General features: G+C 52.1%; 2 protein-coding genes and 1 long non-coding RNA gene across 7 annotated transcripts; 1 reads left to right on the top strand and 2 right to left on the bottom strand.

Annotated features, from left to right (window-relative positions):
* Positions 1-4,995: 4,995 nt before the first annotated feature.
* On the bottom strand, positions 4,996-22,154 carry LOC101935669 (ATP-dependent RNA helicase DQX1). 5 transcript variants are annotated; one of them, XM_065597423.1, is made up of 12 exons: positions 22,065-22,154; positions 20,410-20,738; positions 17,369-17,562; positions 16,249-16,624; positions 15,814-16,059; positions 8,767-8,866; positions 7,875-8,033; positions 7,176-7,367; positions 6,776-6,901; positions 6,221-6,411; positions 5,860-6,050; positions 4,996-5,585 (listed from the first exon to the last, which is right to left on the bottom strand). In XM_065597423.1, the coding sequence occupies exons 2-12, from the start codon at positions 20,701-20,703 to the stop codon at positions 5,396-5,398; spliced, it is 2,259 nt and encodes a 752-aa protein (XP_065453495.1). In that variant the 5' UTR covers positions 20,704-20,738; positions 22,065-22,154; the 3' UTR covers positions 4,996-5,395. The 5 variants fall into 5 exon arrangements, with proteins under 5 accessions (XP_065453495.1, XP_042700809.2, XP_023966724.2 ...); XM_042844875.2 differs by lacking the exon at positions 22,065-22,154 and adding an exon at positions 21,806-22,021; XM_024110956.3 differs by lacking the exon at positions 22,065-22,154 and adding an exon at positions 21,588-21,753.
* A 33,705-nt stretch (positions 22,155-55,859) lies between these two features.
* On the top strand, positions 55,860-259,366 carry LOC101941224 (dedicator of cytokinesis protein 2-like). Its single transcript, XM_065598509.1, has 28 exons — positions 55,860-55,983; positions 62,705-62,788; positions 67,340-67,380; positions 67,748-67,803; positions 68,874-68,970; positions 69,854-70,002; positions 70,771-70,906; positions 71,212-71,363; positions 75,246-75,327; positions 77,094-77,229; positions 97,008-97,083; positions 102,364-102,443; positions 103,918-104,043; positions 105,032-105,156; positions 107,778-107,876; positions 108,802-108,874; positions 117,450-117,553; positions 125,715-125,904; positions 141,664-141,761; positions 151,119-151,208; positions 164,083-164,183; positions 164,550-164,684; positions 187,741-187,852; positions 225,491-225,561; positions 227,761-227,867; positions 241,039-241,166; positions 242,978-243,043; positions 258,393-259,366. Exons 1-28 carry the CDS (start codon positions 55,941-55,943, stop codon positions 258,543-258,545), a joined length of 2,910 nt encoding a protein of 969 aa, XP_065454581.1. The 5' UTR covers positions 55,860-55,940; the 3' UTR covers positions 258,546-259,366.
* LOC135984067 (uncharacterized) lies at positions 145,563-163,661 on the bottom strand. The gene is made up of 4 exons (XR_010601987.1): positions 163,603-163,661; positions 155,276-155,342; positions 149,583-155,093; positions 145,563-147,369 (listed from the first exon to the last, which is right to left on the bottom strand). It is a non-coding gene; the product is annotated as an uncharacterized LOC135984067 (long non-coding RNA).
* Positions 259,367-269,819: the final 10,453 nt, after the last annotated feature.

Below are 269,819 nucleotides of genomic sequence, written 5' to 3'. Positions count from 1 at the left end.
TGTTCAGTTTCCCGGGCAAAGATATCACCTGACCTCTAACCCCTTCCTGGGTTCTCATGTTACCTGCTCAGGTATTCTCCCTCGGGCAGTCTCCCATCCCCCAATGCAGACCATCCTAGGCACACTCCCCTGTCAGCATTCACAGACCACAGTAAGAACAGTCCCAGTTCGTCACACGGGGCAGCGCTGACGGGGTGGAACTGGACTGGAGGGGGCTTGCGGCAGCTGAGACCCAGGCTCTGGTACAATGAACATCCCACACACCTGGTTCAAATCCCCCACCACCCCACCCTCGGTGATCCCACCGGGCTGCCAGGATCAGCGCCTCCATGGATACAGACCTGGTATCATCGTGGGCCAGCTGCACATGTGGCTGGAGCGGGTGCCTGGGGCAACGGGCTGGACAGTGGGGCCTTTGGGCGGGGTGGGGGGCAGAGCCCCAGGGCGCATGTCCAAGGTCATAGCAGGGGGCAGAACCCCGGGGCGTGTGGCCAGGGGCCCAGCCGAGTCTGTGGGGGGCAGAACCCTGGGGCCCGGCCGAGTCTGGGGGGGGGGGGCAGAACCCTGGGGCGTGAGCTAGAAGTTGATCTGCTCACGGCCTGGCTTCACTGCAAGTAGCCAGCGCTTAGCCCGTGCCCCTGCGGTGTCCTCCCCAGGCCTGTCCCTCACGCGGTGCCAGGGCCGCTGGGGCCCTGCGCTGAGCGGAGCTGCTGGGGGCTTTCTGAGCACACGGGAAGGAGTTGGGGCCCAGCACTGCTGGCGTGGCACAGGCCTGTGTCCCCACTGCAGAGCGGCTGTGCCCCCCTGTGCAGGCATGCCGGTCACAGGCCCACCGCATGGAGCCAAGGGGTTACTGTGGGCACCCGGCTGCACCCCGGATTCTGCCCCACTAGGCCCTGGGGCTCTGAGCTAGCCATGGGCTGCGGCAGGTGGTGCAGGCGAGGGTCTGGCCTGGGCCCTGCAGGGGTGGGACTGGCTGGCCACGACGGGCCCTTCTGGCCTTACCGGCTCTCAGGCTTGTGCAGTGGGACAAGGCTGGGTGGGGGGAGGGACAGTGATGTGCCCCCTGAGGTTGATGGGGGAAGGGCAGGGACATGCCCTCCACCCCGGGCCTAAGGGGCCGTGCCCAGAGCGGCACCGCAGCCCGGCTGTCCCAGAGGGCGTTACACAAGGGCCCAGCCTGTGGGCGAGGGGTGCTTGGGTGGGCAGTGGGGAGCAGCCTGGGTTTGAAGGGGGATTTGGCTGCAGCCCCCTTGCTCCGCAGGAGATCCCCAGCCCCGCCCCCGCAGCGTCCGGTGCTCGCTGCCAGTCTGGTACCCGGAGGCCCAGCACACTGCGCTCCCCCCAGCCTCACGGAGGGTCTGGGGTTCCTGGAAAGCAAATGGGAAGTTGGGCACTGCTGTCACTGCGCTGATAAGGGCAGTGCCACGCCCTGCCCGGCTCGCAGGGTGCAGCCTGGGCAGCCCCGGCTCCAGGCCACTCCAGCTGGGACGGCCAGACTCAGGGAGCCCCGTGCGGGGCTCAGCTCTCCCTACATCCATCCCAGCAGGCAGGGCCGGCTCCAGGCACCAGCCTGGCAAGCAGGTGGTTGGGGTGGGCGCTCCGGAGAGGGGCGGCAGGTCCAGCTATTCGGCGGCCAGTCCCTCACTCCCGCTCGGAGCGAAGGACCTCCTGCCGAATTGCTGCCGCAGATCGCGATCACGGCTTTTTTTTTTTTTTTTTTTTGCGCCACTTGGGGTGGCCAAAACCCTGGAGCCGGCTCTGCGAACAGGGCTGCTATAGGCCCCCTGCCCGTCCAGGTTTGCAGCCAGCCGGAGGGGGGGGGGAGGGAGGGGAAATACCGCAGTCCAGTACACCCCTGCCCCGTCCCGTCCCCGGCTCTGCCAGCTGCCTCTTCTCCTCTCCCCACGGGGGGCAGGTGTTTGCGGGGGCTCCATGCAGGGCCTGCCCCTCGTGTGCTGCACTGACCTGGGAGGGCCCCCTCTGCTCAGCACCCCAAGCTGGCCAGGCCCCCTGCAGCCCCTGCCCCAGGGAGCCCAGCCCCTAACCGGCTCCATCCCCTCTGCCGTGGAGCGGGACAGGCTGGGCACGGCCCGCCCGGCCCCGTGGCCATTCCCCAGCCTGCAGGGAGAGGCCTGATGGCACCTGCCCCTTGTTCCCTGCCCAGAGGAGAGCCTGGGCCCAGCACAGCCGGGATACGAAGGAGTAGAAGGTTCCTACGACTGGGCTCCCCCCAGGTACGGGCTCCCCGCAGCTCAGACCACAACTTCCCCTGTGAGTTGGGGGCCGGCCAGCCCAGCGCTGACGCCTCTGCTTCCCCAGCACTTCCAGGGAACACAACCGTGCCGGGGGGAGCCCCGCTGCCCTGCCAGGGCCACCCCCTCCCTCTCACGTCACAGGGGCTGTGGGGTGGGGCTGGCAGGGCAGGGGGGATTTCACTTTAACCTCCACCAGCTCTAGGGGAACACAGCCAGTGTGAAACACCCCCGCCCCGCCAGCAAAACACCTCGGGGGGCACAGGGCTAGGCTCCCCCCAGCCTGAGGGCTCAGCTTTCCTGGGAGGAGAGGTGGGGGGAAGAGACCTGTGAAGCCAGGGCCTAGGACAGGGGTGGGCACATTTTTTGGCCTGAGGGACACATTGGGGTTCCAAGACTGTATGGAGGGCCGGGTAGGGAAGGCTGTGCCCCCCACAAACAGCCTGGCCCCTGCCCCTATCCACCCCATCCCACTTACTGCCCCCCTCAGAACCCCCAACCCATCCAACCCCCCCTGCTCCTTGTCCTCTAACCACCCCCTCCCAGGACCCCCGCCATTAACCACCCCTCCTGCTCCCTGCCTGCCCCAAACCCTAGCCACACCCCGGCCCCCTGACAGGCCCCCCGGGACTCTCACGCCAATTCAACCCCCCCGTTCCTCATCCCCTGGCCACCACCCCCAGAACCTCTGCCCCATCCAAACTCCCTGCTCCCAGTCCCCTGACTGCCCCCTGGGACTCCCTGCCCCTTATCCAACCCCCCCGCTCCCTGCCCCCTTACCATGCCGCTCAGAGCATGAGGACTGGCAGCCGCACCGAGCGGCCGGAGCCAGCCACGCCGCTGCGCTGCCCGGTAGGAGCTCGCAGCCCCAGAGCGCTGGCAGCAGAGTGAGCGGAGGCTGCGGGGCGAGGGGGACAGCAGGGGAGGGGCTGGGGCGAGGGAACAGCCCAGCCCCACTGGCTTCTCTGGCCTGCGGGCCCCCAGAGCCCCTGCGGTGCTGGCCTGGGGCAAGGGAACAGCCCAGCCCCACTGGCTTCTCTGGCCTGCGGGCCCCCAGAGCCCCTGGGGTGCTGGCCTGGGGGGGCCTGTCTAGGGAGCTACCCACAGGGCACTGCCCAAGGGATCAGGGCACCTCAGCACCAGCCAGTCAGATCCAGGGCAGCAGGGCCCATTGCGATGATCCAGTCTGACCCGGTGCAGCCCAGGCCAGAGCCCGGCTGCCCACTCACCCCTACGGCAGAGCTGCTAGACCCAGCCTGGGTTGAACAATTGCCAGGGACGGAGAATCCACCTCATGCCTCCGGGATCCAGTCCTGTGGTTAATTCCCCTCCCTGTCAGAATCTCCCCCTTTGCCAGGCTGAGCGTGTCCATCCTCGGCTCGCCCGACAGGCCTCTTAGGAGGTGTTTGTTCCCCCGTCGGCACCTGCAGCCTGGGATCAAGTCACCGCTGAACCTGCCCTTCAAGCTCCCGAGCCGGAGCTCCCTGAGTCTCTCCCGCTAAGTCAGGTTTTCCAGCCCTCCTCCGGGCTCTTCTCTGCCCCCTCTGCCGTTTGTCAGCAGCCCTCGTGGCCTGTGGGCACAGGATCCCAGCAGCGCTCGCACTGGTGCCAGATACAGAGGGGACATAACCTCTCTGCCCCTGTTGACACAGCTCCGGCTGGCCCCCCCGGCTGGCCCAGGCTTCTTGCCGAGGTTTGCTCTCACGTAAGCTCCCTGGGGTCGCTGGGCTCTGAACCAGATGGGATCACAGACGCACCGAGCAGCCCCCCACCCAGCTCTGCCCACCCCAGCACGCAGCCTGCAGGTGCTGGGCCCCATGCCCTGGGGAGGCTGCAGCCACCAGGACAGCCGGCACCCAGAGCTGGAGAAGAGGGAGGCAGGATCCCAGCAGCAGCCGACCCCATCCTGCAGCCCCAACAGCCCTGGATCATCTCTGCCCCCTCCGCCCTTGCTGGGGGCCAGCGCCCCCGTGACCCGGGGACAATTCACAAACTGTCCGTACATGCAGGGGAGGCAGAGGCCAGCAGGCAGCTCCACCTTGGCCCGGAGCCCCAGGGGTGAGGGGACCGGGGCTAACGCTAGAGGGGAGCCCAGGCCGAAGCCCTGGCGATGTATTGCTGCTGGACGAGAGCCCGGCTGGAGGGTTAGGGGTGGGCATGTGCTCCCCTCGCCCGGCCGAGCAGGGAGCCCCAGGGCTGAGGTTACGAAGGGCACACTGCTGTTTTCGCTCTCACGCGTCTACCCTTGTCCCGTGAAGGGAGCTGCGGCAGGAGGTCAGGGGAGCTGAGGCAGGGGCCGGTATTCTGTAAGGAGCCGTGTAATTCTCAGGCCCTGAAAAGCGAGGTGAAGGGGGCTGGAGCAGGCCAAGGGAAAGCAACAGGCTCAGTGGGGGGTCCTGGGGGTGGATGTATTTACATTACAGGGCAGGCTGAGGGGGCAGGAGTGGTTCCAGGGGTGGGGAGGGGAGCTGGACCCCAGGCTCCCAGCTCTGAGGAGCGGGTACAGCACCTGGGTGAGTGGCCAGCAGGGCACGGGGCTGGCCCTGACCTGGCAGGCCTGGACCCACACCGGTGGGAAAGGCTGCACCCCCATCACGCTGGGGACGAGGCCCAGGGCCTGCAGAGGTAGCCGGCTGGGCATGCTGCCAGGAAGGGGACACAGCTCAGGGGCAGGCACTGAGCCCCACGGCCCCCTCTGCTGAACACCCCCGGCTTGGAGCAACGGACACAAGGCTGGGAACAAAGGTCACAGAAAAGCTTTATACAGTCAGGCCATGGGCTGGCTCCCCCTGCTCCCTGGCCCCACACCATGGAGTGTGTGGGGCCGGAAGGTCTGTGGGGCAGAGAGGCTGTGCCCCATGGCAGAGCAGGCCCCTGGTAACACACCAGCAGGCAGGAGGGGGCCCTGAGAGCAGCCGGTGGCACCTGGGTGAGGCGGCTCAGAGAGAAGGCGGGGGGCAGCCCCCCCTGCACCATGAGCTGGGAGGTCCAGGAGCCCCACCGGAGCACCCCACAGGTACAGCAGCATGGGGGACTGGCGTGGCAGCACGGCCGAGGGGAAGGACCCCTCGCCCCCTCCTGGGGTTCCTTGTACCCCCCATTGTCACAAGAGGGGAGCCCAGCCAGCCCCTCGCTCCCACTCACTGGAGTGCACACACATCCTTGTCCTTGTCCTCCCCCTCCACACCCCCTGCTCCGTCCAGCGCTGGCTCCAGCCGGCCCAGTGGCTCCGCAGCACCCAGCACCTTCTCCCTCAGCTCCATGAGCAGGTCGCGGCTCTCGCTGGGCGGCAGGTTACTCAGGTAGTACTGGGGTGCCAGCTCTACCAGCCTGCGAGGAGAGAGCAGATCAGTGCCGGGCAGCGCCAGGCCGGGCCCTCGCACCAGGGTCCGGGCAGGCAGGAAGGGGCAGCACCCAGGGACCAGGCTGGAGGGGCACAGAGAAGGCGCCAGGCCATCCCGGGCCAGGTGTTACCCTGCCAGCATCTCCAGGGCCTGCCCGGCAGCCAGCCAGCAACGAGGCTAGGGGCTCTCCCCCCTCCCCAGCCATTCCCCTGCTGGGGGTCTCCGCTCCCCTCCCTCCCCCAGCATCCCCCCACCCTTACATCTGAGGCTGGATCTCAGAGACCACGCTGAGACAGTTGTCCTGCGAGATGGTGAACTCGTGGTACAAGACCCAGGGGGGTGGGCGGGGCAGGGGTCTCCGAACCACGTAGCAGCAGTGGGGGGGCAGGTGGGCCACATGCTTGTGCGTCAGCATCAGGTAGTTCCCGGAGCCGTCGATGTCCCGGGCCACCTGCGGGGAGCAGAGGGGTCAGTGGGGACAGACAAAGCGGGGCCTATGGCAGCCTGTGCAGTGCCCCCCCCTTCTCTCCCCACCCTGCACACACGTAGGGCCCCCCCAGGGACCCAGGGCAGCCCCCTCCCCTTGCGCCACAAGGCCCCTCGTTCTGGGGGCTCCCCCACCTTGAGGAAGTAGCCAGAGATAAGCGCCCTCTTGAGGTTGAGCACGTTGTCGTCCGTGCCGAAGGCGGGGGGAGAGACGGGCAGCTCGATTCGCTGCATCACCTCCAGTAGCTCGGCCCGCACGATGCCCGCCAGCTGCAGCCCCGCACCGCTCACCCCGTGCTGCCGGCACCAGCTCTCATCCAGCTCGTCTGCGGGAGAGGGGCGTCAGCTGGGGGCCCGGCCCCTCCCTGCATCAGGCTTTTGCCCCCGTCCTCTCCCCAGGGCCACACCATCTCCCTTGCCCCCGTCTGCCACGCCCAGCCCTGCAGGGACGCCCCCACCACTCGCGGCTTGGGACAGCGGAGACCAGACCTATCGAATGCCCGTAGCCTCTGGAACTGCAACCTGCCCCCGGAGCAGCTTGTCGCCCTGCCAGGGCGGGGCCCCAGCACAGTGGTGCCAGGGCATGGGGTACGGCCAGCCGGTGCAAGTGGTGGGTGATGCCAGGACGCGGGCAGCGGCAGATGCTGGGGAGATCCCCCCCCCGCCACCCGCACGCAGAGCGGCACTCACGCTGCTGGAAGGCATTGAAGACATTGATGAGGGTGAAGTGGTCCCCATCGGGGTGCAGCAGGGCCTGCCGGCGCACAGCCGCAGCCTCCTCGGAGCGCGCCACCGGGGTCACAAAGCAGGGCGAGGCTGGTGAGAAGCAGGCAGGAAAGAGTTATTCGAGTGCCCGGCAGGGCTCTCCCTGCGGCTGCCCACACAGTCCCCAGCATGGCTGGGGGTGGCAGAGACCCACCCACCCCGTGGATCCCCAGGAGGCTGTGCGGCCTGCAGCCCGGCTCCCCGCAGCGCTGAGAACCTCTCACCCACAGAAAGGAAGGAGACAGACAGCACGGCCAGGCCCGACTCGGAGCCCTGGTGCTGCTCCCTCTCGCAGGGGACGCGGTGCCCGCGCCTGGCCCCCTACCCGTGAGCATGGCGGCCATGGTGAGCATCTCGTGGACGCAGTCGAACTCGCAGGAGGCGATGAGCGCCTTGGCCAGCTGGGGGTCCAGGGGGAACTCCGACATGATGATCCCCACTTCCGAGAGGTTCCCATCATCATCCAGCGCGGCCAGGTAATCCAGGTCCTCCAGGGCCTGCATCAGCGACTCGGGGGCTGGTTGGGGGGCAGGGAGTCGGTTGGGGGGCAGGGGAGGGGCCAATGCCGCAGCCCCAATGCCAGAGCCCCCCCCAGAGCCCCCCCATTGTGCCAAACTCCCTTTGCACAGGACTCATCCCCCTCCCCCACGCCAGGCCTGCCAGCTCCCTCCCCCCCCTCCCGGAGGGGACCATCCTTCTGGGATGGAGGGGTGGCTGGAGGGTGGGGTTCCCCCGATGCTCTGGCCCTCCCCCTGTGCATGGCTGTCTCTCCTGCTGCCAGACCTCAGCCCCAGCCCGCCAACTGCTCCTGCCCACGGCCGAGCTGGGGGTCCCCAGGCCAAGTCTCCCGTTGCAGTTTCCTGCCCATGTCCAGCCCCTCCCAGCTCAGTGTCTGCGGCGTGGGGGCCATTCCCCCCACCCCCCGCGATTGTTAATGGGTCACCCAGAGCAGCCCCATGTTTCCCTCCCATCCCCCACCGTCCCGCAGACGCCCCTCACTCCCGACCCGCAGCCCGGGCTGTACCTGGCCGGTCGAGGAAGTCGCACTGGCCCATGTCAGCGATGTCGAGTCTCTTGAGCAGCAGCACCAGCCGGCTCAGGTTGGCCTCGCTCACGTGGGGGGCGGGGGCGGCCGGGAGGAACTGCTCGTAGAAGGCTTCGGAGTAGAGGCGCAGACAGGTGCCTGCCAGATGAAGGGGAGCTGCCATGGGGGCGGGGCGCGAGCGGGACTGAGGGGGGGGTTGGCATTGGGGAAGAGGCACTGTGGGGGCGGAGTGGCAGCAGACTGGAGCTAAAGCTACAGCCCAGCCGGCCAGCAAGCTAGCCCCCCTAGACGCCCAGGCTGGTCCCCCAGCCCGGCACTGCCAGCCCCATGGCTTTGACAGCTCCCAGCACGTCCCTAACACAGGCTGCCTGCGGCCCGGGCGCTCACCTGGGGAGGGGGGAGGCAGCCGCCTGCGGCCCGGGCGCTCACCTGAGGGGCTGCCTGCGGCCCGGGCGCTCACCTGAGGGGGGGGGAGGCAGCCGCCTGCGGCCCGGGCGCTCACCTGGGGAGGGGGGAGGCAGCCGCCTGCGGCCCGGGCGCTCACCTGGGGAGGGGGGAGGCAGCCGCCTGCGGCCCGGGCGCTCACCTGGGGAGGGGGGAGGCAGCCGCCTGCGGCCCGGGCGCTCACCTGAGGGGCTGCCTGCGGCCCGGGCGCTCACCTGAGGGGCTGCCTGCGGCCCGGGCGCTCACCTGAGGGGGGGGGAGGCAGCTGCCTGCGGCCCGGGCGCTCACCTGGGGAGGGGGGAGGCAGCCGCCTGCGGCCCGGGCGCTCACCTGAGGGGCTGCCTGCGGCCCGGGCGCTCACCTGGGGAGGGGGGGGCCTGCCTGCGCTCACCTGAGGGGGGGGGCTACCTGCGGCCCGGGCACTCACCTGGGGGGCTGCCTGCAGCCCGCTGCCTCCGTGACTCCGCCTGGCTCTGGCTGATAGGCCGCAGCACCTGGGACTCTGCGCGGATCCGGGGATTGTAAACCTGTGGGGACAAGGCGCTTTGAGGGGCAGGCCGGCCTGATGTTCCCGGGCCAGCCATGGGCTCTGCTCACCAGCCGGCGCTAGACCCGTGTTCCCCATTCCCCACCAGACGCAGAAATCAGCCCCCGCCCCCAGCCTGCCCAGTGGGTCCTCCTGGCTGCTTAGAAGGGTTTGCTCTGCAAAGCTGCAGTACTACATCTCGCCAGCAGAGGTCCACGTCAGGCCAGCCACCGGAGGGAGATTTCTGGGACCGCAACCGGGCCCCCAGGCTGGTCAGGGCAGGAGTAAATGGGACTCTAGGGGGCACTGGCTCCGACCCCAGGGTTACCAACCCCAACATGACGTCATTCTCTTAAAATAGCCTATTAAAATCTCCCGGATTGCTTTCAATGGTCACTGGGAGGTCGATGCCGATTCCGGGAGACGCCAGGCCAAACCTGGAGGGTTGGGAACCCTATCCGAGCCAGCCCCAGGGCAGGGCCAGCTGGCTCAGGGGAATGGGACATGGGCCTTTCCTCTCTAGGGAATGCCGGCTCCAATCCAGCCGCGGGGCAGGGTACTGGGATATGGGGCCTTTTCTCTTGAGGTGCAAAGGCTGCAGTTCAGAAGAGACATCCAGACAGATGTCTGTGTGGTGCTGGGGAGGAGCTGGTGGTCGTGGTACATGGGGAAGGGTAGGGGAGAGGTCCTGGAGGCCAAATTTAGGCTGCTAGGGAAGAGACTGACGTCCAGGACCTCCACAGTAGCGTTCTCAGAGATGCTCCCAGTTCCACACACAGGGCCAGCTAGACAGGCAGAACTGCATGGCTAAGACAATAGGGTTCAGGCTCATTAGAAATTGGGGAACCTTTGGAGAAGGAGGGGCCGACACGGGGGGGATGGGCTCCACCTCAACCAAACCGGACCCAGACTTCTGGCATGTCACATTGAAAAGGTCACAGGGGATTTTTGAAACTAACAGCTGGGGAAAGGCGACAGGTGCGGACACGGCTCGGACAGAGGCATCCCGTAGGGGTGAGTTCATTAGAGGGGGATTTTAGATCCTAGTACAGAGGACAGGACAAATTGGTAAAATACAGGTAGGCGCTCGGGAGGACCAGTCAAACGCAAGAGTCCCATTTAGTGAAACACATGAAGGACTGTGACCGAATACGGTGCTCAGACAGAATGGCCAGAGAGTGACTGCTGAGCTGGGGAAGCCGAGTGCCTGGGATTACATGAGGACACGGATGGAACAGGCCTCGCGGAAAGTTGGAGAAATGGCGATAATCGGTGGGGCAGGTAACACCGGGGTACAAATGAGAGGTGGGGGAGGGGCACTCTACGTGACAGAAAGCAAAGAGTCAAATAGAGTACAAATCTTAAATGAATCCAACTGTCCCATAGAATCTCTGTGGCTAGAAATCCCCTGCTTGACCAATAAGAACGCAGCAGGAGGGATGTACTACCGACTGCCTGACCAGGCCATCGGGGTGAGTAGAGAGGTTACACCCAGGTCGAAAACACAACAAAGGCGGATTTCAGCTCTCTCCATATTAACTGGATACATGTCACCTCAGGACGCAGAGAAAGTTTCTAGACGCAAATGACTGTTTCTTGGAGCAGCTAGTCCTGGAACCCTCAAGGGGAGAGAATTCCTGATTTAGTCCTAAGCAGGGCACAGGATCTGGTCCAAGAAGTGAATCTAGCTGAACTGCTCACTGATAGTGACCAAAACAAAATCAATTTAGCATCTGTGTAGGAGGGAAAATACCAGAGAAACTCACCGCAGTGACATTTAATTTCAAAAAGGGGAACGGCACAAACAGGAGGCGGCTAGTTAAACGGAAATAAAAAGGCACAGTCACAAGAGTGAAACGCCTGCAAGCTGCATGGAAACTATTTTAAACACTATAATAGAGGCTCAAATTAAATGTATAAACAACAAAAATAGTAAGAGGACCAAAAAAATGCCACAGAGTAAGAGGTGGCTAGAGGCAAACGGGCATCCTTGCACAGGTTAAATCCCTGTGGAGAACAGAAAGGAGCATGAACTTGGGCAAGTCAAGCGTAAGGCTACGGCTACACTGCGCTGCTGTAAACTCACGAACGTAGCCGCTCTAAGCGGATAGGAGGGAGCTCTCCTGTCAGCGTAGCTATGACAGCCCCGCGAGCAGCGGTAGCGACGTTGGCAGGAGAAGCTCACCCACCTCCATGAGCACTGGTGCGGACAGCGCTAGGTAGGGGTGACTTACGTCACTCAGGGAGTGGTTTATTCACACCCTTGAGCAACATAAGTTATGACAGCCTAAAAGTGTCACTAGGCAGCCCATACATACATAAATAAATAGTGAAGAGCAACTAGCGAGAGAGACAAAAAACTAACAGCAAAGATTTTTTTAAGAATGTCAGAAGCAGGAAGGCTGCCAAACCACCAGTGGGGCCACTGAACGATTGAGGTGCTAAAGAAACACTCAAGGAAGATAAGGCCATTGTGGAGAAACTAAATGAATTCTTTTCTTCAGCTTTCATGGATGAGGATGTGAGGAAGATTCCCAAACCTGAGCCATTCTTTTTAAGATGACAAATCTGAGGAACTGTCCCAGATTGCAGGATCATTAGAGGAGGTTCTGGAACAAATTGATAAACTAAACAGTAATAAGTCACCGGGGCCAGATGGTATCACCCAAGAGGTTGGGAGAAACTCAAAGATGAAATTGCAGAACTACTAACTGTAGTTTGTAACCTATTGCTTAAATCAGCTTCTGTACCAGATGACTGGAGGATTGCCAACATGATGCCAATTTTTGAAAAAGGCAGAAGAAGTGATCCTGGCAATTACAGGCCAGTAAGCCTAAATTCAGTACCAGGCAAACTGGTTGAAACTATAGTAAAGAACAGAATTATCAGACACACAGATGAACACAGTATGTTGGGGAAGAGTCAACATAGCTTTTGTAAAGGAAAAACAAGGAAGAGTCCTCGTGGCACCTTAGAGACTAACACATTTATTTGGGCATAAACTTTCATGGGCTAGAACCCACTTCATCAGATGCATGGAGTGAAAAATACAGTAGGCGGCTATAAATATACAGCACATGAAAAGATGGGAGTTGCCTTACCAAGTGAGGGGCCAGTGCTAACAAGGCCAATTCAATTAGGGTGGATGTGGCCCATTCCCAACAGTTGACAAGAAGGTGTGATTATCAGAGGGGAAATTATGTTTTGTAGTGACCCAGCCACTCCCAGGCTTTATTCAGGCCTAATTTGATGGTGTCAAGTTTGCAAATTAATTCCAGTTCTGCAGTTTCTCGTTGAAGTCTGTTTTTGAAGTTTCATTGTTGAAGAATTGCCACTTTTAAGTCTGTTACTGAGTGACCAGGGAGATTGAAGTGTTCTCCGATTGGTTTTTGAATGTTACAATTCTTGATGTCTGATTTGTGTCCATTTATTCTTTTGCGGAGGGACTCTCCGGTTTGGCCAATGTACAGGGAAGAGGGGCATTGCTGGCACATGATGGCATGTATAACATTGGTAGATGTGCAGGTGAACAAGCCCCTGATGGCGTGGTTGGGTTCCATGATGGTGTCCCTTGAATAGATACGTGGACAGAATGGGCAAGGGGGTTTGCTGACATTGCTCGTTGTTTTTGCTGATACAGACTAACACAGCTACCCGCTGAAACCTTTTGTAAAGGGAAATTGTTCCTCACCAGTCTACTAAAATTCTTTGAGGGGTCAACAACCATGTGGACAAGGGGGATCCAGTGGATATAGTGTACTTAGACTTTCAAAAAGCCTTTGACCAGGTGTGACGAAGTGGGGATTTTCCCTTGTTATGGTTTATGTAAGTCTTACTGTTTTGCACGAATGCTGTGTGTGCCTCAGTTTCCCTGTGTATTGCACCAATGTCTAGGTGGTGGGAATAAGGGGGTGTGACTTTTGCGGGGGCTGTTCCAGCTGCCTGCAGGGATGCTATGGCCGCCCCTTCGTAACCTGAGACCCAGGAGGGGGATGTGAGCAGGTGACTCTTGGCCCGGGAAGGGAGACAAAGGCTGGAGGAGGAGCAACGGGCAGGGCAGGGGCCAGGCAGCTGGAAGGGAGTGAGTCTCGGCTGGCTTGGGGCGCGGGGGGGTGGGGGGGGACACCACAGAGCCCTGGCTATGGGCTCCCCTCCCCCCAAGAGGGACTTGGCTGAAAGTCACTGATGTCTGTGCTAAGAAGTTCTGCCCTCCTCTGTGTTCCTGTCGACTAATAAACTTCTGTTTTACGCTGGCTGAGAGTCATGTCTGACTGCGGAGTTGGGGTGCAGGCCCTCTGGCTGCCCTAGGAACCCGCCCGGGCGGACTCGCTGCGGGAAGCGCACGGTGTGGAAGGGGATGCTGAATGCTCCAAGGTCAGACCCAGGAAGGTCGAAGCTGTAGAGATTTCTTGCCCTGGAGACAGTCTGCTCACAGAGGGGAGGCTCCCGCAGACTCCTGGCTGGCTTCATATGGAATAGTTCCAGAGCATCGCCCTGGTGACTCCGTGACACAAGGTCCCTCACCAAAGGCTCTTAAACAAAGCAAGCTGACATGCGATAAGAGGGACGGTCCTCTCATGGATTGGTAAGTGGTTAAAAGATAGGAAACAAAGGGTAGGAATAAATTGTGTTCAGCATATTCACAAATGATCTGGAGAAAGGGGTAAACAGTGAAGTGGCAAAATGTGCAGATGATACAAAACTATTCAAGATAGTTAAGTCCAAAGCAGACTGCGAAGAGCTACAAAAGGATCTCTCAGAACTGGGTGACTGGGCAACAAAATGGCAGATGAAATTGAATGTCGATATATGCAAATTAATGCACACTGGACAACATAATCCCAACTATACATATAAATTAGCTGTTACCACTCAAGAAAGATCTTGGAGTCATTGTGGATAGTTCTCTGAAAACATCCACTCCATGTGCAGCGGCCGTCACAAAAGCGAACAGAATGTTGGGAATCATTAAGGGATAGATAAGACGACAGAAAATGTCATATGGCCTCTATAAACCCATGGTACGCCCACATCTTGAATACTGCCTGCAGATCTGGTCACCCCATCTCTAAAAAGATATAAAAGATCTATTGGAATTGGAAAAGGTTAAAAAAAGGCAACACAAATGATTAGGGGTATGGAACAACTGCCATATGAGGAGAGATTAATAAGACTGGGATTTTTCAGCTTGGAAAAGAGACGACTAAGGGGGGATATGACTGAGGTCTATAAAATCATGATTGGTGTGGAGAAAGTTAATAAGGAAGTGTTATTTACGTCTTCTCTAACACAAGAACTAGGGGTCAGCAAGTTTAAAACACACAAAAGTATTTCTTCATACAGCGCACAGTCAACCTGTGGAACTCCTTGCCAGAGGATGTTAAAGGCCAAAACTGTAACTGTGTTCTAAAAGAAGGAGTGAAGTTCATGGAGGATGGATCCAACAATGGCTATTAGGCAAGATGGTCAGCGACAAAACCCTAGGCTCTGGGACTGGGCGACAGGGGATGGATCACTTGATGATTCCCTGTTCTGTTCATTCTCTCTGGGGCACCTGGCACTGGCCACTGTCAGTAGGCAGGACACTGGGCTGGATGGACCTTTGGTCTGACCCAGTCTGGTGGTGGTTGTGTGTCTGTCGACAGCTGCTGCACAGGCTGCTCTCCTGTGCAACAGGCAGGGGCCCGGCGCTGCCTCATCCCACCGTTAATACAAGCTCCCAGCCTTTCAGGGCCAAGAGACAGGATACTGACTGAAGGGAAGGAGCGGGGCTTATTTGTAGGGCCTACGAAATTCTCGGCCATGAAAAATGTGTCATGGGCAGTGAAATCTGGTCTTTTGTGTGCTTTAACCCTGTACTATACAGATTTCACAGAGGGAGACCAGCGTTTCTCAAATTGGGGGTCCTGACGCAAAAGGGAGTTGCAGGGGGGTCACAAGGTTATTTCAGGGCGGGGGGCGGGGGTCATGGTATGGCCAACCCTTCACTTCTGTGCTGCCTTCAGAGCTGGGCGGCTGGAGAGCGGTGGCTGTTGGCCGGGCACCCAGCTCTGAAGGCGCTAAGGCTGCACCCCACCAGTAGCAGCAGAGAGGTAAGAGTGGCAATACCACACCAGGCCACCCTCACTTCTGCGCTGCGGCCTTCAGAGCTGGGCGGCTGCTGATTGAGGGCCCAGCAATGCAGGCGGCACCGCAGAAGTGAGGGTGGCAATACCACACCAGGCCACCCTCACTTCTGCGCTGGTGCTGGCAGCCGCGCTGCCTTCAGACCTGGGCTCCCAGCCAACAGCCGCCGCTCTCCAGCTGCCCAGCTCTGTTCAGCAGCGCAGAAGTAAGGGTAGCAAGTACCACACGCCTCACTACAGTAACCTCAGAGACTAACAAACTTTCCCTCCCTTGATATTCACCCCTTCTTGTCTACTTTTGAGAATAGGCCACTTCCACCTTAATTGAATTGGCTCGTTAGCACTGACCCCCCACTTGTAAGGCAACTCCCATCTTTTCATGTGCTATAATATATATTCTGCTTACTGTATTTTTCACTCCATGCGTCTGATGAAGTGGGTTCTAGCCCACGAAAGCTTCTGCCCAAATACATGTGTTAGTCTCGAAGGTGCCACAAGGACTCCTCGTTGTTTTTGTTGATACAGATTAACACGGCTGCCCCCTCTGAAACCTGTTATAATAACCTTGCGACCCTTCCTCCCACCACACACACCTCCTTTATGGATCAGGACTCCTACTATTACAACACCATGATTTAAATAGCTGAAATCATGAAATTTACCATTTTAAAAATCCTATGACCATGAAATTGACCAAAATGGACCCTGAATTTGGTAGGGCCCTACTTATTTTCACGTGGACATTGGCGGGAGGGGAAGTGCTGCCCAAGCAGTAGTGCAGAGCTGGCTTTGAGCAGGACCAGGCTCCGCGCTCCGTACTCACGCTGCGCAGCTCCAGCCCCGTGTCGATGACGTAGTGCACAGTCCCCAGGGAGAAGGATGAATCCGCGAGCCAGTGGGTGACGATCACACGCCGGCCCTGGGGCCTGCTGCATTGCTCTGGCACCTCATAGACCTTCTGGGCTGCCCGCCCCACCCCCGGGTGCAGCGGTAGGGCCAGCAGCGGCCCCAGCCCGGGGTTTAGGGCCACAGCCTCGGTGCGGATGGCCTCGCAGCACTCGCTGATCTCCTGCCGGGAGGGGAGCAGGCGCCGTTAGTGACAGGACACCCCCTTTGCTGCAAGGGGGGTGGGAGCAGCCCCCTGCTCCTCATGCCCCCAGGACCACCCCCCAAAGCAAGTCCCAGCACCCCCTTCCCTCTCCCCTTCTCCCGCAAGCACCCCGCCAGAGATTGGTCCCAGCAGCCCCCCAGTCTCCACCTGCTCACTAGCCAGGAAGAGCAGCACATCGCCGGGTTCCTGGTGCCGGTGAATGTCCAACACCGCCTGGCACGCAGCCGAGACGTGGCCCCGAGCTGGAGGATCCCTGTACACCAGCTGGCCGGGCGGGCTGGGTCCGGGTACCCGCACCACGGGAGGGTCCCCGCAGAAGGCCCGCAGCCGTTCCTCCAAGGCCGGCACTGTCACCACCACCACCTTGAGCTCGGGGCGCTGGCGTAGCACATCCTTCAGCAGCCCGAGCAGCACGTCTGTGGGCACCGTGCGCTCCTGCACCTCGTCCAGCACAACGACGCCGTACTGGCGCAGCAGAGGGTCCGACATCATCTCTCGCAGCAGCATCTCATCCGAGCAGAATCTGTCAGCACCAAGCTCCAGGGTCAGAGGCAGCCCGGGGAAGGGGGAGTCCAGAGCTCGGACGGCAGGGGCTGCAGGTTGGGATTGAGGGGCACTGGCAGAGCTGGGGGGGAGGGGGACTTGGAGGGGATTTGGGAGGGCCCCCTCCCCCACTCTCAGCTCTCTCAGCAGTGAACCGTGTCCTTGTCCTCTGAGCTGAGAGGTGTCAGGCCCAACCCAAGAGAGCCCTGGGCACAGATGCCCGCCTTAACCCCTTCACTGCCAGAGCCCCCACCTGATGCCCACAGCCTGACCCTTGCAGTGCGGCCTCCTCCTCACCCTTCCAATCCTGGAGCCCTTCCTTAAACAGGATCCCGGCTGGACCCCGCCCTGCCCGAGAGGGGTGTCTCCAGCCCAGACGCAGAGCCCGGCCCTGCTCCCCAGCTGCTAGCAGCCCAGCTCTGGTCTGTCTCGTCCCAGCATGGAGCGCCAGGTTCCTGCATGGGGGAGCCTGGGCCAGAGCTGGCCTCCGCCTCTCCCCAGGAAGGAGGCTGGTGGAGTGGCCTGGCTGCCTGCTGCTGAACCCTGGACTCCAGCTCCGCCCTCGTGTGCCCTGGCTCCGGGCTGAGCCCTCGACAAGCCCAGCGGGGGCGGATCAGGCACCGCGCGGCGAGCAAGCGAGAGGGAGCCTGGATCGGGGAGGGAGGGGCAGCCCCAGTCCCACAAGCAGGTCTCAGTGCCCTATGGGCGCAGCTCCCAGCCTCACCTGAGCAGGGTCTCCGGGGTGCAGCAGTCCTCGTGGGGGACGCAGTAGCCAACCTCGTGGCCCAGGTTCAGGTCCATCTCGTCAGCCACGCACAGCGAGAGGCTGAGGGCGGCCAGGCCGTGGGGCTGGCTACAGGCCACCAGGCCATGTGTGAACTGCTGGGAGAGGGCGTACTCTGCACACCACTGGGGGATCTGCAAGGAGGAGAGTGGGGCAAGGGGCACAGGTCACTCCATGCGGGCACAACGGCCTGGCTCCCCGGCCCAGAGCCACCCTTGTGACATGCTGTGGGTGCCCACACAGCCTGCCAGGGGCAGAACCAATCCGTCCGGCTGGCAGGGGGCCAGATCCCAGCAGAGCTGCCTCACCCAGACACTGAGGCGGGCACAGGCACCGTAAACAATCCCTGGCACCCCACATGCTCCTGGGCACAGAGGTTGGCAGCAGGCGGCTGGCACCTAGCTATGCCATCCATGTGGAGTTCAGTCGAGCCCCAGGGCTCCCTTCCTGACAGCTCAGCAGGGGCTAGTCCCCTCCACCCTGCCACCCCCACGGCAGCTGTGGGCCCCTCAGCCAAGGGGCAAAGTCTTCTGAGATTCGGGGGCAGCTGATTGCGAACCTGGAGGGGCCCCTGCTCCCTGCAGCAGCCCATGGACCCCCGGGGCAGAGCAGAGGGCAGAAATCTAGGGTACAGATGAGAGGGCAGCCCAGTGGAGCTTGAGTGACAGTCGCTGCGGTGCAGTGGGGCTGCCCTGCTCCACGGGGGGCACTGCCGGCTGCGCAGAGCTGAGAGCGCAGTCACGGGGCCGATACCAATCACAGAGATAAGGGAAGTGCCCGGGCCCCTCCAAACACCTCTCATGCGCCCCTTCGGCCCGACCCGCCTGCAGGAACAGCTCTGCTCCTGGGGGCTGCAGCTGGCCCCAGGCAGAGACCTGCTCCCTTACAGAGCCACCCCCTGCCCATCCTCCACACCAGCCAGGCTCCAGCTTCCGCTGCTGGGAAGCCTGGGCATCCCCTGGGCACACACCAGGAGAGGTTAGGGTTACCATCCGTCCGGATTCCCCCGGACATGTCCGGCTTTTTTGAGTTAAAAATAGCATCCGGGGGGAATTTGTCAATGTCCGGATTTCCTCCCCATGCAGAGCGCGCGCGGCTGACAGGGCAGCCAGCCGGATCGTGCCACTCGCACGGGGCTCCGGCAGCCAGAGCCCTTCCTCCCCTTCCCCCTCCTCTCCCCTGCAGCTGAGCTCACTCCCCTCCTCTCTCTCCCTCCCTCCCACCCCTCCCTGCATTCGCAGATGGCCGGCCGGCCGTTCGCCTCGGGCCTCCGGCAGTCTGGAGCTCCGACCCTGCTCCTGCTCCCCCTCCCCCGCTGCCCGCTCCGCAGCGCTCTGCTCTGAGCGGCACGGTAAGGGGGCCGGGGGTCGGAGAAGGAGCAGGGAGGTTCTGGGGGGGGGTAGTCAAGAGACAGGGGGGAGGGTTGGATGGGTCAGGAGTTCGGGGGGGGGCTGTCTGGGGGTTGGGGGTGTAAGGTTTTGGGCAGTCAGAGTACAGATGGGGGGGTCTCAGGAGGGGGCAGTTAGGGGACAAGGAACAGGGAGGCTTAGGTAGGGGGTGGGGTTCTGGAGGGCAGTTAGGAGCAGTGGTCTCAGGAGGGGGCAGTCAGGGGACAGGGAGCAGAGGGGTTTAGATGGGTTAGGAGTTCTGGGGGGGGGGCTGTCAAGGGGTGTGGGTGTGGATAAGGGTTGGGGCAGTCAGGGGACAGATAGGGGGTAGGGTCCTGGGGGGCAGTTAGGGGCAGGGGTCCCAGGAGGGGGCAGTCAGGGGACAAGGAGTGGGGGGGGAAGGTTGGGGGTTCTGAGGGGGCGGGAAGTGGGAGGGAGTGGAAGGGGCAGGGGCGGGGCTAGGGCAGGAGAGGGGCTGGGCTAGGGCGGGGCTCCTCCCGTCCTCTTTTTTGATTGTTGAAATATGGTAAACCTAGGAGAGGTAACCTCCTAGGAGGCTCCCGCCTCCGTCTCCAGGCCCATGGCCTGGCTGGGGCCTACAGCGGAGCAGAGCTCCACAGACACACGCTGCTTGAAAACGAACCCTCCCCCAGGTCAAAGTCCTGACTGTCGTGTCTCTAGTCCCTGCCAAGGCTGCCGGGGTGGAAGAGACGCGTACAAGGGGCAGAGTGCCAAGGAGCCCAGCTGTCTGCAGGCTCTGCTGCTTGGGGGGTTGGCACCGAGCCTGCTGGTTGTCAGGTACTGGCAGCCTGGGACTCCGCAGACGAGCCAGCCCCCGTCTCTCTGTCTGTCCTGCTGCGTGAGAGCGCTGTCTGGGGCAGGGGTGTGTCTTTAATGCCAGGATAGCAGCCAGAGAAGTGGGTCCCAACTGGGCTGCTCGGTGCACCAGCATCGCAGAACAAGTCAGGGTGTCTGGGGCCCTCTTCCGAGCTCACCCCCCCCCTCAGGAGTCCCTGGCCACCCGCCAGCGGCTCACTCCATAGGGCACGACTTGCCCTGCAGCTCACAGCGCAGACCCAGCTGACTCCCAGCCCGCGCCGTGCGCAACTGAAAGCCAATTCCCAGGGCGCCCGACGGAGAGCCCGGCCTCCCGTCACCCTGACCTCCCCCGAGGGGGCTTCGCAAACAGACTGGAGCCGCAGTCGGGCGTACAATGGACCCTGCCTCAGAGGTTAAATGAGGAGTCAGTGGCCCCCCTCCCACGGCACCTGTAGCCATCGCACCCTAGACTACGGGACGCAGACACTGCCAGCAGCTGCTGCCAAGCCATTTCGCTCTGTGATCCTGTCCTCACGAGAGCCGCCGGACACCAGGGGCCGCGTACTCAAAGGAGCCCAGGACGTGTCTCACCGGCAAGCCAGCAGCACAGCGCCCCCAACGGAGCTCCCCACTCCCTGCAGCACCGCGCTGCCTGTGAGGGGCAGCCCCCCACCCTCTCCTTGCAGCACCGGCTGCTCCCCAAGCCCTGGTATGTGTTCTTTCCGGGCAGGGCACTCCTGCCCTGACTACGCCCTCCCCATGCCCCCCTCGCACCTGGGTGCTCTTGCCGGTCCCGGGCCCCCCAGACACCAGGACGATGCCGCTGCTGCTCTCCAGGTGCTCCATGAAGCTGTACTTGGTGGCCCAAATAGGCAGGTCTCGCCGCCGCTGCAACAGCTCATAGTAGCGGGAGGAAAACGGCAGCCCATCGTATGGGTTCACCTCCAGGTCCCCCTCACAGTCCAGGGCCAAGCCTTCACCATCCTCCTCCTCCTCCTCTTCTTCATCCAGCAGGGAGCCAAGGCCATTCGCCCGCAGCGGGGAGATGAGGCCATCGCTGGCCTCCATGGCGGTGAGGCTGCCGGGCAGACGGAGCCGGGGACCTGCAAGGGGAAAAGGGCAGGGTCGGAGCAGCCACTGGGCCCTAGGGGAGAAACTAGTTAGAGTGGGAAGACACCCCATCCCCACTGCTCCAGGACACTCCCACCAGTCTGGACTGAAAAACTGTCAGGGACGGAGAATCCACCTCGGCCCTTGGGTACGGTTCCCGTGGTTAATTCCCATCACCTTTAACAGCGTGCCCCTAACTGCCAGTCTGAATTCCTCTTACTTCAACTTCCGGCCACTGCCCCGTGTTTGACCTTCCTCTGCTGGACTGAGCAGCCCATCACTAAACGTCTGTTCCCCAGGCAGGTACCAAGTCACCCCTGAACCGCTTCTGTGTTACGCTGAACAGATCGAGCCCCCCGACTCTCTCTGTACAAGGCAGGTTTTCTATTCCCGGCTCTTCTCTGACACACTCAGCCTGGGCGGTGGGCACCAGAGCGGGGCACCGGATCCCAGCAGTGCCCGATACAGAGGGAAAGTCACCTCTGCTGCTACGCCCGTTTGCGTGTCCTAGGGTCACATTCGTTCTTTTGGTCAAAGCTCAAGCGGTTCCCCGAGTGAGTCATGGCTTCCCCGGCCAGCCCCCCGGTCGCACTGACACCAGGCGTTTGCTTGCGCCCGGTTTCCCAGGAGAGCCAAGTGACTCTGAATCATCCCGGGGAACAACCTGCAAATCAGCGTCCCCCCAGCTGGTCTGTGCCCAGCCCCCCAGCAGGCTCTGGGGCCGGGACTCCCAGCGCCCCAAGGAGCAGGGTTCGTGGCCGGGAGCCCGGGCACCGCCCAGGTCTCCAGGAAGAGCAGCCGGGAGCGCCGGGGGTGGGTGTGTCACACACCGCCCTGCTCACCTGGGCGTGCGCAGCCTGGAGACCGGCCAAGGCAGCCGGCACCGCCCGGGCTGCAGGACGAACCGCCGGGGCCCGGACCCTTTTCACGCCCCCCGGGACAGGACACAGCCCCAGCCCCGGCCCCACCCCATGGCAGGGACCCGCGGGGGGTAACGGGACCCAGGCCGCGGCCAAGCGCGGGGAGGGGCTGCAGGAGACACCGCCCCGCGCGCGCTGACCCGCAGCCCCGGCCCCGCGGAACCCAGGCGTCCGGGGAACCGGTCCGACGGGATGCGGCATCCGCCCCGCCCCCGGGAGCCGTGAACGCCACCCCGCCGTGCCCGGCCCCGGCCCCGCCACGCAGCAGCTGCGCCCCGGGGGCGGCGGGGGAGCCCGGAGGGAGACGGCGGCTGGTTGTGGCGCCCCCGACCCGGCCCCGCCCCCCAGCGGCCCCCGGCCCAGCCGCGCACCCCCGAGACCTGCCGCCGCCCCCCTCACCTGTAGCCGGCTCTAGGCCCCGCCCCGGAGGGTGTCACGGGACGCCAAGCACGAGTCACGTGGCACGCCATGACAGCCAATCAGATGGGGCCCGAGTGGCTTCCGCCCCGCCCCCGGCTCTGCTGTCAGCCGGGCCCCGCCCCGCAGCGCCAGGCCCCGCCCCCCCAGCGTCTGTCGCCCCGACCACAGCTCCCCACGGAGCGGCGCTGGGGGCGGGGCCAGGCTGTCTGAGGGGGCGGGGCCCGGACACGTAGCAGCGAGTTCAGCCGGCCGGGACTGGCTCCCAGCCCTGCCCAGCCCCCACCCCCCGCCCAGCGCCCCCCCCCGTGCCCAGCGCCCCCCCCCCGGGCCCCCCCAGCCCTGACCAGCCCCCACCCCCCGGCTCTGGGGCGGAGGGAGCAGGCATCCCGTTGGCGGGGTGAGACGTTCGTTGCAGCCTCCAGCATCCCCAGGGCTTTGGCACCAGCGTCACTTCGGGCTCTGCCAGGCGCCACGTGGGCCCCCTGGGCCAGCCGCACCCAGCCGGCCAGTACCTCGCCCTGCCGCCGGGGGGCGCTGCGGTCCCAGGGGAGGGCGGCGAGCGAGGGCCGCAGGCTGGGCTAGGCGGTGGCTGGGGCCGCAGGGCTGGAAGGGCGCGCGCCAGTTGTCTAGTCCAGGCCCCTGCACTGAGACAGGACCAGCTGCGCTCAAACCCCTCCCGGGCCGGAGACGCCACAGCCTCCCTGGGCAATTTCGTCCAGTGCAAAAACAACAAGGAGTCTGGTGGCACCTTAAAGACTAACTTCGGATGCATCCGAAGAAGTGAGGTTTTTACTCACGAAAGCTTATGCCCAAATAGATCTGTTAGTCTTTAAGGTGCCACCAGACTCCTTGTTGTTTTTGTAGATACAGACTAACACGGCTACCCCCTGATACTTCATCCAGCGCCTCCCCACCCTGACAGTCACGACGGTTCTCTATGTCCGACCTCAACCGCCCCTGCTGCAGTGTAAACCCACTGCGCCTTGTCCCGTCCTCCGTGGCTAAGGAGAACAATTGATCACCCTCCTTTAGAACAACCTTTTACATACCTGAAAACTGAGCAGGAGTCCTTGTGGCACCTTAGAGACTAACACATTTATTAGAGCATAAGGTTTGGTGGGCTACAGCCCACTTCTTCGGATGCATATATATGTAGCCCACCAAAGCTTATGCTCTAATAAATGTGTTAGTCTCTAAGGTGCCACAAGGACTCCTGTTCTTTTTGCGGATACAGACTAACACGGCTGCTACTCTGAAACTTGAAAACTGTTATCATGTCCCCAGGGCCGGCTTTAGCAAGAGCGGGGCCCCACCCCCAGGAATCACAGGGTCGCCGGGCTTGGGTCCGGCCCAGAGCCGCTCGGCGTCCGGAGCCGAGTAGAGCCGCGGGGCCGGGCCGGACCTGAGCTGAGCCGAGCTGTGCCGCGGGGGCTGGGCTGGAGCCAAGCCGGGCTGGAGCCACTGGGGCCGGTGCGCTCGGCCAGAACCGGGGCCGGACTGGGCTGTGCCTCCCCGGAGCCCTTCTCGCGCCCCCCGCCACCCCAGCTTACCTGGTGCTGCCTGCCCGCCCCTGCTTCTTTTCAGACTTCCCACGAACCTCTGATTTGCGGGAAGAAGGGGAGGAGGAGGAGCGTTCAGGGGAGGGGAGGAGGGGGAAGTGAGCTGGGGGCAGGGTGGAGAGCTGCGGCGCAGGGCCCAATTCAGCCAAATCGGCTGAATCGGCCTAAAGCCGGCCCTGCATGTCCCCTTTCAGTCTTCTCTTCTCCAGACTGAACAACCCCAACGTTTTCAGTCTTCCCTCATAGCTCATGTTCTCTAGACCTTTCACCATTTTTGTTGCTCTTCTCTGGACTTTCTCCAATTTGTCCCCATCTTTCCCGACATGTGGCACCCACAACTGGACACCATACTCCAGCTGAGGCCTTATCAGTGCTGAGTAGAGTGGAAGAATTACTGCTTGTGTCTTGCTTACAACCCTCCTGCCAATACATCCCAGAATGATGTTTGCTTTTTTTTTGCCACTACATTACATTTTTGACTCATATTTATTTTGTGATCCACTGTAACCCCAGATCCTTTTCTGCAGCGCTCCTTCCTAGGCAGTCATTGCCCGTTTTGTATGTGTGCAACTGACTGTTCCTGCGTAAGTGCCGTGCTTGGGCCTTATTGAATTTCATCCTATTTATTTCAGACCATTTCTCCAGTTTGTCCAGATCATTTTGAATTGCAATCCTGTCCTCCAAAGCACTTGCAACCCCTCCCAGCTTGGTATCGCCAACACACTTTATAAATGTGCTCACTGTGCCATTATCTGCGCCGGGGCGGACAAACTTTTTGGCCTGAGGGCTGCATCGGATTTCGGAAATTGTATGGAGGGCCGGTTAGGGGAGGCTGTGCTTCTCCAAACAGCCAGGCGTGGCCCTGCCCCTGCCCCTTATCCCCCGCCCTGCTTCTCACCCCCTGACGCCCCCCCCTCCGGGACTCCTGCCCCATCCAACCCCCCTGTTCTCTGATGACCCCTGACTGCCCCTGGAACCCCCACGCCTGACTGGCCCCCGCCGCCCCATCCAACCCCCCCTCCTTCCTGACTGCCCCCGGGACCCCTGCACCCATTCAACCCCCCACCCCGTTCCCTGCCCTCTGACCGCCCCGACTCCTATCCACACCCCCGCCCTCTGACCACCACCTCTAACTCCACTGCCCTCTATCCAACCTTCCCCCCCCACTCTCTGCCCCCTTACCACGCTGCCTGGAGCACCAGTGGCTGGTGGCGCTACAGCTGCGCCGCCCGGCTGGAGCCAGCTACGCACCGCGCAGCTCAGAGACCGGGTCAGGCCAGGCTCTGCAGCCGCGCTGACCGACCCCCCGCCCAGAGCATTGCGCCAGTGGCGGAGCGAGCTGAGGCTGTGGGGGAGGGGGAACAGCGGGGGAGGGGCCAGGGGCTGGTTAGCCTCCCAGGCCAGGAGCTCAGGGGCTGGGCAGGACGGTCCCGCAGGCCGGATGTGGCCCACGGGCTGTAGTTTGGTCTAAGGGCTAGTCTACACTGGCAACTCTAAAGTGCTTTAACGTGCCTTGTGTGGTCGCAGCGCAGCGTGGGGAGAGTGCTCTCCCAGCGCTCTAACAAACCCACCTCCACAAGGGGCGCAGCTCCCAGCGCCAGGGCACTGTCTACACTGGGTGTTTTTTCACATCCCTGAGCGAGAAAGTTGCAGCGCTGTTAGTTGCCAGTGTAGACAAGCCCTAAATCAGCGATTCTCAAACTTCATCGCACCGCGACCTCCTTCTGACAACAACAATTACTACACGGCCCAGGAGGGGGAACGAAGCCTAAGTCTGCCTGAACCCCACTGCCCCAGATGTGGAGTCTTTAGCCCCGAGCCCCAGCAAGTCTGAGCCAGCTCTGGTGACCCCAACCCGCTTTGGGGTCCCAACCCACAATTTGAGACCCGCTGATCTAAATCAATGATGAAGATATTGAACAGAACTGGGCCTAGGGCAGATCCCTGCCGGTCTTTGCTCAATATCCGCTTTCAGCTTGATTGTGAACCATTAATGACGACCTCTGAGTATGTTTTTCCAACCAGTTTTGCACCCACCTTATAGTAGGTTTGTCTAGGCTACATTTCCCTAGTTTGTTTATGAGAAGATCATGTGAGACATTTGATGAATATGCATTATCTTATTTGCAAACCAATTTCTCCTCTTTCTCGATGGTTCCCCATCTTGTAGATAAATCTCTGATAATTTTCATATGACTTTACATTGTGCCTCTTCATATAACCTTGTAGTGGGTCTACCCACGTGTGACCTCTGTTTTCATGGGACTTTGTATCAAAGCCTCATTTAGAAACTTTGCATTGCCCTTGGTATAATATTATAGCCCCTAAGGATAGAATAAGATAGAAGAAAAATTTCTTTTTGCTAGCAGTAGAACAAGAGCTCTCCCCCCCCTCCCCGCACTCTTAATCAATTGCCCTGTTGAATGAATGAGGTGTGGATGAGCAAGGCATGGAAGGCAGCACCTCCAGACAGCCTCAACTGTTGGAGAGGGGCTGGGAGCCAGACCCAAGGACAATAAAACGTGTCAAGTGGGCTCATTAAAGACAAGCAGACATACCGAGGGCCTCGGGGGTTAGAAGCAAGCACCTTCTTTTGGAAACACCCTCTTTGCAGCATTGGGACAACACTCAAAAGAAAGCAGCACAAAGGACCAATGGACACAGACACAGAGTTTGAATCTGGTATAGATTTGCATAAGAGGAAAGCTGCTATAAAAGTGAGGTTTCTTGCAGAGGACCCCGGGTCTCGTCTTGTCAACATGGGAGCATCGATCCGGATCGGCAGAAGCCCGGCTCCTCCCCCTCCCCCATCTAACTCACCTGGCCAGTGAAGTTAAGGGGAGCAACTAATTGGTAACAACAAAACGGAGTGTGTTTGTGTGTGTGTGTGAGTGTAAGTGTAATATATTATATGCATATAATACAGTGTTAATGAACACATGTATTACTAATAAATGTGGCGTTTTGCCTTATTCCCCCTAAAAAGATCCTCTGCAGTACTTTAAGTACAACAATCTCCCCTCTCCCTGCCCTCTACAATGAGCTCCCTGACCCCAGAGATGTTGCTTGGGGTTTGTCCCAGCTGCCTGTGGTGTGCAGGGAGTTAAACCAGGGGATCTGGTTTTGCAAAGCCCCAGCCTGGCTGGAGAGTCTGGGCTCCCGATTCACATAACCAGCTGGCCCGGCACAGCCTGGGTAGCCTGATGAACTCCCGGGCTTTTAAAAGGGGCTTTCGGTTTCCCTCCCACTTTGTGCTGTTGTCCACTGTGCGCGTGGAGTCAATGTCAGTCGCTCCTCTGGGCCAGGCAGCTAAGGGGTGGGGCTTGGTGTCTCGGGCCTCTCTTGGCCGGTGAGACCCAAGTAGCCACAGATGAAGGAAGTTGCCTTGGAGACACCAAGGAGCCCAGTGACCAGACAATCTTTGCGAGCAGCTGAGAGCCTGTGAGCACAGCAGCCCTGCAGCACCAGCGGCTGAGCTAGGTGTGAGGAGCTCAGAACGGCTGCAGCTGCCCGGGGCAGAGAGAGGAACTCCAGGAGGCTCGAGGACGGGAGGACTGGGTGATCCTGCCACCAGGGCTCTCTGCTACGTTTTGCTTTTCCGTGGGATACAAAAGACTTGTCAATCCTGGATTCCGTTCAGTACTAAATGCCGGCTTGCTCTGAACAGGCGGCCCTGCGTCTCTGCAGCGTCCTGCTGGGGACCCACACAGACATGCCAACTCAGGAGAGTCCCAATTGCTGAGTAAACTCCTAATCTCCCCTACGACAACTCGCAAACACCAGCGTGGATTTTCCAGCCACGGCACATGTGCTCCCAGTCAGCCAGGAGTTACCCGGCCCCAGACAAAGCCATGTGGCTTCTCCAAAGTCCTTGCAAGACAATGAGAATCCATTTACCTGGTGGCACAAAGCTTTCTGGGGCTACCCCAGCAGGGAATCTTCAGATAAACTCCTGAATCACCTGAAAAGCAAATCCCCACATTTGAGAGCTCTACAAGGGAGGCTTAATTCTAGAAATCCTGTCAGCCGGGCTCCAGCTGTCAGTCCTGGCTGGGCAGCTGCTCCCCTGCCAGCCTGGGAAGGGGGAGAGGGGACCCCACTGCAGCCCCCCAGGCCTGGGGAGAGTGAAGACCCCTAAGGAGCAGAGGTGAGGCAGGGAGGGCTGACCTAGGGCCTGGGGGCTGCAGGGAGGCTGATGGGGCGGGAGGTCTGTGTTGATGGTGGGTTCTGAGCAGATGGGGTGGTGCTGGGAGGGAGGGTGAACTGAGGGAGATGGGGCAGTGGAGCTGAACTCATGGGGTGGTGATGATGGTGACTGGGGGGGCTGAGCTGAGGGGGGCTGTGGGGCAGGATTAATTGCTGGGCAGGAGAGGGTCAGATGTGGGGGTGAGAGCAGGAACCCAAATCCCCGTATCCCGTACACGAGGGCGAGCGGGCGACACTGACCGTCACATGCGCACCCCTGGGATGGGCCAGGGGAGTTCACAAAACCAACCCACAGTATCAGCTTATTCCAGTGTCATGATTCGGGGGGTCCGGCTCGAGTTTTGATCTCTTCAAGTTGGCAGTGCTGCTTCCCAGAGGGGCGAAGTCTCTCCCAGGGTCTGAACTCGGCTGGACCAGCTGGGGAGCCGCGGCGCCAACGGGGCGCTGGAGCCTGAGGGCCCCGTCGCAGAGCAGCGGAGCCCCAGGGCTCACGTTTGCGTTTTAAAACACAAAGGTGGCAGCCCAGGCCAGCCCATTAAAGGCGCGCACCCAGAGAGACCGTGGGAAGCTTGGAGGTGGGGACACCCTGCAATCCACGACAATGCCACAGTGCCCAGGGTAAGGGGCTGGCAGTGCCCAGGTGGTTCCGACCCTGGCAGGGCTCCTGGCTGATGCGTTTCGCTGGTGAACGAGACGTTCTGAGCTGGAGGAGACGCGCCTGGCAGTTGAATTGCTGGTCACAGAAAGCTGCTGCTTGCACAAAGCCTCCCGCGTGCTCACGAGCAAACGCGAGTGCGTCTGGGAGCGCAGGCAGGTCCCGGTGTGGGCGGGCGGCCGGTGGCGAGGGCCTGGTGTGGAGCGTGCTCAGAGCACTACCAGACACACACTTTCCCATCATCTAATTACTGTTAAGAAAAGTATTTTTCAAGCTTCTCCCACAGTTCAGCAGCGGGACACGGATTCCTCTGCAGAGAGTCCAGGGCCATTGCTACTGGCTTCAGTGTTTGGAACAATTCCTTAGCAAACCTCTCCTGACCTGACCAACAGGTCACTGGCACGCTCTCCTCATCTTAGCCAGGCTGCTGCCTCCATCCCTGGCTCCCAGAACCAGTCACATGCACTTGGGTTCTGGTCAGCTCCTCAGACCAGTGTGGAGGAGGGGGCTGTCTGTGCCGCTTCTCACATAAAGAACGGCTCCTTCCTCAGCAAGTGCTACCCTGGAGTGTCCTCCTTGGAGTACGGCACCTCTCTTGTGATCAGTACGAATTTCCCCTGGGTGTGAGTGTGACGAAGTGGGGATTTTCCCTTGTTATGTTGTATGTGAGTCTTACTGTTGAGCCTCTGTGAGTTTAACTGTTTTGCACGAATACTGTGTGTGCCTCAGTTTCCCTGTGTGCTGCACCAAAACCTCGGTGTGGGACTAGTGGTGTGGGACTTTGGTGAGACCACTGGGGCAGGTGAAGCTGCTCCAGCTCCCTGCCCGTATGCTATGATTGGCGCCCTTCGTAACCTGAGACCCAGGAGGGAGATTTAACCAGGTGACGACCAAGTGACTCTTTGCCTGGGAAGGGAGACAAAGAGAAGGAGGAGGAGCAACGGGGGAGTCTGAGGTTGCGTCCGTGGAAGCTGGCAGTCTGCTTGGGGGGACTGGAAGAGGGGGGGTGCAGGGCTTCTGGGACTGTGACGGGTTGGATCACAGAAACCCCCTTGGGAGCTGCCACCCGATGTGCAAAGACTACCCCTGCTCCTGTTTTCCCTGCCAGTTCAGGACTCCAGCACCCTGTCTTGCTGAGCCAGACACTCCCGTCTGGCTCCAGACACAGATCCAGGGTCTGAATCACTTGTCCCAAAGCTGCAAGTTTACCTGAAAACAGCTCCCAGAAGTGTGCTTGTCTTTAGCACTCAGATGCCCAACTCCCAATGGGGTCTAAACCCAGATAAATCCATTTTACCCTGCATAAAGCTTATGCAGGGCAAACTCATAAATTGTTCGCCCTCTATAACACTGATAGAGAGATATGCACAGCTGTTTGCTCCCCCAGGTATTAATACATACTCTGAGTAAATTACTAAATAGAAAGTGATTTTATTAAATACAGACAGTAGGATTTAAGTGGTTCAAAGTAGTAACAGACAGAACAAAGTAAGTCACCAAGCAAAATAAAATAAAATGCGCAAATCTATGTCTAATCAAACTAAATACAGATAATCTCACCCTCAGAGATGTTTCAGTAAGTTTTTCTCAGACTGGACACCTTCCAGGCCTGGGCACAATTCTTTCCCCTGGTACAGCTCTTGTTGCAGCTCAGGTGGTAGCTAGGGGATTCTTCATGATGGCTCCTCCCCCTCTCTGTTCTCTTCCCCCCTTTATGTATCTTTTGCATAAGGCGGGAACTCTTTGTCCCTCTGGGTTTCCACCCCCCTCACTGGAAAAGCACCAGGTTAAAGATGGATTCCAGTTCAGGTGACATGATCACATGTCACTGCAAGACTTCATTACTCACTTGCCAGCACACACATATACAGGAAGACTCGCAGGTAAATACAGCCATCTGCAGACAATGGGAGTCATCAAGATTCCAAACCATCATTAATGGTCCACACTTTACACAATTACAATAGGCCCTCAGAGTTACATTTTATATTTCTAGTTTTAGATACAAGAGTGGTACATTTATACAAATCAGATGATCATACTCAGTAGATTACAAGCTTTGTAATGATACCTTACAAGAGACCTTTTGCATGAAGCATATCCCAGTTACGTTACATTCACTTATTACCGTATTTTCTCTAAAACTATCTCAGTTACATTATATTGACTTATTATCAAGTTTTTATAAAACCATATAGACTGCACAACGTCACACCCTCCTCCTGAACTTACTGCCAGAGACTTGGACACTGACCATGGCGGAGGCAGTATACCTAAAATTCGTTTTTGGGCTCCCCTATGGGGCAGACACTCCTGTGTCCCCCAAAAGGGAAAGAGACCCTGACCCAGCTGTGGGCTCACAGCTTCCAGCTATGAGGGACCTTTCGCTGGCCAGCAAAATCCCCCCCCTTTCACTCAGGTTGGGTTTGCTTCCAGCTAGAGTCCTTGGGGTTTGTTCCCACCACAGCAGTCACCAGGACCCCAACTTCCAGCTCCAGGATACATGTCTCTGTGCACCTCTTTCACTCCATTACAGCCAGGTCATGCTTCTGGGTTTTACTTGCTTTGTCTCTTAAGTCCAGGCTGGTGGGCAGCCTTTCCTTTTTCCAGGTCAGCCTTTTCCCAGGCAAATTGGACATTAATTTCCATTTGTCTTCCCTTGAGACCATCACTTGATGAGCTGGGATACCACAGAGAACACCCTCCTGCCAGAACAGGCACCCCTCCACTCCTGTCTTGCTAAATCAGACACCCCAGTCAGCTTCAGCACAGACAGAGGTTGGGCCACACCCATCTGCAGTTCACTGAAACTGAGATGCACTCAGCTCAGGGGCTTCTTAGGCTTGGTCTACACTACCCCCCCTAATTCGAACTAAGGTACGCAACTTCAGCTACGTGAATAACGTAGCTGAAGTTCGAAGTACCTTATTTCGAATTAGTTGAAACTTACCTTGGTCCACACTCGGCAGGCAGGCTCCCCCGTCGACTCCGCGGTACTCCTCTCGGCGAGCTGGAGTACCGCAGTCGACGGCGAGCACTTCCGGGTTCGACTTATCGCGTCCAGACTAGACGCGATAAGTCGAACCCAGAAGTTCGATTTCCAGCCGTCGAACTTGCCGGTAAGTGTAGCCAAGGCCTTAGTTAACAGAGACATTCCCAATGCCCATTGTTCAGTCTTTCTGGGCAATTTGCAACTTGTGTAGTTTTAGCTTCTTTTGATCTTCATTCTTACTTATTTTGCTTCCTTTTCTGTCCCTACTTCCCTTTCCCGAAATAAGCAAACAGAAAATAACAAACCAGTAACCCCTTTGTCTGTTCTCCAGCCACCACACTTAAAACTCACTTAAAATCACTACCAGTATCTCAAAGCAATCAGCTGTGCACAGATCCTGCTCGACTACGCCACTGTGACGGGTTGGATCACAGAAACCCCCTTGGGAGCTGCCACCTGATGTGCCAAGACTACCCCTGCTCCTGTTTTCCCTGCCAGTTCAGGACTCCAGCACCCTGTCTTGCTGAGCCAGACACTCCCGTCTGGCTCCAGACACAGATCCAGGGTCTGAATCACTTGTCCCAAAGCTGCAAGTTTACCTGAAAACAGCTCCCAGAAGTGTGCTTGTCTTTAGCACTCAGATGCCCAACTCCCAATGGGGTCTAAACCCAGATAAATCCATTTTACCCTGCATAAAGCTTATGCAGGGCAAACTCATAAATTGTTCGCCCTCTATAACACTGATAGAGAGATATGCACAGCTGTTTGCTCCCCCAGGTATTAATACATACTCTGAGTAAATTACTAAATAGAAAGTGATTTTATTAAATACAGACAGTAGGATTTAAGTGGTTCAAAGTAGTAACAGACAGAACAAAGTAAGTCACCAAGCAAAATAAAATAAAATGCGCAAATCTATGTCTAATCAAACTAAATACAGATACTCTCACCCTCAGAGATGTTTCAGTAAGTTTTTCTCAGACTGGACACCTTCCAGGCCTGGGCGCAATTCTTTCCCCTGGTACAGCTCTTGTTGCAGCTCAGGTGATAGCTAGGGGATTCTTCATGATGGCTCCTCCCCCTCTCTGTTCTCTTCCCCCCTTTATGTATCTTTTGCATAAGGCGGGAACTCTTTGTCTCTCTGGGTTTCCACCCCCCTCGCTGGAAAAGCACCAGGTTAAAGATGGATTCCAGTTCAGGTGACATGATCACATGTCACTGCAAGACTTCATTACTCACTTGCCAGCACACACATATACAGGAAGACTCGCAGGTAAATACAGCCATCTGCAGACAATGGGAGTCATCAAGATTCCAAACCATCATTAATGGTCCACACTTTACACAATTACAATAGGCCCTCAGAGTTACATTTTATATTTCTAGTTTTAGATACAAGAGTGGTACATTTATACAAATCAGATGATCATACTCAGTAGATTACAAGCTTTGTAATGATACCTTACAAGAGACCTTTTGCATGAAGCATATCCCAGTTACGTTACATTCACTTATTACCGTATTTTCTCTAAAACTATCCCAGTTACATTATATTGACTTATTATCAAGTTTTTATAAAACCATATAGACTGCACAACGTCACAGCGTCCGTGGAAGCTGGCAGTCTGCTTGGGGGGACTGGAAGAGGGGGGTGCAGGGCTTCTGGGCCAGGACTCCCCAAGATGGACTTGGCTGAAAGTCACTGATTTTTGTGCTACAAGTTCCATTTTACATTGGCTGAGAGTCACGTCTGACTGCAGAGTTGGGGTGCAGGCCCCTCTAAATGGAAGGTTTTTTAGTCGACAGGAACACAGCATAGAACAGAACTAGTCTGGGGAGCGGGTCAGTCTCTGATCGCCACCGTCTTGGCCGGCTCTGACTTTAGGCAGCCGCTTCCCACCTTGTGGCCCAGGTACGACACCTCTGCCATCCCCACCTTGCATGTCCCAGCTTTTACAGTCAGCCCTGCATCCTGGAGGCAACCCAGCCCCCTCTTCACCTGGGACTCCTGGGACTCCAGGTGTGACTAATGGCACAAATATCATCAATGTCCGCTAGGGTAAAATTCTCCATCCCCCTCCTGTAAGTGATCCACCTGGTACTGGCAGGTGACCGGCGCCTCCTTGAGGCCAAAAGGTAGGACCAGGGATTTGTACAGCCCCACAGGGGTGACAAAATCAGGTTTCAACCTGGCATCTGGATCCAAAGGCACCTGCCAGTAGCCTTTGTTGAGATCCCTGGTCGTGGGGTACCGAGTCCCCCCACAACTTGTCTAGGATCTCATCAGGCCTAGGCATGGGCAGGCACCAGACATGGTGATGGCATTGAGCTTCCGATAGGCCACACAGAATTGGATCAACCTGTCTTTCCTGGGGACCAGCACCACGGGAGAGGCCCCGGGGCTGGCGGACGGCTGGAACACCCCTAAAGCCAGCATGTCTCTGACCTCTCCCTCCAGAGCCTGGGCTGTGTTCCCCATTACTCTGAATGGGGAACCCCTGATGGGAGGGTCAGCTCCCGTCTCCACCCAGTGGACAGCTCGGTTAGTGAGCCCAGGCCGGTTGGAAAACAGCTGTTGGTATGAATGCAGCCTGCTAGGAAGGGGTTAGCTGGTCACAGGCCCTCTCAGAGGTCCAGAGAGGCCCGGCCACTTCCAACTTTTGAGGCCCCTAGCTACACTGCTCTACAGCCAAAATGCTTCTGAAATCAATGTAGTCAAACTTGACTAATTCTGGGTCACTGAGAACGAAAATGATGCTTAAAATTGTTGATTGGCTCTAGTTTTCAAGATACGGTATTGGGTCAGTATATACGACCCTTGACTTGGGAATGGCGGAGGAGAAGTGAGTTATAACAAAAATGATTAGGGGTCGGTATTGGGTCAGTATATACGACCCTTGACTTGGGAATGGCGGAGGAGAAGTGAGGGCAACAAAAATGATTAGGGGTCTGGAGCATATGACTTATGAGGAGAGGCTGAGAGAACTGGGATTGTTTAGTCTCCAGAAGAGAAGAATGAGGGGGGATTTGATAGCAGCCTTCAACTACCTGAAGGGGGGTTCCAAAGAGGATGGAGCTCGGCTGTTCTCAGTGGTGGCAGATGACAGAACAAGGAGCAATGGTCTCAAGTTGCGGTGGGGGAAGTCCAGGTTGGATATCAGGAAAAACTATTTCACTAGGAGGGTGGTGAAACACTGGAATGCGTTACCTAGGGAGGTGGTGGAGTCTCCTTCCTTGGAGGTTTTTAAGGCCCGGCTTGACAAAGCCCTGGCTGGGATGATTTAGCTGGGAATTGGTCCTGCTTTGAGCAGGGGGTTGGACTAGATGACCTCTTGAGGTCCCTTCCAACTCTGATACTCTATGATTCTATGATTCTATGACTCTATAAAGGGAAGGGATCTCAATTTAAACCAGAAATGACTAAAATACATCTTTGACTGGATCTATGAATAAATCTATGACGGGGTTTGGACAGTACTTGCTTTTTAGGCAAAACAATGAATGATGCAATCTGAAGCTGGTATTGCGTCATACATGATATGAATTGCATCATGTTATTCCTAGAAGTCATGGATGATGCAATCATAACGAAGCTTACATCACTCTGCTGAACAAATTGCCCTATATCAGCTCTAGAAATCATACAGTGTCGTGCTCTCTTATTTGTCAGTGTTTGATTTTGCAAAGGGACACATTTCTGTTTAGCCAAAGTGAGCAGAGATGCCTCGTACTTGTGTGAACAGTGCAGATAACTTCTGCTATGTTTGTGGTGAAGTGACTTTTGCATCACAAAAGCGCAGTATAACCACTATGGTTAAGAAAGCCTATCACCTTTATTTTGGCTGCAAAATTGGAGCTCAGGACAAGAGGTGGGCCCCACACATATGCTGCAACACTTGTGCAACAAATCTTTGTCAGTGGTTGAACAGGAAAAGGAAATCTATGCCTTTTGCAGTGCCAATGATTTGGAGAGAGCCAACAGATCATAGCAGCAATTGTTACTTCTGCATGGTGCCTCCAGTTGGGAAAGGTGTGTCAAAGAAGAAAAAGTGGACTGTGCATTATCCAAACATTCCATCAGCTATACGCCCAGTACCCCACGGAGAAGGACTGCCGGTTCCTCATGCACCAGAATCATTCTCATTTGAGTCAGACGAGGAAGAGGAAGAGGATGAAACTTCTGGTCCTGAACCATCAATGTCACAGGACCCACATTTTCTCCCATCCTCCTCCTCTGAACCACACCTCATAACACAAGGTGCACTGAATGACCTTGTCAGGGATTTGGAACTACCCAAGAGTAAGGCAGAGCTGTTGGGCTCCAGACTACAGCAGTGGAATCTCCTGGCAGGTGATGTTAGGGTTTCCATGTTCCGTGACCGTCAAAAGGATCTTGTCCCATTCTTCTTCATGGAAGGTGATCTTGTAGCCTGCAACAACATCGATGGTGTGATGGCAGCCCTGAACATCGTTCACGATCCAGATGAGTGGAGACTGTTCACTGATTCATCGAAGACGAGTCTTAAAGCTGTTTTACTGCATAATGGCAATGTTTTGCCATCAATTCCAGTTGGTCATGCAGTCCATATGAAGGAAACCTATGACAACATAAACCAACTTTTGAGGTGCATAAACTATGACCAACATCAGTGGCAGCTTTGTGGCGATTTGAAGGTTGTTGCTCTCTTGCTTGGTCTGTAGACTGGATACACAAAGTACTGCTGTTCTCTCTGCGAATGGGATAGTCGTGCAAGAGATTCCCACTACATCAAGAAAGATTGGCCACTCCGACAGTCATTGGAGCCTGGGAGGAAAAGTGTTCAGCATCCACCACTTGTTGAATCAAGGAAGATTTTGTTACCACCCTTACACATCAAGCTGGGTCTGATGAAGAACTTTGTCAAGGCCATTGACAAAACACAAGCAGCTTTCAAGTACCTCCATGGAAAATTTCCAAGATTAAGTGAAGCTAAGATAAAGGAAGGTCTCAGATTCGTGAACTTCTTCGAGATGATGCATTTGACCATGCACTGCGTGGCAAGGAAAAGACGGCATGGAAAACCTTCCAGTTAGTGGCAATAAATGTTCTCGGAAACAACAAGGCAGACAACTACAGGTTGTTGGTGGCAAACCTCCTCAAGGCATACAAAAGCCTTGGTTGCAACATGTCACTAAAGATACATTTTTTGCATTCTCATCTAGATTTTAATCCGCTGAACTGCGGAGCAGTGAGCGACGAGCGATTTCACCAGGACATTTCAACAATGGAGAAACGCTATCAGGGCAAATGGAGCCCATCAATGCTTGCAGACTATTGCTGGACAGTGACAAGAGATGCTCCATTTAATGAATACAAGAGACAAGCCAAGAAGCACCGAGTAGAGACTGAATAGAACTAAACTATGTACAAAATAGTTTTTTGCCTTTTGTCACGGAGTATGGGGGACTCAGGGCCCTGCACCCCCGGCTTCCTGCGATTCACCATGACTCTCAGCCAGCCAGTAAAGCAGAAGGTTTATTTAGACGACAGGAACACAGTCCAAGACAGGTCTTGCAGGCACAGACAACAGGACCCCTCTCAGTTGGGTCCATCTTGGGGTCTCAGGGCACCCCAGCCCCTTGGGAGGTCAGAGCCCTGTCTGCCTCCCAGCCATTCCACCAGCCAGCTCCTGCAAACTCCCCTTCAGCGACCCCTCCCACAGCCTTTGTTCAGTTTCCCGGGCAAAGGTGTCACCTGGCCTCTAACCCCTTCCTGGATTCTCACGTTACCTGCTCAGGTATTCTCCCTCTGTCAGTCTCCCATCCCTCAATGCAGACTATCCTAGCCACACTCCCCTGTCAGCATTCAAAGCCCACATTAAGAACAGTCCCAGTTCGTTACACCTTTTGTTTCATAATAAATTTTATTTATATAACCCTTTTGCTGATTTTTAAAGTGTTACATAAACAGGACAGGTGAAATATTATCATGTAAAGCAACCATAAACACATGAAAAGACCTAGGTTTACAATTTATGATTAAAACTCTACTATCTACACAATATACATAGACATAAAATGTAAAAACTTAAATATCTTAGAAACAGTAGCCAATCAGTTGTTTTAATTGTCATATTTGAATTGAGCACATCAAAATACATAATAAATAGCACATTTTATCTCTGAAGCAGACCACTTCTCAAAAATTGTAGACCAGTGCTATAATAAAAATAAAAAATGACGACACATGAAAACAAAATAAGGCACCAAAAAAAAAGAGTGAGACATAATTTGAATATTTTTTAATTTAACAAATGCTTTTCTAGCCTTTTTCTGTGCAAATGCACTTATTATTGAGGAAAACTCTAGTATTGGTGCGTCACCATCTAGTCTTGTGCCATCAGAACCAATATATTTTTATTAATATTTATGAACATTTTTAACTCTTTAAGATGACAAAATCTATATCAGTTAAAAAAAAATTATGTCCTTTACCAAATCACATCTCGTATTTGCTTCAATTTGCAGCTCTAAGCTGCGAGAGTGTCACATTGTTATGCCTATAAGAAGCACACCGCGTCTATTGAAAATACAACAGTTAGCATATGCCTTTAATCTCTCTCTCTCTCACACACACACACACACACACACACACACACACACACACACACACACACGTCCTGCAGATGGTCTTATAGTTACCAGTCTGTCGTAGCTCGAGTCAATCTAATGGCCAGTTAGATTGAGCACGCGTGAGGAGCTGGGCTCTGTCGGTCGCGATCCGATGCTCCGAGGCTTTGCAGGACTGAACCCAGAGTTCTGTGGCAAAACACCCCAGCTTTATACTTGTCGATGCCCACTTTAGTCTATGGATTTTGCAATGTCATTCTGTGATCGTTAGTCCTTAAGTGGTGTTAATCTCGGAGTTTTCCGCTGTTATCTCTTATTTGTTGTCTCGCCTTCAAGGGTGTTTGCTTCACCTCTGAAGCTGTCAATGCTGCTAACTTGTTTAGCATAAGATACAATGGATGTTTTCTGATGGTTTCGTGCTGTCTCTCCAAGGCTTTGGCTACACTGGCGCTGTACAGCGCTGCAACTTGCTGCGCTCAGGGGTGTGAAAAAACACCCCCCCGAGCGCAGCGCGTGCAGTGCTGTACAGCGCCAGTGTAATCAGTGCCTGCAGCGCTGCACGCTCGCTCGCAGCGCTGCAAGCGACTCCCCTCAGAGAGGTGGAGTACATACAGCGCTGCAAGAGCTCTCTCGCAGTGCTGGCGGCGCGACTACACTCGCGCTTCACAGCGCTGTCGGCAGCGCTGTTAAGTCCCGAGTGTAGCCAAGCCCCAAGTCACTCACTTCTTCTTGACCAGCTGGACGTTTGTGATGGCTTTCACACTCATCCTTAAGCATGCACACATCCGTTACTCACACCAAACAATTGTACAGAGAATTTCAGACAGGATTACATTTTTGAAAGGGTCATATGGTTACTAAAGACATTACAAAAGAACTTTACACAACTTTGTTTGCAATGCAGATAAGAAACAAGACCTTATAGCAAATACTGTAATGAAAACTTATCCTAAAACAAAAGCCCTAAGGACTGTTCTGGTCTGTTCCTGCCTTAACAGCAGTTCAGACACAGGCAGCCTGTCTGATGCATTTCTACCAATGGCCCCTTAGGCCATTCCTTTCTGCTATTCAAAAAGGGTGGCCGGCAGGATATGGTCAAATCATACATCAATACATCTAATACAAGCTACATTATTATATCCTTCATTCTAAATTATACAAAATACAAACATGAACTCCTCCTACTACAACATTTTGGTCCGATAGGGACACGCATAAAAACAAGTTGCAAACTTATCAAATGCCAAAAAATTAACAAGTGTCTAAATTTGAGGCCCCCTTTGAGCTTGAGGCCCAGGCCAAATGCCCCCTTGGCCCCCCTCTGATTGGCCGGACAGAGCGGGGAGTTGATTCCAGCAAGGGCCAGGCTCCTGTCTCAGGGAAGAGACCCACTAGGGGATCGTCCCCCTTCTCCCCGTGGCCACACACGGCCAGGACCAGCCTCTCCCTGTCGCAGTTCGGCTCCATCATGTTGACCTGGTCCCCTCGGTGGCTGTGAGCCCGGCTGGGCAGTTCCACCACATTGTTCTCATCCAGCTGCTGGATGACCGTGAAGGGCCCGTCCCACGCAGTTCTTCCTCACTGGGACGAGACCCCTCACCCGGTCCCCGGTGCCATAGGCTGAGCGGTCGTACCAGACTTTCCGCCTCCCTGGGGCCCTGGCTAGGTTCTCCCTGGCCGGAACCATGAGCTCAGCGAGTTTTTCCCGGAAGGTCAATACATACTCCAGCACTGATTCCCCATCCGGGGAGGCCTTCCCCCTCATCCGTCCCTCACCAAGCCCAGGGCCACCTTCTGAAAAGGCTCCTGTGTGACAGGCAGGTGTCCCAAGCAGGAGCGCCGCCAGCTTTTTTGCCGCCCTAGGCAGCGGAAGTTCCTGCCCCCAAAATGCCGCCCCCGACAGAGGCGGCGGAAGGTCCCGCCCCCGAAATACCGACGACGACCGGGGCGGCTGAAGATCCGGCCGCCGCGGTCGCCACCCCCCAAATGTTAGTGCCCTAGGCGACCGCCTAGGTCACCTAATGGGTTGCGCCGGCCCTGGTCCCAAGGCTGCTTTACCCTTGTCCCAGGCCTTTTGCACCTCTGGACACGGCAGCCCTGGTTGGCAGCTGTCCCGGCCTGGCTGTGGTTCCCCGCACTCAGCTGGGGTCTCCGATCCCCCTGGGCACAGCTCTGCCCCTGCTATCCCAGTGAGGCAGGGCCGGCTCCAGGGTTTTGGTCGCCCCAAGCAGCCAAAAAAAAAAGCTGTGATCGCGATCTGCAGTGGCAATTTGGCGGGAGGTCCTTCGCTCCGAGCGGGAGTGAGGGACCGTCCGCCGAATTGCCGCCGAATAGCTGGACATGCCGCCCCTCTCCGGAGCGGCCGCCCCAAGCACCTGCTTGCCAGGCTGGTGCCTGGAGCCGGCCCTGCAGTGAGGGCAGGCAGTGAGCTCGCTGCTTTGCCCACAGCATCAGAGCCAGCATGAGCCCCCTCTCCGGTGTGCAGGGGGGTGGGGAGCATCTCTCTGTCCCACTCAGCCCCAGGGGTCTGGTTACAGACAAGCAGGTATCCTGAGCCCAGCAGCCCCTCCCTCCTGCCAGCCAGGTCATTTGCATTTTCACTGACCATTTCCATCTTAGCCAATTGGTTCCCTGGATTCAAATTCAAATCCTCGGCCGTTACAGGAGCAGAGCCTGGATCCTGTCCCAAAGAGACACCGTCACCCCCCAACAGGACCTTACAGCTGATATCCTGGAGAACCCCAATGGCCAGCCAGCCCAACCCCTCCTGGGTCTGCACAGGGATCCGGGCCATAGACAGGGCGAGGGGCTTCATCCCGGGGACCTTCCCCCAGGTCACACAGCTCCTCAGCATCTGCGGCTGCACCACCCGGGGCCTGACAACAGTTCTCTCTGTCCCAGGGTCTCGCCACCCCAGGCATGTCTCCCCATTGACCGCCACCTTCCGCTCTCACAGGGGGTCCGAGGGGCCTGAGCCCAGGAGACTCCACGCAGACATATAGGCCGGGGCCAGGAGTGGGAGCCCGTAGGGTTACCATACGTCCTCTTTTTCCCGGACATGTCCGGCTTTTCGGCAGTCAAACCCCCGTCCGGGGGGAATTGCCAAAAAGCCGAACATGTCCGGGAAAATGGCGGCTCTGTTTAAGAGCCGGGCTGCCTGAACGCTACCGGCTTCGGGCAGCCCCGTGCCTGGAGACCCTGCGCCGCCGGAGCCCGGGAGGGGAAGTGCCCGGCTGGGGGCGCAGGGTCCGGAGGCAAGGGGGCTGCCCGAAGCCGGTAGCGCTCGGGCAGCCCGGTTCTTAAACAGAGCCTCCAGCGGCTGGGGCTCTGTGTAACTGACACTGTGTCAGTTACACACAGCCCCGGCGGCTGGAGGCTCCAGCCGCCCCCGCTCTGTTTAAGAGCCGGGCTGCCCGAGCGCTACCGGCTTCGGGCAGCCCCCGTGCCTCCAGATCCTGCACCCCCAGCCGGGCACTTCCCTTCCCGGGCTCCGGCGGCGCAGGGTCTCCAGGCACGGGGCTGCCCGAAGCCGGTAGCTCTGGGGCAGCCCGGCTCTTAAACAGAGCCTCCAGCGGCAGGGGCTCTGTGTAACTGACACTGTGTCAGTTACACACAGCCCCGGCGGCTGGAGGCTCCAGCTCCCGCGGCTCTATTTAGGAGCCGGGCTGCCCGAGCGCTACCAGCTTCGGGCAGCCCCCGTGCCTCCAGACCCTGCGCCGCCGGAGCCCGGGAGGGGAAGTGCCCGGCTGGGGGTGCAGGGTCTGGAGGCACGGGGGCTGCCTGAAGCTGGTAGCGCTCGGGCAGCCCGGCTCCTAAATAGAGCGGGGGCGGCTGGAGCCTCCAGCCGCCGGGGCTGTGTGTAACTGACACAGTGTCAGTGTCAGTTACACAGAGCTGCAGCCGCTGGAGGCTCTGTTTAAGAACCGGGCTGCCCGAGAGCTACCAGCTTCGGGCAGCCCCGTGCCTGGAGACCCTGCGCCCCCAGCCGGGCACTTCCCCTCCTGGGCTCCGGCGGCGCAGGGTCCGGAGGCACGGGGGCTGCCCGAAGCCGGTAGCGCTGGGGCAGCCCGGCTCTTAGAGCCTAAGAGGAGCAGAGCCTCCAGCTGCGGGGACTCTGCTCCTCTTCGGCTCTGTGTAACTTATACAGTGTAAGTTACGCAGAGCCGCCGGAGCCCCGGAGGGGAAGTGCCCGGCTGGGGGCGCAGGGTCTGGAGACATAGGGGCTGCCCAAAGCCCGAGCGCTATCGGCTTCACGGTTTGCTGGGCAGCCTCCAGACCCTGCGCCCCCGGCTGGGCGCTTCCCCTCCCAGGCTCCAGCTGCGCTGGGGAAGCGCCGGCCGGGGGCGCAGGGTCTGGGGGCTGCCCGGCAAACCGTGAAGCTGGTAGCACTGGGGCAGCCCTTTCCCCCTGGCTGGGAGTGGGAGGGAGGAGGGGGCGGAGTTAGGGCGGGGGAAGGGGCGGAGTTGGGGCGGGGTTAGGGGTGGGGAAATGGGCGGGGCCATGGCCCGTGGAGGGTCCTCTTTTTTTATTTGAGAGATATGGTAACCCTAGGAGCCCGTCCACCACCCGTCTGGCTAAACAGCTCTGTGGCCTTGGGACCCAGGAAGGGGGCTAGATACCGGAGCCTTTCCACAGGGCCAGCGTGGTTCCAATTGCCAGCCTCCCAAAGGCCGAGACAGGCATCTATATCTCCCCCCTCCTGAACCTGGGGCAGCAATTTAGTGTCGAGGTTCCCTGCGGAATTGGCACCCCGGGGTCCATCCCCACTCACCCCTGGGCGGGTCCCTCTCAGCTCAGCCATTGCCAGTTCATGCTGCCGCTGTCTCTCCTGCTGTTCTGCTTCATGCCTTCCCTGTCTCTCACGGTCCTCTGAGTCCTTCAATCTCAGCTCCATAGACTCATAGACTTTAAGGTCAGAAGGGACCATTATGATCATCTGGTCTGACCCCCTGCATGCTGCAGGCCACAAAACCGTCCCTACCCTTTCCTTGACTCTGCTGATGAAGTCCCCAAATCCTGTGTCTTAGTGACTTCAATTGGCAGAGAACCCTCCTGCTAGAGATCCCTGCCCCATGCTGCGGAGCTCCAATTCCATCCGTCTCAGATCCACCGACGGGGAACCCGGTGGAGACCTCCGGCAGGTCAGGGACATGGGTCTCCGGGACACCCGGCTGCTCCCAGTCTCTCTCGCGGCCCCAGCTGGGTCGGGAACCGGCTCCTTAGAGCAATCCGCGTCTTCCAGCTGAGCAATCAGCTGTGCCTTAGTGAGCTTTCCGATGCGCAGCTCTAAATGTCCTTCTTGAGGAGATGGTTACAGGCCGTCTCCACGCTGTTCCCAAGTGATCATGGCCTCACAGGCCTGTGCTCTCTTAGCTCCCCACGGTCCCTGGGAGGAACACATCAGTGCAACAGCCCTTCTCGGGGGTCCACTCTCTTGGGGTTAAGCCATAGTCTCCTCCGCCTCCTGGAACCGCACCTCTCGGAGCCTCCAGCGCGCCTGTCTCTCGCTAATCCCCCTTCATTTTAGTGCTCCCCAGTAACACACTGCAGGATGCTCTGTTCACGGGGTGCTGTTTATCCCACCGCTGACACCAGTTGTCACAGAGTCACTGAGCGGTGCTCTGGATCTACTGCATATGAAGCCAGTCAGGTCTCTGCGGTAGCCTCCTCTCTGTGAGCAGACTGTCGCCAGGGCAAGAAGCTTACACAGCTTCCACCTTCCTGGGTCTGACCTCGGAGCATTCAGCATCCCCTTCTCATACCGTGTGCTTCCTGCAGCGAGTCCGGCCGGGCGGCGCTCCTGGGGAAGCCAGCGGGCCCTGCACCCCCACTCCGCAGTCAGACGTGACTCTCAGCCAGCCGGTAAAACAGAAGGTTTATTGGTCGACAGGAACACAGCATAGAACAGAACTTGTTAGCACAGAAATCAGTGAATTTCAGCCAAGTCCATCTTGGGGAGTCCTGGGCCAGAAGCCCTGGACACCCCTTCTTACAGTTCCCCCAAGCAGACTGCCAGCTTCCAGCGACCCGACCTCAGACACTCCCATTGCTCTTTGTCTCGCTTCCCGGGCAGAGTCACCTGGTCGTCATCTGGTTGCATCCCCTTCCTGGGTCTCAGGTTACGAAGGGCATCATACGTGCAGGTAGCTGGAGCAGCTTCACCTGCCCCAAAGGGTCTCAGCCAAAGTCACACACCCCTATTTCCACCACCAAGGTATTGGTGCAGCACACAGGGAAACTGAGGCACACACAGTGGAAAAATTTGGAAAAATTGGAAAGAGTCCAGCGGAGGGCAACAAAAATGATTAGGGGTCTGGAGCACATGACTTATGAGGAGAGGCTGAGAGAACTGGGATTGTTTAGTCTCCAGAAGAGAAGAATGAGGGGGGATTTGATAGCAGCCTTCAACTACCTGAAGGGGGGTTCCAAAGAGGATGGAGCTCGGCTGTTCTCAGTGGTGGCAGATGACAGAACAAGGAGCAATGGTCTCAAGTTGCGGTGGGGGAGGTCCAGGTTGGATATCAGGAAAAACTATTTCACTAGGAGGGTGGTGAAACACTGGAATGCGTTACCTAGGGAGGTGGTGGAGTCTCCTTCCTTGGAGGTTTTTAAGGCCCGGCTTGACAAAGCCCTGGCTGGGATGATTTAGCTGGGAATTGGTCCTGCTTTGAGCAGGGGGTTGGACTAGATGACCTCTTGAGGTCCCTTCCAACTCTGATATTCTATGATTCTATTCTATGACAGTATTCATGCAAAACAGTAGAACTCACATAGACTCAACAGTAAGACTCACATACAACATAACAAGGGAAAATCCCCACTTCGTCTCAGTGAGCTCTCTGTAAGACATGAGTGCCAGGTCACAAGGGGTCCCACCAGATGGGGAAAGGTGCAAAAGGGAGAGACTGAATCAGTTCAAACAAACAGGCCCCCTGATGCAACGCACAGACTGTGTTAAGATCATGGCTGGTGAACAAAAGGGTAGGACTGGAAATCAGTGGACCACAATTGGTGTGTTGGAGATTGTAGAACTGATGAATGAAATTGTTTTTAATTGTTCACTTTATTAATGTAACTTCATAAGTAAAGTTTTATGAATGAAACAATATTCATTCATAAAACCGGTTACCCCAATAACTGGCTAATTAACAGTTAAGATGCTTGTTAAGAGCCATAGCTGTTCAGTCAGCTGCCTTTGTAAGTTTCACTATCAATCCAATTCCTGCTTAAATCACTGAGACTTGCCCTGTTTCAGTATTGGAACTTCTGTTCACCATTTATTACACTTGCCTACAGTGTAACTTCTGGTCACTGTTTGCCATCCATTATACTTGTCTATATTGTAACTTCTGTTCACTGTTTCCCATATTGTAATTCAAACCCCATTTTAAAACGCTTACTCCATTTTGTAAGGGCTTACTGCAACCTTCATTTTTGCAAACCCTGCTGTAATCTTATTAGTTTAGTTTAGATGTGTGAATGAGGGATGTATGGATGATGGAATCAACCTCCAGCCCCAGCCTGTCCTGATGAAATAGAGTTCAAACACCAACGGCTGAAGATGCAGACAAGAGCCCTAACAAAGTAAGAAGAATCCACCCTAAAAAGAAAGGTTTCAGATTAGCAGCCGTGTTAGTCTGTATCCGCAAAAAGAACAGGAGGACTTGTGGCACCTTAGAGACTAACAAATTTATTAGAGCATAAGCTGTATGCATCCGAAGAAGTGGGCTGTAGTCCACGAAAGCTTATGCTCTAATAAATTTGTTAGTCTCTAAGGTGCCACAAGTACTCCTGTTCTTTTTCCTAAAAAGAAAAGGTCCAATAGAAGGAAGATCAAAGCCCGGTCCGAGTCTGAAAGTCATGTCTGCAATTGCCAGGTGATCAATCACCAAACCTGAAGGCAGCGTGACACAGCAAGACCTAGAGACTCTGGATTCAAACTAAAGCCTACAAAAAGGATGGGTGAGATGGAAAACTTTGGAGGAGGGTAACATTCTGCTGCCAACATGGAAGGGCATCGGTGCGCCCAACAGAGACCCAGCTCGTCCTTGTGCCCGGCTTTCCTGGCCAGTTACCGCCACAAGCTACGAACCCAAGCTGCAAACTCAAGCCACAGACTCAAGCAGGACTGGTAACTATGCAGCAGCTGCAGAACATCTGATGGATGTGTGTGTGTGTGTGTGTGTGTGTGTGTGTAGGTATTAGGTATAATGTGTGTGTATAAGGATTAAGATATTAGTTATTGGTCATAAATCAAATTGTTATCATAATAAATGTGGCATCTTTATTTTGTCCCTTTGTCCCCTTTAATAAGATCCTGCTAGTTTTTATTGGTATAACAAGATTAGGTCTAATTTGTGGACGAAATAACGAGGGGATGAGTTATTTAACATTTGTATCAATGACTGGAAGAGAACATCAAATCCTCACTGATCATGTTTGCAGAGGAAACAGAAATTGGGGGGTTGTAACTAATGAAGAGGACGGGTCACTGCGACACAGCGATCTGGCTCGCTTGGTAATCTGGGCACAAGCAAAAACTGTGCATTTGAACACAGGTAAATGTACATGTCTGAATCTCGGAACAGAGACTGCAGGCCAGGCGTAAAGGCTGTGGGCTCTCTCCTGCCAAGCAGTGACTCTGACGAGGATTTGAAGGTCATGGTGGATAATCAGCTGAACATCAGCTCTCAGTGCAACACTGTGGCCAAAAGAACTAATGCGATCCTGGGATGCGTGAACAGGAATCCTGAGGAGCGGTGGAGAGGTGATTTTCCCTCTGCATTTGGCACTGGGGCGGCTGCTGCTGGGATCTGGTGCCCAGGTCTGGTGCCCACAATTCAAGAAGGCTGTTGAGAAGTTGGAGAGGGGGCAGAGAAAAGCCAGTAGGATGATTAAAGAAAACCTGCCTTATAGTGAGAGACTCAAGGAGCTCAATGTGTTTAGCTGAACAAAGAGCAGGTTAAGGGGTGACTTGCATCTGAAGAAGTGAGGTTCTTACCCACGAAAGCTTATGCTCCCAATACTTCTGTTAGTCTTAAAGGTGCCACAGGACCCTCTGTTGCTTTTTACAGATTCAGACTAACACGGCTACCCTCTGATACTTGATCCCCGTTGTGACGTTGCTGTCCATATGTTTATGGAAATATGCTTATGAGTGTAAATATAACAGAACTGGAATTTGCTTTCTGCTAGATATGCCATCTAACATATCTTTGCAAAGGTTATGATCTACTGAATATATTCATCCCATTCATATGCATGTATCATTTTTATATCTGAAGTTATGAGCGCTGGCTCTATGCTTGTATTTGAAGTGTTTGCTGTAGGAAACACATAAGGGAGGTTTGGCCAACATATTGTGAAGGGACTATTCAAATAATTGGGAGTACTTAACTACGACAAAAAAACAGACTCCAACGTGAAGCTGCAGAACTGGAATTAATTTGCAAATACCATAAGATTAGGCCTGAATAAAGACTGGGAGTGGTTGGGTCATTACAAAGCCTAAACTTAATTTCCCCAATACTAATTTCTCCCTACTGTTACTCACACCTTCTTGTCAACTGTCTGTAATGGGCCACTCTCTTACCATTTCAAAAGTTATTTTTCCTCCCTTGGTATCCTGCTGTTAATTGATTTATCTCGTTAGACTGACCTCACACTTGGTAAAGCAACCCCCATCCTTTCATGTATTTATACCTGCTCCTGTATTTTTCACCTCATGCATCTGATGAAGTGGGTTCTAGCCCGCGAAAGCTTCTGCCCAAATACATTTGTTAGTCTCTAAGGTGCCACAAGGACTCCTCGTTGTTTTTGCTGATACAGACTAACATGGCTAGCACTCTGAAACCTGACTACAATGGACTTTGGGAGACGCCAATCCACATCTGAGCTTTCCTGGGAACGTTCAAACTAACATGTAAACGATGGTGTCGGCCTGCCAAAAGCTGAATCATTCATGGACACGTGACTTGCCCAGGTGGCTACAAACTCCATCTTGTTGCTGTGATTTTGCACAAAAGAACAAAGGGGTTTCCACCCACAACAGAGAGAATATAAAAGGCCATGGAAGCCCCTCCATTTTGTCTTCAGCTGGCTCAAGACATGGCCTTTCCACCCCAAAGCAATGCCTGAAAGAAACTGGAACAAAGGACTGTTACTACGGGGTTGTGAATAATTGCTGGACCCAGGCCATAAACTACAGCTTTGGTCTGAAAAGGATTGTACCTGAGACAACATCTAGGGTGAGAAGTTAGTATCCGTAACTAGATCCTTAGTGTATTAAGTTAGCCTTGTGTGTTTTGTTTTATTTTGCTTGGTAACTTACTTTGTTCTGTCATTACTTGAAGCCACTTAAATCCTACGTGTTATACTTAAAATCACTTTTGTTTATTAATTAACCCAGAGTAAGTAATTAATACCTGGGGGAGCAAACAGCTGTGCACATCTCTCTATCAGTGTTATAGAGGGCGGACAATTTGAGTTTACCCCGTATAAGCTTTATACAGAGTAAAACGGATGTATTTGGGGTTTAGGCTCCCAGAAAGACTGACTACTGGGTGGTGGGAAAGTCCTTGTTAACTGAGAAGCCCCTGGGCTAAGGGAATCTTAGTTTCTGTGAGCTGCAGGGGGGCCGTGGCCCAACCTTTTGGCCTGTGCTGGAGCTGACTGGTGTGTCTAGCTCAGCAAGACGGGAGTGGAGAGAAGCCTTGTCTGGCGGGGGGGGGGGGGGGGGGGGAGGGGAGGAGGAGTGTTCTCAGTGGTATCCCAGCACATCTAGTGACAGTCTTGAGGGAATTTCTGTGACCAAACCCATCACACCCGTCTATAGGTACCTACATGGGGAACAAATATTTAATCATGGGCTCTTCAGTCCAGCAGAGAAAGGTCTAACCCGATCCAATGGCTGGAAGATGAAGCCAGACGAATTCAGACTGGAAATAAGGTGCACGTTTCTGACAGGGAGGGGAACTAACGACTGGAACCATTTACCGGGGGCCTGGTAGATTCTCCATCACAGGCAACTTTTCAGGCCAGCCTGGCTGTTTGTCTCACAGCTCTGCTCCAGGTGTAATTCGGGGCCAGGCCCTGGCCTGTGTTCTGCAGATGGTCAGACCAGGTGATCACAGGGTCCCTGCTGGCCTCGGGAGCTATGAATTGATTCCACCCCCAACTTCCCGTTTCAGGTTCCGAAGAAGGAGACCGGGGCGGGGGAGGAGGGGGGAAGCTGGCAACTGAGAGAGGAGAGAAGGGGAAGGAGCGAACTTCACTGTTGTGGCCGCCACCCCCCCATCTCCTGGAGCCCTGGGCCATCTCTGCCCTAAGCCTGAGAGCTTCCTGACCACCCGGGGCCAGAGAGAGGGACCCAGATGACCCCACCCCTCCGGCTAACTCATGGACACCATCTGGGATGGGAGACTTTGTGACACCCCCACCCCCCAATGGGTTCTTTTCCTTCCCCACCTTATTTCCTCTCTCTTTTTCCTTCTGTCTAATCAGACCCTGGCGTAGCCAGCCAAGACTGCACATTGTGTAACATGGCTGTGAGCATGTGACCAGCCCTGCAGCTAAAAGCGATGCCCTGGGGGGTTTGCCAGGACCCAGAGTGGCTGATCAGCCCGTGTGCTTGTCACACTCCGGGGTGCAATCCAGACCAGTGAGGGGCTGTGTCACCTCTGCCCTGCAGCCGGGGTGCCTCACAAGGCTGTGTTGTTGTCGCTCCCAGCCTGGGCCGCTCACAAACAGCAGGTCCCACCCTGAGTGTCTGTGTATAGTCACAGCCCTGGTCCGGTGGCTCTGACTCCAGCAACACAACAGCCACCCACTGGCTTCCAGCAGCCTTGGTTACTGCCTGCAGGGTGACACCAACACACTCCCAGTCCCAGATTGTCCCAAAAACGTGTGTTCTGCACCGTCCAGCCTCTCCGGGGCAGCTCAGACAGTAGAGGGCTGTTGCCCCTGTAAGGGGCAATGTCCAACAGTCGCTGCTTTAACTGGAGTTACCCAAACAGCTCAAGTATCAGAGGGGTAGCCGTGTTAGTCTGAATCTGTAAAAAGCAACAGAGGGTCCTGTGGCCCCTTTGAGATCTTATGCTCCAATACTTCTGTTAGTCTCAAAGGTGCCACAGGACCCGCTGCTGCTCCAAACAGCTCAGTTCAAACACAACACTGGCTTAGTTTAGATTAAAAATAAAACAAGTTTATTTCGCTCCAAAGAGGTAGGTTTGAAGTGAGTGCAAGTGTAAGGCATTACAGTCAGAAATGGGCACAAGAGAAATAAAGATAAAAATCTTCCTAGTAGCTAAAACTTAACAAGCTGGACTTGATTCAAGCTAAAATCCTCACCACACGTTCCCAGCAACAGGGGGACCAAATCGATGCCAGAGACAGACGCTGCCTTTTCGCTCTTAGATGTTCTTGTCTCCCCCGTGCTGCGTGCGTTTGTCTTGTTTTGTCTTCTAGGAAACGGGGTCGGACGGCAGCCTCAACATCTACAGCTCCCTGCCAGCTCCCCAGTCTTGGCTCTGTTCCCCAAAGAGACAGCTGGGACCATCTTGGCTACCCGCTAACAGACTGTCAGACAAGGGGGTTTCCTTTCTACAGGCCCCAGCGAAAGGGAGGGGAATAAGGCTGTAGTTAATAGAAGAACAGGAGTACTTGTGGCACCTTAGAGACTAACAAATTTATTAGAGCATAAGCTTTCGTGGACTACAGCCCACTTCTTCGGATGCATATAGAATGGAACATATATTGAGGAGATATATATACACACATACAGAGAGCATAAACAGGTGGGAGTTGTCTTACCAACTCTGAGAGGCCAATTAATTAAGAGGAAAAAAAAAAACTTTTGAAGTGATAATCAAGATAGCCCAGTACAGACAGTTTGATAAGAAGTGTGAGCATACTTACAAGGGGAGATAGAATCAATGTTTGTAATGGCTCAGCCATTCCCAGTCCTTATTCAAACCGGAGTTGATTGTGTCTAGTTTGCATATCAATTCTAGCTCAGCAGTCTCTCGTTGGAGTCTGTTTTTGAAGTTTTTCTGTTGTACTATAGCCACCCGCAGGTCTGTCACTGAATGACCAGACAGGTTAAAGTGTTCTCCCACTGGTTTTTGAGTATTTTGATTCCTGATGTCAGATTTGTGTCCATTAATTCTTTTGCGTAGAGACTGTCCGGTTTGGCCAATGTACATGGCAGAGGGACATTGCTGGCACATGATGGCATATATCACATTGGTAGATGTGCAGGTGAACGAGCCCCTGATGGTATGGCTGATGTGATTAGGTCCTATGATGATGTCACTTGAATAGATATGTGGACAGAGTTGGTATCGGGGTTTGTTACAAGGATAGGTTCCTGGGTCAGTGTTTTTGTTCAGTGATGTGTGGTTGCTGGTGAGTATTTGCTTTAGGTTGGGGGGTTGTCTGTAAGCGAGGACAGGTCTGTCTCCCAAGATCTGTGAGAGTAAAGGATCATCTTTCAGGATTTTTTTTCTCTTAATTAATTGGCCTCTCAGAGTTGGTAAGACAACTCCCACCTGTTTATGCTCTCTGTATGTGTGTATATATATCTCCTCAATATATGTTCCATTCTATATGCATCCAAAGAAGTGGGCTGTAGTCCACGAAAGCTTATGCTCTAATAAATTTGTTAGTCTCTAAGGTGCCACAAGTACTCCTGTTCTTTTTGCGGATACAGACTAACACGGCTGCTACTCTGAAAGCTGTAGTTAATGTCACCCTTCGGCCAGGTGGACTCAGCAGCTACCAGGGCTGGGTTTAATATCTAGGGGTTCTCTTTTAATAATAGAGCACAGAACCGGCTCGAGCCCCTGTAACACCGACAGACCCCAGTCATCGGCAGGATGAATCGAACCAGGGACTTCGGGAGCTTAGTGCATGAGCCTCTACTGCATGAGCTAAAAACCAACTGGCTGTTAGCTAAGGCCGTAGATCAGACTCTTTTAACTCTCTCTTGCTAAGTGGTCTGGATGCCACTAGATGGGACAGAAGACCACGCCCAGGAGGTGTGTGGGTTACACCCCCACCCAGTGACTTGGGACAATTACCCACCATCCCTGGGCGCCTTTAATCAGTGTGTGTAGAAAAGAAACTTTTTATCAAACTGGAAAGTAACCCAGCCTTCATTTGGGAAAATGCCGCAAGCAGGATTCAGAAACATGTGACCATGAGCAAAACACCCACCCCAGAGCACGGTGGGCAGTGTCCCTTGACTCAGGTTCTCACCTTGCGGTGAGAAAGTCCAACAAACAGAAGTTCCTGCAATGTGCCACTCCCCTCTTCCTCCACCGCACCCCAGTCCCAGTTACTGTCCTTTGTCAGTGACGACCCCGAGTTCAGAGGAGCAGTCACGTGAGTTCACCTCCCACCCCGGCAGGCACCTCGGCTCGCTCCGCCGTCACTTGCTCTGCTCTGCTGTCGGCCACTCCACCGCCACTCACTCCACCACTGCAGCCATTGGCGTCTCTGGGGTCCCAGCACTTAACACGATCTCAGCTGTCAGTGGGGGAGCCTCCCTGCTAGTGCCATCTGGGCACGCCCTGCCCCCAGAGACACTGTCTCATCACGTGCCTCATGCTTTGGCCTTGTTATCACTGATTTCATCTCTCGTCAGCCACAACACAAGACTTTCAACTGAGGCTTAAGCGCTGGCTACACTCGCGAGTTTACAGCAACCCTGCTGTAAGGTCTCCCCTGTACTGCTCTACGCTGGCAGGTGGGAGCTCTCCCGTCAGCATCATTAACCCCCACAGTGAGCGGCGGTAGCTTTGTCAGTGGGAGAGTGTCTCCTGCCGACGTCGTGCTGTCCACACGGTGCTTCTGTCGGTGAAACGTAGGTCACTGGAGGGTGTGTTTTTCACACCCCGAGCAACATAAGTTATACCAACAAAAGTGCTAGTGTCGATATAGCCTTAGTCAGCTCTGTGATCACACAGTGGGGAGAGGGAGAGTCATGTGGTGTCCCGGCCCCGCACCACTAGAGAGAAACACCTAATCCTCCCCTCTGTCATCTCTGCTGGGCTTTGGCACCCCTGCCCCTGCTTAGCAGGCACTGTTCAGCTGAGGGGAACCCCTCAATCAGGGCCTGCCAAGTACAGTGCCGCTGCCCGAGTCACACAACAAGGATAACGATCCTTTAGTGCCCTGTCCCCGATAACAAAGTGACGTGCAACCCAACCCCACCATTTGGCAAAGCGGCCCCATGAGACTGTGCACCTAGGCAGAGCGGGTGTGTTGGCTCCTGACGTCCTCTTCCCCAGCCCATCACTAGACGTCAGGGGAAGCTCATGCTGACCCTGCTGACATTAAAATGAAAGTCTTACTCGAGACTTTATATTTCAAAAACTTTGATTATTTTTGCTTCTTTTGTGTATCTTTCATTAAAGGTTAAAAGGCTGTTTAATGGCGTGTTTGCCATGGACTAAGCAGGCTGAGGCCGGTGTAGACTGAACCCCAAACCTTGTTTAACGTTGTTTAATGCTGGACAGTGCCGGGGCCATGTGAACACCTTTGACACTATGGGCCCCTTTATTCCTCTGCATTAATACAGCACCCCCCACTTACCCTTGTGCACAGGCGCTCACAGAACAATCCCTACAATGACTTAAGCTCACAAGTGATTCCTATTACCTTAGGCCAGAGGGCAGGGGATTGGCTGGCCCAGGGGGTGGGAATGGGCCCTGGGCCCTTTCCTCCTCAGGGGGTGCCAGCCCCTGGCTGGTTGAGCAGGGCAGGGAATGGGGGTTTCAGAATCACACAGTTCCATTCCCCTTGTGACCCATTCCACTCCTCCCATACCGGATCTCCCACCAGCTGCTGAGGGGTGGCCCAGGGCATTGTGGGATTGAGGAGGAACCCACTGGGTAGAATGGCAATGGCTAGTAACAGCATCAGACGGAGGCAGGACCCCTTTCCAGGTGCCCATGGGGAGGGACCCTCAGGCACCAGGGGTCAGAGCCCTGCTGGGACCAGGCGGCGAGCGTGCCCAGCCCCATACGGCAGAGCATGAGCCCCCGCATGGGAGCTGCTGCACTGCCCATCCAGCACTGCTGCCCGAGGCCTGTTGGCATCGGGAGGCTCTGAGCACAAGGGACCCCTTGCCAGCACCAGGAAACCCTCCCCCCATGCCGCTCTCCAAACAGGCCCCTCTGCCTGGCTGGCTGTGAGAGGAGCAGGCGGAGCTGTGGGACGGGTGTGCAGGGCAGCAGGGGCTGAGGGGCCTGCGGACGGCCCAGGGCCTGGCTCAGCTCCCCCCAGCCGCAGAGGAGCAGCCATGCCAGCGCCGGCGCCGCAAACTCTGTCGGGCCTGAAATCACTGGGGGCATCCTCATGCATCAGCCCCAGAGCGAGCGACGCTCCAGGGAGCACAGGGAACTTCAACAGCCCGTGCCGGGCTGGCTCCGTGGGGCCCCGGGACCAGAGCCCAGCTCCCGCTCCCCGTGCCTGGCTGGCTCCGTGGGGCCCCGGGACCAGAGCCCAGCTCCCGCTCCCCGTGCCGGGCTGGCTCCGTGGGGCCCCGGGACCAGAGCCCAGCTCCCGCTCCCCGTGCCGGGCTGGCTCCGTGGGGCCCCGGGACCAGAGCCCAGCTCCCGCTCCCCGTGCCTGGCTGGCTCCGTGGGGCCCCGGGACCAGAGCCCAGCTCCCGCTCCCCGTGCCGGGCTGGCTCCGTGGGGCCCCGGGACCAGAGCCCAGCTGCCGCTCCCCGTGCCGGGCTGGCTCCGTGGGGCCCCGGGACCAGAGCCCAGCTCCCGCTCCCCGTGCCGGGCTGGCTCCGTGGGGCCCCGGGACCAGAGCCCAGCTCCCGCTCCCCGTGCCGGGCTGGCTCCGTGGGGCCCCGGGACCAGAGCCCAGCTCCCGCTCCCCGTGCCTGGCTGGCTCCGTGGGGCCCCGGGACCAGAGCCCAGCTCCCGCTCCCCGTGCCGGGCTGGCTCCGTGGGGCCCCGGGACCAGAGCCCAGCTCCCGCTCCCCGTGCCGGGCTGGCTCCGTGGGGCCCCGGGACCAGAGCCCAGCTCCCGCTCCCCGTGCCGGGCTGGCTCCGTGGGGCCCCGGGACCAGAGCCCAGCTCCCGCTCCCCGTGCCGGGCTGGCTCCGTGGGGCCCCGGGACCAGAGCCCAGCTCCCGCTCCCCGTGCCGGGCTGGCTCCGTGGGGCCCCGGGACCAGAGCCCAGCTCCCGCTCCCCGTGCTGGGCTGGCTCCGTGGGGCTCCCACTCCCTGTGCCGGGCTGGCTCCGTGGGGCCCTGGGACCAGAGCCCAGCTCCCGCTCTCCGTGCCGGGCTGGCTCCGTGGGGCCCCGGGACCAGAGCCCAGCTCCCACTCCCTGTGCCGGGCTGGCTCCGTGGGGCCCCGGGACCAGAGCCCAGCTCCCACTCCCCGTGCTGGGCTGGCTCCGTGGGGCTCCCACTCCCTGTGCCGGGCTGGCTCCGTGGGGCTCCCACTCCCTGTGCCGGGCTGGCTCTGTTGGCCTAGCAGGGAAAGGCCCCAGTGTGAGCCCCTAGGTGCCCTGTTGCACTCGATGCAGGAGCTGGCTGCTCCGTTGGCACTTGGGGCTGGGGGCGTCTCTCGCTGGTGTCCCGCAGCCCTTGGGTCTCTGCATCGGGCGCACTCGGATCTGGCTGGGGAGAAGGGGCCGGTTGCAGGCTCTGTGCAGAGCCCAGCTGTGCTTAGAGGAAGTGGCCCAGGAAGGTTTGCACAAGCCGGTGAGACGCACGTGACCCTGGCAGCTCAGCGGGAGGAACTGGCTGCCACACCGCGCGGGGACGGTCGCATCGCTGGGCTGGGCTGGGCTGGGCTGGGCTGGCTGCAATGGCCCCCTGGCTGCCCACCAAGAAGGAGAAGTATGGAGTTGGTGAGTGGTGCTCCCTGGGCTGCCGCCTGGGCCACCCTGGGTGGGGGTGACCGGCCCACTGGGCCACCACAGAGCCTGTCAGAGCTGAGCGGGGCAGGGATGCCCAGCTGCAGGGTGGGGCTGCAGATTTTATTGCTATGAGCCCTGTCTGGGCAGGTCTGGACTGCAGGCCCTGCGAGCCGGGCACAGGGCCCACGTTCAGAGAGCTCAGCCCCTGGGCCCAGGTACCGGCGCTGGGTGGGGCTCGGGGGGCTGGCTGATGGCTGATCTGGGGGGGGGGCTGAGCGGTGTCAGGGCTGGGGGGGCTGAGCAGTGTTGGGGGGCAGCATCAGGCTGAGTGGGTCTGGGCTGGGGGGGCAGGGTCTGAGCGGTGTCTGGGTGGGGCAGAGCAGTGTCACGGCTGGGGGACAAGGGCTGAGCGGTGTCTGGGCTGGGGGGGCAGAGCGGTGTCTGGTCTAGGTGGTGGCTGGGGACTAGGGGGGCAGAGCGGTGTCTGGGGGGGCTGAGCGGTGTCTGGGTTGGGGGGCTGAGCGGTGTCTGGTCTAGGTGATGACTGAGGACTGGGGGGCAGAGCGGTGTCAGGACTGGGGGGGCTGAGCGTTGTCTGGGGGGCAGAGCGATGTCACGGCTGGGGGGCAGGGGCTGAGTGGTGTCAGGGCTGGGGGGGCTGAGCGGTGTCTGGTCTAGGTGGTGACTGGGGACTGGGGGGCAGAGCGGTGTCAGGGCTGGGGGGCTGAGCGGTGTCTGGGGGGGCAGAGCGGTGTCACGGCTGGGGGGCAGGGGCTGAGTGGTGTCTGGGCTGGGGAGCAGGGGCTGAGCGGTGTCTGGTCTAGGTGGTGACTGGGGACTGGGGGGCAGAGCGGTGTCAGGGCTGGGGGGCTGAGTGGTGTCTGGTCTAGGTGGTGACTGGGGACTGGGGGGCAGAGCGGTGTCAGGGCTGGGGGACTGAGTGGTGGTGGGTGGGGTGTCCTTGCGTCTCCCGCTCCCCAGGGCCGTGTTCATTTGCCCCTGGGAGGTGCCCGCTCAAGGGCTCTGGGGCTGGGGGCTGGGAGTGCTACAGGCCCCCATTGGGCGCGCTTGTCCCTGGGACTGTGAGCTGGGGACAGGCCTTGGCTCCAGCCCCCCACGCTGGCCGTTGAAAAGCTGCCTGGCGACCAGGGGTAACTGTTGACCCCTGAGGGGAATTGAGAACTGGGGCGATGGCCCCAGGGCCGAGGTGGATTCTCCGTCCCTGACAGGTTTTCTACCAGACTGGCTGCTTTGCTAGGAGATGTTCTCCCGCCGGGCGCGGCCTGGGCTGGCCCCGCTCACACTACACAATCGCGCTGCTCCCTGTGGCCCGGGAATGGCGTGCGAGGGTGAGTTCTACCCACGGCCCCGCTCTCCACGCTCCGGCCTTTCCCCTCCACGCCTAGAGTGACCAGACAGCAAGTGTGAAAAATCGGGACGGGGTGGGGGGTAATAGGAGCCTATGTAAGAAAAAGACCCCAAAATCGGGACTGTCCCTTTAAAATCGGAACATCTGGTCACCCTACGGGGCCACGCCCCCAGCAGGGACCCTGGGCTCAGCCCCTGCCTCAGGCGGGTCATGCATGGCGCACAGCGAGCCAGGGCCTGCCACTGCTGCTGCCAGCCCGCAATGCACCGTGCAGCACCGCTGCCCCCCCGTGTCCTCCGCCCCGAGGCAGCGCCCTGCACCAAGGCGGTGTCTCCTGCTAAAGATGGCTGCTTGCACCTCTTCCCCTTCCCAATGGCTCTGCCCAGCCTACGACTGCAGTGTCCCTGGAGGGGCAGAGATGGCGGGAGGTCATGCACTGCCGAACTGTGTGTGCAGCGCCCGCGGGTGCCCTGGGGGTGAGCGGCTGCTCCCCATTCACAAGTGCTGCTGGCTGGGTCGGTGTCTGCTCCTCACCGGCTCCTCACCTGCCCTTCCCTCCAGGCCCAGAGCCAGTGCAGCAAACCCCTGCACCCTCTGCGCGGCCCCCGAGACCCCCTGCACCCTCCGCGGAGCCCCCGAGACCCCCTGCAGCCTCCGCGCGGCCCCCGAGACCCCCTGCACCCTCCGCGGAGCCCCCGAGACCCCCTGCAGCCTCCGCGCGGCCCCCGAGACCCCCTGCACCCTCCGTGCGGCCCCCGAGACCCCCTGCAGCCTCCGTGCAGCCCCCGAAACCCCGCTGCACCCTCCGCGCGGCCCCCGAGACCCCCTGCACCCTCCGAAACCCCCCTGCACCCACCGCACAGCCCCCGAGACCCCCTGCAGCCTCCCCGCAGCCCCCGAGACCCCCTTGCACCCTCTGCGCAACCCCCGAGACCCCCTGCACCCTCCGCACAGCCCCCGAGACCCCCTGCAGCCTCCGCGCGGCCCCCGAGACCCCCTTGCACCCTCCGCGCAGCCCCCGAGACCCCCTGCAGCCTCCGCGCAGCCCCTGAGACCCCCTGCAGCCTCCGCGCTGCCCCCCGAGACCCCCTTGCACCCTCCGCGCAGCCCCCGAGACCCCCTGCAGCCTCCGTGCAGCCCCTAAAAGCCCCCTGCACCCTCTGCGCTGCCCCCGAGACCCCCCTGCACCCTCTGTGCGGCCCCCGAGACCCCCTGCAGCCTCCGTGCAGCCCCCGAAACCCCGCTGCACCCTCCGCGCGGCCCCCGAGACCCCCTGCACCCTCCGCGCAGCCCCCGAAACCCCCCTGCACCCACCGCACAGCCCCCGAGACCCCCTGCAGCCTCCCCGCAGCCCCCGAGACCCCCTTGCACCCTCTGCGCAGCCCCCGAGACCCCCTGCACCCTCCGCACAGCCCCCGAGACCCCCTGCAGCCTCCGCGCGGCCCCCGAGACCCCCTTGCACCCTCCGCGCAGCCCCCGAGACCCCCTGCAGCCTCCGCGCAGCCCCTGAGACCCCCTGCAGCCTCCGCGCTGCCCCCCGAGACCCCCTTGCACCCTCCGCGCAGCCCCCGAGACCCCCTGCAGCCTCCGTGCAGCCCCTAAAAGCCCCCTGCACCCTCTGCGCTGCCCCCGAGACCCCCCTGCACCCTCTGTGCGGCCCCCGAGACCCCCTGCAGCCTCCGTGCAGCCCCCGAAACCCCGCTGCACCCTCCGCGCGGCCCCCGAGACCCCCTGCACCCTCCGCGCAGCCCCCGAAACCCCCCTGCACCCACCGCACAGCCCCCGAGACCCCCTGCAGCCTCCCCGCAGCCCCCGAGACCCCCTTGCACTCTCCAGGAATAGAGCCGGGGGCTCCTGCGCTGTAAGGGGGAGGAGGGGCCGGAGCCAGGAATAGAGCCAGGGGCTCTCGCACTGTAAGGGGGAGGAGGGGCCGGAGCCAGGAATAGAGCCGGGGGCTCCCGCGCTGTAACCGGGGGGAGGGACCGGAGCGAGGAATAGAGCCGGGGGCCCCCGCGCTGTAAGGGGGGGAGGGACCGGAGCCAGGAATAGAGCTGGGGGCTCCTGCGCTGTAAGGGGGGGAGGGGCCGGAGCCAGGAATAGAGCTGGGGGCTCCCGCGCTGTAACTGGGGGGAGGGGCCGGAGCCAGGAATAGAGCCGGGGGCTCCCGCACTGTAAGTGGGGGAGGGACCGGAGCCAGGAATAGAGCTGGGGGCTCCTGCGCTGTAACCGGGGGGAGGGGCCGGAGCCAGGAATAGAGCCGGGGGCTCCCGCGCTGTAAGGGGGGGAGGGACCGGAGCCAGGAATAGAGCCGGGGGCTCCTGCGCTGTAAGTGGGGGGAGGGACCGGAGCCAGGAATAGAGCCGGGGGCTCCTGCGCTGTAAGGGGGGGAGGGACCGGAGCCAGGAATAGAGCCGGGGGCTCCTGCGCTGTAACTGGGGGTAGGGGCCGGAGCCAGGAATAGAGCCGGGGGCTCCCGCGCTGTAACTGGGGGGAGGGGCTGGAGCCAGGAATACAGCTGGGGGCTCCTGTGCTGTAACTGGGGGGAGGGGCCGGAACCAGGAATAGAGCTGGGGGCTCCCGCGCTGTAACCGGGGGGAGGGGCAGGAGCCAGGAATAGAGCCGGGGGCTCCCGCGCTGTAACCGGGGGGAGGGGCCGGAGCCAGGAATAGAGCCGGGGGCTCCCGCGCTGTAACCGGGGGGAGGGTCCGGAGCCAGGAATAGAGCCGGGGGCTCCTGCGCTGTAACCGGGGGGAGGGGCTGGAGCCAGGAATAGAGCCGGGGGCTCCTGCGCTGTAAGGGGGGGAGGGACCGGAGCCAGGAATAGAGCCGGGGGCTCCCGCGCTGTAACCGGGGGAGGGGCCGGAACCAGGAATAGAGCTGGGGGCTCCCGCGCTGTAACCGGGGGGAGGGGCAGGAGCCAGGAATAGAGCCGGGGGCTCCCGCGCTGTAACCGGGGGGAGGGGCCGGAGCCAGGAATAGAGCCGGGGGCTCCCGCGCTGTAACCGGGGGGAGGGTCCGGAGCCAGGAATAGAGCCGGGGGCTCCTGCGCTGTAACCGGGGGGAGGGGCTAGAGCCAGGAATAGAGCCGGGGGCTCCTGCGCTGTAAGGGGGGGAGGGACCGGAGCCAGGAATAGAGCCGGGGGCTCCTGCGCTCTCTGCACAGACCTTCCTCCCGCCGAGCCCGGTCTGTGGCAGGAAGCCTCGTGTTGCAGGCTCCTGCTGTCACTTTCCTCTGTGGTATTTTCTGTTCCTGCTTTTCTCAGTAGCTGCCTCTCAGCAGAGGCGTGAGTGGAACTGTTTCCGTGGCTGAACGGTCCCTGTGGCGCCCCGGCTTGACCCCTGCCTGCTGCACTCACGCAGGGTCCCAGAGCCTGAGCCAGACTCCGAGTCCCAGGTGCCTCGTGCTGGGCTCAGGACCCCGCTCACCCGGCTGGGAGGCAGGACAGCTGGGGTGACCAGACGTCCCGGTTTTATAGGGACAGTCCCGCTATTTGGGTCTTTTTCTTAGATAGGCTCCTATTACCCCCCACCCCCAATCCCGATTTTTCACATTTGCTGTCTGGTCACCCTACAGCCCATGGCGAGGGGCTGGCCTGGACTCGGGAGCTCCAGGTTTAGTTCTGGGCTGATCCAGGGAGTCGCTGAGGAGCCTGCCCAGGGCTCAACACCCGTCAGTGGGGCCAGATTTGGAAAGAGCCCCCGACTGGGGGCTGACCCTGGCCCTGTCTCTGCACGGGCTGGGGAAATAGGCATTGGAGACAGCAAGGGGTCTGGGGACAGGGCCGTGGGGCTGTGCATAGCAGTGGGCAGGCCCTCGCCCCTTGGGGTGCCCCTGCTGAGTTATCTGTTCTTTCTGCGTAGGATCCCACAGGGCGTCTCATCCCCAGGGCGTCTCCCCCGCCCGGCTCCCCTCAGAGCAGCAGCTGCAGCCGCCAGTGTCTTGTTTTGAGAGGAGTTTTTACAGCAATACCCATGCAGGCCTGTGTTGATGTCAGAGATCTCTGCTGGGGGCAGCAGGCGGGGCGGGCTCGGCTGGCCCCTAGTTCCTGGAGCTCATTCCCAGCCTGGCCCCGGCCCCCCCCACACCCACAGCTTTACCCTGGTGCTGGCGGGTCCCAGAGGGCCCTGGCAGCCTCCTCCCTGGGCTCTTCCAGACATGCTGGGCCCAGGGCGCACGTTGGAGCTAAGGCCTGAGACCTTGAACCTGGAAGTTGAAGTTTTGAGCAGCTCTTTGTGTGACCTTTTATGCAAATCACTTAATGAGCTAATTTGCATGTTTAGAATTGTGCGTATTTAACGGTTTGGCTTGTCACTACACCCTCCCCAAGCATAGGGCGGGTGTGCAGCTGCCGGCTGCTGGGGGCCTGCGCTGTTGGCTGCTGAAGGCTGCAGGGGTCCTGGGATGGAGGTGGGTGGCAGCTGGGGGTGGGACCCTGCTGCCAATAGAGGGTGCCCCCAGCTGGGCCAGCGGGAGAACAGGGGGAGGAGGCGCCCCGCTGCCTGCAGAGCAACCCCCGGTCCGCTAGTGCCCGGCACGCAGAGCTGCAGCTCAGGGGCTGGGCAGAGCCAGGCTGGGCTGTGGGCGTGTGGGAAGGAGTGCCATGGGCGGGAGCATCCCTCCGGCTGCTTGACAGCCCTGGCCCTGGGCACCGTGAAATCCCCACCCCCCAGGAACCTGGATCCTGCCCGCGCTGCTCACGCCCGTGTCCCTGGCTGGCAGCACCCTGCAGATCTTCCCGCAGCCTCGCGGCAGCACCCGGATCCAACCTGCCTCCAGCTCCATCAGCACCCTCCATCCTGGGGCTGCTGAACTCAGACCCCTTGGGAGCCCTGAGACTGGCCACGCTGGGGCTGAGAGTGGGCAGGACCCCCCAGGGCTCTCCTCTGTACAGTGTCATAGAGGGGTCTCTCCTGCCCCCCTGCCCCAGCCAGTCACTTCCCCCGGGACTGCCCTGCCCTGCCCACTGAGTACAGGCTGGGAGATGGTGGCAGCATGGGGCCTGGCGCGGGGCGGGGTTACAGACAGCTCTGTGCCAGAGCAGAGATGAAGGGGGCATGTTGGGAGTGACGGGGGCTGGGTCAGCCTGGCACACCAGTAGCGGTGGTTGTGACAATGGGGGAACACCAGGAGCAAAGGGCGGCCCCACCCGGTGCTGGGGAACAGCTGAGGCAAGTTGTCCGCAAGGCACTGAGAGGCCGAGCGTGCCAGGTTTTCCCTAGCCCCAGAGACGGATGACCTGGGCTGGGTGAGGCAGTGAGAGGGCAGAGCCGCCTTCAGGGGGCTGGGGTCCAGAGCTGCCCCTTCTCACCACCCCCCTAACTCCCCTGGCTGTTGTTTTGCAGCTTTGTGGAACTTTTCGGGCACGAACGAGCATCACCTGCCGCTGCAGATCGGGGATACTGTGCACATCCTACAGGCCTCGGAGGGTAAGTGGGGCCGGGCACTGCAAGTGGGGGAACCGGCTCCACAGACCCCAGGAGAATCCTCTTGGACATTTCACCGCCTGTGAAACCATCAGCCACACTCTTCTTGAAATCATGTCCTCCCTCGGCTTTTGGGATGCTGCCCTCTCCTGGTCCTCCTCCTCTCTCAGCTCCCTTCAGTGGATGTCCTCGTCCCCCTCCCGCTTTCCGTGTGGGGTCCCCTTCTCTTCTCCCTCTGTACCTGGGCTCTGGGTAACGTCGTTCTCAACCACAGAGTCAGCCACCCTCTCCATGCCCAACCCACTGATCTCCCTCTGCTCCAGACCGTCTCCTTCAGGCCAAACGACAATCTGGGCCTTTCCCTCTGACGCCTCCTTGGGACTGTCTATCTAGCTGCCAGCTCCAGCTCCTAGTCTTCCCCCAAGCCCTCCCCGCTTGGACAACGCCACCATCCTGTTCTGTCACTCAGGCCTGTAACTGGGGCATTGTCTTCACCCCGGCCTCTCGCCAGGTCCTCACATGCAGCTGTGTGTAAATCTGGCTGGTTCTTTCTGCAGAGCGTCTGTGAGACAGGGCCGTTCGTATCCCTCCCCACAGCTCCCACTGTCCCCCAGGCTCTGATCAGTTACTGACTGTCCGTCCCGCCCCACTCAGAACCATGCAGCTCCTAGCCCGAGTAGGGTTGGAAGGGACCTCAGGAGGTCATCTAGTCCAACCCCCTGCTCAAAGCAGGATCAATCCCCAACTAAATCATCCCAGCCAGGGCTTTGTCAAGCCTGACCTTAAAAACCTCTAAGGAAGGAGATTCCACCACCTCCCTAGGTAACCCATTCCAGTGCTTCACCACCCTCCTAGTGAAAAAGTTTTTCCTAATATCCAACCTGGACCTCCCCCACTGCAACTTGAGACCATTACTCCTTGTTCTGTCATCTGCCACCACTGAGAACAGTCTAGATCCATCCTCTTTGGACCCCCCCCTTCAGGTAGTTGAAAGCTGATATTAAATCCCCCCTCACTCTCCTCTTCTGCAGACTAAATAACCCCAGTTCCCTCAGCCTCTCCTCGTAAGTCATGTGCCCCAGCCCCTTAATCATTTTCGTTGCCCTCTGTTGGACTCTCTCCAATTTTTCCACATCCCTTCTGTACTGGGTAGACCAAAACTGGACACATTACTCCAGATGTGGCCTCACCAGTGTCGAATAGGGGGATATCAGAGGGGTAGCCATGTTAGTCTGAATCTGTAAAAAGCAACAGAGGGTCCTGTGGCACCTTTGAGACTAACAGAAGTATTGGGAGCATAAGCTTTCGTGGGTAAGAACCTCACTTCTTCAGATGCAAGTAATGGAAATCTCCAGAGGCACGTATAAATCAGTATGGAGATAACGAGGTTAGTTCAATCAGGGAGGGTGAGGTGCTCTGCTAGCAGTTGAGGTGTGAACACCAAGGGAGGAGAAACTGCTTCTGTAGTTGGATAGCCATTCACAGTCTTTGTTTAATCCTGATCTGATGGTGTCAAATTTGCAAATGAACTGGAGCTCAGCAGTTTCTCTTTGGAGTCTGGTCCTGAAGTTTTTTTGCTGTAAGATGGCTACCTTTACATCTGCTATTGTGTGGCCAGGGAGATTGAAGTGTTCTCCTACAGGTTTTTGTATATTGCCATTCCTGATATCTGACTTGTGTCCATTTATCCTCTTGCGTAGTGACTGTCCAGTTTGGCCAATGTACATAGCAGAGGGGCATTGCTGGCATATGATGGCATATATAACATTGGTGGATGTGCAGGTGAATGAGCCGGTAATGTTGTAGCTGATCTGGTTAGGTCCAGTGATGGTGTTGCTGGTGTAGATATGTGGGCAGAGTTGGCATCGAGGTTTGTTGCATGGGTTGGTTCCTGAGTTAGAGTTGTTATGGTGCGGTGCGTGGTTGCTGGTGAGAATATGTTTAAGGTTGGCAGGTTGTCTGTGGGCGAGGACTGGCCTGCCTCCCAAAGTCTGTGAAAGTGAGGGATCATTGCCCAGGATGGGTTGTAGATCACTGATGATGCGTTGGAGAGATTTAAGCTGAGGACTGTAGGTGATGGCCAGTGGAGTTCTGTTGGTTTCTCTTTTGGGCCTGTCTTGTAGCAGGAGGCTTCTGGGTACACGTCTGGCTCTGTTGATTTGTTTCTTTATTTCCTTGTGTGGGTATCGTAGTTTTGAGAATGCTTGGTGAAGATCTTGTAGGTGTTGGTCCCTGTCTGAGGGGTTGGAGCAGATGCGATTGTACCTCAGTGCTTGGCTGTAGACGATGGATCGTGTGGTGTGACCGGGGTGGAAGCTGGAGGCATGAAGGTAGGCGTAGCGGTCGGTGGGTTTTCGGTATAGGGTGGTGTTAATGTGGCCATCGCTTATTTGTACGGTGGTGGGGGCCCACACTTTCCTTGACCTTCTTCTTGTTGCTAACATACCTGTAGAAACCCTTCTTGTTACCGTTCACATCCCTTGCAAGCTGCAACTCCAATCATGCCTTGGCCTTTCTGATTATACCCCTGCATGCTCGAGCACTATTTTTATACTCTTTCCTCGTCATCTGACCAAGTTTTCACTTCTTGTAAGCTTCCTTTTTGAGTTTAAGCTCACCAAAGATTTCACTGTTAAGCCAAGCTGGTCGCCTGCCATATTTGCTATTCTTTCTGCTCTTTGGGATGGTTTGTTCCTGCAACCTCAGTAAGGCTTCTTTAAAATACAGCCAGCTCTCCTGGACTCCTTTGCCCTTCATGTTATTCTCCCAGGGGATCCTGCCCATCAGTTCCCTGAGGGAGTCCAAGTCTGCTTTTCTGAAGTCCAGGCAGTCCCCCAAGCAGCTCATGTTGGATCCAGTGGAGAAGGGGGAGCCAGCAGAGTGTGCTGTGGGCACAGTGCTGCTTACAAACTGTTTGTAAGCAGCACTGTGCCCACAGCACCCTCTGCTGGCTCACTGGGAAAGTGAGGCTGACTGGTCTGTAGTTCCCCGGGTTCTCTTTCTATACTTTTTAAAATATGGGCACTATATTTGTCTTCTCATTCATGGCATGACCGATCCCCATGCTGCCTGTCTGTGCTCACCTCCCATCAGCCCGTGACACCAGCCTCCAGCACTCACTTGGTCTAGGTTCAAACAAGCTCCTTGGTGCCTTCTCCCTTGCCCCCATGCTGGGGAGGAGCGCCCCATAAACCTCTGAAAAACTAACTCATTGTCCGGCTTCAAACTCCCTGAGCACTCTGCTTTGCCGCCATGCTGACAAAAATACCTGAGAGTGATTCAGGGGCTGGTGTGCTGAGACCACTGCCTGTCACGCTGGCCATGGTCTGGTTGTTCTCTTGGGCTCCCCTGGAGGTCTGTCTCCGCTCGTCTCTTGTTGTACACAGGTTGTCAGCTCCTTGGGCAGGGCCTGTCTCTGTTCTGGGTTTGGCTCCAAGGCGCTTTGAGACACAACAATACACAACAATAGCAGCCAGCCCCCAGCAATACCTCCCCTCAGCAGCCAGTCCCCCCACTACAGTCCCCGTAGCCACCGCTCCTGCTGGGAGAGCCTGGGCTGGAGTAGCCAGGAGCTCCCCCCACAGCCAGGGATCCTGCCCCACCCCCCACAGCGCCCCCTGCGGGGAGAGACCGGGGCTGGAGTCACCGGGAGCTCCCCCACAGCCAGGGATCCTGCCCCGCCCCCCATAGCGCCCCTGCTGGGAGAGACCAGGACTGGGGTAGCCGGGAGCACCCCCCAAACCCATCACTCCTGCCCTGCCCCCCCATAGCGCCCCCTGCGGGGAGACCGGGGCTGGAGTCACCGGGAGCACCTCCCCATACCCATCACTCCTGCCCCGCCCACCACAGCTCCCCCTGCGGGGAGAGACCGGGGCTGGGGTAGCCGGGAGCACCCCCCATACCCAGCACTCCTGCCCTGCCCCCCACAGCGCCCCCTGCTGGGAGAGACCGGGACTGAGGTAGCCGGGAGCGCCCCCCCATACCCATCACTCCTGCCCCGCCCCCCACAGCGCCCCCTGCGGGGAGAGACCGGGACTGGGGTAGCCGGGAGCACCCCCCCATACCCAGCACTCCTGCCCCGCCCCCCACAGCGCCCCCTGCGGGGAGACCGGGGCTGGAGTCACCGGGAGCACCCCCCCATACCCATCACTCCTGCCCCGCCCCCCACAGCACCCCCTGCGGGGAGAGGCCGGGCTGCAGCAGCCGGGAGCACCCCCCCATACCCAGCACTCCTGCCCCGCCCCCCACAGCGCCCCCTGCGGGGAGAGACCGGGGCTGGGGTAGCCGGGAGCACCCCCCCATACCCATCACTTCTGCCCTGCCCCCCACAGTGCCCCCTGCTGGGAGAGACCGGGACTGAGGTAGCCGGGAGCACCCCCCCCATACCCATCACTCCTGCCCCGCCCCCCACAGCGCCCCCTTCGGGGAGAGACCAGGACTGGGGTAGCCGGGAGCGCCCCCCCATAGCCATCACTCCTGCCCTGCCCCCCACAGCGGGAAGTGCTCTCCTTTCAGAGGCCCTTGGGTGTCTCACTGGCTGTTGTTCGCTTGCAGGCTGGTACAGAGGGTACTCGCTCAGGAACAGAGCCACCTGGGTAAGTCTGCTGCTCCTCGCGGTGCGGAGGGGCCGGGGTGCTCGTCCTCTCCGTTGTCCCAGGGCCGGGCCCCAGAGCTGCTGTGGGGCGCTGGGGACACAGTGCGTGGCCTGAGGCCGAGCTCATGCTCTCTCCGCGTGGCGTCCCCTGCAGGAAATGGCCGGGCCTTGCGGGGAGTGACTTTAACCTGGTTTGGGGGCCCCGAGCCTCCCCCAATGCCTGCTCTGGCCCCATCAAGGACCTGGCCCTGGGTTGACCCACATCCGACTGGGTCGGGGGGTTCCTGCCCCATGAGGGCCGACACCCCTCCCTCTGGCTCTGCCCCCCAGATCAGGGTCGCTGTGCTGACGACTTCTCCTCTCCCCAGGGCATATTCCCTGTCACACTGATCCACCTGAAGGGCGCCCATGTGGAGCAGAAGGGGTAGGTACCGGGGGGGCAGGGAGGGGCTCTGGGCTGACTCAGCAAATGTTTTACTGGTCAGGGGGCTGGGTCCTCCCTGAACTGCACCTCACTGGGCCCATCACCCCCCCCCCCCCCCCCCCGACACGTCCTAGTGCTTGGCCGGGTCCTACCTCCCTCCCCACCCCCGCCGTCCCAGTGCTTAGCCGGGTCCTCCCTGACCTGCACCTCACTGGGCCCATCACCCCCCCCCCCCCGACACGTCCTAGTGCTCAGCCAGGCCCTTCCCCCGCCCCTGTCCCAGAGCTCGGCCGGGCCCTGCCCCCCCTCCCGTCCCAGTGCTCAGCTGGGTCCTCCCTGACCTGCACCTCACTGGGCCCACCCCCCCGCCCTGTCCCAGTGCTTAGCTGGGTCCTGCCCCCCCACCCCGGTCCCAGTGCTTAGCTGGGCCCTGCTCCCCCACCCCGGTCCCCAGAGCTTAGCCGGGTCCTCTCCCTCCTCCCATCCCAGTGCTCGGCTGGGCCCTGCCCCCCGACCCTGGTCCCAGAGCTTGGCCAGGTCCTCTCCCTCCTCCCATCCCAGTGCTCAGCTGGGCCCTTATGCCTCCCCCCACCCGTCCCTGTGTTTGGCCAAACGTCTTGCCCTCCCAGTCCCAACACTTGGCCGGGCCCCTCCCCTGGCGCGAGGTGGGGCAAGCAGCCCAGCGCCCCAGGTCTGTGCCTGGCCTGGTTCTAAGCTCTCCTAACCCCATCCCCTGCCCCAGCCTGGTCCATGGGCTGCTTGCCGTAACCAGCCTGCAGCTCCGGGATTCACTCCCCTTCTCACCTGGCCAGGCCGGGGCTCTAGCTGCCAGTGGGTCCCTGGCCGGGGTGGGCAGCCCCCTCAGGGGGCAGCTGGGCCCAGGGAGAGCGATGCAGAGTCTCTGTGGGGCTCCCTGAGGCTGAAGGCTGGCGCTGCCGCAGGCTGTGGCAGGACTCGGGCGCAGGCGGGAACTGGGGCTGCTAAGCTCAGGGACCCCCACGTGGGGGGCGGGGATGGGGCTGAGCCTCCTCGCCACGTGCAGGGCTCGGCCTCACCAGCTCTCTGGCCAGGGCGGAGGAGAACATTGTGCCGGCGGAGATGCCGATGGTGCAGGAGATCACCACCACGCTGCGGGAATGGGCCACCATCTGGAAGCAGCTCTACGTGGTGAGCCTGGGGCCCAGCAGTAGGGAAGCCCCAGGGACTGGCCCACCCCCTTGGGATGGGCCACCAGCCCTCGGCACAGGAAGGGGAAGGACGGGGTGGGGGATGCACAGGGCAAGCGCCAGCCTTTGGGATGGGGGCTCTGGGAACCATGGGGGGTGGGTCCCAGGCTGAGTGCTGTGAAGAGTCAGAGATGGGGGCTGTGGGAACCATGGGGCGGGGGCTCTTTGGGATGGGAGCTGCGATGGGGTCAGGAATGGGGGCTGTGGGAACCGCAGGGGGGCTCTTTGGGATGGGGTCTCCAGGGGCTGCGATGGGGTCAGGAATGGGGGCTGTGGGAACCACGGGGGGGCTCTTTGGGATGGGGGTTGCAGGGGCTGTGTGGGGTCAGGGATGGGGGCTGTGGGAACCGCGGGGGGGCTCTTTGGGATGGGGGCTGCAGGGGCTGTGTGGGGTCAGGGATGGGGGCTGTGGGAACCGTGGGGGGGCTCTTTGGGATGCGAGCTGCAGGGGCTGTGTGGGGTCAGGGATGGGGGCTGTGGGAACCGTGAGGGGGCTCTTTGGGATGGGGGCTGCAGGGGCTGTGTGGGGTCAGGAATGGGGGCTGTGGGAACTGCGGGGGGGCTCTTTGGGATGGGGGCTGCAGGGGCTGTGTGGGGTCAGGGATGGGGGCTGTGGGAACCGCGGGGGGGGGGCTCTTTGGGATGGGGGCTGTGAGGGGTCAGGGATGGGGGCTGTGGGAACTGCGGGGGGTTGGCCTTTCTGGGATGGGGTCAGCAGGGGTCAGGGAAGAGGGGCCACGTGGATTGGGCTCTCCACTGCGAGGGCTGCGGGTGGTCAGCTCTCTGGGATCGGGCATGACTCTTGCCCCCTTGTTGCCCTGCAGATGGGGCAGAAGGAGAGATACAGGCAGGTCAGGAGGATGATGTGTGAGCTGATGGAGAGGCGCTCGCAGCTGCTCTCTGGGACACTCCCCAAGGATGAGCTCCTGGAGCTCAAGAAGGAGGTGACCAGCAAGATCGACTACGGGAACAAGTGAGAGCAGGCAGGGGGCAGGGAAGGGTGGGGCTGTGATGGGGGGGCCAAGGCAGGGGCATGGGCCGGAGAGGGGCTGTAGGCAGGGGGTCAGGACTGGAGAGGGGCTGTAGGCGGGGGCAGGGTGGAGCCGGGGAGGGGCTGTAGGCGGGGGGTTGGTACTAGAGAGGGGCTGTAGGCGGGGGCAGGGTGGAGCCGGGGAGGGGCTGTAGGCAGGGGGTTGGGACTGGAGAGGGGCTGTAGGCGGGGGCAGGGTTGGGACTGGAGAGGGGCTGTAGGCAGGGGCAGGGTGGAGCCGGGGAGGGGCTGTAGGCAGGGGCAGGGTGGAGCCGGAGAGGGACCAGGGATGAGCACTAGTACGTGACGTGGGTGCACTGGAGAAAGTGAGAGCATGGGCAATGAGACAGCCTGGGTGTGCGAGGCACACAAGTGTGCAAGCAGCATAGTGTGAGCGAGGACCCAGGGGGCAGGGAGGGCCCTGCAGTGCGTGGATCAGGAACAGTGAGGGGGTTGGGGGTCACCCGTGGTGACCCCTGACATGACCCTTGCTGCAGTCCTGGGTGAGGCCCCTTCCTGCCCCAAGGTGGGCACCTGCTGGGCCTGCAGGCTGGATCCGCGGCCAGGGACCGGAGGGGCTGGGCGTTCGCTCCACAACAAGGTGGCTGGGTGCTGCTCTGTGTGTGGCTGGGCTGGGCCAGAGGCCTTGGAGAGTCCAGGTCCCTGCCCCATGCCTGGAGTCGTGTTCATGCCCCGTCCTGTGCTCTGCAGGATCCTGGAGCTAGACCTGGTTGTGCGTGACAAGAACGGGAACATCCTGGACCCCGACAGAACCAGCATCATCAGCCTCTTCCAGGCTCACAAACAGGCCACAAGCATGATCAGTGAGCGCATCCAGGAAGAGATGGTGAGCGCCCAGCCCTGGCCCCCTCGCCCAATCCCTCCTCCCGGACTCTGCCCCACCCCATGCTAACAGGTGTGCTGGCCCTGCCCGGCTGAGAGGCACTGCCCATGGGAGTCCATACACAGAGAAGGGGAGTTCCAGCCCCCTGCCAGGTTGGGGGTCTCCCTGCCCCACCCAGACCCCTGCGCTGAGCTTCAGGCTATCCTGCTGCCCACCACTCTGGGCCTGCTCCAGGCAGGAGCCAGGCTGGGGAGGGGCCAGGCAGGTGGGAGTCCTTTTGGCCTTGACCTCTGCCCGTCTCCCCGCAGTGCTCCCAGCACACCGAGCTGGGCTGCAGTGCCCACCTGGCCTCGCCCTCCCACAACCTCTACCTCTGCGTCCGCAACTTCGTCTGCAACATCGGGGAGGAGGCCCAGCTCTTCACGGCGCTGTACGACCCCGGCCAGCAGAAGATGATCAGGTACCGGCCCCCAGGGAGGGACACAGGGGCTTTAACCCAGCTTTGGGGGCCTCACCCGAAGAGCCCCGGACCAGGGCTGCTGCTCTGATGGGACCTGGCTGACTCCTGAGCCTTGGCCCGCGGGAAGTTGCCAAGTGACCTGCCCCTGGGTCAGTGGCCCGGGGGAGCCTGGGTCAGGGATCCCAGCGCCTGGCACTATGGAGTCAGCAGTTTCCAAACCAGACCTGGAGCAACAGCAGAGCCGCTGTCCTGAGCCGTGTGAGCCCAGATGGCTTACCTGGGACATCGCTCACTGGCCGATGACTTGTCTCCTCTCCCCCACCCCTGCCCACTGACCGGCTGGTGATAACCAGCCCTCCCCTTCCCGCCACTGACCAGAGATAACTCACCCCACCCTCCATTGACTGACCAGTAGGGTTGCCAACTTTCTAATAGTACACAACTGAACTCTTGTTCCCCGCCCCTTCCCTGAGGCCGTGCCCCTTCTCAGATGCCCCGACCCTTCTCAGAGGTCCCGCCCCCACTCCCTCTATCCCCCCCTCCTGCCCTCACTTGCTCTCCCCCACCCTCACTCACTTTCACTGGGCTGGGGCAGGGGGTTGGGGTGCAGGATGGGGTGAGGTCTCTGGCTGGGGGTGTGGGCTCTGGGGTGGGGCCAGAAATGAGGCATTCAGGGTGCAGGAGGGGGCTCAGGGCTGGGGCAGGTTGTGGGAGGGGGTGAGGGCTCGGGGAGAGAGTTTGGGTGCAAAAGGGGATGCGGGGTGCAGGCTCTGGGAGGGGGCTCAGGTCTGGGCCAGGGGGTTGGGGTGTGGGCTCTGGGAGGGAGTTAGAGTGCAGGAGGGGGCTCAGGGCTGGGGCAGGGGGTTGGGGAGTGGGCGGGGGTGAGAGGTCTGGGCTCTGGGAGGTAGTTTGGGTGTGGGAGGGGCTGCGGGGTGCAGGCTCTGGGAGGGGGCTCAGAGCTGGGGCAGGGGGTTGGGGTGCAGGAGGGGGCTCAGGGCTGGGGCAGGGGGTTGGGGTGCAGGGAGGGAGTTAGGGTGTGGGAGAGGGTTCCGACCTGGGGCAGGGGGTTGGGGTGCGAGAGGGGGATAGGGGTGTGGGCTCCAGCCGGGCGGCACTTACATCAGATGGCTCCTGGTCGGCGGCGCAGCGGGGCTAAGGCAGGCTCCCTGCCTGCCCTGACTCCGTGCAGCTCCTGGAAGTGGCCAGCATGTGGTTCCCGGCCAATGGGAGCTGCGGAGCTGGCACTGGGGACGGGGACAGTGTGTGGAGCTTCCCTGATTGCCCCTCTGCCTAGGGGCTGCAGGGACATGCCGGCCACTTCCGGGAGCTGCGCGGAGCCAGGGCAGGCAGGAAGCCTGCCTTAGCCCTGCTGCACCGCCGACTGGACTTTTAACGGCCCGATCAGTGGTGTTGACCAGAACCGCCAGGGTCCTTTTTCGAATGGGCGTTCTGGTCGAAAACCGGACACCTGGCAACCCTAACGACCGGTGATAAGTGACACCCCCCCACTGACTGACCAGTGATATCTGACCCCACCCCCAGTGACCGACCAACTGGGGATAACTGCCCCTGTCCCCCTGAGGGGGAGAGGTACCCCCTGTTCAGGGAGGGTTGGCCTGGCAGGAGCACACAGACCTTGCCCTGGGCCGGGGAACTCCCCGCTGAGGCCAGGGCTTTTGGCCCCCTGCTGCGTGCTGAGGCTTCATATGGCATGAGACCCAATGGGACTCAATATGTTGCTGTCCTAACCTGAGGCAGCCGGGGGGCACCCAGCGGGCCCGGGGGCTGGGCAGCTGTTTCTTTCTCTGTAGGGAGGGGAGACAGCCTTCACCTTGGGGAAGCCCTTCCTTCCTGATGCAGCCTGTCTCTGGCTCTCCCTTCCTCTCTCTCTGACACCAGAGGATGGTTTTTAAAGGTCACTAGAGCCCCGAACTGGCCTCACATGTCTCTGGTTAACCTGAGGTCACCTGTTTTCAGCTCAGAGGGAACAGGCCCTTCACCCTTCCTGGGCTGAGAGATCTACCTGCCTCTCTCTCTCTCATATCCGTCAGGACTAGTTTGTCCCGCGGGCGCCCAGCGTGGCTCTCAACCCCCAGCCGTTCCAAATACGCCCCACAATAACTTCCCTCCTGGCTGTGCTGACACCCCGTGGGCTATTCTGGTGTCGGCTGCCCAGGAGAGCCAAGGTCTCTGGGAGCTGCCGAGGGTGACGGTAGATGTACACATGGGGAATTGCCTTCCCACGGGAGTGTTTCTGCCCACAGGGACCTGTTAACCTTCCTCTGTGATGAAAACTGACCGGTTAATGTTACTGTGCGTCTCCTGTCCCTAGCCTTGCCCCCCGAACCCACTGCCTTTGTACTGAATGTGATTCACTTTACCCTCCAGCACTCGCCCCAGGGTCTGGCAGTCCTGCGCGCCAGGTCTCTGCTGTGCTGGGCTCACTGGCCGAGTGCGTCTCACGGCCCCCTCTGGCGGTGGGTCCCCGTCACGGCTCATAGTCACATGTCGCTCAAATGAGAGATGGGTGCTGGGGAGCCACGGGCCAGACTGAGTTCGGGCTCTGCAGAGGCCTGTGTTTGGGGGGCACTTTGTGGATCCATGTGATGGGAAGGGATTTGTGTGAAAGTGGGTCCCTGAATTCACTCAGAGAGAAAATGCCCTTCAGACAGGAGTGAGAGCGAAAAGCCCCGGGTCGGCCACCTGTCACACCCTGCAGCTGTGGGTCTCCCCTGGACTGGATTCTGGGGAGGCAGAAGGGGGGTGTCACGGAGTGTGGGGGAGTCAGGGCCCCGCACCCCCCACTTCCTGCGATTCACAGGGACTCTCAGCCAGCCAGTAACACAGAAGGTTTATTAGACGACAGGAACACAGTCCCAAGCAGGGCTTGTAGGTACAACCAGGTCCCTCTGGGGGGCAAGGACCTTAGACCCCAGACTTGGGGTTCCCTGCATCTTCCCAGCCAGCCCCAAACTGAAACCAAAAACCCCTCCAGCCGGCTCTCTCTCTTTGTCCAGCTTCCCGGGCAAAGGTGTCGACTCCGCATCCCCTTCCTGGCTCAGGTTACAGGCTCAGGTACCGTCCCTCAGCTAAAGTCAGCCCCTGCTCTCCCATCCCCCATGCAGACAGTCCCAGTAAAACTAAAAAGAAGAACAGGAGTACTTGTGGCACCTTAGAGACTAACAAATTTATGCATATGCATCCGAAGAAGTGGGCTGTAGTCCACGAAAGCTTATGCTCTAATAAATTTGTTAGTCTCTAAGGTGCCACAAGTACTCCTGTTCTTCTTTTTGCGGATACAGACTAACACGGCTGTTACTCTGAAACCTGTCAGTAAAACTAAACGACATTCCCAAGGCAATCCACCCCGCTCCCTGCTGCGTCACAGGGGTGCTGCTGAAAGACAGAGGAGAGAGGGCAGAGACGGAGCCGTGCTTGGAAAAGGCCAGGCTGAGCCAGGGCTGCAGGTTGAACAAAGAGGTGGCAGTGGCGGATTAGCCTCTGAGCCAATGAGGCCCATGCCCAGGGGCCCCAGACCATTAGGGACCCCCCGAAAAATGGGTGCCCCCACGCCCTGGCCTGCTCCACCCGCCCTCCCGGCGCTCCTGGGGAACAGGAGACAGGGTCTGTCCTCTCCAGGGGGCGCCGGCTCCCATCTGGCCTCAGGGCAGGGACTGGATGGCTGGGGGGTGGGGAATGGGACATGGGGCCTGTCCCCTCCAGGCTTGCTGCCCGGTCCCCACTTCCCAGTGTCACTGGTTGGCCTCAGAGAACAGGGTGCTTCCCTGCCCCCCTGGCTGGGCCCTATGCCCCTCCCCCACCGGGCTCCTGGCTGTGTCCTGCAGCGGCGAGTCTCCTGACGCTGTCTGGTTCTCTTTGCAGCGAGAACTATCTGATCCGCTGGGCCAGCACGGGGGTCCCCCAGGACATCGAGTTGCTCAACAACCTGAAGGCCATCTTCACGGTGAGCATGGGTACCCTCTTGCCCTGCCTGACAGCATGCCTCTTGCACCCAGACGCCTGAGCCAGGATCGAGCCCTGTCACGCAGGGGACTGCACAGAGACGGGGACACAGAGCCTGCCCCACAGGACCAGTAGCCCGGCAGTCCCAAGATGGACGGAAAAATGCCGGATGGACGTGTCTGTCTAGTTACAGCGATTGTTTATTTTTCACAGTATGCCTACCATCCCCCACAGCTGGGCCACCATGCCCCCCCACTCCACCTGGGCCATCATGCCCCTCCCCATCCTCACCGCAGCTGGGCCCTATTCCCCTCCCCCACTGCAGCTGGGCCCTATGCCCCTCCCCCACCGCAGCTGGGCCACCATGCCCCTCCCTGACCTTCCCCCACCTGGCTCCCAGCCCTGGACCCAGTGCTCCCAGCCCCTCTCCCCCGCTCCGCCTTGACTGGTCCTTGGTCCCAGTGCTCTGCTAGGGTGACCACCTGTGTTGGATGAAAATAAGGGAAAACCATATGACAAATGAGGGGTAACACTTTGTTTTAAGGGACATTTTAGTGAAACTCCAGCATGCCATGTATTTCCCTCTCACATCTACATTTCGACTGCCCTTCAGTATACACCTGCAATTATCATACGCGGCAACTGAATGTTTAAAATGGTCTCTATGATTAATTTTAATACATTTCAGTCCATCTGAAAATAAGCAGTGGGTGCTCACCCTAGCTCCTGGTTCCACCGTCTGCTCCTTTAGATCCTTCTGTGGCCCATTTCCTCTGTGACACTCAGACACCAGGGCCCCAACTGCCCCCCTCTCCCCGGGCTTTCCTGTGGGCCCATCTCCTCGGCTGGGGCTTGCCTTGATTTCTCGCAGGCCCCAGACAGGGGAACAGAGGGCATGTGGCTCCTACTGACCAAGGCCTGGTCTACACTAGGCACTTACAGCCATGTAGCTACATCTTGCAGGGGTGTGAAAAATCCACACCCCAGAGCGGCTCCGTTAAAGTGACCGAACCCCCAGTGCAGACAACACTAGGTTGATGTCAGAAGGCTACCACCTCTCGGGGGGGTGGATTGCCTGTGCCAGTGGGAGAACGCCTCCCCTCGGTGTAGGCAGTGTCCACACTGAAACCCTGCAGCTGCTCCGCAGAAGTGTTTTAAGTGTAGACCTGTCCCGAGCTGTATTCGCACGGCACAAGCTGCACCGAGACTGTCCCCAGGAAGGGGCCAAGGCGGCTGGCCAGAGAAAGGGGAAGTCTGTATGTAAATGAAGCTGATAAACAGCATGAGCACAAAGCCAGCTCCCGCCCCACCGTGCTCTTCTGCTGTAGCTGATCATCCAGCCCCGCCCCTCTGCACAGCACCCAGGCAGGTGTCCTGGGAGGGACTCGCTCTGTTCTGTCACCACTGCCTGGTGCCCTTTGGCCGCTGCATGGCTTGTGCACAGGCTGAAGCACCACATCTCAGCGTGTCCCTCTGACTCACTAGAGCCCTGCTTAGTGCCCTCTGGGGACCTATCCCACAATTCCCAGTAGCCCCCAGAAGCAGTGCACTCTGGGAGATTTTGAAAGGCCGGGTGGGGATTGTTAGCACTGTTTGAGCTAGCCCCCTAGTGCCATCCATCCCCACCAGCGCTGACATGGTGCCCCCAAGCTGAGGACTAGCCTGCCCCATGTGGCATCAGAACCCCCTGGGGTGGGACGTGGGACCTGCTGGCCAGGCCTTTGTGCTCTGCTGGGCCTTTCTCTGAGTTTCTCTCCCCCTCCTCAGGACCTGGGCAGCAAGGACTTGAAACGAGAGAGGCTCTTCCTGGTGTGTCAGATTGTGCGGGTGGGGCGCATGGACCTGAAGGAGACCTACACGCGGAAACTGAGCACGGGCCTCAGACGGCCCTTTGGCGTCTCGGGTGAGTGTGGGCCCTGGATGCATTTGTTCCTGGCTGACAGCGTGCAGCAGCCCTCGGCCCCAGCAGTGCTGCCCCTCCACTGGCCGCTCAGCCAAAGGGCTGCAGCTGGCTTGGCCTGTGTCCCTGGCCTGAGGTGGGGGCTGCATGGCCGCAGTGTTGGTCTGTCAGCCCGTGACCCTGCCCCGGCCCTCACCTGGGCCAGCATCCCTGCTCACTGCCAGATTTGGCTCCCTTATTTACAGCTGAAGGTGGGGAGAGGCCAGTCCCATCCACTCACCCCCAGCCCATCCCTTGGGGCAGAGCAGAACCTCTCCCCAGAGCCTCTTCCCCAAGGCTTTGTCAGGCTGGTTACAAGTGTCCCAGTGCCGGGACTCAGCCCTGCCCCAGGAGACTGATTGACTGTCAAGCCAGAAGGGACCAATGTGACCATCCGATCTCCAGTGTATCACAGGCCACAGCTGTCTCTTTGCAGGGCGTTTCTCTGAGCTGCAGCTGAAATTCCCCTTTTGGGGTTTGCCCTAGTCGGCTTAGTGACACACACCGAACACACCTCCCTCGGTGGGCTCACACCCCTCACATGTGTGGGCTTTTGTCACACCCCCCGAGTTGTCTCTGTGCTGAGCCAGACAGACTTGGCGCTTCCTGGTACGGCTCTGGAGCTGCTCCAGCTCCCTCTGCTTTGTCACTGTCCTTCTGGGCCTTAGGGGCCTGGGGCTGAGTGCAGGGGCTGGGGGTCCTCCCAGGGTCAGAGAGAGGGGAACTCGTCCCTCTCATTGTTAGTGAGCAGAGGACAATAGCGTCTCTATCCTGGGAGATGGCAGCAGGCGCAGCTGCTGTGGGGAGGAAGCAAGTGATCAGTCTGATCAGGAGTGAGCTCCTGCTGGCATGTTGTGAGGCCTTTGCTTGTGTATCCTTATCAGCTGCATTAGGTTTTTACCACCACACTCCACTGCCAGCTCCTGTCTCGTTTGCTGCCTCGTCCCACTCAGACCCTCTTACCACTCCTGCTCTCACTAGGGAGCTCAGGGCATGTTATTCCCCCAGCTCAGGGTCGACACAGGTCATGCAGTGCCTACACTCGCCCTGCGTCGAGGTCGAGCCCGGTTCTGCACTGTTTGGGGAGGTGGTTTTCCTGCGTTGCTGGAATGGGGTGCTTACTTTGGCTGCAGACAAATTTGAGTGTAAACACACATGTAGGTCCAAGCCAGGCGACTTATATCAACCTAACTGTGTAGTGTAGCCCAGGCCGAAGTCTCATGTGGCAGTTTCCTGCTCAGCTGGTGGGTTCTGTCCTTGTCCTCACTGGAGGTATGTCTACACTACGAAATTAGGTCAAATTTATAGAAGCCGGTTTTATAGAAATCGGTTTTATACAGTCGATTGTGTGTGTCCCCACATAAAATGCTCTAAGTGCATTAAGTCGGCGGACCGCGTCCACAGTACCGAGGCTAGCGTCGACTTCCGGAGCGTTGCACTGTGGGTAGCTGTGGGTAGCTATCCCACAGTTCCCGCAGTCTCCGCCGCCCATTCGAATTCTGGGTTGAGATCCCAATGCCTGATGATGCAAAAACAGTGTTGCGGGGGGTTCTGGGTACATGACGTCAGGCCCCTCCCCCTCCGTCAGAGCAACGGCAGACAATCGATTCGCGCCTTTTTACCTGGGTTACCTGTGCAGACAACATACCACGGCAAGCATGGAGCCCTTTCAGTTCAGCTCACCGTCACCATATGTCATCTGGGTGCCGGCAGACGTGGTACTGCATTGCTACACAGCAGCAGCTAATTGCCTTTTGGCAGTAGACGGTGCAGTATGACTGGTAGCCTTCATCGGCGATCTGGGTGCCGGCAGACGTGGGGCTGCATTGCTACACAGCAGCAGCCCCTTGCCTTTTGGCAGTAGATGGTGTATTACGACTGGTATCCATCGTTGTCGTGCTCCTCAGTGAGTTCGATGAGAGGCATCTGGGCAGACATGTTTTGTCTCCTGGAGACTCAGTCCTGCCGGCAGTCCTATTGAACCGTCTTGACGATGATGGCTAGCAGTCATAATACAGCATTTTCTGCCAAGCACCCAGAAGATGCCGATGGCTATCAGTCATACTGCACCGTCTGCTGCCAGCTTAAGATGTAAAAAATAGATGGACCAGATTTGTTCTGTATTCATTTGCTTCCCCCTCCCTCCGTGAAATCAACAGCCTGCTAAACCCAGGGTTTTGAGTTCAATCTTTGGGGGGGGGGGGCATTCTGTGTGACAGTTGTGTTTCTCCCTGATGCACAGCCACCTTTGTTGATTTTAATTCCCTGTACCTGTAAGCCATGTCGTCACTCGCCCCTCCCTCCCTCCGTCAGACAATAGTTTCGCGCCTTTTTTCAGCCCAGACGCCATAGCACTGGAATCATGGAGCCCGCTCAGATCACCGCGGCAATTATGAGCACTATGAACACCACGCACATTGTCCTGGAGTATATGCAGAGCCAGAACATGCCAAAGCAAAACCAGGCGAGGAGGCGATTGCAGCGCGGCGACGAGAGTGATGAGGAAATTGACATGGACATAGATCTCTCACAAAGTACAGACCCCAGCAATGTGCAAATCATGGTGTTACTGGGGCAGGTTCATGCCGTGGAAGGCCGATTCTGGGCCCGGGAAACAAGCACAGACTGGTGGGACCGCATCGTGCTGCAGGTGTGGGACAATTCCCAGTGGCTGCGAAACTTTCGCATGCGTAAGGGCACTTTCATGGAACTTTGTGACTTGCTTTCCCCTGCCCTGAAGTGCCAGAATACCAGGATGAGAGCAGCCCTCACAGTTGAGAAGCGAGTGGCGATAGCCCTGTGGAAGCTTGCAACGCCAGACAGCTACCGGTCAGTCGGGAATCAATTTGGAGTGGGCAAATCTACTATGGGGGCTGCTGTGATCCAAGTAGCCAACGCAATCAAAGACCTGCTGATATCAAGGGTAGTGACTCTGGAAAACGTGCAGGCCATAGTGGATGGCTTTGCTGCTGGGATTCCCAAACTGTGGTGGGGCGATAGACGGAACCCATATCCCTATCTTGTCACCGGAGCACCAAGCCACTGAGTACATAAACCGCAAGGGGTACTTTTCAATGCTGCTGCAAGCCCTGGTGGATCACAAGGGACGTTTCACTAACATCAACGTGGGATGGCCGGGAAAGGTACATGATGCTCGCGTCTTCAGGAACTCTGGTCTGTTTCAAAAGCTGGAGGAAGGGACTTTCTTCCCGGACCAGAAAATAACCGTTGGGGATGTTGAAATGCCTATTGTGATCCTTGGGGACCCAGCCTACCCCTTAATGCCATGGCTCATGAAGCCGTACACTGGCAGCCTGGACAGGAGTCAGGACCTGTTCAACTACAGGCTGAGCAAGTGCCGAATGGTGGTGGAATGTGCATTTGGACGTTTAAAAGCGCGCTGGCGCAGCTTACTGACTCAGATAGTTTCCGGGTTAACATGCAGCACAAACCCAACTACCCCCCCCACACACCCAATTCTCTGGGATGATCACTTCACCCCTCCCCCACACCGCGTGGCTAACAGCGGGGAACATTTCTGTTCAGCCAAGCAGGAACGGGCACCTCTGAATATCCCCTTAATAAAATCACCCCATTTCAACCTGGTGACCGTGAATGATATCACTCTCCTGAGGATAACAAAGAGAGATAAGGAATGGATGTTGTCTGCATGCCAGCAAACACCGGGACCATAAGCTGCCATGCTTTGTTATGCAATGATTCCAGACTACGTGCTACTGGCCTGGCGTGGTAAAGTGTCCTACCATGGCGGACGGGATAAGGCAGCCCTCCCCAGAAACCTTTTGCAAAGGCTTTGGGAGTACATGAAGGAGAGCTTTCTGGAGATGTCCCTGGAGGATTTCCGCTCCATCCCCATACACGTTAACAGACTTTTCCAGTAGCTGTGCTGGCCACGATTGCCAGGGCAAATTAATCATTAATCATTAAACACGCTTGCTTTTAAACCATGTGTAATATTTACAAAGGTACACTCACCAGAGGTCCCTTGTGTGCCCTCAGGGTCTGGGAGCACGCCTTGGGTGAGTTCGGGGGTTACTGGTTCCAGGTCCAGGGTGATAAACATATCCTGGCTGTTGGGGAAACTGGTTTCTCCGCTTCCTTGCTGTGAGCTATCGTCATTGTCTTCATCATCATCTTCCTCGTACCCCAAACCCGCTTCCCTGTTGCGTGATTCTCCATTGATGGAGTCAAAGCACACAGTTGGGGTAGTGGTGGCTGCACCCCTTAGCATGGCAGGCAGCTCCGCGTAGAAGCAGCATGTTTGCGGCTCTGCCCCGGACCTTCCGTTTGCCTCTCTGGCTTTGTGGTAGGCTTGCCTTAGCTCTTTAATTTTCACGCGGCACTGCTGTGCGTCCCTGTTATGGCCTCTGTCCTTCATGGCCTTTGAGACTTTTTCTAATATTTTGCCATTTCGTTTACTGCTACGGAGTTCAGCTAGCACTGATTCATCTCCCCATATGGCGAGCAGATCACGTACCTCCCATTCGGTACATGCTGGAGCTCTTTTGCGATCCTGGGACTCCATCACGGTTACCTGTGCTGATGAGCTCTGCATGGTCACCTGTGCTCTCCACGCTGGGCAAACAGGAAATGAAATTCAAAAGTTCGCGGGGCTTTTCATGTCTAACTAGTCAGTGCATCTGAGTTGAGAGCGCTGTCCAGAGCGGTCACAATGAAGCACTGTGGGATAGCTCCCGGAGGCCAATAACGTCGAATTCCGTCCACACTACCCCAAATCCGACCCGCAAAGGCCGATTTTAGCGCTAATCCCCTCGTCGGAGGTGGAGTAAAGAAACCGGTTTAAAGGGCCCTTTAAGTAAAAAAAAGGGCTTTGTCGTGTGGACGTGTCCAGGCTTAATTAACGCTGCTAAATTTGACCTAAACTCGTAGTGTAGACCAGGCCTGGGACTGACAGCTCCTCCCAGTTTATTATCTGCTCGTTGTGTTTCTTTTGTCCTTTACCTCTCTCTGCCGGGTAATTAATGAAGGGGCCCAGCTCTGGCCCACTCGCTGCACTGCTGTTTTTCAGCAATATCGCCTCCCCAGGCAATTAGTACATGTGACTGCGACCCCTCCTGGCCATTTGGAGTGAATTCAGGGAGGAAGGATCTCTGAGAGACAGTCTCTGATGCCTCCCTGGAATCTAAACCTTCCAAGCTGCTGCCTTTCTATTACCTGTCTGGCAGCATCTCCCTTTGTTCCCTGTTGCTCCTGGTTCCCGTCCCTGCTTGCTGCTCACAGACCATCTCTCTGAAGAGTCATTCCCCATATTCAGTCCTTATTTGATTATGTTGGTCCCCGCTCCAAGTAGGTTGTCCCCTTATCTGCATATCTGATTGCTGTATTTGCAGATCCTGGGTCCTCATTTGCATATCTAATTCCTTCACTGGTCCGGTGACTGATGCTTGCAATCTGCCCCGCATTCTGGGGACCCATTCTCTGGTAGTCCACTCCCCCATGTTTCATTCTATCCTCAGCTGCAGCCTGAATTCTTTCCTGCACTGCACTCACCCCAGAACCTTTCCCAGCACCCGTAGTACATACCTGGGGAAGGGATCCTCCCCAGGCATTTCCTGTTTGTGGGTCACCCTGGAAACTCCTGACTCTTTCCCAGTGTTACAGAGCAACCTCTGTTTTGGCCAAGAGCTGGCTCACTGCTAGAGTCACGTTGTCACTGTGAATAAAGGATGTTCCAGTCTCTGAAACTCTGCCCTCCAGAATGTAACCCAACGGCAGCCCCCCAGCCCCTTCCTACCAGTGCCATTTTCATCCCCAGCTCTGCTAATGCAGCTCAGTCCTGGCCCTACTATACCAGCCCTGGGAACACCCCACAGCTCTGCTAAGGCCCCCATAGCTCCTTCCTGCCCACTCAGTGCTCAGTTGACATCTATTTAGACTCACACCCACTTGCTGACATGCCATTTACATCCCCTCTGGTCCACTGAGGCCTGGTCTACACTGAAAAGTGAGGTCAACTCAGCTATGTCGCTCGGGGTCTGAAAAATCCACACCCCTGAACAACAGAGTTAAGCCGACCTAACCTGCAGTGTAGACAGCGCTAGGTCCATGGAAGAATTCTTTCATCAACCTCCTACCGCCTCTCGGGGCCATGGATTAACTATGCCTCTGGCAGTGTCCCTCCCGTCACTGGAGTCAGGGTCTACAATCTACACTGAAGGCTGCAGCTGCGCCTGAGGCTATGTCTGCACTAGCACTTTTGTCGGTAAAACTTGTGTAGGTCAGGGGTGTGAAAAAAAACAAACCCTGCCGGACGTAAGTTTCACCGAGAGAAGTGCTGGTTGCACAGCGCTATATCGGTGGGAGATGCTCTCCCGCTGACATAGCTACCGCCGCTCGTGGGGGTGTGTGTGGTTTAATTATGCTGACAGGAGAGCTCTCTCCCGTTGGCATAGAGTAGCTACGCAGGAGACCTTACAGCGGCATAGCTGCAGTGGTACAGCTGTGCCGCTGCAAGGTCTGTAGTGTAGACATAGCCTCAGTCTCAGGGGGTCTGGACTGGTCTGACTCACACATTGAGGGCTGGAGGAGGGGACTGCAGCCAGGAAAGCAACAAGCAGCAGGGTAAGAAGGTGTAAGTTCATAGATTTTAAGGTCAGAAGGGACCATTATGATCATCTAGTCGGACCTCCTGCACAACCAGGCCACAGAATCTCACCCACCCATTCCTGTATCAAACCTGTGTCTGAGCCACTGAAGTCCTCGAATCATGGTTTAAAGACTTCAAGGTGCAGAGAATCTTCCAGCAAGTGACCCCTGCCCCACGCTGCAGAGGAAGGCGAAAAACCTCCAGGGCCTCTGCCAATCTGCCCTGGAGGAAAATTCCTTCCCGACCCCAAATACGGTGATCAGCTAAACCCTGAGCATGTGGGCAAGACTCACCAGCCAGCACCCAGGAAAGAATTCTCTGTAGTAACTCAGATCCCACCCATCTAACATCCCATCACAGGCCATTGGGCATATTTACCGCTAATAGTCAAAGACCAATCTCATCATACCATCCCCTCCATAAACTTATCAAGCTTAGTCTTGAAGCCAGATATGTCTTTTGCCCCCACTGCTCCCCTTGGAAGGCTGTTCCAGAACTTCACTCCTCGAATGGTTAGAAACCTTAGTCTAATTTCAAGTCTAAACTTCCTGATGGCCAGTTTATATCCATTTGTTCTTGTGTCCACATTGGTCCTGAGCTTAAATAATTCCTCTCCCTCCCTGGTATTTATTCCTCTGATATATTTAGAGAGAGCAATCACATCTCCCCTCAGCCTTCTTTTGGTTAGGCTAAACAAGCCAAGCTCTTTGAGTCTCCTTTCATAAGACAGGTTTTCCATTCCTCAGATCATCCTAGTACCCCTTCTCTTTACCTGTTCCAGTTTGAATTCATCCTTCTTAAACATGGGAGACCAGAACTGCACACAATATTCCAGATGAGGTTTCACCAGTGCCTTGTATAACAGTACTAACACCTCCTTATCTCTACTGGAAATACCTCGCCTGATGCATCCCAAGACCGCATTAGCTTTTTTCACGGCCATATCACATTGGGGGCTCATAGTCATCCTGTGATCAACCAATACTCTGAGGTCCTTCTCCTCCTCTGTTACTTCCAACTGATGCGTCCCCAGCTTATAACAATAATTCTTGTTATTAATCCCTAAATGCATGACCTTGCACTTTTCTCTATTAAATTTCATCTTATTACTATTGCTCCAGTTTATGAGTTAAAGTAGGAGAAGCCAGTGCATTCTCTGTGTCAGCTCCTCCCTACGCTCCCTGTGGAATCTCCATCCATCCTGTGGTTGTCATCCCGCTGAAGCCTAGTAAATACCTGTGATTGTTCCCCAAGTGTGTCATAGCCCCTGTGGCTGGGCATGTGGTTCACACATGGTCCCAGTTGTCCTTACCCCCAGTGATAGAAGTGAGGACATTCCACACACTCCTTTCTCTCATGCTGTCTCTGTACTTTGATAAATGTTCCTAGCCTGGGATATTGATCCTCAACAAATGGAATTGTTGGAAATGATTGATTTTTGATAGGCTAATTAGTGCGAGCTGGGACCTCAACCACTGAGTAATTAGTAGGTGAATATTTAACACGAGGGCAGCAAATTGGGCTCTGAGCTGCGTGCATCCCTGGGCAGCGAGTCTATGCTACTGTGTGTTATACTGGCTCCTACGCGTTTATGTTCTGTAGAGCCTCTAGCTGAAGATGCTGAAATCCATGTGCCCCCAAGTTGGGGGAGGGGAAGCCCCCAGAAATGGATTGGAACTGGAAATTCAGCTCCATGCAGCTTGTCAGCCCAGCTCAGAGATCATTCAGTGGAGATCCGCGGGTCCTCAACAGCATCCATCTCTTCATACCTATCAGCTGAGACAGTCGTCTATAGGGAGTGCGTTGGGCAGGAGGTAGCATGCGGGGGCTGTCACTGTACCCAGGTACTATTGCAAGCCACAGGTTGGCTGCTGAGAAAAAAATTAGGATTTGCTGTTCAGAAAATGACAGGTTTCAGAGTAGCAGCTGTGCTAGTCTGTATCCGCAAAAAAGAACAGGAGTCCTTGTGGCACCTTAGAGACTAACAAATTTATTTGAGGCTCAAATAAATTTGTTAGTCTCTAAGGTGCCACAAGGACTCCTGTTCTTTTTGTTCAGAAAATGTGGCTTTAAAGATTCAAAACCACTTGTAACACCGACAGACCCTGGTCGTTGGCAGGCGGGATTGAACCTGGGACCTCTGGAGCTTAGTGCATGAGCCTCGACTGCATGAGCTAAAAGCCATGTGCCTATTGGCTAAGGCTGTAGAGCAGACTCATTAATGTCTCTCTCAGTGCCACTAAATGGGATAGAGCACCACACCCAGTTGGTGTGTGGGTTACATATAAAATAAATAATATGCAAAGCTCCCTGATTTTGAACCCCTGTGGTCAGAGCAGTGAGAGCTGCTTCCTGCTAGAGAGTGACATGCATGGAAGAAGGAATGCCATGGAGGAGGGTTTGAAGGGGAGAGGGCACCAGGTGGATGTGGATTGAGAAGGCAATTTGAACATGAGGGCCCCAAGCTGAGAGAGGAAGATGAGCCTGGGGGAAATGGGTGCAGAGTTGGAGTGGGAGAGTTTTCTTCAACCCACCCCAAGGGCCTCTGGCTGCTCCTGGCCCTACATGGCTGTGGGACTAGGAAAGAAAGATTCCTGGCTCTGAGGGTCCAAACATCTCACTCCTTCTCAGCTGGCCAGGAGCCCACCCTCTGGTAGGGGATGGATGATAAGACCAGCTGCTGCTTTGTTTGCTTCTCGCTGGGGCCAGATTTCCAGCCAGCAGTGGGGGCTGTTCTCCCCTTCCCTACCGGCCTCCCTCCCCGTGGGAATTGGTGTGAGCTTGGAGGCCCCTTTATTCCCCTGTCTCTGGCTGCAGAGATGTGGGAGCAGGGAGATTGCAGGAGAAGGAGGTTAAACGAGCCGGTCCCCACAGATATCCCTCCTCCCAGCACTTCCCCCGTGTCGCTCCCCACAGATATTCCTCTGCCCAGCGCTATCCCCTGTGTTGCTCTGCTCCCACAGATATCCCTCCTCCCAGCACTATCCCCCGTGTCGCTCCCCACAGATATTCCTCTGCTCAGCGCTATCCCCTGTGTCGCTCCGCTCCCACAGATATCCCTCCTCCCAGCACTATCCCCCGTGTCGCTCCCCACAGATATTCCTCTGCCCAGCGCTATCCCCTGTGTCGCTCCGCTCCCACAGATATCCCTCCTCCCAGCACTATCCCCCGTGTCGCTCCCCACAGATATTCCTCTGCCCAGCGCTATCCCCTGTGTTGCTCCCCATAGATATCCCTCTGCCCAGTGCTATCCGCCATGTCGCTCCCCACAGATATCCCTCTGCCCAGTACTATCCCCTGTGTTGCTCTCCACAGATATCCCTCCGCCCAGCGCTATCCCCCATGTCGCTCCCCATAGAGATCCCTCCGCCCAGCGCTATCCCCTGTGTCGCTCCCCATAGAGATCCCTTTGCCCCTCCAATCACTCCCAGCAGGGAAAGGCCAGGCCTGTTCTCATGTCTGCAGGGCGGACGGGGAGGCACAAATGCCCTCTCCCCACACCCCTGCACAGACCTGTGGGAGCCACACAAGAGGAGAGCACTGGCCAGTTCTGGGAACCCCGCAGAGGGATTGCGGAGCCCGAGGAATTGGCCGTGTCTCCCACCCCCAAGCATTTAAATGTACATGTCAGACCCCCACAGTATCCTGAGAGTGGCTGAAAAAAATCAAGAGATCTTAAAATTGCAAGTCCTGGGTCTGTGCATTTTCCTCTGAGCTGTGAGCTGTTTGGGGCACTCGCATCTCCTCCTCAAGCTTTCCTCACAAGCTGAGAAGTGGCTCTGATGGCTGGGATCCCCCAACGCATATCTGTGAGGCAGGGGCTCCACAGTGCACACCATGTATCTAGAGAGTTGGCAACACTGATTCATCTGTGGGGACCAGCTGAGGGGATAGCGCTGGGCGGAGGGATATCTGTGGGGAGTGGCTGAGGGGATAGCGCTGGGTGGAGGAGGGATATCTGTGGGGACCAGCTGAGGGGATAACGCTGGGCGGAGGAGGGATATCTGTGGGGAGTGGCTGAGGGGATAGCGCTGGGCGGAGGAGGGATATCTGTGGGGAGTGGCTGAGGGGATAGCGCTGGGCGGAGGGATATCTGTGGGGAGTGGCTGAGGGGATAGCGCTGGGCGGCGGAGGGATATCTGTGGGGAGTGGCTGAGGGGATAGCGCTGGGCGGAGGAGGGATATCTGTGGGGAGTGGCTGAGGGGATAGCGCTGGGCGGAGGGATATCTGTGGGGAGTGGCTGAGGGGATAGCGCTGGGCGGCGGAGGGATATCTGCGGGGAGTGGCTGAGGGGATAGCGCTGGGCGGAGGAGGGATATCTGTGGGGAGTGGCTGAGGGGATAGCGCTGGGCGGAGGGATATCTGCGGGGAGTGGCTAAGGGGATAGCACTGGGCGGAGGAGGGATATCTGTGGGGAGTGGCTGAGGGGATAGCGCTGGGCGGAGGGATATCTGTGGGGAGTGGCTGAGGGGATAGCGCTGGGCGGAGGGATATCTGCGGGGAGTGGCTGAGGGGATAGCGCTGGGCGGAGGAGGGATATCTGTGGGGAGTGGCTGAGGGGATAGCGCTGGGTGGAGGGATATCTGTGGGGAGTGGCTGAGGGGATAGCGCTGGGCGGAGGGATATCTGCGGGGAGTGGCTGAGGGGATAGCGCTGGGTGTAGGAGGGATATCTGTGGGGAGTGGCTAAGGAGATAGCGCTGGGTGGAGGAGGGATATCTGTGGGGAGTGGCTGAGGGGATAGTGCTGGGTGAAGGAGGGATATCTGCGGGGAGTGGCTGAGGGGATAGCGCTGGGTGGAGGAGGGATATCTGTGGGGAGTGGCTGAGGGGATAGCGATGGGCGGCGGAGGGATATCTGTGGGGAGTGGCTGAGGGGATAGCGCTGGGCGGAGGGATATCTGCGGTGAGTGGCTGAGGGGATAGCGCTGGGCGGAGGAGGGATATCTGTGGGGAGTGGCTGAGGGGATAGTGCTGGGCGGAGGAGGGATATCTGCGGGGAGTGGCTGAGGGGATAGCACTGGGCGGAGGAGGGATATCTGTGGGGACCAGCTGAGGGGATAGCGCTGGGCGGAGGGATATCTGCGGGGAGTGGCTGAGGGGATAGCACTGGGTGGAGGAGGGATATCTGTGGGGACCAGCTGAGGGGATAGCGCTGGGCGGAGGGATATCTGTGGGGAGTGGCTGAGGGGATAGCGCTGGGCGGAGGGATATCTGCGGGGAGTGGCTGAGGGGATAGCGCTGGGTGGAGGAGGGATATCTGTGGGGAGTGGCTGAGGGGATAGCGCTGGGTGGAGGAGGGATATCTATGGGGAGTGGCTGAGGGGATAGTGCTGGGTGGAGGAGGGATATCTGTGGGAGTGGCTGAGGGGATAGTGCTGGGTGGAGGAGGGATATCTGTGGGGAGTGGCTGAGGGGATAGCGATGGGCGGCGGAGGGATATCTGTGGCGAGTGGCTGAGGGGATAGCGTTGGGCGGAGGGATATCTGTGGGGAGTGGCTGAGGGGATAGCGCTGGGCGGAGGGATATCTGCAGGGAGTGGCTGAGGGGATAGCGCTGGGCGGAGGAGGGATATCTGTGGGGAGTGGCTGAGGGGATAGCTCTGGGTGGAGGAGGGATATCTGTGGGGAGTGGCTGAGGGGATAGCGATGGGTGGCGGAGGGATATCTGTGGGGAGTGGCTGAGGGGATAGCGCTGGGCGGAGGGATATCTGTGGGGAGTGGCTGAGGGGATTGCGCTGGGCGGAGGAGGGATATCTGTGGGGAGTGGCTGAGGGGATAGCGCTGGGCGGAGGAGGGATATCTGTGGGGAGTGGCTGAGGGGATAGCGCTGGGCGGAGGAGGGATATCTGTGGGGAGTGGCTGAGGGGATAGCGCTGGGCGGAGGGATATCTGTGGGGAGTGGCTGAGGGGATAGCGCTGGGCGGAGGGATATCTGCGGGGAGTGGCTGAGGGGATAGCGCTGGGCGGAGGAGGGATATCTGTGGGGAGTGGCTGAGGGGATAGCGCTGGGTGGAGGGATATCTGCGGGGAGTGGCTGAGGGGATAGTGCTGGGCGGCGGAGGGATATCTGTGGGGAGTGGCTGAGGGGATAGCGATGGGCGGAGGGATATCTGCGGGGAGTGGCTGAGGGGATAGCGCTGGGTGGAGGAGGGATATCTGTGGGGAGTGGCTGAGGGGATAGCGCTGGGTGGAGGAGGGATATCTATGGGGAGTGGCTGAGGGGATAGTGCTGGGTGGAGGAGGGATATCTGTGGGGAGTGGCTGAGGGGATAGTGCTGGGTGGAGGAGGGATATCTGTGGGGAGTGGCTGAGGGGATAGCGATGGGCGGCGGAGGGATATCTGTGGCGAGTGGCTGAGGGGATAGCGTTGGGCGGAGGGATATCTGTGGGGAGTGGCTGAGGGGATAGCGCTGGGCGGAGGGATATCTGCAGGGAGTGGCTGAGGGGATAGCGCTGGGCGGAGGAGGGATATCTGTGGGGAGTGGCTGAGGGGATAGCTCTGGGTGGAGGAGGGATATCTGTGGGGAGTGGCTGAGGGGATAGCGATGGGCGGCGGAGGGATATCTGTGGGGAGTGGCTGAGGGGATAGCGCTGGGCGGAGGGATATCTGTGGGGACTGGCTGAGGGGATTGCGCTGGGCGGAGGAGGGATATCTGTGGGGAGTGGCTGAGGGGATAGCGCTGGGCGGAGGAGGGATATCTGTGGGGAGTGGCTGAGGGGATAGCGCTGGGCGGAGGAGGGATATCTGTGGGGAGTGGCTGAGGGGATAGCGCTGGGCGGAGGGATATCTGTGGGGAGTGGCTGAGGGGATAGCGCTGGGCGGAGGGATATCTGCGGGGAGTGGCTGAGGGGATAGCGCTGGGCGGAGGAGGGATATCTGTGGGGAGTGGCTGAGGGGATAGCGCTGGGTGGAGGGATATCTGCGGGGAGTGGCTGAGGGGATAGTGCTGGGCGGCGGAGGGATATCTGTGGGGAGTGGCTGAGGGGATATCTGTGGGGAGTGGCTGAGGGGATATCTGTGGGGAGTGGCTGAGGGGATAGCGCTGGGCAGAGGGATATCTGCGGGGAGTGGCTAAGGGGATAGCACTGGGCGGAGGAGGGATATCTGTGGGGAGTGGCTGAGGGGATAGCGCTGGGCGGAGGAGGGCTATCTGTGGGGAGTGGCTGAGGGGATAGCGCTGGGCGGAGGGATATCTGTGGGGAGTGGCTGAGGGGATAGCGCTGGGTGGAGGAGGGATATCTGCGGGGAGTGGCTGAGGGGATAGCGCTGGGCCGATGGATATCTGTGGGGAGTGGCAGAGGGGATAGTGCTGCTGGGTGGACGGATATCTGGGGGGACCGGCTGCGAGGGTAGCGCTGGGCGGAGGGATATCTGTGGGGAGTGGCTGAGGGGATAGTGCTGGTGGGAGGAGAGATATCTGTGGGGACCCACTGCGGTGGTAGTGCTTGGCGGAGGAGGAGGGATATCTGCCGGGAGTGGCTGAGGGGATAGTGCTGGGTGGAGGGATATCTGCCGGGAGTGGCTGAGGGGATAGCGCTGGGCGGATGGATATCTGTGGGGAGTGGCAGAGGGGATAGTGCTGCTGGGTGGACGGATATCTGGGGGGACCGGCTGCGAGGGTAGCGCTGGGCGGAGGGATATCTGTGGGGAGTGGCTGAGGGGATAGTGCTGGGGGGAGGAGAGATATCTGTGAGGACCCACTGCGGTGGTAGTGCTTGGCGGAGGAGGAGGGATATCTGCCGGGAGTGGCTGAGGGGATAGTGCTGGGTGGAGGGATATCTGCCGGGAGTGGCTGAGGGGATAGTGCTGCTGGGTGGAGGGATAACTGCGGGGAGTGGCTGAGGGGTTAGCGCTGGATGGAGGGATATCTTTGGGGAGTGGCTATGGGAATAGTGCTGGGGGTGGAGTAGCATTGTCAACTCTCAGGATTATATCACAACTAGCAATTCTGGGTTTTTTTCCTTATCTGTTCCATGCAAACAATGACAGGCGTAGGGTGACCAGATGTCCCAATTTTATAGGGACAGTCCCAATTTTTGGGTCTTTTTCTTAGATAGGCTCCTATTACTCCCCACCTCCGTCCCAGTTTTTCACATTTGCTGTCTGGTCACCCTACAAAGGCGTCTACTCACAAATTTTCCCAGAGTTAAAAATGGCCACCACTTCCCAATGCTGCCTATGGGCTTGAAGCCAGCAAGGTGCCTCCATTTCCCTATAGTCTCTGCTGGGGGAAGTGAGACTGCCTTGATAAAACTGGCTGCCACCTCCCACTCTTTGCAATGAGACTGAAGCCTTGCCCACAGGTATGATGGCTGACACTCAGTGGGCTAGACAGGACACAGGGACTGTGAGGAGCAGCAGAGAACCTGTGAAAGGTGGGGAGAATGAGGAGAGCAGAGCCTTGGGGGGAGCAGGAGGCTGATGTAGGGGCTGCAGGGGAATGGGGGCAGGGAGATATAGGGGCAGGAGGCAGGCTGAGAAGGTGCAGAAGATAGTGGTGGGAGATGAAGGGATTGGATGACAGCTCCCCTGCCTGGATGTGAGCAAGTCCTTTTCAGGGCAGGGCATATGGCCAGAGCCTGAGGAGTGAAGTCACAGACCTGCCCTGCCACTGAACCTTGCCGTCACGGATGGCCCTATAATGGAGAGAGGGTCCTGGGGCAGCAGGATGCGGAGGAATTGGGAGTTGCGGAGGTGGTGCTGCTGGGTCCCAGGTAGAAAAGTCCTGGAGCAGCAGGAGGCAAAGAAGTGTTGCTCCCAGGTCAATACAGTCATAGAAAATGGATGGCAGTTCCCCTATCTTAGGGGTGAGGAGAGGGTAAGTGGACTTTCCATCTGAGCAGCCAGGGAGAGGCATGCATTTTTATGTGCATTATAAGTTGAATTTTGAACTGAAATTATTACACATACATTGGTAGAAGAATAGAAGGGAGTTAAAAAGTCAAAAGATGGACTAAGAAACAATTTGATTTAAAAAAAATCATGATTTTTGGAGCCAATTTCATGATTTTTGAGGGTCTGACTCATGATTTTTGGTCTCTTGAGATTGGCAATACTGGTGGAGGGATAACATTGGTGTGTCGCTGGAGAAATAGCATCAGCGAAGGGGTTATCTGTGGTGAATGGCTGAGGGGATAGCGCTGGGGGCAGAGGGATAGCTATGTCTAGTTGTCAATGGCATAATATTGTGTATTGAGGATTGGTTGTGTTGGAACTGCAAGCTATCACTTTTGGGGGGTGGGGCGAGAAGGAGTTCCTGTGCACTATCTGGGCCTAGCAAGCAGCAGTCAATTTGCAGCCAGCCAGCCTAGAGCAAGCTGGGGTGAGTTGTGCCTCTGTTTTGGGGAGCAGCCTGCTTTGTCTCTCTTTGTTTTTGGATTCTTGCATGTTATCATTTTGAATTCTAAGAAATAAAACAGTGTGACAGACCCAGACCAGTGGGGTACAGGAATCTAGTAGAAGGCACATATACTGGCCAATTTTCTGTTCCCTGAGTGACCAGAGCAGGGGCTGCCCTAGAGCAATCAGGAACCTGCTAGAACCAATTAAGACAGGCAAGCTAATTAAGACACCTGGAGCCAATTAAGAACTTTCTAGAATCAATTATGGCAGGCAGGCTAATCAGGACACCTGGTTTAAAAAGGAGCTCCCATCAATTTGTAGGGGTGTGTGCAAGGAGTTAGAAGGTGTGCTGCTGGAGGAGTGAAGAGTTCAAGTGTGATCAGGCTTCAGGAGGAAGATCCTGCAGTGAGGTTGAAGAAGGTGCTGGGGGAGGCCCTGGGGAAGTAGCCCAGGGAGTTGTAGCTGTCATACAGCTGATATAGGGAACATTGTAGACAGCTGCTATCCACAGGGCCCTGGGCTGGAACCCGGTGTAGAGGGTGGGCCTGGGTTCCCCCCCATCCCCCCCCCACTCCTGATCAGACACAGGAGGAGTTGACCTGGTCTGTGAGAAACACCAGAAGGGAAGGTCTAAATTGGAAAGGGATCTGGCCTGGCCCCGACCCACTAGGTGGGACACAGAGACTGTGGGGATTGTTCTCCGTTTCCCCCATGCTGGCCAGTGATGAGGTTAGCTGAGTGGATGGCAGGTTTGAGCCACTAGCAAAAGTGGCCAAACTGAGGGCTGCCGTATATCTCTGAGGCAAGCAAATACGCCTATAAGCGCAGGACCCACCAAGGCAGAGGAGGAACTTTGTCACACAGTGTAACTATAATCTTCCAGCAAGCGAATTTCATTTATCTATCTAACTTCTCTGTTGTTGATAAATTGAATAGTAAATTGCTTGACCTCACTTTGGTTCATTATGAATTATACTTGAGACCAAATAACCAATGTCAATCAGGTTTATTAATATGGTACAGGAAAATGGTTTTGTATATAACCTGTCTCTGAATAGCAGTCCTTTGCAGCAATGTTATATTCACCTTATGCAGCAGGTGCGCTCCCCAAGTTACACATTTCAGCTGGTATTTTATTTTTTATGTATATGTGTATATGTATGTGTATATGTGTGTGTTTCACAAGTTACACATTTCTTTACACTTCATTAAAATCCAGCTAATCAGTTTGTTCCAGTTCCCTAACTAGCTGTTCTGTTTCTTCCTTATCTTTATTGTTGATCGGGGTGGGCAAACTTTTGGGCCTGGGGGCCACATTGGGGTTCTGAAACTAGATAGAGGGCCGAGTAGGGAAGCCTCCCCAAACAGCCTGGCCCCTGCACCCTCTCACTTTCTGCCCCCGACTGTCCCCCTCAGAATCCCCATCGCATCCAACCCCCGCTGCTCTTTGTCCCCTGACTGCCCCCTCCTGGAACCCCCTGCCCCTAACTGCCCCCATGAGGCCTTGGCTACACTTACCCGCTAGTTCGACGGCTGGAAATCGAACTTCTGGGTTCGACTTATCGCGTCTAGTCTGGACGCGATAAGTCGAACCCGGAAGTGCTCGCCGTCGACTGCGGTACTCCAGCTCGGCGAGAGGAGTACCGCGGAGGCGACGGGGGAGCCTGCTTGCCGAGTGTGGACCAAGGTAAGTTCGAACTAATTCGAACTAAGGTACTTCGAACTTCAGCTACGTTATTCACGTAGCTGAAGTTGCGTACCTTAGTTCGAATTAGGGGGGTAGTGTAGACCAAGCCTAAGACTCCATCCCCTATCCAACCTTCCCTGTCCCCTGACACCCCCCCCTTCCGGAAGAGACTTGTATACTCTTCAGGGATTAATACACCTCACCAGCCATTTGCAGTGACACTCACACAGCGTTGTCAAAACAGTCAGGTTTATTTGTCACCTGGCACACAGCATCAGAAGTCCTTAGATGGGCATAGAGAAATGAAGGTTAAAGCATAGACCATAGCCTAGACCATTCTGGTTAGATAAGAGCCCCCAGCCAAGCCCCCAATCCATGTTCTGTTGGGTCAGTGATTGCTTGGTGTCAGTGTCCTGGGGACCGGATTTGCCATTGTCTTATCAGATTCTCCAGTGAGATGGGATCAGCCTTGGCCAGTCCTTTAATGACTCATTCAGTTCAAACAGCTAGGTGACATTCATACCTATGTCTCTTAGCTTTCCCTGAGAGCAAACATTCCTTTTTCCCCCCTACGCTGGGTAGCCATGTGAAATATAGGGGAAACTGAGGTACACATAGGCATCATAAAAATATTACGGAAATACCCACTGTGGGAAAATGGGAAAGTTGGACAGCAGGGCCGGTGCCGCCCCAAGCGTGCGCGCACACACCAAAAAAAAAAAAAAAAGCTGCGATTGGGGGCAGCTCTACCGCCGCTTCATTCTACGATGGCAATTCGGCGGCAGGTCCTTCGCTCCGAGAGGGAGTGACAGCCTTGCCGCCGGATGTTCTGCTCCCCTCTTCATTGGCTGCCCCAGGCACCTGCTTGGTACTCTGGTGCCTGGAGCCAGTCCTGTTGGACAGGCAGCTAATGAGGGGGGGCTGGCTTTCCCCTGGCAGGGCTCAAATTCACTAGAGGGCTGGAGCATCTTGCATCATTGTAAGATTGGCTTCAGCCTCAGCTAAAATGCTGTCACTTATGAAAAATTCACTAGTATTGGGAAAACATCGGGGGGTGGAGGGATTCTGTGGGGATAGTGCTGGAGGGCTGAGTGGTATCTGTGGTGACTTGCTGGGGATAGTGTTAGGGGGAACAGGGATACCTGGGGTGAATGGTTGAGGGGATAGCATTTGGGAGCAGGCAGAAGGGGGTGATAGTGAATTACTGGAAGTATTGCTTTTCTGTAAGTGGAAGGCTGTCTGTGGTGAGTCACTGAGGAAAGAGGTATGACTCATCCTGATATAATCAGGCAAAAGGTAGTAGTGTGTCTGCACTGTTGTTAGGTGGATTTTTCAGTTCAGTATAACTAGCTGGATTGAGCTGACTTGATTGAGAACACCTTCTTAAATCTAAACAAGACCTCAGGAAAGTTGCAGTGAAACTGGGCAGTAGTTCTGGTTCCATTATTGAAGTCTTGCAGCTCCTCTTTCAGGGACAGTGAAGGAATTGATTAAAATCGTCCAGCCTGTGTTATGTAGGAGGTCAGTTTGGATGATCAAATGGTCCTGTTTGGCCTTAAAATCTATGATTAATAGGAAAACTGAGAGAAATCAGACACAGAAAAGCCTCCTTCATCCTTTAGGGGCCAGTACAGTCTGGTTGTTTTCTAATGCATGAGACAGTCCTAGTTCTAAATGTTCCCATCATTGCGGCTCCCTGACCTCTCCCTGAGACACAAATCGAAGTGAGGAGCTATCTCCCTGCCAGGAGACTCTTCCTGGGATTCAGCCAAAATTTCCCCTGCTCATTTCTTCCACCACCTCCTCCCTGCACTTCTCAGCCGGACAGCTCCTCCATCCAAGAATGTGGTTTTTTTTTGCAGGTTCTTTTGTGGTTATCATGTTCTCTCACCTATTGGCAATGACAATAGCTTCAAACACAGATTACAGGTGCTCAGTAATGTCTGGCTGTCTCTGGTTGCTCTTTTCCCGTGAAAGCTCAGGATGAGTTGGAGATGGAGGGTGGCCATTGTGCCCTCTGGGTTGGTTCAGGATTGTCCAAAGGACCTTATGACCATAGGCTCCTGTCCCTTGTCTCTTACAGTGATGGACATTACAGATATCATCAAGGGAAAATGTGAGAGTGATGAGGACAAGCAGTACTTCATTCCTGTGCACCTGTGAGTAAAGCAAGCACTTGTGAGCAGAGAGGGAGGGGGGCTGCAAGGGTTGGGGATGAAGGCTGGGGTTAAGACAGATAGGACTTTCCATTCACTTGAGAAGAACTCAGCTGCAAAAAGGGGAGCGTTTCTGAGTCAACTGACTGTCTCCCTCTCTTGGGTGGGAAGGAAACACTGCCCATGGCCAGGAGAAGCTGAGCATAAGAACAAGGGTATACTAAATTGGCTTAAAAGGTGACATTAAAAACTGATCAAAGGAATTATCTTTCTTACTTTTGATTTCAGGATAATTAGATTGTGGAACTTATTGCCACAAATGTCACTGTGGCCAAGAATTTAGCAAGAATCAAATGGGAATTGGACATTTATATGGGTAACAAGAATATCCAGAGTTAATACACAAATTTTATAAGACCTATTAAACCTCGTGCTTCAGGGTTTGAGCAAATCTCTAACCAAAGGGGTTAAGAGGAGATGTAATGTTGGAGGCATATTTTCGCACATCTATTAATTCTTTTGAAACTGCTGGTGCTGGCGGCTGACCGAGATGGGGCTAGATGGATCACGGGCCTGATCCAGTCGAGCTATTCCTGTGTCATTTTTCAAGTGCTTGTGCACATATATTTTCCATCCTATGCCTGTGCACACCCAGTGCACTCAAGACAGAGATTTTTCATAAACAGCATTGTCTGGGGATTCTGGGAACTGTCTGTGCCTTGGGTGTACTCATCCCTCCAACCTAGGCCATAAAGGGCGGGGCTGCCCGACCCCCTCTCAGTTTCTTTTCAACGCCTTGGCCTGTGATGCTCACTGTGAGCTCCACTGTGTGACATAAGCATGCCCAGAAGGCATATTACACCTGTGTCTGACCAGCTTCTCAATACTTAACCCCCCCCCCCCTTCCTTAGGTGTCTGTTCCACTGTCCTACTGTTCTTACAGTTAGGAAGTTTTTCATGAGATTTAATCTAAATCTGCTATGCTGGAGTTTGAACCCATCGCCTCTTGTCCTTCCCTATCTGACAAGAGAGAACAACTTTTCTCCATCTTTTTTATGGAAGCCTTTCAAGTATTTGTAGACTGTTATCATGTCCTCCCTTAATCTCCTCTTTTCCAAACTAAAATATTCAGTTCCTTCAGCCTTTGCTCACGTGACTTCAATTCCATCCCTTTGATTGTTTTTTTTGTTTGATTCTGGATCCTTTCCAGTTTCTCTTCAGCCTTTCTATACAGCAGTGACCAAAATTGGGCACAGTACTCCAGTTGAGGCCTAACCAGCGCTGAGTGGAGCGGTACTATCATCTCCCATGACTTGCATGCTATACCTCTGTTAATGCAAAAAAAGCAAATACAATTTTGGGTTGCAACAGCTTCACATACATTGCGGGTGTCCAGAAGAAAAGGGACGGGGCATTTGAGTTGTCATGAACATACAGCTAAGGGTAGCATAGGTGGAATATAAGCTTGGGGGGGGGTCTTTCATGCAGGTCCCCACATCTGTACCCCAGAGTTCAGAGTGGGGAGGGACCCCTGACATGAGTATAAGAAGGTGGGGTGTATAAATTGCCAGCTGGCAGAAGGAAAGTGTGATGCTTCCGCTAGCCTGGAGTGGAGTGCTTGTGGAGCCTGCAGCTGGTAGCTTTGGGAGAACTTGCCCCAGTTGGCACAGACAAGACTCCCTCATGCCATAAGCAGGTGGTAGTGATTCACCCCAGACACTTTGGTTAACCCTAAAAAGTGTCTCTCACTATTGATAAAGTAGTTTGCATAGTAGTTAGTGTTTAGATAGTGATTTTTTTTTAATGATATTTCTTTTTTTTCTTTGTTTTTGTGAGAGATCTTATTCTGTCCCCTGGGTAGTATTTCAGTACCAAATTGTTGGTTTTTCTCAGCATGTTTGCTAAAAAATCACCAGGGTTTAAACACTGCCCATCATGTCAGGCTGATGTCTTTAAATGGACATAGGTGATATTTAGTTTATTTGGGAGAAGGACACATCCTGCTGAGGTGCGTGCTCTCTCTCTCTCTCTCTCTCTCCTTCACAAGAAGAACCAAGGAAAAATAGAGATTAGGCTCTGAATGTACCCGATGGAGAAAGCCATGCACCCATACTTGGATTGTGGTTGTTTTGGTACCAAACAGCCGTATTATGAATCATCCAGAAGTATCCCGGCAGCCTCTTTATCTCCAGTAGCTGCGCTGATACCAAAGACTTGACCTGAGTGTGGAAGATATCCCCACAAACTACAGAAATAGAAGAGAACACCAGGCACCATCTCCAGGACCATCTTCTAAAGCCCCAAAGGTCATTAAGTAAAAGGGCAACTCAAAGTCCAAGAGGGACGACATCTAACATCCATTCAGTCCACTAACATGCAGCTCCAACACTGGCCAAGAATTTCTTTATTTGACATTAAGCTGCCTACCTCAAAATGCTCCATATTGCCACCTTCTGCTTCGATATTGGTAACTTTGGTACCATCTACACCCACACTGTTCAGCGTCTGTGCTCCACTTGCAGGCCTGGTACTAATGACTCCTTTGACATCGTATCTGGTGCCAACCTTCTTGGTAACACTGTATTGGTACCATCGACACCACAAGCATTGATAGACCACCTCCCTCCCAGACTCCCCAGTTCTCTCCTTGTGTCTGGGTGGATGTCAGTCAGGAGAACCAGTACTCACTTCAGTACCAGAGTTGCACCTGATGAAAACATCTAACACTGTGCCTCCAGCTGATCTAACTGGCACAGCTCCTCGCAGATGACACTAAGCTGGGACGAGAGGTAGATACACTGGAGGGTAGGGATAGAGTCCTGAGGGACCTAGACAAATTGGAGGATTGGGCTAAAAGAAATCTGAGGTTCAACAAGGACAAGTGCAGAATCCTGCACTTAGGACGGAAGAATCCCATTCCTGGCTACAGGCTGGGGATTGACTGTCTAAGCAGCAGTGCAGCAGAAAAGGACCTGGGGATTACAGTGGCTGAGAAGCTGGATAGGAGTCAGCAGTGTGCCCTTCTTGCCAAGAAGGCTAATGGCATACTGGGCTGCATTAGTAGGAGTATTGCCAGCAGACTGAGGGATGTCATTATTCCCCTCTATTCGGCACTGGTGAGGCCACATCTGGAGTATTGTGTCCAGTTTTGTAAGTATTCTCACACTTCTTATCAAACTGTCTGTACTGGACTATCTTGATTATCACTTCAAAAGCTTTTTTGGTCACTTACTTCATTGGCCTCTCAGAGTTGGTAAGACAACTCCCACCTGTTCATGCTCTCTGTGTATGTGTATATATATCTCCTCAATATATGTTCCATTCTATATGCATCCGAAGAAGTGGGCTGTAGCCCGTGAAAGCTTATGCTCTAATAAATTTGTTAGTCTCTAAGGTGCCACAAGTACTCCTGTTCTTTTTGCGGATACAGACTAACATGGCTGCTACTCTGAAACCAAGATAAAGAGTATTTCATATATGATTACATCACTGATAACATTTGCTAGGAGAGTTGGAGAGCTGCAGGCTCTTTTGATGGGTCCCCTGTGTACAGTTTTCTATAAGGACAAAGTTTCCTTGCAACCATGTCCAAAATTTCTGTCCACAGTGGTATCAGAATTCAACCTGAATCAGAATTACACCAACCAATCTTCTTTCCCAAGCCACACATCCATAAGGATGATGGGAGGCTTCAAACCTGGGATGTCTGCAGGGCCCTATCATTTTACATTGACAGGACTAAACTTTTTAGATCCTCTCCCATATGCTGAGATGAAGAGGCGAGCAGATACTGCCCGGAGGATATCTAACTGGATTTCTTTATGCATACGGATTTGTTACAGCTTTGCAAAGCTCATTCCAGAAAGAGGTACTGCTTATTCTACATGAGCCCAAGCCATCTCAGTGGCCTTCCTCAGTAATATCCCTATTATGGCCATTTGAAGAATGGCAACGTGGTCCTCTGGTCACAGGATCACATAGCACTATGCAATTCTGGAAGCATCCAGAGCAGATGCCAATTTTGGAAAGTCTGTTCTTCAATCCATGTTTAAGTAACTTCCACGTTTCCATTACCATTGGACTACTGTTTGGGAACCACCTCAAGTAAAATACAGATGTGCACAAGCAATCGAAGAAGAAACAGTTACTTACTTGCACAGTAACTTGTTCTTTGAGATGTGTTGTACACATATGTATGCCATGATCCACGCTCCATCCCCACTATTTGGAGTCTGTCAGCTGGATTCTGGTATGAAGGAACTGAGAGGGGGCCAGGGCAACTCTGCTCTTCATGCCCACTGTTGGAGGCATGAGAACATGCTGTGTGCATATGCCATCAGAATGGGTGCTGATCAGATATCTCTGGCTGTAGCGGAGTGGTCACTCCGCTCCTGCCTGGAAGGGGTTAAAGCAGCCCGGGAGAGGGCTGTGGCAGAGAAAAGCAGGGCTGATGGGGAAAGCAGCCACAGCTGCAGCCAGTGCAATCAGGGCCCAGCTGGCCCTTATAAGAGGGTAGTGGGCCAGAAGCACAGACAGTCTCTCTCTGCCTTCAGAGAGAGAGAGAGAGGGGCCTGGCTGCTGGGACGCTCAGGGTGCCTAGAGTGAGGCAGGGCTGGGGAAAGGCCAGAGGGGCTGGGGAGCTCCAGGCTGGCAACTCCCCAGGCTGCAGGGCTGCGTCCAAGGCCCCAGAGAGGCACTGGGTTCCAGAGAGAGGCAGCAGGTCCAGACCCAACCTTGCCTACAATGAGTGGCTTTTACACTACAGTCTGCCCCAAGGAGCGGGGGCTTGATGATGACTGGAAGTAGTCCAGACTGAGGCAAGGTGGGGATTAGAGGGTTGGGGGTTCCCCAGAGAGGGGAGACCCAGATGCAGAGTGTGGGGGTATTGCCGGGGGCAGCACCCCAGATAAAAGGGCACTGGGGTCTGGGAGGGACATGGGGCCGGTGGCAAGCGGGACACTGGCCTGCAGAGGGCGCTCCGGAGGCTGGAGAGCTAATTCCCTGAGACGACCAGCAGGAGGCGCTGCTGGGGTGAGTCCCGCATCACTACACTGGCTCAAGTGCACTGGGTGATACAGTGGAAGCTATACGTGCACAACATATCCACAGAATCACACTTACTGTACAAGTAAATAAAGTAACCATTTCTGCACTCACGTGCTCCTGTTCCCAGATCCCTTTCTGCAGAGCGGGGAAGCATGGGAATTCCCCAGAATCCCCCTCCCTAGCTAGACGGAACTGATCTCTCCCCCCGGCCCCCCATGTGCTTTTGTTGTGTTTCAGGGTAGCTGCTGAGAATGATTTCCTTCACACCATGATAAGGAAAGCAGTGGAGGGGAAGGAAATCAACCACAAAGGACAAGGTAAGGGCCTTACTACACCTCCTCCTACAGCTGGGTGGCCTATCTATCTTGGGGTTTCATCCTGCTGCCCATCACCATACTATCTGAACACCTTCCACTTAAATCAGTTGTGACAGCGAAGTGCCTAATGCAATGAATGGAGTCTCTGGCACTTCTCCTTTTACAGAGTTAATTTTTTTTTTAAGAGCTCTTTGAGAAAGATGTTCAGTGGTGTAAGAATAGCAAGGCTGCTCATGGGCCCACAAGGTTATGGGGGCCTAACCAGATATGGCAATGCTCTAGCATTTCACCTGGCACATAGGGTTGCAATGCCACTCACTCAAATTTGATCCCACTACCGCTCCATCAGACAGAGTTGCAGCTGGGCCAAATGACAGAGGGGTGGTTGGGCTAAATTTGGGTGAATGGTGTTGCATCTTGGTGCACAAGGTCACAGCACCACTCACGTTTGCCTCAACCACACCTTTGTCATGATGGAGGAGAGGCTGGGCCAAACCTGGGTGGTGCTGAGACCCCATGTGCCCAGTTGCAATGCCACTCGTCATTCAAATTCAGCCTGTGTTGTGTGAGTGCAGTGCAGGTGATGAAGCAAGGGGAGTCACTGAGCAGATTGGATTGGGAGGAGACATCCTAGCCCAGGATGGGAGTGGGGTGCCAGGGACAGGGTGGGGGAGGAGAGGGGCCAGCAAGAAGTTCATGGAGGCAGTGGGTAAAGGATTGGAGGTGGGGTAAGTGGGGTAGGTTGGGGGCTGTGATGATGTGGGTAAGCAAAATCGTAGATTTCGGAATTGGGAGAGGAGCCTTACCCTATTCCTGCATCCTGGCCCTCTGGGGCTTTTACACCACTGAAGCTTGTCTACTGTACATGACTTTCAGAATTCATACACAAAGGCTTTGCAACATTTCCTAAATGGTCAGACTAATGATGCATCTGATCTCCTCTGGAAGATTGTTCATAGCTGGATCCCTTTGGTGGATAGCCATAATCTACACCAGATAGAACCTGTGTATCATTGTCACATTCAGCTTCAGATTACAGTAAACCAGCCTGGCGGTGACAAATGCATGAGTCACTGTTGCAAAGTCCTTGTCTGGGAGGAAGGGACAAAGTTTCCTAACGAGCTGGAGGAAGAGAAGGCATTTTTGGAAATTGGTGCTACCTGGTCATCCAAGTTTCGAGGTCCTGTTTGGCTCTTCGCTAAACTTCACAACACTATGATAAATGGGAGCTACACGTCTTCGATGGAGACAACATCTCTGAGGCCTGGCTCCTGTAAATGTTTAACACTGTGGAAGCCACTTTCTAACATGGGGCCCCGAATAGCATGTCCTAGGACTGTGAAATGGACCCGTCTGTGCAGAGACGGGGATAGACGTCTACACTGGGGTGTGGGCTGAGCATCTGGTCGAGCTACCCACTGGACTCTATTTGATCAAAGTAAATTCCCATCCCTTTTCTCTCCATCCTTTCCAGGGTTCTGGGTGTCTCTGAAAATGCTGTGGGGAGACCTGAGTCAGGTGCGGAAAGATCATCCTCACTTGGTGGACCGCAGCACAGTTGTGGTCCGCAAGTTAGGCTTCCCAGAGATTATCATGCCAGGTGAGTGAAGAAGGCACCTCAGGCTACAGTTAGTAAGTTTATCCTGATCCATCCTCAGCTACTGTCTCCCAAAGTCCTTGTGGCATCGGTAGGCTAAAACTGGTTTCCCCCCAGGACATAGTTACTTTTTAGCATAACAGTTGTGTGGTTGTACAGACAGATCCCCCAAATCATTGCAATCTGTCACTGCAGTGTCTGGGTGCTATCAGGGATAGTGTGTGTTTGAGAGAGAGTGAGTGGGGGATGCCTTATTCCCCTTTCTACTCAGATGGAGGCTGGGCTCCTCCAAAGCATCCCAACACCTGCTAGACCGAACAGGCAACTGAAGTGGGATCTGCCAAATGGAAGAGAAGCCAGACCAGATCATGACTGGCAGTTACTGCAGTGGAACCAGAATTACTCTTCATGGGCCTGCTGCTGCTAATCCTTTAACATGTGAAAGGCCTTTGTGTTGGACACCCCAGAAGCACTGGGTATCTGGCACCTCAGCTGCACAGTGCAGAGATTATTCTGATTCCTGCCGTTGAAGAATGGCCAAGCAGGTGGAGGGGGGAAATCAGTCTGCCTGCCCTTATAGAAAGACCTACACTAGGAATTTGAGTGGGGCTGGCCTGCCAGCCACTCCTCTATTAATACACTTCACCCATTAGCCAAGTAAGGGGTAGGTGTAAGGGAGGAAATGAAGGGACCATATCAAAATACTAGTAAATGTGTAGTAGTGACCAGTTTTCACTGTTCTCAGTGACTAGGAGTGGGCTGGGCTGGATGGGATTTAGTGGGGCTTCTTGGCTCTAAATTTCAGGAATCTATGAAAATGTAGGTGTATATTGAAGGGTGTGTGTGTGAGGGGGAGGTTGTTTTCATTTTAACCAAAGCATTGGCCCATCCCTGAATAATCCTATGTGCTTTGGGGTGGGAGAGCATTGAGGGCTCCTGGGGCCACTGGTAGCACTTCAGGCCTGACCTCTCTGTGTGTGGCTCTCTCCAGGGGACATCAGGAACGACATTTACCTCACAATAGTGCAAGGCGAGTTTGACAAGGGGAACAAGAAGACGCAGAAGAATGTGGAGGTGACAGTGTGTGTCTGTGATGAGACTGGAAACATGATGCAGGTGAGTGTGCCCCGTGCTGGCCTACTGGCTGTAGTGTAGTGGGAGCATGTGGCAGTGGGTGCAGGGAAAGGGGAAATCCCAAATCTTGTGGGATTAAGTCTGACTGTGTCAGCGCTACTTGACTCCTCACTCCTTTGGAGATGACTCAGGAGGAACCAGGCATCCTTGGGTTAACTCCATGGACTTCAGAGGTGCTCTGTAGAACCAAGCCAATGGGGAAGTGCTGGATCTGGATCTGAACTGCACAGGCCAGGCACATAGACCTGTCTGGGACCTGTTTGAAAGCAGCTTTGCAGTAGTGCTCAGAGGCAATTACCACCTAGGAAGTCTTGGCCATTTCCTTCAGTGCAGCTGGTTGGAGTGTTCTTGGCAGATCGCTCCTTCTGAGGGGACTGAAGCTCTGGAAATGGACCTTCAAAATGAGCTTTGCCTCTAAATCTGAATCCTTCCTGCATTGTCAAACATTGCTTAGAACAAGTACCAGGCTTGCCATCACTGTCTATCTTGGGCTACTCTTTGCATATTCCCTGTGTTAAGTCCCGTGCGTTTTCCCTCTCTAAGTACTGTTTGACAGAGGGATTCTTTTGGTTGGTCCCCTTTATATGTTCCTTCAGTGGCCCATTAACATACCTTCCATGGCAGATACTTTGGTTTCATTCTTAACACATCTCAGATATTTCCAGCTTCATTTCTGAATAACTTTGGCGATAAGGGTTGTTGAACTTTTGGAAAAATCTCAGCATTTGTTTATAAATTCAATCCATCTAATACCTAGTATTTACCGGAGGCATTTGCTTTTGGAGGCATTTAGACATCTATCTATACCTTTAGTGGGTTTCCAGGTTTCACATCCATATGTTAAAGTGGAAATAATATTTGAGTTGAAGATTTGTAGTTTGGTCTTTATATTGTAGATTTTTGATGACTAAATCTTGTTTTAAGCTGGTGAATGCAGCAGCTGCCTTGCTAATTCACCTCTAAAACCAGAACCAAAAAGGCTGTGAGAAGGGAAAGGGGAGAATCACCTTCTTGTAGGGCTTGTCAGAACCATCCAAGGCTCTCCAGCCTGTCCTCAGATGCTCCTTCGATGTATGTTAGAGACTCCAAATGCCAGAGCGGAGGAAGTGAAATGTGGCTTGGGAGCTCCAGGAAAGGCTCATTAAGGAGAAGAGCACAGGGAAGTGCACGGGTAAGGGCAGGAGATTGTGCTCTTGCTCAGGCCAAGCCCTGGAGTTGCTCCTAACAGTACATTGACTCTTGCCCTTACTCATTCTCCAGGCGTTTGCTTTTATTTCTAATTAAACTCTCAGCTGATACATTGGATGTAGGCTTGTTAATACAGAGATGCAATCTCTTCTCCCACCCCAGTCTTTCTCTATCTGTGATAATGATTTTCCCATGTTACAACAAGACTTGAGTCTTGAAAGCTCTCTGGAGGGTCGTGAACCCCTTGCTGCCTTCCTTGGAAGACTGGAGCCAGCTCTGCAGTTATAGAGGGCATTCCAGCCTAGCAGGGCAGCTTCACTGCAGCCCCATTCAGTCTCAGCTGTGGGGCTCTGTCATGGTGTGCATCACTCACTGGTGCCGCCTCCTTGTCATTCTGGGGATTAGCTTGAGGCAGACTTCCCCATTTGCAGTCCGCACCCCATCCCTCCTTTCCTGCAGTCTGCCTGCAGCCTCTCTTGCAAGTGTCAGGAACTGCAGCGTCCTCTTTGGGGCTCGGCCCTCTGGCTGTGTCACTATCCAGGTTCCCCCTTCCGGGGAGGTTTAGCTCCTCAGTAGTCCTGCCACTTCCCCAGTGGCGAATGGGGGGGGGGGACCCAGGCCCCCCCACTACTCCAGATCCCAGCCTAGGGACCCTCTGAACTGCAGTCACTTACTGCATTCCTTTGCCTCTACTATCACTGCATTTCCCTGGGCCGCTTCTCCGAGGCCACAGCACCCTCCTCAGTCTCAGCAGCCCATTCGAGGCACAGTCTTCCCTCTTCAAGCTCCAGGGAGCCACTGACCCTTCTCCGCCCTGCGGCGCTTCTTATATGGGTCTGCTTGGCCCTGATTGGCTGCTCCTCACAGTCCCTCTCCTTTTGGCTGCTTTCTGCGCAGCCTCCGTAGGGCTCTGCTAACCCCTTACTAGTCAGTGTGGGATGGACGCCCCATCCCAGGCTCTCACTGAGAAGTGCAGCCCAGGGACAGGCAATGGTAATTCAGTGCAGAGTGGCACAGCTATAACAGGGACTACGCATGCCAGACTGACAGAACAGTGAGGGCAATGGGGCTGCCTGTTTGTGCACGATGGCACAGCCAGTGGGTGGGAAGGAGACCGTGCTGTGGGTGGGCAATTGGAAGCCACCAGATGGGATGGTAAAGGCTAGAATGGGCTGGCACAGTCATGGAGCTCAGCATGCTATGACAGGTTGGTGCAGACAGGGGAATGGGGCACTGTAGGCTGGGGCGGGTTGGCATATTGGTCAGCACGCAGTATTTTTGTTCTTAATTGTTGATTTCCATGTCTGTGGCAGAAACGCTGCAGCTCTGAATTGCTTGAATGCAGGACAACTATTTGCCTAGTAATCATAAAAACTCAGCACTAACTGATTCTCCCCTGGCTGTCCACTTCCCAGAATGTGATTTTCCCGGGTGCTGGTGACAAGCCTTCAAGTGAATATCGTTCTGTGGTCTATTACCAGCAGCGGCAACAGCGGTGGATGGAGACAATGAAGGTCTGTTTGAACTTCCCCTTGCTTTGGAGGTGGTTGGGGAGGGGATCGGCTGTGATTGGGATTTTGGACATGAAACCTGCAACCTGAGCTCGCTGGGTCCCAGGTGTGAGGTCTGCTTTGTTCAGACTCTGCCTGTCAACTCCTGACTCTCAGAGGCTAGGCAGAACTGTGAAGAACATCAGACTGTTAAGAATTACAGTTCTGATTTCTCTTATTCAAGGAGAATGAACAGCCTGAGGAAGTCTCCTCTGCCCAGAGAAATCCCTCCCTAATGAGCAAAGTTCATAGCCCTCCCGTGCAAACAGAGGAGGGAAGAGGTCAGCTCTGAGACTGAATATTGCTTAATGATCCACTGAATGGAGAACAGGGGTGATAATACAGCTCAGTCCATAGAGGGAGCTGTGACACGAGCAAATCCACAGGCATAGAGACAAAGATCCGTTGTGTCCATGGTTACTGGGAGCTCCTTTCCTCAAGGCCCTGAGTCTAGAGCGAGGGGAGTAACAGAAGCTGCATTCCATAGGCAATCCCACAGCACCGACTGAACTCCCTATGTCTTGCCTCAGCCTGCTGTCCTCAGTGAAACCTGGCTTGCATTCTTTAGGGATTCCCCTGTCATGAATGGGGGTATGGCTGCATATGGTTATAGGTGGATATGCACACAGGCATACAGATATACACAAAGATGCCAGGGTACCTCCATATGCACATGTGGATGTGCCTGCACAGACACATCCCGATATGGACACAGGCGCACGGTCACATGTTCAGATCTCTACACTTTACTAGTTAAAAGCAGAATGGGGTTCTGGATTGAGCATCTTAATCCATGGTTGACCTTTGGCTCTATCAAAGCTTAGGTCCTCTGATGCACCCATGACTGGGCCTATTCCCTCCTGTGCTAATGCTGGCTCTTCTCTCCTAGATTGCCGTTCCCATTGAGGATGTCCACAGCACCCATCTGAGATTCACCTTCAGGCACCGCTCTTCCAGTGACTGTAAGCTTTCCTTCTGCTTCTGATCTTGTTCTGTTTGTGGTCCAGGCAAGGCCTAGGGCCTCTCCTCTAGAATCAATCTGAAGGACTGAAAAAATCATGTGGTGGCACAGGGTGGGCAGTAGCACGTGGTTTTGGCTGGGACAGCTTTACAAGGCTTCCCAGCTGCAGGGAGGAAGCACTGCAATTTATGCAGCCCAAAACTGCTTCTGTGCAGCCTGACCGGTCCCTCCTTCACAGTGATTCTCGTCTTCAGGGTTCTTTGACTAGATGCAGCTGCATATTCCACGTAGGTGTGTGCACACACAGTGCACTGGAGCTGGAGAATTTTGCCTAGCAGTACTCACGGGGCAGGGGCAGCATTCATGCCTTGTGGCTGTTGCCCCTCCCCTGGCTATATGGGCAGCAGTGCTCCAACTCCCCTCCATTCCTTCTCACTGCTCATGGCTGGAGTTGGAGCCCTGTGTGGTTTTCACCTCACAGTTCCTTCTCGGTTACTGAGAGTTTTCTCTGTATATAGTTTAGTTTTTCATAGTTGTATAGCTAGTTAGTACCTGTGTTAGTGTTAGTAAGTTAGTATAGGTTTCAGAGTAGCAGCCGTGTTAGTCTGTATCTGCAAAAAGAACAGGAGTACTTGTGGCACCTTAGAGACTAACAAAATTTATTTGAACATAAGCTTTCGTGGGCTAAAACCCACTTCATCGGATGCATGCAGTGAAAAATACAGTGTGCAAAATGCAGCCGATGAAGTGGGTTTTAGCCCAGGAAAGCTTATGTTCAAATAAATTTTGTTAGTCTCTAAGGTACCACAAGTACTCCTGTTCTTTTTAAGTTAGTATAGTTAGTTGTCTTGGATAATGCCCTCACCAGGGTTCAAACACTGTCCATTGTGTGTGTGTGTGGGGGGGAGGGGGGCGATACCCTTAGTGATCCCCACACAAGTGTTTGCTGTGTTTGGGTGAGGGTTTGATTTGTAAATTGTTCTAAAAGGACTCAGGTGGCTAGAGACCTTTGCCTGAAGCAGCACCTCCTCGAGCAGGCCACGAGGACTGTTTCAGCCCCAAGGCTTGAATCGGATCAACAGTCACCCTCAGGCTCAGTGAGGGACGCCACTCCACGTTCCAGGGCTAGTGTCTCTCCCAAGAGACGGGGGAGCCATTTGCCTCCTCAAGTGCACTGAAGAAAAGATCTCATAAGACCAATCGGTACCACTCCTGGTCTCGTGGAGACTCTTCCTCTAAGAAGAGTATGGACTGGCCTCATGCTACTGCCAGTATGTGGGATGGTGCAGGTCCCTCAAATCGCTGCCTGGTACTGCCTAGAGATGTGCAGGCACCCATACTGTTGACTCTGGTTCCAGCCCTGGGATGTCTGAGTCTGGTACTGACGACAGTGATGCCAGCATCGGCTCTCTCCATGCCAGTGGCCTACTGGGTGGCAGCAGATCTACTCTGTCTACTCTGAACTCCTCGGCACCGACATTGTCTTGGTGGAAGATCCTGTCTTTGATGCCAGCACTGTCCGCTGCGTCAGCACTGCTGCTGACTTCAGTACTGGCACCGCTCCTGGCACGGGATGCAACGGTGATGTATTTGGCTCTGATTGTGCCAGTACCTCTTTCCTGATGGGTAGCAAATGAGTTGGTGTGGCGGGGCAACGACTCACCGGCGCAGCGCCTCCTGCTGGTCGTCTTGGGAATTAGCTCTTTCCAGCCCGGAGCGCCCTCAGCAGGCATTGATGTCCAAGTACAATTTTATTAATTGGACAGCTATGTCTAAATTTGTAGAACACTTACTTGAAGTCTCCAGGGAGGAATTTCGAGTGCTGATAGCTGAGTGCTGTTTGGGGCCAAGACATCCTTCCACTCAGCTTTGGACACGGCAGATACATCGGCCAGAGTTATAGCCTCAGTAGTAACCATGAAAAGAGTGTCTTGGCTGCAAAATTCGGGCATTGCTTCCAATGTGCTGCAGACTCTTGAGGACCTGCCCTTCGGTGGCTTTTTCAGATAAGACTGCTGAAACCTTGCACTTGTTTAAAGACTCGAGAGCTCTCTGGGAGTATATACTCCAGAGGTGCGCAGACACCATTTTGACAGTCAGCAGCAGCATCAACAGTACTGCCCACAATGGTCCTTTGGGCAGACCTTCCCTTCCCTGAGGCAGCGAGACTACCTGAGAAAGGCAGAGGCCTTTGGGTTCTGGGTTCAGCCAGTCAACTTGTCCTCCCCTGGCATTTACCCAGGAGCTGGAAATGGGCGACAGAGGATGGCTCACTTGATGATTACATGCTCTGTTCATTCCCTCTCAAGCACCTGCCATTGGCCAGTGTCGGAAGACAGGATACTGGGCTAGATGGACCTTGGTCTGACCCAGTCTGGCTGTTCTCATGTTATTATCAAGTGCTCGTTTTGACTTATACATCCACGGCAGCAATGCAGTTGTGACTTCTATATCCCCGTTCCCTCCTCCCCCCTTCAGCTTGTTTTCACGCTATCTGGGGCTCAATTACCACCTACAGCTGGGTCCTGAGCACTGTCAGATTGGGTTATGCCATCCTGTTCCTTTCTGTCCCTCCTCCTCACGCATTACCCTGTCTCTCTTCAGGGACCCGTCTCACAAGATGCTGCTCCTCGAGCAGGTTCAGTCTCTACTAGCATTAGGAGCTGTGGAGGAGGTCCCTCAGCAGCATCAGGCTGTGGCTGCAGGTTTGTATAATTTTTGGTGGTGCCCAGAATGGGTCCAAGTCTCGCCCCCACCACACCTGCCTAAGGCTCTGGGAGGGAGTTTGGGTGCAGGGGGCAGGCTTTGGGCTGGGGCAGAGGGTTGGGTGCAGGAGAGGGTGAGGGGTGTGGTGCTTATGTTGGGTGGATCCTGAAAGCAACCCGTACACCCCTCTTGCAGCGGCTCCTAGGCGGGGGGGCCGGGAGGTCTCAGCGCGCCGCTGCCCACAGGCACCGCTCCCGTTGGCCGCGGTTCCCGGCCAATGGGAGCTGCGGAGTCAGCACTCGAGGCGGGGGCAGCATATGGAGACACTCCCCCTGGGGCCGTAGGGCCGTTCCGGCTGCTTCCAGGAGTGGCACGGAGCCGCGTTAGCCTCGCTGCGCTGTCGGTGGTAGCTGGGAGCCCCCAGGCCCTTTTAAATTGCCCGGGGGTGGCAGGCGGGGCCGGGGAAGAGACCCAACCCCAAACATTGGTGGAGCCAGGCTCCCAGGACCTGAATGTTCCTGGAGCACGGACACCACGGGCCCATATCCAAAGGAGGGGTGAGACCTAGTCTCAATCTCCGCAACCTCAACAGATATATCAGATACACGATATTCCGGGTGATCACCCTATCAACAGTCCTCCCACATTAAATCAGAATGACTGGTTTGCTGCTCTGGACCTTCAGAACACTTCCTTTCAGGGGATGATTCTCCTGAGCCACAGACGGTTTCTCCAGTTCATAGTGGCACACTGACATTATCAGTATGCAGTAATCCCCTTTGGCCTTCTCTCTGCGTGGTTATAGTGACAGCCTACCTCAGGAAGGGGGAAATTCATATCTTCCCGTACCTGGGCAATTGGTTACTGAAGGGCAGGTCCAGGGAAGAAGTTCAGTCTCGTGTACGTGCACACTACGCTTACTCAATCACCTGGGTCTCATTCTCAACAGAGAACTCAATGTTGCTCCCCACTTCAAGAATTTAGTTCTTTGCGGCTTAATAGATTCTACAAGTCCGAGAGCTCTTCTGCCAACAGACAGTTTTGAGGCAATTCTTCGTCTGTGTCTACAGCTTGAGTGTGCCTAAGGCTGTTGGATCACATGGCTGCTTGCGCACAGGTGGTACAGTTTGGGTCTTCGCCCTCTCCAGATGTGGCTGGCAACAGTTTATTGTCCAACCCATCACCCTTTGGACTGATTGGTCTGGCTCCCCCATTGATCCTGGATTCCTTATGGTGGTGGACAGTTAAGGGTAATGCCAAGGAGATCCCCTTGCTTGGTCGCCATTGACCAGGACCATTGTCACCGATGTTTCCTGGGGAGGCTGGGGTTGCTGAGAGTTCAGGATCTGTGGTCCAAGCAGGAAGCTCTGTTTTTTTTCATATCAACATTCTGGAGCTTCAGGCCAATTACAATGCATGCCACGCCTTTCAAGGTTGTATCAGAGGTCTAGCTATTCATTCTTATGGACAATACCACCGTGATGTATTATGTGAACAGACAAAGAGGAGCACACTCAAGAGTGCTGTGTCAGGAAGCAATCAGGCTTTGGCAGTTTTGCATCGGAGAGAATGTTACTCTGGGAGTCGATCATTTACCTGGGGCCCAGAATCAACTTGTGGATCTCCTCAGTAAGAATTTGTCCCTCAGTCACAAGTGGTCTCTGAAGTCTAGTGTCCTGTGGTCCATCTTTGCAATGTGGGGCATTCCTATGATCAGTCTGTTTTGCTCTCAAGGGGGCCTCACCAACACCTTTCACGTAGCTAGGGAATCAGCACGCCTGTATGGTTTCCTTCTGATTCCAATTATCCCACAGGTAATCTTCAAACTCAAATTAGACCATGTCATGGTCATCCTCATTGCTCCAGCATGGCCGAGGCGATGCTGCTTCTCTGACCTTCTGGGGTTTTCAATTCAGCCTTCCATATCTTTTTCTTCATCCTTACCTCCATACTCACAATCATAGTCAGCATCCAGCACTTAGCTCTCTACATGTCACCGCATGGCTGCTCCATGGTTAAATGAGGAGGAGGAACAATGTTTGGAGGCTGTTGGACAGGTTTTATTCAATAGTAGGAAACACTCCACCAGACTAGCCTGTTTGGCTAAATGGAAACATTTTTTGGTGTGGTGATTGGCTCATGGGGTTCAACTGATGTTAACTGGGATTTAGGACATCATGGAATACTTGTCGCATCTACAGGTCTTGCATTCAGTTAATTGAAGGTCCACCTGGCTGTAATGTCAGTGTTCATCCACTCATCTATAGGAGATCAGTATTTTCAAACACCATGGTGGCAAGGTTCTTGAAAGGAGTCCTTCCTCTCCACCCACCAGTGAGAGAACCAGTTCCTTTGTGGAATCTCAGTAGTGTCTTGGGGTGCATGGATCAGCATTCACATCACACTCCCCATCAGTACCTGTCCCGAGCTGGGGAAGCTAACGATCCAACCAGTGGACCAAATTTGGTGATGAATCCTGGTCAGATGCCATCTGAGGCACATTGCACATATGCTCAGAAGAATATTGCGTTAGTGGCTCTGATGGGACCTCCACGAGCTGAAGGGAACAGTCTCTTTGCAAATGATCTCCAGGTGGATAACTTCCTGCATCAAGACTGCATACAAAATAGTGTGAGCTACACCCCCTCAAAGGGCGCAAGCTCACTCTGAGGGCACAGGCTGCGTTGATGGTATTTTTAAGTGACATTTAAGTATTGGACATTTGCAGGATCACCACTTGGTTGTCCGTGCATACACTTACCAACGGTTATGCCATTACTGTGGCATCCAGAGCAGTTGTGAACTTTGATAGAGCAGTCCTTGTTTAAGTGGACTCTGGGCCCTACCTCTTGCGGGTACTGCATGTGAGTCACCTAAGTGGAATACATGGCTGCATCTACTCAAAGGAATAAATGGTTACTTATGGTAACTGTGATTCCTCAAGATGTGATGCAGACGTGTATTCCACAACCCATTTTCCAACCCTTCTGCATCAGAGTCTGAACTCTTGATGTTCAGTGTGAAGGAACTGATGGGGGTTGAGGTGGCACCGTCTCATATAGCCAAGGGAGGGGCTATGGCCATAATCATAGAATATTAGGGTTGGAAGGGACCTCAGGAGGTATCTAGTCCAACCCCCCTGCTCAAAGCAGGACCAATTCCCAACTAAATCATCCCAGCCAGGGCTTTGTCAAGCCTGACCTTAAAAACCTCTGGGAAGGCGATTCTACCACCTCCCTAGGTAACCCATTCCAGTGCTTCACCACCCTTCTAGTGAAAAAGTTTTTTTCCTAATATCCAACCTAAACCTCCCCCACTGCAACTTGAGACCATTACTCCTTGTTCTGTCATCTGGTACCACTGAGAACAGTCTAGATCCATCCTCTTTGGAACCCCCTTTCAGGTAGTTGAAAGCAGCTATCAAATCCCCCTCATTCTTCTCTTCTGCAGACTAAACAATCCCAGTTCCCTCAGCCTCTCCTCATAAGTCATGTGCTCCAGCTCCCTAATCATTTTTGTTGCCCTCTGCTGGACTCTTTCCAATTTTTCCACATCCTTCTTGTACTGTGGGGCCCAAAACTGGACATAGTACTCCAGATGAGGCCTCACCAATGTCGAATAGAGGGGAACGATCACGTCCCTTGATCTGCTGGCAATGCCCCTACTTATACAGCCCAAAATGCCGTTAGCCTTCTAGGCAACAAGGGCACACTGTTGACTCGTATCCAGCTTCTCGTCCACTGTAACCCCTAGGTCCTTTTCTGCAGAACTGCTGCCTAGCCATTCGGTCCCTAGTCTGTAACAGTGCATGGGATTCTTCCGTCCTAAGTGCAGCGCCGCCTCCCTGTGGATATTCCTAGGCAAAATTATCTGTTATGTGAAGAGGCCCGGCCCTAGGGAAAATGGAACCCTGGGTGAACTTGTATTTTGGTGCCCTTTCTTTGAGTTTAAGCGTATTTAGTGATCCACATGCAATTCATATCTAGAATTAGTAAACTGTATAGTACAGGTATGTGTGCTCCACCCCCACCCTCCCCCGCCTTTAACTTCACAGTAAAAAAGCTGTGATTTTTGGGGTAATCTTAGTACTGTGTGTATACATGTGCAATTATTTATTACTAGTTCTCCTTTTTGGTTTAAATTATATAAAAGGCTTTTAAATGCTATCTCTGTTTATCTTATAAAGTTGTGGTTGTCTACTATTTTAAAAATGAGATGCAGTAAAAGAATGGCATCTTGGTAACATGTATTTAACTATTTCATTAGTGTATAAAAAGTATAACTATAGGAGTATTAATAACATTCTAATGATGAAAATGTGAATAGCAGTAGACTAATTCTGTGCCATATGTTAAATAATTAATGGCCATACCACTATCACCGTAAACTAGCAAGCAAGTAAAGATTCTTCCACATGCAAGTACAAATTTTCTATTTTGGTATTGGTTTAATGTGGTGATATTTTTTCTTTCTGATTTTTCTTTCTGAAAGGTTTGAAAAAAATCAAACCAATTATCTAGCCATCCTAGACAGGGAATGAGGTGGGTGACCTGTGGGAAAATAATAGCATGGGGCCATGCAATTAAAGATGGCATCATCATGCTGCTCACACCCAAAGAGGACAAATTAACCTTGCATACTCAAAAACTAGCAGCAAGTTAAGGGCCTCACTTTTTATTTATTTTTAAACAATTTTGTATTTCAAGCCAATCCCTGATTCTGGAGGCATAAAGCTCCCTGTATGTTGAGGGACGCACGCCAACAAACACCCTCTGTGTATGTGAGCTAGTTCCTCCTTCTCATGATTGTGGGGGGGTGTCCTTCCAATCACCCCCTCTGTGTTTTGGGGGGTGGGAGTAGTCAGGGAGTCCCTCTCAGGCCCTTCTGTGTGGGGTGATGTCTGTGTAGGCAGAATGGGGAAATCCCCATGGGGTAGCCCCCTATCACCGCTCGGGTGGGGCACTTCTAGTGCTCAGGGTCCCTGCCCTGAAGGGGATAAGGCCCCTCCCTCTGTCTCTGAGAGGCCTCTGCATTAATCCCTTCTGCCAGCTCTCCCCTCAGAGTTGCCACCCTGCAACGTGCTTGTGACTGGTGCCAGGTGGGTCAAGCCAGCCCCTGCCCCACTCCTAAGTCACACCCTTACAGTTGTCACTGCACAGTCCTCCCTGATTCCCACCAAGAGTCCCTCCCACCCACAAGGGGACCAAGCTCTGCCCTCTCTATTATGATTGGCCAGAGGCCCACTCTTCTTCACCTCCTGAGTAGCCAGGTGGACATTCAAGCCCCCACCCACAAGGCCCTGTTCTCTTATCTATCCCCCTTAAAGAGCCTTTCTGAATTGGCCACGTCACTCTGACACCGCCCCATTCAGCTGGCTTCTTCCTTGGATTGGCTCTGGCTTCCCAAGGCCAGGCCCTAACCCACCCCCTCCAATTTACTCTTTTTACAGATTGGTCATGGCCCAGTTCGCGGAGCTCCCATTGGCTTCTTGCACAGTCACTCAGACTGAACTCACCATCCAACACCCTGCCCCTGGGGAAAGCGTTGAGGGTCCACAACTGCAGACCCCTGCATTTTGTCTGTGTGTGCTGGCCCCACACTGGCCTTCCTTCCAGTCCGTACCTCTGCACCTGTGTTCTGTCCTGAACCCAGCCCAGAGCCCCCCTCCTGGCCTGAGCCCCACGATACCCCCCCCGAGCATAGTGCCCTGGGCAGTTGCCCAGGTCACCCACCCCTAAGGCCGGCCTTGCATGCGCACACCTAACTGGAACACACGTCTGCATCACATTGGAAGAAACACAGCTACAGTAAGTAATCATTTGTTCTCCCTGAATAGACGTTCCCTGACTTTGTGGTTTTGTGTCTCCTAGCTAAGGACAAAAGTGAGAAAATTTTCTCCATGGCCTTTGTGAAGCTGATGAGACCTGATGGTACAACCCTGCATGACGGTGAACATGACCTCATTCTATATAAGGTATTGGTGGGCCCAGGCAAATCTGTCTGTCTGTTCAGAATAAAGGAGACCACAAAGAAGATGCATCTTCTCCCTCCAGATTATTTATTTATGCAAGGCATGGGAGCTTAGGGAGTCTACTCTTTATGGGTGCAAGCTTTTTAGACTGCCCCCCCAACACAGCCCTTCCAGATGCTTCCCAGGACTTCCCATTGTCCCTTCTACCCTCTGATCCTCTAGGGCTCTGTTTCCCCCAGCTGTTGTCCATTTTCTTCGCTTTCTCCAGCCTCCATTCTGCTCTTTTGCAGTGGCCCTGTACATGCCTATTGCAGTCTTTCTGTTATGATGCAGAGCAGTTATGTCTATAAGTTGTAGCTTCGTTTTCTGGCACATTTTTGGGTTGTCTTCAATAGAAATGAATGGTTTCGATTAAGAAATTAGTTAATTTGGCTGCATAATTCAGCACTTCTATGCCACAGCAGTTGAGGATTCTTATTAGAGCATGGATAGAAATTTCATGCTCTAATAAGAATATAACATTAGGGATCTATTATAGACCATCTGACCAGGACAGTGATAGTGATGATGAAATGCTATCAAAATTAAGAACCCAATAATAGTGGGGGATTTCAATTATCCCCATATTGACCGGGAACATTTCACTTCAGGACGAAATGCAGAGATAAAATTTCTCGATACTTTAAATGACTGCTTCATGGAGCAGCTGGTACGGGAACCCACAAGGGGAGAGGCAACTCTAGATTTGGTCCTGAGTCGAGCGCAGGAGCTGGTCCAAGAGGTAACTATAGCAGGACCGCTTGGAAATAGTGACCATAATACAATAGCGTTCAACATCCCTGTGGTGGGAAGAACATCTCAACAGCCCAACACTGTGGCATTTAATTTCAAAAGGGGGAACTATGCAAAAATGAGGGGGTTAGTTAAACAGAAGTTAAAAAGTACAGTGACTAAAGTGAAATCCCTGCAAGCTGCATGGACGTTTTTTAAAGACACCATAATAGAGGCCCAATTTCAATGTATACCCCAAATTAAGAAACACAGTAAAAGAACTAAAAAAGAGCCACTGTGGCTTAACAACCATGTAAAAGAAGCAGTGAGAGATAAAAAGACTTCCTTTAAAAAGTGGAAGTCAAATCCTAGTGAGGCAAATAGAAAGGAGCATAAACACTGCCAAATTAAGTGCAAGAATGTAATAAGAAAAGCCAAAGAGGAGTTTGAAGAACGGCTAGCCAAAAACTCCAAAAATAATAACAATGTTTTTTAAGTACATCAGAAGCAGGAAGCCTGCTAAACAACCAGTGGGGCCCCTTGATGATCGAGATACAAAAGGAGCGCTTAAAGACGATAAAGTCATTGAGGAGAAACTAAATGGATTCTTTGCTTCAGTCTTCACGGCTGAGGATGTTAGGGAGATTCCCAAACCTGAGCTGGCTTTTGTAGGTGACAAATCTGAGGAACTGTCACGGATTGAAGTGTCACGAGAGGAGGTTTTGGAATTAATTGATAAACTTAACATTAACAAGTCACCGGGACCAGATGGCATTCACCCAAGAGTTCTGAAAGAACTCAAATGTGAAGTTGAGGAACTATTAACTAAGGTTTGTAACCTGTCCTTTAAAGCGGCGTCTGTACCCAATGATGGGAAGTTAGCTAATGTAACGCCAATATTTAAAAAGGGCTCTAGAGGTGATCCCGGCAATTACAGACCGGTAAGTCTAACGTCGGTACCGGGCAAATTAGTCGAAACAATAGTTAAGAATAAAATTGTCAGACATATAGAAAAACATAAACTATTGAGCAATAGTCAACATGGTTTCTGTAAGGGGAAATCGTGTCTTACTAATCTATTAGAGTTCTTTGAAGGGGTCAACAAACATGTGGACAAGGGGGATCCAGTGGACATAGTGTACTTAGATTTCCAGAAAGCCTTTGACAAGGTCCCTCACCAAAGGCTCTTAAGTAAAGTAAGTTATCATGGGATAAAAGGGAAGGTCCTTTCATGGATTGAGAACTGGTTAAAAGACCGGGAACAAAGGGTAGGAATTAATGGTAAATTTTCAGAATGGAGAGGGGTAACTAGTGGTGTTCCCCGAGGGTCAGTCCTCGGACCAATCCTATTCAACTTATTTATAAATGATCTGGAGAGAGGGGTAAACAGTGAGGTGGGAAAGTTTGTAGATGATACTAAACTGCTCAAGATAGTTAAGACCAAAGCAGACTGTGATGAACTTCAAAAAGATCTCACAAAACTAAGTGATTGGGCAACAAAATGGCAAATGAAATTTAATGTGGATAAATGTAAAGTAATGCACATTGGAAAAAATAGCCCCCATCATATTGTATGTATAGTTGGGGTTAATTTAGCTACAACAAGTCAGGAAAAAGATCTTGGAGTCATCGTGGATAGTTCTCTGAAGATGTCCATGCAGTGTGCAGAGGCGGTCAAAAAAGCAAACAGGATGTTAGGGATCATTAAAAAGGAGATAGAGAATAAGACTGAGAATATATTATTGCCCTTATATAAATCGATGGTATGCCCACATCTCGAATACTGCATACAGATGTGGTCTCCTCATCTAAAAAAAGATATACTGGCACTAGAAAAGGTTCAGAAAAGGGCAACTAAAATGATTAGGGGTTTGGAACAGGTCCCATAGGAGGAGAGATTAAAGAGGCTAGAACTCTTCATCTTGGAAAAGAGGAGACTAAGGGGGGATATAATAGAGGTATATAAAATCATGAGTGATGTGGAGAAAGTGGATAAGGAAAAGTTATTTACTTATTCTCATAATACAAGAACTAGGGGTCACCAAATGAAATTAATAGGCAGCAGGTTTAAAACAAATACAAGGAAGTTCTTCTTCACGCAGCGCACAGTCAACTTGTGGAACTCCTTACCTGAGGAGGTTGTGAAGGCTAGGACTATAACAGGGTTTTAAAAGAGAACTGGATAAATTCATGGTGGTTAAGTCCATTAATGGCTATTAGCCAGGATGGGTAAGGAATGGTGTCCCTGGCCTCTGTTTGTCAGAGGATGGAGATGGATGGCAGGAGAGAGATCACTTGATCATTGCCTGTTGGTCCACTCCCTCTGGGGCACCTGGTTGGCCACTGTCGATAGACAGGATACTGGACTAGATGGACCTTTGGTGTGACCTGGTACGGCCGTTCTTATGTTCTAGGATATGATGTGAAATCAGGAGCCATGACCCATACTTCAGTGCTGAGTTAACACAGGGTTCTGGGAGTGTGCACAATAATTCAATTTTGCCCTGCTGCAGGAATTGAGGGCCACCTAATTAAGGTCTGTATAAATGATCCTATGAATAACATACCTTTCCTCTATAGAAAAGTACAAAATGATCAGACTCACTGAAAAACACACTATGCTGGGGAAGAGTCAACATGGCTTTTGTAAAGGGAAATCATGCCGCACCAATCTATTAGAATTATTTGAGGGGGGGTCAACAAGCATGTGGATAAAGGTGATCCAGTGGATATAGTGTACTTGGCCTTTCAGAAAGACTTTGACAAGGTCCCTTAACAAAGGCTGTTAAGCAAAGTAAGCTGCCATGGGATAAGAGAGAAGGTCCTCTCATGGATCAGTAACTGGTTAAAAAATAGGAAACAAAGGATAGGAATAAATGGCCGGTTTTACAATGGAAAGAGGTAAATATTGGGGGTCCTCCAAGGATCTGAATTGGGACCTGTGCCATTCAACTTGTTCTTATATGATCTGGAAAAGGGAGTGAAAGTGAGGTGGCAAAGATTAAAGATGATACAAAATTACTCAAGATAGTTAAGTCCAAAGCTGATTGTGAAGAGTTACAAAGGGACTCAAAAATTGGGTGAGTGGATAACAAAATGGCAGATGATATTCACTGTTGATAAGTGCAACGTAATGCACACTGGAACAAGTAGTCCCAACTATGCATACAAAATGATGGGGTCTAAATTAGCTGTTACCCCTCAAGAAAGAGAGCTTTGGAGTCATCGTGAATAGTTTTCTGAAAATATCCAGTCAATATGAAGCAGCAGTCAAAAAAAGTAACAATGCTAAGAACCATTAGGAAAGTGATAGATAATAAGACAGAAAATATCATCATGGCAGTATAAAATTCCATGGCATACCCACATCTTGAATGCTGAATGCAGTTATGGTCGCGCTCTCTCAAAAAAAGATATATTAGAATTGGAAAAGGTACAAAGAAGGACAACAAAAATGAGGAGGAGTATGGAACAGATTCCATATGAGTAGAGATTAAAAAGACTGGAACTTTTCATTTTAGAAGAGAGATGACTAAGGGGGAATATGATAGAGGTCTATAAAATCAGGTTTGGCTTGGAGAACATTAATAAGAAAGTGTTATTTACCTCCCTCAATGGGGGGAGGGATAGCCTGCTAAACCCAGGGTTGTGAGTTCAATCCTTGAGGGGGCCACTTAGGGATCTGGGGCAAAATCAGTACTTGGTCCTGCTAGTGAAGGCAGGGGGCTGGACTTGATGACCTTTCAAGGTCCCTTCCAGTTCTAGGAGATAAAAAATAACACAAGAACAAGGGGTCACCCAATGACATTAATAGACAGCAGGTTTAAAACTGTAGAGGAAAACAAAGTCCTCACTCTGGGTTTAAAGCAACAAGCCAGAGGCAGCTTTGTTACGAGCAGGGTCGGCTCCAGGCACCAGCCTACCAAGCATGTGCTTGGGGCAGCACCTGGAGGGGGCGGCGCTCACCCAGGGAGAGCGGAGCCACAGCGGGCTCAGCGCGCCCCCCCCCCCCCAGCCGGGCTCGCCACCCTCCCCCCCGGCGCTCCGGCCGGTCGGGGAGAGCGGGGGCTGCAGCCGGGCTCGCCGCCCTCCCACCAGCGCTCCGGCCGGCTGGGGAGAGCGGGGCCGTGGCTGGGCTCAGCGCACTCCCCGCCGGGGGGGCAGCAGGAGGCTTTTTTGCCTGGGGCGGCAAAAAAGCCAGAGCCGGCCCTGATTACGAGCAATTGCAATATGCACAGGAGAGTACACACGAACAGGGATTCCCCCTCCTGAGGCAGGTCTCCGTTAGATAAACAATTAGGGCAAGCTTTTATACCTTTTGTTATATACAGTAATGATCAACAACTGCATTTTGTTTCTACGTATTCCTTCCTGATAGCTTGCTTTTCTCAGCAATTTTCTGCTACTGTCGGTGTTCCGTTCTTCTCTAACACAAGGTCCAAAGAACCTCTCTGTTTTTCCCACTCGCCCAGGCCCTGCATTAAGAGTTAGCCTGACTCTGGCTCTTGGTCTGTGCTTTTCCTAGCTTCCACAAACAAACATAAGGAAGTACTTCTTTATGCAAAGCAGAGTCAACCTCCAGACCATTGTCAAAATTTTAACTGGAATTAAAAAAAAATAGATAAATTCATGGAGGATAAGTCCATCAGTGGCTATTCGCCAAGATGGTCAGGGATGCAACTGCATGATCCGGGTGTCCCTAAACGTCTGACTGATAGAAGCTGGGACAGGATGACAGGGGATGGACCACTCAATCATTGTCCTGCTATGTTTCTTCCCTCTGGGGCACCTGGCACTGGCCACTGTTGGAAGACAGGATCCTGGGCTAGATGGACCTTGGTCAGACCTAATATGGCCATTATTAAGTTCTCTGTCTTTGCTTCCCTCCTTTCACTGTGCTGGTATCAATCAGAGATGGGAAACCCTATTGGATGCCATTTAGCCTATGCTCTAGAGATCAGCTCAGGATCATTCCCTAGAATATATTTTCTAGTGCTTCATCCAGTCTAGTTATAAATGTTCCCAACGATGGACCTATCACCCTTTCCGTGGGCCTCTTCATAGGAGCTGGGGCTCTACAACCTGCTCCCTTCCCAGGACTGCCCACCACTGAGTGGCACTTCCTCCTTTTAAGCCCCTCCTCCATTCTTGGCATGACTCGCAGGTGCAGTGGTGTGGGGCAACTCCAGCCCAAGTAGCTCCTTATCCCTTTCTATGTTGGTGTGGGAGTTATGCACCCTGTCACGGTGCCCTTAATCTCTGTGCATAACGCAGCCCCTCTTATCCAGGATCACTTTTTGTTCTTTTCTGATATACTTTTTGGTATTTTTCTGGAAATGCAGTGAGCCCATAACTGGACCTCACTGTGCCCTGTTTCTTGCACAGCAGGGCCTTGGTCCCTGATTGGGGCTCCTAGATACTACTGCAATACAAATAATAAATAAATACTAGGGGAAAATCCTTCTGAAGGTCATGCACCAGTGCGCGCGCACACACCTATTGGAATGCACATGAGCAATCACTAGAAGAAGTAGTAATTCTTCTGTTCTACTCTGCCCTGATTAGGCCTCAACTGGAGTATTGTGTCCAGTTCTGGGCACCACATTTCAGGAAAGATGTGGACAAATTGGAGAGAGACCAGAGAAGAGCTACAAAAATGGTTAAAGGTCTAGAAAACATGAGCTATGAGGGAAGATTGACAAAATTGGAGTTGTTTAGTTTGGAAAAAAGAAGACTGAGAGGGGATACAATAACAGTTTTCAAGTATGTAAAAGGCTGTTACAAGGAGGAGGAAGAAAAATTGTTTTTCTTAACCTCGGAGGATAGGACAAGAAGCAATCTGCTTAAATTGCAGCAAGGGAGGTTTAGGTTGGACATTAGGAAAAAACTTCCTAACTGTCAGGGTGGTTAAGCACTGGAATAAATTACCTAGGGAGATAAAAATCTCCAATGATGGAGAGTCCACAAAGAGCAGCTTAGATAAACCTCTGTCAGGAATGGTCTAGATAATTAGTCCTGCCACGAGTGCAGGGGCCTGGACTAGATGGCCTCTCGAGATCCTTTCCAGTTCTATGATTCTAGGATTATGAACTACAAACTACTGAGGTAAACTACACAACAAAGCTAGGGAAAGGCGAGGAGAACTTGCAAGCAAGTCACTCGCAGTTCCAACAATCCTCACAGGCAGTAAGAAGGAAGTGAAAGTGGGGTTGGGCCGGCAGGGTCATATATTGAGCGCCATGAAGGCGCCACTCCAGGGGGCTCCATAGCCAACCCGACAGGACCTACTGAGGGGAAAAAAATTCCCGGCAAATGTGCACACAGCATGCGTGCACCTGATTGGAATTGACGTGAACAAGCACTCGAAGAAGAACTGGGTTGGTTTGGTATGATTTGTTCTTGTCAAATCCATGTTGGTGGCTACTTATAACCCTGTTATCCTCTAGGACAGTGCTTACTTATACCCAGTTCTTCTTCGAGTGCTTGTTCACATCAATTCCAATCAGGTGAATAAAGGTAAATCTCACCCTCAGAGATGTTCCAATAAACTTCTTTCACAGACTAGACTCCTTCCTAGTCTGGGCCCAATCCTTTCCCCTGGTATAGTCTTTGTTAGTTCCAGCAGACATCTTAGGTGGAAAGCAGGGGTGTTCTCATGACTGGCAGCCCCCTTTATTCTGTTCCACCCCCTTTTATAGTTTTGGCCCAATGCTGGAACCCTTTGTCTCTCTGGATCCCCACCCCACCTTCTAAATGGAAAAGCACCAGGTTTAAGATGGATTCCAGTATCCTGTGACATGGTCACATGTCCTGTGAGACTTCATTCTTCCAGGGCTGGCCCGCACGTACCCAGGGAGGCTTGAAGCCATTTACAACCAATTGTCCTAGTCAGTGGAAGCCATCAAGCTTCAAACCACCATTAATGGCCCACACTTTGCATAATTACAATAGGACTTCAGAGTTATATTTCATATTCCTAGTTTCAGATACATGAACGATACACTCATACAAATAGGATGAACACACTCAGTAGATTATAAGCTTTGTAATAATACCTTACAAGAGACCTTTAGCATAAAGAATATTCCAGTTACATCATATTTACACTCATAAGCATATTTCCATAAAACATATGGAGTGCAACGCTACAATTACTTTGAGATCTAGCAGTTAGCCAGTTTGTAATCTTTTAAATCCATATTCTTCACTGACTTAGTGTAGTGCTAATTATTGTACCAGAATATCATTTGGGACTAAGTCAATACCTTACCAAGTCTAAGTATATTTTGTCAATACAGTTACTGCTATCAACCAAACTTATCAAAAAATGCTGAGTCATACAGGTTGAATCTTTTATGTCCTGCCCATTCTGATGACACGCTTTGGATTTTAGGGTGACATCAGGAAATTGGAGGATGCCAGCTCTTACCTGAATCTACCTTTTACGAGAAGTCTGTCAGAAACCAAGACCCTTTCTGGTTCGTCATTCCGAGTGAGTGGTGGCACGGCTGGTATGGGCATATGTTCCCGGGACAGCTTCCAAATCTCCACCCTCGTGTGCTCCACCAAACTAACCCAGAATGGTATGTAGGAGTTTTCCCCTGCTTTCAGCAGATGTGCATACCATGAAGTTCAGTGTGACACTTCTGCAGTGTGCACATCACAACATGCCAGTGTGCACACTGCCATACTTAAATAAGCTGTATTCACTTCCTACACATCTGTATGTATGTGTCCACCTTGCACACAGCTGCACAGCCCATCATACCTTTGGCAAACATGTATGTTTAGGTTAAAAGCATTAATTAAATGTCTAAAGTGTAACCTTGCTAAAGTGAGGGAATTCTGAGGAATTGGCTCCCAGCAGCACTAAATCAGCCTGTTCCTGGGGACACATCACAGGAGAGCTTCTTATACACACCTCAGGACATTGGCACGTGATATCTGGCAGATGATGATATAATTAAATGCAAAAAATCCTCAGCTGTAACATTAATGATACAAAAACAACTAGGAGTCCTTGTGGCACCTTAGAGATTAACAAATTTATTTGGGCATAAGCTTTTGTGGGCTAAAACCCACTTCATCAGATGCATGCAGTGAAAAATACAGTAAGCAGTATAAATATTACAGCACATGAAAAGATGGGAGTTGCCTTACCGGGGCGGGGAGGGGTATGTGTGTCAGTGCTAACGAGGGCAATTCAATTAAGGTGGAAGCAGCCTATTCTCAACAGTTGACAAGAAGGGGTGATTATCAAGAAAGGGAAAATTACTTTTGTAGTGCTAACAAGGCCAATGCAATCAAGGTGGACGTTGCCACCTTACAGTAACAGAAGCACCAAAAAGCGAGAAAACGTGAAAGGTAAACTCTGGTTGTACTCTGAAAAAACATCTTTTCACTTGATCTGGAGTCAACTCACTGAGAGACACCGCCATACAGCCCTACACTATTTATACAGCCACTTTTCAAACTGACCGCTCTACAAACTGTGCCTGAATCTGAGATGCAAGCAGGGCTATTTCTTGCTGATGCATTGTCAGCAATGAAAACGGTGCAATTAACAATTCTGTGAATGCTGCATGAGCCAGAACAGACTCCAGCTGTGTCTCCTAGAACTGAGCTGGGTTCATGGGAACAGACTCCAGCCCTCTCCACCAGAGGTGAACTGTCTTTCCAGGGTCATAAATGTAAAGAAGTAGTAAAACCATTTTAGTGGGTCAAATCAGCAGACAGGATACACATGGGAAGCAGAGCTGTTGAACGTGAAGATGCCATTTTTTGTGTAGTCACTTGTGACAAGGTCGAAAGGTGCTCCACACGCTCTAGTGCATAAGTGGTTAACTCAGACCCCTGCCTGTCATATGGGTGATGGGTAGAGGAGAAGTGGCTGTGGTAGTGCCCACCTTCAGGGAAGGCCATGTCCTTTCCCATCTCAGTTGGTTAAAAGGCTGGAGGGGTCTAGAGCATTTGGGAGAACTCTTCTGAATGGCTTGTGTTTGTTTGGAATCATTTCTTTATGAAGCTATAAAAGAAAACTCATAGAATGGGGTTGTAACTGCTGCTGGTGAGAACATTATTAATCTTCCCTGGCTGAGGGTTCTACCCCACAGGCTTACATCGCTTTTCAGAATTAACCACACAACTTTAACTCCGCCCCCTTCAAGATATCCTTTATGATACAACTGTTACAGTGTATAAACACACATTTATCAGCATCCATGGGCAGTCTCTTGCCTGTGAGGAAAATGCTTGGGAAACTGCAAGGGGTCAAGCCGGAGTCAGTAGTGAGAAGCTAGAGCCACAGGTCAATCCAGAGGTCAGGAAGTGGAGTAAGCAGGGTAGCAGGGAAAGAAGGGTTCAAGGCAAGGGCAGGACAGAGGCAAGGCTGGGTGCAAGGCAGGAACAAGGTAACACAAGTGCAAGCACAATGTTGGGCATGAGCATTGAGAAGCCAGTTAGCTGCAGCTACTGCTGTTGGCTTAAGAGCCGGCCTGCTAGCCCCTCCAGCCAATCAGGTGATATGGCCGGTCATATCGGCATATCGGCAGCCTGCTACAGACCAGCTGTACTGATGAGGCTGCCTGGAGACTAGCTCTGCTGCAGGCCTTTACAGTACCCCCCTCCCCATCGAGGGTGCCGTCTAGAGGCCTTGGAGCCTGGTTTCTTGGGGTACATGTGGTGAAAGACTTGCAGGAGATCTCAGGCATGGATGTGTTCTGCAGGTTGTCAGGAATGTTTGTCTGAGCCGTACCTGTCCCAGTCAATTAGATACCCAGCAAGGGTCTAGAACAGGGGTGGGCAAACTATGGCCCGTGGGCCACATCTGGCCTGCCAGCCAATTTAATCCAGCCCTCGAGCTCCCACTGGGGAGCAGGGTCGGGGGCCACTCCGCGTGCATATGCCGCGGCTCCATGCAGCTCCTGGAAGCAGCGGCATGTCCCCCCTCCTGCTCCTACGCATAGAGGCAGCCACGGGCTTCGTGCGCTGCCCCCCGCCCCAAGTGCCGCCCTCGCAGCTCCTATTGGCTGGGAACTGTGGCCAATGGGAGCTGCAGGGCAGCACTTGAGAACGGGGCAGCACACAGAGGGATAGCTCAGTGGTCTGAGTATTGGCCTGCTAAACCCAGGGTTGTGAGTTCAATCCTTGAGGGGACCACTTAGGAATCTGGGGCAAAATCAGTACTTGATCCTAGTGAAGGCAGGGGGCTGGACTCAGTGACCTTTCAGGGTCCCTTCCAGTTCTAGGAGATAGATAGGTACACCTCCACGTAGGAGCCAGAGGGGGGAACATGCTGCTGCTTCCAGGAGCTGCTTGAGGTAAGCGCAGCCTAGAACCCCCTCCCACACTCTGAACCCTTCGGTCCCAGCCTGGAGCATCCTCCTACACCTCAAACCCCTCATCCTGCACCCCCAGCTGGGGCCCTCACTCCCCCTGCATCCCAACCCTCTGCCCCAACCTGGAGGTCCCTCCTGCACACTGAACTCCTCATTTCTGACCCACCCCAGAGCCTGCACCCCCAGCCAGAGCCTTCACCCCTTCCTGAACCCCAACCCCAATTTCGTGAGCATTTATGGCCTCCCATACAATTTCCATACCCAGATGTGGCTGTTGGTCCAAAAAAGTTTGCCCACCCCTGATCTAGAATATATCGAACCACTTATTTTTCTTGGCCCCAAACAGTTATAGGTGGAGGAGGAGGACGACTAGTATGCAGTGGGAAAGGATTCTTGAATAATAAATTTTAGAAGGGAGATGTGTAAATCTTGAGAGAATCTTGTAGCTGTAACTTGAACATAACAGGGTTAATCTGTTTCATGATCTGGAAAGACCTTGTGTACTGATAATCCAGCTTTGCAGAGAGGCAAGTTGATCACAGATTCCAGGCGGATAACCACCCCTTATCCCCTACCCTAAAACCAGGTATTGGCTGGCGGAACTGGCTGGCATACCATTCATAAGTTGTCTTGGCCATTTTTAACTGCCGCTGGAGTTGTGGGCAATGATTTTGGTAATGGCAAGCATTGACAATTTGGCGAGGATCTCTGGGTGAGCATGATGGTGGAAAGTATAATTAGCAAAGAAAAGGGTCTTACTTGCTGGAGGCATTTGTAGCATTGATGTAAGCAAACCTGGCGTGAGGTGAGGAATCAGGGACAGCCAATTATCTCAATGATAAGTTTAGAAAGTAACGTAGGTACTGTTCAAGAACTTCATTGACCCACTCTGCCTGATTATTGGTGCTTGTATACAAGGCCATTGTGGTTAGGGTGTCAATACTCAGATGGCCTAGAAATTCTTGCCAGAAGTAGGAAATAAACTGGACTCCTTGGTCAGATACCATGCCTGTAGGCAAGCCATGGAGACAAAAGATGTTGTTCACAAATAGGCGAACTGTCTCCTGAGCAGAAGGAAGCACCTGGCATGGAACAAAATATGCCAGCTTGGTTAAGTGGTCAACCACCACTAGAATTGTACTGTGGCCTTGGGAAGGTGGTAATTCTATGATAAAGTCCATGCGAAGGATGGCCCAAATCCAGGGCGGAGTGGATGGGGCTGGATGAGACCCAGCAGTCTTGAATGGGGCAGTCTTAGTCCGGGTGCAAAGATCATAGGAATCTACACGGGACGCAACAGAGGTGCATATGGCTGGCCACCAAAACTTCCTGGAAACCAGGTCTTGAATCTTGGAATGGCCAAAGTGGCCTGCTAGGGGAGTATGCTGGCAGAATTGTAGGACTCAAAGCCGAGTGATCCCATGTCTCTTAGGGTATACGATCCCATTCTGGAATGTGAAGACTGCAGAGGTCTGGTCATGGTCTAAGACTTGATGGGTTCATTAAGTAACTGAGCGGATGGTGCATAACAGGTTGAAGGCTACTGTTGACTGATATACGCTGACTAGCATACATATATATTATATATTGTGGGTAGTATTATTAACATATTCCAAGCATTTAAGTATACATATTATTAAGCATTAATATAGCAGTTATATAGCCCAAATTGGCCTGTTATAATCCTGTTCACTTATGTTAAGTATCCCATAACCTCTTACATAAACTGAAGTAAGCTTTGGCTTAAGGAGATAGGAAAACTGTCAGTATCAAGACATATAATTGATTTTCTCATAGCAACAAAAAGAGTTAGCCTCACAAACCTATTTATCCTAATACAGGCCTAGGAGGTTTCTTTTTGCCTCTTAGTACCTGGAATGCATGTACTCAGAACAAAGGTAAGGTGCATCCATTGTGCATATACACCGGTGCAGTTTCTTCCTTTCAAGAGTCTGACCAGTGGTGAGTACAGTATCCAGACAGCCTTCTGAAACCAAGCATTGTTAAATTTTAATAGTAGGAACAAAGCTGCTTCTTCGAGGAGTGTCCCTCTGGGTGCTCCACTTTAGACGTCTTGACGCCCTATTGGAGAGCGATAGACCCTATGAGGGCAAGCTCGAATGGAGGCTCACAGAGCAAAGTGAAATCCTCAACCTCGGCATCCGCAGAGCCGAAAAGAAACTCGTTACTGAGCGGCGCAGTGGTGCCATCTGCTGTACCTACACCACCCAGCGCAAAGCCCTTGGCACCGGCGATTACAATTCACATTGTTATACTTATAAGAAGCACACAGGATTTTTACAGGGGAGAAGGCAGCACGCCGCATTTATTGAGAATACAGCAGTTAGCATATGTTTTTTAATTACACACACACCATGCACACAGTTTTGCCAGTTGATGTTTATAGTTACCAGTTTAGAGTTTGGATTAATTTAATGGCCAGCCAGATTGGTTGCAGAGAGGGGAGCAGGGCGTTGTTGGTTGAGATTTGATGCTTTTGGAGTGTGGCAAGACAAACCCAAAGTTTTATGGCAAAGCACCCTGCTTTTATAGGTTTTTTGTTGTTGTTGAAGTTTATGGATTTTGCTGTGTTCGTTTATGACCGGTTACTTTTTAATTTGTGTTATTTTTTGATGTTAACATTTTAAAACACCTTTGAGAGGGTTATTTTGTTTTGGATTTGATTTAATTAATTGTTTTTAGGGGTGCCAGCCTTTACCTTAGGATTGTTAATTTGCCCTAAGGGGAAAGACATTGTAAATTAAAGCTTACTACATTTTATAACCAAAACAAGGCCTATTCCTCTGCAACGCTTCAGTTCCGCATAGCTAATTATGCAGCTCTACTGGCGAAATACATGCACACCATCTTTTTGAAAATATCAGAATTTATTGACAATTTGCCCGATGATAAAAAAGACAATTTAAAGCAAATATTGCTGAAGGACATCTCATCGCCAGGATGGCCTTGCAGGCCTCTCTTGACTCTGCAGACACGGCAGCATGGTCCACCGCAACATCTGTGGTTTATGTGCTGGGCATCCTGGCTCTATCTCTCAGGGTCCCCCAAGGGAGGTCCAGACAACAGTCAAGAACTTACCATTCGAAGACCCAAAATTATTTGCGGCCAAAATGGATGAATCTTTCCACACCCTTAAAGACTCAAGGGCAACCTGGAAATCCCTGGGTATCTACACAGCTGCAAATAAAAAGAAACAGGACAGGTATTATACCCAGAGCTTCCGATCACCACCATACGCACAAAATAGACAGTAAGACCAATGCCGCAAGCAAAGGCAAACCAGACATCGACAGCCACAAAACCAACCTTCAACATCCCAACAATCCAAAATTAGACAGCAATTTTTAAGGTGTGGTTGAGGGCACGAGACAACCACTCACTCTAATGCTAGAAACAGAAACTGCCTCCCGACCATTCGGAGATCGTTTGTCACCTTTTCACCTAGTCTGGTGCAGCATCATGACAGGCAGATGAGTTTTAGAAATGATCCAAACTGGTTACTCCATCCCCTTTATCTTCAGCTCACCCACCCTCCCTCCCTGTCCCTCTTCAGGGACCCCTCTCTTGAGTCACTGTTGCAACAAGAAATAAATAATCTTATTTATCTAGGTGCAGTGGAACCTGTACCAACTCAACACAGAGGGAAAGGGTTCTATTCAAATTTATTTTCTCACGCAGAAAAAGACAGGCAGATGGAGACCCATATTGGATCTAAGGAAACTCAACAAATTTGTAAAAACCCAACATTTCAAGATGGTGACAGTATCAACCATAATTCCAGTGTTAGAAAAGGGGGACTGGCTCTTGGCCCTCGACCAGCAGGAGGCGTATTTCCACATTACCATCCACTCATCACACAGAAGATTCTTGAGGCCCATCCTAGAGAAACAACACTTCCATACAAAGCACTAGCCTTTGGTTTGTCCACTGCCCCAAGGGTTTTCTCCAAAGTTCTAGCTGGCATGGTGGCACACCTCCGCAGACACGGAGTCATGATATTTCCATACTTGGATGATTGCCTCGTAAGGGCACAAACACAACAAGAAGCAATAAACGCCACACCGAGTATAACCCTTTCACAAGCCTAGGGTCATAGATAGATGAATAAAAGTCCACACTGATTCCTGTCCAGAAATTGGAATTAATAGGAGCCTGTCCCGACTGTTCAATAGCAACAGCAATGCTACCTCAACAATGCTTCATCAGACTAGTCAGTTTAATTTAGACATTGATGGACAGCTCATAAACATCAGCCAGAACATATTTACAGCTCTTGGGGCATATGTCAGCAACAGCATTTGTTGTCAAACACATCAGATTTCACATGAGATGCCTGCAGGCCTGGCTTTGAACCCCACAGGCACAACCTAAACAGATGTGTTCTAATGCCACGCAGGGTCAAAGACTCCCTAAAATGGTGGACACAACCAAAGAACGTCTGTTCAGGAGTCCCATTTCTACAAAGAACTCCAACCATGACAATCATTGTTGACAACAGGGCGTGCCACTACCCCTGAAATGGATCTTTACTGGCTCCCGGTGGAGCAGATTACTGTCATATCTGTGAAAAAGGTCCACAGTAATTGTCTTCAGTACACAGCAGTTTACTGAGGAGGAATTACATAAGCTGTAAAGGGTTATATTAAGCACATAACTCCTATGTTAGACATTAAGTGCTAGATATTAAGAGCTATACATTCCTCTTAGCGAGTCTCTCTTTCACAAACATACACAAACAGGTCCTGCGCTAGCCTCACGCAGTTCCTGCTTGACAAACAGAGAAGGTGGTTACCAATTTTATAGATGGTGTATTTCCTCCTGGTCTGTTCTTTTCAGCCCTCTGGTCTGTCTCGGACTCCCTTCAGGCAAGGCCTTGTTTGCTTTGAGACCCCTCTGGTCACAGTCCTACTCAAGCCCACGGAGCAGAGTTTTAGCTACTCTGTCTAGCAGCGTTGCTTCTTCAAGCGTCAATTAAGGAATCCCAGCCATAGTAATTTACTATCATAGAATATCAGGGTTGGAAGGGACCTCAGGAGGTCATCTAGTCCAACCCCCTGCTCAAAGCAGGACCAATTCCCAATAAATCATCACAGCCAGGGCTTTGTCAAGCCGGGCCTTAAAAACCTCCAAGGAAGGAGATTCCACCACCTCCCTAGGTAACCCATTCCAGTGCCTCCCCACCCTCCTAGTGAAATAGTGTTTCCTAATATCCAACCTAGACCTCTCCCACTGCAACTTGAGACCATTGCTCCTTGTTCTGTCATCTGCCATCACTGAGAACAGCCGAGCTCCATCCTCTTTGGAACCCCCCTTCAGGTAGTTGAAAGCAGCTATCAAATCCCCCCTCATTCTTCTCTTCTGCAGACTAAACAATCCCAGTTCCTTCAGCCTCTCCTCATAAGTCATGTGCTCCAGACCCCTAATCATTTTTGTTGCCCTCCGCTGGACTCTTTCCAATATTTCCACATCTTTCTTGTAGTGTGGGGCCCAAAACTGGACACAGTATTCCAGATGAGGCCTCACCAATGTCGAATAAAGGGGAACGATCACGTTCCTCGATCTGCTGGCAATGCCCCTACTTATACAGCCCAAAATGCCATTAGCCTTCTTGGCAACAAGAGCACACTGTTGACTCATATCCAGCTTCTTGTCCACTGTGACCCCTAGGTCCTTTTCTGCAGAACTGCTACCTAGCCATTCGGTCCCTAGTCTGTAGCAGTGCATAGGATTCTTCCGTCCTAAGTGCAGGACTCTGCACTTGTCCTTGTTGAACCCCATCAGGTTTTTTTTGTCCCAATCCTCTAATTTGACTAGGTCCCTCTGTATCTGATCCCTACCCTCCAGCGTATCTACCACGCCTCCCAGTTTAATGTCATCTGGAAACTTGCTGAGAGTGCAGTCCACACCATCCTCCAGATCATTAATAAAGATATTAAACAAAACCGGCCCCAGGACCGACCCTTGGGGCACTCCGCTTGAAACCGGCTGCCAACTAGACATGGAGCCATTGATCACTACCCATTGAGCCCAACGATCTAGCCAGCTTTCTATCCACCTTACAGTCCATTCATCCAGCCCATACTTCTTTAACTTGGCGGCAAGAATACTGTGGGAGATCGTATCAAAAGCTTTGCTAAAGTCAAGGAATAACACATCCACTGCTTTCCCTTCATCCACAGAGCCAGTTATCTCATCATAGAAGGCAATTAGGTTAGTCAGGCACGACTTCCCCTTGGTGAATCCATGCTGACTGTTCCTGATCACTTTCCTCTCCTCTAAGTGTTTCATCATTGATTCCTTGAGGACCTGCTCCATGATTTTTCCAGGGACTGAGGTGAGGTTGACTGGCCTGTAGTTCCCCGGATCCTCCTCCTTCCCTTTTTTAAAGATCGGCACTACATTAGCCTTTTTCCAGTCATCCGGGACCTCCCCCGATCGCCATGAGTTTTCAAAGATGATGGCCAATGGCTCCGCAATCACATCCGCCAACTCCTTTAGCACCCTCGGATGCAGCGCATCCGGCCCCATGGATTTGTGCTCATCCAGTTTTTCTAAATAGTCCCAAACCACTTCTTTCTCCACGCAGGGCTGGTCACCTCCTCCCCATACTGTGCTGCCCAGTCCAGCAGTCTGGGAGCTGACCTTGTTTGTGAAGACAGAGGCAAAAAAAGCATTGAGTACATTAGCTTTTTCCACATCCTCTGTCACTAGGTTGCCTCCCTCATTCAGTAAGGGGCCCACACTTTCCTTGACTTCCTTCTTGTTGCTAACATACCTGAAGAAACCCTTCTTGTTACTCTTAATATCTCTTGCTAGCTGCAACTCCAAGTACGATTTGGCCTTCCTGATTTCACTCATGCATGCCTGAGCGATATTTTTATACTCCTCCCTGGTCACCTGTCCAATCTTCCACTTCTTGTAAGCTTCTTTTTTGCGTTTAAGGTCAGCAAGGATTTCACTGTTAAGCCAAGCTGGTCGCCTGCCATATTTACTATTCTTTCTACACGTCAGGATGGTTTGTTCCTGCAACTGCAATAAGGATTTTTTAAAATACAGCCAGCTCTCCTGGACCCCTTTGCCCTTCATGTTATTCTCCCAGGGGATCCTGCCCATCTGTTCCCTGAGGGAGTCAAAGTCTGCTTTTCTGAAGTCCAGGGTCCGTATTCTGCTGCTGTCCTTTCTTCCTTGTGTCAGGATCCTGAACTCGACCATCTCATGGTCACTGCCTCCCAGGTTCCCATCCACTTTTGCTTCCCCTACTAATTCTTCCCTGTTTGTGAGCAGCAGGTCAAGAAAAGCTCTGTCCCTAGTTGGTTCCTCCAGCACTTGCACCAGGAAATTGTCCCCTACACTTTCCAAAAACTTCCTGGATTGTCTGTGCACCACTGTATTGCTCTCCCAGCAGATATCAGGGTGATTAAAGTCTCCCATGAGAACCAGGGCCTGCGATCTAGCAACTTCTGTTAGTTGCTGGAAGAACGCCTCGTCCACCTCATCCCCCTGGTCTGGTGGTCTATAGCAGACTCCGACCACGACATCACCCTTGTTGCTCACACTTCTCAACTTTATCCAGAGACTCTCAGGTTTTTCTGCAGTTTCATACTGGAGCTCTGAGCAGTCATACTCCTCTCTTACATACAATGCAACTCCCCCACCTTTTCTGCCCTGCCTGTCCTTCCTGAACAGTTTATATCCATCCATGACAGAACTCCAGTCATGTGAGTTATCCCACCAAGTCTCTGTTATTCCAATGACATCATAGTTCCATGACTGTGCCAGGACTTCCAGTTCTCCCTGCTTGTTTCCCAGGCTTCTTGCATTTGTGTATAGGCACTTAAGATAACTCATCGATCGTCCCTCTTTCTCAGTATGAGACAGGAGTCCTCCCCTCTTGCGCTCTCATGCTTCCTCCCAGGATCCCATTTCCCCACTTACCTCAGGGCTTTGGTCTCCTTCCCCTGGTGAACCTAGTTTAAAGCCCTCCTCACTAGGTTAGCCAGCCTGCTTGCGAAGATGCTGTTCCCTCTCTTCGTTAGGTGGAGCCTGTCTCTGCCTAGCACTCCTCCTCCTTGGAACACCATCTCATGGTCGAAGAATCCAAAGCCTTCTCTCCGACACCACCTGTGTAGCCATTCGTTGACTTCCACGATTCGACAATCTCAACCCAGGCCTTTTCCTTGCACAGGGAGGATGGACGAGAACACCACTTGCACCTCAAACTCCTTTATCCTTCTTCCCAGAGCCACATAGTCTGCAGTGATCCGCTCAAGGTCATTCTTGGCAGTATCATTGGTTCCCACGTGGAGAAGCAGGAAGGGGTAGCGATCCGAGGGCTTGATGAGTCTCGGCAGTCTCTCCATCACATTGTGTATCCTAGCTCCTGGCAAGCAGCAGACCTCTCGGTTTTCCCGGTCGGGGTGGCAGATAGATGACTCAGTCCCCCTGAGGAGGGAGTCCCCGACCACCACCACCCTCCTCCTCCTCTTGGGAGTGGTGGTTGTGGAACCCTCATCCCTAGGACAGTGCATCTTTTGCCTTCCAATCGGTGGAGTCTCCTTCTGGTCCCTTCCTTCAGATGTGTCATCTAGTCCACTCTCCGCATTAGTACCTGTAGAGAGAACATGGAAACGATTGCTCACCTGTATCTCCATTGCTGGTACATGGACGCTCCTCTTTCTCCTTCTGGAGGTCACATGCTGCCAAACCTCTTCACAATCCTTCTGTCCCTGCTGCGCATGCTCTGAATCTTCAGAACATTGTGGCCGTAGAAGCATCTCCTGACGTCTGTCCAGGAAATCTTCATTTTCCCTTATGCAACGCAGAGTCGATACTCGTTTCTCCAGACCTCGAACCTTCTCTTCCAATATGGAGACCAGCTTGCACTTTGTACAGACAAAGTCGCTTCTGTCCTGTGGAAGAAAGACAAACATGGCACAACCTGTGCAGGTTACAACAGCTGATCGCTCACCATCCATATCGCCTTCCCCTTAAGAGCTTCCTCAGCTGTTGCAGTAACTAGTCAGAGAAACCCACAGATGAAAGCCTCAGTGTGCTCGCCCCAGGCAAACGCCCTCTGTTAGCCTCTGCTGTTCGCCGCTCAGCTGGTTTGCTGCTGACTGCCCTTGTATACCAGTCAGGGTCACTCAAGGCCCACTTGGAACAAAGCACTCCCAATTCACACTTTTTTCAAACAAACAAGCAAGCAATCAAGCACACGGTCAAACTGACAAACTGTCCCAGCAACAGACACTCAGATACTTACCAACACAGCCCCCCTAATGCAGCACTTAGCGTACCTCCTCTCGGACAGATCCCAGACAAACGCTCTCTGTTAGCCTCTGCTGTTCGCCGCTTGATTCTTCTACTCTTTTCCCTCGAAGGAGTCACATGTCTTAAAAGCAAGCCTAGAGGGCGTATGGTTACTAATTTTTGCCTAATTAGTATTTTAGAAGGGGAAGGAGGGGTGGTACTGAACGAAGATCACCCCACATATGTTCTTATGTTGCTTAGGCTGAACGGCATGATTAGATATTCATCGTAGCCATATAAAGTATGAAAGATGGTCTTCCAATCATCTCTCTCATGCATTTGCACTACATTATAGGCTCCACTCATGTCTAACTTCATGAAAATATGCGCTGCCCATAACCGGTCTAAGAGCTCATTTATAAGTGGGAGCGGTTTCATACAGTTAACTTGTTCAGGGCCATGTAGTCAATACATGGCTGCAAAGAGTCGTCCTTCTTCTTGACAATAAAGTTTGGAGAGACCTCTGGGGATGTGGACAGGTGGATGACACCCTTCTGAATGTTCTCCTACAAGTACATTTGGATAGCCTGAAGTTTCAGGTTCAAAGAGAGCATATATGTGACCAAAAGGATCTTGGCTTTAGGCTGGAGATTGATCAGGCAATCGGAAGTCCCATGTGGGGGCAGGATGTCTGCCTTCCTCGTCTCAGAAACATTGGCAAAGTCACAATATTTGTGGGGGATCTCGGCCGCAGCAAGTGTAGCTGTAGGGGGCGGTCAGGGTCCTAGCAGTCTTGTTCCTTGATGATCAAAGTCTTCCAGTGGGTGACATGAACCACAGAGCATACTGGTCTGGTTCTCAGCTCCTGGGAGGCAGGATAACCGGCAATACTGGGAGCTAAAGTGTAGGGTCTCCTACCAACAAACGTGGGGGTCATGGGTGGTTAGCCAGGACATGTCTAGGATGACCACTCATGGGAGCCCAGATTAATCCAAATTGGAGTGTTTCCTGATGTGCCCGGAGGGTGATAACCTTTAGCGGCAAGGTCTGGTGGGTTATTGTTCTGTGGAGAGAAGAGACCCATCAACGGTCTCGATCCGATCTGAAGAGTTCTTGTGCATGGTGGGAACTGCATGGGCTGTGGCAAAGTTCAAGTCCATAACATTACCTGAGGCCCCTGAGTTGACTTGGGTCTCTAGTTGAATTTCTGAACTTATCAGCAGTTGAATTATAGAGATATTTCAGAAACTGACTTGGGGGTCCTGCTGTGCCCATTATGGCCCATGGGTGCTGTTAACTACTAGAGGAGAGAGAAGACCTGTTCTGCCTGGATTGATTCCTTGGGGCATGGGACTTGGTGTTTCCTGGTCCCAGTTCTGCCCAAGTCTTCACCAGACACATCAAGGCAAGATGTCTGGGTTTCCTACAGTATAAGCACAAGCCTAATGCTGGACATCGGTGTTTCTCAGATTCAGAGACTTGTGGACAAACCTGGTTGGCTTGCTAGAGCTCTGATGCCAGTGAAGAACCTCATGGCTCAGGAGTCATGAACTGGAAAATTGAGGTACGCTTGTGGTGCCGCTCCATGAGGCAATCGTTGATTCAGATGCACAAGTCAATCAGATCAAACGAGGCAGAGACTCCACCTGTGTGAGCTTGTCTTTTATATAATTTAATCCTAGGTGGAAATGCTGGTGCTGTGCCGCCTCATTGCACCCGATGGCAGAACCCAAACAATGAAATTAAGTGGCATATTTGGCAACGGGCCGATGTCCCTGCTGTAAGGCCTGAAGGGTCGTCTCAGTGGTTGGTATACAGTTGGGGTCATCAGAGATAATGGATGTGGCTTGAATGAATTCCTCTAATTTTCACAAAAGGGGGCTGGACTGTTCCAGGAGGGGAGAAGCCCAGGCCAATGCCTCCCCAGTCAACAAGCTTAAGATGATCCCCACACAGGACTGGTCCAGTAAGAACAGGAGCTGATGTTGGTTCGCGAACACCCAAAATGTGTCCTGCATGCCATCAATTTGTCAGGCAGGAGAATCTCAGCTCTGGGGCGGGAGTGGAGTCGGAGGAGCCAGCAGAACAACTTTCACCTGCAAGGCCAAATTCTGTGACTGCAGGACAATTACTTGCACCTGCACATTGTGAACAGCATCCACCAGTTCTGCTGGGGCCTTAATGGGGTCCATGCGTGCTCCAAGGACCCCTGGTCCTGATTTTTTAGGGCTGTTCAATACGTCAGGTGACTGGGATGAGGGTGGTCTAGCTTCGTGGTCAGAGCAGGCGTTGGGACTCAAGCATCCAAGCCAGGGACTAGGGTCAGAGCCAGAGTCAGCAGTCAGAAGCTGGAGCCGAGGTTCAAACAGGACGTCAGGAACAGGATATCAGAGCCAAGGGTCAAGCTGGAGTCAGTAGCCAGAAGCCAGAATCGTGGATCAAACCGGGGAGCAGAAACTGGAGCAAGCAGGTGTCAGGCAAAGAGGAGTTCAAGACAGTGGCAGGACAGAGGCAAGGCAGGAGCAGCAGGAACAGGGTTAGAGAGGAGCAGGCACAGCATTAGGCATGAGCATTGAGCAGCCAGTTAGCTGCTGGCTTAAGAACTGGGCCGCTGTCCCCTTCAGCTAATCATATGGCATGACCAATCAGGCAGTCTGCTGCAGGCCAGCTATCCTGATGAGGCCACTTGGAGACTGGCTCTGCTGCAGGCCCTGATTCCTGACAGATCAGTATTTTTAATCTTTCAAACTGGCCGGTTAAAAGGTGTGTGTCTGGATGTTTGCTTCCAGAATGTGGCCACAGACCATAGTGACCCAACAGGACCCACAAGCTAGTGGAGACTTTCTGTTCAGTTTTCACAGTGGTCCTGTCCTAGAATGTGTAGTGCTTTTGTGTGCTTGCAGTTGAGGTCATGGCTTTTCAGGCAGTTTCTATTTAGGACTCTGTAACCATGTGTCAAGCTTTAGTTCAGTGCAAGTAGAAGGGAGGGAAGCAGAGATGGATGTGTAAGCACTCATATTCTCAGGGCAGCCCTGGGCCTACCTGGCCATAGCATAAATGGATTGATTGACATGCAGGCTAACCCTGGCTTCCTCTGACCTGTGAGCAGATGGGAATTGGGGCAGGAGTTGTACTTGTTCAGGAGACTCCTTCACCCAAGGAAGCCACCAGATCACTTTTTTGATTTTTCTTTTGTTTTTTTGCCTCCTTTCTTTTCCTTGTAACATATGCAGAAATGAAATGCCACATCTCATGTCAACATTATCATCGAAGCTGTGAAAGCCAGCAGGGAATTCTCAGACCAGCAAGGCCCAATTCTCCTTTCACTCACACCACTGGCACTCCATTGACTTCAGTGGAATTACTACTGACTGGTGCAGGTGGGAGTGAGTGGAGAATCATGCCACAGTCACTCCTGCCAGGGTCATTCAGCCACTTTCCTCATAGGTAACAGAGGGTCCTGTGGCACCTTTTAAGACTAACATACGTCTGTTAGTCTTAAAAGGTGCCACAGGACCCTCTGTTACTTTTTACAGATTCAGACTAACACGGCTACCCCTCTGATACTTTTCCTCATAGGGAGCATTTCTGAATGCTGACTTGGGCAGTGGATGTGGGAGAGGCTGGTTGGGGGATAGGGAGAACTGGCTGACTTGGAGGTGCAGCCAAAGGGCTCAGTCAGTGCCTAGGTCGATAGCAAATAAGGACTGAATGAATGAGTTTGTTTCCATGCAGTTGACCTTCTGGGGCTGCTGAAGTGGCGGTCAAAGCCCAACCTCCTGGCTGGAAACCTCCAGAAGCTAATGAAGGTGGATGGAGGAGAAGTCATCAAGGTAAGAAGGATTCTTGGCAGCCTAGCTCTTCAGAGCTTCTCCTGGGCCAACCCCCTTTGTCCCACAGGAAGAACATCCCATATCCCCATTCCAAACAGCTGCCGCTTTCCACCCCTTTAGAAAGAGAGAACTGGAAAGTGAAGATTCAGCAGGCAAAGCCTGGTGAACAGGGCCCGGGAAGAGTGGGCAAGGGAGCTGACGATTTAGCAGTGAGGATATAGGCCAGTGCCATGCTGAGTGGCGTGTGTAGACAGCTCCAGCCTGGAACAGGGAGAGGCTATCCTTTTCTCTTTAGCTCTGGGAGACCCCACCTGGGATCTGATGCTCAGCTCTGGACACCTCATTGCCAGAGAGATAGTTACTGACAAACTGTTTGGAGCTCAGAGAAGAACCACAGAAATATTGAGGGGTCACAGGCTGAGTTGTTGCTGATATTGTAGTGACATCCAAGGGGCCTAACAGGGATCAGGGCCCACTGGGCTAGGTGCAGCACAGGCAGAGGGAGGCAGGTATGGGAAGAGACCAGGGAGCCACAACAACTGGTATGTGTGTTCCCCCTCAGAGCAGCCACCTGCTCTGTTCCACTGCCTGCCTCCGAGCGGCTCTGCTCCCCTTTTTACAGCCCAGCCTTCAGCTTTTGCAGGCTTTGCAGGGGTGTCTGGGCAGGGCTGTTCCATAACTCCATGGAGTTATGGATAACCATCACACACATCCTACCCGCAGGTCATGAACAGCCAGTGAAATGCTGCCATGATGCTTCTAACTTGGCCTTTCATTGGCGAATGGTAGCAGATATGGGGAGTTTCTGTATCTCTGAGGGGCATGAACCATGGTGGAATGAGGAGGGATCAAATGAAACAAAGAAAAGGGGGGATTTAGGCCAAGTATGAGGAGAACTCTCCTGTCAGGGAGATGGATAAGGATGGAAAATTGTCTTCCAGGGAAGAGCTGGGATAGGGTGGGTTAACTGATTTAAATCAAGTGATTTAAATGACCTATTTTAATCATGATTTAAATCAGCAGGCAAGAAACCTTTTAAACTCATCTATTTTAACTGTGTTTTGCATTTGTAATTTTCCTAAAGAGAGGTTGATTCTCATTGGTTGGAAACCACTAAATATGTTGATTTGCAGCCAAATGTAGTCTTTACACTAAATTTGGTTCTTCTTTTTGCTAACCAGGAAGATACACTGTATCTATACACATTAATTTAAGCTATTACATAACCTAACTTACATTTATTCAGCTTCTTAATTTTTACATGTTTATTGTATTAGAAAATGTTGAATGATGCATTTCTTATTTACTTGATGATTAATTTTTTATTTGTGATTTGTATCAAGCTGTATTTTAATGGAAATTCAAATTCATTACAATAGAAACAGAATTTTTAATTAAAACTACCTTAAATTTGCTGAAAACAAGAAAAAAGTGTACTGGAAAGCTTATCAAAACATGTTTTGCATTTAAGACTGATTTATAAAAGTTAATGAATTGAACTGATTATTTCTGGTCAGTGTCCTTCAGGATTTTAGAACTTTTAGATCTCATCCTCTCACACCTACTTTTTATTCATAGATTGGAAGAGGAAAATAAGCGTTCTTGCTTTTTCCACTCCCAGTTGTTTTCTTAACTTTGAATGAACTGGTCATTAAATGGAACTAGTCGAATAAACTGAAAAAAAGAAAATATTCTCTGCACTTGCAGAAGAGGCTACTTCTATCAAAAGCTAGTGTAGCCCTTCAACAAATTTTAGTTTGAGTTCTGAGTGAGTCACTTCCACCAGTTCAATGCTTTGACTTACTTTAAAACTTGAGAGCAAGCATGTACTGCTTAATATTCTTCTTTTGTATTTAATTTAAATGATTTTAGTATATTATAATTAACTTAGGCCCTAATATAGGTTGTCAATTTTAAATTTTAAATATTAAAAAATAAATTTGTATTTAATTTAAATAAAAAATCTGATTTAAATAAAATCCTCTGAATTTTTTAAAAAAATAATTGATTTTTATCTCTCTGGGCCAGAAGCACCATACTGGAGAAAACTGAGGTGAAGAGATTATAAGGGCCAATATTGCACAGGGATTGAGGAGTACGTTTCTGTTCTTTTTCGAGTATATATCCCTATGGGTGCTCCACTGTAGGATGCGCGCACACCCATGCACTCTTGAGTGGAGACTGTAAAGTCTGTGGGCCCAAGCCTGCACAGAGCAGCTCCTCGTGCTCCCATATGAGGCATGTAGGGAGGAGTGGACCTGCTGCCACTCACCTGCAGCTCGAGATAGAGCATTTTCCAGCTTCCCACCTTTCTCACTTATTGTGAAATGTTCTTATTTAGTTCTTTGGTTATTTTTGTCATTTTATTTTCTTTCAGCACAGTTGTGCTTTCAAAGGGGGGTTACTCCTTTTTTCAGGACTTTAGTTAGTGCTTTGGCATGCCAGGTCATGCTGAAAACCCCACCTGGCATTTAAGCCTTGCCAGGCCTGCTACAGGTTTTTTACCTGCAGCAACAGGCACTCTAGCTGTCACCAGTGTCTTGGAGATACCCACATCCCATCAAAGTGCAAGGTCTGCTCAGTTTTTAAAGGCAGGTCTAGAAAGGATGGAGAGGCTAGGGTGAAGTTCCTCCGAATGGTACGATCCCTAGTTCCTGAGGGGTCTGCTCCCACCTCCCCGGTACATTGGCCTGAACATTTCAGGCCACTTTGGTGACTATTGGAAACCAGTTGGCAGCCCAAGAAACTAAACCTTCTAGGGAAAAAAAGGCCTCTTTCACTTTCCAGAGAAATGAAAAAAATCTCACTCCTGGGAGACTGACTGCAACCGATACTGAGACATCAGTACTGCATAAGTAGTAGTTGTGTGGAGAAGTCTTTTATTCTCAGGGTAGCTTCTATCTCGGTTCCTTCTGACACCTCTCAGCAGTGTGATGTATACAGGACTACTCCCCAGGCTCTGTTACTGTTGCCTTCTTACAGTTCCAAGGTCAGAAAACCCCTCTGTTGACCTCTCTGGTATCACATTCACCATCTCCTCAGTGATCCATTTTTCCTGCTCTGGTACTGACTCGGACTTTGAGCATAGGCTATCATAGTCCCCCACCACCCTCCAGATCCTTTTCCCTGGAGTATCTTCTAGTCTCAGACGAACCAGAGTCTCCCCTACTAAGGTGGTCGGCTAGAGTTCCTTCTCTGGTACTGCCCCGCCAGCTGCAACATGACTCTTGGTTGGGCTTCCAACCCTTGGTACTGGCATTGATGCCTGAGGTCCCCCTCTTAACCCAGGAGAGGATACTTCTGACTCTGAGGTCTTGGTGCAGGGCTCTGCATCACACTCTCCTGAGTCCGTTTACAGAAGAAGACCTTCCGGAGCCCACCAAGCACCCTTGACATCGGGGATATGAATATTCTTGGGGACCCCTGGAACCCCTGGGAGCAATTCGGTGAACAGTTTTACAGGGTGCCAGCTAGAAACAAACCCCAACATCCACTGCATTATGAACAGGCACCATAGAGCATCCCCTGGTACCACGTGCCTTTGGTAATGAGAAAAACACAAGACGAATAAGAGCCACAGACTGAAGAAAACTCCCCTCCTTCAGCCAGGTCCTCTTCCTCTCCATATGAGGCAGTAATGCCACCACTGCCCTCTTACGTTGATGACTTTAAGGCTTTCCAGGACCTCATGAAACACCTGGCAGACTCCATCCAGATTCCATGAGAAGAGGTACAAGAGTCCCAGCACTCCCTGATGGACATTTTAAACATCACCCCCCCACACCCCACCCGCTCCTGAGGGAAAGTTTGCCCTACCAATTACTGAGGCACTGTTATTGCCTGCACGTGCTCTATGGCAAACACTTGCCACCACTCAGCCAAACCTGCCAGAGGGCAGATAAAAAATATTCAAGTGAAGGGAATGGATCACTTCTTCCACCAGCCTGCCCCTCATTCCCTGGTGGTGGACTTGGTCAATGAGAAGCGTTACTAAAGCCAGGCTCATTCTAGACCTTTTCCTTTAGACAAAGAGTCCAAATGATTAGACCTACTGGGCAGGAGGAGCTACTCATTGGTAGCTCTTCAATTTTGAATTGGAAACCATCAGGCCTTGATGGCAAAATGAGTCTTTAGCAATTATTCTACGTTCACACACTTTATTGAACACCTGCCACAAAAAGACCAATTTCAGTCCCTCGTCTCTGAGGGTTAGTTGATTGCAAAAGCCTCCTTGTGGACTGTTCTCGGTGCTGCTGATACAACTGAAGACCTTGCCTTTGAACGACCAAAACTCCTCACTCCATATCCTTACAGATTCAAGAGCAACGCTACTGTCCCTGGGAATTTATGTGCCTCAACAAAGAGACATTTTAGCAGAACTTAAACTCCACAACGTTCCAGATTTTCCAATACTATGCACACCAGTCCTTTCCTAGCCCTTTGGAGCCTTTGAGGAAATTCAAACCTCAGAAAAGCAAACCACCTCCCTTTACAACTACCCAGTCTACACCCTTACATAAGGGATGGTTTTGATGCCTTGGTTGAAGGCGTTGAGCAACTTTTCCCCCAGGAACCTCTACTGTACAACTCTACTGTCCATCCCTCTTTTGGAAACTGACTGTTCCACTTCCTACCTGCCCGGGAGTAGATCACCTGAGACAAATTAGAGGAGGATATTAGAGGTGGTCAGCATGGGTTATTGCATCCACTTCTACTTTATTTATCCATCCCTGACCCTCTCCAAGGACCCTTATAAGGTGGTAAGTAACAGGATGGATTTGTCAAGAACAAATCATGTGAAACCAACCTGATAGCTTTCTTTGACAGGGTAGCAAGCCTTGTGGAGAGAGGGAAAGCAGTAAATGTGGTATAACTTGCCTTTAGTAAGGCTTTTGATCCTGTCTAGCATAATGTTCTCAAACAAACTAGAGAAATGCAACCTAAATGGAGCTACTATAAGGTGGATGCATAACTGATTGGAAAACCATTCCCAGAGAGTAGTTATCAGTGGTTCACAGTCATGCTGGAAATGCATATCAAGTGAGGCACCTCAGGGATAGCTTCTGGGTCTGGTTCTGTTCAATATCTTCATCAATGATTTAGATAATGGCATAGAGTGTACACTTATAAAGTTTGTGATGATACCAAGCTGGGAGGGGTTGCAAGTGCTTTGGAGGACAGGATTAGAATTCAAAATGGTCTTGACAAACTGGAGAAATGGTCTGAAGTAAATAAGATGAAATTCAATAAGGACAAATGCAAAGTACTGCACTTAGGAAGGAACCATCAGTTGCATGCATACAAAATGGGAAATGACTGCCTTGGAAGGAGTACTGCAGAAAGGAATCTGGGGGTGGATCACAAGCTAAATATGAGTCAACAGTGTAATGCTGTTGCAAAAAAAGCAAACATCATTCTGGGATGTATTAGCAGGAGTGTTGTAAGCAAGACGCAAGAAGTAATTTTTCCGCTCTACTCCATGCTGATTAGGTCTCAACTGTAGTATTGTGTCCAGTTCTGGGTGCCACATTTCAGGAAAGATGTGGACAAATTGGAGAAAGTCCAGAGAAAAGCAACACCAAATGATTAAAGATCTAGAAAACATGACCTATGAGGAAAGATTGAAAAAAATTGGGTTTGTTTAGTCGAGAGAAGACTGAGAGGGGACATGATAAGCTTTCAAGTATGTAAAAGGTTGTCATAAAGAAGAGGGTGATAAATTGTGCTCCTTATCCTCTGAGGATAGGACAAGAAGCAATGGGCTCAAATTGCAGCAAAGGCGGTTTAGGTTGGTCATTAGGAACAACTTCCTGACTGTCAGGGTGATTAAACACTGGAATAAATTGCCGAGGAAGGTTTTGGAATCCACGTCATTGGAGATTTTTAAGAGCAGGGTGGACAGACAACTGTCAGGAATGGTCTAGGTAAGACTTAGTCCTGCCTTGAGTACAGGGTCTAGACTAGATGACCTCTCAAGGTCCTTTCCAATTCTATGAGTCTGTGATTCTCCCAAGGAGCTCTTAAGGCAGGAGGTACAATCTCTTCTGCTCTTGGGGATGATCAAACCAGTTCTACACAAGTTTGTTGGAAGAGAGTTCTATTCCAACTATTTCCTAGTCCTCAAAGAAGATTAGGATGGAGACCAATCCTTGATCTCAGAAACTTGAACACCCATGTCCTTTTTTAGCACTTCAGAATGGTGGTGATAGCCATAGAATCATAGAACTGGAAGGGACCTTGAGAGGTCAGCTAGTCCAGTCCCATACATTTAAGGCAGGACTAAGTATTATTTATATCACCCCGACAGATGTTTGTCCAACCCGCTCTTAAAAATCCCCAATGATGGAGATTCCACAACCTCCCTAGACAATTTATTCCAGTGCTTAACCACTCTGACAGTTAGGAAGTTTTTCCTAATGTCCAACCTAAACCGCCCTTGCTGCAATGTAAGCCCATTGATTCTTGCAATTTAAACCCATTCCATCATAATTCCATCCCGAGATCCAGGAAACTGTTTCATCCCCTTTGACCTATTGGACGCCTACGTTCATGTAACCATCCCTCAAGCATTTCCCATGTTTTGTAATATGCTCAGATCATTACCGGTATGGAGTCCTCCCCTTCGGACTCTCTACAGCCCCAAGCCTCTTTACAAAGGTCCTCTTCTTGGTAGTTGCCTGCCTACATAGGTGGGGCATCACAGCATTCCCAGACGTGGACTACTGGCTCCTCAGGGGTTGGTCAGCTGTAGAGGCTCAGTTGGCAACCTCCAAGGGACTGCCCCTATTTCAATCCCTGGGTTTCTGTGTCACGCTGAAGAAGCCTGCACTGACTCCGGTCCAGAAGATAGAGAGTCTAGAGTAGCTCTGTTGAAGTCTAACTGCCAGCACCTGCTTGCCCAAGGAGTGGTTCTCTACTATGTCCAGTCTGATTTCGACAGTACAGTGCAGCCCACAAATAACTGCAAGGAGCTGCTTACAACTCTTGGGACACACATATATGCCTCCATGTTTCACATCTCATGTGTCTCAGGAGCCTTCTGACATGGCTAGGACTCTGTACACCCCAAACAGATATAGTCTCTCCAAACGCATCACGGTACCTCCAAAAGGCCTGGACTCTGTCAGGAGTGGAAGGAGTTCCCAGTGACGGTCTGCATGGGAACTCCATTCTCACATTCCCCACCCTCAAAGATCCTCACAACAGATGCCTCACTTTTGCAAAGGGGGGCTCAACACCAAAGGGCCACAGCCAGGGGAAGTAGTCTGCACAAAAGGCCATGCTCCACATCAACTTCCTAGAGCTAGGAGTGATTGGATATGCTTGCCAACACTTCCTTCACAGCGTACAGGGTCACTCCACCAGGTTAGAGCTGGACAACAGGACAGCAATGTACTATATCAATCGGCAGGATGGAGCAAGATCTCAGTCCTTATATATAGAATTGCTAAAACTCTGGAACCAGTGCATTTCCCATCAGATAGAAATCTCAGCAGTTTTTCTGCCAGGCCTCCAGAATACAATTGCAGACTCCATCAGCAGGAACTTCCATCAGGACCACAAATGGGAGCTCAACGATCCTATTTTCCTCAGCACTGTCCTGGCCAAGACAAGTACTCAAACCTCCTTCAACTCTGTGGCAATGCCTCTCTGCCTTCCCTTCAGGAAGGATCTCCTGCCACAGAACTCAGGGACCCTGATCCATCCCAATTCCTTATCCTTAAACCTGAGAGAATGGTTCCTAGATGGCTCTTGGCATGGAGATAACCTGTCCAGTCAATTCTCCTATCTAGCTGGAAACCTACTACTTGCAAAACTTACCTTCAGAAGTGGAAATGCTTCCATTCCAGGTGTTCTCTTCACTCCTCTTCTCAAGCATAAAGAGCTCTGCTTTACAAGATCCTAGATAACTTGTTGGATTTAAAGACACAGGGTTTATGAATGAGTTCAGTCAGAGTACATTTGGCCACCATTGTGGTTTTCCACTTGCCCACCAAGGGCTTCTCAGTTTTTGCCCATCCTCCTACGACCAGATTCCTTACGGGCTCATACAACTTGTTGCCTCCTGTACAGAGCCAGGGCCCCCAGTGGGACCTTAATGTGGTTCTCAATGACCTGAGGAAACCCCCTTTTTGAAACTATGGCTACCTGCTCTCTCCTCCACCTCTCCCTCAATATTTCATTCTGTATAGCCATCACTTCAGCTAGACAAATGGAAGAACTGGGTGCTCTCATGGCAGACCCACCATTTGCTACTTTCTACAAAGATGAGGTTACACTACGTGTTTTGATAACTGGGCCTACACATTTACTTTAATTGTAAGGTGAACTGGTGAAAAGTAGGTAAAGGTTATCACAACAGTTCCCATTCTAGCTTCCTCCCTAAGGCCTCTTTGGAATACCATATTAACCAGGAAATCTGTGTACCAGTGTTCTGTCCAAAGCCTCATGCCTCCAGGGAGGAAACCAGCCTATCTACATTAGATCTTAGTAGGGCTCCCGGCTTCTACCTGCGCAGGACTAAGACCTTCAGGGCCTCTCCCAGACTATTTGTATCTTTTGCAGAGAGGATGACATGACAGTCCATTTCCACATGAAGACTGACAAAGTGGGTCTTGGGTTGCATCTTAATGTGCTGTGAGACTGCTGGAATACCACCTCCTCACAGAGTGACAGCAGACTCCACTAGGGCTCAGTCCACATCTATAGCCCTCGTGAAAGATGTTCCCATAGTTGAACTCTGCAGGACTGCAACTTAGTCCTCTGTCCATACTTTGCCAAGCATTACACTGTCTTACCTGCTTCTGGAGCTGACATGTTTGGTGACACAGTCCTCCACACTGCCTTGGAGCTGCTTCCTCAGCATCCACCTCCGTGTTCAGTTACTGCACAGGTATCGCCTATGGTGGAGCACCACAGGGACATGTACTCAGAGAAGGAGAGGTTACTCCCCTGTCCAGTAACTTGAGTTCTTTGAGATGTTTTGACCCTATGGGTGCTCCACCTCCCTCCCTCCTCCCTCTCTGCTGCAGAAACTCCGGCTTTGCAATTGAGAAGGAATTGAGTGGTGACAGGGCCGTGCCTCCCTATATGCCCTTGTATGGAAGCACAAGGAGTTGCTGTGTGAAGACTTGGGCCCACAGACACTGCTGTACTGTCTCTAGTGAAAAGCAGACAGGCCTGTGCTCATCCTATGGTGGAGCACCCACAGGGGCAAAACATCTCGAACTCAAGTTACTGTACACGTAAGTAACCTTTTGCTTTTCTTTCCTTTGGGCTGAGATGGCATTTGGGATGGGTCAGGGATCATACTAGGGGTTATCACTCAGGCTCCTACTCTTCTTGTGTCTCCCCCAGTTCCTTCAGGACACCCTGGATGCCTTGTTTTCAATTATGATGGAGAATTCAGCCACGGATGTCTATGATACACTCATCTTTGATGCCCTAGTAAGTAGGTTCCTGTTTCCCCCTGGCCAGACCCGGAACCCCTCTACGCTCCCACCAATTGATCTATCTACTGCCAAACTTGTTCAGTTGTTTACCCTCTCATTAGCTCATTCTCCCATCTCTACACAAATCTCCCATCTCTACACCAATGGAAGGCAGTGCACTTTATTCTCTGCAGCAGTGGGCAGTTCTGACCCAGCAGAGGAACTACCAGTAATGTCCAAAAGAAATTCCTCAAAAACAGGCAAGATCACAGACTGGGAGAAAAGACTGAGGAGACTCTTGAGATATCTAGCACAGGATTTGGTAGATAAGCTGGAGGTAGATATGCTGGAGGGTAGGAATAGGATACAGAGGGACCTAGACAAATTGGAGGATTGGGCCAAAAGAAACCTGATGAGGTTCAACAAGGACAAGTGCAGAGTCCTGCACTTAGGATGAAAGAATCCCATGCAATGCTACAGACTGGGGACCGAGCAGCTAGGCAGCAGTTCTGCAGAAAAGGACCTAGGGGTCACAGTGGACGAGAAGGTGGATATGAGTCAACAGTGTGCTCTTGTTGCTAAGAAGGCTAATGGCATTTTTTGGGCTGTATAAGTCGGAGCATTGCCAGCAGATCGAGGGACGTGATCGTTCCCCTCTTTTCGGCACTGGTGAGGCCTCGTCTGGAGTACTGTGTCCAGTTTTGGGCCCCACACTACAAGAAGGATGTGGAAAAATTGGAAAGAGGCCAGCGGAGGGCAACAAAAATGATTAGGGGGCTGGAGCACATGACTTATGAGGAGAGGCTGAGAGAACTGGGATTATTCAGTCTGCAGAAGAGAAGACTGAAGGGAGATTTGATAGCTGCTTTCAACTACCTGAAAGGGGGATCTCACAGGACCAGCAAGGTTGAGTTTTGTTGTAGAGGTTGCTCTCCCTGCAGAATGAGTGCTGACTCCAGTGCCCCAGAGCGGCACTAAGATGTGTAGTGTTGAATCACATCACTCTATTCAGTAGGGAGCATTTTCCCTTCCCAGCCAGTACTTGCCCTAATGCCTTAGTGCAGTGCTAGGGGCACTGTGCTCCAGCAAGTAGTTTGAGTGACTCAGTAGAGGGTGCTTACTCCTGTGTCAGGACTGACTCCAGTACCACAGCAACAAGGTTCTGAACAGTAAGAGTCCCAGGGCAGAATGACTGCCGTGTTCCCATCTGAGATGGCTGGTGTGAGCAGTGGGGGGAATGAGCTGTAAATCATAGAATAGAAGGATAGAAGTCCAGGGCTGAAGGGACCTCAAGAGGTCATCTAGTCCAGTGGCTCTCAACTTTTCCAGACTACTGTACCCCTTTCAGGAGTCTGATTTGTCTTGCACACCCCAAGTTTCATCTCATTTAAAAACTACTTGCCTACAAAATCAGACATAAAAATACAAAAGTGTCACAGCCCACTAGTACTGAAAACTTACTGATCTCATTTTTATCATATAATTATAAAATCAATTGGAATATAAATATTGTACTTACATTTCAGTGTATAGTGTATAGAATATAAACAAGCCATTGTATGAAATTTTAGTTTGTACTGACCCTGCTAGTGCTTTTTATGTTGTCTGTTGTAGGCAAATATTTAGATGAGTTGATGTACCCCCTGGAAGACCTCTGCATACCCCCAGGGGTACATGTACCCCTGGTTGAGAACCACTGATCTAGCCCCCGCACCCACGCTGAGGCAGAATTAAGTATACATAGACCATCCGTGACAGATGTTTGTCTAACCTGCTCCTAAAAACCTCCAATAACAGGGATTCCACAGCCTCCATAGATAATCTGTTCCATTGCTTATCTATCTTTAGAGTTAGAAAGATTTTCTTAATATCTAACCTAAATCTTCCTTGCTGCAAACTAAGCCAATTACTTCTTGTCCTACTCTTGGTGGACATGGAGAACAATTGTTCTTCTTTGAATGGATTCAGATGTGTATTCCACTCAGGTATGTGCATATGCAGTGTACCAGAGCCAGAAGTTTTTTGCAGCATTACCTATTGTCAAACTGGTTCTCACGTCTTGAGTTACTGCAGGCAACCTCAGGGCAGACTGCTGGGAACCAGGTCACAGATCCCAAATTGGTTATGAGTTTTATACTTAAATTTCACCAACCAATTATCAACTATAAACTCCTCAGGCACTATAACAGCCTAACCATGGAGTGACAGTCCTGTTGGGCACTCGAAACTGTCTCACCTACCTTTGTGATAGGTGGTCCCTTACACCAAGAATCATAGTAATATTCAGGTTACTTCCAGTCCCAAAGGACCAGTCACTTACCACAGGTCAGTTGCATCTTAGATCTCACACCAAAGACAATGCTTGTAGCCAGGGCTGCCGAGAACGGGTTCGGGCCCCTGTGAAAAAAATTTTTCGGGCCCCCCAGCAAGGGCGGACTGGCTAAACAGGGCCGATGGGGGGGGGGGGGGGGACTGGGCCGGCTTCTCCTCCACCCCCCAGTCAGCCCTGCTTGTAGCCAATCCTATAATAAACTATATTAAGATTTATTATATAGGAAAAGGAAATAAGTTATTTACAGGATTAAAGCAAGTAAATATATATGCACACAAATGATTTCCAATCTTGCGTTTCAAAAGGTAATAGAAGCTTCTGTAATATGCAAGCTCTATGTGTTCTTTAGGGCTAATCCAGGCTAAGCAGCTGGGGATCCTTTGCTTATGCCCAGAAACCTTGCCCACTAGAGTCCAAGCAGCACAGAGATATAGTTCCTTCTCGGTAGGGGTTTTTATCTCTCTCCTCCCTTGGACTCTTAGCTGCCAACTCAGCTGAGGGGAGGAATTCACTTGCATGACTCATCTTCATGGTGTGAGGAGGGCAAAACAACACAATGCCTTTTCTTCTCTTTAATGTTCTACAATAGTCTGTCTGGTGTTGATGAACCTTCCCTGTTGGGCAGGATGTAACACCTTCTGCTGGAGACCAGCACTTCACACTAGTTAATGTCTCTCTCCTATCTGGTGATTTACACAGCTTCAGAGGCTCCCAACACAACCACTCAACTATTACCTTACGATATCAGATACAGATGTTATAAGTCAGATTAATGCAGGCAGCAGTTCACAAGCATTCAGTCAAGTCTAAACACTAAACACATTCTTATCATTCTAATACTTATTCTAACAATACTAACACACAGGTGAGCCAGACTGATTCGAGGTATGTATTTGTCAGTTTTTCATACTGGCATGGGGACCTTGGCATAAGCTGACACCTGGTCTGCCAGTGTCACACTCATCATGGCAGTGCCCCACACCTCCTCGTAGTACCACCCTAGTCCCCCTCAGTCCCGTCTAATGGCCAGTGGCCACAGTCAGAATTCCCCATGTAGTTCTTACTTTGTTTTGCTGCTCATAGCTAGTTTAGCTTCTTCCTGAAAATAGTTTGTAATAAGTAGCAGTTAGTACCTGTAGTTAGGTTTTATTTAAAGCTTTCCAGTTTTTTATTTAAGAGTTACTAGTTGGGCTTAGTGGGATGCGGAGCACGGACGGCATGCAGCACTTTACAGGCTTCAAGCACTGCCTTTTGTGTCGGGTTACTAGTTGTAACAGTGACCCCGACACACGTTTTCTTGCACCTCAGTGAGGGACACATCAAAGAGAGGTGTAACATCTGCCACACCTTCAAAAAGTGAGCGGAGATTGCCAGGGATCTGTTCTTCCAGCAGGACCTCCTTGAACAAGCCATGAGGCTTGCTTTGGCAACGAAACCAGTGCCAGATAGCTCTGTCCATCCTCATTTGTCCACCAACCTTGCGGAAGCCCAGGATAGACCGCTGGACTCTGACTCCTCTCCAAGAAGGAGAGGTGGTTCGTCCTCTCCTGGGGTTCCTCGCAAGACAACCTAAAAGATGGAAAGAGGTCATTTTTCGAGTGCTTGCTCATATCCATGCCAATCAGGTGTGTGCGCACCGCATGCACAGTTCCCCAGAAGTTTTTTCCCCAGCAGCATCTGTCGGGTCACCTGGAGTCACCCCTTCATGGCGCTGCATATAGGGCCCCGCCGCCTCTCCAGTTCCTTCTTACCCTCAGTGACAGATCGTGGGAGCGTTTCATCTCTCGTGTTCAACAAGCGATCCTCTAGCGTAGTTTTCTGTAAATAGTTAGTTTAAAAAAAAGTTGTTAGATATTTGGACTTGGGGTATGGGGGGGGGTGTTTCCCTCCCCCATTTCCTGTCCCTCTCCTGGGCCCAGGGCAGGCCTCGGACCCAGGGGTTTAAGCCATGTGGGGTTTGCCAGAAGTCTATGCCCAAGAGCGACCCACGCTCGGCTTGTCTAAAGTGCTTAGGGGAGGTCCTATCAAACGGACAGGTGTAAGATCTGTAGGAGTTTTTGCCCCCCGCACGAAGAAAGAGATTCAAGTTACTGCTAATGGAAGGAGCTCTCCACCCTCAGTCTGAGTTGAGCCCCCTGGACATTCAGCGTCGGTGCGCAGCACGCCGGCTTTGGTTCGGGAGGAGCTGAGGAACAACTCTGGGGTCAGAGACCCTCGGCACCGGCACTCCCCAGCGCCGAGCATGGCGCAGGATCAGTCTCGGCACCGCTCACAGTCTCCAGTCTCAAAGAAACAGCACAGGAAGAATGATAGAGGGCACTCTCCTTCCCGTGCGAGGGAACGGGAACCACCCAAGGGAGAGCAACTGATGCAAGACCGCACTTCCCCTCCAGCTCAACAGTCGGCACCATTGACTCCTGGCCCACAGGAGGGACCGTTGAGTTCGGTGCCACTGGGGAGACACAGGTGGAAGATTTGGACCTCCCTTCCACACCCAAAACTTATGAGGCGGCGCAGGACCTGATAACTCTGACAGGTCCACACTCTCCCGATCACAGTTTTACGGCACCGGTCCCGAGTCCCCAAATGACTGAGGCCACCAGTGAAGTCCAAGGGCAAGCCGGCTATGACTCGGCAATGGTCTCTATCGCCCCAGCACCGGTCCCCGGCACTGATGGGCATAGTGCCACCATGGTCTCCGCATGCGGACTCATCGGCGTCCGAATAAGACACGGACTCATGTGTGTCCTGGAGAAGCCGGCGCCATGGCTGCTGGCACTCCCAGACAGCGGGGATGACTCAAACTCAGTGGCTCTTCTGGATCTGGTGGCTTACCAACAGTCCCAGGGGTCTGCCTCGGCACACTCCTTTTCTACTGGCTCTACGCCACAATCGGTACCACGCCCGGCACCCAAAGCAGGACCAGCGCCGCACCCGGCACTGTACCCGGCAGCACCGTACCTGGCACTGTGGCTACGATCAGTACCACGGAAGGTACTGCAACCAGCGCCATGGCCGGTAGCCTGGCCGGCACCAACCTGGACTCCGATTTGGGGCCAGAGCTGTAGCATTTTGAGGAGCCAGTTGGGCAAGAGGGGCACTCCGATGTTCAGGGCTCCTAATCATTGCCAGATGAGGCAGTGGCAGGAACATCCTCGGAGCCTCCCCGTCCCGACAGCAGAGCCCACCTTGAACTTCTGGGGCGGGTTGCTTAGAACCTCAGGACACAGATGGAAGAGGTCACCAAGGTGTCAGACCCAATGGTGGACTTTGTATCTCCGGCAGGATCTAAGAGTGTGGCCCTTCCCCTGATAAACACCATTCAGGAGAACACACAAACTCTGGCAAACACCATCCTCTCTGGCTCCTACAGCTAAAGGAGTTGAGAGGAAGTACTTTGTGCCCTCCAAGGGCTACGAATATTTGTTCACCCACCCCCGTCGAACTGGTTGGTGGTGGCGGCTGTCAATGAGAGGGAGGGGCAAGGGCAGCAAGAGCTTACTCCTCGAGCTAAGGATGCAAAGAAGCTGGACCTCTTCGGGAGAAAGAGAGACTCCACCAGAGGGCTCCAGCTCCGGATCGTGAACCAGCAAGCGATCCTTAGTCATTATAACTTTCAGTCATGAGATGCAATGTACAGATTTTTGGACCTTGTCCCACCGGACTCTAAGCCGGAATTCTCGGCTCTAGTGGATAAAGGCAAGATGATCGCCAGGACGTCGCTGCAAATGGCGTTAGACTTGGCAGACCGCAACGCGAGCGATGTCCTCGGGCATCGCAATGCGCCGTTGCTCATGGCTGCAGGCCTCGGGCCTTCCCAGGGAGGTCCAACAGACAATCCAGGATCTCCCATTCAAGGGGGCCACATTATTTTCAGAAAAAACAGACTCGAGACTCCACAGTTTGAAAGACTCACGAGCCACTCTGAGATCACTGGGGCTGCACATGCCTGCCACCCAACATAGACAATTTAGGCCTCAGCCCAAGACATGACCATACATGGGGCAGTCTAGGCAGGACCGGAACCGCAGGCGACCTAGAAATTAGAACCGCCGTTGCCAACCCCAACCCCTGAACAACCGGGGATCTGGGTCGTCCAGGCAACCACCAGGCCCTATGCAGACCTTTTGAGGATGCTCCCGAGGGCGTTATACCAACCTCCCAACTGGATCCTTCTTTCCCATTTTCGGCACGTCTGTCCCATTTATACCGAGCATGGTCCTAAATCACCTCAGACCGTTGGGTCCTCTGCACAGTAGAAATGGGATATTCTCTCCAATTCTCTTTCTTCCCCTCCCCCCCCCTTCCCCTTCCCTCTCAGGGACCCTTCTCATGAGCAACTCCTCATCCAGGAGGTGCAAACCCTCCTATCGGTGGGGGCTGTGGAGGAGGTTCTGCTGGAGCTCAGGGGAAAGGGTTTTTACTCCTGGTATTTCCTAATACCGAAAGCAAAAGGCAGGTCACATACCAATTTTGGACCTGCACAATCTCAAAAGGTTCATGAAGAAACTAAAGTTTCGTATGGTCTCTTAGACCACTATCATCCCGTCCCTGGATCCAGGAGATTGGTCTGCCGCCCTTGACTTGAAGGACACATACTTCCACATTTCAATAATCCTGCCCCACAGGCGCTTCTTAAGGTTCGCAGTTGGGAGTTCCTACTACCAATTCACAGTATTACTGTTTGGCCTATCATTGGCACCTCAGGTGTTCTCCAAATATATGTCGGTTGTGGCCGCTTTTCCGCGGAACAGGCAGGTTCAGGTATTTCCATACCTCGACGGCTGGCTAGTCAAGGGCTGGTCCAGAACACAAGTGGATCAACAGGTCACTCTCATAAGATCCACCTTCAGCACATTGGGCCTCCTCCTAAACACTCAAAAGTCAACGCTCACCCCTACTCAGAGAATAGAGTTCATAGGGGCGGTGCTAGACTTGAGACAGGCCAGAGCGTTCCTACCTCAATCCCGCTTCCAGGCCATTCACGACATCATGCAGGACCTCCGGACCTTACCATGGCAAGGAGTTGCTTAAAACTCCTAGGTCACATGGCATGTTGCATGTATGTAGTGCCACATGCAAGGCTCAGACCTCTCCAAGCTTGGCTGGCATCTGTGTATCACCGAGTAGACACATAGTGGTTACCCTTCCACCGGGGGTTCTCAAGTCTCTTCAATGGTAGCTTGACCCACACTTGGTGTGCGCAGGGGTTGTGTTCTCCAAACCATGGGGTGGGAGGCGCATCTTGGAGAGTACAGAACTCAGGGCCTCTGGTCTCTGGAGGAACTCATGCTTCACATCAATGTGAGGGAGCTCAGGGCAGTCCGACTGGCATGTCTGGCCTTTCGGCCTCTCCTGGAGGGCAAGTGCATATCTGTCCTGACAGACAATACAACAGCGATTGTTTTATATCAACAAACATAGGGGAGCACACTCCTCTCCCCTGTGTCAGGAAGCCCTCAAGCTCTGGGAGTTCTGCATAGCACGCTCCATACTTTTGGAAGCGTCCTATCTTCCACGGTCGCAGAACAAATTAGCCGACCACCCCAGCAGGTCTTTTCACAATCACGAGTGGTCTGTCCACCCAGATGTAATAAGCAGTATCTTCCAGCGGTGGGGAGTTCCCCAGATCAATCTGTTTGCCACAACGGCCAACCGGAAGTGCCTACAATTCTGCCCCTTCCTGAACCACAGCCCGGATTCATTGGCAGACATGTTTCTGCTTCCAGAATAATAGATAATATCCTCATATTCGGCGCTTGAGACCTTAACTTGGTACTCTTGAGGCTGATGGGGCCTTGTTCGAGCCCCATGACATGTTTACCTCTCTACCTCTCCTATAAGGCGGCCTTTGGTTGCAATAACATCAGCCAGAAGGGTGTTGGAGCTCAAGGCTCTCGCATCTGACCCTCCATAGACCATGCTTTACAAAGATAAGGTGCAACTGCGACCTCACCTGGCGTTCCTCCCAAAGGTGGTCTCGAATTTCTACACCGACCAAGACCTATTCCTTCCAGTCTTTTTCCCGAAACCCCATGCCAATAGCTGTGAGCAGAGGCTCCGCTCCCTGGATGTGCCACGTGCACTAGCATTTTATATTGAACTAAGCCATTCCGCAAGTCAAACCAGCTGTTTGTTGCGGTGGCAGACAGGATGAAAGGCCTCCCAGTGTCCACACAAAGGATATCATTGTGGATCACATCCTGTATCTGGGTTTGTTACGATCTTGCAAAGGTCCCTGCCCCCACTCTGACTGCGCACTCCACCAGAGCTCAGGCATCTTCAGCAGCCTTCCTGGCCCAGGCACCGATCCAGGAGATATATAGAGCGGCTACATGGTCCTCGGTCCACACCTTCACTTCCCGTTATGCCATCACCCAGCACACCAGGAACAACGCAGTGTTAGGCAGGGCTGTGCTTCAGTCAGCGATTCTATGAACTCCGACCCTACCTCCTTGGTAAGGCTTGAGAGTCACCTAATTCGAATCAGTATGAGCAAGCACTCAAAGAAGAAATGGTTACTCCCCTTCTCCTGTTTGTTGTTCTTCGAGATGTGTTGCTCATATCCATTCCAAACCCACCTTCCTTCCCCTCTGTCAGAGTATCCGGCAAGAAGGAACTGGAGAGGCGGCGGGTCGGCGAGGCCCTATATGCGGCGCCATGAAGGCACAACTCCAGGGGGCTCCAGAGCTGACCCGACAGATGCTGCTAAGGGAAAAACCTTCTGGCAAACTGTGTATGTGTCGTGCACACACCTAATTGGAATGGATATGAGCAACACATCTCGAAGAACAACAGTTACGAGAAGGGGAGTATCTGTTTCTTCTCTACATCCAAAAGAGTCTCATCTTCCTCCTCAAAGGGGCGGCACTCCATCTGGTATCGGGGCAGCACGTCCGGGTCTTCGGCAGCAATTCGACGGCGGTTCCCTCATTCCCTCTCTTCCTCTTTGTGCTGCCAACAAGTTGCCACCGAAGAGGAAGAGAGGGAGGACCCGCCGCCAAACTGCCGCCAAAGAAGTGGCGCAAATGAGCTGCTGCCGAAGTGCCGCCGTTCGTGGTGTGTGTGGGTTGTTTTTGTTTTTGTTTTTGTTGTTTTTTTGCGCCGCTTGGGGCGGCAGAAAAGCTGGAGCCGGCCCTGTCTCCCTGATATGGTGCCATAAACTCTTGTCTCAGTAACATCAACACCAGAACCGTCCATGTGGCGGCCGTTGAGTCTGGCGCAGATGGACGTCATGAGAACGGCCATACTGGGTGCAAACCAATAGACCATCTGGCCCAATATCCTGGCTTCTGACAGTGGCAGGTGCCACCTGCTTCATAGGGAGTGAATAGAACAGGGCAATTATTGAGTGATCCATCTCTTGTCATGCAGTCCCAGATTCTGTCAGTGAGAGGTTTAGGGACACCCAGACCATGGGATTGCATCACTGACCATCTTGGCTAATAGCCATTGATGGATCTATTGTACATGAACTTACCTAGCTCTTTCTTAAACCCAGGTACACAACATCCCCTGGCAACGAGTTCCACAGGTTGACACTGCATTGTGTGAAGAAGTAGTTCCTTATGTTTCTTCTAAACATGCTGCTTATTAATTTCATTGGGTGATCTCTGGTTCTTGTGTTGTGTACACTTTCTCCACACCATTCATGATTTTATAGACCTCTCACATATTCCCCCTTAGTCGCCTCTTCTAAGCTAAACAGTCCCAGTCTTTTTACACTCTCCTCATACGGAAGCTGTTCCATACTCCTCCTCATTTTTGTTGTCCTTCCCTGTACTTTTTCATATTCTAATATAATTTTTGAGATGGGGCAACCAGCACTACATACAGTATTCAAGGTGTGGGCATACCATGATTTTTATAGTGCAGCTGCACATTGACTGAATGTTTTCAGCCATTAAATTATCTGTTACCACTTGGAGTCATTGTGGAGAGTTCTCTGAAAACATCCACTCAATGTGCAGCGGCCGTCAAAAAAGCGAACAGAATGTTGGGAACCACTAGGAAAGGGATAGATAATAAGACAGAAAATATAATGTATATGTGTGGCAGATGAACACTTTGAATACTGCATGCAATTCTGGTTGCACCACCCCAAAAAAGATATTAGATTTGGAAAAAGAACAAAAAAGGACAACCAAAATGCTGAGGGGTATGGAACAGCTTCCATATGAGGAGAGATTAAAAAGACTGGGACTGTTTAGCTTAGAAGAGGCGACTAAGGGGGAATATGAGAGAGGTCTATAAAATCATGAATGGTGTGGAGAAAGTGAATAAGGAAAAGTTATTTACCCCTTCTTATAACAGAAGAACCAGAGGTAACTTACTGAAATGAATAGGCAGCAGGTTTAAAACAAACAAAAGGAAGTATTTCTTCACACAGCACAGTCCATCTGTGGACACGTTGCAGGGGATTTTGTGAAGGCCAAAAGTATAACTGGGTTCAAAAAAATTAGATTGCTATTGATGGACCAATTCTCTATGAAGTTATTAGCCAAGATGGTGTAGGACACAACCCTAACCTTCTGACTGCCAGAAGCTGGAACTTGACAAAAGGAGATGGATCACTCGATAATTGCCTTGTTTTGTTTATTCCCTCTGAAGCATCTGGCACCAGAAACTGTCAGAAGATAGGATACTGGGCTAGATGGACCATTGGACTTGACCCAGTCTGGCCATTTGTATGTCCTTAGGGGTGAAGGAAGCATTGGCTTGTACTTGGACAGAACCAAGCCTGTTAGACAGTCTTCTAGGCTTTTTGTTTCTTGTGCGGATGAGATGAAGGGTCAAGCAGTCTCAGCTCAACAATCTCCAGATGGGTTATTTTGTTTATTAAAACTGCATATTATGTAGCCAGCTCTCCTTCTGCTCAGATGCTCTCAACCCCCTCAAGGAAGGTGCAAGTGACATCTATAGCATTTCTGAACAATGTTCCCATTCAGGACATTTGTAGGGTGGCTACTTGGTCTCCTGTACGTACCTTTACTCATCACTATGCCATCACCACTGTTTCCAGGTCAGATGCGAACTTTGGAAAGAAGTGCTGAAATCACTATTGAAATAGACTGAACCCACCATCCACAACACTGCTTATGAGTCACCTGAGTGGAATACACGTCTGCATCCACCTAGTGAAGACAGAACAGTTATTTACCTGTTTGTAACTGTTGTTTTTTGAGATGGGGATGTAGATGTGTATTCCACAACCCACCCGCTGTCCCCTCTGCATGGGAGTCTTAGGCCATTCTTCCAGTGCAGAGGAACAGGGGGTCAGGGCGCCACCACCCTAATGTCACCTGGAGAGTGGACATGAAGAGTTGTAGGGTGCATGCACCACCCTGAGGGATGCTGCTGCAAAAGACTTCTGTCTCTGGCACACTGCGCATGCACACGCCTGTGTGGAATACATGTCTGCACCCATATCTCGAAGAGCAGCGGTTACAAACATGTAGTATCCATTCGATCATAGTCCTCTTCATACCATTTTTTCACATATTTGAAGACTTATCATGTTACCCTTCAATCCTCTCTCTCCTCTAGATTAATCATACCCATTTCTTTCAGCCTTTCCTCATAAATAAAATGCCCTGCAGTGATTAGGTTCAGGGGTACTGTCAAGAGGAGCAGCCCTCATTGCCAGACTGGCACCCTCTCCTGGTGATGCTAGGGATTAGCTCCAGGCTGATGCCCATGGTCTGCACACCAGCACTCTGTCTCTGCTCCCGCCTATAGCTCCTCTCTCAGTTCCCAGGATCGCAGCATCCTCTTCTCAACTCAGCCCCCCATCTGGGTCGTCATCTGTGTTCCCCCTTCTTGGTGAGGTATCTCTGTCCAACAGTCCAGCCACTTCCCCAGTGGCCAGTGGAGGGGGACCTGGGCCTACCCACTACTCCTGGTCCCAGCCCAGGGACCCTGTAGCTAGCAGCCTCCTGCTGCAACTCAAATTCCTTTCACTGCTGCTGTGTTTCCCTGGGCCCCTTCCCCATGGCCACAGCACCACCTTTGCCCTCACCTAAGGACACTCAGCTGCTCAGTCCCAGGAGCCAGCCCCTGCTCTGTCCAAGGGGCTTACCGTTCTCTGCTCTCCAGGGACAAAGTCCTTACTCCCCAGGCTCCCAGCAGCAACTGACCCTGCTCTGCCCTGCAGCTCCCTTTTATATAGACCAGCTGGACCCTGACTGGCTGTTCCTCACAGCCCCTCTCCTATTGGCTGCTTTCTACGCAGCCACCCTAGTGCTCTCCTAACCCCTTCTCTGCCAGTGTGGGGCAGATGTCCCATCACAGGCACGTTGGCTCCCTGCAGCTCATTTAATGTTTGCTGCTATCTCTGTGATCTTTACTATTTTGGACAGAAAGGAAGGGCTTAGGGCAGGCTTTGATATGAACACCTTCCCTTTGTACCCAGGGGTCAGGGACTGTCTCTGGTGATATTAAACCCTCTCCTAGGGACTGGCTCTGTTAGCAGGAGACAATACCCCCAGTCCCACTCTCCAGGAGTTCTTTGACCTGGTGCCAAACTGCCTTTGACACCTGCTCGGATTTTCTCCCACAGGTTTTCATTGTGGGGCTCATTGCTGACAGGAAGTTCCACCACTTCAATGCTGTTCTGGAGGCCTATATCCAGCAGCACTTCAGCGCCACACTGGCCTACAAGTAAGTATCAGGTTGTGAGCCTGCCTCTGCACACATAGGACCCTCATTCCTGTCTCCTCCCATCCACTCCCCGCCATGGAGCCAGCAGATCAGAAACCTGAGGTACAGTGGGATGCCATGGGGCTGTAGGTGTCAGGAGAACCTGGAGGGAGAACCCTGCAGTACAGGAAGCCCCCCTTTCTCTTCACTGTTCTGCCTGCCTGGGGTCTGGCATTTGGAAACCTGCGTGTGACTCTGCATGGGCCCTGAACTCTCCAGGAGATCTGGAGTTCCCCTCAGACCAGGCTCTGTGGTAGGGAGGGTTCGATTTAAGAGGCATATTAACCTTCAGGCCCCGCTTCCCTCATCTCTGTCTCCACCGTGCAGGAAGCTGATCTCAGTGCTGACGCAGTATGTGGACTCAGCCAGCCAAGAGGAGCCCTGTGAGTCGCTCTTACGCACCTTCAAAGCCCTGGAGTATATCTTCAAATTCATTGTCCGCTCCAGACACCTCTTTGCCCAGTAAGTGTCACTAATTATTTGCACTCACTTTCCAGTGCTTCTCCAGCAGCCAGGCCACAGTACAAGCTCAACAGGTCCAGGCTAGCTCAGTACTTGGATGTGAGACCTACAGGAAAAACTCAAGGTGTTGTAGGAAGTGGTGCAGGAGTAACGATGGTAGGGAGCAGTGTGCTGGAGGGGTGCATTCCCTACTGCTGAGTTAATACTGACACAAGTGACCTAGCATGGTGCTGGGTGCTCTGCGCTGCTTGTGGTGCTTGGATGTAAAGCAGAGATAATTTTCTTTCATGCTCACTAAAATTCTCTGGCTCTTTTTGTAGATGTCACAATATTAACCATGGTATTCTAGCCAAATTCTAACTCATGTAATTAAATTTTGCTTTCCTGAAGTCCCCTTCTGTTTGCAGTTGGATACAGTGTTTTTTGACCTCCTGCCCTAAACTGTTGTGTTGCTGTGTCATGGTTAAACAGTTGTCATCTTCCACCCCAGGAGCAGTTGAAATTCATTGGTGTGTGAGTGATCACCCTATACAGAGTCTGCAAAGGATGGTGTCTGGATAGCAGTTTAATCATTGTTAGAATGGAGACTAACATTCAGTTACTTATTAAGCTGATTAATTCAATTTCCTCCCATTAATTTGTTGTTTGAAAGTAGCCAATGCAATGCGGGGAATTTGTTTAATTCTTCATTGTGCAATAATCAATGGATCTGGTACAAGGGGTACTTTAGCCTGCTTACAGCTTTGGGGAAGAACCAGACCTGTCTGCCATTAGCATCAGGAAAATGTTCTATCCCCAGAAATTCTGCCAGGTTTGCTCTACTCCCCAGTGACAGGTGGGCAGCTTTCCTCATGAGGGAAATATTTCACATTTCAAACTAACAGTTTGACTCAATACTTTGTCTAATTTGCAGCTGTGTTCTAGGCTGTTTGTCTTTGGGGAGCTTCCCCCTCAGCTTTCTTTCCCCTTCTAAGTTGTTGCAGCAGTCAGTGTCTCTTCAGGCAGAGAGGTAGGCCAAGAAAGCCAAAGGCAAAAGGAAAGGTCTGTGTCTATGACTTCTCCCCCTTCATTGAATGTCTGGACATGGAGCTTGGCCTTCTCTGTGTGGACAATGCAGAGTCCCCTTTACAGCCCCGTCCAGGTGGGATTACCTCATAAGAACGGCCATACTAGGTCAGACCAAAGGTCCATAGCATTCTGTCTTCCGACAGTGGCCAATGCCCGGTGCCCCAGAGGGAATGAACAGAACAGGGAATCATCAAGTGATCCATCCCCTGTCGCCCATTCCCAGCTTCTGGCAAACAGAGGCTAGTGGTACCATCTGTGCCCATCCTGGCTAATAGGTCCAAAATTGGCTATCGTCCATGAATTTATCTAGTTCTTTTTTGAACCGTGTTATAATGTTGGCCTTCACAACATCCTCAGGCAAAGAGTCCCACAGGTTGACTCTGTGTTGTGTGAAGGAATACTTAATTTTGTTTGTTTTAAACCTGCTGCCTATTAACCTTATGCTGAAATCCCTAAAGTGGGCACTAGCAGCCACCATCCTGCTCAGCTCAGCTGCCCTCTTTCCTTCCCTCTGTCCCTCCCCTCAGGCCATAGATGGAGAACACTGGATGCAGCATTGACAATGCTAGAGTGTGGTAAGGGGCCTTTAGGCCCAGCCCCCTCCCCCTGCTGCCATCCTATAACAGGCCTCTCAGAAGTTCCCAGGGAAATGCAGACCCATTTGTCCCATGTAGACCCTGTACGGTAGAGAGGGTTAGAGCTTCTGGGGAGACCATTCTCAAACCTCAGGCCTTTCCTTGAGAGTCCCTGAGCAGGAGGGGAGCCAATAAATTTGCCCTCAAAGAGGCCAGGGAGAACCCTAATCACCTGAAATATTTTTGGAGCAATCCCTGAGCCCAGTTTCACTTTTCCTCTGAAGTAGGCTCATGGGCCAGTTACTCAAAAGGAGAAATAAATAAATTCATCAGCACCTGCTTCTCCTGCTCACCCTTGTGGAGCGCAGCATGGCAGTATGATGGTTCTCGGGGTAGCCAAAGCTGTGGGTCATCTCGTTACCCCCTTCCTCCAGCTTGAAGACTTGCTGGTGCTCAGCTGGGTGTCAGCCCCCTAACACCATCAGCTAGTTAGCTATTCAAGCTCTTTCCTCTGGGCTAGGCCAGGCCTGACTTTGCCTTGCAGGTTAACAATAGGTGCACCAAGTCCCTGAGTCCCTTTGAAGTCTTCCCCTGTGATATCCAGCCCCTGATACTGGCTACTCACAGAATTACCAGGTCCACTGGTCCCAAAGTAACAGAAGACACCAGCTTGTATGAGTCAACTCAGGATCAGCATTTTGCTTAACATAACAGAACTGAGACAGATTTATAGTGAAAACACACTTAAGTTTATTATCAAAGATTTAAGATTCAAGTGATAGCAAGTAAGAATATTGGAAACAAATGGTTACATATAAAACAAAATCATAATATGCTTTCTGAAGAGTAACCCAAAGTCCTCTGCAGCATTTTCAGTCAAACTTTAGATCCTGTTTTCATGAATGCAAATGCACTGTCCATCTAGGTAGAGGATGAAGAGGTGTCTTTCCCTTTTAAATATACCTCCATTGTTCATTGTCTTGACTCATAGCCAGGATAACCTCCCATGGTTTGTTTTTTTCCTGTGTGCTCCTTTCCTGTTGTTTTCACATCTCTTTGTATGTAAATGGACATCTGTTGAGTTAGCTTACAATGCTTAATTTACATTCTGACCGAGAGAGAGGAATAAACATCTCTTGTTTGAGAGAAAGCTGGGTTTTTTACCTTTGCTGGTGACTAATACATTGATTATAGATTTAAAAACATATTTTCAGTATATATACATAACTCCTTACATAGTAGCTTTACATCCATTTCACAATGGTATTACAGGCCAGCGTGACACTGGCTTTCATTAGAGACCTCACATGGCTTGCTTTGTGAGACTTGTGAGATTTCTGTAACTCCTCTGCTCCCCCTGACACACGCGCGCACACACATCTTCCTTGTCAGGGGAGGAGGCTTAGCGTTAGAGGCTCAGAATAATGTATATTAGAACAAGCAGAAGGTAGACTCTTTGAGACACAGTGCTGTGAAACTGTGCTCAGATGGTCTGGGGTTCCCAAGGTAAGCATACCCCCCTCATGCTCCTTGGGAAGATATAAGAGAGGACTGGGAAATTCTAGCCACTCCTAAAAAGCTGTGAAAGTACCTGCCTGTCATCCCCAGCTGCCTCAGCAGATTGACGTACCCTAATAACCAGGCTGTTGTGCCCAGGTGGTGCTGCAGGTTGCAATGCTTCCTCGCCTCCTCCTCTCATCAGCAGTTGACTATGGAGTGACGAGATGGAGAGCGGCCCAGATGTGGAAGAACAAGCAGGTGCTAAGGGCCCCCTCGGACCACCATTTACTTAATTCTAGCCCCCCAGCCTCCATTTTATAAGGCCAAAAGGTTCTTTTAGTAGTGATACCAGATTGAATCTGAATTGGTGCATGCTAGTGTGTTTATATTCCCTGGTTGGAGACTCAGTGTTTCCAGCTGAGAGAGATGCTCATCTGAAAGAGTGGGCTCCTCACTCTACAGGCCCCCCACAGGCAGCCATGTCTGGGCAGGGTCACCTTAACCCCCCTCCCCTGAGGGGAATTATGAGGTGTCATCTTACATCCTAAGGGCAGTGCTAAAAAGAGTGGGCTGCACTGCAGGTGGTACCCCTCCCAACTTAAACATCTTACAGCTTATGTACCGTCTCTCTGAAAAGATAGTGGGATGTATATTTATTTCATGCTGGTGTACGGGGCTTTGCTCACTGAGCGCAGATGCCCAAGCAAATCTGTTCTCAGTTCGACAGATACAATAGAAAAGAATAAAGGTCAAATGGAAAGTTGAAATGGTCCCTGAAGTAGAACAGGAGAGAATATCACTTTGCAAGGGGGAACTAGAGCAAGTCCAGGGTGCTGAGGCAAACTCAGAACAGTTATCTCAGAACAGTCTACATGGCTCCTACCCATGCAGAGTTAGACCTCCAGCCTGGTGTCAGGAACACCTGGCTACATAGACTTTTGGACAAAATAAGGTTACTGGTCATTGTCCAGAGGGAGTACTTTATGGAGCTGTGCGAGAACCATAGGCTCTGTTTTGCCCTCCCCCAATCTTGAATACCCCAAAGAAACACCAGTCCAGGACAGGTAGGAAACCATTCATCCTCCACTTCATTGTGGAGCTATATAATCCATGCATTCTCCATCGAGGGCAGTTCTTCTTCGAGTGCTTGCTCATATCGATTCCAATTAGGTGTGCGCGCGCTGCGTGCACGATCGTCGGAGAATTTTCTACCCTAGCAACACCGGCGGGTCGGCTGTGGAGCCCCCTAGAGTGGCGCCTTCATGGCGCTGGATATATACCCCAGCCGACCCGGCGCCCCCTCAGTTCCTTCTTACCGCCCCTGACGGTCGTTGGAACTGTGGAGCGCGGCGTAGCTGTTCTCCACTCTCCCTAGCTTATTCCGTTTATTGATAGTTATAGTTATAGTTCTAGTTGTATATAGTTAGATAGTTGTTTAAATCACTTTATTAATAGTTGTTGTATAGTTAAAGGGGATTAAGGGGGTTGTTCTCCCCCTTTTTCCCCCGGCGCGTGGCCGGGCTCATGCCCAAGGCTCCCGGCTTTAAACAGTGCGCGTCCTGCGCTAAGCCTATGCCAACAAGTGACCCGCACGACTCGTGTCTGAAGTGCCTGGGGGAGTCCCATCAGACAGATAAGTGTAAGATCTGTAAGGCCTTCAGACTGAGAACCAAGAAGGAGCGGGACTTTCGGCTTCGGCAACTCCTTATGGAGGCGGCACTTAGCCCGGACGCTCCATCGGCGCGTCAAGCCCCAGCACCAAGCGCCTCGGTGCGCAGTGCCCCGGCGGCACCGACTATTCCGACTCCGCGAGTGGCGTCGGACAAGCCTCCACTGCACCGGACCCCGTCGGCACCGCACCCACAGCAAGTGCCTCGGCGCCGATCATTATCGCCGGGACATAAAAAATCCCATAAGACGCAGGGGACTGCCGTACCAAAGACGCCGGCTCCCCCGGTGCCGGGGGTAGAGCCGCGACCGCCTGTGGAGCACCAAAAACAGGAGCCTCCGGCACCGTCAACTCCGGCTCCGAAGCCGTTGAGTCCGGTGCAGACAGGATCACCACCGCGACTGGCGGTGGTACAGTGCCTCCCGTCGACCCCAGAGACCTTCGCGACGGCGAGAGACTTGATCGCTCTCACGGAGCCGGCACCGCCCCAACCACCGGCACCGTCGGCGCCGTTGACTCGTCCGGTTCAGTCCAGGGGGAAACCTGCCTTGATGCGTCCTCCATCGCAGGGACTGGAACCACGGCACCGTTCCAGGTCCCGAAGCAGGTCCCCACGCCGCTCGCAGTCCCGGCGCCGTATATCACCTCGGCACCGGTCATACTCGCGGCTAAGATCATCGTCGCGGCACCGTTCTACGTCCCGGCACCGCTATGATCGTCGGTACCGGTCAACATCGAGACGTAGTTCTCGGCACCGTTACGATCGACGCTCAACGTCGAGGGGTCGCTCCCGGCACCGGGCCTACTCGAGGTCGCCGTCCAGGTCCAGGTCCGACTCCCGGCACCGACGCGGTCATCGGTACCGATCACGATCTCGGCACCGATCGCCGGCACCGCACAGAGATAGAGCATCTCCGGACCGGCACCGTGCGGCACCGTATCCCACGGGGCTCATCTCGGCGCAGTCGGCACCGCCATGGCCATCGAGATTGGTGTCTCGCTCCTCTGATGGCGCATCGAGATCGGCATACCCCCCTCAGGGGCAAGCCGAGGAACAAGATATGGGCCACTGGCAGGAGTTAGCGGAGGACCCTGCTCACGGCCCCTCTCACTGGTCATTCTGGACCCCGTGGGCGTACCACCAATCGCAAGGGGCTCCACCAACTTCAGCCTCTCGCTCGGGACACTCTGAGAGAAGGGCCCCAGAGTCCACCATTTCTCGCCCTCCTCTAGGGGGCATGGAGGCTTCCGTGCCCGCACCGCCTGACGTCCTGGACCCAGGGGCAGGTGATGCTCCGTCCCAGGAACAGGGAGACCAGGACCCACCCTTGGATCCCTTACCACCTGAGGCATCTTCCTCTTCCTCTCCAGATGAGGCAGTGGCGGGCACGTCGTGCACAGGTCCACCCCCGATAGATCTTCGGGCTCACCAGGACCTATTACGTAGGGTGGCCCGTAATATGGACCTACAGGCGGAGGAGATAGTGGAGGTGCAGGACCCCATTGTAAATATCCTCTCGGCGGATGCCCCATCCAGAGTGGCGTTGCCCCTGATCCGCACGATCCAGGCTAACGCCACTACGATATGGCAAACTCCTGCCTCTATCCCACCCACAGCCAGAGGAGTGGAGCGAAAGTACTTTGTCCCCTCAAAGGACTATGAGTACCTGTATACTCATCCACAGCCGTGTTCACTGGTGGTGTCATCGGTGAATGCAAGGGAGCGCCACGGTCAACAGGCCGCAGCGCCCAAATCGAAGGAGGCTAAGCGCCTCGATTTGTTTGGCCGTAAAGTTTATTCAGCCGGAGGGTTACAACTCAGAGCGGCTAACCAACAGGCGCTCCTGAGCCGTTATAGCTTTAATTCCTGGAACTCTATGGGGAAGTTCAAGGAATTGATTCCCCAAGACTCCAGGGAAGAGTTCGGGGCCTTAGTCGAGGAAGGTAAGAAGGTGGCTCGGACCTCCTTACAGGCCTCCTTAGATATAGCGGACTCGGCTGCGAGAACCCTGGCGTCAGGTATCGCTATGCGAAGGACCTCCTGGCTCCAAGTTTCGGGTTTGCCCCCGAGTTACAACAAACCCTGCAGGATTTGCCCTTTGAGGGACATGGGTTGTTCTCCGATAAGACGGACTCTCGCCTGCAGAGCCTCAAGGACTCCAGAACAATCATGCGCTCCCTGGGGATGCACGTTGCGGGTCCTCAGCGCAGACCATTTAGGCCCCAGCCTCAGTGTTTCTACCCCCCCCCCCACCTCGTCAGAGACAGGACTCTGCTCGGAGGCGGGGGCGAGGTGGTAGAAGAAGGTGGACCGGCCCTCAACCCGGTCAAAACCAAGGGCCACCAAGGCCACCCTCAGGCCCCAGGCAGAACTTTTGAAGGTGCGGTCGAGGACGGCGCCCCAGTCATCCCCCAGGATCCAGCCCCCTCCTTTCGGGATCGCCTCTCCCACTTCCACCGTGCTTGGTCCCTTATAACCTCGGACCGTTGGGTCCTTCGCACGGTGGAGAGGGGATACGCTATCCAGTTTTCTTCATTCCCTCCCTCCCACCCCCCTTCCCCGTCCCTCTTCAGGGACCCTTCTCACGAGCAACTTCTTATACAGGAGGTTTCCACGCTCCTTTCTATGGGGGCTATAGAGGAGGTTCCAGTAGAGTTAAGGGGCAGGGGATTTTATTCCCGCTACTTCCTGATCCCCAAGTCCAAAGGGGGTCTGAGACCCATCTTAGACTTGCGCGGACTCAACAAATTTATAGTAAAGTTGAAGTTCCGCATGGTCTCTTTAGGGGCCATTATCCCTTCCCTCGATCCTGGAGACTGGTTCGCCGCCCTCGACATGAAAGACGCATACTTTCATATTGCAATTTACCCGCCTCACAGACGCTTCCTGCGATTCGTGGTAAGCAAGGTGCACTATCAGTTTGCAGTCCTTCCCTTCGGCCTATCCTCGGCCCCAAGAGTGTTTACGAAATGTATGGCTGTCGTGGCAGCATACCTTCGTCGGCAAGGGATACAGGTGTTTCCGTACCTAGACGACTGGCTGGTACGCGGTCGCACCAAAGAGCAAGTTCGAGCTCACGTCCACATAATAGTGCACACATTCAACGAGTTGGGCATCCTACTCAACAAGGACAAATCCACTCTAGAGCCTACCCAGAGGATAGAATTCATCGGCGCAGTCCTAGACTCCGGACGTGCACAAGCTATCCTACCAGACAACCGCTTTCGTACCATCACGAGCCTCATTCAAGGGCTCAGGGCCTTCCCAACTACCACGGTGAGGTCGTGCCTCACCCTGCTGGGTCACATGGCTTCTTGCACGTATGTAACCAGACATGCCAGACTTCGGCTTCGCCCACTCCAGACCTGGGTGTCATCGGTATACCGCCCATATCGGGACAGCCTAAACATGGTGGTCACGGTCCCGAACTCGGTCCTGACCTCCCTCACCTGGTGGCTAGATCGCAATGCGGTTTGCGAGGGGATGCCATTTCATGCACCACAACCCTCTCTGCACCTGGTCACAGACGCATCATCGCTGGGTTGGGGTGCCCATCTCAACGAACACCATACCCAGGGCCTGTGGACTGCACCCCAGCTGTCCCTACACATCAATGTTCGGGAATTGATGGCGGTGCGCTTGGCGTGCCAAGCATTTCTCAATCTCCTACGTGGCCGCTGTGTGTTAGTTCTCATCGACAACACCACGGCCATGTTCTACATCAACAGGCAAGGAGGAACACGTTCGTCAACTCTATGCCAAGAGGCGATTCGCCTATGGGACTTCTGCATTGCCCACTCAATCCATCTCACGGCATCATTCCTCCCTGGAGTCCAGAACACGTTGGCGGACCGACTCAGCAGGTCCTTTCAGACGCACGAGTGGTCTATCCGTCCGGACATCATATATTCCGTTTTCCAGAAGTGGGGGTTTCCCCAGGTAGACCTGTTTGCATCTCGAGACAACAGAAAGTGCCACGTGTTCTGCTCCCTGCAAGGTCGAGCTCCGGGCTCCCTCTCGGATGCGTTTCTCCTCACCTGGAAAGACCACCTGTTTTATACCTTCCCTCCATTTCCTCTGGTCCACAAGGTACTGCTCAAATTGCGCAGAGACCAGGCACAAGTAATTCTGGTCGCTCCAGCGTGGCCGAGACAACACTGGTACACCACACTGTTAGAGCTCTCGGTTCAGACACCGATCCCGCTCCCATTGTGTCCAGATCTCATCTCTCAGGACCACGGCCGACTGCGTCACCCCGACCTGCAATCACTCCACCTCACGGCGTGGTTGCTCCATGGTTCACCCAGGCAGAGCAACAATGCTCGCACTCTGTCCAACAGATTCTGCTGAGCAGTAGGAAGCCTTCAACACGGACCACGTACTTGGCCAAGTGGAAGCGGTTCTCCTGTTGGTGCGAACAACGAGCCATGTCCCCGTTACAGGCACCTATTCCTCTCATATTGGAATATCTCCTTTCCCTAAAACAGCAGGGGTTGGCGATATCTTCAATTAGAGTTCACCTGGCCGCTATATCGGCCTTTCACCCAGGGGAACTCGCGTCCTCGGTATTCTCTAACCCGATGGTCGTTAGGTTCCTCAAGGGCTTGGACCGGATGTACCCACAACAGCGTCAACCCGTTCCGACGTGGGATCTCAACCTGGTTCTCTCCAAGCTCACAGGTCCTCCATTCGAGCCACTGGCCACCTGTTCACTTCTGTACCTATCCTGGAAGACAGTCTTCCTCGTAGCCATCACCTCAGCAAGGCGCGTTTCTGAACTCAGGGCGCTTACATCCGAGCCCCCTTACACAGTTTTCCATAAGGATAAAGTGCAGCTTCGTCCACATCCTGCCTTTCTCCCTAAGGTGGTTTCTCCGTTTCACATCAATCAGGATATATTTCTCCCGGTCTTTCATCCTAAACCACATGCTACTCGCCAGGATCAACGTTTGCATTCTCTGGACGTACGCAGGGCCCTGGCTTTCTATATTGACCGCACAAGACACTTTAGAAAGACGACGCAACTCTTCGTTGCAGTGGCCGACCGAATGAAAGGCTTACCAGTCTCCTCACAACGCCTATCCTCCTGGATTACGTCTTGCATCCGGACTTGCTATGACCTGGCAGGTGTCTCAACACCCCACCTCACTGCTCACTCCACGAGGGCCGAAGCTTCCTCCACTGCTTTCCTGGCGCAAGTTCCGATCCAGGACATTTGTAGAGCGGCAGTTTGGTCGTCAGTCCACACATTCACAGCTCACTATGCACTAGTGCAGCAGTCCAGGGACGATGCTGCTTTCGGATCAGCGGTTTTGCACACAGCAATGTCTCACTCCGACCCCACCACCTAAGTTGGGCTTGGGAGTCACCTAATTGGAATCGATATGAGCAAGCACTCGAAGAAGAAAAGACGGTTACTCACCGTTGTAACTGTTGTTCTTCGAGATGTGTTGCTCATATCCATTCCAAACCCGCCCCCCGTCCCCACTGTCGGAGTAGCCGGCAAGAAGGAACTGAGGGGGCGCCGGGTCGGCTGGGGTATATATCCAGCGCCATGAAGGCGCCACTCTAGGGGGCTCCACAGCCGACCCGCCGGTGTTGCTAGGGTAGAAAATTCTCCGACGATCGTGCACGCGGCGCGCGCACACCTAATTGGAATGGATATGAGCAACACATCTCGAAGAACAACAGTTACAACGGTGAGTAACCGTCTTTTCTCTCTCCACCCTAGCTTTGAGAATTAAGGAACAAGGAAGGAGGGCTCTGCCTGAAACATCTGAACAAGTTCCTAAAGGACGTTTATTTTCACATTCCCATCTTACCATCCCACATCATTCCCTGCTTTGTATACAGATAGAACTTCTTTTATCTCCCTGAAACTGGAGTATTACCATTTGATCGGGCAAATGCTCCCACAGTCCCTTTCATGATCACCATGGTATTATAGAGGCTTTAGTCAGGACTCCATAGTTAAGGCTGAGTTACATTTTGCTCTTAGAGTGGGGAATCAATGTCTTTGTTATACATGAAAAATACAGCATATACTCTTTCAATTTTAAGAGAATTTACAAATAAAGTCATTAATTAGTTTGAGTCAAAATTCATTAAGCAGTGATTTTTTTAAGAAATGTAGCCTCTGTTAGTCTTTCCAGTGTCTCAATAATCTTAGCAACAGAATAACACAGACTCTTTAAACTTTCCATATAGCTATAATTAATTGAAATCTTGTGTACAGGCTATAATTTGAAGAAATTAGGTTATAATTAAGTTACAATCTTTCATAATTTATCTAATTGATAATTAAATCATCTTAACTTCAGTACCCAGAAAGATAATGGAACAAATATTCAAACAATCAATATGTAAGCATCTAGAAGATAATAAGGTGCTAAGTAACAGTCAACATGGATTTGTCAAGAACAAATCATGTCGCACCAGTCTAGTGTCCTTCTTTGACAGGGTAACAAGCCTTTTGGATGGGGGAAGCAGTAGACGGGCTACATCTTGACTTTATGTGAGATAGTATCAAAAGCCTTACTAACCTTCTCATAAGCAAATTAGAGAAATATAACTGAGACGAACCTATTATAAGATAAGTGTACAATTGGTTGAAAGCAGTATTCAGAGGGTAATTATTAATGGTTAATAATCAAGCTCAAAGGGCATATCGAGTAGGGTCCTGCAGGGATCTGTCCTGGGTCCAGTTCTATTCAGTATCTTCATCAGTGATTTAGGTAATGGCGTAGAGAGTACACTTTTAAAGTTTGTGAATGATACCACCAAGCTGGCAAGGGTTGAAAATGCTTTGAAGGACAGGAATAGAATTCAAAATGATCGTGACAAACTGGAGAAATGGTCCGAAATAAATAGACTCATAGACTCATAGACTCTAAGGTCAGAAGGGACCATTATGATCATCTAGTCTGACCTCCCGCATGATGCGGGCCACAAAAGCTGACCCACCCACTCCTGGAAGAATTCTCTCCCTTGACTCAGCTGTTGAAGTCCCCAAATCATGAATTAAAGACTTCAAATCACTGAAAATCCTCCAGCAAGCGACCCCTGCCCCATGTTGCGGAGGAAGGCGAAAAACCTCCAGGGCCTCTGCCAATCTACCCTGGAGGAAAATTCCTTCCCGACCCCAAATATGGCGATCAGCTGAACCCCAAGCATGCGGGCAAGATTCTCTAGCCAGACCCTCTGGAAAAAGTTCTCTGTAGTAACTTTTAATATCCCATCATTGACCATTGTTGCTAATTACCAGCGATGGCAAGTTATTGACCTAATGACTAAAAGGATGAAATTCAATAAGGACAAATACAAAGTACTCCATTTAGGAATGCATAATCAATTGCACAAATACAAAATGGCAAATGACTGTCTAGGAAGGAGTACTACAGAAAAGGATCTGGGGGTTATAGTAGATCACAAATTAAATATGGGTCAACAATGTAACACTGTTACAAAAAAAACAAACATCCTTCTGAGATGTATTAGCAGGAGTGTTGTAAGCAAGACACAATTCTTTCACTCTACTCAGCACAGATAAGGCCTCAACTGGAGTACTATGTCCAGTTCTAGGCACCACACTTCAGGAAAGATTTGGACAAATTGGAGAAAGTCCAGAAGAGAGCAACAAAAATGATTCAAGGTCTAGAAAACATGACTTACAAGAAAAGACTGAAAAAACTGGATTTGTTTAGTCTTGAGAAGAAAAGACTGAGAGGGGACACAATTCCAGTGTTCAAGTATGTAAAAGGTTGTTATAAAGAGGAAAGTGATAAATTGTTCTCCTTATCCTCTGAGGATAGTGGATAAAAGTAATGGGCTTAAATTGCAGCAAGAGAGATTTAGGTTAGTCATTAGGAAAAAATTCCTAACTGTCAGGGTAGTTAAGCATTGGAACAAATTATCTAGGGAGGTTGTAGAATCTCCATCATTGGGGGTTTTTAAGAACTGTTTATACAACCATCCTTCAGGGATGGTCTAGGTAATACTTAGTCCTTCCTCAGTACAGCGGATTGGACTAGATGACCTACTGAGTTCCCTTCCACTCCTGCATTTCTATGATTCTACGATTGTGTATGCAACAGACGGAATGAGTTCAATGTCTCAGGTAACTCTTAAATAGGCAAGAACCTCTGACCGGACCAATAAGCCCAAGTGCAACAACTCATTGCCTATTTCTATACAGTGTTTTCACCTCACCTGGCATCAGTCTACCACTGTATTGAGATGGAGCCAGGGCAATGAGTCTGGCAAACACCTCACTCCCTTCCCAGGAAGATGCCCGGAGTGGTGAAACAGAAATGCCAAGCCATGTTGGAACTGGTAGTTCCTCAGGGGATTGTGCACATATACATTCCACATTAGGTATATGTGCTCCCAGTGCATTTGAGTCCGAGACTTTTGCTAGCAGTGCCATTAGGGCAGCGCACGTGCCCTGTACATCCTTGCACTTGCAGCCAATGGCATAAAGACATGGCTATCCTGACTCCCTCTCAGATCCTTCTCACCACCATGGCTCAAGGTGGAGCCCCATATTGCTCTTCGAGTGACATTTTTTAGCTAGCATTTCTTCAGAATCTCTTCTTCTAAATAGTAATTAGACAGTTAAGATTAAATAAAGTTGTTAGATTTCAGTTCCCTTTCAATGGGACCCTTTATTTTCTTTTATTCTCTTGGAGTCCTCAACCAATGGGGATCGAGATACAAAAGGAGCACTTAAAGACGATAAAGTCATTGCAGAGAAACTAAATGAATTGTTTGCTTCAATCTTCATGGCTGAGGATGTTAGGGAGATTCCCAAACCTGAGCCAGCTTTTGTAGGTGACAAATCTGAGGAATTGTCACAGATTGAGGTGTCTCTAGAGGAGGTTTTGGAATTAATTGATAAACTTAACAGTAACAAGTCACCGGGACCAGATGGCATTCACCCAAGAGTTCTGAAAGAACTCAAATGTGAAATTGCGGAACTAACAACTATGGTTTGTAACCTGTCCTTTAAATCAGCTTCTGTATTCAATGCCTGGAAGATAACTAATGTATCACCAATATTTAAAAAGGGCTCTAGAGGTGATCCCGGCAATTACAGACCAGTAAGTCTAACGTCAGTACCGGGCAAATTAGTTGAAACAATAGTAAAGAATAAAATCTTCAGACACATAGAAGAACATAAATTGTTGAGGAAAATCAACATGATTTCTGTAAAGGGAAATCGTGTCTTACTAATCTATTAGAGTTCTTTGAAGGGGTCAACAAACATGTGGACAAGGGGGATCCAGTGGATATAGTGTGCTTAGATTTCCAGAAAGCCTTTGACAAGGTCCTTCACCAAAGGCTCTTACGTAAATTGTCATGGGATAAGAGGGAAGAGCCTTTCATGGATTGAGAACTGGTTAAAAGACAGGGAACAAAGGGTAGGAATAAATGGTAAATTTTCAGAATGGAGAGGGGTAACTAATGGTGTCCCCCAAGGGTCAGTCCTAGGACCTATCCTATTCAACTTATTCATAAATGATCTGGAGAAAGGGGTAAACAGTGAGGTGGCAAAGTTTGCAGATGATACTAAACTGCTCAAGATAGTTAAGACCAAAGCAGACTGTGAAGAACTTCAAAAAGTTCTCACAAAACTAAGTGATTGGGCAACAAAATGGCAAATGAAAGTTAATGTGGATAAATGTAAAGTAATGCACATTGGGAAAAATAACCCCAACTATACATACAACATGATGGGGGCTAATTTAGCTACAACTAATCAGGAAAGGGATCTTGGAGTTATTGTGGATAGTTCTCTGAAGACGTCCACACAGTGTGCAGCGGCAGTCAAAAAAGCAAACAGAATGCTGGGAATAATTAAGAAAGGAATAGATAATAGGACAGAAAATATCATGTTGCTGCTATATAAATCCATGGTACGCCCACATCTTGAATACTGAATGCAGATGTGGTTTCCTCATCTCAAAAAAGATATACTGACATTAGAAAAAGTTCAGAAAAGGGCATCTAAAATGATTAGGGGTTTGGAACGGGTCCCATATGAGGAGAGATTAAAGAGGCTAAGACTTTTCAGCTTGGAAAAGAGGAGACTAAGGAGAGATATGATAAAGATATGTAAAATCATGAGTGGTGTGGAGAAAGTGAATAAGGAAACGTTATTTTATTTGTTCCCATAATATAACTAGGGGCCACCAAATGAAATTAATGGGCAGCAAGTTTAAAACAAATAAAAGGAAGTTCTTCACACAGCGCACAGTCAACCTGTGGAACTCTGCCTGAGGAGGTTGTGAAGGCTAGGACTATAACAGGGTTTAAAAGAGAACTGGATAAATTCATGGAGGTTAAGTCCATTAATGGCTATTAGCCAGGATGGGTAAGGAATGGTGTCCCTGGCCTCTGTTTGTCAGAAGATGGAAATGGATGGCAGGAGAGAGATCACTTGATCATTACCTGTTAGGTTCACTCCCTCTGGGGCACCTGGCATTGGCCACTGTCGGTAGACAGTATACTGGCTGGATGGACCTTTGGTCTGACCCAGTACAGCCATTCTTATGCAGAAGTCTCCAGGGCTTAAACAATGATCCTGCTGCACAGTAGTAATCCCTTATAATGACAAATATTCTTCCTGCCTTCTTGTTTGGGAGGAGGACATTCAAAGGACAAATGCAGCATTTGCAGACCCTTCTTGACTAGGATGTGGAGTCCAGACAAATTTGTCTGAGGTAGCACCTTTTAGAAAATCATGCGTCCCTCGTCTGATCCTGGTGACTCTGCCCCAAGAGAACTGAGCACTGTTCAACTAAGAGTTCTCCTTCAGCTGCTTCTGCCTCACCTAAGAGCTCTCACAAAGATCAGGATGAGACGAGAAGTCTTCATTCTTTCCTGGGGCCTTCCACAAAAGTGCCTAAGAAGGCCATCTGAGAAGTGAATCAAGACCCAAAAAGGGCTCTTTATCCTCACAAAGACACTTCGTGGTATGGATCTTAGAGCACACACCATCGGTCATCTGGCAGGGAGACTGGGGTGCAGGGCAAAGACTACCACTCTCCAGTGCTGACAATTTACCGACATTGTCAGGACTGTTGAGACCAGCTCCTGAAACAACATCGCCCATCCCAGAGGACTACAAGACTTTCCAAGAGTTGATGTATAGAGCGGCTTCAACTCTGGGGATTCAGGCAGAGATTGTGCAGCTGTGTGATTTCACTAGGTAATAGGGAACCTTACTGCTGTGTCCTCTGCATTGTCTTTCACCACAGTACTGTCTCCACACAGCATCTAAGGCTCAGCCCCCTCGACCAGCTTCCCGGTGATTTTAGATCTAGTCATCACTTAGAAGAGATAAAGGCTTTCAGTTGAGTCTAATCAGCTCTGTCTTTGAACATTGGAAGGGGAGGATCAGATGGTATCTAGACCCTTAAACAGAGTCCTCAGCACCAGTCTCCACCCCCTTTGACTTTCATTTGGGCTGCGGCTCACTACCACATGCTTAGCAGTTTGAGATTGAAGGGTGGCCCCTCGATTTGGGCGTATTAAGTATAGTTCGGTTACTCTTCAGTTATACCATATGGATGACAACATTTCATTACCCCTGCCTGCAAGACTTCAGTGAATTTTAACCCAAAACAGCCAAAATTGATCACCTTAATTGATCAGGTGTGTCTACGCAAATAAAAACAGGAGTACTTGTGGCACCTTAAATTTATTAGAGCATAAGCTTTCGTGGGCTACTGCCCACTTCTTTGGATGCATATAGAGTGGAACATATATTGAGGAGATATATATAAACACATACAGAGAGCATGAACAGGTGGGAGTTGTCTTACCAACTCTGAGAGGCCAATTAAGTAAGAGAAAAATTTTTTTTGAAGTGATAATCAAGCTAGCCCAGTACAGACAGTTTGATAAGAAGTGTGAGAATACTTACAAGGGGAGATAGATTCAATGTTTGTAATGGCTCAGCCATTCCCAGTCCTTATTCAATCCTGAGTTGATTGTATCTAGTTTGCATATCAATTCCAGCTCAGCAGTCTCTCGTTGGAGTCTGTTTTTGAAGTTTTTCTGTTGTAAGATAGCCACCCGCAGGTCTGTCATTGAATGGCCAGACAGGTTAAAGTGTTCTCCCACTGGTTTTTGAGTATTATGATTCCTGATGTCAGATTTGTGTCCATTAATTCTTTTGCGTAGAGACTGTCCGGTTTGGCCAATGTACATGGCAGAGGGGCATTGCTGGCACATGATGGCATATATCACATTGGTAGATGTGCAGGTGAACGAGCCCCTGATGGTATGGCTGATGTGATTAGGTCCTATGATGATGTCACTTGAATAGATATGTGGACAGAGTTGGCATCAGCTTTGTTACAAGGATAGGTTCCTGGGTCAGTGTTTTTGTTCAGTGATGTATGGTTGCTGGTGAGTATTTGCTTTAGGTTGGGGGGTTGTCTGTAAGCGAGGACAGGTCTGTCTCCCAAGATCTGTGAGAGTAAAGGATCATCTTTCAGGATAGGTTGTAGATCTCTGATGCGCTGGAGAGGTTTTAGTTGGGGGCTGAAAGTGACAGGTAGTGGTGTTCTGTTATTTTCTTTGTTGGGCCTGTCTTGTAGGAGGTGACTTCTGGGTACTCTTCTGGCTCTGTCAATCTGTTTTTTCACTTCAGCAGGTGGGTATTGTAGTTTTAAGAATGCTTGATAGAGATCTTGTAGGTGCTTGTCTCTATCTAAGGGATTGGAGCAAATGCGGTTATATCTTAGAGCTTGGCTGTAGACAGTGGATCGTGTGGTGTGTCCTGGATGGAAGCTGGAGGCATGTAGGTAAGTGTAGCGGTCAGTAGGTTTCCGGTATAGGGTGGTATTTATGTGACCATCGCTTATTAGCACAGTAGTGTCCAGGAAATGGACCGCTTGTGTGGATTGATCTAGGCTGAGGTTGATGGTGGGATGGAAATTATTGAAATGATGGTGGAATTCCTCAAGGGCTTCTTTTCCATGGGTCCAGATGATGAAGATGTCATCAATGTAGCGCAAGTAGAGTAGGGGCGTTAGGGGACGAGAGCTAAGGAAGCGTTGTTCTAAGTCAGCCATAAAAATGTTGGCATACTGTGGGGCCATGCGGGTACCCATAGCAGTGCCGCTGACTTGAAGGTATATATTGTCCCCAAATGTGAAATAGTTGTGGGTGAGGACAAAGTCACAAAGTTCAGCCACCAGGTTAGCTGTGACAGTATCGGGGATACTGTTCCTGATAGCTTGTAGTCCATCTTTGTGTGGAATATTGGTGTAGAGGTCTTCTACGTCCATAGTGGCCAGGATGGTGTTTTCTGGAAGATCACCGATAGATTGTAGTTTCCTCAGGAAGTCAGTGGTGTCTCGAAGATAGCTGGGAGTGCTGGTAGCGTAGGGTCTGAGGAGAGAGTCCACGTAACCAGACAAGCCTGATGTTAGGGTGCCAATGCCTGAGATGATGGGGCGTCCAGGATTTCCAGGTTTATGGATCTTGGGTAGCAAATAGAATACCCCTGGTCGGGGTTCTAGGCATGTGTCTGTACAGATTTGTTCCTGTGCTTTGTCAGGGAGGTTTTTTAGCAGATGGTGTAGTTTCTTTAGGTAATCCTCAGTGGGATCAGAGGATAATGGTCTGTAGAATGTGGTGTTAGAGAGCTGTCTAGCAGCCTCTTGGTCATATTCCAATTTATTCATGATGACGACAGCACCTCCTTTGTCAGCCTTTTTGATTATGATGTCAGGGTTGTTTCTGAGGCTGTAGATGGCGTTGTGTTCAGCATGGCTGAGGTTATGGGGCAAGTGATGTTGCTTTTCCACAATTTCAGCCTTTGCACGTTGACGGAAGCAATCTATGTAGAAATCCAGTCTGTTGTTTCGACCGTCCGGAGGAGTCCACGCAGAATCCTTTTTATTGTAGTGCTGGTAGGGGGGATTCTGTGGGTTAGTATGCTGTTCAGAGGTATGTTCGAAATATTCTTTGAGTCGGAGACGTCGAAAGTAGGATTCTAGGTCACCGCAGAACTGTATCATGTTCGTGGGTCTGGAGGGACAAAAGGAGAGGCCCCGAGATAGGACAGACTCTTCTGCTGGGCTAAGAGTATAGCTGGAAAGATTAACAATATTCCTGGTTGGGTTAAGGGAACTACTGTTGTGGTTCCTTGTGTCATGTAGCAGTTTAGATAGTTTAGTGTCCTTTTTCCTTTGTAGAGAGACAAAGTTTGTCTTGTAACCTACTCTGAAACCTATGCAAATAAGGTTTACTTATGAGGTCTTTCCCCTAGTTTATCAAAAGATGGCAGCAGAGAGCTCATTCAGATCAATGGTTACAATTTAATTTGTGTAAATTATCCCCATGCTCTGCAGCAGGAGAAACTGTTGCCTCTGCTCAAAGTATAGTTAAAACAATCTCTGATTTAGAAAAGTACAATTGAATTATCCTGGCAATGGAAATTGTCTCAGCTGGTAGGAATTTCAGGGCGTGGGGCATTCTCCAACTTCCAAGGACTGACCGGTCTGGTTCTGCTCCCAAGATGCAAGCCAGCTGAAATATCCATCGCAACAGGTCTGCAGATCTTATTACTTGAGAAAGGACACTTTCAAGTAAACTGGGACAGTTTTCCTATCCTGCGTATTGCTCACAAACCATCCTGTGCAAGTATTCACTATTTGGGGTATGTTGGATAGCTGTGAGTGCTCAGACAAGTCCCATAATATTGAGCCGTCTACCTCATTGGATGAGTGTGGAAGCACTTCTGGCATGTGCAAATGTAAAATGGTTTTTCCACAAATACTCACATATGCAACTTTCCATGAATTCTTGTGCCAGTGAAGTCCAACAGTATGAATGCTCATGAGAAAAAAGAATAAAAGGGGCAGAAGAGCCAAAGGAAATTTCTAGGAGACGGTGAGAGAATTGCTCATTGGCTTGGCTACAGCTCATATTGTTCGTCTCCTGTCCCTTCTCTTAGCTCCCTCTCCCTGTTACTACCTTGCGTTATTTTAAACTTTGTTCTAATTTAGAAGCTGCTCAAGAAGGATTGTAATTCATTCTAATTCTCACTGTGTATTAAGTTAAATTACCGTGTACTGCTTAAATCGGCCTCTGTACCAGATGACTGGAGGATAGCTAATGTGATGCCAATTTTAAAAAAAGAGCTTCAGAGGTGATCCTGGCAATTACAGGCCAGTGAGCCTAACTTCAGTACCAGGCAAATTGGTTGAAACAGTAGTAAAGAACAGAATTGTCAGACACCTAGATCTACATGATATGTTGGGGAAGAGTCAACACGGCTTTTATAAAGGGAACTCACGCCTCACCAATCTACTAGAATTCTTTGAGGAGGTCAATCAACATGTGGGCAAGGGGGATCCAGCATATATAGCATACTTGGACCTTCAGAGAGACTTTGACAAGGTCCCTCACCAAAGGCTCTTAAGCAGAGTGAGCTGCCATAGGACAAGGGGGAAGGTCCTCTCCTGGATCAGTAAGTGGTTAAAAGAAAAGAAACAAAGGGCAGGAATAAATGGTCAGTTTTCATGGTGTGGAGAGGTAAATAGCGGGGTCCCCAAGAGATCGGTACTGGGACCAGTGCTGTTCAACATATTCATAAATGATCTGGAAAAAGGGGTGAACAATGAGGTGGCAAAGTTTGGAGAGGATACAAAATTACTCAAGATACTTAAGTCTAAAACACACTGCAAATAGTTACCAAGGGATCTCACAAAACTGGGTGACAGGGCAACAAAATGGCAGATGAAATTCACTGTTAAGTGCAATATAATGCACATTGGAAAACATAATCCCCACTATACATACAAAACGATGGGGTCTAAGTTAGCTGTTATACTCCAGAAAGCAATCTTGGAGTCATTGTGGATAGTCCTCTGAAAACATCTGTTCAATGCGCAGCAGCAGTCAAAAAAAAGCTAACAATGATAGGAACCATTAGAAAAGGGGTAGATGATAAGACAGAAAATATTATAATGCCAATATATAAATCCATGGTACGCCCACACCTTGAACACTACGTGCAGTTCTAGTTGCCCCATCTCAAAAAAGAGACATTAGACTGGGAAAGTACAGAAAGGGGCAAAAAAAATGATGAGGGGTATGGAACAGCTTCAATAGGAGGAGAGATTAAAAATACTGCGACTGTTCATCTTAGAAGAGAGATGACTGAGTGGAGGATGTGATAAAGGTGTATAAAATCACAAATCATGTGGAGAAAGTGAATAAGGAAGTGTTATACCCCTTCACATAACACAAGAACCAGGAGTCACTTAATGAAATTAATAGACAGCAGGTTTAAAACAAATACACCTCTATCTCGATATAACGCTGTCCTTGGGAGCCAAAAAATCTTACTGCGTTATAGGTGAAACCGCGTTATATTGAACTTGCTTTGATCCACCGGAGTGCGCAGCCCCACCCCCCCAGAGCACTGCTTTACCGTGTTATATCCGAATTCGTGTTATATCGGGTCGCGTTATATCGAGGTAGCGATGTATAATGAAGTACTTCTTCACACAATGCACAGTCAGTCTGTGGAACTGTATCAGTGGGTGTTGTAAAGGCTAAAAGTATAACTGGTTTCAAAAAAGAATGAGATAAGTTAATGGAGGACAGGTCCATCAATGGCTATTAGCCAAGAGGGTCTGAGATGTAAACCCAGGCACTGGATGTCCCTAAACCTCTGACTGCCAGAAGCTGGGCCTGGAGGATAGGTTATGGATCATGTGATAAATTGCCCTGTTCTGTTCACTCCCTCTGAAGCATCTGGCACCAGCCACTGTCAGAAGACAGGATACTAAGAACATAAGAATGGCCATACTGGGTCAGACCAAAGGTCCATCTAGCCCAGTGTCCGGTCTGCCGACAGTGGCCAGTGCCAGGTGCCCCAGAGGGAATGAACAGAGCAGGGAATCATCAAGTGATCCAGCCCCTGTCGCCCATTCCCAGCTTCTGGCAATCAGAGGCTAGGGACACCATCCCTGCCCGTCCTGGCTAATAGCCATTGACGGACCTATCCTCCATGAACTTATTTAGTTCTTTTTTGAACCCTGTTATGATCTTGGACTTCACAACATCCTCTTGCAAGGAGTTCCACAGGTTGACTGTGTGTTGTATGAAGAAATACTTCCTTTTATTTGTTTTAAACCGGCTGTCTATTAATTTCGTTTTGTAACCCCTAGTTCTTGTGTTATGAGAAGTAGTAAACACTTCCTTATCTACTTTCTCTACACCAGTTATGATTTTAAAGACTTCAATCATATCTCCCCTTAGCTGTCTCTTTTCCAAGCTGAAAAGTCCCAGTCTTATTAATCTCTTCTCATATGGAAGCCATTCCATACCCCTAAGCATTTTTGTTGCCCTTTTCTGAACCTTTTCCACTTCCAATATATCTTTTTTGAGATGGAGTGACCACATCTGCACTCAGTATTCAAGATGTGGGCGTACCATGGATTTATATAGAGGCAACATGATATTTTCTGTCCTATTATCTAGTCCTTTCTTAATTATTCCCAGCATTCTGTTTGCTTTTTTGACTGCCGCTGCACATTGAGTGGATGTTTTCAGAGAACTATTCACAATGACTCCAAGATCTCTTTCTTGAGTGGTAACAGCTAATTTAGACCCCATCATTTTATATGTCTAGTTGGGATTATGCTTTCCAATGTGCATTACTTTGCATTTATCAACATTAAATTTCATCTGCCATTTTGTTGCCCAGTCACCCAGTTTTGAGAGATCTTTTTGTAGCTCTTTGCAGTCTACCTGGGTCTTAACTATCTTTAGTAATTTTGTATCATCTGCAAATTTTGCCACCTCACTGTTTACCCCTTTTCCCAAGTCATTTATGAATATGTTGCATAGGACTGGTCATAGTACAGACCCCTGGGGGACACCACTATTTACCTCCTCCATTCTGAAAACTGGCCATTTATACCTACCCTTCGTTTCCTATCTTTTAGCCAGTTACCAATCCATGAGAGCACCTTCCCTCTTATCCTGCTTACTTTGCATAAGAGCCTTTGGTGAGGGACCTTGTCAAGGGTTAGAGGGACCATTGGTATGACCAGTATGGCCGTCCTTATGTTCTTATGAAGTTTGAACAGGCCACGTAGGAAGAATTCTTGCCTCCTTGGATATATCCTTTGTTATGTCATCAACTAAAAAGGTCACTTCAGTGAACAAAGGAGGAAGAGGGTTGTGATATTTATTCTGCTTGTTTTCCCTCAGACTCTACGAAGGGAGAGAAAAAGCAGAATTCCAGGCTTCGTTGCAGCAATTCTTCCTGTCTGTCAATCAGCTGATGAAATCTACACTGGAGAGTACAACCCTGCTGTCCCAGGTGAGGAGGGCAGGGGAGTCCTGGCCTTATGATACCTGTTTTTGTCTCTACAGCTGAAACCCCAGCAAGGTTCTGGAGAGGGCAGCTATATGGGAGTGTGTTTGTGTGTGTGTGTGCACTTGTGTGTGCCTCATTCTCTGAAGCATCTCTTGCTGTCCTCTGTCAGACGTCATACAGAACTAGACTGGCCACTGAGCAGATCCAGTCCTGTATCATGCAGAATTGGTGCCATTAAGTATTACTGCGTCAGAATACTTCCCTGTCGGCACAGTTCCATGCCTGGTAGAGAGGAAGGGAGTTACACAGCTCCTCCATTCATAGAATCATAGACTATCAGGGTTGGAAGGGACCTCAGGAGTTATCTAGTCCAACCCCCTGCTCAAAGCAGGACCAATCCCCAACTAAATCATCCCAGCCAGGGCTTTGTCAAGCCTGACCATAAAAACCTCTAAGGAAGGAGATTCCATCCCTCAGCCTCCCCTCATAAGTCATCTGCTCTAGCCCCCTAATCATTTTTGTTGTCCTCCGCTGGACTCTTTCCAATTTTTCCATATCCTCCTTGTAGTGTGGGGCCCAAAACTGGACACAGTACTCCAGATGAGGCCTCACCAATGCTGAATAAAGGAGAATGATCACGTCCCTCAATCTCCTGGCAATGCCCCTACTTATACAGCCCGAAATGCCATTAGCCTTCTTGGCAACAAGGGCACACTGTTGACTCATATCCAGCTTCTCGTCCACCGTAACCCCTAGGTCCTTTTCTGCAGAACTGCTTCCTAGTCACTCGGTCCCTAGTATGTAGCAGTGCATGGGATTCTTCCGTCCTAAGTGCAGGACTCCGCACTTGTCCTTGTTGAACCTCACCAGATTTCTTTTGGCCTAATCCTCTAATTTGTCTAGGTCCCTCTGTATCCTATCCCTACCCTCCAGCGTATCTACCACGCCTCCCAGTTTAGTGTCATCTGCAAACTTGCTGAGAGTGCAGTCAACACCATCCTCCAGATCATTAATAAAGATATTAAACAAAACCGGCCCCAGGACCGACCCTTGGGGCACTCCGCTTTAAACCGGCTGCCAACTAGACATGGAGCCATTGATCACTACCTGTTGAGCCTGACGATCTAGCCAGCTTTCTCTCCACCTTACAGTCCATTCATCCAGCGCATACTTCTTTAACTTGCTGGCAAGAATACTGTGGGATTGGCTACCCCTTCTGTATCACACCAAACAAAGCTTCTGGTTTTAAATTTCAAGACCCTTCCTAGCCTATCCCCACCATACCTGTCATCTCTTATGTACTATTGAGGTGTTGACTCCCACTTTGGATTGGCCAGTGGTGCCACCCTCCATCATTCACCTGTTAAATTTTCAAACAAGCCTCTTTGTGGTCTCTCTTGTGCTTCCCCTCATGGCTGGGAGACGCTCTCCATACACATCCTCAAAGCTACCTTATTATCCTTCTTGAAATCCTTCCTTAACATTCTTCTTTGCTGGGATACCTACAGAAAACTTGATGATGGTTTGGCTGCTGGTGTGCTGAGACTACTGCCTACCATGCTGACCAACTTTGTGTCATTGTTTCCTTGTACAATGAAACAAGTGTTGGGGTCTAAATTAGCTGTTACCACTCAAGAAAGAGGTCTTGGAGTCGTTGTGGGTAATTCTCTGAAAACATCCACTCCATGTGCAGCGGCAGTCAAAAAAGCAAACAGAATGTTGGGAATAATTAAGAAAGGGATAGATAACAGGACAGAAAATATCATATTGCCTCTATATAAATCCATGGTACACCCACATCTTGAATACTGCATGCAGATGTGGTTGCCCCATCTCAAAAAAGATATATTGGAATTGGAAAAGGTTCAGAAAAGGGTGTCGGAGAAAAACAGAGTTCTCACTCTCTTTGGTTGGGTGCAGCAAAGTCAGATACTTTGTTCTCAAGCAATTGCATAGAGGGAGAGAGTGCACTAGCACACCGGGTTTCCCCCTTCTAGGCAGGTCTCTCTCTAGGTAAACAATTACAGCAAGCATTTATACCTTTTGTTACAGACAATAATGAGCAACAGCTCCATTTTGTTTATACATAGGTCATCCTGATATCTTATTTTTTACATCTATTTAGACTCTAGTCTACATTCCATATTTATCAACACAAGGTCGCAACAACTTCTCACACAGTTCTTTCCCACTCGCCTCACACAATCCTCGCTTCTACAAATCTCGCGTTATTAGGGTTACAGCTAGCCTGACTCTTACTCACAGAAGAGACTGTATGCATTGAAATCCCCTTCCAATCCCTGTCAGTTCTTGCTCTACTTCCACAAGGGCAACAAAAATGATTAGGGGTATGGAATGGCTTCCATATGAGGAGAGATTAATAAGACTGGGTATTAGCCAGGATGGGAAGGGATGGTGTCCCTAGCCTCTGTTTGCCAGAACCTGGGAATGGGTGACAGGGGATGGATCACTTGATGATTCCCTGTTCTGTTCATTCCCTCGAAGCACCTGGCATTGGCCACTGTTGGAAGACAGGATAATGGGCTAGATGGATCATTGGTCTGATCCAGTATGGCCGTTCTTATGTACTTCCTCGTCTGTCGGTCTGTGTCCCTCGTTGATAGGGTTACTGGACTAGTGGATGGAGGGGAAGTAGTAAATGTGATATATCTTGGTTTTAGTAAGACTTTTGAGACAGTCCCATATGCCATTCTCATAAGTAAACTAGAGAAATGTGGTCTAGATGAAATTACCATAAAGTGGGTGCAAAACTGGTTGAAACACTATACTGAAAGAGAAGTTATCAAAGGTTTTCTATCAAACTGGGCGGACGTATATCATGGGGTCCTGCAGGGGTCAGTCCTGGGTCTGGTACTAGTCAATATTTTCATTAATGACTTGGATAAAGAAGTGGAGAGGAGTATGCTTATAACATTTGCAGATGACACCAAGATAGGAGGGGTTGCAAACACTTTGGAGGACAGGATTAGAATTAAAAATGACCATGACAAATTGGAGAATTGGTCCAAATTCCACAAGATGAAATTCAATAAAGATAAGTGCAAAGTACTACAAGTAGGAAGGAAAAATCAATTGCACAACTACAAAATGGGAAATGACTGGAAATAACTGGCTAGGTGGTCATATTGCTGAAAAGGATCTGGGGGTTATGATAGATTGTGAATATGAGTCAGCAATGTGATGCAGGTGTGAAAAAGGCTAATATCATTCAGGGTGTATTTACAGGAGTGTTGTGTATAAGACACAGGAGGTAATTGTCCCACTATACTTGGCACTGGTGAGGCCTCAGCTGCAGTACTGTGTCCAGCTCTGGGTGCCATACTTTAGGAAAGATGTGGACAAATTGAAGAGAGTCCAGAGGAGAGTAACAACATCAGTTCTGCAGAAAAGGACTTGGGGATTACAGTGGACAAAAAGCTGGATATGAGTCAGCAGTGTGCCCTTGCTGCTAAGAAGTCTAATGGCATATTGGGCTGCATTAGTATGACCATTTCCAGCAGATCGAGGGAAGTGATTATTCCCCTCTATTCGGCACTGGTGAAGCCACAACTGGAGTACTGCGTCCAGTTTTGGGCCCAGCACTACAGAAAGGATGTGGACAAATTGGAGTGAGTCCAGCAGAGGGCAACAAAAAGGATTAGGGGGCTGGGGCACATGCTTTATCAGTCAAGGCTGAGGGAACTGGGGTTATTTAGTCTGCAGAAGAGAAGAGTGAGGGGGGATTTGATAGCAGCCTTCAACTACCTGAAAGGGGGTTCCAAAGAGGAGGATCTAGACTGTTCTCAGTGGTAGCAGATGACAGAACAAGGAGCAATGGTCTCAAGTTGCAGTGGGGGAGGTCTAGCTTGGATATTAAGAAAAACTATTTCACTAGGAGGGTGGTGAAGCACTGGGATGGGTTACCCAGGGAGGTGGTGGAATCTCCTTCCTTATTGATTTTTAAGGCCCGGCTTAACAAAGCCCTGGCTGGGATGATTTAGCTGGGGTTGGTCCTGCTTTGAGCAGGGGGTTGGACTAGATGACCTCCCGAGATCTCTTCCAACCCTAATTTTCTGTGATTCTATGATTCTAACACAAATGATAAAAGGTTTAGAAAACTTGACCTATGAGAAAAGGTTAAAAAAAACTGGGCATGTTTAGTCTTGAGAAAAGAGAACTGAGGGAGAACTGATAATATGTTAAGGGCTGTTATAGAGGACAAGGATCAGTTGTTCTCCTTGTCCACTGAAGGCAGGACAAGAAGGAATGGGCTTACTCTGCAGCAAGGGAGATTTAGGTGAGATGTAAGGAAAACCTTTCTAACTATAAGGATAGTTAAGTTTTGCAACAGGCATCCAAGGTAGGTTGTGGAATCCCCATCACTGGAGTTTTTAAAAAACAGGTTGGACAAACCCCTGTCAGGGATTGTCTGAGTTTACTTGGCCCTGCCACAGTGCTGTGGGCTGGACCTGATGACTTCGAGGTCCCTTCCTGCACTGCTGTGGTCTGTTGTTTCTTGGCTTATACTTAGATGTGTAAGCTCTTTGGGGCAGGGGCCACTTTTTTTGGTCTGTGTTTGTACAGGGCCTAGCCCAGTGGGACCCTGGGCCATGATTGGGGCTTTTGGGCACTACACTAATACCAGTAATAAGTAATGATAGTAACAATAAAGCAAGGGCAGCTAAAGCGCAGGCCAGAAACTGCAGATCCCAGTCTGCAATGCTCTGTCCCACTCCAAGTGGAGGAGCCTCCCTGCAGAGAATACAGGTCCCAGCATGCTCCATCCCTGTCCAAGCAGGGGGCACCTCCTCAGGGATTATAGCTCCCAGCATGTACTGCCAAATGCTGATCCATTATTTTTAACTGCAGTGGGTGTCAGAGGCCTCCCAACTCCCCATGTAATTAACATCATAGGGCGGAACATTATCTGATGAAGGGAGCTGAAAAGAAAAAAATGAAACTGACTTATTTACACTTTGTGAAGCTTAATTAGAGAGAAGAAAACAATCCGTTTCTTGTCTGAGTCAGCTCTAGCTTTGATATTATGCAGGAAATGTTGATGCAGGGCAGTACTCCCCACCCTGCGTTCTCTCCAGAAAAAAAGAGGAGGCGACAGTGTGGCAAGGGACCTTCTTGGCAGCTAACCCAGAGGAGTTTACTCCCAGTGGGAGGAAAATGGGTACAGCTGTCTCTACTGCGTAGCCAACTCTGCCTTCCATAGATGCAATGAATTGAAGACAGGAATCCTAGATCTGCCGAAGTCTGGTTTCAGGCCAGGACTTGGGATGGAAACAGCTTTAGTGGTGGATGATCTCCTGCACTCAGTGGACAGAGAGCAGACATCCATTCTTATCCCATTAGATCTCTTGAGGGCGATGCTTGTGGGGGGGCGCATGCAGGGGTTGTCCTCCTCCCATTTGCTGCTTGGACTGAGCATGCTCAGTAACACTGCTGAAGCTGACTGCACTCACTCTGCCCCTGGGTCGCCCCTTGGCAGCATTTGACAAAATCATAGCCTTAACCTGCCTGAGAGAAGCAGCTGGGGTCCAGGGGAACTGTTAGAATGGTTTGAGTCCTTCCTGTACTCAAGCATCTAATAAGTATTGATAGGGAAACTGCATCTCCACCACCAGAACTGTCACCTGTGGAGTCCCACAATTCTATTCAGCATCTAGATATTGCCAGTAGGAGGACGGGTAAAGCTACAAGGACTCAAGGCTCAGCAATATGCAGATGACATACAGCTTTATGTATCTTTCACAACATAGAATCAGAGCCGTAACTAGCTATTTTTGCGTCCGAGGCAAGAATATAAAATTGCGCCCTCCCCGGCTCTTCCGGCCGCCCTGCCCCCTCTTGGCTCCTCCGGCCGCGCCGTGCCCCCCCGCTCCTCCAGCCGCACCGCGCCCTCCCTCGTGCCTCGCTCCTCTGGCCGCACTGCGGCGGCGCTCCCCCCACTCGCTTTTTTTTTTTTGCTTGGGGCAGCAGCAAAAAAGTTAGTCCCGGCCCTGCACTCCCTGCCCCAGCTCACCTCTGCTCCGCCTCCCTGGGCCTGAACGCACCGCCGGTTGTTTCTCCGTGCTCCCAGGCTTCCCACGCGAACAGCTGATTCGCGGGAAATGGAGGCTCAGAGAAGCAGGGGCGGAGCGTTCAGGGGAGGAGGCGAAGAGGAGGTGATTGCGCCCCTCCCCTTTGTGCACCCAAGGCAAGTGCCTCACTCGCCTCGCCCTTGTTATGGCACTGCATAGAATCACAGATGATTGGGTTGGAAGAGCGCTCAGGAGGTCAACATACACATGCCACCACCAAGACTGCTCAGTTCTCTGAGAAAATCCACTCATGGATAAGGAACAGTTAGCTGAAGCTGAACCCAAGCAAGATGGAGATGATGCTGGGGGCTGAGGAAAGCACTCAGGAGTTTGCAGCCATAGTGTAGTATCCTTTGGTTTAAAGCACACACAGTTGGTCAGTTCAGTCTGTAGTTTAGGACCTTTCCTGAATTCCTCGTTGACATTAAGCCATTGAATTTGTCCCCTGCTCTCTGCACTGCCTTCCCTTAGGATATTGAGTCCCTACCTTCAAAGTGCTCAAAGCCCTGGGCCCATGTAATGATGCGGTTCTGGCCGGACCCAACTGAGAGTATCAATTCAGGACAAATCGCTTAAAACAGGGCAGTTACAGCCCTAGGCTGGGGTTTTTCCACCTCTAAGGCAAACCAAGCCAGCCAGACAAAGAGGACTTTGGTCTCACCCCACTGGCTAACCACAAGTCATACAAGCAATTCCCTTAGACACTCCAGTTTCCCAGTATCACCACCAGTGCCACTTGTTATGGGGACAAATGGTTATGAAAACCAATACCCCAGTAAAAGAAAAGAAGTTCTCCTGATCCCAAAGGACCAAGCCCCAGACCCAGGTCAATATACAAATCAGATCTTACCCACAAATCACGCTGTTGCCAATCCTTTACAATCTAAAATCTAAAGGTTTATTCATAAAAGGAAAAAGATAGAGATGAGAGTTAGAATTGGTTAAATGGAATCAATGACATACAGTAATGGCAAAGTTCTTGGTTCAGGCTTGCAGCAGTGATAGAATAAACTGCAGGTTCAAAATCAAGTCTCTGGAATACATCCCCAGATGGGATGGTTCATTCAGTCCTTTGTTCAAAGTTTCAGCTTGTAGCAAAGTCCCTCCAGAGGTAAGAAGCAGGATTGAAGACAAGATGGAGATGAGGCATCAGCCTTTTATAGTTTTTTCCAGGTGTAAGAACACCTCTTTGTTCTTACTGTGGAAAATTACAGCAAAATGGAGTCTGGAATCAACTGGGCAAGTTCCTGCATACTTTGCTGCGTTATAAGGTGTATCTGCCTTCTCTCAATGGGTCCATTGTGTAGCTGATGGTCCTTAATGGGCCATCAAGCAGGCTAGGCAGAGCTAAAACCAGTTTGTCTGGGATGTCTCCCAGAAGCATAGCATAAGTTTGAAATACAGACAGTATAGAGCCAATATTCACAACTTCTACTACAAAATTGATACACACATATAGACAGCATAATTATAACCAGCAAACCATAACCTTGTCTTAGACACCTCATTTGACCTCCTTTATGCAAGATTTGGTGCCGCTACAGGACTTTGGTTGCAACCATGTTCTATATGGTCCCAGTTTAAATCAATCACGTGACAGCCCATAATATTCTAAAAGAGGCTAAAGCTCTAGGAAGGGGATCATGGTCAGCAACTCGACTTGTCAGGCACATTAGGACTTTCCACCACAAAGTTTATCTTTGCGGGAGACAGACCTTTTTGTGGGCTGGTCTGAGACTGTGGAACAAACTCCTACAAGACTAAGGACCATCACAAACCTTGCAACCTTCCTCTCCAAGTGCAAGGTGCATTTCTTAGACCTACCTTCTCCAATATAAACATAGAACAGAGTCAATATTCTTTTTAAAAAGTACCAAAACAAATGAGTCCACTGAACCTACATTTTTAAAATAAGCAAGCCTAGACAGCATATGCTCAAGAGTCCTAAAAGAGTAGGCTAAGGAGATCTCTGGCTCATTGATGTTAATCTTCAATCAATCTTGGAATACCAGGGAAATTCTAGATGACTGGAAGAGTGCTAATGTTGTGCCAATATTCAAAAAGGATAAGCAAGGTGAATAGGGTAACTATAAGCTGGTTAGCCTGACATCAAACCCGGGAAAAGTAATGGAAAAGCAGATATGGGATTCAATTAAGATAGAATGGGAATGTGATTAATGCCAGTTAGCATGGGTTTGAAGAAAATAGATCTTGTCAAACAACCCTGAGATCATTTCTTGAGTTTACAAGTTCGGTTGATAAAGGTGACTGCATGGATGTAATATGTAATATAGTTCGACTTTTGTAAGGCATTTGACTTGATAGCCCGTGACATTCCGATTAAGCACTCTGCACCATCAACAAAGCACACATTAAACTGATTACTTCCTAGCTAACTGACAGATCTCAAAAAGTAGTTGTCATTGGGGAATCATTGAATATCGGTACTAGGCCCAATGCTATCCAGTATTTTTATCTGTGGTCTGGAAGTAAATGCAAAATCATTGCTGATAATTTGTGCATGACACAGAGATTGGCAGAGTGGTAAATAATGATGAGGCCAGGCCTGTTGTATGGCGTGAGCTGGATTGCTTGGCAAATTGGACCCATTCAAACAAAGTGCATGTTAATACAGTCAAATGCAAGGTAATACATCTGGGAATGAAGAATGTAGGCCGTACCTACTGAATGGGGGACTGTATCCTGGAAATCAGGGACTCTGAAAAGGATTTGGAGGTCATAGTGGACAAGCAACTGAACATGAGCTCCCATGGTGAGGCTGTGCCAAAAAGGGCTAATTAGTGAGACCGATACTGGAATACAGCACCTGTTCTGGTGTCAAACATTTTAAAAAGTATTTTGAAAACTAGAGAGGGTGCAGAACAGAGCCACAAAAATGGTTCAAAAGCAGGAAAAAATATCTTACAGTAAGAAACTTAAAGAGCTCAATCTATTTAGTTTATCTAAAAGAAGATTGAGAGGTGACTTGAATATGGTGTGTAAGTACCTTCACAGGGAGAAAACACTGGGTGCTAGAGAACTCTTTAATCTAGTGGAAAAAGGCACAACAAGACCAGTGCCAAAGAAATTCAAATGAGAGGCAAGGCACAAATTTTTAACAGTAAGGTTGATTAACAGTGGAACAGACTACCAAGGGAAGTGATGGATTCTCCATCTCTTGACTTCTTCAGAATAATACTGAATGCCTTTCTGGAACATATGATTGCCTTAAAATCTATGGAACTCGAATTGCACAGTTCTCTCCCTAGGGAGAGGATGAGAGAGAGAATGAGGGCTTGTCTACATGGCTAGATAGTTCACAGCAAACGAGGGTGTGAATATACAGCTTGGTAGCCTGCTATGCACTAACTGGATGTGTGGTGCTACCATGGTGCACTACCGAAGTGTGCAGTAGCATGGATACCTGACACATGTCCTTTGGCCATTGATAGGAGATCAGCCAATGAGCCCAGTGCAATCTCCACATCAAATGGGGGCTGCATTATATAGGAGTGTCACAGTTACAGGACTAGCTCTACCTTGGTCCCCTTTCTGGTCTCTCTGAGAGCACCTCCTGAGGTGTTAGAGCTCCTGTCCTTCTCTGTGTTGGGGTGCAATCTCACAATTCCACTACAGAGTAATTATACAGGAAGAAAGTTACTATATTCCAGAATAATATCCATGTGGGCAGTTATACTGGCATAATTATACTTAGGGTTACCATATCTCCAGATTTTCCCAGACATGACCTCTTTTTTTCACCTTCCGCCCTCCGTCCAGGAGGATTTTTGAAATAAGAGGAAATGTCCTGGATTTTGTGGAGCAGATGTTGCAGCTCAGAAAGAGCCATCTCCAAACCCTGATTAGTCCCTCCCCTGCATCTGCAGCTGCCGGATCCCACCTGGGCCCAGCCCAGCCCACCCGCCCCGCCAGGTAAGCAGAGCTGCCAAGCCTGCCCTGCCACAGAGCCTCAGAGCCTGGCTGGGAGGGGTGATAAGGCCAGGCCTCAGCTCCCTGCCCTGGGGAAGGAGAGAGGCCCACAGGGAGGCATCCTAGGCCTGCGCCAACTGCCCTGCCACTGTGACAGGGAGTGACACTGCTCCCCACCTCGAGAGTGAGGCCGCAGGTACCACTTCTAACACTCCTCAGGTACCCCTCCCAGTACACACACCCCTCCAAGAACCCCAAATACCCCTCCAACACCCCCAAAATACTCCTCCCAGTACACTCACACTCTCCAGCACCCCCAAATACCTCTCCCAGTACACACATTCTCCAGTACCCCCAAATATCCCTCCTAGTCTACATACACCCTCCAGCACCTCCAAATACCCCTCCCAGTACACACACATCCTTCCAGCACCTCCGTACCTCCTCCAGCACCCTGAAATACCCCTCCCAGTACATACACACCCTCCAGCACCTCCAAATATCTCTCCAGCACCCCCAAAATAAATACCCCCTCCAGCTCTCCCTCCCTCCCACCCCCCAACAGTGTCCTCTGTTTGGGAACTTGAAATATGGTAACCCTAGTTATATTACTATCTTCAGGCCAGTCAACTTTCCCATGCAGACAAGCCCTTAGGTCAGGCCCTAGCTAAACTACCCTGTGTAAACTAACCACTTGCCACCCTCCAGGTCTGCCTGGGTTTCACACACCTGCATTTCCTGCCTTTGGGAACCTGTGACCAGTGACATTGACCAACAACTTTCTTAAAACCAATATTTCTGTTTATTTCATGTAGTAGCTGGAACAAAATATTAGAGGAAAATGATTTTAAACCAGCAAATACCTTACACCGATATTTAGTCTCATCTAACCTTCACTTCACTGGAAGCTAAATTAGATAGGCTTTTCTCTTAATTTACAGGAACCGAACAGAATCAATTGACATTATCCTAACAGGCACAAATGCTCCTGAGAGACTGAGGGTCTCTCTCATACCAGGTGTAAGTAACAAAGTTTTGTCAGAATAGCTATATTGGTTAGAGTGGTGTGTGTCTGTGGTCCACATACCTAGCCAACATAGCTATTATGCTGCCAAACCTCCAAGTAGATGCAGCTCTGCTGACAGAAGAGTGCTTCCATCAGCATAGCTAGTGTTGTTCGGGGAAGAGGGGTGACCATACTGACAGAAAATCACCTTCTGTTGGCATAGGCTGCGGCTACCATAGGGGGCTCTGCCAGTATTGCTTTTATGGTATAGTTATACTGGCAAAGCATTTGTAGTATAGGCAAAGCCTCAGTGTGACCCACTGTGTTCACACTGATTTGGGTGCTTCCCAAGGAGAGCAGACTAGAGCCATTAAGGCTATTAGCTCTGTCATTGTCTTTTAATATCCCTTTAGTATAAAATGTAAGGTAAAAGGGCCTCCTCCTCTTTCCCCAGTGTTGAAACTGTCTCATCCCATTTTAGGCCTTGTCTACACTTAAAAGTTTTGCCAGCAAAATTACCCTGGTGTAGACGTAGTTATCCCAGTATAAAAGTGCTTATACCAGTAAAGTTTATTCTAATCTGGTGAAGTACTTTACACCAGTATAACAGTGTCTACACTAGGAATTTTACTGGCATAGGTATGTCATCAAAAGCTTTGTCTACACCAGGGGTCGGCAGCCTTTCAGAACTGGTGGGCCGAGTCTTCATTTATTCACTCTAATTTAAGGTTTCATGTGCCAGTAATACATTTTAACGTTTTTAGAACGTCTCTTTCTATAAGTCTATAATATATAACTAAACTATTGTATGTAGAGTAAATAAGGTTTTTAAAATGTTTAAGAAGCTTCATTTAAAATTAAATTAAAATGCAGAGTCACCCGGACTGGTGGCCAGGACCCGGGAAGTGTGAGTGCCACTGAAAATCAGCTCGCGTGCCGCCTTTGGCACGCATGCATACAGGGCCGGCCTTAGCAAGAGCGGGGCCCGATTCCTGGGGGCGGGGCTTGCCACCGGCAAGCCCCGCCCCCAGGAATCAGGCCCCGCTAGGGCTGGGGTCGCGGGGTTTGGGTCCAGGCCCAAGCCGCTGGGGGCCGGGGCCAGGCCGGAGTCACTCGGCCCGGGGCCAAGCCGGCGCGCCGGGGCCCAAGCCAGAGCCACCGGGGCCCGAGGGGCTCGGGCCGGGGCCGCTCGGGCCAGCACCCCAGGGCCCGAGCCGGGCCGGGGGTGCTCGGCTGGGGCCGGAGCCGTGGGGCCCGAGCTGGGCCGGGGTTGCTCATCCAGGGTCGGAGCCGTGGGGCTGTGCTGGGGGTGCTCAGCCTGAACTGGGGCCGCTGCCCCGGGGCCCGAGCCGGGCCGGAGCCAGAGCCGCTCGGCCGGGGCCGGGCTGGCGCCCCGGGGCCCGAGCCGGGCCGGAGCCAGAGCCAGAGCTGCTTGGCCGGGGCCAGAGCCGCCGGGGCCGGGGGTGCTCGGCCGGCGCCAGGGCCGGGCCGGAGCCGTGGGGCCGGGCCGGGGCCGGTGCCCCGGGGCCCGTGCCGGGCTGGAGCCAGAGCCGCCAGGGCCGCTCGGCCGGACTGGGCCGTGCCGCGCCCCCCAGGAGCCCTCCTCGTGCCCCCCCCCTTACCTGTTGCTGCCGCCGCCTGCCCCTTTTCAGACTTCCCGCAAACATCTGATTTGCGGGAAGCAGGGGAGGGGGAGGAACAGGGGGCGGAGCATTCAGGGGAGGGGAGGAGGGAGAAGTGAGCTGGGGGCGGAGTGGACAGCTGCGGGGCCCTCTTAGGCGCGGGGCCCAATTCAGCCGAATTGGCTGAATCGGCTTAAAGCCGGCCCTGCATGCATAGGTTGCCTACCCCTGGTCTACACTGCCAATTGAACGACAAAAGTTTTGTCATTCACAGGTGCTTAAAAAAGCCCTCCCCCCACCCTCGAAAGACAAAAAGTTTTCTGGTAGCAAGTGGCAGTGTAAACAGCTCGTTGTTGGCAGGAATACTCTCCTGTCGACAACACGAACCCCGCTCATAAGGGGTGGAAGTATTTTGTCAGCAAAAGTGCCGACAAACAGCATTTACACTGCCCGACTTTTAGCGACACGGCCATGTCGACATGGCCGTGTTGCTAAAATCTGTGTAGTGTAGACAAACCCGAAAATCACTCCCCTTACCAACATAATTATGCCAGTAAAACTTTATAAGTGTAGACCAGGCAAGTCAAGCACATATATCACATGTTCAGATACTGATCAAAATATGCCATTCATACAGACACTCCTACCCAAACATTTGGCCACCGCTTACGGTGCCATAAATTTTGAGTGTGACCTTGGGAAGGTGCTCAATCTCTCTGGATCCAGGTCTCATTCTCACTCTTTATTTTGATTGTCAACTCTTTGGGTCAGGGACTGTCTCTTACTACTTGTCTTACAATGGGGACGTATTTTCAGTTGGGGCCTCTAGGCACTACAGTAATATGAGTTTCTATCAATTTTTATTATGCTAAAAGAAGATTCTTAAGGTTGCAAAGTCAAGCACTCAAAAGTTAAAAGGCAGTGGTTTTCAAACTTTTTAGGCTGCATACCTCTTTACAAAGAATGTAGTCTACCGCGTACCGACCACTTCCCAAAACCCAATACGAATACCCTCTTGCAGCTGTCCGACCTGACTTTGTCACACTATGAAAACAGAAGAAAAGGTCTGTAAGGGTAACATGATTCAACACAATGCGCAATCCCTGGAGTGTGTTGTCCTGGATACAATTATTTATTATTAATTATTATAATAATTTATTATTTATTATTATGAGCAATTTTATTATATATACTTTTACTTTGGATAAAAATGGTTCCTCAAACAAATTTCCAGGTGTTCTTCTTTGAATGATGTGCCTGTGGGTGCTCCACTTGTAGGTGCGGCAGTGACCCCTGCGGCTGGAATCGGAGATCTTCATCAGCAGTGCCTGTCGCACGGCACATGCACACCCCTCTTTCTCACGCTGTGAGCGGGAAGTGTATATAGTGCTGTGCAGTCCGACCGCCCACAATTCCTTCTTTACTGCCTTTGGTCTGAGACGGAATCCACAGCAGAGCCCACTTCTCCTATTTCCCTCACTAGATACCTTTTAGTGTAGTGCAGTTATTATTTTCTTCTTCTCCTTTCTTTCTTCTATCTACATTTTTTGTGTGTGTTTTAACTTTACCTTCACCATTATTTCATAGTTTAGGTTTCCGTTTCCCCGCTTCCCACCCTTCCTGACTGGCAAGCCTTTTTACTTCAGCCGTATGCCCAGATCCCCCAGGTTTAAGAGGTGCGTTTCTTGTGGAGCCACCTTCGCGATAACGGATGGCTACCCATGGTGCATTCGCTGTCTGGGAGAGGGACACATCCCACAAAAGTGTTCCCACTGCTTTGGCCTGAAACCCAGAGCCAGAAAAGACGAGGACATTAGATTAAAAGTTTTCTTCATGGAGGAATCACTGTGACCAGCATTGAACCCTGGCCTGCACTCTTCCCCAGATAGTCCCTCACACTGCCAGGTCATCTGCTGATTCTTATTCCCCACATCCCTTGAAGAGAAAGTCTTCCCTTTCTCAATCGGACAAAAAGAAACGGGCTCCCTCCTCACACTTGGAGGCACAGCCAACCAGAACACCATCCCTGGCAAGGTCTCTCACCTCAACATAATCTGACAGGGGACACAGCTCCAGGGGCCATCCAAGTACCTCCGGAACTGACACAAAAAAAATGGTCTAAAGACCCTACCCGGGCAGACCTACACCTGTCAGCACTGTTTCCCAGCTCTGGTGACTGAGACAGGCCAACTTCAGGAGCTATGGCACTGACACAAGTGCTGGCACCAGTGTCCTTTCCAACACCAATGAGACAGCACTGAGCAAGCCTTCGGCACCATTGAAATCTTTGGCACTGGCCAAGTGGTCGGCACCAGCCAAGTTGTCGGCACCATCTACAGGCACTTCAGGGGAATACACCCTTCCTTCACCACCGCGTCATATACTGGCACCAATGATGCTTTTCCCCCCTCCACAAGATTTTAGATGCCCTAAACACCTGCTGGTATCTGACCCTCCCGATTCCACTACTTCGACGTGACCTCCCCCTACTTCCACCCTCCTCTCCAGACTCACGGCACTCCTCTCTTTCTCTACCGAGGATGGCATCTCCCTTCCCCAGCGATGAGGGAGAGATGGAACCCTCCTCTTCCTCCTCCTCATCTACCAGGCAAATCACATCTCCTCATCTTCACTATCCACAATCAACATCTAGTCCACAATCTTGGCGTGGACTACAATGGATGCAGCCACATGTTCCACTCCCTCCACACTGACCATATTGGGACCCGTGGGCCATGTACAGCGCACAGTTCAGGAACCCATCCAGGTAGCAAAGCTGGAGACCTACACCTCTTCTCCGTTGGTCTCTCACCCTCCGGAGGTTGAACCCCCACCAGCACCAACTGAAGAGGAGGGACAGGAGGAGGAGGCTCCACCAACACTAGCTTTTTCCTCCTCCTCCTGATGAGACTATCATGTCTCCACCTCCTATATCTGCCAAAGACTTCAGACACGTTTAGGACTTATTCTGCAGGATTGCAGACTCCCTGCGATTCCTTTGGAGGCAGTCAAGGACCAGCAGCATAAGCTGCTTGATATCCTCCACAAATCCTTTTTCTCCAAGATCACACTACTGATCAATGAGGCTCTTCTCGACCCTGCGAAGGTGCTCGGGCAGACTCCGTCATCCGTCTCTCTGACCTGCAAAGGCGCCGACAAAAAATATTCTGTTCTGGCAAAGAATGCGGAATTTCTGTTCTCGCACCCCACCACAAATTCTTTGGTGGTTAATGTGGTGCAAGAAAAGAGGCTGTCAATAGCAATCCCATTCCAGTCACCCAGACAGGGATTGGAAATGCCTAAATCTATTTGGTCGCAAAGCATACTCATCAGCCATACTCCCATTTTAAAATCTACAACTATGAAACTCTCATGGCCAAGTATAATTACCTACACTACTCTAAATTGGAAGAACTCTGTCATGACTTACCGGGGGCCAAGAAAGAGCAATTCCAGCAGATTTGCCCACAGGGCACCAGCCGGTAGGGAACACGAAGCCGCTTGGCACCCACAGTGGGGCCAGCCAGGACAATGGCCATTCTGGACCCCTTGGGCCTACCACCAGCAAGGCCCCCCATCCAGGACCTCGAGATCTGGCCCCTTGAGACACCGGTCCCGCTCCCTGCAGGGGCGCCCCTCCTCGTGCAAGGAGGCCACGGTCTCCAGACCACCGGAGCAAGAAAGAGCCGACTCGGCACCGAGCCCGGCACCGTCTCAGGCCCACACTATACGACAGACCCCAGAGGAGCACCCAGTAGGTGAGGAGTTGCAGGAAGAGGACGACGCACAGAATGCCCTAACTTCTTCCTCCTCACCAGATGAAGCCCTGGCAGGCACGACAGTGTCCGGCCCTCCCCCGATTGACCATCGGGCACACCAGGATCTGCTCCGCTGAGTAGCCCTCACTCTGGGGTTGCAGGCGGAGGAGACTGTAGAGCAGGAGGACCCCATGGTTGACATCCTAAGCCCGGAAGGCCCCTCCAGGATTGCACTCCCGCTCATAAAAACAGTACAGTCAAACTATAAGACAGTGTGGCAAACACTGGCCTCCAGCGCACCAACTGCGAAAGGCATAGAGAGGAAGTACTTCACCCCCTCCAAGGGGTTCGACTTCCTCTTTTCTCACCCAGCACCCTGTTCGCTGGTCGTCTCTGCGGTCAACGAACGAGAGTGGCATGGCCAGCAAGCCCCGGCCCCCAAGGCCAAGGAGGCAAAGCGCTTGGACTTATTTGGTAGGAAGGTCTACTCGTCCGGGGGCCTCCAGTTGAGGATCGCTAACCAACAAGCGATTCTGAACAGACACAATTTCAATTCTTGGGCATCAGTCTCCAAGTTTAAGGACTCCCTGCCCCAGGGTTCACAACCAGAGTTCGCTGCCCTGGTTGACGAGGGGAAGGCAGCAGTCAAAACCCCTTTGCAGGCCTCCCTTGACTCCGCGGACGCAGCGGCCAGGACAATCGCGTCAGGAGTGGTGATGAGGCGCTCGGCATGGCTACAGGCTTCCGGCCTTCCCCCAGAGGTACAAAACACCTTCCAAGACCTCCCGTTCGAAGGGTCAGGCTTGTTCTCAGGCCAGACGGATGCCAGATTGCATAGCCTCAAAGACTCTCGAGCAACCCTCAAGTTGTTGGGAATGCACACCCCAGTGACACAGAGGAAATCCTTTAAGCCCCAACCATCGCAGAGGCAATACCACCCTCATCCTAGACAGGAACCGTACCGCAGAAGGGGCAGGGATAACAGGCGTAGATGTAACAACACGCCTAACCAGGGCCAAAGCCACGGCCAAGGCAAGCCGCAGCCGGGAAATAAGCAAGGGTTTTGAAGCTGCGATCGAGGACAGCGTACCGACCCTTATACCGGATCCTCCTCTATGTTTCAGGGACCACCTGTCCCATTTTTACCGTGCTTGGTCCTGTATAACATCGGACCGCTGGGTCCTTCGCACGGTGGAGGTGGGATACACCCTTCAGTTCTCCTCACCCCCTCTCTCTCCCCCCCCCCCATCCCTGTCCCTCTTCAGGGACCCCTCTCACGAGCAACTCCTTCTGCAGGAGATGCGGGCCCTCCTCAAAGTAGGAGCAGTGGAAGAGGTCCCTCTGGACCTAAGAGGGAAAGGGTTTTACTCCAGATATTTCCTCATTCCCAAAGCAAAAGGGGGCCTCTGTCCCATTTTGGATCTACGCAAACTAAACAAATTTTTGGTCAAGGCACGCTTTCGTGTGGTCTCCCTTGGCGCTATTATCCCATCCCTGGATCCGGGGGATTGGTACGCTGCCCTCGATATGAAAGATGCGTACTTTCACATCTCCATCTGCCCTGCCCACCGGCGGTTCCTGCGCTTCACCATCAACCAACACCATTTCCAATTTACGGTCTTGCCCTTTGGCCTAGCAACGGCCCCGCGGGTGTTCACAAAATGCATGTCCGTGGTGGCAGCCTTTCTTCAAAAAAGATGTGGGTATACCCATACTTGGACGACTTGCTCCTCGCGGGTAGGTCAGAGGACAAGGTCCGCTCCCATGTGGCACTGGCGTTACAGGTGTTCCGCAAGCTCGGTCTACTGGTCAATGCACCCAAGTCCTCACTGATCCCCACACAGAGACTGGATTTCATGGGAGCAGTCCTGGACTCGGTGGTGGCACGGGCAAATCTTCCAGTGTCACGGTTCCTGGCCATTCAAAGGGTCGTAAGCTGCATCCAACAATTCCCCATGACCACGGCCAGATGCTGTATGCAACTCTTGGGGCACATGGCGGCTTGCACACATGTAGTCAGACATGCCCGTCTAAGACTCAGGCCGTTACAGTTGTGGCTGGCCCAAACGTATCGCCCCAACAGAGACCCTTTAGACCTAGTAGTGACAATCCCGGCTCGGGTGTCGAACTGCCTCCGCTGGTGGCTCAATCAGCAGCAGGTTTGCGAAGGGGTCCCTTTCGCCACCCCGCAACCCACTCTGACGTTAGTAACAGATGCGTCGGACCTGGGCTGGGGGGCGCACCTTGGGGATCTGCGGACCCAGGGCTTATGGTCCAGGGAAGAAAAGTTGCTTCACATCAATATGAAAGAGTTAAGGGCAGTTCGCCTCACCTGCCAGACCTTTCACGCTACCATAGAAGGCCACAGTGTGTCAGTTCTGACTGACAACACTACCACCATGTTCTACATAAACAAGCAGGGTGGGGCCCGCTCCTCTCCCCTCTGTCACGAGGCACTCCTCCTATGGGACTTCTGTATAGCCCATTCAGTCCACCTACTGGCAGCATATCTTCCAGGGGTCCAAAACGGGTTAGCGGACCGCCTCAGCAGGTCCTACCACATGCACGAATGGACTCTGAGAGAGGACATCCTACATTCAATCTTCTGGAGGTGGGGGTTTCCCCAGGTGGATCTCTTCGCCACCAAGGACAACAGCCAATGCCCTCAGTTTGGTTCATTCCAGAACCTCAGCCCAGGCTCATTGGCAGATGCCTTCACGATTCCGTGGGGCGGGAGCCTGAGTTATGCCTTCCTACCATTCCCGCTCATCCACAGGGTCCTGCTCAAGACCCGCAGGGACAAGGCGACAGTCATCCTCATCGCACCGGCGTGGCCACGCCAGCATTGGTTCACGACCCTGCTGGAACTGTCCGTGACCGCCCCGATCGCCCTCCCCCTCCATCGTGACCTCATCACGCAGGACCGGGGTCGCCTATTCCACCTGAACCTACTGTCGCTACATCTCACAGCATGGTATCTCTCTGGCTAAACGATACGGAGCACAGGTGCTCCCACCAGGTCCAGCAAATTCTTCTTGGTAGTAGGAAGCCCTCCACAAGAGCGACCTACCTTGCCAAATGGAAGAGGTTCTCCCACTGGATACAGACTAACACGGCTGCTACTCTGAAATCTCCCACTGGTGTGAGCCTCATCACATACAGCCTCTGCAGGCCTCCGTCCCATCAATACTGGACTACTTGCTGCACCTCAAGCATCAAGGGCTTGCCCCCGCCTCAATTAAAGTGCATCTGGCCGCCATATCGGCGTTCCACCCCGGAGAGTTGGGGGTTTCGGTGTTCTCCAACCCCACAGTAGTCCGATTCCTCAAGGGGCTGGAGAGGGTGTTTCCCTACTCGCGCCCGCCGGTCCCTGCATGGAATCTTAACCTGGTCCTAACTAAACTCATGGGGCCGCCCTTTGAACCCCTAGCCTCTTGCTCCCTCATGCACCTCTCATGGAAGGTAGTGTTTCTAGTGGCCATCACATCGGCTAGGAGGGTATCGGAATTGAGAGCCCTCACTTCAGAACCCCCTTATATAGTTTTTTATAAGGATAAGGTGCAATTGAGACTGCACCCCAAATTCCTTCCTAAGGTGATCATGCAATTTCATATGGGGCAGGACGTTTGTTTACCGGTGTTCTTCCCTAAGCCCCATACGGACCCAAGCCACCGCAGCCTGCATACCCTCGATGTCCGTAGAGCCTTGGCATTCTATCTGGAACAGACCAGGCCATTCCGCAAGTCGACACAACTGTTCATTGCCATTGCGGAGAGAATGAAAGGCCAGCCTATCTCGGCGCAACGCTTGTCAGCATGGATTGTGCTTTGCATACGCACATGCTATGAGCTTGCCAGCGTACCAGCCCCGGAGATCAGGGCTCACTTGACTAGGGCCCAAGCGTCCTCGGCGGCTTTCTTAGTGCAGGTTCCACTCCAGGAAATCTGTAAAGCGGCGACTTGGTCGTCGGTGCATACGTTCACAGCCCATTACGCAATCCATCATCAGACCAGGGAGGACATAGTGGTCGGCAGGGCTGTGCTTCAATCAATTGTTCCTTGACTCCTACCCTCCTCCAATGGTAAGCTTGTGAGTCGCCTAATGTGTAATGGACGTGAACAATCACTCGAAGAAGAAAAAATGGTTACCTACCTTCTGTAACTGTTGTTCTTCGAGATGTGTTGTTCACGTCCATTACACTTCCCACCCTCCTTCCCCTCTGTCGGAGTCACCAGCAAGAAGGAACCAAGGGAGGGTCGGGCCCGCAGGAATATATATACGCTAGAGCAGAGCGCCGCTCTGGCGGGAGGGGGGGACCCTGCCGGCCGATGGGAGCCGCTGAGGGAAAAAGTTTCCGACGTCTGTGCATGTGACGTATGCACACCTAATGTGTAATGGACGTGAACAACACATCTTGAAGAACAACAGTTACAGAAGGTAGGGAACCGTTTTTTTTAATCCTTCACATAACACAAGATCTAGCAGTCACCCAATGAAATTAATAGGCAGCAGGTTTTAAAAAAACAAAAGGAAGTACGTCTTCACACAACATAAAGTCAACCCATGGAACTCTTTGCCAGGGAATGCTGTGAAGACCAAAACTATAACAGGATTAAAAAAAGAACTAGATAAATTCCTGGAGAATAGGTCCATCGTAGAATCATAGAATATCAGGGTTGGAAGGGACCTCAGGAGGTCATCTAGTCCAACCCTCTGCTCAAAGGAGGACCAATTCCCAACTAAATCATCCCAGCCAGGGCTTTGTCAAGCCGGGCCTTAAAAATCTCCAAGAAAGGAAATTCCACCACCAGCCGAGCTCCATCCTCTTTGGAACCCCCCTTCAGGTAGTTGAAAGCAGCTATCAAGTCCCCCCTCATTCTTCTCTTCTGGAAACTAAACAATCCCAGTTCTCTCAGCCTCTCCTCATAAGTTGTGCTCCAGACCCCTAATCGTTTTTGTTGCCCTCCGCTGGACTCTTTCCAATTTTTCCACATCCCACACTACAAGAAGGAGCACATGACTTATGAGGAGAGGCTGAGGGAACTGGGATTGTTTAGTCTCCAGAAGAGAAGAATGAGGGGGGATTTGATAGCCTTCAACTACCTGAAGGGGGGTTCCAAAGAGGTTGGAGCTCGGCTGTTCTCAGTGGTGGCAGATGACAGAACAAGGAGCAATGGTCTCAAGTTGCAGTGGGGGAGGTCCAGGTTGGATATTAGGAAACACTATTTCACTAGGAGGGTGGTGAAGCACTGGAATGGGTTACCTAGGGAGGTGGTGGAGTCTCCTTCCTTGGAGGTTTTTAAGGCCCGGCTTGACAAAGCCCTGGCTGGGATGATTTAGTTGGGGTTGGTCCTGCTTTGAGCAGGGGGTTGGACTAGATGACCTCTTGAGGTCCCTTCCAACCCTGATATTCTATGATTCTATGATTCTTGTAGTGTGGGGCCCAAAACTGGACACAGTACTCCAGATGAGGCCTCACCAATGTCAAATAGAGGGGAAATATCACGTCCCTTGATCTGCTGGCAATGCTCCTACTTATACAGCCCAAAATGCCGTTAGCCTTCTTGGCAACAAGAGCACACTGTTGACTCATCTCCAGCTTCTCGTCCACTGTGACCCGTAGGTCCTTTTCTGCAGAACTGCTACCTAGCCACTCGGTCCCTAGTCTGTAGCAGTGCATGGGATTCTTCTGTCCTAAGTGCAGGACTCTGCACTTGTCCTTGTTGAACCTCATCAGGTTTTTTTTGGCCCAATCCTCTAATTTGTCTAGGTCCCTCTGTATCCGATCCCTACCCTCCAGTGTATCTACCACACATCCCAGTTTAGTGTCATCTGCAAACTTGCTGAGGGTGCAGTCCATGCCATCCTCCAGATCATTAATGAAGATATTGAACAAAACCAGCCCCAGGACCGACCCTTGGGGCACTCCACTTGAAACCGGCTGCCAACTAGACATGGAGCCATTGATCACTACCCGTTGAGCCCGACGATCTAGCCAGCTTTCTCTCCACCTTATAGTCCATTCATCCAGCCCATACTTCTTTAACTTGGCGGCAAGAATACTGTGGGAGACCGTATCAAAAGCTTTGCTAAAGTCAAGGAATAACACATCCACTGCTTTCCCCTCATTCACAGAGCCAGTTATCTCATCATAGAAGGCAATCACGTTGGTTAGGCGTGACTTCCCCTTGGTGAATCCATGCTGACGGTTCCTGATCACTTTCCTCTCCTCTAAGTGTTTCATAATTGTTTCCTTGAGGACCTGCTCCATGATTTTTCCAGGGACTGAGGTGAGGCTGACTGGCCTGTAGTTCCCCGGATCCTCCTTCTTCCCTTCTTTAAAGATGGGCACTACATTAGCCTTTTTTCCAGTCATCCGGGACCTCCCCCGATCGCCATGAGTTTTCAAAGATGATGGCCAATGGCTCCGCAATCACATCCAGGATGGGGAGGGATGCAACACCATGCTCTGAGTGTCCCTAGCCAGTTTGCCAGAAGCTGGGAATGGGCAACAGGGGATGGATCTACCGGTTCTGTTCATTCCCTCTGAAGCACCTGGCCTTGACCACTGTCGGAAGACAGGATACTAGGCTATATGGACCATTGGTCTGACCTAGTATGATCATTCTTATCTAAAAAATAATTATAATAATAAAAATGTTTAGTACAGAAACTCCCCAACATAATGACCTCTCAAGATAGCAACGATGTGAGATAACAACCTTGGCAAATAATGCATTTTAAAAATCTTGGCCTACTAGGAAACATATTTATATAAGTTTCCATACCCAGTCACAAATCTAGCATTCTGGAGCAAAGTCACTAAAATATAGTCCAACAAACAAATGTTTATTTAACGTGCCCCTCACTTTTCCCTCCACCGCACCCCACTCACCGGTGTTGTCCTTGGTCAGTGGAGACTCAGAGTTCAGAGGTGCTTTCCCATGAGTTCACCTCCCAGGTGGGGGGCAAGAAGGCACCTTGCTTGTTCCACCAGCTGCTCACTGTTCGCTCTGGCCACTGCTGTTTGTTGTGCCACCGTTCACTCCATTGCTCTGTTGCCAATGGCCCTGCGCCGTCACCTTCTGCTGCCACCTGCCACTGTGACCTCTGCGAGTTGGTCTCTTGAGGTTCCACCCAGCTCTCAGTGATTTCAGCTGAGCTCTCAGTGGGGGAACCTCACCGCTAGTGCAGTCTGGGCCGTCCCTTCCACAGAAACACTGTCCCCACAGCAGGACTAAGCACTTAGACCTGATTATCAGTGATTTCAGCTGTAACAAAACAAAAGACTATCTGTGGAGTCTAATCAGCTCTGTCTTTAAACAGTGGAGAGGGACAGGTCCCCACCCTCTCTCTTGATGCCCTCTATCAGCACAGGCTAAGTACAGTTCTACTGCCCTTTACTCGTACTATAAGAAGAAGAAGAGAAGCTTACTTCAGTCCCTGGCAAAATCATGGAGCAGGTCCTCAAGGAATCCATTTTGAAGCACTTGGAGGAGAGGAAGGTGATCAGGAACAGTCAACATGGATTCACCAAGTCATGCCTGACCAACCCGATTGCCTTCTATGATGAGATAACTGGCTCTGTGGATATGGGGAAAGCCATGGATGTGATATATCTTGTCTTTAGCAAAGCTTTTGATACGGTCTCCCACAGTATTCTTGCCAGCAAGTTAAAAAAGTATGGATTGGATGAATGGACTATAAGGTGGATAGAAAGCTGGCTAGATTGTCGGGCTCAACAGGTAGTGATCAACAGCTCGATGTCTAGTTGGCAGCCGGTATCAAGTGGAGTGCCCCAAGGGTGGGTCCTGGGGCTGGTTTTGTTCAACATCTTTATTAATGATCTGGATGATGGGATTAATTGCATCCTCAGCAAGTTTGCAGATGACATTAAACTGGGAGGAGTGGTAGATACGCAGGAGGGTAGGGATAGGGTCCAGAGTGACCTAGACAAATTGGAGGATTGGGCCAAAAGAATCTAATGAGGTTCAACAAGGACAAGTGCAGAGTCCTGCACTTAGGAAGGAAGAATCCTATGCACCGCTACAGGCTGGGGACCGACTGGCTAGGCAGCAGTTCTGCAGAAAAGGACCTGGGGATTACAATGGATGAGAAGCTGGATATGAATCAGCAGTGTGCCCTCGTTCCAAGAAGGCCAATGGCATATTGGGCTGTATTAGTAGGAGCTCTGCCAGCAGATCGAGGGAAGTGATTATTCCCCTCTATTCGGCACTGGTGAGGCCACATTTGGAGTATTGCGCCCAGTTTTGGGCCCCCCACTACAGAAAGGATGTGGACAAATTGGAGAGAGTCCAGTGGAGGGCAACAAAAATGATTAGGGGCCTGGGGCACATGGCTTATGAGGAGAGGCTGAGGGAACTGGGTTTATTTAGTCTGCAGAAGAGAAGAGTGAGGGGGGATTTTATAGCAGCCTTCAACTACCTGAAAGGGGGTTCCAAAGAGGATGGAGCTTGGCTGTTCTCAGTGGTGGTAGCTGACAGAACAAGCAGCAATGGTCTCAAGTTGCAGCGGGGGAGGTCTAGGTTGGATATTAGGAAACACTATTTCACTAGGAGGGTGGTGAAGCACTGGAATGGGTTCCCTAGGGAGGTGGTGGAATCTCCTTCCTTAGAGGTTTTTAAGGCCCGGCTTGACAAAGCCCTGAGTGGGATGATTTAGTTGGGGTTGGTCCTGCTTTGAGCAGGGGGTTGGACTAGATACCTCCTGAGGTCTCTTGCAACCCTGATAGTCTATGATTCTATGATTACACAACCCTGATTCATCCCCAGAGAATGGTCCATTGTATGCACTGAATGAGATGGGGTCCTATGTGTATCCAAGGATAAAAGATATGAGATATATTTAGGATATAGAGGTGAAATAAGTAGGGCTGTCAAGCGATTAAAAAATTAATCGTGATTAATCGTGGACAACTGATCGGTACTGTAACCGAAAAATGGGACCAGTTCAAGCAGATAGTGACTGATACAGCAATAACATCTCTTGGACCAAAGAAAAGAACACATCAGGATTGGTTTGATGAGAACCAAGAAGGAATATACTCAGCATTGGAAGTAAAGAGAAAAGCCTTTATCGAATGGCAGAATAACCCCTCCTCAGTCTCTAAACAGGACTATTTCAAGTACCTTCAGAGCAAAACACAGAAAGACCTCCGTCAGATACAAGACAACTGGTGGGAGAGCAAAGCCAAAGAAATTGAGCACTATGCTGAGACCCACAACTTAAAGATGTTCTTTAGTGCTATTAAGACTGTCTATGGATCTTCTAAACCAAGGACCACCCCATTGCTCTCATTAGACAACACAATGCTGATTAAAGATAAAGAAGGCATCAACGAAAGATGGCGAGAACACTTTAGCAACCTTCTCAATAGACCATCAACTGTGAATAATAATGTCCTTAATGAAATTCCACAACAACCTGCTCTGACAGATCTTGACTTTCCGCCCACTATAGATGAGATTAAGACAGCTGTTAGCCAGATGAGTTCAGGGAAAGCTCCTGGAAAAGATGGGATACCAGCAGAGAGATATAAAGCAGCAGGTCCAGCAGCACTAGCAGCGTTCCACAGCGTGATCATCAACATCTGGGAGGATGAAAACATACCACAGGACCTTCGCGATGCTACTATTGTCTCTCTTTTCAAGAACAAAGGCAGCAAAGCAGAATGTGGAAACTATAGAGGCATATCCCTCCTCTCTGTTGGAGGGAAGATCATCGCCCGCATCATCTTGAACCACCTAATAGCCAGTATTTCCGAGGCAAATCTACCTGAAAGTCAATGTGGTTTTCGACCTGGCCGGAGCACAGTCGACATGGTGTTTGCTGTCAGACAAAAAATACAAGAGAAGTGCATTGAACAGAACATGCACCTGTATGCTGTCTTCATAGATCTGACAACGGCATTTGATACTGTCAACAGGGAAGCCCTTTGGACCATTCTAACACGACTTGGCTGCCCAAGAAAATTTGTCCAGATTATACCCCTTTTTCATGACAGCATGACAGGCAAAGCATTGTCTGATGGAGCCACATCAGCCCCCTTTGACATCACCAACGGCATGAAACAAGGATGTGTTCTCACTCCTGTCCTATTTAACCTGTTCTTTGCATGTGTCCTTAATCATGTACTGAAAGATCTGGACCGAGGTATATACTTGAAATACCGGCACGATGGTTCACTTTTTGACTTCCGTCGCCTGAATGCAAAGACTAAGACAGTGCAGAAACTCCTTCCTGAAGCACTCTTTGCTGACGACTGTGCCCTCATGGCTCACACTGAAAACGATCTTCAGCACATTGTCAACAAGTTTGCTGAGGCCTCGCAACTTTTCGGACTAACTATCAGCCTCGGAAAGGCAGAAGTTCTCCATCAACCTGCACCTGGATCAGATGCTTCTGTCCTGAGTATCTCCATTGACGGCACTCAGCTGAAAGTAGTGGAGAACTTTAAATATCTGGGTAGTGTCATATCCAGTGATAGATCACTGGATAATGAGATCAATGCACGAATATCCAAAGCAAGCCAGGCACTTGGCTGTCTGCGTGTCAAAGTTTTAAATCACCACAATATCTGGATGTCAACAAAACTGCTTGTGTACAGAGCTGTTGTTCTTTCATCTCTTTTGTACGGGTGTGAAACATGGACACTATATAGGCGTCACAGCAAGCAGCTCGAAGCATTTCACATGCGCTGCCTCCGTAACATCATGAAGATCCGCTGGCAAGACAAAGTGCCCAATCTCGAGGTCCTCAAGAGAGCCCAGATGACAAGCATCGAAATGATGATCATGAAGTCACAGCTACGTTGGACCGGTCATGTCAGCTGCATGGATGCCAACAGAATCCCCCACCAGCTTCTGTATGGTGAGCTCTCCCAGGGCATCCGGCATATAGGTCGTCCACGGAAACGTTACAAGGACACCATCAAAGCCAATCTGCACTACAGCAGTATCAAACCTAGGGACCTTGAGAACGCCGCCAGCGACAGAACACAGTGGCGTGCAACAGTCAGAAATACCTGCATCGCCTTTGAGGAAGACCGCTGCCGGCATCTACAAGAGGCACGCGAACGATGTCACAGAGCATCAGCAGCGCACAATCCACTGACCGCGAACTTCCCATGCACCATCTGCAGCAAAATGTGCACCTCTAGAATTGGCTTGTACAGTCACCAGAGGGCACACCGTGAGACCAGCAATAGATGATCTGCACAGATTTGTCATCATCGGATTCGATGGACTACCAAGACCATTTATTTAAATATTTTTGGATGTTTTCTACATTTTCAAATGTATTGATTTCAGTTACAACACAGAATACAAAGTGTATAATGCTCACCTTATATTTATTTTTAATTACAAATATTTGCACTCTAAAAAACAAAAAAAATTGTATTTTTCAGTTCACTTAATACAAGTACTGTAGTGCAATCTCTTTATCATGAAAGGTGAACTTATAAATGTAGAATTATGTACAAAAAATAACTGCATTTAAAAATAAAATAATGTAAATCCTACAAGTCCACTCAGTCCTACTTCAGCCAATCGCTCAGACAAATAAGTTTGGTTACAATTTGAAGGAGATAATGCTGCCTGGTTCTTGTTTACAATGTCACATGAAAGTGAGAACAGATGTTCTTCTTCGAGTGCTTGCTCATATCCATTCCATTAGGTGTGTGCGCGCCGCGTGCACGATCGTCGGAAGATTTTTACCCTAGCAACACCGGCGGGTCGGCTGTGGAGCCCCCTAGAGTGGCGCCTTCATGGCGCTGAATATATACCCCAGCCGACCCGGCGCCCCCTCAGTTCCTTCTTACCGCCCCTGACGGTCGTTGGAACTGTGGAGCGCTGCTTAGCTGTTCTCCACTCTCCCTAGCTTACTTCATTATTCGTAGTTATAGTTATAGTTATAGTCCTAGTGTTGTAGTTTTAAAAGTTGTCTAGTTGTTTTAATAGTTCAGGGGATTAAGGGGGTCGTCTCCCCCTTTCTCCCCCGGCCGCGGGGCCGGGCTCATGCCCAACGCTCCCGGCTTCAAGCTGTGCGCCTCCTGCGCTAAGCCTATGCCCACGAGCGACCCGCACGACTCCTGTCTGAAGTGCCTGGGAGAGTCCCATCAAACAGATAAGTGCAAGATCTGTAAGGCCTTCAGACCAAGGACCAAGAAGGAGCGGGACTTTCGGCTCCGGCAACTCCTGATGGAGGCGGCACTTACTCCGGACGCTCCATCCACAAGTCAAGCCCCGGCACCTTGCGCCTCGGTGCGCAGTGCCCCGGCGGCACCGGCCATGACGACCACGCGAGTGGCGTCAGATGAGCCTTCCCGGCACCGGACCTCGTCGGCACCGCAAGCACGGCAAGTGCCTCGGCGCCGGTCATTATCCCCAGGGCATAAGAAAGCCCATAAGACGGGGACTTCCGTGCCGAAGACGCTGGCTCCCCCAGTGCCGGGGGTAGAGCCGCGTACGCCGGTGGAGCACCGGAAACAGGTGCCTCCAGCACCGTCGACTCCGGCGCCGAGGCCGTTGAGTCCGGTGCAGACGGCGTCTCCACCGAGGCCGGCGGTGATACAGTGCCTCCCGTCGACGCCAGAGACCTTCGCGGCGGCGAGAGACTTAATAGCTCTCACGGAGCCGGCACCGCCTCAACCACCGGCACCGACGGCACCGTTGACTCGCCCGGTCCAGTCGAGGGGGAAACCTGCCTTGATGCGCCCTCCATCACAAGGGCTGGAACCTCGGCACCGATCCAGGTCCCGAAGCAGGTCCCCACGCCGCTCGCAGTCCCGGCACCGAGTATCGTCTCGGCACCGGTCGTACTCGCGGCCAAGATCTTCTTCGCGGCACCGCTCTACGTCTCGGCACCGCTATGATCGTCGGCACCGATCAACGTCGAGACGTAGTTCTCGGCACCGCCACGGTCGACGCTCGACGTCGAGGGGCCGCTCCCGGCACCGGGCATACTCCAGGTCCTCGTCGAGGTCCAGATCCGACTCCCGGCACCGACGAGGTCATCGGCACCGGTCGCGGTCCCGGCACCGATCGCCGGCACCGCGCAGAGATAGGTCATCTCCAGACCGGCACCGTGCGGCACCACAGCCCACGGGGCTCGTTTCATCTCTCTCGGCACCGCCATGGCCGTCAAGATCGGTGTCTCGCTCCTCGGAGGACCTGTCGAGATCGGCATATCCCCCTCAAGGGCAAGCCGAGGAACGAAACTTGGGCCATTGGCAGGAGATGGCAGAGGACCACTCTCATGGACCATCTCACTGGTCGTTTTGGACCCCGTGGGCGTACCATCAGGCGCAAGGGGCTCCAATAGCTTCGACCTCTCGCTCGGGTCACTCCGTTAGAAGGGCCCCGGAGTCCACCATCTCTCGGCCTCCGCCAGGGGGCATGGAGGCTTCAGTGTCCACACCACCCGACACCATGAACCCAAGTGCAGGTGATGCCCCGGCCCAAGAGCAGGGGGATCAGGACCCCCCCTTGGATCCAGTGCCACCGGAGGCATCCTCTTCCTCCTCTCCGGATGAGGCAGTGGCGGGCACTTCCTGTACGGGTCCCCCTCCGATAGATCTTCGGGCTCACCAGGATCTCCTGCGTAGGATGGCCCGTAATATGGACCTACAGGTGGAGGAGATAGTGGAGGTTCACGACCCGATCGTGAATATCCTTGGAGCAGATGCCCCATCGAGGGTGGCGTTACCTCTGATCCGCACGATCCAAACAAATGCGGATACGATATGGCAAACTCCTGCCTCCATTCCACCCACAGCGAGAGGGGTGGAAAGAAAATACTTTGTCCCGTCGAAGGACTGTGGGTACTTGTATACCCACCCCCAACCGTGTTCACTGGTGGTGGAATCAGTGAATGCACGAGAGCGCCACGGCCAGCAGGCTGCAGCGCCTAAATCAAAAGAGGCTAAGCGGCTCGATCTGTTTGGCCGCAAGGTTTACTCAGCCGGAGGGCTACAACTTAGAGCGGCGAACCAACAGGCGCTACTGAGCCGCTACAATTTCAACTCCTGGAACTCTATGGGGAAGTTTAAGGAGTTGATTCCCCAAGAGTCCAGGGAGGAGTTTGGAGCCATGGTAGAGGAGGGCAAGAAGGTGGCTCGGACCTCCTTGCAAGCCTCCTTGGACATTGCAGACTCAGCGGCGAGGACCCTGGCTTCGGGTATCGCTATGCGCAGGATCTCCTGGCTTCAGGTTTCGGGTTTGCCTCCGGAGCTGCAGCAAACCCTACAAGATCTGCCTTTTGAGGGTCATGGATTGTTCTCAGATAAGACGGACTCTCGCCTGCAGAGCCTCAAGGACTCGAGAACAATCATGCGCTCCCTGGGGATGCATGTTGTGGGCCCCCAGCGCAGGCCGTTTAGGCCGCAGCCTCAGCGCTTCTACCCCCCCCCGCCTCGTCAGAGACAGGACTCGGCCCGGAGGCGAGGGCGAGGTGGTAGAAGAAGGTGGACCGGCCCTCAACCTGGCCAGAACCAGGGGCCACCTGGACCACCTTCAGGCCCCAGGCAGAACTTTTGAAGGTGCGGTCGAGGACGGCGCCCCAGTCATCCCCCAGGATCCAGCCCCCTCCTTTCGGGATCGCCTCTCCCACTTCCACCGTGCTTGGTCCCTTATAACTTCGGACCGTTGGGTCCTCCGCACGGTGGAGAGGGGATACGCTATCCAGTTTTCTTCATTTCCCCCCTCCTCCCCCCCTTCCCCGTCCCTCTTCAGGGACCCTTCTCACGAGCAACTTCTTATACAGGAAGTCTCTACGCTCCTCGCCATGGGGGCCATAGAGGAGGTTCCAGTGGATTTAAGGGGCAGGGGATTCTATTCCCGTTACTTCCTCATCCCCAAGTCCAAAGGAGGTCTGCGACCCATCTTGGACTTGCGCGGACTCAACAAATTCGTAGTAAAGTTGAAGTTCCGCATGGTCTCTCTGGGGGCCATTATCCCTTCCCTCGATCCTGGAGACTGGTTTGCCGCCCTCGACATGAAAGACGCATACTTTCACGTTGCTATTTACCCGCCTCACAGACGCTTCCTCCGATTCGTGGTAAACAGGGTGCACTACCAATTTGCAGTCCTTCCCTTCGGCCTATCTTCGGCCCCACGGGTCTTCACGAAATGTATGGCTGTCGTGGCAGCGTACCTTCGTCGGCAAGGGATACAAGTGTTCCCGTACCTAGACGACTGGCTGGTACGCGGTCGCACCAAGGAACAAGTTCGCGATCACGTCCACATAATAGTGCGCACATTCAACAAGTTGGGTATCCTACTCAACAAGGACAAATCCACTCTAGAACCTACCCAGAGAATAGAATTCATCGGTGCGGTTCTAGACTCCAGACGCGCACAAGCCATCCTGCCAGACAATCGCTTTTGCACCATCACGAGCCTCATCCAAGGACTCAAGGCCTTCCCAACTACCACGGTGAGGTCGTGCCTTACCCTGCTGGGTCACATGGCTTCCTGCACGTACGTAACCAGGCATGCCAGACTTCGGCTTCGCCCACTCCAGACCTGGGTGTCATCAATATACCGCCCACATCGGGACAGCCTGAATATGGTGGTCACAATCCCGAACTCGGTCCTGACCTCCCTCACATGGTGGCTAGATCACAATGTGGTTTGCGAAGGGATGCCGTTTCACGCCCCACAACCCTCTCTGCACCTGGTCACAGACGCTTCATCTCTGGGTTGGGGCGCCCATCTCAACGAGCACCATACCCAGGGCCTGTGGGCTGCACCTCAGCTAGCCCTACACATCAATGTTCGGGAACTGATGGCGGTGCGCCTGGCGTGCCAGGCATTTCTCAATCTCCTACGGGGCCGCTGTGTGTTAGTTCTCACCGACAACACCACGGCCCATGTTTTACATCAACAAGCAAGGAGGAGCACGTTCGTCAATTCTATGCCAAGAGGCCATTCGCCTGTGGGACTTCTGCATCGCCCACTCAATCCATCTCACGGCATCGTTCCTCCCTGGAGTCCAGAACACTTTAGCGGACCGACTCAGCAGGTCCTTTCAAACGCACGAGTGGTCTATCCGTCCGGACATCATACATTCCGTCTTCCAGAAGTGGGGGTTTCCCAGATAGACCTGTTTGCATCTCGAGACAACAGGAAGTGCCACGTGTTCTGCTCCCTGCAAGGTCGAGCCCCAGGCTCCCTCTCGGATGCGTTTCTCCTTCCCTGGAAAGACCACCTGTTTTATGCCTTCCCTCCGTTTCCTCTGGTCCACAAGGTACTGCTCAAATTGCGCAGAGACCAGGCACAGGTAATTCTGGTCGCTCCAGCGTGGCCGAGACAACATTGGTACACCACGCTGCTGGAACTCTCGGTTCAGACACCGATCCCGCTTCCGTTGTATCCGGATCTCCTCACGCAGAACCACGGCCGGCTGCGTCACCCCGACCTGCAATCACTCCACCTCACGGCGTGGCTGCTCCATGGTTCACCCAGGCAGAGCAACAGTGTTCACACTCTGTCCAACAGATTCTGCTGAGCAGTAGGAAGCCTTCAACACGGACCACATACTTGGCCAAGTGGAAGCGGTTCTCCTGTTGGTGCGAACAACGAGCCACGTCCCCATTGCACGCACCTATTCCTCTTATTTTGGAATATCTCCTCTCCCTAAAACAGCAAGGGTTGGCGATATCTTCAATTAGAGTTCACCTGGCCGCTATATCGGCCTTCCATCCAGGGGAACTCGCGTCCTCGGTATTCTCTACCCAATGGTCGTTAGATTCCTCAAGGGCTTGGACCGGATGTACCCACAACAACGTCAGCCCGTTCCGACGTGGGACCTCAACCTGGTTCTCTCCAAGCTCACAGGTCCTCCATTCGAGCCACTGGCCACCTGTTCACTTCTGTACCTGTCTGGAAGACAGCCTTCCTCGTAGCCATCACCTCAGCAAGGCGCGTTTCTGAACTCAGGGCGCTTACATCCGAGCCCCTTACACAGTTTTCCACAAGGATAAAGTGCAGCTTCGTCCACATCCTGCCTTTCTCCCTAAAGTGGTTTCTCCATTTCATATCAACCAGGATATATTTCTCCCGGTTTTCACCCTAAACCACATGCTACTCGCCAGGATCAACGTTTGCATTCCCTGGACGTGCGAAGGGCCCTGGCCTTCTATATTGACCGCACAAAGCACTTCAGAAAGACGACGCAACTCTTCGTTGCAGTGCCGACCGAATGAAAGGCTCACCGGTCTCCTCACAACGCCTATCCTCCTGGATTACGTCTTGCATCCGGACTTGCTACGACCTGGCAGGTGTCTCAGTACCACACCTCACCGCTCACTCCACGAGGGCCCAAGCTTCCTCGACGGCTTTCCTGGCGCAAGTTCCGATCCAGGACATTTGTAGAGCTGCGGTTTGGTCGTCAGTCCACACGTTTACGGCTCACTATGCACTAGTGCAGCAGTCCAGGGACGATGCTGCCTTCGGATCAGCAGTTTTGCACACAGCAATGTCTCACTCCGACCCCACCGCCTAAGTTGGGCTTGGGAGTCACCTAATGGAATGGATATGAGCAAGCACTCGAAGAAGAAAAGACGGTTACTCACCGTTGTAACTGTTGTTCTTCGAGATGTGTTGCTCATATCCATTCCAAACCCGCCCTCCGTCCCCACTGTCGGAGTAGCCGGCAAGAAGGAACTGAGGGGGCGCCGGGTCGGCTGGGGTATATATTCAGCGCCATGAAGGCGCCACTCTAGGGGGCTCCACAGCCGACCCGCCGGTGTTGCTAGGGTAAAAATCTTCCGACGATCGTGCACGCGGCGCGCACACACCTAATGGAATGGATATGAGCAACACATCTCGAAGAACAACAGTTACAACGGTGAGTAACCGTCTTTTCGCATGGCACTGTTGTAGCCGGCGTTGCAAGATATTTACACGCCAGATCCGCTAAAGATTCATATGTCCCTTCATGCTTGAGCCACCATTCCAGAGGACGTGTGTCCATGGTGATGACAGGTTCTACTCAATAACAATCCAGAGCAGTGTGGACCAACGCATGTTCATTTTCATCATCTGAGTCAGATGCCACCAGAAGGTTGATTTTTCTTTTTTGGTGGTTCGAGTTCTGTAGTTTCCCCATTGGAGTGTTGCTCTTTTGAGACTTCTGAAAGCATGCTCCACACCTTGTCCCTCTCAGATTTTGGACGGCACTTCAGATTCTTAAACCTTAGGTCGAATGCTGTAGCTATTTTTAGAAATCTCACATTGGTAGCTTCTTTGCGTTTTGTCAAATCTGCTGTGAAAGTGTTCTTAAAATTAACATGTTCTGGGTCATCATCTGAGACTGCTATAACATGAAATATATGTCAGAATGTGGGTAAAACAGAGCAGGAGACATACAGTTCTCCCCCAAGGAGTTCAGTCACAAATGTAATGAACGCATTATTTTTTTAACGAGCATCATCAGCATGGAAGCATGTCCTCTAGAATGGTGGCCAAACCATTAAGGGGCATACGAATGTTTAGCATATCTGGCACATAAATACCTTGCAATGCTGACTACAAAAGTGCCATGCGAATGCCTGTTCTCACTTTCAGGTGACATTGTAAATAAGAAGCAGGCAGCATTATCTCCTGCAAATGTAAACAAACTTGTTTGTCTTAGTGATTGGCTGAACAAGAACTGGGACTTAGTGGACTTGTAGGCTCTAAAGTTATACATTGTTTTGTTTTTGAGTGCAGTTATGTTACAAAAAGTATCTACATTTGTAAATTACACTTTCACGGTAAAGAGATTGCACCACAGTACTTGTATGAGGTTAATTGAAAAATACTATTTCTTTTGTTTATCATTTTTAAAGTGTAAATATTTGTAATAAAAAATAATAATATCAAGTGAGCTCTGTACACTTTGTATTCTGTGTTGTAACAGAAATCAGTATATATGAAAATGTAGAAAACATCCAAAAATATTTAATAAATTTCAATTGGTGTTCTATTGTTTAACAGTGTGATTAATCGTGATTAATTTTTAATTTTCAATCATGATCAATTTTTTTAGTTAATTGCGTGAGTTAAGTGCGATTAATCGACAGCCCCAGAAATAAGTATTAATGTGGTAAGATAGAGCCTTCATAACTTAGCCAAACAAGGCCTCAAGCCTAAAGATAGACTTGGCATAAAGAACTAACCAGTAAGTCACCCTAGGTCACAAGACAGCAATGTCTGTATATTAGAAGATGCCATAAGGTAGAATGGTGCATGAAGTCAGCATTGTTAAATTGCTGGTATTTAGGAAATATAGATTGCAATGTACTAGTGAGAGTATTTTGGGGATTTTTGCAGGTGTCAGCAGTGTGCTAACAATAAGTTTTGGTGATTGAGTGACATAAATGTTAACGAGTACAAGGGAAACTAACACGCTAGCCTATGAAAAATGGGGCACCCCAAATTTAGGGGTGTGTGGAAGTATAGATAAAGAAAAGGGGTTGAAACCTTCATAAGTATATATGAACCCCAGTGGGGCATTATGAAAGCTGTATCCTGATAACCACTGAGGAAGATAATGACTGACATTCTGGGGTTCCACACCAGGAGATGTGAGAGATGCCAGTCACAGGGCTAAATACTTGGTACTATCTCTCTATATGCTGTGACATTGCAGTATTTGTGGGATTGTTTGTGGATTTGTTAGCAAAGCGGCTTGTGATAAATTGCAGTTGTGCTCCTTGGGTCTTTCATTCGATTAACATTGGTAATAATCTTCCTGACGCTATAGGAGACCCAGCCCATATCAACCACTGCAGTCTGAGAAATCAACCAATCTGAACTTCTCAGTGCTTGGCTTTGAAACCGCAGTGTTCTTTTGATGCAGTGTGTGTGTGATTTCCTATTGTTTTCTAGAGCAAACTAAAAAATCTCTAAATTCCATCATGTGTGACTATATTTACCACCCACACTGGTACCCGCACAAAATTCTGTCATTTGCACACTCTAGGGCACCCATCTTTACCCAGTTCCTAGGGCTCAATTGGAAGGAACCCTCAGGCCCACCAGGTCACCTTTGACGGGAGGGTAGCGGCTGCTGCTGCTCACTGAGTAAAAGATTGTTTATTTGGCCCTGAATGAGGACACTGGCACCAGCTGGAGATCTCCAAGACGTGGGACTAGTGGTTTTAGGAGAGTGCTTTTCCTTGTGATAGCAGTTGACCTACTGGTCAATGGTTGAAGTCAGAATCTTGGACAGTGTGAGAACTGGTGGATTTACTAGTAGACTTGGGAGGCTTCAGATGTGTGTGCACCAGCAATGGCTGTGTATGCTGGCAGCAGTTGTGCAGAACGTAGAAGACTATATGGAGGCTGAATGACCGGAGGAAACACCAGAGCCCTGGCTGCAGCTCAGACCTGAAGGACACTCATGGGATGAGCTAGGGAACCATTGGGGGGAAAAAATCTGAAGTGACTCATAGACTGCAAAATGGATCTAAAAATGATGCTAGTGGAGGATCCACCTGCACCTCTAACAAATGTTTTCCTGATAAGGGAACGGTCAGAGACACAAATTGTGTCTCACAATGGAATGTGACTTTCTGGTTGCTTTGTAGGTTTGCTGAGGGACATCTGAAAAGGACATTCACCCAGACCCTAGCGAGACGTCCCAGCCTCTCCTTTATGGAATATGTGACAACTTGGTTCCATTTGGGAATATGATGGCAGCAAGTCATATTATTGTGGGCGCCCCAAAGCCTGGGGTCTCACTGTGGGATGGACTGTGCCTGTATAAATATAAGGGAGAATCCAATTTTCTTCATGAAATTTCTTCCTCTGTTGTTTTAAAGTAAAGGCCTGAAACAGTTATTCCTGTCTACAATGATATGTTTGGATTATCGCAGCTTTTTCTGATTCTGATTAGTGTTGAGCTAGTAAGAGTAAATGGTCTCAGCAAAATTTCTCCATTTGGGGAAGGAGAGCTCATGGAGCTACTGTTTATGGTAGTAGTGTCATGGGTTTGTTTACATGAAGTATACTGAATTTGTGCATCAGCCTCAGTCTTATGTTTGGAGTCAGGGTGAAATTCAAGGGGCCTTTAAATAGGGTCTAAATAGTGCAGAGGCTTGGTGCGGGATCTTTGCACAATATGAATTTCACTCGGAGCAGTAAGATTTCTAGTAACTGTGTCCTTCTAAAGTTTGATAATAAAACATTGCCCAGTAGTTAGCTCTTTTTGCTGATTTCTGCTTTCAGGGAGCCGCTCTAAAGTACCTGCCTTCGATCCTGGAAGACGTGTTTGGGATCTTCGACTCCTCTATGCTGGGGTAAGGGATACTTTTCTCCTTCTTTCAGCGAATGCATCAAGCTCGGTCACTCTCTCTCCGCAGAGTGGCATGTGTATTTGTAAAGGACGTCCTGTATGTCTGTTTCCTCCCCCTGCCACCCAGGCTCACCTTCCAATAGTCCTGCAGTGATGTCCTCATCCTGCATTTATGACATCACATTCCACTGATGTATATTTAAAGGTGATGTCAGTAAATTTACACTGCAGGATCAATGAGAGCAGGCACAGGGTCAAGCGTGGAGGACAAAGGCCTGATGTAATTGAAACATAGCTGAATATGTTTATAATTCAGAAATAATTCTGACCTGGGGCAAAGGAAATAAGGTGACAGTGAAGACAGGTGATTCTCCCAGGAAAGGGTCTCCCAGTGAGTGGGTATCGCACTGTTTGCTGGGTGGGGAATGGAAATGCTGCATCCAGATGGGGAGTGCAACAGGCAGGAGTTGAGGTAGGAGGAGTGGGAGCTATTTCAAAAAGGTGGCTGCTGAATCCAAGTGAGATTGATTGATTAAAAAAGAGAGACTATGTAAATTTTAAATGTGCTCAAGTGGCACATAAACCTGTTTTCTCAGTACCTGCTCTGCAAACTTTCCCTGGGGTTTATCTGTCTTGCATATCATCATCAGTTAAAAAGTTCCAAGGCCAGATGCTGCCATCAGAAATACCTGTGCAGCCCAGGGATCTTCAGTGGTCTTGGGCAGCTGTCACTGACTGGAACTTGATATACAGCCAAGGAGGAACAGCTCCCTCTCTTCTTATCTGTGTTGGCTCTGCAGGATTAACAGCAGTGAAAAGCAGCAGCAACTGATGTCCATCACTGAAGTCAACAGATCAGACTCTGAATACTTACCAGGAACAGAGCTGTTGAACAAGTGCCACCATTTTTACACATTTCATTTTCCAGAGTTTAACTGCGATTTAAAGCAAAATAGTTAAAATTTCCAGAAATTCAGGATGTACTTCTAGAGTCTACAGTAACGTTCTCTTCCGCGGGCGGCCGTCCGGGATGTTCTACAGCAGGGGTAGGCAACCGATGGCACGCGTGCCAAAGGCAGCCCAAGAGCTGATTGTCAGTGGCACTCACACTGCCCGGGTCCTGGCTACCGGTCCGGGGGGCTCTGCATTTTAATTTAATTTTAAATGAAGCTTCTTAAACATTTTAAAAATCTTGTTTACTTTATATACAACAATAGTTTAGTTATATATTATAGACTTATAGAAAGAGACTTTCTAAAAACATTAAAATGAATGACTGGCACGCGAAACCTTAAATGAGAGTGAATAAATGAAGATTCGGCACACCACTTGTGAAAGGTTGCCGACCCCTGTTCTACAGTAACATTCTCTTCAGCGGGTGGCATTTTTTGGTACAACATTTAATAACAGCCAAAGGCATAATTTAAGCTCCACATTTAACAAGAAAAGCCACAACAGAGACCATCTTTCTGTAATTTCTTCAGTCTGTCAGTTTTCTTTTATAATGGACTAGGTTCAGTTTAAGGCACAAAGGAAGTATTGGCATTGCCTGTCTTAAAAAAACTGCCCCTCATAAGAGATGGGAGGAGTGACCAGTTCAGAAACGTACAAGCATACAAACATTGAAGGGGGGCTTTTCTATGGGAAACTGACTTGCAACCTTATCTCTAGAGGTGTGACCAACATGCACAAAATGTCTACCATCCTCCCAAAGCCTACATACCCCATTGCTTCCCTGATCCAACCTGCCTGTCAGCCATCAGGCTCAGATCTATACACTCCTAGCATCCCTACCCCCTAATTTGCCCAATCCCACCTGTGGGAAGAGGTGCAGTCAATAAATGACCTGCCATCCATTTTGAATTCTTCCTCAAAACAGAGTATCAGAGAGGTAGCCGTGTTAGTCTGGATCTGTCAAAAGCAACAGAGAGTCCTGTGGCATCTTTAAGACTCACAGATGTATTGGAGCATAAGCTTTCGTGGGTGAATGCCCACTTCGTCAGATGCGTGTCAGAGACAGCTGCTGGTGCAGCGAGTAGCTAGAGCAGGAAAGTGGCTGATTGAGTTGGGCTGGAGTATACACCCAGCAGGGAGAAAGAAACACTTGTAGCTTGAAGATCCCTGGGATTTTCCCTATCCCACCCCTATTCTGGAGATTTTACATATTATCACCTAACCAAGTCCCCTTGTGTCTGGGCTTTAGGTGCTTGCTGCGGGATTTCATTGGGAACCTGCCCCCTCTGCGCCTGCTCAAGCAGAAGCTGCAGTCCCTGACGGACATAGTCAACAGCAAGATCTTCCAGTCCTATGGTAAGTGGGAGACATCAAGGGGAGCCCCCATCACAGATCCACAGGGATCTGATCTATGCCCAGCATGTAAACAGTCCCTTGGCAGTGACCCTGTTAGTGTGCCAGGCCTTGAGAACCCACACAATTCACAGGGCAGGCCCGTGGTCTCCAAGACTGGGCCTTTGGGCACCAGCAATCCCTCTCTCTCCATGGCTCCTGGCAGCAAATCCAGCCAAGCCAGACTCCTGTGGGAGGCTTGTCCCATGCCCCTTCAGGGCGCAATGCTCTGAGTCTTTCCAGTGTCACCGGGCAGCCTTTCCAAAACAAGGTAACAACATATTAGTCACCTGGCTATGGAGTCTAAAAGTCCTTAGGTCAGAACACAGAAAGGAGGGTTTCTGTGTTTCCATAGCCAAGCTGCTATGGACCCCATTTCATGCCTGATCTCCCTCTCTTTGTCCTTAATTCCGAGTGAAAGTATCTGAGGCCCTCCAAAGGGCAGTCGTTATTCCAGCCACCTTGACACCTTCTCCCCTTTGTTCTTAGCTTAGTTCACATGATGCACCTTCTGGGGTGTCCTACTGCCAGATGTCAATTGTTCAGTTGTTGTGGGTGGTCTCATTGTCTCGCTGGAGTCCCTGTTGAGCTGGATCAGTTTCAACCAGTTCTTTAACAACCCAGTCATTCTACCCAGGCAGTTAGGTGCCATCATGTCTCCTGCACTGTTCCAGGTGCAGTGTGAACTGTTTTAACTCCCGGTACCAATGCAAGGTAGAGGGGGAGGTCGAGGTTGGATATTAGGAAAAACTATTTCACTAGGATGGTGGTGAAGCACTGGAATGGGTTACCTAGGGAGGTGGTGGAATCTCCATATTTAGAGGTTTTTAAGGTCCGGCTTGACAAAGCCCTGGCTAGGATGATTTAGTTGGGGATTGGTCCTGCTTTGAGCAGGGGGTTGGACTAGATGACCTCCTGAGGTCTCTTCTAACCCTGATATTCTATGAGTCTAAGGTACAGAGGGAAACTGAGGCACACATAGGATTCATAAAAGTATTACAGAAAATTCCCACTTTGTCACGCACCCCAGTACAGTCTCTGCACTGAACCCTCCCTAGTAAGGAACCAGGCGTGAGAGCACAGGCACGTGTGCCAGGGGTTCCGGTCGTTCTAGCATGATGAGGTGGGCAGTGCCTGTAGATGCAGGCACTCCTGCACTTTGGGTGACAAACTCACAGGTGCTCGTTCTTACCACTTGCAAATGTAAATTCCATCATCTGGGGCTGGCTTCTGTGGAAGTTCTGTCTCCCACTCCGCCCCCACTAGCAGACTGTTTATTATTGCGGTGGAACATGGGTGCTGTTGGAGGTCATAGTTGTGGAAGAAGAGACAAACTCTGGGAGCTGGAGCCAGTCCCGTGGAGGGCTTTGAACAGTTGGCAGGAGACCTGGAGGTGGATTCTGTCCAGTAAGGAGCCAGAACACAGAACATTCCTCAGCACATGCCCATTTTATCAATACATTAGAAGCAAGAGGAAGACCAAAGACAGGGTAGGCCCACTGCTCAGAGAAGAGGGAGAAACAGTAACAGGAAACTTGGAAATGGCAGAGATGCTTAATGACTTCTTTGTTTCGGTCTTCACCGAGAGGTCTGAAGGAATGCCTAACACAGTGAATGCTAATGGGAAGGGGGTAGGTTTAGCAGATAAAATAAAAAAAGAACAAGTTAAAAATCACTTAGAAAAGTTAGATGCCTGCAAGTCACCAGGGCCTGATGAAATGCATCCTAGAATACTCAAGGAGCTAATAGAGGAGGTATCTGAGCCTCTAGCTATTATCTTTGGAAAATCATGGGAGATGGGAGAGATTCCAGAAGACTGGAAAAGGGCAAATATAGTGCCCATCTATAAAAAGGGAAATAAAAACAACCCAGGAAACTACAGACCAGTTAGTTTAACTTCTGTGCCAGGGAAGATAATGGAGCAAGTAATTAAGGAAATCGTCTGCAAACACTTGGAAGGTGGTAAGGTGATAGGGAATAGGCAGCATGGATTTGTAAAGAACAAATCGTGTCAAACCAATCTGATAGCTTTTTTTGATAGGATAACGAGTCTTGTGAATAATGGAGAAGCTGGGGATGTGGTACACCTAGACTTTAGTAAGGCATTTGATACAGTCTCACATGATATTCTTATCGATAAACTAGGCAAATACAATTTAGATGGGGCTACTATAAGGTGGGTGCATAACTGTCTGGATAACCGTACTCAGAGAGTTGTTATTAATGGTTCCCAATCCTGCTGGAAAGGCATAACAAGTGGGGTTCCGCAGGGATCTGTTTTGGGACCGGCTCTGTTCAATATCTTCATTAACGACTTAGATATTGGCATAGAAAGTATGCTTATTAAGTTTGCAGATGATACCAAACTGGGAGGGATTGCAACTGCTTTGGAGGACAGGGTCATAATTCAAAATGATCTGGACAAATTGGAGAAATGGTCTGAGGTAAACAGGATGAAGTTTAACAAAGACAAATGCAAAGTGCTCCACTTAGGAAGGAAAAATCAGTTTCACACATACAGAATGGGAAGAGACTGTCTAGGAAGGAGTACGCAGAAAGGGATCTAGGGGTTATAGTGGACCACAAGCTAAATATGAGTCAACAGTGTGATGCTGTTGCAAAAAAAGCAAATATGATTCTGGGATGTATTAACAGGTGTGTTGTGAGCAAGACACGAGAAGTCATTCTTCTGCTCTACTCTGCTCTGGTTAGGCCTCAGCTGGAGTATTGTGTCCAGTTCTGGGCACCGCATTTCAAGAAAGATGTGGAGAAATTGGAGAGGGTCCAGAGAAGAGCAACAAGAATGATTAAAGGTCTTGAGAACATGACCTATGAAGGAAGGCTGAAAGAATTGGGTTTGTTTAGTTTGGAAAAGAGAAGACTGAGAGGGGACATGATAGCAGTTTTCAGGTATCTAAAAGGGTGTCATAAGGAGGAGGGAGAAAACTTGTTCATCTTAGCCTCTAAGAATAGAACAAGAAGCAATGGGCTTAAACTGCAGCAAGGGAGATTTAGGTTGGACATTAGGAAAAAGTTCCTAACTGTCAGGGTGGTTAAACACTGGAATAAATTGCCTAGGGAGGTTGTGGAATCTCCATCTCTGGAGATATTTAAGAGTAGGTTAGATAAATGTCTATCAGGGATGGTCTAGACAGTATTTGGTCCTGTCATGAGGGCAGGGAACTGGACTCGATGACCTCTCAAGGTCCCTTCCAGTCCTAGAATCTATGAATCTATGTCCTTGCATGCCTGTTCACCACAACGGCGCGAGATAACTGCCCAATGACCACAGGATCTGTTAAGGTACGAAGGTGCCACGCCATGTTTATTGTTGACAAAGCATGGTAATAGCACTTGGCAGACTCTATGAGGATATTGAAACAATGGATGCAGCTCAGTGAATGGTGGGACTTTTAATTCCCCCCTCGGCTGGCCAAAGACACTCCCTCTGAGATATCGTTTTATACTCCGATACAGACAAGTTACGTACTGCCTCTGATGTATCAGGGTGCCACCCTCTGATGTATTAGGGTGACACTCATTGCCTTGTACTTGTTGGTTAGATCAAAACATCTCTATCCATCATGCTGTCATCCTGACCTTATCTTTAGATGGGTCAGTGGGTTCCTGTTATCTTTGGGGAATGTGCTGGTATCGGGGTGTTCTGGTCCCATCCTTCTGGAATGCGTTTGCATGTATATTTCTTATACCTAGCACTACTTAGGAATGTGTGGTTCTGCAATATCAGCCCTGTTCTTGCCAGATTCTGTGAGCAGGGCCTGTCTCTTGCTCACAAGTTAACTTTGCTTTATGGTAGCAAAGTTTTGACCACTACTTTAGTTCAGACCTCATACCAGGCCTCTGATACAAGGGCTTATGTCTCAGGCTCTCTTCTTATTGTGGTTTCAGTCCTCTGGACTACCTGCAGAAATCCAACAGACCATACAGGACCTTTCACTTGTAGGCCCTTCTCTGAAGTCCCTTGGAATCTACACTCCAGCAACTAAAAGAAAACATTTTTGTCAACAACAGCCTTTCCAGTCAAGGAAAAAGGGAAGGAGCTGTACAAGGCACCCTCCACTTCCTTCCGCTTCAGCATCAATGAGCTCATCCCATCAAGACGCCTCTTCCAAGCGGGCATTTTGTTGGGGTTGTTGAGGGCAATATACCAGTCTCCTCACTTCCATCGGGTCCTCCTTTTTTATTTACCAGTTGTTTGTCCTTCTTGCTAAGTGCCTGGATCCATAGAACATTAGACCAGTGGGTCTTAAGCACAGTGGAACAGAGGTATGCCATCCAATTTACTTCTCCCCCCTTCTCCCCGTCCCTCTTCAGGGACCATTCTCACGAGATGGCCCTTCAGCGGGAGGTCCAGTTTCTTCTTTAGAAAGGGGCCATAGAGGAAGTACCATTGGACCTTGGGGGAAAAGGCTTCTATTTCTGTTACTTCCCGATCCTCAAGACAAAAGGAGGTCTCAGGCCCATATAAGATCTAACAGAGTTGAACAAATTCCGGAAGAAAATAAAATTTTGCATGGTTACCCTAGCCTCAATTATCCCTTCCCTGGAACAAGGAGACTTCTACACTTTTAACAGTGAACACTCAAGGGAGTCCAGGAGTGGAATAGCAGTGGGTGCTGTGGCTCAGGGTTGAGGGCTATTGGCAGAGCTAACAGAGAGAGAGGGGTCTGACTCAAATTCTCCTGGTTTTGTGGCCCATATCTTTCCCCACCCCACAGCCTCTCCTCAGTGCTCATTTGTAATATTTAATGCCCTGGGCTCGCTGTGATCCTGGTCATTTCCTCTGCACAGCAACAGCCCCATGACTGTTTAGTGCCTGTTTGTGAGACTCTGAATTGCTTCTGCACTCCAGGGGCCTTTGGGGGTAATAGTTAAGGATCTTCAGCTGCCAGACTGGTGTCTGCTCAGGTCAGGGAGGTGGAGCAGGGACCTGTACAGGCTGGGCATGGCCCTGGCCTTCTCGGGGTAAGGTTGGGATGTGCCCTGCTGGAAGGCCCTGAGATGTCTGTGATTTCCCTCTTCTCTGCTTGGCAATGTTCCGAGCAGCACGAGTGCTTCGGGATCACTCTCCTTTCTCATCATCTGATGCCACTAGTGACCACATCATGTAGAGGTTGGAGGATTGTATTTGGAAAACAGTGACTCAGGAAAGCTTTTCGGACTCATGGTAGATAGCCATGTACTGCACTAGGAGCTCATGTTCAGTTGGTTGACAGAGCAGATGGGATCCTTGGACATACATGGAAAGGCATATCAAATAGAAGTAAGGAGGTGGTATTCACACTCCACGGCATCAGTGCAACCCTTCTCCCAAGTGGTGTCAGCAGCCAGGGGTTCAATATCTAGGGGTGCCTCTGAAAATTATAAAACAAAACCAGCTTGAGCCCTCATCAGAAATCTGGGAGAACTAACGGCCTCTCCAGGGCACCTCTCAGAGGCAGTCCTTCCCCACTCACAAGCACTGAGTCTGTGTACAACATAAAAGCAAAATTGTGTTAAGGTGAGAGGGAACTCAGCATTTATTTGGGAAAACAGCAACAGTGACTCAAAAGTACGCAAACACCCATCTTGCGCTTTGTTGGGCAGTAGTCCTTTTGCCTCAGTTTCCCACCTTGAAAGTCCAATGGATGAATGCCCGTTTTATATGCCACTCCCCCTTTCCTTCCACTGAATCCCACTCACGGGTTGTTTGAGTCCCAGAGTCCAAGGGGTTCATCCAGGTGCATTCACCTTCAGGCCCTGGGGGTGGGCTACTGAGGCCTCTGCCGCTTGCTGCTGCTTCTCATGCACTGCCTCTACCACTACTCTGCTGTGTCCTTTGTCTCGTCCAATCCAGTCCGACAGCACCACAGCCACGCAGCCCAGCTCTTTGTAACCACAGCTCTAGGATTTGCTGGGCAGGGGAGGGCCTTTGCTGCTGCATCTCTACGTATGCTGCATTTAGCAGCAAGGCCATGTTCTGCGGCTCCACCACCTCGCCCAGTTCTTACTGATTTCAGCAGGAGTGATTGCCCTGGAAGTGCAGCACCCAGTGCGGCTGCCTGCTCTGCATTAGACCACCTACTCAGTGATTGCAGTGTAGTGATCACGGAGGAGAGGCACAGACTCTGCAGTGAGTCGAGTCAGCTCTATCCTTAGACACTGAAGAGGAAAGGTCAAGTGGTATCTAGAGCACCTGACCTGATTCCCGCCCATCCAGCTTTCACTTGGCAGTGGCTCAGTACCCCACGCTTAGCAGGCCAAGTTCTCCTCCCAGCTACAGTGACCCCTCAATCAGGGCATATTAAGTATAATTCTTCTTCAAGTGATTGCTCATATAGATTCCAATCAGGTGTGCACGTGCCGCGTACACAGTCGTCGGAAACTTTTTCCCTTAGCAGCTCCCATCGGGTCGGCTGTGGAACCCCCTAGAGTAGCGCCTTCATGGGGCTGAATATATGTCTCTGCTGACCCAGCCCCTCCTCAGTTCCTTCTTACTGCCAGCGACAGCTGTTGGAATTGCGGTCGCTTGCAAAATAGCAAGTGCTTCCCTTAGCATATCTTCTAGTTTGTAGCTGTAGTTTCCAGTTCACAGGTAATTAGTTATAGTTGTATATAGTTGATAGATAAGTTTTGGGAGTGGGGTTTTCCCCAGTCCCTGACCCCTCTCTTGGGTTCCAGGGCATGTCTCGGTCCCAAGCGTTTAAGCCCTGCAGAACCTGCAGCAAGCCTATGCCAACAGGTGACCTCCACGACTCATGCCTGAAGTGTCTGGGGAAGGTGCACCAAACGGAGAGCTGCAAAATCTGCAGAGCTTTCCACCCCAGGACAAAGAAAGAGCGTGATTTCTGTCTAAACCTCCTCTTGATAGAGTCCACTCTTCGCCCCCAACCTGCCGCAGACCATCAGGGCCCGGCACCGAGCGCGGCCATGCAGAGCGCCCCACCCTCCATATGTGACATGGTGCCAAGGAAGGACTCTGGTCTAAGAGACCCTTGGCACTGGCGCTCCCCAGCACCGCAGGCTGCGGAGACAACCCAGCACCGCTCCCAATCCCCAGTGTCGCACAAGTGGCACAGGAAGACTGATAGAGGTCGTTCCCCTGTGCCCAAGCCAGCGGCGCTGGCAGGTGCAACAACAGTGCGTCCTACACAGGAGCACTCAGTGCCCAGAGCACAGGAGTCGGCACCATTAACTTCGGTTCCCCTGAGGGGACCGTCGAGTCCGGCGCCCAGTGACTCTCCGGACAGGCAGTGCCAAGGAGAGGAGTTAGAGCTGCCCTCCACCCTGGTCACTTTCAAAGCTTCCAGAGATCTGATTACCATGACGGCACCTCAACCCCTGGCAGTCAGAGACAAGCTTCCAGTGCCGCAATAACCGGCACCATCTACAGGCAAGCTGGCCATGATGCAGCGGTCGCCCTCTCCAGTTTGGCACTGCTCCCCACGGCACTGCTCCCGATCGCCTTCGTCAAGGCACTGCTCACCAGCACCAGGTTCCCGGCAGGGTTCCCCGACACCAGTGAGGCGACTGTCTCCTTCCCCGACACCCAGGGTGGAGCGGCACCAATCCCCGGCACCAACAGAGTGGCACTGGTCGCCCACACCGTCAATTCAGCACCGGACATCCGGCACCGGTCCCCGGCATACTACCCATCGGTGCCACCGTGGTCATCATGGTTGAGATCAGTCTCATCGAACTCTGATGGGGACTCCCTTTACTCCCGTCACAGACGGCACAGATCTGACAGGCGCCGAAGTGAGGCAGGAGTGGTGCCCTGCACCCCCAATCGCAGCCACCTGCACAGTGGCCCTTTTGGACCTCCTGGGCTTATCACCAGGCTCAGGGGTCCTTGTCCAGGAGCTCCCAGTCAGTGGCCTCTGAGACCTGAGCACCCCCGCTGCCTAAGGACCAACCCACACCACAGGGATCCAAGATCATGTTGGCACAAGGCCCATCGGCTGTCCAGGCCACCACTGCCGAGATGACGTTGACACAAGGCCCACCGGCCATTCAGGCCGCTGCCACAACAGCGTTGGCACAATGTCCGCCGCCGAGCCAGGCCTCCGCCACCAGGACAGCAGTCGGCGCAGAGGCCCCTGGCACTGACCAGGAGGAGGTCAGAGAGCTAGAGGGTCAGGAGGACCCCGGGCCACCTCTGGCCTCATCATCCTCGTCCCTGGACAAGGCGGTGGCAGGTGCATCTACCTCGGGTCCGCCCCCGATAGACCACAGAGCTCACCAGGACCTACTGCGGAGGATCACATGCAGCATGGGGTTGCAGGCGGAGGAAGTAGTGGAACCTGAGGGCCCCATTGGACATCTTGGCACCAGAGGGGCCATCCAGGGTAGCTCTGCCCCTGATAAAAACAATTCAGAGCAACATTAAGACTCTGTGGCAAACCTGATCCCGCATACTGCTAAAGGCGTGGAGCGTAAATACTTCATGCCCTCTAAAGGGTACAAGTGCCTGTTCTCACACCCGCAGTCATGTCCCTTGTAGTGGCTGCAGTTAACGAGATGGAGAGACAAGGGCAGCAGGGACCGACTCCAAAGTCAAAGCAAATGGACCTTTTCGGCAGAAAGGTCTACTCAATGGGAGGCCAGCAGCTGACGATAGCCAACCAACAAGCTATCCTCCGTAGATACAACTTCAACTCGTGGGCCTCCATGTTGACGTTTAAGGAGCTGATTCCACCAGATTCCAGAGCCGAGTTTGTGGCTATTATTGATGAAGGAAAGGCAGTGGCACAGACCTCTTTGCAGGCCTCACTAGATGTTGCGGATTCTGCAGCCCGCACCCTTTCCTACGGAATAGCCATGAGACAGGGCTCATGGTTACAATCATCTGGGTTGCCCCCTGAAGTGCAGCAAACCCTGCAGGACCTGCCGTTTGACAGGGCAGGGTTGTTTTCGGAGCAAATGGACTCCAGGCTGCACAGCCTAAAGGACTCCCAGGCGACTATGACATTGTTGGCTATGCACATCCCAGAAACCCAACGCAAACCTTTTAAGCCTCAACCACAGCAGCAATGCCCTTATCCTCCAAGCCTTCCCATCCCCCGCCCAGGCAGGGCCAGGGCCTGACCAAGCCATCATCAGACTCAAAGCAGGTCTTTTGAAGGTGCACCCGAGGATGACGCCCCTGCCTCAGCACCAGAGCCTTCCCCATTTCATGAACCATCTGTCCCACTTCTACCATGCTTGGTCCCAATTAACCTCGGACCGCTGGGTTCTTCACATGGTAGAAGTGGGATATTCTCTCCAATTCTGCTCCTCCCCTCTCTCCTGCCCCCCTTCCACATTCCTCTTCAGGGACCCTTCTCAGGAGCAACTCCTTATCCAGGAGATGCAGGCGCTCCTCGCCACGGGAGCGGTGGAGGAGGTTCCTCAGGAGCTCAGGGACAAGGGATTCTATTCCTGATACTTCCTAATCCCCAAAGGGGGGGGGGGTCTCAGACCCATTCTAGACCCACGAGGACTCAACAGATTCATGGTAAAGTTGAAGTTCCCCATGGTCTCCCTGAGTACAATTATCCACTCTCTGGATCCGGGACACTGGTACGCCGCCCTTGACCTGAAAGACGCATACCTCCACGTAGCTATTTGGCCTGCACACAGACGATTCCTAAGGTTTGTTGTCTACCACAAACACTATCAGTTCATGGTCCTTCCATTCGGTCTGTCGACAGCCCCCTGAGTGTACACCAAGTGCATGTCAGTCGTAGCAGCCTTCCTTCGCAAGAGACAGGTGCAGGTATACCCCTACCTCGATGACTGGCTGCTCAGGGGGCTCTCCAGGGAGCAGGTAGAGTCTCAGGTCCAATTGGTCAGATCCACTTTCGAGACACTTGGACTCCTCCTCAACGTGAACATGTCAACCTTGTCACCCTCCCAAAGACTAGAGTTCATCGGGGCGGTGCTGGACTCGGTTCAGGCAAGAGCGTTTCTGCCACAGGCCCGATTCCAGGTGATGACAGACATTATTCAAGGCCTCACGTGACACCTGACCACTACCACACGGGGATGCCTGAGTCTCCTCAGCCACATGGCAGCCTGCGCTTACATGATCTGGCATGCCCGACTGAGGCTCAGATCTTTGCAGGCATGGCTCGTTTCAGCCTATCGCCCGGGCACAACAGCCTGGACTCAGTGGTCACCGTGCCTCAGCAGGTGCTCGAGTCCCTCCGATGGTGGCTCGACCCTCAGGCAGTGTGCAAGGGAGTCCCCTTCAACAGCCCCCAGCCCTCCTTGTCCCTGGTAATGGATGCATCCTGTCTGGGATGGGGAGCACGCTTGGGAGACCTCCAAACGCAGGGCCTGTGGTCGCAGGACAAGCTTTTGCTCCATATCAACATCAAGGAGCTGAGGGCGGTGTGACTGGCCCAACTACAAGGACAGAGTGCGGCAGTTATGACAGACAACACCACCGCCATGTTTTACATCAACAAGGAGGGTGGGGCTCACTCCTCCCCTCTCTGTCGGGAAGCCCTCCAGCTATGGGAGTTCTGCATAGCCCACTCCATTCACCTGGAGGTGTCATATCTCCCAGGAGTGCAGAACAAACTGGCGGACCACCTCAGCAGATCATTCCACAATCACGAGTGGTCCCTCCGCCCAGATGTCATACACTCCATCTTCCAAAAGTTGGGGTGTCCCCAGGTCGACTATTCACCATCCAGAGCAACAGAAAGTGCCCAAGTTCAGCTCCTTCCAGAAACACAGCCCAGGCTCGATCACAGATGCGTTCCTGCTACCCAGGGGAGGCCGCCTGCTCTACGCCTTTCCCCTGATCCCTTTCGTGCACAAGGTCCTGCTCAAGGTCCGCAGAGAGAGGGCGGAGTTAATTCTGGTGGCACCAGCGTGGCCTCGACAACACTGGTACACCACGCTCTTGGAGCTGTCAGTGGACACCCTGATCACGTTGCCACCCTTCCCGGACCCGATCACTCAGGACCACGGTCGTCTTTATCACCCTGACCTCCAGTCCCTCCATCTCACAGCCTGGAAGCTTCATGGCTAAACCCCATGGAGCTCCTGGGCTCGGACCCGGTAAGAGAGGTCCTACTCAGCAGCAGAAAACCCTCCACTAGGGCCACATACCTAGCAAAGTGGAAAAGGTTCACATTCTGGTGTGCTCAGCATCGCACACTTCCACTCCAGGCACCCATACTACTCATCCTGGAGTGCCTGCTGCACCTGAAACAGCACGGTCTCGCAGCATCATCCATCAAGGTGCACCTCGCAGCCATTTTGGCCTTCCACCCAGGAGCGGCCGGATGTTCAGTCTTCACCAACCCTATGGTTGCCCGTTTCCTCAAGGGCCTGGAGCGGTTACACCCACAAATTAGACTACCGCTCCCTGAGTGGGACCTTAACATGGTCCTCTCCAGGCTAACAGGGCCCCCTTTCGAACCATTGATGACTTGGTCCCTTCTCTACCTGTCGTAAGGTTGCCTTAAGGACAAGGTACAATTCAGACCTCGCCCGGCCTTCCTTACCAAGGTGGTGTCACATTTTCACACCAACCAGGACATTTTTCTGCCTGTCTTCTTCCCTAAGCCTCACGCTAATGTCCAAGAACAGAGGCTCCACTCTCTGGGTGTTTGGCAGGCGCTGGCCTTTTACATGAAGCACATGAAGCCATTCAGGAAGTCGAACCAGCTGTTTGTGGTGATTGTGGACAGGATGTAAGGGCTCCTGGTCTCATCTCAGAAGATCTCATCATGGATCACATCCTGCATCAGGACGTGTTATGAGCTGGCCAAGGTTCCAGCCCTGGCCCTTATGGCACACTCCACAAGGGCGCAGGCGTCTTCAGCAGCATTCCTGGCCCAGGTTCCGATACAGGAGATCTGCAGGGCAGCAACATGGTCCTCAGTCCACACGTTCCTCTCATTATGCCATCATCCAGCACGTCAGAGATGATGCAGCATTCGGCAGAGGGGTGCTCCAGTCAGCGATTCCGTAACTCCGACCCCACCGCCTAGGTAGGGCTTGGGAGTCACCTAATTGAAATTGATATGAGCAAGCACTAGAAGAAGAAAAAACGGTTACTCACCTTCTTGTAACTGTTGTTCTTCGAGATGTGTTGCTCACATCCATTCCAAACCCACCCTGCTGTCGGAGCAGCCGGCAAGAAGGAACTGAGGAGGGGCCAGGTCAGCAGGGGCATATATCCAGTGCCATGAAGGCGCCGCTCCAGGGAGCTCCACAGCCGACCCGACAGGTACCACTAGGGGAAACATCTTCCGATGAATGTGCACACGGCGCACGCCCCATTGGAATGGATATGAGCAACACATCTCAAAGAACAGCAGCTATGAGAAGGTGAGTAACCATTTTTCTGCCCCCCCCCTTTAGTCAGACAATAAGGATAACATTTCATTACCCCGCCTTCAAGGTTTAAGTGAATGTTAACACAATACAGCCAAAGCTGATCACCCTGGCAAAGCAGGTGTGTCTGCTCATTAGATCTTTTCCTCCAGTTCTTCAGTAGATGGCGGGAGACAGCTCATTCAGACCACTGGCTTGCAGCAGTGAGACCATTTCTGGGATGCTGTGTCCAGTTCTGGTGTCCACATTGACAAACTGGAAAGGGTTCAGAAAAGAGCTATGAGAATGATCAGAAGTCTCACCTCTGAATGAGAGGCTGAAGTAGCTCAGGCTATTTAGTTTATCCAAGACAAGAGGTGACTTGGTCAGGGCCTGTAAGTACTTAGATGAGCAGAAGATTTCTGATCTAGCAGACAAAGGCAGAACAAGGTCCAATTGCTGGAAGCTGAAACCAGACAAATTCAGAATAGAAATAAGAGGCACATTTTTAACACTGAGGGGAATTAACCACTGGAACAGCTTCCCTAGGGATGTGGTGAATTCGCCGTGTCTACAGTGCAATTAAACACTCACAGCTGGCCCATGTCAGCTGGCTCAGGCTTGTGGGGCTTGGGCTGTGGGGCCGTTTAATTGCGGTGGAGACCTTTGGGCTCAGGCTCTGGGACCCACAAGGGGAAGGGTCGCAGAGCCTGGGCTCCAACTTGAGCCTGAACGTCTGCCCCACTCCCTCCCCAGGACGGGGAGGTGTCTGTGTTTGCCCCCCTCCCACCCCACAACTAATCTCTGTCTGTCTGTGCAGAGTGTCGAGAGATGCTGCTGCATACTACCATCCCCATCCTTCGGGAGCTGATTGAGACGGGGGAGGAGGAGGAGGCTTGCATTGAGCTGCTCAGCAATATCCTGGAGGTGCTGTACAAAGCCCAGAAGGTAAAACCCCCATTACGTGGGTTCAGCGCCGGCGGTCGGCCTCATGCGGTTCAATGGGTCTGAGCTAGGCTGAACACAAACCTTGGGGCTCAGGCTGGCATCCCCCTCCCGCTACAGGGGACATAGCAGGGGTTGCTGGGCTGTTGTGTAACTAGCCCACTGCCCCAAGCAAGAACAACAAGGAGTCCGGTGGCACCTTAAAGACTAACAGATTTATTTGGGCATAAGCTTTTGTGGGTAAAAAACCCACTTCTTCAGATGCATGGAGTGAAAGTTACAGATGCAGGCATTATATAATGACACACGAAGAGAAGGGAGTTATCTCACAAGTGGAGAACCAGTGTCCCAGGCACTTTCCCAATAAACAAGATGGAGCTGCTAAAGCCCTCAGAGATGAAACCACAGCAATTCTATCTGAGTCAAACCATCATGATTTGATGGGCCAAGCCATGGCCTCCACTGCAGTGATGGGTGCCTAATACCATAGTCACCTGCAAGCCCTAGGGAAGCCCTATAATTCCTGACCACACCTGCAAGCCCTTGGCCCTCACCATGGGGTGGGGAGACCCTAGGGAAAGCATCATGGAGCCCTGGTGGGAAGCCCCTTTCAAACTTGGTCAGTATATCTCCCTCCCTGTGGGCTGACCCTTCTCCCTGTGTACTAGACCTAGGGGAAGTTGCCCAACCCATGTGAGTTACAGGACAGAGCAAATGGAATTATTCCATTTGTTTTTATTTGTTTGTAGTGTCTCAAAGCTCCAGCTGAGGTCACCCATTGGCTGGCTGCTGTATAGACACATAGCAGAAGACAGTCTGTGACATGGAGAGCTGACAATCTACATAGACAAGACAGACAAAGGTGAAGAGGAACAAAGGGCTATTAGCACTAGGCCCAGAGAGATGAAGTGGCTTGCCCAAGGTGTCACATGGAGGCTGTGGCAGAATCAGGAATAGAGCTCAGAGTCTCCTCTGAGAAGGAATGAGCTCCAGACTGGCTCCCCTGTGAGGGTCAGTTGGAGCTGCTGTCTTTAAGGGCCACGCTCAGTTTTTGTCCTTTTCAGTCTTGGCCCAGAGAGCTGCCTCTCGCACTAGGCAGTGCGATATCTGAGCCCTGCCAAGTCAGCACCACTGGTGTTAGCTACATGGGCAGCCTAGTGTTCACGAGCTGCCACCCACCAGCACCGGGAGTGCCCCTCATCCATCAAACTTGCTTCTGGATGGTTTACCTTTGAAAATTAGCCAAAAGCAGCTCTAATTAGACCAACAGGACCATATCCTCTGAACCCTCCAGTTCCTGCCCCTTCAATTGCAACTTTCTGAGGCTCCTATAATATATCACTTCAGGGTACGTGGTTACAACCCTTTGCTCAAGGAGCTCCTTTATAAGGTGAAGTGAGGGGATAAGGCCTGGACACTCTGAGCCCCAACTTTCTCTAATACAACTATTCCCCTGGCAGATGCAGAGTGGGACTGGTTGAGACATCCACCTTCTGAAGGGTGCCAGCATTGGCTACTCAGTGGGACGGGCAGAAGAGGCCTGTGTATAATGTCCCTTTTACCATAGCAGCCCATCACCTCAGCCATGCCAAAATCCTGTGTGAGGGTCTCACCCGCCTCCCTCCAGCCTGAAGTAGAGAGCTGCACCAGCTTTCCTCTCGGTGCCATGCCGCATTTGGAAACAGGTCCCAGAGAGGGAAAGGTAGACAAGGGAAGCACAGCCCTGCCCGTCGGTCTTATGGTGAAATGAGCCAATGATAATGACTCTTAGCTTGATTGTAAAGATGAATTCTGTTTGATATTGTTGGTTCCAGAGAGCAGAAGAGCAGCTGACACGTCGGAGTGGAGAAGAGAGACAGCACAGGGAGGACTCTGAGCTGGTGAGCATTCCTCTGGGAAGTTTTGAAATACAGGAGGAGAGGGGAAGAATAGGGGCAGCCTGAGCACCTGCTTCTCACTTCAGCCCCCATCCTTACATTTGCTGTCACCTTGAGAGGTGGTGGAGATGGGGCTCCTGCCGAGCGATGGGATGGGGAGACCGGGACTGTAATAGTGGGTCTGGGTCTGGGGTCTGTGGGTTGGATGTGTGGTGCATCAGCAGAACTGTATGACCGAGAAGTTCAGATGTGCACTATGATTGGGTTTGGCCAGGGCTATCAGACCTTCATTTTCTAAACTTATTGGATTTCTTGAAGTCTTGTGGGAAGAATAATACGTCTTTAATTTGCTTATGGATCAGTGTCCTAACAGATAAAGAACAAGATGGGGTTTTAGTTGTTAATGAATATTAATCAGAAGTTAGGAAAGTTAGGAACCATGGAAAATGCTCAGGTGCAGACTTTTAATACCCCACCTGAGCGACACCTTTTGGCTACAAGTTCATCAGATCTTCAGCTTGAAACAAGCACACTCATAACATGTTCAGTTTCCTTTTTATACACTCCAGGGCTCTTTGAACTGGAGTTTCCAGAAGCAAGTAGTTAGTATACAAAGGTTCTCTTTCCTTGGGGCATATCTTCAAAAGATTGGCTTCAGAAGGGGAGGATTTGCATTCCCCTCACCTCAAGGTATTTCCTAAGGAAATTCATTTCATACCTATTGTTCCAGAAAGACCTTTGAACTTCCAGAAATTGTATTAATTTTATTAATCTTGTCATTCTACTAAAGAAGTTCCATACAATTTCACAGTACTGTGTAAATGTTTGCATTTGTAATACAATGAACTGCAAAGGTGTTAACCCTAATTCAATAATGTTACACTTTATTGAATTAAAGTTAATCTTAATTCCACAAGGTTTGTTAAGTATATTATAGATATTGTCAGTCTGTCACAGTCTTATCATATGGTGAAGATAACATTCTTCCCATCACTAGCAGATGTTAAACAGAAGCTACTAAAGTTAGACATCTTTAAAATCAGCAGGTCCAGTTAACTTGCATCCAAGAGATTTAAAAGAGTTGTCTGAGGAGCTTGCAGGACCATTAATGTTGATTTTCAATAGTCTTGGAGCACTGGGGAAATTCCAGAAGACCGGAAGAAAGCTAATGTTGTGCCAATTTTAAAAAAGGGTAAATGGGATGACCTGGCTAATTACAGGCCTGTCAGCATGACATCATTTCTGGCCAAGACAATGAAGCAGTTGAGACGGGACTCGATTCATAAAGAATTAAAGAAGGGTAATGCAGTTAATGCCAATCAATGTGGGTTTATGGAAGATAGAGCCTCTCAAACTAACTTGATATCTTTTTTTGATAACATTACAAGTGTGCAAAAAGAACAGGAGTACTTGTGGCACCTTAGAGACTAACAAATTTATTAGAGCATAAGCTTTCATGGACTACAGCCCACTTCTTCGGAAGCATACAGAGCTTGATGGATTTCCACTCCATACGGCTAAATGCAGTGCCTTGCATAGTGACAGGTTTCAGAGTAGCAGCCGTGTTAGTCTGTATCCGCAAAAAGAACAGGAGTACTTGTGGCACCTTAGAGACTAACAAATTTATTAGAGCATAAGCTTTCGTGGACTACAGCCCACTTCTTCGGAAGCATACAGAGCAAGGCACTGCATTTAGCCGTATGGAGTGGAAATCCATCAAGCTCTGTATGCTTCTGAAGAAGTGGGCTGTAGTCCACGAAAGCTTATGCTCTAATAAATTTGTTAGTCTCTAAGGTGCCACAAGTACTCCTGTTCTTTTTGCGGATACAGACTAACACGGCTGCTACTCTGAAACCTATTACAAGTGTGGTTGATCCAGATAAACGTGTTGACATATCCTTGGTACCACATGACATTTCAGTCTAGTGATGGAGGTACAAATTACCCCAAATCTGCCCAGACACTTGATAGCTGCTGTCCCAACAGAGATTTCATCTCTGGCCACAGGTTGTCTCTCAGTCCTTTCTGGGAAACCTCCATAAGTTTCTTTAAATCCTTCTGAGAAATTTCCAGAACCTGTTTTAACTTCTTTTGGATATCTTTGAGTTCTGAGAGCACCTCCATTATTTGTTCCATCTTAGTTTAACAGGAATACCAGCTTATTTCTCTCCTTGGAAACTATCCCACTCCTCACATTAGTGTTGCCCCTTTGACCTGACCAGTTAGCCAATATTCAGGGCCTTGCAGGCTTGTGTCATCCATTTCTCCTAAGAGAACCTTAAGAGCGGCCAATGGTCCGTCTAGCCCAGAATCTGGTCTCTGACAATGGATTGTGCCAAATACTTCAGAGGGAATGAACAGAACAGGGCAATTTTGAGTGATTCATCCCCTGTTGAGTGATCCAGCCGTCCAGTCCCAGCTTCTGGCATTAGGAGGTTTACTGACACCCAGAGCATGAGATTCTGTCCCTGAGCATCTTGGCTAATAGCCAATGGTAGATCTTGTGACGGGTTGGACCCCGCTTTCTCGGTGCCACCAGATGTGCTGGGGTCCCACTGAGCCTGCCTGTCCAACTAGCCTAGGTTTCCCTTACTCTGTGCTGCTGTGAAAGGCTCTCAAGCCCCATTCCAACACACACATTGGTAGAGACACACCCAGCTGTAGAATCACACAGAGCCTTCCTTTTGTTTGTTTTAAACCTGCTGCCTATTAAGTTTATTGGGTGACCCTTGGTTTTTGTGTTACGTGAAGGGGTAAATAATACTTTACTACTCACTTTTGCCACACCATTCATGATTTTATAGACCTCTATCATATCCCCCACTTAGTCGTCTCTTTTCTAAGCTGAACAGCCCCAGTCTTTTAAATCTCTCCTTGTATGGAAGCTGTTCCATATCCCTAATCATTTTTGTTGACCTTCCCTGCACCTTTTCTAATTCTGATATATCTTTTTTGAGATGGAGTGACCAGATCTGCATGCAGTATTCAAGATGTGGGCGTACCATGGATTTATATAGAGGCAACATGATATTTTCTGTCCTATTATCTACCCCTTTCTTAATGTTTCCCAACATTCTGTTTGCTTTTTTTGACTGCCGCTGCACATTGAGTGGATGTTTTCAGAGAACTATTCACAATGACTCCAAGATCTCTTTCTTGAGTGGTAACAGCTAATTTAGACCCCATCTTTTTTTATGTATAATTGGGATTACTTTTTCCAATGTGCATTACTTTGCACATTACTTGTCAGCATTGAATTTCCTCTGCCATTGTGTTGCCCAGTTTAGTGAGATCCCTTTGTAACACTTCCCAGGCAACTTTGGACTTAACTATCTTGAGTAATTTTGTATCATTTGCAAATTCTGCCAACTCAATGTTCACCCTTTTTTCCAGATCATATTTATAAATATGTTGAACAGCTGTGAGGGGGTGTACCAGGCCTTCATGGCCCTCTGCTGGAGGCGACCGTGGTCCTATTACACCCCCCCCCCCAGGAAAAGAGCGGTGAGGGTTGGCTCTCCAGACCTGCCTAGAATGGCTGCTTCTGTTCAGCCCATCAGAGCCCCGCAGGCTCAGATCAAAGGAGCTGTAGGGCCTTAGCAGGTCGGTTCCTGGCTGGGACCAGGGAGGTGAAGAAGGGTGCTCCCTCTCTACTGAAGGAGCTTGACTGGCTGTATTTCCTAGTCTTGGGAGAGAGAGGACCTGAGAACTGTAACCCTAAGGTAACAGATGAAAGGAAAGAGACCAGGTGGGAAGAAGCCCAGAGAAAACAGCATCATCTGATTAAAGGAGGCAGTGCATGGCTACTGAGGAGAGGTTCCCTGGGCTGGACCCGGGTTCCCCCACCAGCAAAGTGGCCTAAGCCAAGAAGGGGCCAAGGCTTGTTTAGAAGCCCAAGCAAAGGGATGGATTTAAAGGGCCCAGAGGCAGGGCTGAAGACCCTGGTGAAGGCAGACAGTTCGGTGAACTTTTTGCTACCCTGGAAGGGATTTATTTTTGACTGTGTGACTTGGGCGGTGCCACCAAAGACTCACCTAGCGAGGCTGGCAACCTACAGAGGGTGGCAGGAACAGAAAAAGAAATTCAGTACCAAACCCAGCCCATCACAACACAGATCTAAGGGGAACCCCACTATTTACCTCTCTCCATTGTGAAAACTGACCATTTAGTCCTACCCTTCGTTTCTTGTCTTTAAGCCTGTTACTGATGCACCAGAAGACTGATGCAAAGAATTCATTTAGGGCATGGCTACACTTGCAAATGTAGAGTGCTTTGAGTTAAACCAGCCTTCGGAGAGCGGAGTAGGGAAAGCGCTGCAGTCTGTCCACAGTTGGTGGCGATAAGAACCCGGATGTTGGGGAAAGTGGGTTGGAGGTGACATGGGGGCACAAGGGAAAGAGTTTTGGGACAAGGGCTGCGGGGGGGGGGGAGGGGCGGTAGTGCTCCACCTGCATGGCTACGAGCGCCTGGATCGAGTCCACTTGGTGCTGCATGATGCTTATCAGCTGATCCGTGCTTTGCTGCCGGAGCTCCTCATTCTGCTGGCGGATCCTCCTTTCACTCTCCCTCCACTCCTGCGCTTTTAGATTCTCGTTAAGGGACTGCTGGATTACTTCATGCAGCATGTCCTCTTTGCTTCTATGTGGCCTCTTCCTAATTCTTTGGATTCTTTCGGCAAGTGATAACATGGACGACTGAGATCTCAAGGTTGCATCTGTAAAGGCAAAATGCAACACTTAACAGAGGCAGCATTGTTCACACCAGAGAGAGCAATGATTCCCCCATACTTAAGGAGGGTAAGCACAGTCTACACAATAGCATAATTTGCCCATCCCAAAGCGAGCGCACATAACCCATGGGAGCCCCAAAATGGTGAGTAAGCACAGGGTCAAGGAGGACTGATTGTTTCACGGTCCTCTGGGTTTCTGTGCCTTGGGGAGAGCCAACAGCTGCAGGGGACCCCTATACTGAACACTGTCCCCACATTTTCTACAGGAGTTCGTCCTGGAAGATATCTCGCTGCTGAGGGTGACCTGAGAAGCAAGGGAGGGTCTTCTACTGCAATGCGGCTTCCGCCCTGGCCCATATGCAGCTTCCTATGTGCAGCAATGGTCCCCCCCGCCCCTCGCAGCACAGTGGCGCGGACACGTTAGCCTGACTGGGACAAGGACCACAGTGGCATCAATGCCCTATTCCGCATCTAGGCATGCATGCAGCCCTAACCCTCCTCACCCCAAGAGCCTGCACCCAATAACTTCCTTCCCAAAATCAAAGCCGCTTACCGGGAACCTCCTCTGGTGTTTGTCCTTCCCCAAGCACCAGCCACCACGACTGGCTACCTTCCTCTTGGCTTGAGAACAGCTCTTGGCTGCATGCCTCCAGAGATTCCGGGGTGTCTTCCTCCCCCTCAGCATCCTCGCTCCTGCTTTCCTCCTCCTCCTGCCTTGTTGAACTGGGCTCTAAAGTGTCCATGGTAGTCCTTGGAGTGGAGGTGGGGTCGCCCCCAAGTATCACGTCCAGCTCTTTGTAGAAACGGCAGGTCGCGGGGGCACCACCAGAGCGGTGGTTTGCCTCGTGGGCTTTGCGGTAGGCATTCCGTAGCTCCTTCACTTTAACCCTGCACTGTAGTGCGTCCCAGTCATGGCCCCTTTCCATCATGTCCCTTGATATCTGCCCGAAGGTATCGTAATTCCTATGGCTGGAGCGCAGCTGGGACTGGACAGCTTCCTCCCCGCAAACACTGATGAGGTCCAGCACCTCACCATTGCTCCATACTGGGGCTCGCCTGGCGCGTGGAGGCATGGTCACCAGGAAAGATGCGCTGAGAGCACTCCATGCCTGGCTGAGCAAACAGGAAGGGGATTTTCAAAATTCCCAGAGAATTTAAAGGGTAGGACTGACGGTTGGTCACCTGAGGGCAGAACAGTAGAGTTCAAAGTGATGACCAGAGTGGCTAGACTTCTGGAGGCCGATCAGAGCGCATTAACAGACCAGGGTGTCCACACTGGCGTCACGGCACTCTAGCGGGGGCGCATCAAACGTTATTCCACTCGCCAAGGTGGAGTACCAGGAGCGCTCTAGCCGCAGAGTCCGGGCGCTTTACGTGCCTTGCCAGTGTGGACGGGTCGTGAGTTAGAGCGCACGGAGCTGCTTTAATTCGCTGTAACTGGCAAGTGTAGCCATGCCCTTAGCGTCTCCGCAACAACCTTGTCTTCCTTGATCGCTCATTTAGTACCTCAATCATTCAACGGTCCCATTGACTGTTTGGCATCTTCCTGCCTCTGATGTACTTAAAACATATTTTTGCTGTTAGTGTTTGTGTCATTGGTTAGTTGCTCTTCAAATTCTTCCTTGGCCTGCCTTATTATACTTTTTCACTTGACTTGCCAGAGTTTGTGCTCTTTTCTATTTTCCTCAGTAGGAGATCTTGGAATCATAAAATGATGGGGACTAAATTAGCCGTTACCACTCAAGAAAGAGATCTTGGAGTCATTGTTGATAGTTCTCTGAAAACATCCACTCCATGTGCAGTGGCAATCAAAAAAAGCAAACAGAGTGTTGGGAATCATTAAGAAAGGGATAGATAGTAAGACAGAAAATATCATGTTGTCTCTATATAAATCCATGGTACACCCACACCTTGAATACTGCATACAGCTGTGGTCACACCATCTCAAAGATATATTGGAATTGGAAAAGGTTCAGAAAAGGGCAACAAAAATGGTTAGGGATATGGAACGGCTTCCGTATGAGGAGAGATTAATAAGACTGGGACTTTTCAGCTTGGAAAAGAGACGCTAAGGGGGGGATATGATTGAGGTCTATTAAAATCATGACTGGTGTAGAGAAAGTGAATAAGGAAGTGTTATTTACTCCTTCTTATAACACAAGAACTAGGGGTCACCAAATGAAATTAATAAGCAGCAGGAAGTATTTCTTCACACAACGCACAGTCAACCTGTGAAACTCTTTGCCAGAGGATGTTGTGAAGGCCAAGACTATAACAAAGTTTAAAAAAAAAAAACCTACTAGATAAATTCACGAAGGATAGGTCCATCAGTGGTTATTAGCCAGGATGGGCAGGGATGGTTTGCCAGAAGCCCGGAATGGGCAACAGGGGATGGATCACTTGATGATTCCCTGTTCTGTTCATTCCCTCTGGGGCACCTGGCATTGGCCAGTGTCAGAAGACAGGACTCTGGGCTAGATGGACCTTTGGTCTGACCCAGTACGGTTGTTCTTATGAATCATCATGAATAGTTCTCTGAAAACATCTGCTCAATGTGCAGCGGCAGTAAAGAAAAAAAGCTAACAATGTTAGGAACCATTAGAAAATGATAAAGATAAGATAGAAAATAGCATAATGCCACTATATGAATCCATTGTATGCCCACAACTTGAATACTGCCTGCAGTTCTAGTTGCCCCATCTCAAAAAAAAGATACTGGGCTAGATGGACTATTGGTCTGACGCTGCATGGTTGTTCTTATGACTCCTCGTAGACATATCACTAATCTCTGCTGCTAAGGGTGTGGAGTTTTCACCTTCCCCTCTGCAGGGTGTGTGTCTGCAAACCAGGACATAGCCACAGCAAGAGGGATTTACAATAGTAACAGTCCTAGGCAGTGAAATAATATCATTCTCCCACCAAAACATTGGCGGGTGTCTTATGGAGAATCCCACCTTCCAAGCATCTTTTAAACCTTCTCAGTCTTGTTAGGCATGAGCCAAAGGCACAAGTGGTTTCATATTTCCCCAAGGCAAGGTGCTTTACTCTCTCCCCTGCGAGCATATCTGATTCCTTAGTCAGATCTTTCCTACCAAGAATGATCTGGGCACTGTGTGCTTCCACTCTTGAAACAGTCTGCCATTTACACTGTCATCTTTCATAAACCCTGTCCACCTCTAGGGGGGCATGTGACGGGTTACCCCCAACTCTGGGGTGCCACCTGATGTACTGGGGTGCAAACCCAAAATTGTATTGGCTTGCACTGCACAGAAAACTGTACAGCGTAAACTCATGAAATTCGCTCCCTCCCTCAATGTGGAGGAAGATATGCACAGCTTTTTGCCCCTCCCTCCATTATGGATTTCACAAATGGGGTTTAGAGAAAACAAAAACAAGTTTATTAACTACAAAAGATAGATTTTAAGTGATTATAAAGGATAGCAAACAGATCAAAGCAGATTACTGGGCAAGTAAAAACAAACACGCAAACTAAGATTAATACACTAAAGAAACTGGTTACAAGTGGTAATTTCTCACCCTAAGTGTTGCTTTATGGCAGATTGCAGAGGTTCTTGAAGACAAGCTGCTCTTGCTTGCAGCTTAAAACTCTAGGTATTTCTTTCACAGGCCAGACACCTTCTCCAGACCAGGATCAGTTCTTCCCCCGCCCCCCTTTGTCTTTGTTTCTTAGATGTTTCCAGCAGTCATCCTGGGCAGGGATTCAGTGGGGAATGGCCCCTGATTAACTGACTTCCCTGCCTTAAATAGGATTTACATATGGCGGGAATCCTTTGTTTCCCAGTTTGATCCCCACCCCTTATCAGTGGGAAAAATACTAGTAGTCCAAGATGGAGTCCAGTACCAGGATCACATGACCCTGCAGTGTCAAAGCCGACAGGAGTCAAAGGTTGTTTGCAGCATCCCAGGAAGCTTCTCAGGAAGGTGGGAGATTAGCATCTTCAAAATCCTATTGGTCTCCCTAATGGCCCATCCAGGCTGATTGCATTCTGTCTGGTGGGCATTCCCCAGGGATAAACCCACTTGTAATTGTTACATAGTCAATATTCCTAACTTCAGATAAAGAAATGATACATATGTACAAATAGGATAATAACATTCAGTAAATCATAACCTTTCCAATGATACCTCACATGACCCATCTTGCATAAAGCACATCTGAGTTGTGCCATATTCATATCATAAGAATATCTCTATGGAGAATATGGGGTGTAGTGTCACAGGGCAGAACAGACACAATTAACTGTGATCACCTCAGGCATCCCTATGTGGATTCCACACATAAAGCACACTGCTTCCTCATGTGTTCAGTGGATTTACACAAATAATGCCTTCTCAGGCTGTTGCTCTGGGCCGGGAACCTGTGATTGGGGTTGCCAGGAGGCAACAATTTCTGGGGTGGTATGGGTTCAGATCCACCCCCTCCCACCTTCTTGCCTGGGACAAATCGGGATCCCCCCATTTACGCTGGGTGTTGCCCATCCCTCAGACCTGCGCTTCACAGATGGCCTCGCTAGCACATATAGATCAGCTGCATGGGCTGCATCTTTTAATCGCTGGGGATTTATCCCACACTACAGCCCTTACTTCATCCAGCCAGGCATCAAAGAACTTCTCTTGGCTAAATGGGTATACCAAATTTTCATAGTCCTCTGCCTCTTTATCCCTTATCCATTTCCTTAAATAATTTTATAAACTTATTCCCCGTGACTTATTTTATCAAGTTTTTTTGATGTTTCTAATTTTTAGGCAATATTCCTCTGGGATGATTTGAAACCTTTTCAATACAGTATCTCTGAATCAATCATAATTCATAGCCTCCTTTGGATATTTATCAGATAGACTGGGAGACAAGGTGGTCATTTTCTGTGTGTCAAGAATTTGGAGTACTTCACATGTCCTCTCAAAAGTGGTCAGGTATTCCTCAAAGCATTCCCCGTCCCAGTATCTTGGACATAATTTATCTTAGCTGGTTGATCCCTGGGGAGGATTACTCATGGGAGGTGGGTTTTTATTTTGTAATTTCAGCATTTTGAGCGCTTGCTCCCTCTCTTGAGGACAAGTGCAGAGTCCTGCACTTAGGAAGGAAGAATCCCATGCACTGCTACAGGCTGGGGACTGAGTGGCTAAGCGACAGTTCTGCAGAAGAGGACTTGGGGATTACAGTGGATGAGAAGCTGGATATGAATCAGCAGTGTGCCCTTGTTGCCATGAAGGCTAACGGCACATTGGGCTGCATTAGTAGGAGCATTGCCAGTGTATTGAGGGAAGTGATTATTCCCCTCTATTCGGCACTGGTGAGGCCACATCTGGAGTATTGCATCCAGTTTTGGGCCCCACACAACAGAAAGGAAGTGGACAATTTGGAGTGAGTCCAGTGGAGGGCAGTGAAAACTATTAGGGGGTTGGGGCACATGACTTACACAGAGAGGCTGAGGGTACTGGGGTTATTTAGTCTGCAAAAGAGAAGAGTGAGGGGGGATTTGATAGCAGCCTTCAACTACCTGAAGGGGGGTTCCAAAGAGGCTGTTCTCAATGTGGCAGGTGACAGAACAAGGAGAAATGGTCTCAAGTTGCAGTGGGGGTGGTTTAGGTTGGATATGAGGAAACACTATTTCACTAGGAGGGTGGTGAAGCACTGGAATGCGTTACCTAGGGAGGTGGTGGAATCTCCTTCCTTAGAGATTTTTAAGGTCAGGCTGGGATGATTTAGTTGGTGTTGGTCCTGCTTTGAGCAGAGGGTTGGACTAGATGACCTCCTGAGGTCTCTTCCAACCCTAATCTTCTATGATTCTACATGCTTTCATTCTTCCAGCTCCAACTGTTTCCTATGGGCAGCTTCCTCCACTGCCTTCTGATTCTTATAGGCTCTCGGCCACTGCCTGTCTTGTTGAGGACTGTGCCAGTCTGGCGGTGTTGTACGGATGCCTGAACTCCTCACACCCTCATTCCTTCCCGAGGGGTTTGGCTGCTTGACAAGTAACGTGTCTTGTTCCATAAGCTTAGATCGTTTCCTTGAGGCTTTTCCTTGCAACGACTAATCCCCGATGGTTCACAGCTGCTCAAACTGCAGCTTGGTTAGTGTGCAGCACTTCTCTAGCTTGCTCATTTTGTGCTGTCTTTGTTCTGTTTCCCTCTCCTGATATAAACAAACAATAAAAACTTCACACTCACACACACCATTTTCAACCCTATTACTTTTCAGTGTCACTTTGTGTCCCAGTGTACTCTACTGCCTTGGGCGTGAACTTCGCTTTGTTCATAAACTGGGTGTAGATCCTGCTGACCTTGCCACGGTGGCACTTTTCAGGGTTACCCAAGGGGTGCAGAGTGAATCACTACCAGCTGCTCACAACAGGAGGGAGCCTTGGCTGTGTCCACCAGGGGAAACCCTCCCCAGCTACCAACGTCTGGCTAACCCAAGCTCTCATCTCCAGGCTCCACACGCTCTGTGCTTTCCCAATGCAGGCTAGCAATGTACACATCTACACTCGAGTGCCCAATCCCCTTCGTTCTGGACACCTGCTGTGCATTGATTCGTTGCCTTGGTGGAAGCAATGCATCCCGGTTCACTGTTTCACCACAGCTCAACACCCGCCTTAGCACTTAGACGTATCTATAGTAAAACCAGTTTGGAGTTTAACAGAGCTTGAGTTAGAGATTCAAATAAAAGCAAGTACAAGTGTTTAGACATATAAGGGTACAGGTAAAAGAAACATAAAATGGAATCTATAGCCTATAATTATGAACAAGTTACTTTGCTGTCTGGCACCTCCTCCTGGCCACTCTGGGGATTAGCTCTTGAGTTCACACCCAAACCCTGTCACACCTTCTCTCTCTCAGGTCTGCAGCTCCTTTCTGGTCCCAGAAACCATAGCGTCCCCTTTGTGACTCAGCCTCAGGCCATGTCACTCGGCATTCCCCCCTTCCATTCCCTGTCACACCCACAGTGACCCAGGCAGTCTTCCCCTTCACTGCCATGCCGGGCTATGCCACACCCTTGGTGGCTGGTAGGGGAACCCAGGCCTGCCCTCTACTCCAGATTCCAGTCCAGAGACCCTCTCCCCAGCAGCTCTGGGCTTTCCTCTCCCTGTCCTCACTGCTCCTTCCCTGAACTGTTTCCTACCTCTCCTGGTTCTCCTCCTTGCACTGGGTGTACCAACTCCAAACCCACTTCCCTTCTCCCCGGGAGCGACTGCCCTCTCCTAGCAGCTGCCTCAGCACTCCTCCATTCTCCCAGGGAGTAGCTGCAGACTTCTCTCTGCTGCTCCTTCGGTTGCCAGCCTTCTGGCTTTTGTAGGAGATCTGCCTGTCCCTCGCAGGTGAGCTTCTCTCTAATTAGCTGCCTCCAGCCTAAAGCTGATCAGGCTGGTAGGGAAGTACTGGGTATATTGCTAATGGAGATGAGCACCTCTCTTAGGGAGGGAAGACCGTCCGATGCTTCGAAGAAAGGAGTGGGATGGTGCTTTCTGCTCCAGCTCCCGATCCAGTGATCAGAAGCAGTTTCTGTTGCAGCCTATTTGCTTGTAATGTTTTCTATACCCTACAATAATTTCTGGTGAAATTAGTATGCAGCAGATTTAAAACAAACAAATGGAAGTATTGCTTCACACAGCACAGAGTCAACCTGTGGTATTCCTGGTCAGGGGAGGTTGTGAAGGCCAAAAGTATAACTGGGTTCAAAAAAGAACTAGATATGTTAATGGAGGATGGGTCCATCAATGGCTGTTAGCCAAGATGGTCAGAGGTGCACCTCCAGGCTCTGAGTGTTCCTAAACCTCTGACTGCCAGAAGCTGGGACTGGACGAAAGGGGATGATCACTTGATAAATTGCCCTTTTCTTTTCACTCTCTCTGAAGCATCTGACACCATCAACTGCCAGAGTCAGGCTACTGGCTAGATGGACCATTGGTCTGACCCAGTCTGGCCACTCTTTTATGTTCTTATGTTGGTGCATGAGGTCAGCTTAGAAGAGAGCAGCCCTGTGTTTCTAAGGGAACTACAGGCCAGTCAGCCTCACCTCAGTCCCTGGAAAAATCATGGAGCAGGTCCTCAAGGAATCAATTCTGAAGCACTTAGAGGAGAGGAAAGTGATCAGGAACAGTCAGCATGGATTCACCAAGGGCAAGTCATGCCTGACTAACCTAATTGCCTTCTATGATGAGATAACTGGGTCTGTGGATGAGGGGAAAGCAGTGGATGTGTTATTCCTTGACTTTAGCAAAGCTTTTGATACGGTCTCCCACAGTATTCTTGCCACCAAGTTAAAGAAGTATGGGCTGGATGAATGGACTGTAAGGTGGATAGAAAGCTGGCTAGATCGTCGGGCTCAAAGGGTAGTGATCAATGGCTCTATGTCTAGTTGGCAGCCAGTTTCAAGCGGAGTGCCCCAAGGGTCGATCCTGGGGCCGGTTTTGTTCAATATCTTCATTAATGATCTGGAGGATGGCGTGGACTGCACCCTCAGCAAGTTTGCCGATGACACTAAACTGGGAGGAGTGATAGATACGCTGGAGGGTAGGGATAGCATACAGAGGGACCTAGACAAATTAGAGGATTGGGCCAAAAGAAATCAAGGGACATGATCATTCTCCTCTGTTCAACAGGTAGGAATTAATGGTAAATTCTCAGAATGGAGAGAGGTAACTACTGGTGTTCCCCAAGGGTTAGTCCTCGGACCAATCCTATTCAACTTATTTATAAATGATCTGGAGAAAGGGGTAAACAGTGAGGTGGAAAAGTTTGCAGATGATACTAAACTGCTCAAGATAGTTAAGACCAAAGCAGACTGTGATGAACTTCAAAAAGATCTCACAAAACTAAGTGATTGGGCAACAAAATGGCAAATGAAATTTAATGTGGATAAATGTAAAGTAATGCACATTGGAAAAAATAACCCCAACTATACATACAATTTGATGGGAGCTAATTTAGCTACAAGAAGTCAGGAAAAAGATCTTGGAGTCATCATAGATAATTCTCTGAAGATGTCCGCGCAGTGTGCAGAGGCAGTCAAAAAAGCAAACAGGATGTTAGGGATCATTAAAAAGAGGATAGAGAATAAGACTGAGAATATATTATTGCCCTTATATAAATCGATGGAACGCCCACATCTCGAATACTGCATACAGATGTGGTCTCCTTATCTAAAAAAAGATATACTGGCACTAGAAAAGGTTCAGAAAAGGGCAACTAAAATGCTTAGGGGTTTGGAACGGGTCCCATATGAGGAGAGATTAAAGAGGCTAGGACTCTTCAGCTTGGAAAAGAGGAGACTAAGGGGGGATATGATAGAGGTATATAAAATCATGAGTGATGTGGAGAAAGTGGATAAGGAAAAGTTATTTACTTATTCCCATAATACAAGAACTAGGGGTCACCAAATGAAATTAATAGGCAGCAGGTTTAAAACAAATACAAGGAAGTTCTTCTTCACGCAGCACACAGTCAACTTGTGGAACTCCTTACCTGAGGAGGTTGTGAAGGCTAGGACTATAACAGCGTTTAAAAGAGAACTGGATAAATTCATGGTGGTTAAGTCCATTAATGGCTATTAGCCAGGATGGGTAAGGAATGGTGTCCCTATCCTCTGTTTGTCAGAGGATGGAGATGGATGGCAGGAGAGAGATCACTTGATCATTGCCTGTTGGTCCACTCCCTCTGGGGCACCTGGTATTGGCCACTGTGGATAGACAGGATACTGGGCTAGATGGACCTTTGGTCTGACTCGGTACGGCCATTCTGATGTTCTTAACATTGATAAGGTCTCATCTGGAGTGCCATGTCCAGTTTTGGGCCCCACACTACAAGAAGAATGTGGAAAAATTGGAAAGAGTCCAGCGGAGGACAGCAAAAATGATTAGGGGGCTGGAGCACATGACTTATGAGGAGAGGCTGAGGGAATTGGGATTGTTTACTCTGCAGAAGAGAAGAGTGAGGGGGGATTTGATAGCTGCTTTCAACTACCTGAAAGGGGGTTCCAAAGAGGATGGATCTAGACTGTTCTCAGTGGTGGCAGATGACAGAACAAGGAGCAATGGTTTCAAGTTGCAGTGGGGGAGGTCTAGGTTGGATATTAGGAAAAACTTTTTCACTAGGAGGGTGGTGAAGCACTGGAATGGGTTACCTAGGGAGGTGGTGGAATCTCCTTCCTTAGAGGTTTTTAAGGTCAGGCTTGACAAAGCCCTGGGTGGGATGATTTAGTTGGGGTTGGTCCTGCTTTGAGCAGGGGGTTGGACTAGATGACCTCCTAAGGTCCCTTCCAACTCTGATATTCTATGATTCTAAGGTGTGGAGAGAGAATTCCTTGCTTTAGTCCCAGCTCTCAAATGCCGGCTGAGTTGCCCTTTGAGCAGCCCCTCCCAGCTGTGAGTGGGGCCACCTGCCTGATTCCTCTTGTGCTGTCTGTCCTACTGCTGCCATTGCTGGGGGAGGTCCCTTTTAAAGTGCCAAAGCCTGTGTTTGACACCGCCCCTGGGGCACTCTGATACTCACCATGCAGAGGAGTGTAACTGCCAGGTGACCTCCCTTTGTCTCCTGCATGGTGATCCCAGGAGTGAGACCAGCTGCCCAGGCGCTGGACATGATGTGTGTCTTGCCTTTCAGAGGAAGGTGAAGGGGCACGTGCAGATGATTCTGGAGCAGCTGCTGCGCACCGTCAATCGCAGGGTGATTGTCCTCGACCAGGAGCACGACCTAAGAGTGAGTACCACTGCTTGCTCTGTGCAGTTCTGGGGGGCTACAGGCATCTTGGAGTGAGCCTGGCCCTTGAACGGGCCCTGGTGAGTGCCAAGGAGTGTGCTGGGTTCGGTGCTGGGGTGGTAAGAGCTCATTAGAGTCTCCTGCTATTGGTGCCGTTCATCCTGCAGCAGCCTGGTCAGGATGAGGCTCTCGACGTTACACAGAGCTCCTGGAAAATCCATCAGCCCAAGTCCAAACACGGCACACGGGGAATTCGTGGTAGGAGCACATACTGAGGCAGGGTGGAGTCCTGGGTCGACCCTCATGGGGTGCTGGCAGAAGGCTGGGCCTCATCCCACAGTGGGAGGTTCCTTCTGTGGAGTGGGGCTGTAGGGACACCCCAAGGTTGAAGAATGTGAGTTGTGAGGACTAGTGAAGGGAGCTGGGCTCCTTCCAGGAACAAGGATCCTTGCTGGGCCTGAATCACCACTGGAGTTCTGCATGCCAAGAATGCAGAGCGGTTAAATCTCAGGGTTCAGGGCATCAGCCAGTCAGAGAGTCTCTGTCTACACAGCCAGTGGGTGTGAGCCTCCCAGCCTTGGGCTACCGGGGCTCGAGCTCTAGAAATAGCTGGGTAGGCAGCGCTCTGCAGAATCCTGGGTGTGTCTGTCCAGCGACTCAGGCTCTGAGGCCACCCCCCTTCCTAGGCTCCAGCCTGAGCCGCAGCCTCAAACGGCTCAGCTATTTCAGAGCCCTGCTGGGCGCCCTGCTAGGCTGAGTCCGTTGACCTTGGCTGAATGAGAGCCTTGCTTCCGCGGGCTGTACAGACACTGCTCAACTGACGCTTCCAAGGTAGGGCCCAGCTGGACTGTTTGGTGAGGCGCTATGAGGCAAGATGGCCCCATGGCTCACTCGGTTAGCCGGCGTCTTGATGTGGGGCAGATCTGATGTGCCAGCAGGTCGGGGAGGGGTTCAAAATGAAGAAAGAACTGGACAAATTGGCTAGAGATAAATCACTCCCTCTGGGTAGGGGCCAGGGTGGGGATTAGAAACCAGGGGAGTTAGCGCATGGCAGCTTAGCCCAATGGGGACTGCCCAGACTGCAAACCGCTGGGTCTACGCTCTGTGTCCTGTGGCAGCGGGAAGTCAGTGGGGATGCCTGTAAACCAGTGGTGTAGAGGAGCAATGGCCAGGAATGCTCAGTGGAGGGGCCTGCTGGGATCTGAGAACAGTGTTGTCCTCCCATTCTTGGTTCTCATTGACAAGTGCTGCTGGAGGAAGCGAATCTGGAGTGACGGGCATGGCAGAGTGGTGCTGTGAGGCTCACTGAATCTCTGGCTCTGGTGCGGTCTCCATTTGGAGGCTGCCTGAGGGTCTCTCCAGCAGGTGGCTCTGCTCAGGTCTGTGCATGTTCAGGCTGCTGGCAGCCCTTGGGTGGACGTTTGGATAGACATACGCAGGATTTGGTGCTGCTGTTACACTGATCCCTGGGAGTTAGCACCTTCATTCCGGGACTAGTTCAGTCTGACCCCATGGTTCAAGGTGTGAACAAGGCTCTTCTCTTTAACGGCTTTGGTTTGATCCTGCGATGGGTTTCAAGCGTATATTTTGAGATATTCACCCCTTCAGCGAGTCTCTCAATTGGCAGGCTCAGACTCCCTTCACTAGAATCACTTCTCTGTGGCAGCGCGGATGGGCTGTTTTCCTGGTGTCATTTGTGCAGTTTCTCATTGGCCTGCCTGACACAAAGGGTGAGGAAGCTCTTCCGGCTCCAGATCGCCAGCCCTGTCTCTTGCTCACCGTTAAGTGTCTTTGCTTGCTGAACTGATTGCGGATTCAGTCCTAAATACTCCTCTCTGACCTTGGGGGTAATGGCCTTATGGAGTTGTTTAGCTAAGCTATTCTGTATCCAGTTCTGCCCTCAGTCATTGGGGCAGTGTTGTAAATGAGGCAGACAGGGGGTGGCCCAGCTGGTCATAGCATCTCCTTTCATACACTTCTCTCTCCAGCGCTTTTGCGGAGGGAGAGAGACTGTCGCTCTGAACCTGCCAGTCTATGACAAGGACCTTTGGCGTGTGGGAACCAAGCGAGTGAAGGAGGCTTGGTGGGGATAAGGTGGGATTTGAGCTCACTAGCATTATGGTTTTGTTACCCTTGCTTCTGGGTTGTGTATTTTGGCATCCCAGGGAAGTGAGGGCAGAAAGGAGCGGTAATGGAGCTACATGCATTACGAGGAACTGAATGAGGTTGTTAGGGACCAGTTTCAGTACAAAGAGAATCTAACCCTTTGACCTGATCCCAGCCATCTCCCCTTGAATCTTTGCCAAGACCTGAACCATCTGAGTTTCAGAAATGCTGTCTGGTAGCTGTCTTGGCCTGACTTATCAGCTATATGCTGCCTCTGTACTCCCTGGCTCCATCCAGAGGTGTAGGGCTACTTCATGACTGGCTGTTCCTAGGGCGTGGGCAACACTCAGCATCTTCCCAGAGCTGTTGTTGCAAGTGAGATTCCAGCCCTGTTTTGTGTACGCCAGGGGTTTGGAAGCTTCTTATGAGCACAGAGCCAAACTGAACCACAGTCTTTGTCAGGGTCATTGAGCCTGTATGTAATGGGAAGCAGATGGGGGTATGGGGAAAAGACTCCCAGGGGACACCTCTGTGGTCACTTTCTGCCCCCTTCCCTGAGAGCCCCAGCTCCCCATGCCATGAGGGAACATCTGTTTGCACTATCCCCCAGCAGCCCCTGGCGCCGTTATCTGGTACACCCCTGAATGCCTCTGTTTCCCATGCTGGCCTGTCCGGTGACCCCAGCAACCCAGGTGCACCTCTCAGAGCTCCCATCCCACCCCTTTAGGAAATGCCTGTCCTCACTCAGCTATCTGACCTGCTCATCAGGGCACAACAGAATAATCATTGGGCTAGGAATGCCGCCTCCTTGGCTGTAGGGGCTTGTGAAACTGCACAAGCTAAAAGCTTCACTGATGTAGATGCCACAGCCAGGGACCTGCCATCCTGTCCTGGTGCCCAATACATTCCAGGTGAATGCTCTGACCCAAGGCCCACAAGCACCCTGAACATAGGCACCTGTGGGACCCTGTCAGCAGCTGCATGACGGGGAGGGGGATACAAGGTATCTAGAACTTCTTCTTCGAGTGCTTGCTCATATCCATTCCATTAGGTGTGTGCGCGCCGCGTGCACGATCGTCGGAAGATTTTTACCCTAGCAACACCAGCGGGTCGGCTGTGGAGCCCCCTAGAGTGGCGCCTTCATGGCGCTGAATATATACCCCAGCCGACCCGGCGCCCCCTCAGTTCCTTCTTACCGCCCCTGACGGTCGTTGGAACTGTGGAGCGCTGCTTAGCTGTTCTCCACTCTCCCTAGCTTAGTTAGTCATTCGCAGTTATAGTTATAGTTGTAGTTCTAGTTAAATAGTTAAATAGTTTTAAAGTTGTTCTAGTTGTTATTGTAGTTCAGGGGATTAAGGGGGTCGTCTCCCCCTTTCTCCCCCGGCCGCGGGGCCGGGCTCATGCCCAACGCTCCCGGCTTCAAGCAGTGCGCCTCCTGCGCTAAGCCTATGCCCACGAGCGACCCGCACGACTCCTGTTTGAAGTGCCTGGGAGAGTCCCACCAAACAGATAAATGCAAGATCTGTAAGGCCTTCAAACCAAGGACCAAGAAGGAGCGGGACTTTCGGCTCAGGCAACTCCTGATGGAGGCGGCACTTAGCCCGGACACTCCTTCTACGGGCCAGGCTCCGACGCCTAGCCCCTCGGTGCGCAATGCCCCGGCGGCACCGGCTATGACGACCACGCGAGTGGCGTCAGACAAGCCTCCCCGGCACCGGACCTCGTCGGCACCGCAAGCACAGCAAGTGCCTCGGCGCCGGTCATTATCCCCAGGGCATAAAAAAGCCCATAAGACGGGGACGTCCGTGCCGAAGACGCCGGCTCCCCCAGTGCCGGGGGTAGAGCCGCGTCCGCCGGTGGAGCAACGAAAACAGGTGCCTCCAGCACCGTCGACTCCGGCGCCGAGGCCGTTGAGTCCGGTGCAAATAGCGTCTCCACCGAGGCCGGCGGTGATACAGTGTCTCCCGTTGACTCCAGAGACCTTCGCGGCGGCGAGAGACTTAATAGCTCTCACGGAGCCGGCACCGCCTCAACAACCGGCACCGACTGCACCGTTGACTCGCCCGGTCCAGTCGAGAGGGAAACCTGCCTTGATGCGCCCTCCATCACAAGGGCTAGAACCTCGGCACCGATCCAGGTCCCGAAGCAGGTCCCCACGCCGCTCGCAGTCCCGGCACCGAATATCGTCTCGGCACCGGTCGTACTCGCGGCCAAGATCTTCTTCGCGGCGCCGCTCTACGTCTCGGCACCGATATGATCGTCGGCACCGTTCGACATCCAGACGTAGTTCTCGGCACCGCTACGGTCGACGCTCGACGTCGAGGGGCCGCTCCCGGCACCGGGCATACTCCAGGTCCTCGTCGAGGTCCAGATCCGACTCCTGGCACCGACGAGGTCATCGGCACCGGTCGCGGTCCCGGCACCGATCGCCGGCACCGCACAGAGATAGATCATCTCCGGACCGGCACCGTGCGGCACCGCAGCCCACGGGGATTGTCTCGACGCTCTCGGCACCGCCATGGCCGTCAAGATCGGTGTCTCGCTCCTCGGAGGACCTGTCGAGATCGGCATACCCCCCTCAAGGGCAAGCCGAGGAACGAAACTTGGGCCATTGGCAGGAGATGGCAGAGGACCACTCTCATGGACCATCTCACTGGTCGTTTTGGACCCCGTGGGCGTACCACCAGGAGCAAGGGGCTCCAATACCATCGACCTCTCGCTCGGGTCACTCGGTCAGAAGGGCCCCAGAATCCACCATCTCTCGGCCTCCGCCAGGAGGCATGGAGGCTTCGGTGTCCACGCCACCCGACACCATGGACCCAAGTGCAGGTGATGCCCCGGCCCAAGAGCAGGGGGATCAGGACCCCCCCTTGGATCCAGTGCCACCGGAGGCATCCTCTTCCTCCTCTCCGGACGAGGCAGTGGCGGGCACTTCATGTACGGGTCCCCCTCCGATAGATCTTCGGGCTCACCAGGATCTCCTGCGTAGGATGGCCCGTAATATGGACCTGCAGGCGGAGGAGATAGTGGAGGTGCACGACCCGATCGTGAATATCCTTGGAGCGGATGCCCCATCGAGGGTGGCGTTACCTCTGATCCGCACGATCCAAACGAATGCGGATACGATATGGCAAACTCCTGCCTCCATTCCACCCACAGCGAGAGGGGTGGAAAGAAAATACTTTGTCCCGTCTAAGGACTATGGGTACTTGTATACCCACCCCCAACCGTGTTCACTGGTGGTGGAATCAGTGAATGCACGAGAGCGCCACGGCCAGCAGGCTGCAGCGCCTAAATCAAAAGAGGCTAAGCGGCTCGATCTGTTTGGCCGTAAGGTTTACTCAGCCGGAGGGCTACAACTTAGAGCGGCGAACCAACAGGCGCTACTGAGCCGCTACAATTTCAACTCCTGGAACTCTATGGGGAAGTTTAAGGAGTTGATTCCCCAAGAGTCCAGGGAAGAGTTTGGAGCCATGGTAGAGGAGGGCAAGAAGGTGGCTCGGACCTCCTTGCAGGCCTCCTTGGACATTGCAGACTCAGCGGCGAGGACCCTGGCTTCGGGTATCGCTATGCGCAGGATCTCCTGGCTTCAGGTTTCGGGTTTGCCTCCGGAGCTGCAGCAAACCCTACAAGATCTGCCTTTTGAGGGTCATGGATTGTTCTCAGATAAGACGGACTCTCGCCTGCAGAGCCTCAAGGACTCGAGAACGATCATGCGCTCCCTGGGGATGCATGTTGTGGGCCCCCAGCGCAGGCCATTTAGGCCGCAGCCCCAGCGCTTCTACCCCCCCCGCCTCGTCAGAGACAGGACTCGGCCCGGAGGCGAGGGCGAGGTGGTAGAAGAAGGTGGACCGGCCCTCAACCCGGCCAGAACCAGGGGGCCACCTAGACCACCTTCAGGCCCCAGGCAGAACTTTTGAAGGTGCGGTCGAGGACGGCGCCCCAGTCATCCCCCAGGATCCAGCCCCCTCCTTTCGGGATCGCCTCTCCCACTTCCACCGTGCTTGGTCCCTTATAACTTCGGACCGTTGGGTCCTTCGCACGGTGGAGAGGGGATACGCTATCCAGTTTTCCTCAATCCCCCCCTCCTCCCCCCCTTCCCCGTCCCTCTTCAGGGACCCTTCTCACGAGCAACTTCTTATACAGGAAGTTTCTACGCTCCTCGCTATGGGGGCCATAGAGGAGGTTCCAGTGGAATTAAGGGGCAGAGGATTTTATTCCCGTTACTTCCTTATTCCCAAGTCCAAAGGAGGTCTGCGACCCATCTTGGACTTGCGCGGACTCAACAAATTCGTAGTAAAGTTGAAGTTCCGCATGGTCTCTCTGGGGGCCATTATCCCTTCCCTCGATCCTGGAGACTGGTTCGCCGCCCTCGACATGAAAGACGCATACTTTCACATTGCTATTTACCCGCCTCACAGACGCTTCCTGCGATTCGTGGTAAACAGGGTGCACTACCAATTTGCAGTCCTTCCCTTCGGCCTATCCTCGGCCCCACGGGTGTTCACGAAATGTATGGCTGTCATGGCAGCGTACCTTCGTCGGCAAGGGATACAGGTGTTCCCGTACCTAGACGACTGGCTGGTACGCGGTCGCACCAAAGAACAAGTTCGCGATCACGTCCACATAATAGTGCACACATTCAACAGGTTGGGTATCCTACTCAACAAGGACAAATCCACTCTAGAACCTACCCAGAGAATAGAATTCATCGGTGCGGTTCTAGACTCCAGACGTGCACAAGCCATCCTGCCAGACAACCGCTTTGGCACCATCACGAGCCTCATTCAAGGACTCAAGGCCTTCCCAACTACCACGGTGAGGTCGTGCCTTACCCTGCTGGGTCACATGGCTTCTTGCACGTACGTAACCAGGCATGCCAGACTTCGGCTTCGCCCACTACAGACCTGGGTGTCATCAATATACCGCCCACATCGGGACAGCCTGAATATGGTGGTCACAATCCCGAATTCGGTCCTGACCTCCCTCACATGGTGGCTAGATCACAATGTGGTTTGCGAAGGGATGCCGTTTCACGCCCCACAACCCTCTCTGCACCTGGTCACAGACGCTTCATCCCTGGGTTGGGGCGCCCATCTCAACGAACACCATACCCAGGGCCTGTGGACTGCACCCCAGCTAGCCCTGCACATCAATGTTCGGGAACTGATGGCGGTGCGCCTGGCGTGCCAGGCATTTCTCAACCTCCTACGTGGTCGCTGTGTGTTAGTTCTCATCGACAACACCACGGCCATGTTCTACATCAACAAGCAAGGAGGGGCACGTTCGTCAATTCTATGCCAAGAGGCCATTCGCCTGTGGGACTTCTGCATCGCCCACTCAATCCATCTCACGGCATCGTTCCTCCCTGGAGTCCAGAACACTCTAGCGGATCGACTCAGCAGGTCCTTCCAGACGCACGAGTGGTCTATCCGTCCGGACATCATACATTCCATCTTCCAGAGGTGGGGGTTTCCCCAGATAGACCTGTTTGCATCCCGAGACAACAGGAAGTGCCACCTGTTCTGCTCCCTGCAAGGTCGAGCTCCGGGCTCCCTCTCGGATGCGTTTCTCCTTCCCTGGAAAGACCACCTGTTTTACGCCTTCCCTCCGTTTCCTCTCGTCCACAAGGTACTGCTCAAATTGCGCAGAGACCAGGCACAGGTAATTCTGGTCGCTCCAGCGTGGCCGAGACAACATTGGTACACCACGCTGTTGGAACTCTCGGTTCAGACACCGATCCCGCTTCCGTTGTATCCGGATCTCATCACGCAGAACCACGGCCGGCTGCGTCACCCCGACCTGCAATCACTCCACCTCACGGCGTGGCTGCTCCATGGTTCACCCAGGCAGAGCAACAGTGTTCACACTCTGTCCAACAGATTCTGCTGAGCAGTAGGAAGCCCTCAACACGGACCACATACTTGGCCAAGTGGAAGCGATTCTCCTGTTGGTGCGAACAACGAGCCACGTCCCCGTTACAGGCACCTATTCCTCTCATATTGGAATATCTCCTCTCCCTTAAACAGCAGGGGTTGGTGATATCTTCAATTAGAGTTCACCTGGCCGCTATATCGGCCTTTCACCCTGGGGAACTCGCGTCCTCGGTATTCTCTAACCCGATGGTCGTTAGATTCCTCAAGGGCTTAGACCGGATGTACCCACAACAACGTCAGCCCGTTCCGACGTGGGACCTCAACCTGGTTCTTTCCAAGCTCACAGGTCATCCATTCGAGCCACTGGCCACCTGTTCACTTCTGTACCTATCCTGGAAGACAGCCTTCCTCGTAGCCATCACCTCAGCAAGGCGCGTTTCTGAACTCAGGGCGCTTACATCCGAGCCCCCTTACACAGTTTTTCATAAGGATAAAGTGCAGCTCCGCCCACATCCTGCCTTTCTCCCTAAGGTGGTTTCTCCATTTCATATCAACCAGGATATATTTCTCCCGGTCTTTCACCCTAAACCACATGCTACTCGCCAGGATCAACGTTTGCATTCTCTGGACGTACGCAAGGCCCTGGCCTTTTATATTGACCGCACAAGGCACTTTAGGAAGACGACGCAACTCTTCGTTGCAGTGGCCGACCGAATGAAAGGCTCACCGGTCTCATCACAACGCCTATCCTCCTGGATTACGTCTTGCATCCGGACTTGCTACGACCTGGCAGGTGTCCCAGTACCACACCTCACCGCTCACTCCACGAGGGCCCAAGCTTCCTCGACGGCTTTCCTGGCGCAAGTTCCGATCCAGGACATCTGTAGAGCTGTGGTTTGGTCGTCAGTCCACACGTTTACAGAACACTATGCACTAGTGCAGCAGTCCAGGGACGATGCTGCCTTCGGATCAGCGGTTTTGCACACAGCAATGTCTCACTCCGACCCCACCACCTAAGTTGGGCTTGGGAGTCACCTAATGGAATGGATATGAGCAAGCACTCGAAGAAGAAAAGACGGTTACTCACCGTTGTAACTGTTGTTCTTCGAGATGTGTTGCTCATATCCATTCCAAACCCGCCCCCCGTCCCCACTGTCGGAGTAGCCGGCAAGAAGGAACTGAGGGGGCGCCGGGTCGGCTGGGGTATATATTCAGCGCCATGAAGGCGCCACTCTAGGGGGCTCCACAGCCGACCCGCCGGTGTTGCTAGGGTAAAAATCTTCCGACGATCGTGCACGCGGCGCGCACACACCTAATGGAATGGATATGAGCAACACATCTCGAAGAACAACAGTTACAACGGTGAGTAACCGTCTTTTCTCAGCTGTGACCTGGTCATCTGCTTCTAAGGAGAGACTGCTCATGGACACTCACAAAACCTGCAGGCCAAAGGAACCTCTTGCCTTCCGGAGTGCTGGGACCTATGAACCATGCACCTGGAATTTCCTGGCTACTTAACCCCACACCTGAGACCTAAGCTTCCCCTCCTCCCTGCAACACGGGGAGAAGGGCAAGAATGGTTCCATCCAAAATAAATGAGGTTCCTGGTGGGTTAAGGCCACATGACTAGATGCATGTTGTAGTTCAGGGCAGAGTTAATGAAATAGAATATCAGGGTTGGAAGAGACCTCAGGAGGTCATCTAGTCCAACCCCCTACTCAAAGCAGGACCAATCCCAGGACAGATTTTTGCCCCAGATCCCTAAACGGCCCCCTCAAGGATTGAACTGTCAATGCTGGGTTTAGCAGGCCAATGCTCAAACCACTGAGCTGTCCCTGCCCCCCTAATGGTTAAGAACAGAAGGCTCAGGGTGGGTTACTGTTATGTCAGTTCCAGCAGATGCATGCAAATTCTCTGCTGAGCTCCTTAGTTTCAGATGGGTGTAGCCTGGAGCTTGCATGGATCCCAGTCTCTTCCTGGCTGGGTTTGTGATCCTTCCCTCGCAGGAGTTGTCCAGGCTTGGGGTTGCTGTGACACCTGAAATGCTGAGACTTCAAATGTTCTTCAAGGAGATAAATTCTGTCACTGCTGCTGGGGCCAAGTGTCCCCCTACAGGAGACCAGCAGCTGCCATTGACTTCAATGGGGATTGAATTCTGAGGCCTTCTTGGGGCCCAGCCTCCCTTCCATCCCCTGTTATCATGCAGAGACAGTATCATTCAGAGGCCTTTGTGCTGCTCTCAGCGGCATGGGGTCTCTGTGGAGCCCCCTCCTTCCCCACTCTCCTGGCCTTTGTGCAGCTCATGGTTGGTTTTCTGAGCACGGCAACGTCTTGCTGACGCTGTGTGGAGCATTAGGGAGCGTTTTCTGTGCCGTGCTCAGCATGCTGACACCACCCACTGGCTGCTTCCAGCCCTTTGATCTGGGACCCTCATTAACCTGACATTGAATTTCTCCTCTCGTGGGCAGCCTTGAAAAAGCTGGAATATTTGAGCTGCTAATTTCTTTCTTGTAATTAGTCAGTGAATCCTGCAGCCAGGAAACCTCAGCTTCCTTCCCTGCGAGCCAGCTGCATGTGGGAGGGAGAGTATAATTTCTAGGTTGACGTCCCCTCCCCACCCGGACTCAATATCACAGTGCTTTCGATTAGAGGGAGCAGGTCACAAGTGCTAAAACCTGGGGGTGTGAAATGAGTTGGTCTGGTCTCGGCTATGCCCACAGCAGGCAGGTGCCCACCTCGCCACTGGTGCTATCTGCTCTTTCATGAACAGGCTCTGCAGAATTGTGAGGAATGTACTGAAAAGCGAATGAATGAGTCTCAGATTTCTGACCAGGCCAGAACCCAGGACTCATTCACTGGCACTTGCCTATGTCCCTGCTTCCTCCAGTCTCTAGTGTCTGCCTTTCTCCCCCTAGCCGCATCCCCCTGCTGGCTGCCTGATCCAGGAAATTCAAAGGTCAGGTTCCCCCGTGCCTAACCTGTCCCCTTTGAGTATTAAGATCTTTCTGATGCTCACATAGCATGGTGAAAGTTTCACGCTGTGCTGCACATGGTGAGGTTCTTTGTGCCTTCAGCTCCTGACGGCAGTGGCTGTGAATCAGCAGGAGCTGCAGCTCTCTGACTAATCCCTGCAACACGTGATTTCAGAAATCAAGGCCAAAAGAAGGTGCTACTCAACCCAGAATGCAGAGGACTTAGTTACCCTGTCACCTGGACAGCAAGGCGGACTGGGTGGGACAGCTGATGACCACTGGAGTGAAGGGGAATGGTGCTATGCTGAGGAGAACTTGTAACACAGGCCCCCAACTTTTCTGTGTGTAAAAGACAATTGCAGCGTCTCTCATTAGGC

Source organism: Chrysemys picta, chromosome 5 (assembly GCF_011386835.1).
Source record: "Chrysemys picta bellii isolate R12L10 chromosome 5, ASM1138683v2, whole genome shotgun sequence".
In the NCBI taxonomy this organism is placed as follows: Eukaryota; Metazoa; Chordata; order Testudines; family Emydidae; genus Chrysemys; species Chrysemys picta.
Note: the sequence above shows the minus strand (reverse complement) of the source record. Positions and strands in the feature narration are given on the sequence as shown.

Coding starts and splice junctions, on each gene's coding strand:
- LOC101935669 (XM_042844874.2), bottom strand. CDS start 20,817: ATGGGGTGTCTTCCCACTCTAACTAGTTTCTCCCCTAGGGCCCAGTGG. Junction 16,625..17,368: donor ACCCCGGAGACCCTGCTCAG/GTGAGGCTGGGA, acceptor TGGTGCTGACAG/ATTCTGCTCGGATGAGATGC. Junction 6,902..7,175: donor CATGGCCGCCATGCTCACGG/GTAGGGGGCCAG, acceptor GCTTCTCACCAG/CCTCGCCCTGCTTTGTGACC.
- LOC101941224 (XM_065598509.1), top strand. CDS start 55,941: ATGGCCCCCTGGCTGCCCACCAAGAAGGAGAAGTATGGAGTTG. Junction 75,328..77,093: donor ACCTGAAGGCCATCTTCACG/GTGAGCATGGGT, acceptor CCCCCTCCTCAG/GACCTGGGCAGCAAGGACTT. Junction 77,230..97,007: donor ACGGCCCTTTGGCGTCTCGG/GTGAGTGTGGGC, acceptor TGTCTCTTACAG/TGATGGACATTACAGATATC.